The following is a 288,358-nucleotide window of genomic DNA, read 5'->3' on the forward strand; positions in this document are numbered from 1 at the left end:
CACTCAGTCGTGTCTGACTTTCTGACCCCACAGACTGTAACTGTCCAGGCTCCTCTGTCAATGGGATTCTCCAGGCAAGAGTACTGGAGTGGGTTGCCGTTTCCTTCTCCAGGGGATCTTCCTGACCCAGGGATCAAACTTGGGTCTCCCGCATTGCAGGCTGCCTAACCATTTGCTGAATGAATGGGTGAACTCAGGCAGTCTGATAGGGGATGATATTCTTCACGTGACAGTGTTTGGATAAACACAGCACAGGCTGCTCTCCCAGCCTGCGGAAATATGATGTTGTTTCGAAAACAGAGAGTGGATCCCAGGTGGGATCTGTGTCGTGTATGGGAAAACAACTCAAAAGCAACATACCTTCCAGGGAAGAAAAGAACGTTGCTTAGAGGCAGCCCTGGGGGTTCGGGACCCGCATGTGTACTGATGGGCTCAGAGAACCAAGGGCCCTGAGAGTTCAGCCTGAGGGACTTGGACTTGACTTTCAGACTGTGGAGGCTCCTGAGCATCTTTGTGTCATAGAGAGGCACGACCACATCCCCGTGTCGGAGAAGCCCTCTGGCCTAAGTACAGGACGCTAGCCTCAGCTTTTCTTTTTTCTTTTTTACTTAATACATTTACACTACCTTTTCCTCAAAGCTTTTGGTTCTTATCCTTGAGATTGTTTTAAAAAATTTTTCCACGGCCCCTATTCTAATACTTTATATTCCTGTTATGGATTAGAGTCCGAATTGAACTCAAGAAATTCATTTAGAAAAATTTGATATCCTAAAATTTGAGTTTATAAGATATGTAAATACAGGCAAGGTTATGAGCACTTCAAAATGTGGTGAACTTGCAAAAGCAATCATCTCTGAATTCTGGTAAGAAGTCAATCCATTGGCATATGGAACATATTATTGAATTTGCAAAATTTGACTTACAATCACCCAGAGATATCTAAAGTCCATGTATGCATCCTAAGTCACTTCAGTTCTCTCTGAATCTATGCGACTCCATGAACTGTAGCCCACCAGGCTCCTCTGTCCATGGGATTCTCCAGGCAAGAATACTGGAGTGGGTTGCCATGCCCTCCTCCAGGGGATCTTCCTGACCCAGGGAACAAACCTGTGTCTCCTGCTTTGGCAGGCAGTTTCTTTACCACTAGCACCACCTGGCAAGCCTCATATCTAAAGTGAGGTTCATGTAAAATGGGATGTACTTGCATAAACATTCTACACAACTATTGATGTTAAATTAATGCTTATTAACACACAGCCACATCACCCTTATTCCAGCATCTCTTATTATACAAAGACTGAAAACTGCCATTTTAGCTTGGTGCAGTATCCTTACGGTTAAAGGAGAGGAGAGAGGAATACAGTGTTTTGCACTCAAGCTGGCTTTTTCCAGGCCAGAGTGTATTGTCTGCATGAAAATCCCCTCATGTTGGCAAAGAATTTGCAAAGGGCACTGCCAGACTGCTGGCGCCGTCTGAGGAGTTATTCCCTGGAGGGAGCCGAAGCACATGGATTCCTTTGGGACCCCTCTCTGGTTGGGCTCCTGGAAACGAGCAGAAGGGGCTCTGGCTTGGATGACAGTCCTCACCTGGACCGGCATCTTGAACAGCAGACCTGCCCCTGGCTCAGATCTGCTGGCAAAGAGCCGCCTACCCTGTCTGATCATCTGTGAACTGATGGCTCCTGCAGGGAGACCTAGTCTGGGTGACGACTGGCCTGGGAGGTGGGGTATAAACCCATGAGTCTTCTTCAGACCTCCTCCCTGGAGGTGCAGTGTACAGACCAACTCACACGCCCTTGAGACGCTTGCTCCAGTGACCTGCCAGGTAGGGATCAGCTTGCCTGCTCTGAACCCCAGATTTGGAGAGAAGGACTTAGCTTCTCTGCTCAGCTGGCCCTATCTGACACCAGAGGTGATAATGTTGTCCCTCTTATGGGTTTCCCAGGTGGGTCAGCAATATTCTTGCCTGGAGAACCCCACGGACAGAGGAGCCTGGTGGGCTACAGTCCATGGGGTTGCAAATAGTCAGACATGACTTAATGACTAAACAACAGCAACCCTCTTCTGAGGCTGATCCTAAAGTCCACAGTGATACAAGTGGCACAGCGGCAGAAACTTCTGGGGAGGCCAGCTCTGAGCAGGGCTGTGTTAGGGCTCTTGTGAACCCCTGGAACTTTTGCCTTTGCAGCCTCTTCCTCCGTTAAAAAAATGGTGATGATAATTTTATGACTGTTAGTATAAAGGTGAATCTATAAATATGTTAAAACATATATTTGTGAATCTATGCTGCTGCTGCTAAGTCACTTCAGTCGTGTCCAAGTCTGTGTGACCCCATAGATGGCAGCCCACCAGGCTCCCCTGTCCCTGGGATTCTCCAGGCAAGAAGACTGGAGTGGGTTGCCATGCTCTCCTCCAGGGAGATCTTCCCAACCCAGAGATTGAACCCACATCTCTTGTGTCTCCTGCATTGGCAGGCAGGTTCTTTACTACTAGCGCCACCTGGGAAACCCCAATATGGTTCATAAGATCTTTTAAAATGTAAATAGCTATGGAATGTTTATGGGACTATCAGTCATTCACACCTTAGAGAGAATTAGCTTAGTGAGCCTGATTTTTCCTCAACACTTCTTAACTGGGATAGGCATTGCTGCTAGACAGGAGTTCAGATGGGGTGAGGAGAGAGAGTGTATGTATTTTGCACCCTGAGGTACTTCATGGAAGGAAGAGTAGAAGTTTTCTGGGTTAGGGACGCCCCAGTGACTATACCAATTGGAAGCACCAATTGGTATAGGGACCCTGGAAGGGAGGCTGGCGTGGTGGAAGGGAACATGGGGACAGATGGGAACGGTTCTGACCTGGAATTGAAATCAGGCTCTTTAAGTGTTTTATGAAAGAATAAATTGTCATCCCCTTGGATCCCATGTCCACATTAGCTGCTGCTCTAAAAATTCTTTTAAAAAAACTTATTTATTTGGCTGTGCCAGATGTTAGTTGTGGCTTCTCTGGGTCTTAGTTGTGGGACCTAGTTCCCTGACCAGGGATGGAACCTAGGCCCCCTGCATTGGGAGCATGGAGTCTTAGCCACTGGACCACCAGGGAAGTCCCTTGAAAATTCTTTTCATGTGGCTTGGAAAATGTCAGGAATCAACAACCTTTTCTCATCTCTCTATTGAATTATATTTTCATGTTAGTTGGAAATAGTATACTTCTTAATTTCTTGGTAGAATTGTAACAGTGTCTGCATGAAATAGCTATCATTTCCCTTGAATCCCCCTAAAGGAAAACCTCTTTGGAGTTTAGCTATTTCATTACAGTGCATTCATGCATTCATTTGGGATGGTTATTTATTTTGATACAAAAATGTTCCTGCACAATTCTCCTATCCAGCTTTAAAGGGAAACTCTACACTGGCCGTGGAAGTGAGAATGTGAGAAACTCTCTGCACAATTAGTGATTCTAGCCAGAATCCATGTTCTTTCCAAGAATCATCAAAGTACTTACTCTCTTGGAACTTGCCTGGCTGGTTAAGACTCCGTGGTTCCTATGCAGGGGACACGGGTTCAATTCCTGGTCCGGGAATGAAGATCCCACATGCCTCAACTAAAGACATGTGTTGCAATGAAGATCCCTCGTGTTGCAACTAAGACCCAGTCAGCTAAATAAATAAATAATTTTTTTTAACCTTGAGAGGGATTATAAGCTTTACAAAAAGTCCTGGAAAACCTCTTACCAAGTATAAAGGAAACATAAATTTGAGAAGCTCCAAGTTTGCTCAGAAGTCCTCTACGTACAGCCTTATTTGAGTTAAAAACCCTAAGGGGGAAAAATCATATTCTTTCCTTATCCTAGATTTAAAAAGAATCCTGGGTCCATGCTTCTCTAACTTGAAATGCATGAGAATCATTTCTTATTTGGGCAGGAGGACTGGGGTGGGGGCTGAGGTTCTCCTTCTGTAACACACTTCTAGAAGATCTGGTGCCGTTGATTCGTGGCTACACTTTGAAGAGTGAGGGAGACCTCGGCCCAGTTGGTGCTGGATCCAGTAACAATGTCCTCTTCTCATTCAACACACAAGACAGCTGTAAGGTATGTAACACTGCGCCTGGCGTAGAGTCCGCCTGTCACCGTTGCTGCTGGATTGGCTGTGTAGGGTACACTGGATGCACTGTTATTGCCTGGGATCCAAACTGGGGCCAAGGTTTTTGGTCATATTTATTTATTGGCTTGGCTGCACCGAGTCTTAGTTGCAACACACGGGTGTCTCTGATTTAACTGCTGCACATGGGATCTAGTTTGCTGACCAGGGATCGAACCTGGGTCCCCTGCATTGGGAGTGTGGAGTCTCAGCCCCTGGACCATCAGGGAAGCCCATAATTGGGTCAAAACTGATTATCCCCTTCAAAGGCTTGGTAAGTAATGACTCCCTGCGACCCACTGTGGGGAGACCTGTCCCTTGAGAGTCAGCCTGTGGTACTCGGTTGTCATCTCGTCTCCCGCAGGATGGACAGTGAGGGGTGATCAGGTGAGGGAGGGCCAGGGCGTGGGATGCAACAGAGCTGGGGCCTCGCCTGTTGGGTCCATGGTGCAGCCTGGCTCATAGAGCAGATCAGAAGAGCCACGGCCCCAGTGGGGGTACTGGGGCCTCGGCCCAAGCCCCGTGCCCCAGTGGTCTGCAGCAGTGCTCTGTGGAAATGGAGGAGGGCACGAGGGGCCTTTATCCTGCCTTCTGGTGCCGGTGCCTTCTGCTTTCTGGCCAGGCAGACACGGTGTCAGGCAGCACAGGTGCCCGTAGCAGGTAGAATCAAGGAGATGTGCCTGCAGGGTTGCCGAATGCCCTGTGTGCAGATCCCCTGGCTGGTGTTTTTGTTTCTTTGAGAGACTATAATTGCCCCACATTTGAGTGAGAAATGTGTGGGGTGGAAGAGATGGGAAAGTGCATTGGAAAGAATATCGGACTCTGGGGTCACTGAGGGTGGCTTCCGACCTCGGCTCTGTGACAGTGAATCCCCGGTCTAAGTTTTCTGATCTGTGACATGAGGGGTCGTCGTGAGGAGTGAAGGGTCTGATGCCCTGTCAGATAGCACCTTTAAAATTTTTTTATTGAAGTTTTAGTTGATTTACAATGTTATGTTAGTTTCTGCTGTACAGCAGAGTCAGCCATGCATATATATATTCTTTTTCATAGTCTTTTTCCATTACGGTTTATCATGGGATATTGAATATGGTTCCTATGCTGTGCAGTTGGACCCTGTTGCTTATCCAGTCTATACTAATAGTTGGCATCTCCTCATCTCAAACTCCCACTCCATCCATCCCCACTCCTCTCCTCCTTGGCAACCAGAAAGCTGTTCTCTATGACTATGAGTCTGTTTCTGCTTTGTAGATAAATTCATCAGTGTCATATCTTAGATCCCACATATAAATGGTATCATATGGTATTTGTCTTCGTCTGACTTACTTATATGATTATGTCTAGGTCCATCCATGTTGCTGCAAATGGCATTATTTCATTCTTTTTGATAGCCGAGTAATATTCCGTTATGTGTGTGTGTGTGTGTGTGCGCACATCACATCTTCTTTATCTGTTCACCTGTCGACAGACATTAGGTCGTTTCCACGTCTTGGCTACTGTGCACAGTGTTGCAGTGAATACAGGGCTGCCTGTGTCTTTTCTAATTATAGTTTTGTCTGGGTATATGCCCAGAAATGGGATTGCTGGATCATATGGCAACTCTTAGTTTTTTTAGGAGCTTCCATACTGCTTTTCATCATGGTTGCACCCATTTACATTCCCACCAGGCATGTTGGAGGGTTCCCTTTTCTGCACACCCTCTCCAGCATCTGTTATTTGTAGACATTTTTATGGTGGTTATTCAGATGGTGCCTTTTTTACTGGGTTCTGCAGGTTTCTGGCAGAGAAGGCAATGGCACCCCACTCCAGTACTCTTGCCTGGAAAATCCCATGGGCGGAGGAGTCTGGTAGGCTGCAGTCCATGGGGTCGCTAAGGGTCGGACAGGACTGAGCGACTTCACTTTCACTTTTCACTTTCATGCATTGGAGAAGGAAATGGCAGCCCACTCCAGTGTTCTTGCCTGGAGAATCCCAGGGACGGGGGAGCCTGGTGGGCTGCCATCTATGGGGTCGCACAGAGTCGGACACGACTGAAGTGACTTAGCAGCAGCAGCAGCAGGTTTCTGGAGAGCAGCATCCACTCAGCGACTCAGGCAGGCTCACTTGGCTTATCCACGCCCATCATCATTTCTGCAGTCACCCTCCAGACATGGTCTCGACCCTCAAACCTGACCATCCTGCTTTACAGCCCATGGTCAGGAGGCCTGGCCTGGGATAGCTCTGTTGTCTGCCCAGGCCACTCCCTGGCACCCTCCTTTGCTCCTGTCCAGGTGTAAGCCTCGTGGGATTGGCAGGACATCCTGAGCCAAGCAAGCCACGCTCATTTGACGGCCCTTCCTGCAGCCCCCGCTGGTCACTGCCTCTCAGACTGGGCTCCACCCACCCCCTCCTGCTGACCTGCTGAAGGGAAACCAAAGGTTAGCATCAGTTAGCCAGGGAGCTCGGGACCAACCTATAAAGTGACCCACCTGCTGAGTTACTAAGGTGTGTGTACTCAGTCGTGTCCAGCTCTTTTTGAATGCATGGACTATAGCCCACAGGGCTCCTTTGTCCATGGGATTCTCTAGGCAAGAATACTGGAGTGGGCTGCCATTCCCTTCTCCAGGCGATCTTCCTGACCCAAGGATCGAACCCACGTCTCTTGTGTCTCCTGAATTGGCAGGCGGGTTCTTTATCAGCTGAGCCGCCAGGGAAGCCCGTTGAATTACTAAAGCAGCCTTGAAAGAAAACACAGTGCAGGAGAAGATTTTAAAGAGAACTGTTAACTACTACAACACTTGGCACAGACCCTGTGAAGTGAAGGTCAGGATTGATTTGCAGACTGGAAAGCGCCATGGTGGCCAGTGCTGTGCACCTGATTTAAAAAGTGCTTTCTAGGCAGCTGGTGGTCTCAGGAAGGCGCTGGAGGACACCCACCCCTTCACCCACAGAAACCCCTGCCCACAAGAGTCTTCAGGCTTTGCTTTCACGTCAAAAAGCCACTCATCACAGATTATTCATTAGACACAATCCCAAAGCTCTCTCCCACCTACAAACCCAACAGCAGCAGAAAGAAGAGTGTTGACCATAACCTACCAGAGAATTATCAGTAATAATCACTGCCTCCCCTTCTTGAATTCCACCTCCTCTTGAGTGGATGCACTCCTGGGGATATACATAAGTCCTCTGTAGGAATGTGTTTAAATGAAAACCGGGGGAGGCCTTGACCCTGAGTGAATCATTCTAAGGCCTGCAAACACTCCAGCCAGAAATCAGTGAGGACCCCCAGCCCCGGCAAGAAATCGAGGCTACTGTCTTCATATGTTGTCCTAGGTGGGTAATGCATGCAGGGGCCTTTCCTGGTGGCTCAGTGGTGAAGAACGCAGCTGACAGTGCCAGCCACACAGGTTTGATCCCTGGATTGGGAAGATCCCCTGGAGGAGGAAATGGCAACCCACTCCAGTATTCTTGCCTGGAGAATCCCATGGACAGAGGAGCCTGGTGGGCTACCTACAGTCCATGGGGTCGCCAAGAGTTGGACATGACCGAGCGACTAAGCACACACAGTGGATGCAGAGCCACCAGGGAAGCCCGAAAGAGAGGGACACGGCCCTTCAAATGCTTCATGCAAGAGGGAGACACGGGAGATGTGGTCAGGGACCCGCACGCCCAGCCAGAGGTCTCCGCGGAGCCAGGGCCCTGTGAGAAATCATAGAGCCTCCACCCAGGCACCTACAGCTGAGGGAGTCATCCCAACAGAGAGCCTTCTCAAGGGCCCGACCCCCGGCATCCTAGAACTTGGCTCTAGGATTCCTCCCACGCGCACCCCTACCTCTTCCTGCGCTGGGTGCCCCTGCGCCTTCGGAGGCTGGGCGAGGAGGATGGCGGGATACAAGCCGGTGAAATAGACCTTTTTTTTTTTTTTTTGGGAAAACCTCCAGATTGTTTCAGAATCAGCAGGACACATGGGCCTGCCACAATAGGTTCACTTTCATGTGGAGGCTGAAGCAGGCAAGACTTCCAAGTAAAAACTCTGAATGTGAATTTAGCTAGTTTTGGATAAAGACGCCTTTCAGCGTCAATAAACACCATGAATGCAGCGGCGGCGGAGTTACAACTTAATGAGATGAGGGGAAGTGCAGAGGGTCAGGCCTCATCTCCCAGCCTCTGTCATGCTAATCAGCTGGGCAGCCGGCAGCTGAAAAACTGCTGGAATTTTTATTTGCATTTCATTTACTTGGAAGGAAATTGACCCAGATGGTCCACAAAGGCCCTGGAAGCCTGGCCAGCAGTGTAGGGCTGCACACTTCTCAGAGGGCCTGCACTTGTCTGCCCATCCTTCTTTGAGCCCAGGGCATAAAAGATTAAAACAGCGTAAGGGAATTGATTTCATGATTTTTTAGATAATTTCCCCAAGATTTCAGAAAGGACCTCAACAAACTAATTTAATCAGCCAGGAGCTCAATAGTAATTAAGGGGAAGAAAAGCTGAGATAATGAAAGAGGTGGTGAGGATTTCTTTTGCTGTTGCTGGTGGGAACCTTTCTTAATTAGGAAAAGTCTAAAAAACTGGATGATGTTACGGAGATAAGTGCAGGCGAGGAGAGCCAGTGGCCAGCGGCTCCGGCAGCCCGTGATGGATTGCCCATGCAGTCCATCTTCTCCAAAGAGAGCCCAGATGATTGGCCACGGAGGTGACCACTGGACATTTCCATGGGCATTTGCCTGAATCTTGAAGGTTGGAGTATCTGCGGGAGGCCGGGGCTTGTTTCCACCGGGCTCCTTCCACCGCTCACGCCTTATCACACTTTGGGTTGGACAATAGGCACAGGGATGGAACAAGGTCAGTTTCCTGGAGCCAGGTCCTCAGACTCCACCAACAAGCTTGGGCATCTCCTTGATCCAGCTAGATCTGAGCTCCCTCTGCATGATAATGTAGAATTTGGGAATGCAGGCTGTAGGGTCAGGTTGTCTGCTTCCAAATTCAGGCCCTGTCAGCTGTTAGCTATGTGACCTTGGGCGAGTTAACCTTCCACTCACTGTCCTTGGATGTAGCATGGAGGTAATAATAGCACCCTCCCTATAGGTCTTTGTGTATTTGGAGTGAGGTGAGGCACAGAGGTGTTTAGCACTCAGTCATATCCGACTCTTTGTGACCCCACGGACTCGTAGCCCACCAGGCTCCTCTGTTCATGGGATTCTCCAGGCAGGAATACTGGAGTGGATTGCTATGCCCTCCTCCAGGGCATCTTCTTGACCCAGGGATCAAACAGGCGTCCCTTACGTCTCCTGTATTGGCAGGTGAGTTCTTTACCACTAGCACCACCTGGGAAGCCCAAATACATGTCATCTGTTATTATTCTCTTTCAGTCTTTAAGTAAAAAAGTCCTCTGGGGTCCATGAAAAATGGGTTGGTATAAAAATAATTGGTGCCCGCCTCCCATCTATTCTAGTGCTGACAGATAGATATCTCCAACATAGAGGACTTCCAATAAATGTTGGTCAGATAAATGCATGAAACACCAAGTGTCAAAGAATAAGCACGTGCTTTGGGTTGGACAGCAGACACAGCGAGTGAACCAAGGGTTTGTGTCCAGGAGCCAAGTGCTCAGTATCCACCGACGAGCTCAGGTGACTCCCTGATCCAGCCAGATCTGAGCTCCACCTGGAGGACAGGCGCTCCCTTCTGCTGATTGCTGTTTCCAGACATTGGAATGAATGAATCAAGTCCATGGCCTGATTTTCTGACCTGAAAACAGGCAGGAAGAGAATACTTATGTGAATGGTCATATCTTTGAGGACAGTGACTGCAGGAGCTGGAGGAGAGTTTCTGATGGCTGGGCCAGCCCTGCTTCTCTGACTCTGTGCTTTGGACTCCTTGCCTGAGCTGGGCGCTGACCCCGGGCACTGAGAGCCAAGCACTCCCCCGCCTTGGGGTTCACCACCTTCCCTGTGATTTTGCCTTTTCTGACTCACCTGCTCACATTCTGCCTCACATCCCCCCAACCCCTGGGGCCTGGGGTGAGGCTTCCCCCAGAAGAGGAGCCTGGTTCCCTTGCTTCCTCATCCTAGACTTTGACATCCAGTTGCTCCTTCTCTGCTCCCTCCTGAAAGGGCAAGAGAGAACCCTAGGCCTCTGCTTTCACAAGCTGCATCCTGACTTCACCTAAATCTTCATCTTAGAGTCTTTTCAGAGTGGCGATGGGAAACGTGAATGCCACGAGAGGGCCAATCAGTGTCTCTCTTCCCTAGAATGGTTGTGCTTTGGTTCTCAGTAACCGACAGTCTCTCATTGTCTTTCAGATGAAAACCAACTTTAACTGTCCAATGCAAAATGTGATGTGAGTCTGTTGTGAAAATCCAGGAGTGGGTCAGAAGTCCCAGAGACAAGGATCCATCCTAGTCTTGAAAAATGTACTGGGAGCTGGGGCTTGAACTTGAGGCCAGTCTTTGCCACTCTCTGCTCCTCTGGGTCTTCCTCCTCTTGCTCTCAGCACACTGGCTTCCTCTGCTGTTTTGGTCACGCAGCAGGAAACATGGCCCCTGATGACCATGTTGTGGCATGCAGAGAGACCTTGAATCTCCTGATTTTAATTCCACATCCAAGGGGAGGGGCTCTTGAGGGACTCATCCTCTGGGGGAAAGGTGGGTCACAGGGCCGCCAGAGTGAGTGGGTTCATATTTGTGAAGCGCCTTTACTTTGCACATATGGCGCATTCTGGTGGTGGTTTAGTCGCTAAGTCGTGTCCAACTCTTGCGACCCCATGGACTATAGCCTGTCAGGCTCCTCTGTCCATAGGGATTTTCCAGGCACGAATACTGAAGTGAGTTGCCATTTCCTTCTCCAGTACGGCGCATTCTAACTACTTGAAAATAAAGGTTCAACTGGTTTTTAAGGAAGAGAGAAAAGAAATGATGTTTTTCCTCATTCTCACTTTCACACTCGAGGATGGGGCAGATCTTAGAGACCTGCAAACCAGCTTCCCTTTAGACGGCTGGGGGCACTGGTGCCAGGAATTGCTCTCCACTGAGGGTCAGCAGTGAAGAGAAAAAGCAGGAAAAGACCCCAGATTTCTCTTCACAGCCTCCTGGGGGTATGTGTTCCCCCAGGAACCCCGCATCTTAGTCCAGCAGGGCAGTGAGCTCAGGGGCTCTGTGTCTGTCTGGGGAGGGATGGGGGGACTTCACTCCTGGGAGATGGGGGTGTGGAGTTCCGATGCACATGCTCTTGAAAGGGAGCCTAATGGATGATTAAGCTGAGTCCCCCGGGGCCGTTGGAGCTCCCTAAGAGGGGGTCGTACATCACGGAGCATGTGGGAATGGTGACAGGAAGCCTGGGCAGTGCCATCGTGGAGACAGGCTTTGTCTCAGAGATCTTAACTTCTCAAGACCTGTAGTGCAAAAGCGGAGAGAGAGAGAGCGAGCCAGCAGCATGAGTACCCAAGGGCAGGAGGGTCTCAACCAGGAGCGCGTTTTGCCAGCCTCCCAGCCCCCAACTTCCCCAGGAACATTTGGGGGATATTTTTGTTTGTCAGCTGGGCTGGGGGATGCTTTATGATCCAATGGGGATGGGGAGAGGCCAGGGTGCTGTCCTGTGTCCTCCAACGCCCAGGACAGCCTCCCCCGCCCTGCCCCCACCCAGTGAGGGGCTCTCTTTAGTTGTGGCGAGCCAAGGGGACTACTCTCTAGTTGCGGGCAGGGGCTGCTCATCGAGGGGGCTGCTCTTGTTGGGGAGTGCAGGCTCTAGGGTGAAAGGGCTTCAGTAGTTGTGGCGCTCCGGCTTAGGTGCTCTGGGGCACGTGGGATCTTCCCGGATCAGGGATTGAACCCATGTCCCCTGCGTTGGCAGGTGGATTCTTAACCACTGGATCATCAGGGAAGTCTGCAGTTACTTTTAAAACCACGAGCAGAACCTGGTTTTTCAGTCCTGGCTGCTTCAGACACAAAGTCCAGCGCATACAGACAAGCTCTAAGGAAAGTGGCTGATTCATGTTAACATGGCAGGAACCAACACAATATTGCAAAGCGATTATCCTCCATTAAAAATAATGCTTTTGGATAAGTTCTAATGATGTGGATGAAACTGGAACCTATTATACAGAGTGAAGTAAGTCAGAAAGAAAAATATCAATATGGTATACTAACGTATATGTATGGAATTTAGAAAGATGGTAATGATAACCCTATAAGTGAGACATCAAAAGAGACACAGATGTAAAGAACAGTCTTTTTGACTCTGTGGGAGAAGGCGAGGGTGGAATGATTTGAGAGAATAGCATTGAAACACAGATATCATCATATGTGAAACAGATTGCCAGTCCAGGTTCGATGCATGAGACAGGGTGCTCAGGGCTGGTGCACTGGGATGACCCTGAGGGATGTGATGGGGAGGGAGGTGGGGGAGGGTTCAGGATGGGGGACACATGTACACCCACGGCTGACTCATGTCAATGTATGGCAAAAACCATACATATTTACCATATTGTAAAGTAATTAGCCTAGAAATTAAAATAAATAAATAAATTTTAAAAATAAAATAAAAGGTAAATTTTTAGGTTGGGGAAAAAAAAATAAAAGGCTCTGAGAAATACTCCAGGAAAAAAAATTAATTTTTAAAAACTGAAAAAAAATATATTGAAGTGAAATGTAATTGTTTATGAAGTAGGATTGGCTTCAAAGAAAAAGAAAGAGGAGAGGGTCTCTTCATGCTGATTGCATTTGCTAGCAGCCCCAGCCCAGCTCCTGCCGCTCTGGAAGTGGCCTTTGGAAGGAGGTGGCCAAGGGCCAAGTACTTGGTGGAAGCCCACGATGGAAGCCACAAGGGATCTAAATGAGAGGGGCAAGGCCAGCCCCTAGAGGGGGGTATCAAAGTGTAGCTGATTCAAATGTATTCTTTTTAATGGCTGAGTAATACTCCATTGTGTATATGTACCACAGCTTTCTTATCCATTCATCTGCTGATGGGCATCTAGGTTGCTTCCATGTCCTGGCTATTATAAACAGTGCTTCGATGAACATTGGGGTACACGTGTCTCTTTCCCTTCTGGTTTCCTCAGTGTGTATGCCCAGCAGTGGGATTGCTGGATCATAAGGCAGTTCTATTTCCAGTTTTTTAAGGAATCTCCGCACTGTTCTCCATAGTGGCTGTACTAGTTTGCATTCCCACCAACAGTGTAAGAGAGTTCCCTTTTCTCCACACCCTCTCCAGCATTTATTGCTTGTAGACTTTTGGATCGCAGCCATTCTGACTGGCGTGAAATGGTACCTCATAGTGATTTTGATTTGCATTTCTCTGATAATGAGTGATGTTGAGCATCTTTTCATGTGTTTGTTAGCCATCAGTTCTAACGAGATGCATAAAACTGGAACCTATTATACAGAGTGAAGTAAGCCAGAAAGAAAAACACCAATACAGTATACTAACACATATATATGGAATTTAGAAAGATGGTAACAATAACCCTGTGTACGAGACAGCAAAAGAGACACCGATGTATAGATCAGTCTTATGGACTCTGTGGGAGAGGGAGAGGGTGGGGAGATTTGGGAGAATAGCATTGAAACATGTATAATATCATGTATGAAACGAGTCGCCAGTCCAGGTTCGATGCATGGTACTGGATGCTTGGGGCTGGTATACTGGGACGACCCAGAGGGAGGGTAGGGGAGGGAGGAGGGAGGAGGGTTCAGGATGGGGAACGCGGGTATACCTGTGGCGGATTCATTTCGATGTTTGGCAAAACTAATACAGTATTGTAAAATTTAAAAATAAAATAAAATTAAAAAAAAAAAAAAAACAAAGTGTGGCTGAAACACACCTCTGCTTCCATGGATGTCCCAGAGTCCCCAGTCCTCTGGATTCCAGAGTCCCCACGGCAGTGCTTCTCAGCATGTAAGATCTTTCCACACCAGGGGTCAAAGCCACGTACTCTGCCACTGACAGGCAGATTCTTAACCACTAGACCACCAGGGAAGCCCACTTATTTCTTTTTTATGGCTGAATCGCATTCCATTGTTTGTATATACCAGAATTTGTTTATTCATTATCTGCCGATGGACATTTGAACCGTTTATCCCTTTCGGCTACAGTGAAGAGTGCTGCTATGAACATGTGTATATAGGTGCTTGCTTGAGTATCTGTTTTCAATTATTTGGGGGTATAAACCTAGGAATAAAAGTGCTGGATCACATGGTAATTATATATTTAACTTTAAAAGATTTAACCCCCAAATTTTTCCATAGCAGCAGAAACATTTTACATTCTCACTAGCCATGTACAGTGGTTCCAATTTCTTCACATCCCTGTCAACACTTATTCTTTTTTTTTAAATTGTAGCCATCCTAGTGGGTGTAAGGGCTTCCCTTGTGGCTCAGTTGGTAAAGAATCCACCTGCAATGCGGGAGATCTGGGTTTGATCCCTGGGTTGGGAAGATCCCCTGGAGAGGGGAAAGGCTACCCACTCCAGTATTCTGGCCTGAAGAATTCCATGGACTGTATAGTCCATGGGGTCACAAAGAGTCAGACACGACTGAGTAACTTTCACTTCACTTAGTGGGTGTGAAGTGGTACCTCACTGTGGTTTTTATTTGCATTTTCCTAATAACTAACAACTTTGAACATCTTCTGACATGCTTTTTGGCCATTTGTATATCCTTTTTGGAGAACTGTCTATTTAGATCCTTTGCCCAGATTTTAATCAGGTCATTTGTCTTTTTATCTTTGAGTTGTAAGAGCTCTCTGCAGATCACAGCAGAGTACTTTCATCTGATGGAATGGTTGTCCTCAGCTGATCCAGACAGCAGGGCATGGAGAGGCACAGAAGGGAGAATAATGACCTCGCAAGTTTTTGTCTCTAGTCTGGACTTCTTCCTTATACTCCAATACTTCCTTATACTCCAACTTGTATGCCTCTGCCTAATGATATTTCTGCCTGAATGTAAAATAGACAAGTCAGTTTCTATAGATCCCAAACCATGTTCAAGTCTCCATTCTTTCTTCTCTTGGCATCATCTGTAAGTCACCATTAATTCCCCTCTTTCATATTCTGCATTGAATTTATTAGCAAATCCTATGAGTCCCACCCCAAGATTATAGCAGAATCTGATCTCCTCTCAGCCAAAAATGCCTGCTCAAAATTCAACATTCAAATAAGTAAGATTGTGGTATTCAGTCCCATCATTTCATGGCAAATAGATGGGGAAACAATGGAAACAGTGAGAGACTTTATTTTGGGGGGCTCCAAAATCACTGCAGATGGTGACTGCAGCCATGAAATTAAAAGACGCTTGCTCCTTGGAAGAAAAGTTATGAACAACTTAGACAGTATATTAAAAAAAACAGAGACATTACTTTACCAAAAAACGTCCGTATAGATAAAGCTATGGTTTTCCAGTAGTCATGTATGAATGTGAGATTTGGACCATTAAGACAGCTGAGTGTTGAAGAATTGATGCTTTTGAAGTGTGGTGTTGGAGAAGACTCTTGAGAGTCCCTTGGACTGCAAGGAGATCCAACCAGTCCATCCTAAAGGAGATTAGTCCTGGGTGTTCACTGGAGGGACTGATGTTGAAACTCCAATCCTTTGCCACCTGACGCAAAGAACTGAGTCATTTGAAAATACCCTGATGCTAGGAAACATTGGGGGCAGGAGGAGAAGAGGACGACACAGGGTGAGATGGCTGGACGGCATCACCGACTCAACGGACATGAGTTTGAGTAAACTCCGGGAGTTGGTGATGGACAGGGAGGCCTGGCGTGCTGTGGTCCACGGGGTCGCAGAGTCGGACACAACTGAGCAACTGAATAAACTGACCTCCTCTCACTGTTTCCTACCTCATCCTGCCCAAACTGCCAGGAAATCCTCCTGGGTTACTTCAAAGATTTTACCCTCACGAGGGTAAGGGTTTTATCAGTTTTGTCTACTGTTTTATCCTCAGATAAACTTGTAGAATTCCTCTCTTCTTGGTGTCTGTTTCATTCCAAACGACTTTCCTGTTTTGGGGTGTTGTTGGGTGTTGGTTAGTCCTTGACATGTGCTAGTGATCTAGAGTTGAGTCTGTAACCCTGTTTGGAAGCTCCAGCTGTGAATGGACCCATTGACTTTGAGGTTCACCCTACAGTGGTCTCTCATTGGATCTACTGCCGAGGAACCGCCCATGTCCGTATCTTTATTTTAAACTCTTGGACTAAAAGATTTCCCAGTCTCCTGTCTGGCGGGTTAGAGTCTGGCCGTGCATGTTCTGGGAGCCAGGTGGGAGAATGTAACTGGTAAGGGTGTGGGGGAAGCAGAGCAGGGTGGAGAGGGAATGCTGGAACTTTAGCATTTGGCATTCCTTAAGCACAAGAGGACCTAATCCTCCTATTCTTAGAATCACACTGTCTCCAGTCCTCTTGTCCAGAGTTATTCTTTTTTATATATATTTATTTGTATTTGTTTTTAATTAATTTCTTTACTTTTAACTGGAGGATAATTGCCTTACAACGTTGTACATCAGCACGAATCAAACCTAGGCATGCATGTGTCCCCTCCCCTTCGATTTGTTTATTTATCTGGCTGTACCGGCTCCTAGCTGTGGCATGCAGGGTCTTCTAGCGGCGTCACGTGGGATCTAGTTCCCTGACCTGGGATGGAACCCGGGCCCCCTGCATGGGGACCGCAGAGTCTTAGTCACTGGACCATTAGGAGGTCCCCAGAGTTCCTCTTCACACAGCAAACATCTCACCTTCTATGACAGGAGAGGACTGATGCCAAGTGGATCAGGGTGGGTGTGGGGGTCCTGGGGTAGAGCTGCTTCCTAAATGCTTTCTCCTCTTTGTTTCAATTTCTCTCCTTCACCCCCAGTTCCAGAGTGACCTGGTGCTTCTAGTCCCTGTGCCTTTTGAGAGATCTGTGATACAAATGGAGTAGATGGAGGGATTCAGCTTGCTTAGTTTCCCAACATTTGGTGCTGTTTGTCTCTCCAGTTTAGGACATCTAAATTTCACTTTTGTTTGTCTCCTGTTCTCTAGAATTCTACAGGGTTGCTGCTACGTGTTCAGTCACTTCAGTCATGTCCAACTTTTGGAGACCCCAGGGACGGTAGCCCATCAGGCTCCCCTGTCCCTGGAGATTCTCCAGGTGAGAATACTGGAGTGGGTTGCTGTGCTCTCCTCTAGAGAATCTTCTGGATCCAGAGATCAAACCAACATCTCTTTCATCTCCTGCATTGGCAAGCAGGCTGTTTACCACAAGGACCACCTGGGAGTTCCTTCTACAGGGTTATGTCTCAAAAAAAAATCACTTTATATGGTTTTAGTGGTGTTTCCAGAGGGTTTAAGTTGAATGCATGTGTTTAATCTGTTATATTAGCCTAGAACTCCTTGCTTCATCTTTTTTCATATAACTGTCATAACTTGGCACCATATTATATATTTAACTACTCATTTACAACATTTTATGCATTGGAATGGTAACTCTTGGAGGACAAAGACTTGTTACGTTTATGACCATATTGCTAGTACCTAATATATAGAGAATGCTCAACAAATATATTTGAATAAATGAATGTCCAAAGGGGAATTATTATATATATATATATATCATATATATATATACACATATATATATATAATGGTACATACACAGGGTGGAAAATTGTGCAGTCATTAAATGTCTCTGGTGAATGTTTAACATGTGGGAAAACACCATAATATAATGCTGAGTGAAAATCACACTGTACAAATGCAAGGTATGGGATGACTCCAGTTTTATTAGGCAGATAGACAGATAGATGTCAGCCTTTAAATAGAGTGAATTTTAACAGTGATTCTCTCAGTCTTATGGGATTATAGCTAATTTGCATTTTCTCTGCAATGTTTTCCTGTATTAAAATATGTTCTGCCAAAGGTTCAATCCCTGGTCAGGGAACTAGATCCCATAGGCCACAACTAAGAGTTTGCAGGCTATCACTAAGACCTGAAGCAGCCAAATACATTAAAACAAACAAAACAAACAACAACAAAAACCCTAGAAATGGGTCAGAATGTTTTTAAAAAGGTAATGTTGGTCTGTGACATTGGAATCAAGTATAGTTGTTTGCTAAGGCCGCCATAAGAAAGTCCCACAGAGTGGATGCCTTAAACAACAGAAATTTATTTTCTCATGGTTCCGGAGGCTGGAAGGGTGAGATTAGGTGATGGCAGGTTGGCTGTCCTCTGAGGCATCTCTCCTTGACTTATAGACGGTCACCTTCTCCCTGGGCCTTCACGTAGTTTTCCCTCTGTGCACGTCTGGGTCCAGATTTCCCCCGTCTCATCAGGACACCCACATGGTTGGATTAGAGCTCATCCTAGTGACCTCACATTAACTAAATTGTCTTTTAAAAGACCTTGTCTCCAAAATGCTTTCGAACTGTGGTGTTGAAGACTCTTGAGAGTCCTTTGGACTGCAAGGAGATCAAACCAGTCCATCCTAAGGGAGATTAACCCTGAATATGCATTGGGAGGAACTGATGCTGAAGCTGAAGCTCCAGTACTTTGGCCACCTGATGGGCAGGGCCGATTCATTGGAAAAGATTCCAAAGCTGGGAAAGATTGAAGGCAGGCGGAGAAGAGGGTGGCAGAGGATAAGATGGTTAGACGGCATCACTGACTCGATGGACATGAATTTGAGCAAGCTCCAGGAGATAGTGAAGGAGAGGGAGCATGGCATGCTGCAGTCCATGGGGTCACAAAGAGTCAGACACAACTTAACAACTGAACAGCAACAAGAACAAAATCTCCAAAATATAGGTACATTCTGAGATACTGGAGGTTATGACTCAAACATATGAATTGAGAGGGGACACAATTCAGCCTGTAACTCTCTGCCCTCTGGTTCCCCACAATTCATGTCCTCTTTGCATGCAAATACATCCCCCATCCCCACAGCCCCCAGATCAGCCCATGTCAGCATCAACTCTAAGTCCAAAATCTCATCTAAAGATGGTCTGAATCAGGTATGGGTAAGACTCAGGTATGATTCCTCTGGAGGTGAAGTTTCCCTCCAGCTGTGAAACCGGACAGGGGTTACTGCTACTGCTAAGTCACTTCAGTTGTGTCCGACTCTGTGCGACCCCATAGACGGCAGCCCACTAGGCTCCCCCGTCCCTGGGATTCTCCAGGCAAGAACACTGGAGTGGGTTGCCATTTCCTTCTCCAATGCATGAAAGTGAAAAGTGAAAGTGAAGTCGCTCAGTCGTGTCCACATCTTCCCGACCCCATGGACTGTAGCCTATCAGGCTCCTCCGTCCATGGGATTTTCCAGGCAAGAGTACTGGAGTGGGGTCCCATTGCCTTCTCCACGGACAGGGGTTGTGTGCTTCCAAAATGCTATAGTGGAACAGGCACTGAACAGATATTCCTGTTCCCAAAGGTAAAAATCAGGATGAAGAAACGGGTCATGGGTCACAAGTGAGTCCAAAACCAAGCAGGGCAAAATCCATCAGATTTTAAGACTCAAGAATTATCCTCTTTGGTGCCACACTCTCTCCTCTAGGCCCCCAGGGGTGATCTTGCTTTGGGGCCCACAAGGGCAGAAGCCTGACCCTTCTGGAATTCAGGAGGAGACGGGCCTGGCTCTGGGTTTCTTAAACTAGTAATGAACAGAAGCAGTGGCAACATATCCAAATATGCAGTTGCAGGAAAAGGAAAAAATTGCCTTTTTAACACAGGCCATATACCTGCCCTAGAGGCAACAAACCATAAGACCCAAGTGTCCTCGTCTCCAAAAGATGAATGTTGAACTCAGAACTGTGTTCCAGGAGAAAATATGATCTGTAGAAAAATATGAAGCAAGGCAGGAACTTTCCAGAGATGTTAAATCAACCCAGACTTTGTCCTAGAGGAGGTGGGGAGACCACAGGTCCCAGGTAAGCAGAGCAACATAGCCTGAGGAGGGACAGGGGACAGTGGCCGTGCCCATGCCCCTCGGGGCTCATCTGACCACTCTCTGTCCCCATCATAAGGACCATACTCTGGGGATTCATACATGGGTGTAATTTTGCTATTTCTTTGAAGGTAAGCAGAGCAAGGGCTTCCTTCCCAGGTGGCAGATGGGAAAGAATGGCAAAGAATCTGCCTGACAATGCAGGAGACATAAGAGACGTGGGCTTGATCCCTGGGTCAGGAAGATCCCCTGGAGAAGGAAATGGCAATCCACTGCAGTATTCTTGCCTGGAGAATCCTGTGGACAGAGGAGCCTGTCCATGGGTAGCCCACAAAGAATCAGACATGACTGAAGCGACTTAGCACACACACAGGTAAACAGAGCAAACACTTAACTTTCTGGGCTTACCTTCCTGACTTCTATTTACAGCTGTCATAAGACACCGTAAAGAATCCGCCTACAATGCGGGAGGCCTGAGTTCGATCCCTGGGTCAGGAAGATCCCTTGGAGGAGGGCATGGCAACCCACTGCAGTATTCTTGCCTGGAGAATCTCCATGGACAGAGGAGCCTGGAGGGCTACAGTCCACAGGTTTGCAAAGAGTCAGACATGACTGAGTGACTAAGCACAGCACAGCACAGCACAAGAAATGTATTTTTATTCTATTTTAAAAAGTAACCTCAGGAAAATATCTCTTATCTCACAGCAGTGACCCCCAGTCGGTACTTACCAGTATTTAATCTAATGTAGTCTTTCCTAGCCCGCTCCAGTGTTCCTGCCTGGAGAATCCCAGGGACGGGGGAGCCTGGTGGGCTGCCGTCTATGGGGTCGCACAGAGTCGGACACGACTGAAGCGACTTAGCAGCAGCAGCAGTCTTTCCTAGCTCTCAGCCAAACTCACAGGTTCATAGGAACTGGCAATTGGAAGATTTTACAGTTTCCCTATGAGTGTGGGCTCTGTGGTCACACACATCTGAGTTCTATTCCTCGGTAGGTGATCTTGAAAAGTTACTTGACCTTCAGATCTCAGTTTCCCGCTTTATCGAGTGAGGATGAGAATATCTCGTTCAACAGCGGCGCTGGGTCATTGTACCGGGTCATCGTTGCCCATGGCAACAGTTAGAAGAGGGCTTTATGGGCACAGAGATAATGTCTCTGTGACTTTCAAGAACTCTGTCCTAGAAGGTTTGTGATGTTCACAAGTGATTCATCTACCCCCTGGGCCTCTTGGCTCCTTCTTGGTTTGACATGGAGCCCATTGTCCACTTTGTTCTGCAGTCTCAGGCACACTGCTTCCTTGAGGTTCAGACTCCTTGAGTCTTCAACCTTCCTTGAGGTTCACATGTCAATGGTGCATCTGCCATCTTCTCTCCTGGCCCTATTGTGTTTATTGAATTAGTTGGGAAAAAATATCTCCAGAATTATGGTAGTTAGTAGGTGGTACCAACAGTTGGATTTGTGTTGTGTTTCTACAAAGAAATGTGTGGATGGTTTTTCTGCTCCTCTTTAAAGATTTTATTATTTATTTATTTTTGGCTGTGCTGGGTCTTCACTGATGCTCGGGCTTTCTCTAATTGCGGCGAGTGGGAGCTACTCTCTAGCTGAGGTGCTTGGGCTTCTCATTGTGGGGGCTTCTGTTGCGGGGCGTGGCTTCTAGGATGTGTGAGCTTCCGTAATTGCAGCTCATGGACTCAGCAATTGAGGCTCGTGGTCCCTAAGAGCTCGGGCTCAGTAGTTGTGGCGCAGTGGCCTAGCTGCCCCGTGGCATGTAGGATCTTCCCGGAGTAGGGATCAAACCTATGTCCCCTGCATTGGCAGGCAGATTCTTAGCCACTGGACCACCAGAGAAGTCCAGTTTTTCTATTCTTTTAAATTGGAAAGTAAAGGAGAATGATGAAGGCTAAAAATGAGAGAGAGAGGAGAAATAGCAGGCTGATGTAGACTTATAGATGAAGGGCCCTTTTCTGTTTTTTTTATTGAAAATTCCTCTTCCCTTGTTTCCCACTCCCTCCACCAGGACCCCACCCCCTGTTTTCAACGAGCACTGTTTGTGGCCATTTTAGCCATAAAAATACACACAAGAAAAAGATAGGGCTTTGAATGCTGACGTGCCTCAAAACGTCCAAAAGAAAATTTAACCTCATTTTAAGTCCAAAAAGTGCATATTGATGAAAAGAATGACAATTCATTCAGAGAGTTCTGAGCAGGAACAGAGACCTCTGTGCAGAGCAACACAGAACAGACCCTCGCAAGGATGCTGTATAAGGCAGACAAACTATCAGTACCTCTTTGGGAAGAAAATCAAGTTCAAGACAATAGCTTCCTTCAACCTTAGCGTTTGTTTTGTTCTTACATAAAATGCAACACAAACTCCAACTTTTCGCCAAAAAACTTGTGTAGCTGCGAGCTAGACTCCAAAGAGCCTCGCCAATGTCCTTTGCCTCCACACCAGAGAGTTCAAGGAAGCCGACAAGTGCCCAGGAGAAGATTTTTGTATGGGAACTTTAACTTCCCATTCCATTTGACTTTTGGTCTTTAAAATACAGGTCAAATCAATGAATTTAATGAAGGCCGTTTGACACAATGGCTTTGCCTTGCATTTTGACCCACATAAAGAGGAGGCAGTCCAGGTCACAAAGCTTTAGCAGAACTTTAAGTGGTTAGTACACAAATGTGACAGAACGTTTAGAATCTCAGAGACTTGCAAGACCTATTGACAAGCAGTTAAAGTATTTGAAATAGCTGCATGACTGAACTTTGATAAGGTAGCGCTATTGTCTGCCATTGTCTCTCTCTCTTCATACGAAGACTCCCCCAAAAGAACAAGAGTCAATGAATGTGAAATGTTGTGTCAGTTTTACTGGACTCCGGACGCCTTTCAGCACTGTGGACTTTTTGTGGGGAGTTCATGCTATTTAAGAGTATTCTTCCCTTGGAGTCTCAACCCTTGCAAATGGCAACTTTTCAGTCCGCTACCCACCCAAGTCTTTTCCAACTGCTTTCACGCCCTGAATAGCTCTTTAAGTTAAAAGAAGTGAAGATTAATTTCAGTATTTTTGCTTCTTCTAGGAACTTGGATTTTTTGAGACAGAATGGTTCATCCCTGACCCTGTGCTGATGGGGTGGGGTTGGAGCGGGGGAGGGGGAAACACGGGGGATGAGCTGTGTTCTTCTGAAGCCTAAAGATGGAACCTCTCACGCCAAAGGTATGGGCAGGAAGGTCCATTCTGGAAAACTGCTCATCACTGTGAGACCAGGGAGAGATGAGGAGACTCAAGTAAAACCTAAGTGTCACATTTTGAAGTGTGTAGAGGGGTAGAGGTTGGTGGGGTGGGGGTCTTTTCCACCTAAAACAACTCAGGAATTAGTATAAGCTGATCCCTCCATTCCAAGAAAGGCTTGCTTCCAAAGATCGTCTATACCTACTTTTTTGTAGTGTTTATCAGCAAACATCCCTTTTTCCAAGCTGTGTCTAAACCACCAGTTCCCCCGGAGGCTCTGTCGTTGTCTGAAAACACCCTTGTCTGGCAATGGGTTGCATGGAAACAGTGGTGGGATGCCGAACGTCTACAAAGACCCCGTCTGAAGAGCCATGTGTTGGTTTCACAGGGTTTCATAGTTCTAAGATTTGCTGAATATGCTTTGGGGGGTTTTCTCAGTAAATCCCTATAGATAGATTTTATTGTATTTTACCCTTTTGTCTGTTTTTTTGTGTGTGTGTTTGAAATTTCTCCCTTATTCATTGACCAGTAACTTTCTGTCACCCATCTTTGACTTTTCTCCTTACATCTGCATTTAAGCTGTCATTTACTTCTGCTGTTCCCTCCTCTCAGTATCTGACAGCCAAAGCCTTCATGTGCTTTTATCCCTTTGTGTTTGCATTATGACATAACCTGTGCAAAGTGGCCTGGCTCCCCAATTCTTGTGTGTAAAATTTGCAACATTTTTTGAGACGGGTCAGTGCTCATTTTTGGGATCCTTTCTTTATCTGAGTACCGTGTTAAAACTTTTTGCAGATGTGGCCTATTCAGGAGCAGGCTGTGGCTGCACGCAGAGATGGGGAAAAGAAGAAAAGGCCTCCCCATTTTGCAATTGCCATAGTAACTCAGACATCGCCAGTGTGTCTGCTGGTCCGGCGGCCGCAGCCTGCGAGGTTGATGTCCTGTGCAATCAAGCCCTCTACCGGAGACCCCGGCTCGTGTGACACAGGGCTACACAGAGGACACTGTGCTTGTTAGGCCTGAAATTAAGCATTTCACTTTAAAATAATACCCATTTGTATCCATTTTGTTCAACATAACAACAGCTGCTGTCCCTGGAATGACAGACTTGCCTTTTTAACCAAAGCTTCATATGACATTTATGAATGAGGCTGGTTCCATTCACTTGCAGTTTGAATTCACAGTAGTTATTTTTGCTGTTTTTTTTTTCCTTCCCCAGCATATGGGTGAAATTCAACGTGATTCAAGTAATTATATACACAGTTCATGGGGAGGAAAAAGCCTGCTTTGTTTGTATCATCTCTTTTAAACTAGTTAGTGGGCTTTAGCTTTTTCTTTTCTTTAAGAAGGCAAAATATAGAAGGTGAATTGATGGTAACTTTAAAATGATGATTGCTTAAAAATAGTAAACGATAAAGAAAGAAGAGGCAGTGTGGTCACTACGTTTTGTTTATTCATTTTTGGATAAACAACTAAACACATCAATCCAAGTTCCTCAGTGAAAAGGGGCAGAGAAATCCTGGACAGAACCCGCCCTCCGGAGTCATTACAAAACCACAGCTCCCAACTCCCGTCTTGCCTGCCAAGTGCCCAGGGCCCAGAAAACGGACAAGACAAAACGACAGAGTGTTACCCAGGTGAACATTCCTGACTTATCACAAAAGACCAAGTAGAAATTCTTCCAGAATCTTCTGTAGTTTCACAATATTTCTAATATTAAGAAAAATAATCAGTGTTGCCATCAGGTTCAGCAATAAATGCAGCATAATGGAGATGAACAACAGCTGGATAGGTAGCTCTTCTGCTCTTCGTCCTTCTCTTCTTTCCCTTTCTCCTTCTTCCTCCCCTTCTTTACCACCAGCGTCTTCACCATGATCATTGCTATCTTCACCATCATCCTCACCATTCTCACCGTCATCACCATCACCCTCACCATCAGATTAACACAGCCCTGGCAGAAGGCACCACTTTTCATATCGTATCATCAAAAGGCTTCACTCCCAACTCGAGGATTGAAGAAGCAAAAAGAAATCAATTTGGGCCTAATCCTCACTCTTTAAACCATTCGGCTCACAATAAAAAACAGCCCTGTGAACTCCACATCACTTAACGATGCTCCCCAACCTGAAAAGAAGAAGAATCCAAGAGGATGGTTTTCATAATAAGGAAGTTTTCATTTCTCTCAACATGGAAAAACATTTAGAAAATGAAAATGATTGCCTCTGGCCACAAAGTTTTGGATGAGCTATCCTGCTTCCTGCTCTGTAGCCCTAATTTATAGAAAATAGGATTGAAAAGAAGCTTTTATAGGAGCAATTTCAACAGAAAGTATCTTTCTTCAAGACTTACAGTTTTTTGTTTCCCAGATCTTTTTAAAAAATAATTTTATTTATTTATTTTTGGCTGTGCTAGCTCTTTGTTGCTAAGAGGACTTTTCTCTAGTTTCAGCAAGTAGGGGCTACTCTCTAATTGCGATGTGCAGGCTTCTCATTGCGGGGGCTTCTCCTGTTGTGGAGCAGGGGCTCCAGCGTACACTGGCTTTAACAGTTGCAGCACATGGGCTCCAGGACGCAGGCTCAGTAGTTGTGGCACATGGGCTTAGTTGCTCTCTGGCATGTGGGATCTTCCCAAGTCAGGGATTGAACCCATGTCTCCTGCATTGGCAGGCAGATTCTTTACCACTGAACCATCAGGGAAGCCCTCTTATATCTTTTGATGTTGTTTCATAGAAAAATCATATCTTTGTACAAGCTCTAAATTGAGCAAAAAAACCTCTCTTCTCCAACTCACATGATGGTTTTGATTTTTGTACGAAATTGATTAGATGTATTAATATATTTAAGCAACAATAAATAATCATGGTATCTCTCATCAGAAGGTGTGGGATATCCAGACTAAAGTAAGTCAAACATAAAGTCTGGAGTAGGAAGTCTTCTGTATGAAAAGCACTTAAAGATGAGTTTGGCATGTGGCAGGCACTGTAATGTGCTGGTTATTTTTATTATCCCAGTAATTTGATGCATTCGTTTATTTAAAATCCATGGAAAATAGATGGGGAAACAGTGGAAACAGTGTCAGACTTTATTTTTTGGGGCTCCAAAATCACTGCAGATGGTGATTGCAGCCATGAAATTAAAAGATGCTTACTCCTTGGAAGGAAAGTTATGACCAACCTAGATAGCATATTCAAAAGCAGAGACATTACTTTGCCAACAAAGGTCCTTCTAGTCAAGGCTATGGTTTTTCCACTGGTTATGTATAGATGTGAGAGTTGGATGGTGAAGAAAGCTGAGCACCGAAGAATTGATGCTTTTGAACTGTGGTGTTGGAGAAGACTCTTGAGAGTCCCATGGACTGCAAGGAGATCCAACCAGTCCATTCTAAAGGAGATCAGTCCTGGGTGTTCTTTCGAAGGACTGATGCTAAAGCTGAAACTCCAATCCTTTGGCCACCTCATGTGAAGAATTGACTCACTGGAGAAGACTCTGATGCTGGGAGGGATTGTGGGCAGGAGGAGAAGGGGATGACAGAGGATGAGATGGCTAGATGACATCACCGACTCTATGGATGTGAGTTTGAGTGAACTCCGGGAGTTGGTGATGGACAGGGAGGCCTGGTGTGCTGCAATTCATGGGGTCGCAAAGAGTTGGACATGACTGAGGGACTGAACTGAACTGAACTAGAACCAAAATAGGAAAGGCAACAGTTGCAAAAAGTAAACTGCCCAATAACTTCTATACTTAGGGACCCAGGGTTCTTAAGTTAATTTTTAACTATGTACACCTTAACTAATAGATATTTCTGTGTTCACTCATTCATTTATGCATAAAATTTATAAATTAATGTACCACAGTGCCAGGCACTGAGGCCAATAAATAAAAGCGTCCTGGAGGCTCACTGAGCATGTACTTCAGTGGGAGACAGAGAAACAGAAAGATGCTTCACAACAGTGTGCTCCGGGGGATGGAGTGAGTCCAAGGGCAGAGGGAGGGTCTGATGGTAGGGAGAGCCTCACTTGGCTGAAACTGGAGGCTGATTGCAGTTTGGAATTTGGATCCTGGAGGAGGGAGAGAGGCCAGGACATGATAGAGAATTCCAAATAGATGCAACCAAGTGTGCAAAGGTGTGGAGGGCCAAGAGAACAGAAGGCTTTCTGGAAATAAGGAATTCAGGGTAGTTGGAGTATTCTAGTCCAGCCCCCCACCCCAAATTTCTGAGTGAGTAGATCATTTATTTAATTTATGCAGCAAAGGTTTTTTAAATTTTATTAATGGATAGTTGATTTACAATGTTGTGTTAATTTCTACTGTACAGCAAAATGACTCAGTTATACGTATTGAGGAGTAAGTGATATGAGTGAAAGGCACTTAGTCATGTGCAACTGTTTGTGACCCCCATGGACGGAAGCCCACCAGGCTCCTCTGTCCATGGGATTCTCCAGGTAAGAATACCAGAGTGGGTAGCCTTCTCTTCTCCAGGGGATCTTCCCAACCCAGGGATTGGACCCAGGTCTCCCACATTGCAGGCAGATTCTTTACCAGCTGAGCCACAGGGGAAGCCCAAGAATACTGGAGTGGGTAGCCTATCCCTTCTCCAGGGGAGCTTCCCAACCCTGGAATTGAACTGGGGTCTCCTGCATTGCAGGCCGATTCTTTACCATCTGAGCTATCAGGGAAGCCCATACATAGAGAGCAGACTTGTAGCTGCCAAGGGGAGGAGACTGGGGGGTGGGCAATGGTTGCAGAATTTAGAGTTAGTGGATGTTATTATATGCACAGTGGATAAACAATAATCAGAAATAATATCATGACTAATCGTAGGATATTGAATATAGTTCTCTGTCCTGCACAGTAGGACCTTGTTCTCAATGCATCGCCCCCACACCCCCTCCCCCTGGCAGCCGCGAGTCTGCTCCCTATGTCTGTGAGTCTGTTTCTGTTTGAAGACATGTTCATTTGTGTGGTATTTTAGACTTCACATATAAGTGATATGTGGAATATGCTATTTGTCTTTCTCTTTCTGACTTACTTCACTTAGTGTGATGATCTCTAGGTCCATCCATGTTGCTGCAAATGGCATTATTTTGCTCATTTTAATGGCCGAATAGTATTCCATTATGTTCTTTATGCATATTCTCTATCCGTCTGTCTGCTGACAGACATTTAAGCTGTTTCCATATCTTGGCTATCATGAATAGTGTTGCTATGAACATAGAGGTGCATGGATCTTTTTCAGTTATGGTTTTTTCCCAGATATATTCTGGGGAGTGGGATTGCTGGATCATATGGCAATTCTGCTTTCCTTTTGTGAGGACCCTCCATATTGTTTTCCATAGTGGCTGCACCAGTTTACATTTCAACAGTGTACGAGGGTTCCCTTTCCTCCACACCCTCACCAGCATATATTATTTGTAGACTTTTTAATGATGGCCATTCTGATTGGTATGAGATGGTACCTCATTGTAGTTTTGACTTCCCCTTAATCCAAGCCTATGCCCCAACCAGTAATGCTGAAGAAGCTGAAGTTGAATGGTTCTATGAAGACTTACAAGACCTTTTAGAACTAACACCCACAAAAGACGTCCTTTTCATTATAGGGGACTGGAATGCAAAAGTAGGAAGGTAACAGGCAAATTTGACCTTGGAATAAGGAATGAAGCAGGACAAAGGCTAATAGAGTTTTGCCAAGAGAACACACTGGTCATAGCAAACACCCTCTTCCAACAACACAAGAGAAGACTCTACACATGGACATCACCAGATGGTCAACACTGAAATCAGATTGATTATATTCTTTGCAGCCAAAGATGGAGAAGCTCTATACAGTCAGCAAAAACAAGACCGGAAGCTGACTGTGGCTCAGATCATGAACTCCTTATTGCCAAATTCAGACTTAAATTGAAGAAAGTAGGGGAAACCACTAGACCATTCAGGTATGACCTAAATCAAATTCCTTATGATTATACAGTGGAAGTGAGAAATAGATTTAAGGGCCTAGATCTGATAGATAGAGTGCCTGATGAACGATGGACGGAGGTTCGTGACATTGTACAGGAGACAGGGATCAAGACCATCCCCATGAAAAAGAAATGCAAAAAAGCAAAATGGCTGTCTGAGAAGGCCTTACAAATAGCTGTGAAAAGAAGAGAAGCGAAAAGCAAAGGAGAAAAGGAAAGATGTAAGCATCTGAATGCAGAGTTCCAAAGAATAGCAAGGAGAGATAAGAAAGCCTTCCTCAGCGATCAATGCAAAGAAATAGAGGAAAACAACCAAATGGGAAAGACTAGAGATCTCTTCAAGAAAATCAGAGATACCAAGGGAACATTTCATGCAAAGATGGGCTCGATAAAGGACAGAAATGGTATGGACCTAACAGAAGCAGAAGATATTAAGAAGAGATGGCAAGAATACACAGAAGAACTGTAAGAAAAAGATCTTCATGACCAAGATAATCACGGTGGTGTGATCACTGACCTAGAGCCAGACATCCTGGAATGTGAAGTCAAGTGGGCCTTAGAAAGCATCACTATGAACAAAGCTAGTGGAGGTGATGGAATTCCAGTTGAGCTATTTCAAATCCTGGAAGATGATGCGGTGAAAGTGCTGCACTCAATATGCCAGCACATTTGGAAAACTCAGCAGTGGCCACAGGACTGGAAAAGGTCAGTTTTCATTCCAATCCCAAAGAAAGGCAATGCCAAAGAATGCTCAAACTACCACACAATTGCACTCATCTCACATGCTAGTCAAGTAATGCTCAAAATTCTCCAAGCCAGGCTTCAGCAATACATGAACCGTGAACTTCCAGATGTTCAAGCCGGTTTTAGAAAAGGCAGAGGAACCAGAGATCAAATTGCCAACATCCGCTGGATCACGGAAAAAGGAAGAGAGTTCCAGAAAAACATCTATTTCTGCTTTATTGACTATGCCAAAGCCTTTGACTGTGTGGATCACAATAAACTGTGGAAAATTCTGAAAGAGATGGAAATATCAGGCCACCTGACCTGCCTCTTGAGAAATCTATATGCATGTCAGGAAGCAACAGTTAGAACTGGACATGGAACAACAGACTGGTTCCAAATAGGAAAAGGAGTACATCAAGGCTGTATATTGTCACCCTGCTTATTTAACTTATATGCAGAGTACATCATGAGAAACACTGGGCTGGAAGAAGCACAAGCTGGAATCAAGATTGCCAGGAGAAATATCAATAACCTCAGATATGCAGATGACACCACCCTTATGGCAGAAAGTGAAGAGGAACTAAAAGGCCTCTTGATGAAAGTGAAAGAGGAGAGTGGAAAAGTTGGTGTAAAGCTCAACATTCAGAAAACTAAGATCATGGCATCCGGTCCTATCACTTCATGGGAAATAGATGGAGAAATGGGGGAAACAGTGTCAGACTTTATTTTTTTGGGCTCCAAAATCACTGCAGATGGTGACTGCAGGCATGAAATTAAAAGACGCTTACTCCTTGGAAGGAAAGTTATGACCAACCTAGATAGCATATTGAAAAGCAGAGATAGTACTTTGCCAACAAAGGTCCGTCTAGTCAAGGCTATGGTTTTTCCAGTGGTCATGTATGGATGTGAAAGTTGGACTGTGAAGAAAGCTGAGCACTGAAGAATTGATGCTTTTGAACTGTGGTGTTGGAGAAGACTCTTAAGAGTCCCTTGGACTGCAAGGAGATCCAACCAGTCGATTCTAAAGGAGATCAGTCCTGGGTGTTCTTCGGAAGGACTGATGCTAAAGCTGAAACTCTAATACTTTGGCCACCTCATGCGAAGAGTTGACTCATTGGAAAAGACTCTGATGCTGGGAGGGATTGGGGGCAGGAGGAGAAGGGAATGACAGAGGATGAGATGGCTGGATGGCATCACCGACTTGATGGACATGAATTTAACTCCGGGAGTTGGTGATGGACAATGAGGCCTGGCGTGCTGCGATTCATGGGGTTGCAGAGTCGGACATGACTGAGCGACTGAACTGAACTGAATAATTATTGTGCAGCAAAGATTAATGCACCATTCCTATTACAAGCAAGTTCCTTTCTTACCAGAATAAAAACATTAAGCATAGTCTCTGCCCTCAAAAGACTCCCAATCTGCCGTTACAGGTATGATAAAGAAAAAATTGCATTCCAGAACTTACTAGAAAATACCTCTGGATTTTCTGTAGCCTGACTTTCCACTCCTTATGTAAATGATTGAAGGTTAACTATGGTCACTGCTAACCTCTTTTACTATCTATGTGCACCTTGAAAATGTGTCGTGTGCTTGTAAGCCCTTTGTATTGTGTGTGTCCTCTGTGAATACAGGAGTGTCTTTCAGATGGGGCTCTGGGGAAGAGCTTTGGGTAGGACCACGTTACTGTAGCTGATGGGGCAGCATCACACAGTGGTGGGAGGTGGGACGGAGCAGTGCCAAAGCCAAGGCCCCAGGAGGGGAAAGAGCAACAGAGTGGGGGCAGGGACTTCAGCCTTTCCTCCAGTGAGTGCTTTCCTCTCTGTCTGCCTGTCTCATCCATCCTGTCCTCCCAGACCCTCCCCAACACACACACACACACACATGCGCACGCATGTATGCAGACACATGCACACTCACATACATGCACACACACATGCATGCATGCACACACATGCACACACATACACATGTACACACATATACAACCTCATCATTTCTCCTGCAGAGCCTCTTTGGTGCACATGGATTTAGCATCAGTGATATTGTTCCCAACTTGTGTTGCTCAGTGATGGTTCTTGTTAGTTCACATTCACTTGGCTTAACCCAGCTAGTCCGTCCGACTCTGCAGGGCTCTGCCCGCATGCTGTCCACACCCCTCTGCCAACTCTGCGCCCAACTGTCCTAAACTGTGACAGTGCAGTCGCTGTAACACCCAGGATGAAAGCACTGTGTCCACTTAGACAATTCTCACACAACCGTTTTATCTCCAGACCGGTGGTTCTCCGCCTGATTCCAAGGTTCTGCACTGGCTGGCCAAATCAGAATGTCTGGGGCTGGACCCAGGACTCGGGATTTCCTCATGTCCTGGAGATGGTCCCAGCGCATGGTAGAGGTTGAGAACCCTTTCTCTGGAGGGTCATCACAACCTCCGAGTTCAGAGGTCCAAGAGTTCTGTGATCAGGAGCTTTCAGTGAGCTGGGTGGGAGGGGTCATTTGGCGCATGTCGTCCCCTCTCCACAGCCTCCCCAGAGAGCTACGAACTGGCCGTGTCCTCCCCAGTCTGGTTGGGCTTCGGGAAGTAGGACTGTATCTTACAAAGCTCCGAGCCACCTCTCCGGGTAGTGGCTGGACGTTTACAAGGGCACAATAGGAGAAGAAGCCAATGAGGAAGGTGGGTCCAGAGTGAATCTGGGGGATGGGGATACAGCCAGAGAGGCAATGAGGCAGCCCTAAGAGAAAGGCTGCCCAGGAGACCAGGACACAGAGGTCAGGCCTAGCTGATCTCCAAGGGACAGAGGCAGCGGTAATCATCATCCACCCAACCTGAACTTCTAGACTGTGTGTGCTACGAGCACACTATAAGGGGACAGGCTCTAAGGGGCCCTTGTCCCTACCTGCCCACAGGGGTGTGACGCAAGGGAGAGTCTCACCTGGGCTCACAGCAAGTCTCCTCTCCCTGGGGCACCCACTCCGCCGGGTACCCCGGCCTCTCGCCCACCATGCTGCGTGTTCCCTGTGGCACCCTTCCCAGTATGCTGCCCCTTTCCACGTCGGAGCCGCAGGATGGTCATGGTAGGGGCGGGGTGGGGACCTTGGCAGAGGACAGTGGTTTCCAGCTCTGCAGAGGGGCCTCAGGACCCACTGCGGTGTGGGGGCCCTCCAGGTCATCAGGTCGCCCGCCACCTCACATCACCATGCTGCCCTTCAGTGCAGCAAGATGGCAACGGTGGCTCTGGTCTGACTATGCGGAGGGGAGGCTCCCCTAGATTTCACTTGTAGGAACAGAGTTAAAAACATTAACCTAAAAGTATCACAACTGGACGAGGAGATGAGAGTGATTCTGTCCCAACTCATCCCCTTCCCTTTTGTTTTCTTAGCTTCTGCAAAAAAGCCACAAAAGGGTTAAATACTTTGCCATGAGCGGGGGATAAACTTCTCAACTCTGTGCTGTGCCTGACTGCAGCGTGTGAGGGATGCCCCCTCCTTTGTTGATCATAATGGCACATCTTCATCATTGTTCTAATACTCTTTTTAGAAAAAAAAAAAACACCCTAATCTTTCTCTGGTGCCAGTGACGGCCACCATGTGGGATGTTTTGTCCCTCTCCCCTCGGTCCTTGCCGTCACCCCCTATTGTTGCCATAGTCACGATTTGCCGATAGGGTGGGTGCAGGGCTGTTTCTGTACTGTACCGCCCCTGAGCTGATTGTTTAAATCTGTATTATTCCACTGTCCTGAAGATTTACATTTTTAATGGCTCATTTATGTAATCCCATAAATAAAAGTAGCGAAAAAAGCATCCCACACAGACGAGCGAATCAGAGTTTGAAAGAGGCTCCTGAGTCAGGTCAGGCAGGGTCTCAGCTGCGGGGCCTTGATTGGTGTGGCCGGTGTAACCAGGGTGGCAGTGGGCTTAAGACCACCCAGTCAGTGCCAAAATGGGGGCATTACCACGGAATAGCGGGGTGGTGCTGGAGTTCAAGCTCCGCTATTTATCGGAGAGCGCTGTTCTGCTGCAAAATCCACTTTGGTCTGAGACTCATTACCTTAGCGCTCTGACAGCTGCACCTCTCCCCGGCAGGCAAGTTCCTGCGATTAGCTTTTTCCCTCCTAGCAGCTCATGCTGTGGGTTCCCCCACCCCACCCCCGGCCCCTCCTTTCTTCTTACCCAGTATATTCCTGGGGCTGCTAAATTCTCTCTAAAGAGCCTGTGAATTCGAGCACCTGCCTCAAGAATGTATTGGACACACTGAACAGAGATATAGTTTGAACAATTCACTGTCAGGCTCCCCTTCAGCAGTTTCTCTCTCCCCTGCAAATGAAAAGCCTTAGTGAACCTTAGCTCCTTTGGGGAAGTTTCTACTAATTAGGCACCGATGAAGGAAATGGCTAAAATAGAACCGAATCAGCATACGGCCAACAGTCTTCCCTGTCCGCCTTAGATGCGAAACCACGAGTCACTGCATCCCCACTTGGTAGATATTCTGGCTCTGGAGACTTTGTGTAACACTCACTGTCTAATGCTCTCCCTTGAAGCAGTTTTGCTTTTGGGTACTGTAGCAGAGCGTGACCACAGATCCGAGTCCTCTATTTCTATCTGTCTCGGTTTCCCAGCAGGTCTGCCAAGACCTGGACCTCTGTGTGTGCAACTGTCTCTCAGAAATGCACAGCTGATGTTTTGTAAGTGTCTGGGACCAAGGCCATAGAAAAACAGAGGGACTGCTAAGTACTCTAAATTCACTTAAATCTCATATTGAAGCCAAGTGTAATCAGAATTAAATGGACTAAAACGGTTGTCCCAAAGCAAGAAAGCATTCAGGTCCCAAAATTCCTATTTTCCTGACGTCAAAACACAACTTCCAAACTTTGCAAAATGAAGGTTTTAAGCTTTCATGCTCATCTCAGGCATTTGTGGGAAAGAGAAATGCATTAAAAAAATGTTATTCCAGAGTATTTGATTTACAGTGTTGTGTTGATTTCTGCAGTATGGCAAAGGGATCTGCATTTTTTTTCATGTTTTTTACTATTATTTTTTATCACAGACTATTGACTGTAGTTTGCTCTGCTCTACCGCAGGACCTTGTTGTATCTCCACCCTATATGTAATAGTTTGCATCTGCTAATCCCGAACTCCCACCCCTCCCCTTGCTCCTTCTCCTTGGCCACTACAAGTCTGTTTTTTGTGTCTGTCAGTCTGTTTCTCTCTCATAGTTAAGTTCATTTGCGTCATATTTTAGATTCCACGTATAAACAATATCATACAGTATCTGTCTTTCTCTTTTTGATCTACTTCACTTAGTATGATAATCTCTAGGTGCATCTGTATTGCTGCAAATGGCCTTATTTCCTTTTTTATCTTTTTGAGTAGTATTCCACTGTATACACCACATCTTCGTGATCCATTCACCTATTGGTGGACATTCAGGTTGCTTCCATGTCTCGGTTGTCGTGAATAGCGGTGCTGTTTCAGGCGAACGCTGATCCTTACACAGTGTGGTAACCGCACTCTATGCCAGGATCAACTGTCACAGCATTCATGGGGCTGGTGGAGGGGGTGACAGGGACAACTCCTCTGGCGTCCCCACCTGTGTGCATCTTTTCTACTTCCCCACTCAGCCTATGTGTTGCCCAATACAGTATTCAGTAGCCCGTGACTTTTGTTCTATTAATATTCATAGGTTCTCACTATACAAAATTGCCTCCAACAAAAATCAGTTTTTGAGTTTTGACCCGTGTGCCTCTGTTTGGATCCCATAGATGGGTCACATTATAAACTGATGTTGTAGGCCAGCCTCTGAATCTCTGAACTTTGTGTCCCCACTGTCAGACTCAGATGGTCGTTTCCACAGTGAATTGCATTTAGTCACCGTGTCTATTTGGTCATCTTTAATCAGGAGCCCTCCAGCCAGTCTTTGTCTTTCATGACTCTTCTGACGAATACAAGCCAGCTGTTTTATAGAACATCCTCCGATCTGGATGTTTCTGATGTTTCTCCGTGATCAGATTCAGTTCCACACTTGTGGTAGGGCTGCCAGAAAACTTCCGTGTGTCCTCGGAAGCACATGTGTTGCTTTGTTCCCTGATTCATGAAGTTAACCTGGACCTCTGGTTCAAGTGGTGACGTTATGGAACTCAGGTTCGGCTGCTCACCGCTCAAAATCCAGTAACTGGAGAGGCAGGTGTCAACAGAAAGGAAAGGTGCTTTAATCAGAAAAGTTATCAAGCTAGTGAGAAGGTGAACTCACGTCCTGAGACTATCTCCAAGGTTTCTGCTCAGCCATGCAGTTTTTGTTTTGATACTTATTTATTTTGCCACATGGGTCCCAGTTGCAATGTGCAGACTGTCTTAGTTGTATCTGGCGGGCTTCTGTGGCATATGGGATCTTACTGCCCTGACCAGGGATGGAACCTACCTCCCCTGCATCGCGAGGAAGATTCTTAACCACTGGACCACGAGGGACGTCCCAGCCACGACAGGTTTTAACGGGCAAAGAATCTTAGTGGTCATCAAGGCAGGAGGTGGGGTCCTGCACCCCCTTGCCCACTGTGAGCACACTGGCTGACTCTGTCTTCCTAAGTGATCTCACCCACAGGATCTGCCTGCAGGATTGCTAAGGGTGCTCTTGAGGGGAAAGAGCTAGTCATTCTTTAACTACTTAATTCTTTATTCTTCCTTTTATGTAGGAAAGTATCAACAGGTTAATTAGGCTCTTTCAAGGTTACAGGGGAATGGAAATGGGCAAGCAGGAAAGAGGCAAAAGAACTGTCTTCAGTGAGGCCAGGCTTCTCCACTGGAATTTAATTCTTTTCCTCATTTGTAATTAATAAGTAGCCTATGGGGAAGATATATAGTCTAAGCTATGGTTTTTCCAGTAGTCATCTACAGCTGTGAGAGTTGGACCATAAAGAAGGCTGTGTGCTAAAGAATTGATGTTTTTGATTTGTGGTGCTGGAGAAGATTCTTGAGAGTCCCTTGGACAGCAAGGAGATCAAACCAGTCAATCTTGAAGGACATCAGCCCTGAATATTCATTGGAAGGACTGTTGCTGAAGCGCCAATACTTTGGCCACCTGATGCAATGGGCCTACTCATTGGAAAAGACCATTTTGCTGGGAAAGGCTGAGGGCAGGAGGAGAAGGGGTCGACAAAGGATGAGATGGTTGATGGTTGGATGGCATCACCGACTCAGTGGACGTGAATTTGTGCAAACTCTGGGAGATAGTGAAGGACAGGGGAGCCTGGTATGCTGCAGTTCTTGGGGTCTCAAAGAGTCAGACACGACTTAGCAACTGAACAATAACAACACAGGCAAAGATATGTTGAAACTGTGCAGATATCTTTTTTCTCATGTTGTTTTCATCCACGAATTTTAGCAGTTGATGATTCTTAACTGAAACGATTACTGCCAAATAGTGATTTTCTAGTTCTGGCATTCTTCCTACGTCTGGACATTTTCCAAACAAAACATTTATCCCCCTCCCAATTTTTTTAACTTTATGTTTTAATTGAAGTAGCTTTATAGTGCGGAGAAGGCAATGGCACCCCACTCCAGTACTCTTGCCTGGAAAATCCCATGGATGGAAGAGCCTGGTAGGCTGCAGTCCATGGGGTCGTGAAGAGTCAGACACGACTGAGTGACTTCACTTTCACTTTTCACTTTCATGCATTGGAGAAGGAAATGGCAACCCACTCCAGTGTTCTTGCCTGGAGAATCCCAAGGACGGGGGAGCCTGGTGGGCTGCCGTCTATGGGGTCGCACAGAGTCGGACACGACTGAAGCGACTTAGCAGCAGCAGCAGCAGCAGCTTTATAGTGTTGTGTTAGCTTCTGCTGTACAACAATATGAATCAGCTGTACATACACACATAAAAAATATGAAACGTTTCACAAATTTGTTATCTTAGACCCCCCAAATTTTTAATACGATTTTTAAATGACAAAGTTAATCAATTATTTAAATTCCTTCTGACTATATCTGAGTATTTCTAGCTTTACCAGCCTCTTGGACATCATAGGACTTGTGAGTCACTTCAGCAATTAAAGGGCTCCCTGAGCCCATCTTCGCTGAAGCCTAGTCAGGAGGCATGTTCTCACCCAGCATCTATCTGTCTTTGGCCACCTGATGCAAAGAGCTGACTCATTGGAGAAGACCCTGATGCTGGGAAAGGTTGAAGGCAGGGGGAGAAGGGGATGACAGAGGATGAGATGGTTGGATGGCATCACCGACTTGATGAACATGAGTGTGAGCAAGCTCCAGGAGTTGGTGATGGCCAGGGAAGCCTGGCGTGCTGCAGTCCGTGGGGTCACAAGGAGTCAGACATAACTGAGGAACTGAACTGAACTGGTTGTTGCCATGCTTCCCAGGTGGCGCTAGTGGTAAAGAGCCCGCCTGCCAATGCAGGAGATGAAAGAGATGCGGATTCCATCTCTGGGTCAGGAAGATCGCCTGGAGAAGGCATGGGCAACCCACAGCATTCTTGCCTGGAGAATGCCCTAGACAGAGGAGCCTGGCGGGCCATGGTCTGTAGGGTCGCAAAGAGTCGGACATGGGTGAAGCAACTTAGCACAGCACAGCATGCTGTCATAGTTTGGGGAGGGAAGGGCTGTTGAACAGAAATTACCAAGTTTAAGGAAAAGTCTAACAAATTTAGAGTGAGCCAAGCTTTATTCTTTCTGTAGTTTAAATATTAGTCTCAATGAATGACATCGTCATAAAGAGACAACAGAGTCAAAGAATTTATGAAATCGATATAACACAGGATGTAGAGATTCTCTCAGCTAAGGAACTAATTTGATATTTATATTGTGAAGTCAATAATTTAATATTAATTAGTAAGTCACTAGGTAGATATCTCTCACAATTCTAAAAGATGTTTTCCTTTCTAATCTTGCCATATTCTTTTCCTTTTTATTTCATGCGGAGACATTTACAAATACAATCTTTAAGGAAGTTACAAGTAAGGAATAAAATCTACTTTTTTTTGCATAAAAGGTTTTTAGAAAAAGTGTAATTGCATTTCTGATGCATTTGCATTCATATTCTAGACATTTCATGTTCATTAAACAAATACTTTTTAAAAGGTTTGTACTGAGAAGTGGCTATTTAGTCCTCACTATTTAAAATAGCCAGCCTCCTAAAGCCATTATTTGGCTGACCATGTAGTGAAGTCATTTGAATGATTACTGTAAAACAGGATTTAAGAGGAAAATAAATGAAAGGGGAAAAGTAATTTTGTGATCATTTCAAAGCTCTAAACGCATAGGGCCGGGTGCCACGACAATTATTCTGCCTTGCCTGTAGGCACAGGAAAAGTGGAGGGATTTCCTTTGAAAAGAGAATTCCTTCTAAATCAACAGCCAGTGGTCAAAGTAAACACTGGGCTGAAGATTACTTTTGAGAAACTGCTTACAACAACTGCAAAGTCATTAACAAAACAAGGAGCTGGGGTGCAACCACAATGGAAGGCCTGAAGGAATGTGTTGAACAACGTCGCGTAAGTCAAGCATCTGTGGCCAGGATCCAGTGTTTGGCGAGAGCATGCTGTACCTATCTATTTTGTGGATCTCCTGAAAAATAATTATTAGGAGCTACTTGGACAGAATAAACGACGTAATGTAATCAGTAACTAGCTTGCAGACAAACACACAAAAACCGATTCTATTTGTTGGGGAGAAACGAAGCCCCCTCTGGCTACATTATTCCATTGATGGAAAAACATTTACATCTCTTTTGTTAACTAGTTTTCTGTAGAAATTTTATAATCACCAGGCAACTCTGTTTCACTGCTCTATGAGAAGAGACTGAGTGGCTAGACCCATGTTTTTATTCCACGGCCAAAAAAAGAAAAAAAAATTTTTTTTTTGGAAACTTTAGTCTATCATACATCAAACCTGTCAAGCTTTTTCATTAAAGTTCATGGTTTTTAAGTTCATTGTAAATAACTCAAATTGATTTTACAAAAGAGGAAAAAAAGTCTTGCCCTGATGTTGGGCATTACAAACTGTAATAATATCCCCTGTCAAATGGAATTTCTCAAGTGGCTTTGTAAAAGGCAGTGTGGGGGGAGGATATAGCTAAATAGAAATAATTTGAGGTTAATGTTATACTTTGATTGGAGGTTGACTTCTTTTATTTTCCTAAAAGTCCAGAATTTTTGCAAAGTATTTAAAGGAAGTCCTGTAGCTATGTTTATCAAGAAATATGTGTCAGATTTAAGTTTGAGGTTCTTAAGAGTTGCTTCCTAGGAGATAATTCTAACAATAAGGGATTGTCCACTTATTTACTGAGAACTCTGTAAATTTTTAAAGTAAGCTCATCACTTGGAATTTTGTTTTCCAAAGCAATGAAAAGGTCCTTCCCTCCCGTCAATCAGACAGGGTCACTGCAGCCTGCCAGGCGATATCACTCAAGGTTCATTTCAAGAAGCAGAGCCATGACGAGTGATGTGGAATAAAAGACTTTTGTGGGCACTGGATGTTTTTATAGTGATGGGAACTGGTGAAATGTCCATGGGAAGCTTGACTCTGTTGTCTGGTGGTGGGCATAACTTTGCTGTAGGCCAGCAGGGCTGGCGGTCAGGGAAAAGCCCAGATGTGAAAAAGGACAGAGGCAAGCCAGACCTGCAAGAACCAACTAGAACCCATGAAGACAACCTGGACCTGTGCCTGTCCCTCACCCAGGAGGCCTGGGAAACCCACGGAAGAAGCTGGCCCTCTCCTTACTGAGCTGCATCTGGCTCTGGCCTGGAGCTCAGAGGAGCTGGGGGAACCATAGGCCCAGCGGCACCCCCCATACCCCACCCTAGTGGAGAAGGAGGCCTGCACATCGGCAGCCACGTGCAGGCCCCTCCATCTTGGGCTTCAAGGGTGCTACTTCGGTTTCCCCATTCAAGTTATGTACAAGTTTCCCTGCAGCCAATCTTAACAAAACCACACAGAAAGGGGATTCTGGGAAACTCAGCTCCAGCTTAGCTAAGTTGATCCCGCACAAAACCACACCTGCCATTTCCTTCCAAGCTTGCCAGTCCCCTGGGAGCCGTCTTCACCTCTTTGCCTGAGATGTTCCTAATACTGGGCTATGGAGAGGCAGCTCCAGGTTAGTGCAGTGGAGGAAATCATCATGACATTCCTTCTGTGATAACATTATCAGGCAGGCCCCAAGCTTTAGGGACTTCTCGTGTGTGTGTGTGTGTGTGTGTGTGTGTGTGTGTGTGCATGCTCTGTCGCTCAGTCGTGTCCAACTCTTTGCGATCTCATGGACTGTAGCCCACCAGGCTCCTCTGTCCATGGGATTTCCCAGGCAAGAAGATTGGAGAGGCCTACTATTTTCTTCTTTAGGGGATCTTCCCAATCCAGGGATCAAACCTACATCTCTTGCATCTCCTGCACTGGATTTTTTACCACTGCACCACTTGGGAAGCTATAGTCAACATTACTCTAGAAAATGCAAATTAATCTATAGTTATAGAAAAGATATCAGTGGACAGAGGGTGTGGAAGAGAGTAGGGTGATGGGTTAGAAGGGGCATGAGAATACTCTGACTGTGATAGATAGGTTGCTTATCTTCTTGATAGATGTTTCATTGGTATAAATATATCCCAAAGCACATCAAATTATACCTTAACATACATGCAGCTTATCATATATCAATGATATCTCAATAAAGCTAAAAATATCAACTATGTAAAGGCTTTGAAGAGTGACCAAAAACAAACAAAAGATCATTCAATCTGAAAAGGAGTCCCTCCCTCCTCCAAAAAAAGAAAAAGAAACTGAAAAAGAAATGTTAATAGAGCTTCAGAGACTATGAACTAATACAAAAAAGTCTGACCTACATAGACTTGGACTCTCCAAAGGAGAAAACGAAAGAGAATGAAGCACAAGAAATATTAGAAGAAACAGTGAGAAAAAACTTTCCAAATCTGTGGAAATATATAAATTCATAATTATGAGAGATTTAGTATATCCCAAACAAGAAATTTATAAAGGAAGCCACATCTAGGCACATTACAGTGAGATCTATGAAAACCAAAGAGAAAGTCTTAAAAACACAGAAAAACACTTTACTCAAAGGCAGGAAAATTACCAGAACCTCTTACCTGCCTCCTGAGAAATCTGTATGCAGATCAAGAAGCAACAGTTAGAAGCGGACATAGAACAACAGACCGGTTCCAAATTGGGAAAGGAGTATATCAAGGCTCTATATTGTCACCCTCCTTATTTAACTTATATGCAGGGTGCATCATGCAAAATGCCGGTCTGGATGAAGCACAGCCTCAAGATTGCCGGGATAAATATCAATAACTTCAGATATGCAGATGACACCACCCTTATGGCAGAAAGTGAAGAGGAACTAAAGAGCCTCTTGATGAAAGTCAAAGAGAGGAGTGGAAAAACCTGGCTTAAATCTCAACATTCAGAAAACAAAGATCCTGGTGCACTGGGATGACCCTGAGGGATGGGATGGGGAGGGTGGTGGGAGGGGGTTCAGAATGGGAACACATGTACACCTATGGCCGATTCATGTCAATGCATGGCAAAAACCACTACAATATTGTAAAGTAATTAGCCTCCAATTAAAATAAATAAAGTAATTTAATTAAAAATTAAAAAAATAAAATACAAATAAAAAAACACACAAAGATTATGGCATCTGGTTCCCCAAATAGATGGGGAAACAGTGGAAAGAGTGACAGACTTTATTTTTCTGGGCTCCAAAATCACTGCAGATGGTGACTGCAGCCATGAAATTAAAAGACACTTGCTCCTTGGAAGAAAAGCTATGACAACCCCAGACAACATATTAAAAAGCAGAAACATTATTTTACCAAAAAAAGATCCATCTAGTCAAAGCTATGGTCTTTCCAGCAGTCATGTATATGTATGTACATGTATTCTTGCACCATAAAGAAAGCTGAGCGTTGAAGAATTGATGCTTTTGAACTGTGGTGTTGGAGAAGACTCTTGAGAGTCCCTTGGACTGCAAGGAGATCCAACCAGTCCATCCTAAAGGAAATCAGTCCTGAATATTCATTGGAAGGACTGATGTTGAAGGTGAAGCTCGAATACTTTGGCCACTGGATGCGAAGAACTGACTCATTGGAAAAGATCCTGATGCTGGGAAAGATTGAATGTGGGAGGAGAAGGGGGTGACAGGATGAGATGGTTGGACGCCATCACCGGCTCAATGGACAAGAGTCTGAGTAAACTCCAGGAGTTGGTGATGGACAGGGAAGCCTGGCATGCTGCAGTCCATGGGGTTGCAAAGAGTTGGACATAACTGAGGGACTGAACTGAACTGAGGAAAATTATTCACATGGGTGCAGACTTAACCAGAACCAATGAGGTCAGAAATAGTGAAAACACATCTTTAAAATGCTGAAGAAAAAAGAATGTCAACCCCCAATTATATATCTAATGAAACTATTCTTTAAGAATATTGTTTTGTATTTCAAATAACCTCTCCTAGTCAGTGATTTGTCTTTTTTTTTTTTTAATTCATTTAAACTTTTCATTTTGGGGTAATTATCAATTCAGATGCAGTTGTAAGATCTCATACAGAGAGGGTCTATTGTACCCTTTACTCAGTTTCTCCCAATGGTAACATCTTGCAAAACCCTAGACAGTATCACCACTAGGACACGGGCATCCATCAGTGAAGGCATGGGGCATTTCCATCACCACGACGAGGATATCTCATCACTCTTTTATTCTCCTCACTCTCGCTCTTTCCTTAAAACTGCTGCCAACCACTAACCTAGTCTCCATTCCTATAATTTTGTCGTTCCAAGAATGTCACATAAGTGGCATAATATGCAACCTTTTAGGATTGGATTTTCCATTCATAATTCCTTGGAGATTCAACCAGGGTATGTATCTGTAGTTTGCTCTTGTTCATTGCTGGGTAGTGTTTCATGGTGTGGATGTATACTGCCTTTTGTTTGACCATTCACTCATTGAAGGACATCTGGTCTTATTGTTGCTTGAAGTGAAAGTCATTCAGTTGTGTCTGACTCTTTGTGACCCTATAGACTTCAGCCTGCCAGGGTCCTCTGTCCATGGGCTTCTTCAAGCAAGAATACTGCCATTCCCTTCTCTAGGGGATCTTTCCAACCCAGGGGTCGAACCTGGGTCTCCCACACTGCAGTCAAATTCTTTACCATCTGAGCCACCAGGAAAGCCCCTATTATGAATAAAGCTGCTGTAAATATTTTTGTACAGGTTTTTGTGAGAACATAAGTTTTCATTTCTCTAGGCTAAATACTTAGAAATGCAATCACTGGGTTATATGGCTGTTGCATGTAATATATATATGTAAATATAAATATATTTTTATATATAAATTCCAAATCATTCTTCATTCCCACCAGCAATATGTTGGTGATTCATTTCTTCACCTCAGAATTTTCTCTCTGTTGTTCTGTTTGGGTAATTTCTATCTCTCAGTTCACTGATTCTTTCATCTGGGCTCTCCACTCAGCTGTAGAGCCCTTCTATTGAGTTTTTAATTTGGTTATTATAATTTCTATTTGGCTCTTGCTTACACCTTCTATTTCTCTGTTGAGCTGCTCTATTTTATTCATTATCAGAGTGCTTATAATCAATGAGGCATTTTTATGATGTTCGCTTCACGTCTGTGAGAATTCTATTACTGATGGTATCTTGATATTGTCCTCTATTGATTGTTTCATTCAGTTTGAGATCTACCTGGTTCTTGATATAATGAGTAATTTGTTACTGCAACCTGGAACTTTGTGGTATTATATTATGAGATTTTGGTACTTATTTAAATTTTCTGTTTTAGGTGGCTTCATCTCACACTACCCCAGAAGTGGAAGGGAGGGTGCTTCCTCTCTGCTGCCAGGTGGGAAGAGCAGGCACGTGTCACTGAACCTTCCGAGTTGGCCCCAAGGAGGGCCACCTGCCTGGTGTTGTTTGAGTCAACAGAACAAGACTGAGTCAGATTCGGAAGCAAAGGAAAGCTTTATTCCCTTATCAGAGAACAGAGAGGTGTGAGGTCCTGGTCCAGAGCACAGGCTCTCCTGTAGGCTGTGGGCAGGGCTGCTTTATAGGGTCCCGGTCAGCAATGAGGGGGTAGGGCTCTTTGCACACAGCTCTGAGCCCAGGTGTAAGTGCAGCCACTACCCATCAGGAACCCTGGTCTGAAGTGCCAGGTTCGAGGTCTCTGCCCGTGGCTGCCTGTGAGCCAGCGACACTAGACTCAGCACTGAGGAAAAGAAGAAAAGGTCAGACTTGATTTTATTACCCAGATTCTGCTTTTATTCTCCTGGAATTGTGCATGGGCTTTGCTGATGATGAATCCCTCCACTCCCATTTGTCTAACCTCTTGGAGACAAAGGAGATGGTTTAAAATACATGCTCAGATATCAACAAGAGAACAGTGGTTACCTGTCACATTCTCCTGAAAAGGCAGGACTCCAGGTCTTTGGGCTGGATGCACCTGAGTGTCCCTGGCCCATTTTGGTGGTATTTCGGAAAAGAAGCTCCAGGTCAGAGCATGGTTCACGCGAGTGGTTAAGGGGCCCATGGCCCCAGCTTGTTTCTCTGGAGGCTGGGGCTTGGGGGCCTCTTAGCTAGAGTATAGTGTCCCCATGGAGTGGCCCCTGCGACTTCAGAGCGGGGAGGGTGGTGAAGGTCACCAGGTGGCGTCTGCTCCACTTAGGGGTGAGCAGGGCTTGCGGGCTGCTGGTTTTCCAGGTTTTCAGATGCGCGTAGGCTCCTGGCTGGAAGGCTGGGGCTGGGTCAGTGAGTGCAAGCACAACTGGGTCCCATATTCCATGAGAGCTTTCCTGGTTTCTCCTAACTGGAGCGCACACTTGAGTTGTTCCATTCCAAGGGGACTGAGGTGTCTTTTCTCTCCAGCTGTGGAAATGGGAGTTCATTTCCCATTAAGTTCAAGGGCACTTAACCTGGAGCTGACCGCATGTGGAGTAGAGCAGTCAGAGTTTCCTGACATAGCTTGGCTAACACCTGTTTCCAGATCTGATTTGATCTATTTTCTCTATTGATTGAGGTCTCTGGGCTGAGAGGAAGGTCCAGCCATCCCCTTTGTCACTTGAGATTCAAGTCCTGGACCATCATTTGTTGTAGGGATCCTGGGAGCCCAAACCTGGGGATTCTCTCTCTTACTACTGCCTTAGCCGCTTCAGCTGCTGTTTCAATTGTAGCGGGGAATTCTTCTATCCACTCAAAAAATGTGTTTACTAGCACCAAGAGATACCTGAAATTGCCAGCTGCCCTCAGCATGAGATCAGTATGTCAGTCTTCTCCAGGGTATGTCCCCCTGATCTGAATGGTCCTTATCTGGGGCTTTGGTGGAGAAGGGAGTCAGGCATGTTTCAACAATCCCACTGACTATACCTTTCATGCCAGGAGTTACCGTGACCCCGCTAACCAATGATATAGGGCTTCCCTCCTGGAGTGAGTTCTTTGATGAGCCTCCCTTATACTTGACAAGCTGCAATTGGGGAAAGAAGTATCTCCTGTGGTCATTAACTGGCCGCTGCTGGCCTCCTGGATCTCTGTTGAAGTAGCTCAGTCTGGGAGGGCCAGGACGGGGGCCTGAAGGAATTGCTGTTTCAATTCTCAAAAGGCCCCTTTGAATTCTGGTTTCCATTTAGAAGGATCATCATCCTTTCCATTCAACATTTCAAGTAGAGGCTTAGCTACTAGACTAGGGCTGGGGATCCAGGTGCTGCCATCCCCAGGAGACCCCCAAGAAGTCTTCTAATTCTAGGAGGGGTGAGGCTACATATGCGTCTCCCGTCTCCTAAGGTGGGCTTCCCTGACCTTCTGTTGAGAATGCTGCCAGGTGAGTGATCCTGGTTTGTGATATCTGAACCCTTTTCTTGGACACTTCATACACTTTATTGGCTAGGTGGTTTGGGGGTGGTTACAGTATTTTTTATCGGAAGCTTCCTTAGTAGGCCTGGCGATCAGACTGATGTCTACGTTTTGGAGGAGGGGATCCCTCCTTCAGATGTAGATCTTTTAGGCCTTTAGCTGTTTCCCCAAAGATGATGAGGGAATTTTTGAATTCTTGGAGCAGTACTGTCTGGAAGTATTGTTTTTGTTGTGTCTTTGGGTCCTGCCACTCAAAAGCAAAAATTCTGTGTGACTTTGGGGCAAATGGAATATAGGAGGTGTGTCTTTTTTTTAAAGTGCTTTTAAAAAAGATTTTTTTGGTGGGGATGTGGATCATCTTTAAAGTCTTTATTGAATTTGTTACAATATTGCATCTGTTTTTTTCAGGTTTTTGCTGTTGTTGTTGTTGTTCTAGAGGCATTTTGGGATCTTAGTTCCCTGGCCAGGGATCAAACTTGCAACCCCTGCATCTGAAGGCAAAGTTTTAACCACTGGACTGCCAGGGAAGCCCCAGAAGGCATCTTATAAATCTTAACACAGAATACCAGGTCCTGGTGGATGGAGAGTGGCCAGTAGGGTGTAGGGATTAGGGACTGTTGGATGTGTTTCTTCAGGGGCTTCATTACTGCCCTGAGGTCCTGTGGGGCTTCCCTGGTGATGCAGTGGTAAAGAATCTGCCTGCCAATGCAGGAGATCCAGGAGGCTCAGGTTCGATCCTTGGGTGAGAAAGATCCCCCAGAGAAGGAAATGGCAACCCATTCCAGTATTCTTGCCTGGGAAATTTCATGGACAGAGGAGCCTGGTGGGCTACAGTCTATGGGGTCACAAAGAGTTGGGCATGACTTAATGACTAAACAGCAACAAAACAATCTGTACCATCCTGCATTCCCCACTGGGTTTCTTTATGCCAAGAGTGGGGGTATTACAGGCCGATTGGATGGTCGAATAAGGCCCTAGCCAATCAGGTCTTGTACAGGGGCAGTCAGTGCCCAACAAGGCCCCCTGATGGCGAGGGTACTGTTTTCCCTTGGGTCATGTGTGTCTGGGTTTTAGATGGACTATTACCGGACTTGCTCTGACAGCTCATCCCATCCGTCCCTGGTCCCAGACCTTGAGCTTCACCTCAGGGAGGTGGACTCACTCTGTCCGGGGAGGTTTGTCCTCAGCCATTAGTGTCATTCATTATCTTGTGCCCTTTGTCTATGGGGACCCCAGACTCTAGCTTGTCTCCCGTTGTGGAGAGTAGCCCCCAGTTTATGTAAGACGTCTCTTCCCAGGATGGGTACAGGGCATTCAGGGACCTGCAGGAATGAATGGGTGAGTGTGTGCTGGTCCACTTTACCTTGGAGTGGCTGCAAATGCCCATTCTCAGGCCTCCCCTGACACCCCATCATTTTACAGCTCTTGGGACCAAGTTTGCCTGGTCTGGTGCTCAGAACTGAGCATGTGGCACTGGTGCTGACTATTTATAGCTTTTGTTATATCAACCTTCCCATTGATCATTTCAGATTTTCTTGATTCATTCTTATGAATTCAAGAACAACTCTTATGTTGTTGTTTTAGGTCAACCTAGCTGTGTGCTCACTCACCTCATCTATGTTGTTATTGGCAAAATTATTACACTTCTATATGTTACAGGATCAAAAATACATATTGTTTCATTCAATTGCTTTTCAAATAATTTAAGAGAGGAGAATAGAGATGTATTTTTACTATATTTTATAATTACATAAAGTCATGTCTCTTTTGTGACCCCATGGACTGTAGCCTGCTGGGCTCCTCTGTCCATGGGATTTCCCAGGCAAGAATACTGAAGTGGATTGCCATTTCCTTCTCCAGGGAATCTTCCCAATCCACAAATCAAACCCATATCTCCTACACTGAAGGCATATGCTTTACCACTGAGCCATCTGAGAAGCCCCCTTATGTAAGTGAATAAAATGTATATATACATATTTTAAGCTAAAATGTTTAAATGGAGGTTGGCAAATGGTTTCTGTAAAGAGCTATATAAATGTTTTAGACTCTAGGCCCACATGGTCTCTCTTGCATACTCTTGGTTGTCTTATTTTTTCAAACCATTTAAAAACATAACAATTCTCAGAATAGGAAAGTATTCACTCTATTACAAAGTATGCATCTAATTCTCAGTTACCTGAAATAACCTCTCCCCCGAGCCCAACAAAAGTTTTAACATTGGATTTATAAAAATAGCACACCGTTTCATGTGTCATGTATTAGTTTCATAACTTTTCCATTTGAGATGCACTACCTCAAAAATCACTGCAGATGGTGACTGCAGCCATGAAATTAAAAGACGCTTACTCCTTGGAAGGAAAGTTATGACCAACCTAGATAGCATATTGAAAAGCAGAGACATTACTTTGCCAACAAAGGTCTGTTTAGTCAAGGCTATGGTTTTTCCTGTGGTCATGTATAGATGTGAGAGTTGGACTGTGAAGAAGGCTGAGCACTGAAGAATTGATGCTTTTGAACTGTGGTGTTGGAGAAGACTCTTGAGAGTCCCTTGGACTGCAAGGAGATCCAACCAGTCCATTCTGAAGGAGATCAGCCCTGAGTGTTCTTTGGAAGGAATGATGCTAAAGCTGAAACTCCAGTACTTTGGCCACCTCATGCGAAGAGTTGACTCATTGGAAAAGACTCTGATGCTGGGAGGGATTGGGGGCAGGAGGAAAAGGGGACAACAGAAGATGAGATGGCTGGATGGCATCACTGACTCGATGGATGTGAGTCTGAGTGAACTCTGGGAGTTGGTGATGGACAGGGAGGCCTGGTGTGCTGTGATTCATGGGGTCGCAAAGAGTCGGACACGACTGAGCGACTGAACTGAACTGAACCTTCATTTTTACCGAGACTTTTTAGTTAAAATAGGTGAAGCACTCTCTACTTGGTTTATGTGACATTTACCAGTGCTCGTTTATTTATGTGAATTCAAATTACCCTCTGGGGTCACTGCTTTTGGTGAAAAAATTATACTGTGTGCACCAAAAACAAACTCAATTTTTTTTTTTGAGTTACTTGAAAATTTTTATTTGGGCCAAGATTTATATCCTCCGACCATCCTAAGTTTTTGTTTATTGGGTAATGTCTTTGTTTTGTCTTCTTTTTTGTTTGTTTGTTTTTTAAAAGATAGCTTTGCTATATCAGATTCTTGATTGACAGGTTTTTTTTTTTTCCTTTGGATTATGTTATCCCATTGCTTTTTGCCCTCTACTGTTGCTGATGAGAAGTCAATTGCTAATCTTTATTGAATTTCTTACAAATGGAAAGTCTTTTTTCTCTTGCCACCTCAAGATCTTCACCTTGTATTTGCCTTTCAGCCTTTTTTGTCAAACTGTCACATGTCTATCTGTGGATTTCTTTGTGGAATTTGTGGAGCTTTCTGAATGTGTAGATTAGTGTTTTCAATAAATTAGGAATGATTTCAACCATTGTATCTTCACATATGTTTTCTTTCTCCTTTTCTGATATTTCTCTTACATGTATCTTGATGTACTTAATGGCACTCCACATTTCTTGAGGCTCTGTTCATTTTTCTTCATTCTTTTTTTCTTTGTTCTTTGGCTTGCAAAGTCTCTGTCAACTTCAGGTTTGTAAATTGTTCTGCAAGAATTTGGGCCTCTCTAGTTAATTTTTCATTTCAATTGTACTTTTTAAGTCCAGAATTTTTATTTGGTTCTTTAAAAGTTTGTATGTCTTTATTGGTACGAGCTATTTGATGTAACATTGTCAGCATACCTTCCTTTATTTTGTAAACCATGGTTTCCACTAGTTATTTGAACATACTGTGTTTTATAACTACTTGAAGTCTCCATTAACTGTTAAATCCAACATCTGGTCACTCTCACAGGCAATTTGTGTTGTCGGCTTCCCCCACCCACCACCTCCCCCCCGCCCCCGATGTGTAAGTCATGTTTTTCTGTTTCTTTGTATGTCTCATACATTTTGTTGGAAACTGGACATTTTAGATAGTTTAGGATAGAAATTCTGGGTTGTGGTCCCCGCTTCCATTTACTTGATTGCTTAAGTGAAAGTGAAGTGAAGTCACTCAGTCGTGTCCGACTCTTTGCGACCCCGTGGCCTGTAGCCCACCAGGCTCCTCCATCCATGGAATTCTCCAGGCAAGAATACTGGAGTGGGTTGCCATTTCCTTCTCCATTGCTTGTTTAGTGACTTTTATTTCAGTGAAGTCTATTTTACACAAACACATGGAGTGTTAAACCTTTGATGTTGCTTCTCAACCAATGGTGTGCAGCCTTGAGTGTGCCCAGCTGCCCTGGATGACAGTGCATTGGCAGGGCTTCTTTTTGGCGGTCTTTTCCCCTGATTGCACCTAGCTGTTAAGCTCCACAACTTGTAGGATAATTGCTCTATTGTTTTCAACAATGCTCTAAGGCATCGGTTGTTCCAGAGACTAAACCAAATAGTTCCTGAGATCAGTGTTTGATATTTGTTATTATCCTAGGAGAGCTACTCCCAGCGCCCCGCTCCCACCCCAAGTTCTCTACAGCAAACTAAGAGTCTTCAGTTTAGCCTCTGTCTTCAACAAATCTACCAATATCCTCTTATTTCTCACCACAATCTCCAGTTTTTGAATGCATCATTACGCGCGAACTTCTCCATGTTCTTTGGCAAACAAAGTCAGTTTCTCTGGGAAGAGGCTAGGAGCTATCTGTTTGTAGCCTGCTTCCTCCTCCAGAAAAATCTCTGAGCCAGGGTTCTGGAACTGGGAAGTGGTATATGGACAGTGATGTGCTTCTATCTGTTATACCCCCACCTTAGGAACTGAGCAGGAGGCAGAGGTGGGTGCAGTGGCTTCAGGTCTTCTTGACGTGGAACCACTGTCTCATGAGCCGGGGCGAGGGTGATCAGGGACTCAGAACTCCCAGTGGCTTTGTGACCTGTGTCCCAGTGGGAACCAGATGGGAGGAGGCAGCCTCATCTCCTGGCCACTCTTGCTCGGAACTTAGTCTCAACAACGGGTGTCTGGGGACACGATGAGAAATGCTGGCATCCCGCTCTCTGGGAGAACAGCCTACATGCTGGGGGCAGAGCGAGATTTGTGTTCCAGGCCACGCAAGTCTGGAGTGGGGTTTCTGTGCCACTGAACTGGGAGAGGGGAGGGAGTGGGTGTGATTAAAAACCAGACTATCACTATTACTATATCTTTGTTGACTTATAAAAAAAAGTGTATGTGCTGCAGTGCCCTTAGTATCATTTCTGGAGATTTTAAATAATTGTTTCTTAGATAGTTTTCACTGGGAGCCCCTCTGCAGAAGTCCTCATCCTGTCATCCTAGAAGTCCACCCCCCACCAACTTACTTTTTTGCTTTTGTCAAAAGTCATTGTAACATACATGTGCAGTCGGTTTCTGGACTCTCCATCTGTTCCAGTGATCTGTTTGTCCATTTTGATGTCAATGCCACATTCTCCAAATTACTGTAAATTTATAATAAGCCTCGAAGTGAGATAGAGCAAGTCCTCCAGCGTTGTTTTTTTTTCAAAATGGTTTTGGTTACTCTAGGTCCTTTGCAGTCCCATCTAAATTTTAGAGAAAACTTGTTAAAACTTGCTAGGTTTTAAAATTGCAGTTGAATTGGATTGTATGCTTATTGTCAACAATCTGGGATGGTATAGGGGGTGACAGGGAGGTTCAAGAGGGGAAACACGTATATATTTACGGCTGATTAATGTTGTTGTATGGCAGAAGCCATCACAGTATTGTAAAGCATTATCCTCCAATTAAAAATAAATTTTAAAAAAATTAAAAAAATCAATCTAGAAAAGAAATGAAAAATTTTATTCAAGCTGAATTCAGGATTATAACCCAGGAACAACCTCTCAGCTCTGAGATCTATTTTGCCCATCAGAGGTCAAAGCATAGGTGTATAGGTTTTTCAGAGAAAAGTGAAAAGTGAAAGTGTTAGTCACTCAGTTGTGTCTGACTCTTTTTCGACCCCATGGACTGTAGCCCTCCAGGCTCCTCTGCCCATGGGATTCTCTAGGCAAGAACACTGGAGTGGGTTGCCATGCCCTTCTCCAGGGGATCTTCCCAAACCAGGGATCAAACCTGCATCTCCTGCATTACAGACAGATTCTTTAGCCACTGAGCCACCTGGGAAGCCCTGATGAAAGTTTTAAAGACTCTAATAAAAATTTCTGAAGTGGGGTGGAGGTTTTTAAGGGGAAAATGGTTTTGAGGAATGCTTGTCCTTTAACACAGCTGTCTGAGAAAGATAAGTGTGATGAGGCTGAAGCACTTCCTTTACTGTCGAGGGGAAGAACATGCTTATCATGATCATCCCCTTTTTCAGAATAATGAGCTTGCCAGTGTGCTCTAAATTCAGGGCACGTAGACAAATGAGAGAGTTCAACTTTTACTTAATTGCTAAGTCGTTTCAGTCGTGTCCGACTCTGTGCGACCCCATAGACGGCAGCCCACCAGGCCCCGCAGTCCCTGGGATTCTGTAGGCAAGAACACTGGAGTGGGTTGCCATTTCCTCCTCCAATGCATGAAAGTGAAAAGTGAAAGTGAAGTCGCTCAGTCGTGTCCAACTCTTAGCGACCCCATGGACTGCAGCCTACCAGGCTCCTCCGTCCATGGGATTTTCCAGGCAAGAGTACTGGAGTGGGGTGCCATTGCCTTCTCCCTTAGAAGTGTTTAAAAACCACAACTCTGTGCTGTCTCTAATAGATGTTTAAATACAAAACATTTCAAATTTAGCACAAATGATACAGGCTAATGTGTAACTGGACTTGGATAAAGTCATATGAACCAAATGGTCCCTTTTCAGTGTTTGAGAGGAAAGGGTGTTTGTACAAAGTCATGGGGGTGAGGCTGGGTTCTTGGGGAACAGGGCTGTGCAGAAGCTTTGGGTCTAAGCCCCAAGCTTTGGACTCAGAGCAGGCTGAACAGGTGTGGCGGGCGGCTCTGCGGCGGGGGCAGAGTGGGTCTGTTGAACACCCTGAAGCTGACTTTGCGGACGGTCTCCTTTCTAGCACTTAGAAAGGGTTTTTTTCTGCTGCTGGGAAGCAGGGAGCAGGGCTGCGTCAAGTGATTATCTGGGAGCAGCCAGGCATAAGCTCGGATGCTTTGGGAGGTGGGGGGTGGTGTGAACAGAGATTCTTCTTCCTTTCGTGGATGGGGGAAGAGCGTGCTTGGTGACATTTTTCTGAGTATAAAAGGAAGAATACAGGTGTGAGTAATGATAATTGTATGTTAAAAACAGAGCCACACTGATATTGAAAAAAACAGAAAAAAAGCATTGTAAACACACTTTTATTTAAAATTCAGATTTCTGAAACAACTGTACAACACCTAAGAGTGGCATCGTACGTCTTTAGCTAAATAAGACATAGCACGAAAATAATAGGAATTTTAACTTTTGAAGGTTCTTTTAAAAGCACCACTTAAAACGTACATATTGTTCTATCTCAGGAATGAGTTTGAAAATGCACAAGGAAAGAGAGAGTTTTTTAACCCCTGGTTATTGATGGTGGGGGGAGGCGCTAAATTCAAAAGGATTTTGAGATTTTCCTACGTTGTTCATTTAAAGGTCAATGGGTGCAGAGCTCTCAAGAATTTCTGGGTAAATAAGGGCTACAGCTTTTCATAAATATGGTCACTGGCCAGGTTTCTAAAATCATCACCCCTAAAAAGTATAGGATCGACAAGTATCTTCCTGTTTTGAGAAATTCTGAGAAAAGACCACAAGTGCAACACATCAAAAAACAAAAACAAAAACTGGAACTAGTTTTAATAATCTCCAAAAACTTGTAAGTTCTAGATTTATTTTGAAACCAACTTCCAAACAAGACAGAAGAAAACCCAGACGAATGTATATTACACCGCCGAAGCCGCTTAAACCTGCAGGGAGGTCGCTGTGCTCCTTCCTTCGTGGAGCCTCGGGTGACTGTCCGCCGTCAGGACGGAGGCCCTGCTGTAAACCCGTCCTGGTGTCTCCGAACCACCCCAGGCCCGGGCGCTGGGAGGGTCTCGCTGGGCCCCGGGCCCCCACCTCACCGCTTGCTGGACCGCGACTGCGATTTCTCGTGGCCACCCCGCTTCCCCCGCTTCCCGGGCGGCGAGCGCCGGGTGTGGACACTGTGCTTGTATGGGTGAGACCGGTGCTTCTGGCGCCCTTCCTCCTTCTGGCTCTGGCTTTTCGCCGGTTCCTTGCTGTCCTCTTTTTGTTCATGGTCTTGCTCTTTGTGGGAGGGCAGGGTGTTCTTAATTGTGTTAATTAGAAATCTTTTATTTGTCCCGGCAAGAGGACACTTCATCCTGGGGGCAAAGAGAGAACAACCACAAATCACATGTGGACTCCAGAGCCAAACCCTCCCATCAGGGCCTGTGCCAAAGAATCTTGCTTCCCCGGAGTCAAGTTTCTGAATTTGTTCAGCTTTCCTTGCATGCCACCTAGTGTAAACTCCGAGTACAAGGGGGAAAACCCAGGACACTGAGATTCCCAGACAGACTGGCTGGACCCTGTCTTTAGACCTTGACCCTGTCTTCCAGGCTGGGACCAATTAAGCCAAGGAATACACACAATGTGTGTACAGGTACTGACCACAACACACATCACCCGAGTCATTTAATTCCTTTTTTAAATTCCTGAGTCATTTATCCCCTTTACCATAACACCTGATTTGACTAGGCGTTAACTCAAAATGCAGGTTTATGTTTATGGTGGCCTGCTTTTAAATATCAAAGAATAAGGGTAAATCCCTCTGTGAGGAACAAAAAAAGTATCTCCTGCTATACCCTGAATACTGGATCTACATGATCTACCCTAGAAATAAAAAATAATAATCTAAAGAGTCTATTAAAATGCAATAACCACCTTTTACCCTCTGAAAAACTCAGTTGCTAATTAAGGACTTTCTGTTTCAGAACCCTGCTTTGCCAGGGAGCTCTGGCCACACATCTCCCCTCCAGGCGAACTTCTGGGCCATGTACATTTCAGGGGCTTCATGATTCAAGTTCACCCAGGAGGATGGATGTCACTGATCATATCATTAATTTACATGTTGACACATATTTACATATGCAGTATTTGTTTTTCAGGTGTAGCCAATCTTTCATTTGGCTACACAAACAAAAACCGCACACAGTGAAAACTTGAACCTCTCTCTTGGCCTTGAGCTCTGGTCTGTAACATAGTAATTAATTTTGCTGAATCTCATCACCAGTTTTTCTTCTGCAACGAACTCATACAACACGGTGCACACATGTGCTCTGGGGTCACACTATCAGACTGGACCTTGGGCATGTCAGATCATCTCCCTGTTGCCCATTCTCTGTTAAATGGGGACCATCATAGTGACCGAGTTAGAGGGCAGGTTGGTGGGGGCTGAATGTGCGCTCGCAACAATGCCTGGTAGGTAACAGGCACTCAGTAGAGGTTTGCTCTGGTGCATACCCTAGCCCTTCGGCTTCACTGGCTCTGGGATCCTGAGAGTTACCAGATACCTCTGTGCTTCAGTTTTCTATTTGTTAACAGAATCACCCACCTACTGCAGGAGTTGAGTGAGATAACCCACGAAGCACTTAGCACAGTGCCTGGCATAGAGCAAATTCCTGATAAATGGTACCTGTGGGTCTGTGATTTCTTATGCATGATTCCAAAATTTGAAAACCAAGTTCCTTTTTTGGACACAACTTATTTGGCAGCCAGACCTGACCTAATCTGACACTGGGCACTTATTTCTAGTATGTGTCCCCTTTGGGGTAACATTCATTTGCTTTGCTGGGGACATGACTGTGTGCTGAACACATACCATGGGGGTACTTGTCGTGCACGCTGTCTGTGCTATGGTACCTTTCTAAGAAACTTATCTGGATCTGAGGGCTTTAAACAAGGGACTGTGGACCCTTCTTATTACTATTCATTATAGTAATAATGTAAAGTAATGTTATTACTGTTCATTCTCCTTTCATGAAAGAGAATATATATAGCACTCAAATTCATATATTCAGGATTTGTCCAGGATGGAAACTCAAGACAACTAAGTCTCAAATCACCTGAGATAGTAAGTTAATTAAGAACATAGCAGAATATCTGATGTCTCTCAATGAAAAAAAAATTATTAAAAAAAAAAAAACCTTGAGCCATCAAGAAAAAAATAAGATATTTTACAGAAATGTTCATAAAAATGGCTACAGTTTTAAAGTTTTGGTGCTTAAAATGGTTAAGCTTCTATATCTGCAAGCTTCACTCTCCAGGACACCTCAATTCTCCACTGATGTCAGAGCCAGTGGGCCAGTGGGCATGACCTCTGAGCTTATTATCTGCATTTCCTAATGACCCTTAAACTCCATCTATAGGTACTCCTCAGATACAATAACACTGGAGGCTGGAGTGATGTGTGATCTCAAAGGGCCCTTCCTGTTTGGAGTGTCTCATGTTCTCTACGTTTGTTGACCCTTTGGAAAATGACCGTTCTCTCCTTCACCACATTAGGAAATTATTTCATTGCTCTCTGACTTCTTGTGTCTCAGCTCTCTTTTAGTGCCACTTTTTTCTATATTTGAGATGACACAATACGCTAGTCTTAGATCCTCAACTGTCCTGAAGCCTCTTCCATGTCAGCTTTGTGGGGAAAGCGTGAGCCCTGGGGCGTGGGCGCAGGCCTGGCTGCTGGGCGCGTCTGCAGCGGCTCTGTCACTGGCTGTGCCGGGGATGAGGGTGGGGGCCACGGGGTGTGCAGCTGCGAAGCTGTGACCCCACAATGTCAACCTTCTCACCCTGGCTGTTTACTCTTATTTTTGGTTCATTTTTGATTTTAGAAAGTTATACTAGCTCACATGGGGAGAGCCAGATTTAAGGTGCTAACAACATAAATGGATATGAAATTCTATAAATAGAATGAGATGCGTTAAAACTGCTTTAGAAAGTACCCATGACAGCAGTGTCAGACTCAAGACCTGGCGTTCTATCCATGTTAAACCAAAAAGTGAAGCAACTTCCTTCTGCTTTCAAAGCTGCTGATGCAGAGCCTGAGAGGAGGGGTCTCGCCTGCCCTGGCAGAGACTGAGATGGACTGAGGCCAGGAGTGTCAGCTCTTCAGCCTGCTCTCCCCATTTCCCAAGTAGGCGTGCTATGGAACGTCCTTCACAAAAATGAGGCACTTTCTCCTGGCAGTAATCAGACTCCACTCATGAAAAACAGTCAACTGTTTTTCATGATTGTTTTGTTTTTCATGACAGCCTTGTTTCAAACAAGTGCAGAGAACAGCAGGGGGAAGATAAATGTTTTTTTTTTTTTTTTCTTTCTGATTTTAATACTTTGGACAGAGGTAGTAATATCCAACACTCTGCAGACGTAGAGCTGCCATGTCAATTTCTAAAAGACTTTCATGAATGTGACCCATCGAATAAGTGGTACGTGACCACTCGCCAGTGAGAACCAGGAGGGTGGAGACCATGCTGACGGGTAATTCCTGTCACCAGCGTCGCCTCCCTCCGTCTTTCCTGCCATCGCCTCTCTGACAGATGCACAGGAGGCTGCACGCTTGTGGGTCCTGAGCTGGGAGGGTATGGAGCCTGGACGGGAACCAGGGCTCTGACTCCAGAGTCCATCCTTCCGGCACGACCCCAGTTAGTAGCCAGCAGGGGGGTCCTCCCTTCAGGACAGATGCATAGAAGCTGATAGTATGTGGCGTCGGGTGGGCTCGAGACGCTGGCCGTGCGGGAGCCCAGGTGAGTCTGACACAGACAAGGAGGGGGCACAGAACACCCTGGACACACGTGACTTGGAGATCTGCAAATGCGTCAGGCCGGGGGAGATGATGGTGGTTCTTCCTCTGTTTAGGGAAGCAGAGCCTTGGGATCAGGGAGGCGGGCTCCATGCATTGTACCCTGATCCAGTCCTTTGTTTTGCTGCCAAAGCCCTTCCCATGCAGGCACACAGCATTTTATCTTCCATTCTGCACTTTTCTTTGTATGCTTGCGAGTAATGCAGAGTAATTAAGGATGAGCAGTGCAGCTATAGGGATTATAACACTCTACAAGAACTTCTCAGGTGACTGAGGCATTCGATTGCCAGATTAGCACCTGTGGCACCGTGGGCGGTTATGGTGACTGTGGCGCCTTAGACGAGCTGAGTTGTTACCAACTGCAGGCTCAAGATCCAGGATCACCTGGCTCCTTGGGCTGTGGGGATTGTAGCTGGGCTTCTTTCTGTGGCTGTTACCTCAGACGTACATCTGAGAGCATGCAAAGGAGGTGCAGAATGGAAAATAAAATGCTGTATGGGAAGGGCTTTGGCAGCAAAACAAAGGACTGGATCAGGGTACAATGCATGGAGCACGCCTCCCTGACCCCAAGGCCCTGCTTCCCTAAACAGAGAAAGAACCACCATTATCTCCCATGGCCTGATGCACTTCATAGATCTCCAAGTCATGTGTGTCCAAGGTGTTCTGTGCCCCTGTCCTTGTCTGTGTCAGACTCACCTGGGCTCCCACAGGGCTGGTGTTCCGAGCCTACCCAACGCCACATACCATCTTCTGTGCATCTGTCCCAAAGGGAGCAGCCCTGGCGACCAGTGTGCTGACAGCTTTTCTGTAATGAGGTAGGTTTTCAATACACTCCGCCTCCAACACTACACCTAAAAGTAATGACTAGCCAACACATATGTGCATCTGTATCTGCAGTATTGATTTCTAAAAATCTGAGGCTTTTTCATGTGTAAGGCATTATGCTAGGTCCTGCAGCAAAAATACATCCCAGGCTGCCTGTGTTTGAGGCGATGGCCAGGAGGGACAGAAGGTGGGACAAGGAGAGGGTCAGAGCAGGGGTGTGAGCAGCGGGGGCTCTGGAACGTACGACAGGGCACGGCCCCTGGGCCCCTGCTCCCTCAGCCATACAGGTCGTCTCCGCTACCATGTGAGCTGACGGTCGCTCCTTCGGGGCTCCCCACCCACTTTCCTAACCGGGCAGGAAGCGGGGTGAACGCGGGAGGCAGGGGCGGGATGCCCAGCGTCCTGTGTGCTAACAGACGACAACCACTGGGCCCAGGACGAGGAGGGGCAGTGCTGGTCCCCTCAGACGTTTAAATGAATAAAGACACCGAGTGACTGGCTCAAGGCCGGGGAAATGATTCGCTACTGACATAAAATATCAGAAAATGTAGGAGTGCTCACCCATGTCACCAGATTGACCCCAAGCCAAACAGAAAAGCACCCAAAATATCATTCCCTTTAAAACAACTGCGTTATGAAAACTGGAGAATCGTTTTCTGTCAAATCCAACCTTTGGGACTTTTTGTAGCAAAGTACAAGCCTCTCCATGTCTAAGGCAGAAGTTACCCGGGCACTGGACTCGATTATTACACTGGGCTAGGATCAGCCAAAGTGAATGGGACCAAATAAATACAGCTTTGTAGAACGTGAAGCTGAGCAAATTTCTGAAATTTGTGCTTATAAATTCCTTTATGTTGACTGAAAGGAAGTCACACGGGCCAATACTTCAGTTTCTCTAAGGCGTCTGTCAAGAACAGCTTCTCAAGAGATTCTTTTTGCTGAAATATGTCCAAGGAAGTACATAGCACCAAATGGTTTCTTTCTTTATGATATAAAAAAAGTTCATCCCACTTGCATTTTCTCTAGTTCAGCAATCTCTTTCTGGCAACAGCTCAACTGCCTCACTTGAGATCTCTCTTACGGAATATCCAAGAGGAAAAAAAGAGTGTCACTTGCTCTAGTTCTATTTTAAATTTTAGAGCAAATGTAAAAACCTTCTAGATGCTTAGAAAAGCAGACCACCACCCACCAGTAGTTGACCAGTTGCTCCTTTTGGGTATCTGCTATAATGATTACATACATATAGATTGATCCACACTTGATCTTTGCAGTTCATTATATCACTGCATCCATAAAAACGTAAGAATGGATTTCTGAAAGATAACAGCTTAAAACAATAATAGCAGTACTATAATCACAGCTAAACAGAAGTCCACATCAATTCCTTGTATCATTACATACCTTTGTTTCAATGAGTCTGGATAAGAATGCAGACAAGGTTACACTTAGAGCTGTCTCAGATCTATTAATTCATGGGGTACTCCTCCTCCCTTTTTGCCATGGAATTCATTTGTTTAAGAAACTGGTTTGTTTGTCCTGTAGAATTCCTCATATTTTTCATTTCTGTAATTTTATCTCTACAGTCATTGAGTATGTTCCTCTGACCTCTATTTCCTGCCAACTAGGAGTTCTCACTAGAGACTGGATCAGATTCAGGTTCTTTACAAGGATGTCTCATAAGTGGTGTACTCTCTTCCTATTGCCCCTTTCTGTGGTATAAGGATCGATGGACGAGTCCAGTGTCATCAGCCTGACCCACTCATCAGAAGGTTCCCCATCAGCTTCTCATCTGATAGATTTAGCAAGTCATAGACAGAGCTTTGCCTAGATTCAGTCTATCATTAGGGATTGTAGAATAATGACATTCTTTTTATTTTTAAATCATTTAAATCATCAAATTTTTAAATCATAAATTTATACGTCTGTCTTCTGTATAAGCAGACATATTTACTGTCTGCTTACACAGAATCACATTTATCCTTTTAAGTAAACAGCGTGATGAGTCTTGACAAATGTGTGTAGTCATGTTATAATCACAACAATCAAGATGCAGAACACTTCCATCACCCAGAAAAGCTGGGCAGTAAATGCAGTCCTTTGGCCCCCACCTCTTGGCAAGCGATGAGTGGGTTCTGTCCCTCTGGGTCTGGCTTTTTCTGGCTTTTCTCTGGGTCATATAAATGGAATCTCACACGGTGTCATGTATTGAGTCTGGTTTCTTTCATGAGCGCAGTGCGTCTGAGACTCATCCACGCAGTGTTATCAGCAGCTCTGCTCCTTTGTGTTACTGACTAGTATGGAATGTATGGGCATCACCAGGGTGTGCCCACACATCAGCTGATGGGCATTTGGGCTGTTTCCAGTTTTGAGCTATCACGAGTAAAACTGCCGTGGACATTACTGGACAGATTTGTGTGTGGGCTTACATTGTCAATCCTCTGGTCAGCGGTTAGAAGAATAATTCTGTGAGTGCATATTGTAAGAAACTGCCAGTTGTTTTCCAAGTGGCTGTATGACTTTACATTTCTGCCAACAATGTGTGAGCATTCTAGTTATTCCAGATCCTCCTCTTTATCTGCTGCTGTCCGTCTTTTTAAATTTTAGTCAGTCTAGTGCATTTGTAGTGATAAACTGTGGTTTTAATTTGCATTTTCCTAGTAACTGATTTGAGGATCTTTTCATATGCCAATGAAAAGATATTGGCCAATTTGATATCATTTTTGGTGAAATGTTTATTCAAATCTTTTGTCTATTCTTAAATTAGATTGTCTTATGATGGAGTTGTTGAGAATACAAATGATGATAATCTTATTCTGCAGTCCCACATTTAACAGTTGCAATTCTATAAAGAAGTTTTCTTTCATCAGTTGTTATATAACTTTGATGTATAATTTGTACAAGCAAAAGGATAAATACTTGGTTCTTTCTCATTGCTTATCAGTTATACAAACAATGATTTGGTTCCTTAGCATCGTCCAACAGGGACCACTGAGTTTCCTGATGTGATTATTGTTATGACCTTATGGATTGTGACATGTTTTAGGTATCTCTGCCACTACAGCTTTATTTTTTTGATGATTCAATTACCAGGAGGCCTTTCAAGTTGGTTCCCAGTCTTTCTGACCTGACTACTGTAGTCTTTGAAAGTTTTACTTTCTGATATGATAAGGTTTTCTGGCTCGGCTTTATGTGTGTCCTGACTGCACAGTAAACAGTGGTCTTGCCCACAGAGTGGTCTGGACTTTGCCCTGGCTTCTGGGAGGTAATATCAATTCTGGGAGGCAACGTCATACCTGATAGAATCGTCTCTGCTTGGGGTGGAGCTGGCCACACCTGACCGTGAGGGCTGCCCATGCCAGAGAGACAGTCTACATGATTCAGGGTGGGGATCTGGGTTACTGGGGCACTGGTGGGCAAGAGACTGAGATCAGTCATGTGAGCAATCTATCAATCATCCTACAGAGAGGAACTCCAGTGAAAACTTTGGACACCTGAGGCTCAGGGTCGCTTCCCTGGTTGGCAGAATGCCAAGTACACTGCCATAGGTTGATGCTGGTCGTAGGGTTGGGGGGTCGTGGTAACTGTCCTGACTCCATGGGGGGTGGGCAATAGCAACTCTGTGTCTGGAACCTCCCCAGACCATGCCCTTTGCATTTCTTACTTTGGCAGATTTTAATCTGTATGCTTTCCTTGTAATAAACTGCAACCGTAAGTATAATAGCTTTCTGTGAATTACATGAGTTTTTCTAGCAGATCACTGAGGCTGAGGGTTGCTCTGGGAACTCCCTGAATGTGCAGTTGGCACAGGGAGTGCGGGTGGTGCTGGAGGCTGTGAGGAGGCTGTGCCAGCTCGTGTGCAGGCTCAGCCTCGGATCTGCAGCCAGTTATTTCTCTAAGGATCTCTGGCTCCTGTCAGTGAGACACGGCCTTGTATACACCACTGTAGTATTATATGCCATCTCCGGGTACTGGGGGGTACTCACTGCTACTGAGTGGAAGGTCATTGTTTCTAGGGCTTTTCTGTGGACAGAGTTAGAAAAGCTTATTCCTCTCTCTCTTTTTCACATTATTTATTTATGGCTGCGTTGGGTGTTGGTTACTACGTGTGGGTTTTCTCCAATTGTGGCAAAAAGGGGCTACCCTTGAGTTGCAGTGCACGGGCTCCTCATTGCCATGGCTTCTCCTGTTGTGGAACTCAGGTTCCAGGGTGATGGGCTTCAGTAGTTGTGGCTCCTGGGCTCTAGGGAGTGGGCTCAGAGCTACAGTGCACCAGCTTAGCTACCCCATGGCATGTGGGATCTTCCTGGACCTGGGATCGAATCCGTGTCCTCTGCATTGGCAGGTGGATTCTTCACCACTGGGCCATCAGGGAAGCCCTTTCTTTCTCTTCTAAAGTGAAAATCTAGTACAACTTCATAATGGTATTACCAATTAAAATTTAGGGTTATGGATTTTTATGTCTTTAATTTTATATTTGTAGCTTTTATACTAAAAACCTTAGTATCTGTAACAAATATTTACTTACTCGCTGTATCCTACTATAGAGTATTTTCAGAATAACAGTATCAACATTATTACTAACAATGTGATGACTAGAGAAACAATTTAAAGTTTCTTTCTAGTTCTTGTCTGTCTTTTGGAAATACAGTCAAGTTTTACAGATCACCTGAAATAGTTCCTCTGTATGTGGCTAAGCTGTCTACTATATGGCACATTTAGGTCCATTTATTTTATGTTGCTTGATTTTTACGAATTGCCTTTTCCCTCCGTTTCTTTGACTTTAACCTTGGTTTGTATCTGATGTAGGCCCTGTTCTTGTAAGAGTCAAATCCAGACACCTAGCTTGTACTCCCATCCCATTTTTACATTTTACACTGTTTAACAGCACTCCATTAGAGTGAATTTTAAATTGTAGATAAAACATCTAAGTCAGCATATTTATTGGATGCAAATGCTATTGCTAAAGTAACACTTAGAAGAGTAGATGTGGTTTTTAAGGTTAAATTCTTCCTTTGTTTATATTAAGTTTTAACAAGCTCTGTTTATATTAAGTTTTAACAAGCTCTGTTTAGTAAAAAAAAAAAAAAAAAAAAAAAAGCAAAGGTTAAACTTTTGTTGTACACAGCTGAATTGTCACAAAACCAAAATACTTAAAATTAGAATTTTTACAAGTAAATTTTAATTTATTGAGGACTATAATTAAGTCAGAAATTCTTAAACAACGAACACGGACGTAATATTACTCGCACTCTGGTGGCCTCAGGCACAGCCAGGTCGACCCATCTCTCGGGGACTTGTGGGCGGGAGGGTGTTGACACCATGACAGGTGTTCTTGGCCCGCACCCCTCTGCCCACTGTTCCTTGGCCACAGCACTCAGCGGTGTTCTTCCTCCACCACCTGTCTCTGGGTGATCGCCTCTACACCCATGGTTCTACATTCCCTCTGCATGCTAATGCAAACTTTTCTCTTTAATGTATATTTACATATCTTTAAATTTTTAGGATGATGACTCAAGTACTTACCAGCCCATTGGTCCCATTGTTTCTGCTCTTGTTTTCCCACGTTTTGCCTCTTTCAGCAGCTCTTCTATCGCTTTCCTGGTGGGAAAAAAAGGAAGAAATTTGAGAGGTCGTCACCCCACTATATTCTGAAAATCTATATATCCCACATATGTGACTCTGGGAAAGGAACAGCTTTAGAGGCATAAAACTTCAAAATTGGGGGACAAATTTTAAAAATGTTCTTAAATGGTTGATAGTTTTGAATACATAAAAATTAAAAAGAAATCCTTTCCATAAAGAAGAAAAACAATGAAGAAAAAATTGAAGGCATCAACCCTTCCCTACCCACCAAGAACTTCAACTTCAACTCCTTTTTATCTGTTTCTCCGTATTTACCTCCAGGTTTCTAACAGTATTCTTTCAAACTGTTTCACCACCCTCTTAGTCCTCAGCAGATATATCTGGCTATTTTTATATTAACATAACTTACATATGTTTTAATACACTCCTATTAATAGTGAGATCTTCAGAAAATGTCACTTCAGCTAACTCAGCAGCTGGATGCTTTCTGGTCCATCCTGGGAGGGCCCACTGATGGGCTGATGAAAAACAGAAACACGGACCAACTTGCCCACTTCTCACCCCTGGACTCAGACCAGGGGTCACAGCCCAGCCCCTCGCTGTCAGAATACTAAATGCAGCTGGTCGCCACACAGCCTTCTTCCATCTCCTTAAAGTAATAATATATCCTACTGATGTGATCTGAGGGCTTTGCCTCATAGGGCATTTCAGGAAAATTTTATCCTGTCTGGCTCCAAAACAGAGATCCCTACTTCACCCTTATAGATGTAAACAAAAAATAGTAATCAAAGGGTAAAAATATTCCAAATGCACCCCTACCTTCCCATCAATTAGAGCGGTAGTTTTCAAAAAACCAACAAACAAAAACAACTAGGAAGTCAGTCATCCTTGTATCCACACGTGTCTTCCCTCCTGACAGCAGAAACACTGAAAATCATTAGGGAGAGAACTTGCTTGTGCAGGGCCCCAGTCATGAACAAACGAGCCAGGATGCATTCTCCCATAAAAACTGGTAAAACGTCTGCCTGGCTTTCTATATGCGCCTATGAAAGCCACTTTGTGTGGTGATACAGTGGAAATGCCATCCATCTGCAGGAGACAATGCTCAGTCAGGACCCTTGTCCAAATCCTGAAGACCCATCCAGGCACTTTCAAGAGGATGTGGTTGGATGTGATTCTTCTGTGGTTGTCATTCCTCTTAAAACTGTCTCCAGCGCTGCTGTTAACCTGATCTGCCACAATTAAGGATACCTTCTGCTTTATGATAATAGTCCAAGAGAAAAGAAGGTATGAGTATGAGAAGGACCACCTGGCATGTACCAGCTCACGAGTGATGGGAGGTGGTGACAGGTGGGCCGCGACGCAGGCCCAGCAGGCTGCCTGTGACTGGGGCGGACCTGGTAATTGCAACATGGAGCAACTCATGTTGCTACGAGCTCTACAGTTTACAAAGTACTGCCCTATCTGAACGTGACTATGTAGTTGTCAATACCAGTTTTCAGATGAGGAACGAGGTAGTGGGGACACAGAGAGCAGGAGGAAGAGGAACAGAACAAAAGGTCCAGCGTGTTTAAGGCTGCCTGCCTCTATCTGCTTGTACTTCCTGTCTCCTCCACAAGCATGGCAAGACCTGGAGAAGCTGTTTTCTCTTTATCATTAAAAGGCACAAAATAAATGGAAAAGAAGAAAAGGGATCTGACAGAGCTGCCACTGCTTCACACTCATTCAGAGAGCTGGAGAAGGGGAGGAGGGACCCTGGGGGCTCAGACTTGGTCCTGGGAATGCGGACCTTCTGGCGCCTCACACCCCTGACTCCTCACAATCTCCTGCTGCAGGGCTTTCCTTCCGAACAGGAAAACGACAGCTCCCAGCTGTCCTGTGTTTTGTCCTTGAAATAACAACATCACCTTCAAAATCAAGGAGGAAAAAAAAAGTCAAGTATTTTTCCTCACTCCTGTAGCCTCTGCTGTTTTCCCTAGAACTCTTGACTAACGAATTCCTGGGTAAGGAAATAACAAAGTCAGTTCCTACTGCACAGTATCATAGAGGCCAGATACTGAAATGATCAAAGATGACGAAGCATCGGCATCATGAAACAAGATAGTTTTTAATGAGATCGTGAAGCAGGAGTTATAAACTGCAGTTAAAGTATAGGAAAAGCAAACAGGAGAATATACAAGAACTAAGTACAAGGAGAACTTGAACAATGAAATTTCAGACACGAAATTAAGTGCCATAATTTTTATACTTAGATCATTTACACATCCTAAAGGCTTCTTTGTAAAACAAATTCATTGTATGAGAACAGACAGTGCAATGGAGACAAGAAGTCCAAGGAAGCCAGATCATTAAACAGACAGCTTTCTGGGCATAGGAACAAACTGCAGTCAATTTTCGATGATCCATGTGTGTATCATCCATGGCCAGTTTCCATCCGAGTGCGGCTTCCTCAGGCCTGTCTGTTCATTCCATTAGCCAGCTGGTACACGCTTACAGAATGTAAACTGATCATAATAGCGGCTTAAATAAAATCCAAGTGGGGACGCAAATCTGGTGCAAAATTGTCTTAAAGTCCAAAGTCAAACAAATTAGTTTTGAGTTTTATCTGGATCTGTGTTCCTTTTTATTCACATAACTTGACTGAATGTTAACTGTGTCAGTATAGACAAAGGGTATATGCCCTTTGGGCATGCCCTGGGCATGTTTGTATGCCCAGACAAAAGGCGAGATATTCAAGGCAACTACAAGGAAACAATAGAAGTTAAATAATGAACACAAGAAAATGAGATTTTAAAAGAAGTAATACCAGAGAAGCTAAATATCAAGTAATTGCTCAAAAAAGACATCTGTACATACTTTCTTGAGAAATGGTGAAAGAAAGTGTTACGGACTCAGACAAATGCTTGAGTAATCTGATTTAACATTACAAATACTAGTCAGTCTCCAAGTATAACTATTCCTCATACTGAACAAAGTCAAGTCATGAGAACCTCCAGAACACTGACCTGAAATCCTGAGACAAGCAAGCAAATGGAAACTTGGCTCGACTGGGAAACGATATTTCCTTATGGCAAAACCTACTGCATTCATGCTGATAAGAAGATCTTGACATGCTCATGTGTCTTTTCTCTTTTGATCACTTGTGGCTCAAATCCTTCCTGGACTCTGAGGCAGTATCCGCTCTGAGGTCAACAGGGCATAGCCCCACATCGCCACAGACCCCACTGTTTCTTCACTTGAGGACACATGTCGGAACACAAGGAGGGTGTTTCCTGGGCTGGGAGCTGCCCCGGCAGCGGACTCGCATGTGTCTGTGATACTTGGGGCTGTGCAGGTTCAAGGAGACTCTCCTTTGAATATCAACATACTAGATAAGCTCTTAACATGCACCCCAGGAATATGATGAAAACTGACAGTGGACCATGTATCTTACACTTCACCCTCACGACTGCTCTAAGAGACTACTATTTCAGTGATAAGGGGAGGATAAGAAAAACTGGAGAAACTGGTGCTGGGACGTGAACCCAGGCAGTGACTCTTAGCTGACTCCAAGGCTAGCTGAGGTGTGGGAAGGCGAGACCCCTGCCTCACGCAGCTCAGCTGAGCAAGAGGAAGCAAGGAGAGGGGTGGCCGCACGTGTTCTGTGCTCACGACAAGCACTGCTGCCGTGAGGGCGAGCTCCCGGCCCTTCACCTGGACGTGGACCTTCTCAAACGTCCACACCTCCCCATCCGGGGTGGCCTCTGAGGGTGGGGTGTTATTACTGTGAGATGACTTCTTCAGGTGACATGGGGACCAATTCCTAATAGTTTTATTTTTTTAGAGGGAAACCTGATTTCTCAGTTCACAAAACATCTCACCACAGGAATCACCTCATCGTCAAAGTAGCATTTCTACAAATATCTATTCTTAAGTCCTGATTAAGAAAATACAGTGAAAATACACACACAGAAAATACAGCGACTCATTTTCAGTTCCAATTATAAGACTTAGTTAAACGTGCCATGGTAAGCTGTGTATGGGGTTTCCCCAGTGGCTCAGCAGTAAAGAATCTGCCTGCCAATGCAGGAGACTGGGGTTCCATCCCTGGATCGGAAGATCCCCTGGGGAAGGGAATGGTAACCCACTCTAGTTTTCTTGCCTGGGAAATCACATGGACAGAGGAGCTTGGTGGGCTATAGGCCATGGGGTCGAAAAAGAGTGGGACATGACTGAGTGACTAAACAACAAATCGTGTGTGTTATGAAGAAAAGCAGCTCTTACTGGAAAAACTCTGTGGAGATGGGATGGGGATGGCAGAGAACTACCTTAGAAATTAGTCAGTTCTGACTAGAAAAGCCCATCAATCACACCATGCCAGGAACAACATGCCTGTTCAACAGGTCAGTTAAGCTTAAAAGTATATACACCTTCCACAGAAAGACTAGTTGGGAGAAATAAACTTGGTCAAAGGACATAAAGTCAAAATAATTATTGAGGTCTCTTACCAAATGACAAACATTTTTGTCATCTCTCACCAAATAGCTGTTTCAAATGCAAAAAGGAAAAAAAATCACAACAGTTGATACAAAAGAAAATATTCCAGTATAAAGCCTCAAAGGTTTGCCTCTACATTGGAATGCTGTCCTTTGATAAACACACCACATACCAGAAACACCACCTCACTGAAAGTGTGGTCTATAAATCACTCTTAGTCCTAAAAGCGTTTCATTTCACACCAGAGACCAAGGCTCTTGTAGACCGTCCTGGACGGCGCTTCAGAGTCCTTGGCTCTTTGCCCTGAATGTGGCCTGTGCGGTGGAAAGCCTGGTCAGCCCGCGGAAGCTGTTTCCTTGAGTGGTGTCAAGGCTGCAGCAGTCTGCCGAAGACAAGCTGTCCACCCCTTGTGGATGTCTGATTCATCAAGTGATTATAAACTATCCTTGGAGCTAAGAGCCAAGGACTGGAGAAGACAAAGAGAGAACGTTCCAGAATGTGTAGGATTTTCTACTCAATGCCTGCTCTTTAAAAACTGTTTTCATTACAGTGGAATTAAGCAATGTGGAACCCAGGAAGAAAACATACTGATGCTTCTAATTCTTAGAAGTCCCGCAGTGCATGATGGGATGGGAGGGAGAGAAAGCCTGTGTTTTTCAGGTAACAGCTCAGGTTCAACAGCTGCCTGGGGCCTTTCAGGACAAGGCAAGAGATGAAGACAGAGGGTACGGCCCACTCCAGGGCAGTGAGTGTTCCCCCACCCTGCCGTGTGGACCTCCACACCCTGCCACCTCCTGAGTGCCAGGAGTGCCCTGTCTTTCACACTCCAGGGATCAAGGAGAACGTTGAGATGGTGCTTCACCCTACAAAACTGGCAGGGAGAGTTTCTGAAAACGAACAGTACACACGCGCACAGACATCTTCCACATCAGTAACTAAATGCGAGGATCTACAGTACAAAATAATTTATTGAAAACAGCCAGTATGTTCTTGTAAACCCTCTAGTGTCAAGTTTTCAAGTTGATTTTCAGGGGCTAATGTATCTAACAATGTATTTAAGTAGGACAAGGCAATTTTAAAACCCATTAAAAAAAAAAAAAAAAAACTTATTTAATATACATACAAGTGCTTTGGGGGAAAACTCTAGAGTCCTATAATACAGTTCATGGAATTGAGCGGTTAGACACACAGACCTAACGTGGGGAGTAGTGTCTTGTTGAGGAAAATATTTTTTGAAGTTCAGTGTACTACTTAACTTAGATGGCTCTCTGGATAAAGCCAAGGAGATTATGGTTTAGAGGTTAAGAACTTGCCTAAACTAGTTACCTGATATTTTTTTGGCGGGGGGGGGGGGGGGGGGGGAGTTTAATTCACAATTATTTGATTCACAATTATTGTCTTCTCCCTAGAAGCTAGATGGCATGTTTGTCATCCTGGGGAGAAATTAGGACAAGACAGACCGTAAGTCCAAGGTCATTACCTTTGGAGTGTAACACTGCGAGGACCAGCACTGGCTGCTATTCAGGTGTAGTTCTGACTGAAACTCACCCAGCCTGGAAAATGTTACTTGAATAATTTGCTATGATTGCTTAGTCATATAAAAATGGAAACCTATGTAAAAGGACCTAAATTAATAACTTCAAAGCATGACAAATCAAAAGCTTTTACTGTGGAAACTGTGTTTTACCTTGGAGGACAGTGTGGTACGGTGGGAGCTAGCCCCACCAGCCGCTGGGTGCTCTGGGCCAGTTGAGGACCTTCTCTGAGCACCTTTCCTCTCCGTGAAAGCAGACTAAGCCCTGTTCACAGAGGCGTTAGGAGAACTCAAGAGATGAGACGTGTAAAGGACTTTCTTTGTATTGATGTTCCTTCGGAGGGACAGGGCTCACTTAGGTATCTGAATTTGCCACAGCATTTTTATTTTAATCTCAATTATCTCCTTCCATTTATTCTCTGTAAAGAAAAACTTCCAGAATGTTAATTTTTATCTGCTGCACAATTCCGGCTTTTTGTTTTGTTTTTAAATATTTATTTATTTGGCTGCACTGGGTCTTAGTTGCTCCTGGGCCTGTGGAATTTTAGCTCCCCAACCAGAGTTCAAACCTGTGTCCCCTGCATTCCCAGGTGGATTCTTGACCACTGGATTTCCAGGGGACATAATTCTGTTTTGATGAGAAGCTGAGGGATTGTTTATCAATGCAAAGAATATGAAGGAAATTCTATCTTCCTGTGGTTAATGAAGTGGGAGGAGATTTTCTGTGTACAGTGTACCTGATATCAAAATCACCAGCCTGCTTGACAGAGCTCCCCAAATCCTCTCATGACACTGAGTGAGATTTTAAGGGGCCGATAGGGAGATGGGCAGACCCAGCGGGCACACAAAGCCCTCACACGGCCATGACCGATGAACTCCCTGACCAGAAGCATGTAATATGAAAGTGTCCTATCCCATGTGTACAAAAAGAAAGCTGGTGCTCCTGGTTCTTCAGCCTTTCCAACAGTTCAGCGTGTTCACTGGAGAACTACGTCTGCTCTGTGCAAAGCCGGGAGCTGGACAACTCCCCGGAGGACGTGACCAACACGGGGACATGCTCTGGACAGTACACCCTTCAGAGCAGAACCTCTCACCTGGCAAGTTCAGACTGAGCAGAGTTACCTTGATATGTTCTCTACCACATCTCTCGACACTCTTAGAAGAGGGAGTCAGCAGTTCCCTCTTCTTAGGTCTGAATCAAGGACATGTTCGGGTCACCTTAAAAAAATGAGGACACAGCCACAATGCGTGGAGAGAGGGTGATTCCACTGCTGCCCTCACTGACTCTGTGACCTTGTCATCTTGGTTACGTCATCTGTAAAATGAAGATATTTCTACTACCCTTCCAGAGTTTATATGAGGATCAAATACAGTTATATAATTACTCTGTAACTATAAAGAACTGAACAAATGTAAGGTTTTAAGAATAATTTTAAGTGTGGGTCTACAGTATCAATTGTTACATTAAACTGTTAACTAAAACACAAAAATACTATATAATAGCATCTATCAGGTGCATAGTAATTAATAGCAGAACATATTATCTCACTGACCCTCAGAAGAACTTTTAAAAGCTATTGTTCCCTTTATCCGTTAGACCAGGAAGGCTCAGGGAGGCTCCCTCGTCCGGGGTCAGCGGGTCAGGGAACACCTGGTCTGACCTGGACAGCTCTGACTCCACATCCAGACAGCCTTCAGCTCACACACACCCTGATTTTATCCCATCCATGAAGATGTTTTCTACATTTGAGGATGATCAAGTGCTGCTTTGTCGGACACGACCGAGCGACTCAACTGAAGTGCTGCTTTGGTGTAACATTGATTACAAGTTAATGTATTTAAAGATGATGCCCATGAAGTTTGATAGTAAGGAAAATGATGTTTTCATGAACCAAGTTTTGTGCGTTCAGTCTGTCAGTCATGTCCGACTCTGCGAGCCCATGGACCGTAGCCCACCATGCTCCTCTGACCATGGGATTTCCCATGCAAGAATTCTGGAGGGAGTTGCCATTTCCTCCTCCAGGGGATCTTCCCGACCCAGGGACTGAACTCCCATCTCTTCCGTCTCCTACATTGGCAGGTGGGGTTCTTCACCATTGTGCCATCTGGGAAGCTAGGTTCTTGACCAGATAGTCTCTAACTCAAGTGACTCTTTTCACGGTTAAGGTTAACAGAAAACAGCCCCATTTCCAACATGTTTCAGCTTGAACTTAGAAGTCAACAAGGGTTACTTGTCAACAGTGCCATCTCTCAAACTGACCTCTTGGAACATAAACTCCAGCAGAGCTTTGCTGTCTTCCTGTGAACCTGTGGGAGGTCTGCAGGAAACACCATGGACACAGACAGCTGGACCTCAGGGCTTGGGCTGCCCTGCGTTCATATCCACTTACTAGCTGTGCAGACTCAGCACGGTTACTTAACTTCTCCAGGCCTCAGTTTCTTTTTCTATAAATGGGAAAAACACCATCTACTTTGAAGGAGATTTAAACTGGTTTTTCCACCTGGCTGGTCTTCTTACTTTACAGTCACTGTTACGTGTCTGCTTTTGGCTAGAAATAAGCCTAGCTGGATTCTTCATGTCCTGGCTTGCTATGAAGCACACTGCCCTCAGATGGGGACCAACTTATTACAACAAGAAAACAGAAAGGGAACCCCTGACTGCTAGAAGTCTGGGCAGCAGGCGGTGACACACCTGTAGGCTGACACTTTTAAAGACTGACATTTTCAGTAGAATAAGTTCTTTTCTCTTCTAGTTTTATTAAGATATAATTGACATGCAGCACCATATAAACTTAAGATGTACAATGTACTGCTCTGACTCATATACATCATCATGAAACGATGACCATAAATTCAGGGAACATCCATCATCTCATACAGAGGCAATGTTAAAAAAAAAAATGGAAAAAATTTTTTTCCTTGTGATGAGAACTCTTAGGATTTACTCTTAGTAACTTTCATATATAACACAGCATTGTTAATTATTGTTGTCATGCTGTACTTACATCCCTAGTTCTTATTTATCTTATAACTAGAATTTTGTACCTTCACCGCCTTCATCCAGTTCTCCTCCCCTCACCTCCTGCCTCTGGAAACCAGAAATCTGATCATTTTTTTCTGAGTTTGTTTTTGAAGTAGAATTGATCTACAACACTATGTTAGTTCCTGGCATAAACACAGTGATTTGATATTTTTAAACATTTCAAAATGATCACCATGATAAGCCTAGTTGTCATCTGTCACCAAAGAGAGTACATAATTACTGACTGTATTTCCATACTGTGCATTTCATAATGTGACTCATTCATCTTGTAACTAAAAGTTTATACCTCTTGATAGCCTTCACCTATTTTCTCTCCTTTCCCCAGATCCCTCCTCTCTGGCAATTACTTGTTTTTACTCTGTATCATAACTCCGATTCTGTTTAGTTATGTTTGTTCATCTGTTCTGTGTTTTAGATTGCATATAAATGAAATCACACAATATTTGTCCTTCTCTGACTTATTTCATATTATCTTCTAGATCCATGCATGTCGTTGCAAACACCAAGACTTCATTCTTTTTTATGGCTGAATAATATTCCATTGTGTGTGTATGTACACACACACACACATCTTCTTTACCCAGTCATCTATCAATGGGCACTTAGGTTGCTTCTGTATCTTGGCTATTGTAAATAATGTTGCAATGAATTCATATCTTTTTGAATCAATGTTTTCATCTTCTTTGGATAAATATCTAGGACTGGAATTGCTGGGCTGATGGTAGTTCTACTTTTAATTTTTCGAAGAAACTTCATACCATTTTCCATGGTGGCTGCACTGATTTATATTCCCACTAGCCATGTAGGAGGGTTCTCTTTTAACACATCCTCCACCAGCACTTGTTATTTCTTGTCTTTTTGATAACAGTCATTCTGATGGGTGGGAGGTAGTATCTCACATGGTTTTAGTTTGCATTTCCTGGGTGTTTAGTGATGTGTCAGCAGCAGAATAGTTTCTAATTAAAAGGCCCTAGAATCCCCATTTTTTTCTCATCCATTTGATGACAAAGTACCATGTTTGCCATGTAGACAAACAAAAAACTAGGAGAACAATCATAGAACCAAGTTCTGAAGGCTTAGATTACAAGGTCTGTGGAGAACATAAGTTGGACTCTTTTACTTTCATGGACACTGAACTAGATGAGAATAGTCGCCTTTCTTTATCTTCAGGGAATGAGATGATAATTGATACTTATTTCCCCAACTGTATATTAATCACTTCTGAATAAAAAACCTGTTAAGTATTCCAAGCACCAGGATTTATGCTTAAGTATGCAAGTATGCAGAACACAGTAAGCAAGCAAACCGGGATCTGAAATGATTTTAGATCAGGCATCTCTATGATACGTGACCCTTATCTTGAAATCTAAGCTCCAATTAAAATTCATTCTGAGATCCCATATAATTTACCAAGTGGTGGTGAGACATTAAGAGTTGTGGACCAAGTCCTTTGAAGATCCAAGAGAAAACTGAAGACTCTGTTGTCTTAGTGTGGAGCCAATGTGATGAACATGGCATAACAGATGTCAAATTACAGAATGCGTAATTTAATTCTGTTTAGGTCTTAGGTATGCTAATTTACTGAAAGAAGTGTAGGTTTGGTTTTCCCCCCATTCTGAGGACAGGAGGAGAAGGGGCCGAGGACAGGAGGAGAAGGGGCCGTGGCAGAGGGTGAGCTGTAGGATAGCATTACCACTCAATGGACCTGAGTTTGAGCAAACTCCAGGAGAGAGTGGAGGACAGAGGCCCTGGGTGTGCTGCAGTCCATGGGGCCGCAAAGAGTAGGACACGACTCTGACTGAACCACCACCTGGGGATGGGGGCTGGTCACCCAGGGCAACCAACTAGTGATTAGAGACTGGGAACTGTCAGTCCCATCCACAGACCCCTGGGAAGGAGAGAGGGGCTAGAGATGAAGTTCAGCCACCAGGGGCCAATGATTTCATCAGTCGTGTCTGTGGAGTGAAGCCTCAGTGAAACCCTGAAATGACAGGGTGTGGAGACCTTCCGGTTCTCCTTCGATTCTCCAACTTCCGGTTGGTGACTGCATGGAGATTTGAGGAGAGGTGGAGTGCCCAGGAAGGGCGTGGAAACTCCCACCCCTTCCCACAGGCCTTGCCCCATGTCCTTCTTCATCTGTATCCTTTATAGTAAACCGATAAAAGGGAGTAAACGTTTCTCTGAAATCTGTGACCCACTCGAATGAATTAACTGAGCCCAGGGAAAGGGTCATGGGAACTTTCAGCCAGTAGGTCAGAAGCACGAGTAATAACCTGGATTTGCAACCAGCGTCTGAAGCGGGGGTGGGCAGGAGAACCTTGAGGGTCTGAGCGCGCTCTGATACCACCTCCAGGCCGACCGTGTCAGAACCTAACTGCCCGACCGACTGTCGGAGGGGGTGAAAACACACCCTGCAGGCCTCCACGTGCTGTCAGGCCACATAGTGACTGGGGTTTCTGACAATTTCGAACCAGAACAAAGTTGATTTTCAATGGCGAAATAAAACTATGCAACTCTACAACAGTTCACCCTATTAGGTTTTATTCTTTGAAGTGTTATCGATCAGCGAACTCCCCAAATCTGGTGACATGCAGTAGGTGTGTAAAGTGTAGAGCAGGCACTCACAAAACCAGCCGCCACTGCCTTGGGGGTCAGTGCTCACGACTGTGCGACGCACTCAGTGGGAGCCATTTCCTTTCCTTTCCAGACCCAGAGAAAACAACAGAGCCCACTGGGCTAGGCTCAGGTGAGCTCTCTGCACTCCTCTGCCCCGTCAGTGTGTGTGAGATCCGCTTGGTTCCTCCTGTGCAGACTGCTCCACCAGGAGCACCTCCGCCTCTGCCTGCTCCCGTCATGACCACCTTCTGCCTAATGAACTCCTCCCGCCCATCCCAGCATGTGCTCACCTCCGTATGGACAGAAGACGCTAAAGACCATCAACTACCAGCTGGTGGTTTGCAATCCCTGAGCTTATAGTTATCTCAGCCTCACAAATTCAGATTCAGTGCAATTAAAAGTGCAGGATGCCCATCTTCTATTCGCTCTTGTAATGAATGTTTTATACCAACAGGAGGAAAGGTACCAAATGCGCCATGGGAGAGGTGGTGAGGGAGGTCAGCACCTAAGGCTCTCGCGGAGAAGACATCAGAGAGCGGGGTCACCAGGCGTGGCCACCTTCACTGAGCTGCTCCGTGATGCTAACGCCTCAGCCCTTCCTCCCTTGGAAGCCACAGGATGGGCCTGCTTCCTTGCTTGTCGAGAATTCCTTTTCTTCTTGGAGCTTGTCACTGTCCTGGCTGAGTTTGCAAGTGTCAGCTTGTGAGTGTACATGGTCATGTCAGTGTGATCACAGCTTTCCCTCCCTGCCGGGGCAGTCGTGCTCACTCACACTCAAGTCACGCACACACAGTCATTTGTTCACTGGCCTAGCATGAATGAAAGCCTGCTGCCTGCCTGGCCTGTTTCAAGTGCTGGGGACACAAAGGCAAACAGGGAAAGAGCCCTTGCCTTCTGGAAGTCGATGTTCAAGTGGAATTAGACAATAAACAGAGAGATACAGAATATGACGTCAGTTAACGTGAGGACCAGGGAGGAATGAAGCCAGGTCAGGGGACAGACAGTGAGGGCGGTCTGGATGGATGCACATGTGTTATCCTGGAGAAGGCAGCTGTGGGTCGGTGGCCTCTGAGATGGTCTTGGGGATCCCCACCTCCTCGTATTCCTGCCCGTGTACAATCTCCTCCCCCCAGTAGGAGCTGGACCCACTTCTCTCAGACAGAACAGGGTGGACGTGGTGGGCTGTCACTGCTGAGATGGGGTATGAAGACTCAGCTTCCATCTTGCATTCTCCCTCTTTCCCAGATCTCTTGCTCTGGGGGAAGCCAGCTGCCCTGGAGCAAGGCTGTCCCACGTGAGCGAGCTTGGAAATTAATCATCCTTGTTCAGGCCTTGAGAAGCTGCAGCCCAGATGATGCCTTGATTGCAGCCTTGCAAGAAGTCCTGAGTCAGATTCTTCTACCTTAGCTCCAATTAGATTCCTCAGTTGCTGAGTTTTAGGACAGTCTGTTACACAGCAATGGGTAACTGACACAGCGGTCAAGGATGGCCTGAGCAAGTACTCTGGAAAGACAGCCGGGTGAAGACTTGGGGAAGGGGGCTGGTGAAGTCAGGGGCAAGCACCAAGGCCCCGAGATGGAACACTCCAGGCAAATCTGAAAGAAACGGGAAGGCCAGCATGGCCTGCGGTCCCAGCTGGCCATGTGGCGAGAAGAAACAGGCAGGGACCCTGCGGATAGAGACATGCCCAGTTCTAGAAGGCTGCTGTTCTAGCCACCACTGACTGTCTTCAACGCGGCCAACACGACAATGGTAACAGTAATGGCTACTGATTGAGTACTTAAGTCTACGAGGAACTGTGCTGAGTGCTTTAGGGCATTTACACTTCACCATAACCCTGTAAAGTAAGTATTACTACTAGCTCCATTTTACAGATGAGAGGACTGAGGCTCCGAAAGGCTAGGCTGCTCTTCCACACGTTTGCAAGTTAGGAAGCAGTGAAGCAGAGATGACAACCAGGCCCTGCCTTCAGAGTCCTTACACTTCACCTCTACCCAGTCCTGTCCAAAGAGGCCCCTAGGAAGAAAGCCTCTTTCACCCTTAAAAAAGAAAAAAACAAAAACCCAAACCTCCAAACCACAAACTGTTGTTAAAAGCCAGCCGGTCTAGCCCGTCTGACTAGATGCTCTGGGCAGCTTCATCTTCTCTAGGAGCCCTTTGGACAGAACTGTTCTGGGCTTTATCTGCACTTGCTCTGACATCTGACCCAAGTTAGCATGTAAACTAAGAAGAGCACGTGGGTGGTAGCTTTTCTTTTTGACATTTATTAAGAGTCTTACATAGCAAACATGGAATCTATGGAGCACTGGCAGATAAAATACTGATATATTACATTTTATGCAATTCGATGCTTGGCTGGCATATAGCTTGAACCCTGATTCCCCGTCAGTATTCACGTACTTGGCACCAAACCAGGAATCCATCTGCTATGGAACTTACTTTTCCTTCCTGCTTAACCTCTGTCTTACAGCTTAAGGAAGACTGTGCGTGTTCCATTAGAATCTTAATTTCTTCATGAAAAGAAGAAACAATCCACTTATCTTCGATTTTTACCTATATTCAATTATATTAGGAATGCTATTTTATTTAAACTATCTTTTTTAAAAAAAGCAATGGCTTTAGCAGACTAATAACCTTCCACACTGCTGCTAAGTTGCTTTAGTTGTGTCCGACTCTGGGCAACCCCACAGATGGCAGCCCACCAGGCTCCCCGGTCCCTGGGATTCTCCAGGCAAGAACACTGGAGTGGGTTGCCATTTCCTTCTCCATGCATGAAAGTGAAAAGTGAAAGTGAAGTTGCTCAGTCGTGTCCAACTCTTCGCGACCCCATGGACTGCAGCCTACCAGGCTCCTCCGTCCATGGGATTTTCCAGGCAAGAGTACTAGAGTGGGTTACCGTTTCCTTCTCCAGGGGATCTTCCCAACCCAGGGATCGAACCCAGGTCTACTACATTGTAGGCAGATGCTTTACCCTCTGAGCCACCAGGGAAGCCCAATAATATCAACAGCTAACACTAATTGAAAGCATGCTATATGGGCCAGATACTATCCTAAGCACTTTGACTCTATTATCTAAATTAATATTTAGAATATCCCTGTATGGTAAGTATTGTTATCCCAATCTTACAGGTGAAGAAACTCAGGCACAGAGAGGTCAAACAGCTTGTCTGGGGTAACACAGCTAAAAAGCCTAGCACCGAGACCAAGACTCAGGCAGCGTGATTCCAACAGTGTGAGCTCTTAACTCAGTTATTTAGCCTGAAAAGGGGTGCAGGATTCCAAGCACATTCACTTCTGCTTCTAAGAAAGATGTGCTTCTCTCAAAAATGCTGAAACTGAAATTAAGGTCAACTCTCTTAATACACATACACCCATCCGTGGATCCCAAACTGTGACCATACCCTACTGCCCCACACATTAACTCAAATTCTTTACTATCATTACTAGTAATTAATATACAGATTAAAGATAAATGATATGAATTTGGGTACTAATAAAAACTACACATACATCCAATGCTGAAAGTTTATTCCTTTGAAAAGGTTCATCATTCTGCTTTTTCTTGGCTGAATAACTTTAGTTTATCGCCCAGGAAATTCCGAGTGTATTCTCATTTTTCCACGGTCTCTCCTTTTCTCTGCTCAGGTCGCCACCTCAGAAAAGCCTTTCTTAGATATTCAGAACTCTGAGTGCCTTCTCCCCCAAGCCCATGACTCCTCCACTTCCCATTTACATCACTACCTTAATTACATGATGCATTTATGGATGCACTAGTTCTTTATTTTCTACTTCTGCCATCAGAAAACAAACCATACATGGGACAGCTTGTTCCCTGCTGTCCATCTGGTATCTAAACCATGTCTGTGTCTAAACTGTGCTCATTTTGCCAAACGAATGAATGAATGAATGAATGGCGATGCTCCCTTTGAGGAGAGCCGCGTGGTATGGGCAGGGGGCAGCAAGGGCTGGTCAGCTCACTGCCCGACTTCCTCTCCCCACCCTCAGTGTCCACATCTGTAGCCCTGGAGTCCAGACCTTGTTAAAGGCAGCTCTTCTGACAGGCAGGGAAGGAGGTTAAGGGTGGACTCGTTAGCAAGGACAGGTGGGGAGAGGAGCTCACGAATCCCGCTGTGCTGGTTTTGGTTGGGAGGCAGTGGTAGCAAAACGCTGGGCTGAAGGACCGGGGCTGTGCACAGCCTCTCACTTGCTTCCCTGGCAGACTCTGGCTCCACGTTATTTTTTTTTCCAGCAGCTTTCTGGTATCCATCTTTTTACCTCCACATCTACAATGGTACCCTCCTTACATTACACCTGGACTGGTACAAATGCCCCGTGACCCACACTGTCTTCCCACGTTTCCTCCCCCTCGTCCATCCGGCATGGGCATTCCCTAGCTTGAGAATCTGTAATGGCTTCTTTACACTGGGAAAAAGGAAACCGTTTATCTTGGAGCACTAATTCTTTCACAGGTTTGCCTGCTTCAGTGCTCCATGAGTTACTGGAAGGCACACTGCCTGTGTGGTTTAATTTCTCCAGGGCCCAGGGCAGTGGCGGGCAGACTGCGTGTGCATGGAATGATCTCTGCTACAGGAGTGTCCCTCACCAGTTCCACTCTGTGTTCAGCAGGTAATGCCCTACACTGCACATTAGGGCACTTCACTGTAAATGCAGCTGGCTACCTTTTTCATGTGTATGGCTCTTGTCTGTCCTCTTCAAAATCAGGGGGCTTTGGAGGGCAGACTCATATTCTTGTCTCCACCATGTCTCAGGACTGATACCACTACTAGGTACGTACTTGCTGCTGTTCTTTACTTGCTCAGTCCTGTCCGACTCTGCAACCCCATGGACTGTAGCTCACCAGGCTCCTCTGCCCATGGGATTCTTCAGGCAAGAATACTGGAGTGGGTTGCCATACCCTCTTTCAGGGAAATTTTCCTGACCCAGGGATTGAACCCGTATCTCTTATGTCTCCTGCATTGGCAGGTGGGTTCTTTACCAGTAGCACCACCTGGGTTATACACTTTCAAATGGCAAAAGAAAAATTAGCATTAAGAATCTGAGCACAGAAGGGCTAGATCTGGGGTCATAAGTACTTGAAAGCAGACCGGTGGATTTGGGCAAATTTCCTGGAAGCCCAGTTTGAGGGCTAGTACAAACGTCTCTGGTTCTAAATTTTGCTTATCGGAAAAGATGACTTTAGTGATCTGGAGACTATCTATAGTCTTAACAACATGTTTAAGGGAAACAAAAAGAAGGGTGAGGAATGGTGGCCACAGAACTTGGTGTGCTTTCATTATTTCTAAAAATGTGAGACACTGGTTCAGAATGACACTGATTGGACTACTTTCTAGGTAGACACCTTTTCATCTCCACAGAGGTTCTACAGGCACTTATGCGTTATAATGACCAATTAGAACACTTAGATGTTGCAACTGTATGCAATTTATAAATAGTTTGTAAAGTGCTTTGAAAGTGGGAAGTGCTTGGCAAGTACTCAAGTTGTTATATATTATAAAAGCCTTTAGCATATAATCATTTTATTTAATAATTGCCCCTTTAAAAGGCATAGATATTTTACAGATGAACAGAATTTGAGCTTGAACCATTGATATTATTGCTGTTAGTAAATCAGAAATACTGAGTAAGTTTTTTCAGTTTATTTAAGTAAATACATGATTCATATCAATCTCCCTCACTTTCTCATAGACCAATTCTGCCTTCCCTTAGGTTCTGACAAACTTTTTGCAAAGATTCTTCTCTGGTCTCCAGGACTCTTGGTTATCCTGCCTGCCCTGCCCTGTTTTTTCCTTTCACACACCTGCCTTGTGAAGGTGTTTTTGTAAGAACCTGTGTTTAGGGCTGGGCTTGCCTGGTGGCTCAGCTGGTAAAGAATCCGCCTGCAAAGCAGGAGACCTGGGTTCAATCTCTGAGTTGGGAAGATCCCCTGGAGAAGGAAAAGGCTACCCACTCCAGTATTCTGGCCTGGAGAATTCCATGGACTGTGTCCATGGGGTCGCAAAGAGTCAAGCACAACTGAGCAACGTTCACTTTCACTTCAGTTTCCCTGGTGGTTCAGTGGTAAAAGAATCTGCCTGCCAATGCAGAAGACGTGGGTTTGATCCCTGGGTTAGGAAGATCCCCTAGAGGAGGAAATCCTTTCCAGTATTCTTGCCTGGGAAATCTCATGGACAGAGGAGCCTGGTGGGCTACAGTCCTTGGGGTCGCAAAGAGTCGGACAAGACTGAACTGACTAAACAACAAACAGATTCAAGACTCCATGCCAAATCATGAGTGATGAGCCCTTTTAGGAGTAAAAAGGCCACAAGATGTGGCGGGTGGCCACCAGTGGGTGCATCCCCCATGGGTACTGTTACTGATTACTTCAGTCTACTGTCACCATTCTGCACTGCTGTGTCCACTAATTAATTAAATTTGGCCTTCATCTCCTGACAGGTCTTGGCTCATAGGTATTAAACTTCATTTAAGTTATCCTGTTTCCGGTCCCCACTGAACTACTCATAGGCAGAACTTTAGAAGAGGCAAACAAGTGTCTGATCATTTCCCACTGATCCCTTTAGGACTTCCCTGTGTCTTCAAGTGCTAAGTTCCTTATGCTGACATTGGCTTTCTGTTAACTGTTTCTTACTGTCTGTCACCCTAGGAGAATGTTCCCTGTCCTTGCCCCGGAACTTTTGATCTTTCCCCACCCACTCCTGCTCCCACTTAAATTTAGCCTCTAATGTCCTACAGTATATTTTCTTTATTGGAAAACCCAAACGAAACCATTCTTCTGTTACCAGAGTTAATATTTAGCCTTTGTAGGCACTAAACTAATGCTGCCAGCTGCCCAGTGACTTCTCTGTTAATTTCAGCCGACATTTTTTCTGTCCTCATGTGACTCATTCATCACTCTTCTCTTTGAAAGCGCTGTCTTCCACAACTTGACTTTCTACAGGCTTCCGCACCACCTCACTGGTTGATCTTCTACCAACCTTTAAATACTGAGCTTGCTCAAGGCTTGGTTTGGACTCTCTTCATCACTCCAGTTTTTATGCATTTACTTCATCTTTGTGGCAAGAACTAACAAAGTTGATCTCTACTTGAATCTCTTTGATGGCCTTCAACTCATATCTACTGATTACCTCATTCAAGATGGAACTTCTGATTCTCCACCTCCCAACCAATCCCATCCCTGCAACCCAAGTTTTCCATCACTCCACCTCCCAACGAATTTTCCCCTCTAGGCTTCCCATTTCAGTAAATTTAGCCTCAAATCTAGGTGGAAATCATCCTTCTCTTTCCTCATCTTCTACACCCACTTCCTGAGGTCTACCAATTCTGTACCATTTGGCTCGCAAACCTATCTCAAATCCACTCGTCTCCATCACTAGCTTTTGGACCTTCCAGCTCTTATAGTTCGTCTGCTTCTACCCTGGCCTCTCCACAGTCCATTCCACCACACTGTCGTCAGATTCCCAGATGCCTTCCCCTTGTACTTTCCAAAGTCTCTGCCCTAGAGCTCTTCCCCTGGAGCCTATCACAAGCCTTTGTCCTCCCTGCTTGCCCTGCTCTAGACACAGATCTCCTTTCAAGGCCTTTGATTCCTCAGACCACTGGTGTTCTGCTTCAGAGTTCTGCAAGTGCTACTCCCCCAGAATGCTTTTCTTTTTTGCACGGCCAGCTCCTTCTCTTCCTGTGATCTCTGGGAGATCCTCTCTAACTTCCATACCTAAAGCAGAGTCCCCTCTCAGATTACTAGGGTGGGGCTGGGGTGGGGTGCTGAGGTTCTAAGGTTGACAGATATGTAGGCTGAATTATCATTCAAATTGGGGTAGGACAGGTATAAGACACAAGGTTGAAGAGGTAAGTAGGGCAGTTCTTAAGTGTGACTCACCAGTATTTTAGGTTTCCCCCAAAATCATTTTCTGCACATTCAATTTTCCTCCTGTCTTTACTTTCTCTCAAATACTGTTTATTTTCATGGAACCTTGGGCTGTACTGAGATACCTACCCAGAACTGAAAATGTTATCTGGTCATCCCAGTTGTCTCCTCTTATATTAGGGTCCTGAAATTACAGCACTAAACTGGAATCTTCCTCTAAATACTACCATAAAGATGAAGCCTGAGACCACCTAACTTCTCTCACATGAAACCAGAATTCTCTCAAATTATTTTCCTCCCTTGCACAATCTGCCAATCATAGCAAAGGATGCAATTCTCATAAATTACTAAAAAATATCTAGGAAGAGGCCAAGTCTTCCCCTCACTCCCACCTTTCTTTTCTAAACCATCCACAGCCTATGTGGGGTCATGCTCTATGGCATAGGGTCTTGAAACTCCCCGCCGCAGGCGGGTACCTCCTGTCAGATCAGCAGCAGCATTAGATTAGAAATAAAGTGCACAATAAATGCAATGCTCTCGAATCATTCTGAGACCATCCTTCCCATCCGTGGTCCATGGAAAAATATGTCTTCCACAAAATCGGTCCCTGGTACCCAAAAGGTTGGGACCACTGCTCTACAGCATCTTTCCCTCTCCTGTGACTAGGGGAGGGAAATCCTTTTAATTTCCTCCATCAAGGTCTTTCTCTAGGTGCCTGGTTATCTGTTTCCTCACTTTAAACCTTGGTTCAATTAAAATGAAAAAAAAAACAAAAACAAAAACCCCACAAAATCCTAAGAGTCCACCTCCAGAACAAAGGAACAGAAACCACTCAAATCAGTTTGAGTACAAGAGGGAATTTATTAGAAGAATACAGTTTCTCGCAGGGACTCCAACCGCTAAGATGAGTTATGAACTAGAAGCAGGCCTTTCTGCAGGTCACATCGTGCTGTCACCACAATCTTTTACTTCTTTTGCCAAGAGCACATACAGAACATCCTAGAGGTCAGTTCTCCCTGTATGGTGCGTGAGGGACTAGAATGTGGCTTCGTTTCTGCTGGCCTTTTGATCTTTATATTCCTTTATGCTGGCCTCGAACTTGTCAAGCACATGCTGGCAGACATTCATGAGGTCAGTCAGGCCTCTCTGAAAGGGCTCGACCGCGGGGAGGGCACCTCGGGTCTGTATGCGCAAGTTAATTTTGCTCTCTGAAGGATGGGTTGTGGTGTAACCACAGAATTCCACTTCTGGGTTCTTCATGATCATGTACCGAAGAGAATTTCCTAGGGTGTGGTCCTCCTCGTGCAACACAAATGTCACACAGTGTCTATCTGTCCCAGCCGCCTGGACCATCTCCAGGGCTGTCTTCCTCTCGCCTTCAGCCATTGAGGTCTTCACTCCAGACATTTTTCTACACACATAGTTTTTATAAAAATGAGATCATACTGAGTACGGTTTTGAAACTAGCTTTTTTTAAAAAATCTATCACAATTGCAACAGGTTACTGCTCTAATGCACTCCAATTACACAGAACTATTAGCATTAGCCCTTATTATTATCTTCTCCTGCCTCCATCTATTCTACCACTAAATAATTTACTGCCTCCAGTTTCTCCCTACTCCATTTGGCCGTCCACATGACGACCAAGGGGAGTGTCCTTCAACAAAAAGTTTACTAAAATATTCTTTTGGTAGAGTCACAAGAAGAGGGGCAGGATTAGAATAGGGTGGGTCCTGCTAAAGGATGAAAAGGGGAGTTGAAAGGCGTGGGGGGAAAAGCAGATGATAAAAACAGAAACTAAAGTTCATCAACATGCAGTTTTCCAACTACGGTTTCCGTTTACAGGAGGTACGGAAACTAGAAAGTCTGAGAAGAGTCTCCAAGCACGGGGGGAAAAAAAGAACTCGGCGCACAGAGACGACCAATTAGCGCTCGGCCCAGAGGAGTGGCCTGGGCCTGGCCCACAGGCCAAGCCTATCACTCGGGGAACGGTGGCCAGGTGCACGTTATCTTTTACTGACTCTGGCTGTTCCTAACGGGGATGGGCCGTTGGGGACTGAACTCCGCTTTAACAACCCGTCTTCCCTCCTTGGTATCTAGTGCACTGAGCGTCTCCACTCAAGCAATCCAGCTAACCCCTCCTCCACCCCTTCCCAATCCGGGGCCCCGTTCCCCACCCTGGCGCGCCCACCGCGCCCCCTCCTCGCCCGTCCTCCCAGTCAGGCCCTCGCTGCCAGGCCGGGCCGCGGAGGCGGAGGCCCTAGCCAGCCGCCGGCTCCCAGGGCCCGGCAATGCCCGCTCCTCCCGCCCTCCCCACCCCCTCGGCCGTTACCTCTCCAGCTCCTGGTCCTCTTCCATGGCGGGGGCGGCTTCCGGGATCCTCAGGTGGCGCGGGCGGGCCGGAGGCTCTGCCCCATGCCTCGAAGCGTGCGGGCGCGGCAGGCAGGCAGGCAGGAAGGAAGGACCGACGGAAGAAGTGCGGACGGAAGGAGGGGGGAGGAGCCGCAGCGGCGCGGCAGGGCCCGGCTGCTGGGCGGGGCGTGAAGGCTCCGCCCCTGGCCGCCGCCCCGGCCCCGCCCCCGGCGCGAGGAGGGCGGTGGCCGAGCCTGAGCGGCTCACCTGCGCTGCTGAGTAAGCCCGCCCCCCGAACTGGTGGTGGCATACAGGTGGAACCGGGCTCCTGCCCCGCCCCGAGGCCTAGACCTGCCTGTGGGCGCCAGAGCTCGGCCCTTGGCACTTGCCCCCTAAGGTGATGGCAGACGGGGCGGGGCCTTACCTGACTCCCCCAGATCCCCTTTTCCCCCTGGGGCCAGGATCAAGCCTCTTTCTGACTTGCTGCTGGCCCCCTGGCAGTGTAGCATTGTCAGTCGCTTCAGTCATGTCCGGCCCTTTGCGCCCCACGAACTGTAGTCCGCCAGGCTCCTCTGTCCATGGGGTTCCCCAGGCAAGAATACTGGAGTGGAGTATTGCCATACCTTTCTCCGGGGAATCTTCCCGACCCAGGGATCGAATCCAGGTCTCCTGCATTGCAGGCGGATTCTTTACCATCTGGGCCACCGAGGAAGATCTTGGCCCCATGGGGGACGGGATTAATCCCAGGCTGGACCCCGCCCGCCCCGGGAGGCCTTTCCGGGGACAACGGACAGCTATAGTTGATCGATACATTTTGATGAATTTCACAACAGTACAAGATGCACGTATAAGACGGTATTTGTCTCATCCGCGATCTTGAATGATTTCACAGCTCAACTGGGTCAAAGGACAAGCGTTTGTTTATTTTTGCCGCGGGGGAGGCGGGAGTGGGGGTGAGGATGAGCGAGTTTGAATGTAAACTGTCCCCATCTCGCATCCCCATCCTTTCCTTTCTGGATCTTTTTTCTCTCCCTGGAGTACGTCCTGCCTCGCTTTGGACACGTCCTTTCCTTTTCACCCTTTTGGCCTCTTCAACCTCACCCGCATAACCTCCCTCTCATCTTCGTTCCCAGGTGCTCGTGCCCCCGCCTCGGCAGCCTTTCACCACCCCGACTCTCTTTCCGCGCCCCGACCCCTCAGGTGTTCTTTACCAAAAACCCCCCTTCTCCCTTCCTGTCCCCCCCTCCCCCCCGCCAGCTCCCGTCCCTTCCCCCCACCCCGACCCCCGCTGTCCTCTCGCCCGACACGCCCACAGTCCAGCTTTCCGGCGCCACCTGTTCTCGTACCCCACCCCGACCCCCTAGATGTTCTCCGCCTCCCCCAGCTGTTCCCCTGTCCTCGCGCGGTCGGTGCTGAGCGCAGAGGCGGCACTGGCCCGGTGCCGGGGGCTTCAAGGCGGACAGCAGAGGGGATGGCTGGGGTGGGGAGGGTGGAGGGAGGGCGCGCGGCAGTTGGGGGCGGAGCGGGCTCACTCTAACCCGGAGTGACTGCCCGGGCCCGGCCCGCCCCCCGCGCTCTCGGATAGGCTGAACCGCCCTGTGGCCCGCCCCCTCCCCGCCCTGTGCCGCTGCCAATTGGCCGGGGTGCGTGTCGGCTTGCGTGGCTCGGCCCTGGCGTTCGCCCGCGGGAAGGCAGCAGGGGCGGTTGAGGAGCGAAGTCTTGACTAGAGTTTGCTCCTTGCCAGGAAATCGGCGGCGGCGGCGGCGGCAGGTCCCGGCGGAGCGGAGGCCAGCTGGCCCCCGCGCTCCCTCAGCGGGGCCGCGGAAGCGGAGCCCACGCTCGGCTGAGGCGCGGGAGCCGGGCTCACCCGGTGAGTAACTTTGCCCTGCCCGCCACGCTCGGCGCCCGCTCGCTGTCCGGCCGCGCCTCAGGTGCGGGCGGCGTGTGGGGTGTGGGGCGTCGCGGCGCCCGGGAGGCGGCGGAGGCGGGCGGCCGCTGCGTCCTTCGAGCTCTCCTGGCCGGGCCGGGCTTCGGGGACACGGGGTCCAGGGAGGAGGGCGCGGGGCTGCCGGGCGCCGGCGGGCGGCCTCGGCTCTGACAATCTGGGGGGTCCCGGCCGCCGGGTGGCCGAGCTTTTTGCGTCGTATGCTCTGGTTTTAGGGAGGGGAGAGGTGGGGTGATATTTTTGTCCCCTGAGTGAGAGAGCCACCGGCTGCCTTACCCGGACTTGTCCCCGTTTGAAAGGAGCGGGGCGAAGTCGTACACTCCGTCCCAGCCTGTTGCCTGCGAATTCTCACCTTTCCCTGGAGGCTGGAAGAGAGACGTGACACCCTCGAGGGGGGTAATTTCAAAACACGGCCCTTGACTTGGAAGCAGCCACACACAAAGCACCGTTCAGAAAGGACCTCGCTCGCTTTTTAGAACCTCATGCCCAGATCTAGACGAAGGACTTGCGGCTTAGATGCAGCGTCTCTTCGGAGGTTTCTGTGTGCATTTATGGTTATGAATCAAGACGTTCAGTATATGCCAGGAGCTATAGTACGCTCATGCCTGGGCTTAACTCTGGTAGATGGTTGCTTTTTAAATTACAGAAACGAAGTTGAGCGAAAAGCAGTGGCGATTCAGAAGGGGGAAACAGTTATGAGCTTTGGTTTATTGCAACTGTCTTCGCTTTTAAAATTTCGCATTCTGGCCGCAGTCATACTAATTTCTAAATTAGTCTCAGGACAGATTTTGATTTTTTTTTCCCTCTCTTCCTTGCACCATACTGTGACGTAGCCCTGTTGAGTTCATCCCAGTAGATCAATATTATTTACTTGGATAGATTTTATTCCCATCTCCTCACCCCTTTAGACAACGGACTTTCATCTTGTATCCTTTTTGGCCTGTCCGAGCTTTCTGGAGCCACGAATAACAAAAGTTGTGGCCTTTTAGCTTGTCCAAGTCCTGCACGTGAGTTTTCCCATAGGAGGAAAAATGTAGGCCTGTTTGTAACCCAGGCAAAATAACTGCTGCTGCTTTTAATGTGGCCCCCCTGTGTGTTACCATTCCTAATTCTGTATCTTGTTCCTCTCCTTTTCTCATCAGGTTATGCTTTTTCTATTATTTTTTCATTCAGCAAATGAGTGTCTTCTGCAAACCGGACATGCTTGGCAAGGGTCAGCTCTTGCTCTGAACTGGCTCACAGTGCTGTTTGGAAGCCGATATATGCCTCTCTTCGACCAGCCACCTGAAAGCGATTTGAGCGGGTATTGAGGGACCTTAAAAGAGGGAGAATTTCTGCCTGGAGTTTGTTAGGGAAGGCCTCACACCTGCACTTACTCTTCAGGTGGCTGGGGGATTTTCATTCTCTGCAAAGGGACTAGCGTGTAGGGGGTTGCTTTATGAGAGCCGCATCTGGTTACTCTGGCTGAAGAACATGGTGTCTGCGGTTGAAGTCGTGGTCAGGGCCTGGGATGTGTTATTCATTTCGGAGCACTTAGCACTTGGCCTTGCTTACAGTGGGCACTCAAATATTTATTGAACTGGGTTGAACAGGAACATAAAGGGTTTTGTGTGCCAAATTAAGAAATTTGGACTTGATCCAGTCAGCGATACGGAGCTGCCAAGTTTAAGCAGGAGAATGTCATGATAACATTTGCCTTCCAGAAGGATGTCTGCGGCAGGCTGAAGGTTGGTGGGGGTCCAGATGGGAGGTAGGGAGCCGGTGCAGGGCCTCTTAAATCCTGGAGGGTTTAAGTGCTCAGCACTTCTCAGTTTACATTGTCTGGGTTTGGATCTGGCTCTGTCACTCATTACGTAACCTCTTTCTTCTTTAGGGTCTTCACTTCATAGGATTTGGGGGATAAAGCTTGAAAAACATGTATGTTACTTAGAATAGTGCTTGGCACACAGGAAGGACTTGGTAGATGCTGTTTTTTGTTCTCTATGAAGGCAGTGGAAGTAGAGATGATGCGGCATCCATGAGGTATAATTGGTCCAACCAGATAGGTGACTACGAATGATTAATGAGAGGGATGGTTCGGAGGGTTTTTGACTTGGGGGCATTGGAGTATACTGGTTAAGCTGGCTGTGGAGTCAGAATGGGGTTGAATTCCATCACTTACTCTGAGCACTACTGTCCTCATTGAACTTTGGTTTCCTAACATTTAGAAAATGAAGTATACCTGTCTAGTGGGGTTTGAGTATCAAATGAAATTATGCATTAATGCCCTTGGCAGAGTACCTAGCACATTACAAGTGCTCAATAAATATTGGTTGTTCCTGAAGTGGTTATGACATTAAAGAGCTAGTGGAATGCTGGAAGTTACGAGAAGAAACAGTTAGGAACAGTCCGTGGTAGGGGTGGGGAAAGGAAGATAGTTTGGGACCAACCCACTGAGGTACACATGGGTAGTTGAATCTGTGATGCCGTTATTAGATAGATGTGTCAGGCAGGAGCTAGGAAAGAATGGAAGATAAAAAGATCAAGAGCTCACATAAAGCTAGGGTTAGGGTTAGGGTTAGGGTGTGGTCAGCTTTAGGGAGATTTGCAGGGGGTAGGAGTGGGGAAGTTTACATTATTGCAGTGCCAGGAGAGTTGCTGCCACATGCTGGGCGTCTCTAGCTCTAAATCTGTTTTGGTCACCATCACAAGGGAACTCAAGGCTCCTGTAACCTGGTGGGCCCTTTGCCCTCATCCCCTGCCTCCTCTTCTCCTTTTTGATTGCTCCCCTCAAAATCCCGGTACTTTTAAATTTTATTATGCAGAGCTATTTAATTTTTCCTGGGGCCAAAGTTCACTTTAGGCCTACCTTCCTATATCAAAATCCAAGGTTTCTAGAGGAATCAGAGGTCTCATCTAATAGGTTTACTTAGGAAGTAATGTTGGTTCTAAAAATAGATGTATATAAGCATATTTTAAATACATATCTGTGTATATCTTGCATGTACAGGTACAGTTGTAGAAGACTTAGTCAGGCCTAAAATGATTCTGTTAAGGGGCCTGGGAGATTGACAAACTCAGTCCCCTTCAGCTTTCCTGTCATACGTCTCTCTTCCTCAGAAAGTACAAAACTGAAAAAATCTGTGGTTACATAAGTTTTTTGGTCAGTAGAGTTAGAAGAAACGGCTGTTTTGTGTATTCACTGATGAGAAGTTGTTAAGAGGAATTTTTTAAGAAGCAAATGTTGGTGATGTACATTATGGTGATGGTGATAGAAGCATCCAGTCAGTGTGCTTTTAAAGAGGCAGATATGTAGGCTCTGTCCTCAGAATGCACACTTCGTAAGAGCAGGGATCCTGATTTGGTCACTGCAGTAGAGTCCCCAAGTCCCAGAACCAAAGATACTAGTGTAGGCATGAATAAATGAATTGGATCCATTGACTTTGATCTGTCTTGGCCCACAGACATACTGAAATCTTTGGAACAGTCATTGGTCAGAGGGAAAACAAGAGGCATTTGAGCCAGCCAAGCTGCTTAAAGTACTCTATGTTCTTATAGAAGATACAGGAACAGAATTTATGGCCATTATGATTCAGTGATTTTAGTGCCAGCTGCTGTAATTTATTTGCATGATTCCCTTTTTCTCCCCTTTTACTGTGATTGTTGTGGGGTGTAGTTGGGAAGAAAGGTTTATGTAGGGGTATTGCCTCGTTCAGAGCTAAACTGATGACACCCCGGAGTTCACCTAGACTCACGTTCATCGAGTCAGTGATGCCATCCAGCCATCTCATCCTCTGTCGTCCCCTTCTCCTCCTGCCCCCAATCCCTCCCAGCATCAGAGTCTTTTCCAATGAGTCCACTCTTCGCATGAGGTGGCCAAAGTACTGGAGTTTCAGCTTTAGCATCATTCCTTCCAAAGAAATCCCAGGGCTGATCTCCTTCAGAATGCACTGGTTGGATCTCCTTGCAGTCCAAGGGACTCTCAAGAGTCTTCTCCACCACCACACTTCAAGCATCAATTCTTCGGTGCTCAGCCTTCTTCACAGTCCAACTCTCACATCCATACATGACCACAGGAAAAACCATAGCCTTGACTAGACGGACCTCTGTTGGCAAAGTAATGTCTCTGCTTTTCAATATGCTATCTAGGTTGGTCATAACTTTCCTTCCAAGGAGTAAGCGTCTTTTAATTTCATGCCTGCAGTCACCATCCGCAGTGATTTTGGAGCCCAGAAAAATAAAGTCTGACACTGTTTCCACTGTTTCCCCATCTATTTCCCATGAAGTGATGGGACCGGATGCCATGATCTTAGTTTTCTGAATGTTGAGCTTTAAGCCAACTTTTTCACTCTCCACTTTCACTTTCATCAAGAGGCTTTTGAGTTCCTCTTCACTTTCTGCCATAAGGGTGGTGTCATCTGCATATCTGAGGTTATTGATATTTCTCCCGGCAATGTTGATTCCAGTTTGTGTTTCTTCCAGTCCGGCGTTTCTCATGATGTACTCTGCATATAAGTTAAATAAGCAGGGTGACAATATATAGCCTTGGCATACTCCTTTTCCTATTTGGAACCAGTCTGTTGTTCCATGTCCAGTTCTAACTGTTGCTTCCTGACCTGCATACACATTTCTCAAGAGGCAGATCAGGTGGTCTGGTATTCCCATCTCTTTCAGAATTTTCCACAGTTTATTGCAGTCCACACAGTCAAAGGCTTTGGCATAGTCAATAAAGCAGAAATAGATGTTTTTCTGGAACTCTCTTGCTTTTTCCATGATCCAGCGGATGTTGGCAATTTGATCTCTGGTTCCTCTGCCTTTTCTAAAACCAGCTTGAACATCAGGAAGTTGATGGTTCACATATTGCTGAAGCCTGGCTTGGAGAATTTTGAGCATTACTTTATAGGCGTGTGAGATGAGTGCAACTGTATGGTAGTTTGAGCACTCTTTGGCATTGCCTTTCTTTGGGATTGGAATGAAAACTGACCTTTTCCAGTCCTGTGGCCACTGCTGAGTTTTCCAAATTTGCTGGCATATTGAGTGCAGCACTTTCACAGCATCATCTTTCAGGATTTGAAAGAGCTCAACTGGAATTCCATCACCTCCACTAGCTTTGTTCGTAGTAATGCTTTCTAAGGCCTACTTGACTTCACATTCTAGGATGTCTGGCTCTAGGTCAGTGATCACACCATCGTGATTATCTGGGTCGTGAAGATCTTTTTTGTACAGTTCTTCTGTGTATTCTTGCCACCTCTTAATATTTTCTGTTTCTGTTAGGTCCATACCATTTCGGTCCTTTATTGAGCCCATTTTGCATGAAATGTTCCCTTGGTGTCTCTAATTTTCTTGAAGAGATCTCTAGTCTTTCCCATTCTGTTGTTTTCCTCTATTTCTTTGCATTGATTGCTGAAGAAGGCTTTCTTATCTCTCCTTGCTATTCTTTGGAACTCTGCATTCAGATGCTTATATCTTTCCTTTTCTCCTTTGCTTTTCACTTCTCTTCTTTTCACAGCTATTTGTAAGGCCTCCCCAGACAGCCATTTTGCTTTTTTGCATTTCTTTTCCATGGGGATGGTCTTGATCCCTGTCTCCTGTACAGTGTCACAAACCTCATTCCATAGTTCATCAGGCACTCTATCTATCAGATCTAGACCCTTAAATCTATTTCTCACTTCCACTGTATAATCATAAGGAATTTGATTTAGGTCATACCTGAATGGTCTAGTGGTTTTCCCTACTTTCTTCAATTTAAGTCTGAATTTGGTAATAAGGAGTTAATGGTCTGAGCTACAGTCAGCTCCTAGTCTTGTTTTTGCTGACTGTATAGAGCTTCTCCATCTTTCGCTGCAAAGAATATGATCAATCTGATTTCAGTGTTGACCATCTGGTGATGTCCATGTATAGAGTCTTCTCTTGTGTTGTTGGAAGAGGGTGTTTGTTATGACCAGTGCATTTTCTTGGCAAAACTCTCTTAGTCTTTGCCCTGCTTCATTCCATATTTCAAGGCCAAATTTGCCTGTTACTCCAGGTGTTTCTTGACTTCCTACTTTTGCATTCCAGTCCCCTATAATGAAAAGGACATCTTTTTTGGGTGTTAGTTCTAAAAGGTCTTGTAGGTCTTCATAGAACCGTTCAACTTCAGCTTCTTCAGCAGTACTGGTTGGGGCATAGACTTGGATTACTGTGATATTGAATGGTTTGCCTTGGAAACGAACAGAGATCATTCTGTCGTTTTTGAGATTGCATCCAAGTAATCTTAGAGTTCTTTTAAATAGCAAATTTCCCTAAAGTATATAATAGGGGGCATTGTAAAAAAATGTTTATAAACAAACTGTGAGGACCTGTATCTTATGTAAAATAGGTGTCTGGTGTTGGTGGTTTAGTAGCTAAGTAGTGTCTGACTTTTGCAACCCCATGGACTGTAGCCTGCCAGGCTCCTCTGTCCATGGGATTCTCCAGGCAAGAATACTGGAGTGGTTTGCCATTTTCTTCTCTGACCCAGGGATTGAACCTGGGTCTCCTGCATTGCAGGCAGTTTCTTTACCAACTATAAACAGGTGTCTACTTGGCTTTAATAAAGCTCCCAAAGGCTCTGTTGGTTATCACTTTGTTTTACTGATAAAAGTAAAGTAAGTCTGGTATATATTTGTACCCCGTGCCCCCTTTACCCCTCAGATTGGGATTTTGGCTACCAAAATTAAAAATTAATCCTTTATCAGAGTTCTTAATCCTGTTCAATTGAACTATCTAATTATTGAGCAAATAAATTGAAGTCCTTATGTCTTATTTCATTGTTTTATTCTATTTCCACTTTTCTTCCACATGATTTTAATGTTTGTAGACTTCCAATTTAATTGTATTTAACAAGCAGCATACATGATGGGATCGACACTGGGCTGTGTGGGACACAAAACGTTCTCTGCCCTTGGAAAGGTTAAAATCTTAAAAGACATTAAGTCAGAGTTAATCATTCTGAGGCAGAAGATAGATGGACCCTGGGTTAGACATTTACAACTAGCCTCCTGTTTATGCTTTGAGACAAAGATAATAACAGGAACAGGATAAGCAGCTGGATTTAGTCTCCTGTGGACGCCAAGACAACAGTGATGGCAGGAGCAGAGAAGGGCTGAGCCCTAGCTAGGTATGGAGGTCGCACATTCCTCATTCTTGTGGTCAAGGCAGTATCCCAGATTACACATGCGCAGAAAGGGTCCTCAAGGGAGGGGACACTAGCCCTTAATATGTCCAGTCAACCTCCCAGAGACCTTCATGCTGGAATCCATCTTGGCTAAAAGATACACAGACACACAGGGGAGGGCCATGAGTCAGACCAAGTGTGGGGTTAAAGCAAGGTAATTGGCCGGAGGGAAACAAAGACCCAGAAAACTGCCTCCATATAGCAACCAGGGCTTCCCACGTGGCTCAGAGGTAAAGGATCTGCCTTCAATGCAGGAGGCACAGGTTCAATCCTTGAGTTGGGAAGATCCCCCGGAGAAGGGAATGGCTACCCACTCTAGTGGGAAATCTTGCCTGGGAAATCCCACCTGGGAAATCCCATGGACAGAGGAGCTTGGTGGGCCACAATCCATAGGATCACAAAAGAGTTGGACATTGCTTGTTCGGTCACTGAGTCATGTCCTACTCTTTGCAACTATGGACTACAGCATGCCAGGCTTCCCTGTCCTTCACCATCTCCCAGAGTTTGCTCAAACTCATGTCCGTTGAGTTGGTGATGCTATCCAACAGTCTCATCCTTTTGTCTTCAGTCTTTCCCAGCATCAGGGTCTTTTCTAATGAGTCAGCTCTTTGCATCAGGTGGCCAAAGTGAAGAGCCAGCTCATTAGAAAGGACTCTGATGTGACTAAACAACAAGCCACCCCAAAAGCACCTGACTCTTTCTCTGAGCTCACCTGCATGTATTTTTCTAATAAACAATTTATCAGTTTCTCTTTTTTCCGTCTTTTTGCTAAAATTCCTTTGCAAAGAAGGCAAGAGCCAGGACCCTGCTTCTGGCCACTAGTCCCTGGTGGTCTAGTGGTGATGATTTGGTGCTTTCACTGCCACAGTCTGGGTTTGATTCCTGTTTAGGGAACTGAGATCCCACTTCAAGCCTCCACCCTCCATGGCCACCTCCACATCATCTCAGAGCATGACAAACACCTCTGACTTCAAGTACCTGGTCTCCTCTTCTCCTCGACCTTCACTTCCACTGTCCTTGGACATTCCCCCAGTTCTCCACATTAGACCTTACGTTTCTGTATCCTGTCCTCTGACCGCAGCCTCTGAGTCTGTCCTTCCAGCTGTCTCACACCCACAGTCCCTCTTCGGTGCCCTTTGGGCAGGGACAGTTTGCCTGCCATCCTGTTTATCCCACCTCCCATCCTGTTGTATTAACATCTGTGGGATCTATATTTAAGCACCTGGAATATGTCTCCCTGGCACCTTAGCTTCGCTTGAACTTGCTTTTGTTCTGTGCCTGCTTCATTAACTCTGCTTCTCCCTGAGTTATTTTGGCAATCCTGTTAGAAGGCCAGGCGCAGGGAATCACCTCTCAAACAGCCCCTTCCCTGCATTCCCCTCAGGCAGTTCCCTTTATTTGGCACCTACTGAGTGCTGCGACACTGAGCCCAGAGTTCAGCAGGCCAGAGTATCTCACAGAGCTTACATTCTAGAGGAGATGGACATTCGACAAATAGCAGCACACATTATAGTCACAAATACAGTAAGTGCTTTGACAAGAGAGAGAGCTGTGCTGTCCAGCACGGTAGTTACCTGCATGTGCAGCTCCTGAAGCGTTCCTGATCTGAATTGAGATGTGCTGTCACTGCACCCTTCCCGATTTTGAAGACTTAGTACCCAAAATGTTAAAATAGCTCAGTAAGTTTTATATTGATTACAGGTTGAAATGATATCCTGGATATATTGGGTGAAATAAAATATTCAAACTAGTTCATTCACTTGGCTGCTGGAACATTTAACATGGCAGGTGTGGTTCACCTTTGGTTGGGTACCTGTGGTGTGGGGTGTTGTGGGGTGTTGTCAGGGGTATAACAAGGGAAACTAACCTAGTCTCTGGGGAGCTGGCTGTCCCTGGAACCACCCCGAGGAAGTTGTCTTTGAACCTATATCTGGTTGTGTAGATGTTACAGGTAAAGCCTCAGAGGAAGCAGCAGAGGGGGGTGGCACTTTGCAGGATGGTGAGGAGGTGGGTAGCAGAGAGTTGGGAAAGTGTGATGGGAGATAGGGCCTGGGGGGTAGGTAGGGCCGGGTCATGTGGGCCCTGTTGACCCTAATCAGGCTCTTGTTCTTCCTTTCTCGTGAATGATTCTAGACTGTCCTCATTCAGAAACCTTTTATCAAACCCTCTCTTTTGCAGCCTGCAGATAATCTGATCAGTTCGTGAGCACCTGGTTTGCTTTAGTAGATTTCTGTCCCTCTCTTTTCCAGCTTGTCTGAATAAGTCTCAGTTGTGTTAAAGGCTCATTTTTCCATGTGCCCATGATTCCATCCTTCAGAGTCTCTTTTAGGAGAGCTTCATCAACCCCCTTCTGTACTGAGTCTCTTTCTCCCTGATGGCTTTTTCACCTACAAATATACTCCAGTTCCAAACTTGTAAAAAAAGTACCATTGACCTCACGTCTCCTCTAGTTATTGTTCCTAAAAAGTAATGAAATATTTTACAATTTAATATTTAAAATGTGTAATGTGTTAACATGTCAATATAATTATATTGATATATATAATTAATAAGATTTGACTTTTTTATATTAAGTATTTGAAATATGGTTATACGGTTTATTGTCCCTTGAACAATGTGGGGATGAAGGGCACTGATCTTCCCAGGCAGTTGAAAGTCCATGTACAACTTAGGGTCAACCCTCCCTATCCACAGTGCTCTGTATCTGACGATTTCAAATGCAGACCGTGCAGTACTGTAGTATTTACTGTTGAAAACAAGCTGTAAGTGGACCCATGTAGTTCAAACTTTTGTTGTTTAAGGCTCAACTATATTTTACACGTATAGCCTATCTCTTCAAGAAAATTAGTGATACGAAGGAAACATTTCTTGCAAAGATGGGCACAATAAAGGACAGAAATGGTATGGACCTAAAAAGCAAAAGGTATTAAGAAGAGGTGGCAAGAATACACAGAAGAACTATACAAAAAAGATCTTCATGACCCAGATAACCACAACAGTGTGATCACTCACCTAGAGCCAGACATCCTGGAACGTGAAGTCAAGTGGGCCTTAGGAGGCATCACTATGAACAAAGCTAGTGGAGGTGATTGAATTCCAGTTGAGCTGTTTCAAATCCTAAAAGATGATGCTGTTACAGTGTTGCACTCAATATGTCAGCAAATTTGGAAAACTCAGCAGTGGCCACAGGACTGGAAAAGGTCAGTTTTCATTCCAATCCCAAAGAAAGACAGTGCCAAAGAATGTTCAAACTACTGCACAATTGCACTCATCTCACACACTAGCAAAGTAATGCTCAAAATTCTCCAAGCCAGGCTTCAACAGTATGTGAACTGTGAACTTCCAGATGTTCAAGCTAGATTTAGAAAAGGCAGAGGAACCAGAGATAAAATTGTCAACATCCATTGGATCATCAAAAAAGCAAGAGAGTTCAGAAAAATATCTACTTCTGTTTTATTGACTATGCCAAAGCCTTTGACTGATGGATCACAACAAGCTATGGAAAATTCTTCAAGAGATGGGAATACCAGACCACCTTACCTGCCTTCTGAGAAATCTGTATACAGGTTTCTCAGCTGTTGTCAAGAAGCAACATTTAGAATTGGACATGGAACAACAGACAGTTCCAAATCGGGAAAGGAGTATGTCAAGGTTGTATATTGTCACCCTGCTAATTTAACTTCTATGCTGAGTATATTATGCGAAACACTGGGCTGGATGAAGCACAAGCTGGAATCAAGATTGCCAGGAGAAATATCAATAACCTCAGATATGCAGATGACACCACCCTTATGGCAGAAAGTGAAGAGGAACTAAAAAGCCTCTTGCTGAAAGTGAAAGAGGAGAGCGAAAAAGTTGGCTTAAAACTCAACATTCAGAAAACTAAGATCATGACATTTGGTCCCATCACTTCATGGCAAGTAGATGGGAAAACAATGGAAACAGTGAGAGACTATTTTTGGGGGCTCCAAAATCACTGCAAATGATGACTGCAGCCATGAAATTAAAAGATGCTTGCTCCTTGGAAGAAAAGCTATAACCAACCTAGATAGCATATTAGAAAGCAGAGATGTTACTTTTCCGACAAAGGTCCATATAGTCAAAGTTATGGTTTTTCCAGTAGTCATTTATGGATGTGAGTGTTGGATTATAAGAAAAGCTGAGCAATGAAGAACTGATGCTTTTGAACTGTGATGTTGGAGAAGACTCTTGAGAGTCCCTTGGCCTGCAAGGAGATCCAGCCAATCCATCCTAAAGGAAATGAGTCCGGAATATTCATTGGAAGGACTAATGCTGAAACTGAAACTCCAATACTTTGGCCACCCGATGCAAAGAACTGACTCACTGGAAAAGACCCTGATGCTGGGAAAGATTGAAGGCAGGAGAAGGAGATGACAGAAGATGAGATGGTTGGATGGCATCACTGACTCAATGGACATGAGTTTGAGCAAGCTTTGGGAGTTGGTGATGAACAGGGAAACCTGGCTTGCTGCAGTCTGGGGGGTCGCAAAGAGTCGGACATGAGTGAGTTGACTGAACTGATCTTAGTGCAGATACTAAATTTTCAGTGTGTAAAGTAAAAGGAATCTTATCAAGATAATAATAATCTAACAAAAGTATTTTATACTGCTTCAGTTTTTATTGTGGTAAAAAAAACCATGTCGCATAAAATTGACCATCTTGACCACTTTAAATGCAGGTCAGGAGTCTGGGGTGTGTTCACATTGTTGTACAGCATGTTTCCAGAACGTTCTCATTTTGCAGAACTGAAACTCTGGACCCTTAACAACAGCTCCCCGTTTCTGCCTACCCCTTTGTCCCTGGTAACCATCCTTCTGTTTTGCATTTATATGAATTTGATTGCTTTAAATACCTCATGTAATTAGAACCATATAGTATTTGTCTTTTTGAAACTGGCTTCCTTCACTTTCTATAGTATAATGACCTCACAATTCATCCATGATGTAGTATGTGATAGGATTTTCTTCCTTCGGAAGGTTGAATATTCTTCTGTATGTCTATACCCTTCCTCTGTTGATGGACATTTGGGTTGCTTCCATCTCTTGGCTGTTGTGATGAGTGCTGCAGTGAACATGAGTGTACAGATCTTTCTTTGAGATCCTGCTTTCAGTTCTTTTGAATCCCAGTTCTTTCAATCCTAGACATGGATTTGCTGAATCATGTGGTAGTTCTACTTTTAATTTTTTTAAAAGTAGTTTTCTATAGCTGCTATACAGTTGTAAAATCTCAACAACAGGACTCAAGAGTTCCACTTTCTCTGCATCCTTACCAACCTTTTATCCCGATTTTTTCAGTAGTAACTGTCTTAACAGGTATGTAGAGGTACCTCATTGTGGTTTTCATTTGCATTTCTCTGATTAGTGATGTTGAGCATCTTCTCATTATGCTTGTTGACCACTTGTAGATCATCTTTGGGGAAATGTCTATTCAAGTCTTTGGCCCATTATTAAATTGTGTTATTTTATTTTTGTTGGTGATTTGTAGGCATTCTTTCTGTGTTTGGATATTAACACTTTATCAGATACAAATTTGTGAATGCCTTTTCACTTCATTGGTGTGTCTTTTGTTTTAAAGTTTAATATAATCCTATTTGTCAATTTTTGCTTTTATTTCCTGTGCATTTGGTGTCCTATTCAAGAAATCTCTATCAAATCTGATGTCATGGAACATTCTCCCTATATTTTGTTTTAGGAGTTTCATAGTTTTTAAAACCCAGATGAATCGTATTTTGGATATGGTGTAAGTAAGGGTCCAAACAAAATATTTTGAACATATTTTTGAGACAGTATGTAAAAGCAAAAGGTCTGAAATACATGGAATTGTTTTAGTGGGAGGAGGAAATGGATGACATTGATGAAGGACACAGTTCTCAAATGGTACTTACTACAGGTGGCCCTTGAACAACAGGGGTTTGAGCTGTGTGGGCCCACTTATTTGTGGATTTTTCTTCTCAATAAATAGTGCTGCAGTACTACCCGGCCTGAGGCTGCTGCTGCTGCTGCTAAGTCGCTTCAGTTGTGTCCGACTGTGTGCGACCCCATAGACGGCAGCCCACCAGGCTCCCCCGTCCCTGGGATTCTCCAGGCAAGAACACTAGGGGACCACAGATGCCAAGGGCCTGCTGCAAAGTTTAATGGCTTTTCAACTGGAATTTCTGTTTCCTTTTTGTATCTTATACTTGTGAGAGACACCAGTATGGAAACAGTCAGCAGCCTAAGGCTAGCTGAAGCTACATAAGGTGATTGGGAAGGAGCCAGGTATCAGACTGCATGTGGTTGCTTTCTGTGTCTCTTCTACTAAATATGTAAGGTCAGTAGTCTGCCTTTTAAGACCATTCTGTCAGGGGTCCTTTAGTAAGATTTCAGAAGTATCCATTGCAATTAGATCTCATATGAAATATTTATTAATCTCATTAATTTCTCTAATTTTAGGCTCTGTGCTTTCATTATAGATGAGATACATTAATTGATACTTCAATAGACTAATTTCAGAGTTTGTTAAAAATAGATATAGTTTTTCTGGATCTCTGACCTGTTCTTTTTCCAGGTATATGGAGTATATTAGTTGGCATCTTTGAATGATTTGTCCACCTTTGAAGGTTTTGTTGTTGTTTAATAATTTGTGTCTGACTCTTTTGTGGCCCTGTGGACTGTAGACCACCAGGCTCATCTGTCCATGGAATTTCCCAGGCAAGAATACTGTAGTGGGTTGTTACTTCCTACTCCAGGGGATCTTCCCAACCCAGGAATCAAACCTGTGTCTCTTGCGTCTCCTGCATTGGCAGGCAGTTTTTTTTTTACCACTGAGCCACCAGGGAAACCCTTTGAAGGTATATAATAACGTTAAGAAAACTTTCAGGACTTATTCTGAAAATCTGGGTGGTAAGTTTTAATATATGGTAGCTAAAAAATTTTTTAATGAAACCATTCTGTAGGATACAGAAGGATGATAAAGTCTCAGCTTATATCTAATGTGTATTAACTTTTTTCTTATAAAATGTTTACATGTTATAAGGTTGCTCAGTGTGATTTTAGTCTGTGACAATGTGACTTAATTTTCCTTCTTTATAGTTTGGATTCAGAGGCGGTAAATCAAACCTGATCCTGAAAGAAAGCAAAATAGACCATTAGGTACTTCTGAAAATGCTTATTCGTAGTACAGAGTTCTTTACGTGTCCATAAAGAATTACTCTTGGTTACTTGAGCTTCTTGAAAACAAAATTGCTCTGTTAATAGAAAACAGATTGCTCTCACAGCATACTAGGATTTAAGGAAAGATAATCTATGTGGGAGATAAAGCTTGATGTTCTTGATAATATTTGTAATTCAATATTAAAGTAGTAACATCACCATCTTAAAGAATGTCTTTCTATTTTCTTAAAAGAGAATTGAAAAAAATCAGAAATTGAGATGAATCAGATAACAGTTTTATTACAGTTACTATATTTTGATGCAAATATGGTATTTAAATGGTAAAACATAAGCATAGAGAGTATTGTGGCAAGGTGAAAGTTGATAATTACAGTTATAAATTGTAGGTAAAGAGTGGGAGCCACTGTGGTGGCTCAGTGGTAAAGAACCCACCTGCTAATGCAGGAGATACAGGTTCAATCCTGGGTCCGGAAGATCCCCTGGAGGAGGGCATGGCAGCCCAGTCCAGTGTCCTTGCCTAGGAAATCCCATGGACAGAGGAGCCTGGCAGGCTACAGTTCATAGGGTTGCAAAGAGTTGGACACAACTGAGCGGCTAAATAGCAACAAAGGTAAAGAGTAGTCTCGAGCAAATTTCAGTATTTTTATGACTGTTGGTCTGGAGACAGCTGAGGTGTCTTTTCTCCTGCTGACTATTTATTGAATGTCTGTTACACGCCAGGCACTGTTCTAGGTGGTAAGACAGTTAAGTGAACAAGACAAAGTGGGATCCCTGTTCTTACGGAGTTTACATGCAGGGGGGCAGGCAGATTAATGAGAAGCATAGTGACAAATACTGGGAAGAAAATCAGACAGTGTGGTCAGATCTCAGCGATCTGTTACACCAGTGGCTAAAAGCTACAGCTGGTCTTCAGGTTCAGCTATTAATATTTTCGCTATTAGTTGTCTTCTTCACCAGGAAAACTTCTTGCTAACACTGCCCAAAGGATACCAGTAGTCCCATCTGTTTCTTGCCCTTTCGTACCCTCTCCTGGAGATTTTTTACCTGGTCAAATGACTTCAAAGCAGAAGTGGGAAGGAAGGAAGAGGAGATGCAGGGCATCTGGAAAACTGTGTCTCAGATAATCTGGCTCTGCATGGAGCTGAGGCTTTGTTGACTTTGTACCTGTCAGTCTCTCAACAGCACTTACTGTTTGTAGGTTCTGAATTAGGAAAAACAGAGCCCTGCCAGTTATTAGGAAAGGGATCAAGGGAAAATGATTTTATCAATCTTTGCAGTTTTATTTTAAAGTTCTCACATCATTTCAAAAATCCATCGTCTGTGTCACTTTATATATCAGCTGGTGAGACTGTCTTTACAGTTGATGTGTAAGACGTTCATGCCCTGCTTTTTTTGGTACAGAAGAGTTTTCAGTGTGACCCATGACTCATCAGTTGACGTTGCAGAGCATTTTTAGAAACAAAGAATGCAATAGCAGATTTCCCCTGAGCAGCATTAATGCAAGTAAATACAAGAAAACACAAAGTCGTCTGTATCTCCTGGTGTTATTACAGCTGTATGTTGATTCTTAGAAAAGTGTTACAACCCTGGACATTTCAAAGAGCTTAAGTAGAATAGGTATAAACTATGTTGTGGATCCTGAAAAAGATTCTTACTATGCAGCAGTCACTGCATTTCTCCCTTTTTTAGGATATAAAGTCACTTTGTAGATAAATACAGTACTTTAATATTAGGCTTGTGTTTTACTTATTTTTGAAACAGATGAAGCAGTGAAGAAAAGGCGTTATCTTGGGGATACTACTTTATTTTTAGTGCTTCATAAAATTGTTTTTATTTTTGATGTGGACATCTTGTTTGTTCACTTAGCTTTTTAATTTCATGTATGTGAGAACCAAGCATGGCTGCTAGAATTTATTATTGTTTAGTCACTCAGTCGTGTCCGACCCCATGGACTGTAGCCTGCCAGGCCCCTCTGTCCATGGGATTTCCTAGGCAAGAATTCTGGAGTGGGTTGCCATTTCCTTTTCCAGGGGATTTTCCTGACACAGGGGTCAAACCCTCGTCTCCTGCATTGCAGGAGGATTCTTTACCACTGAGCCGCCTGGGAAGCCCTACCTCTGACTTTATCTCCTTTTGTACGTGCTCCTGCCATGGCATACCCCAACACACATAAAAGTCAGTCTGTACAAATAGATACTTAATGAAAGTGATACTTGCACTTCTTCTTTCCAACAACCCAGCTCCTCCAAAGTTGACTATCACTAGTTTTTTCTCTCTAGCTATGCTTTACGCCTATAAACCCATGTGTGTATCTATACAAACATTTTTAAACATACTGTTCTGTACCTTGATTTAAATTAGCTAACAGACTGGTTCCAAATAGGAAAAGGAGTTCGTCAAGGCTGTATATTGTCACCCTGTTTATTTAACTTATATGCAGAGTACATCATGAGAAACGCTGGACTGGAAGAAACACAAACTGGAATCAACATTGCTGGGAGAAATATCAATAACCTCAGATATGCAGATGACACCACCCTTATGGCAGAAAGTGAAGAGGAACTCAAAAGCCTCTTGATGAAAGTGAAAGTGGAGAGTGCAAAAGTTGGCTTAAAGCTTAACATTCAGAAAACTAAGATCATGGCATCTGGTCCCACCACTTCATGGGAAATAGATGGGGAAACAGTGGAAACAGTGTCAGACGTTATTTTTCTGGGCTCCAAAATCACTGCAGATGGTGACTGCAGCCATGAAATTAAAAGACACTTACTCCTTGGAAGGAAAGTTATGACCAACCTAGATAGCATATTGAAAAGCAGAGACATTACTTTGCCAACAAAGGTCTGTCTAGTCAAGGCTATGGTTTTTCCTGTGGTCATGTATGGATGTGAGAGTTGGACTGTGAAGAAGGCTGAGCGCCGAAGAATTGATGCTTTTGAAGTGTGGTGGTGGAGAAGACTCTTGAGAGTCCCTTGGACTGCAAGGAGATCCAACCAGTCCATTCTGAAGGAGATCAGCCCTGGGATTTCTTTGGAAGGAATGATGCTAAAGCTGAAACTCCAGTACTTTGGCCACCTCATGCGAAGAGTTGACTCATTGGAAAAGACTCTGATGCTGGGAGGGATTGGGGGCAGGAGGAGAAGGGGACGACAGAGGATGAGATGGCTGGATGGCATCGCTGACTCGATGGATGTGAGTCTGGGTGAACTCCGGGAGTTGGTGATGGACAGGGAGGCCTGGTGTGCTGCGATTCATGGGGTCGCAAAGAGTCGGACACGACTGAGCAACTGATCTGATCTGATCTTGTTGCTAGTCTTTTTGAAATTTAACTTAGTCATTTGTTGGTCTCATCTGAATTATATTACATTAAGAAAAATTGTTTCTCTTGAGAAACATGTGGTGGCTCGGGTTAAAGTGTCTGCAATGCGGGAGACCCGGGTTCAATCCCTGGGTCGGGAAGATCCCCTGGAGAAGGAAATGGCAACCCACTCCAGCATTCTTGCCTGGAGAATCCCATGGACGGAGGAGCCTGGTAGGCTACACTCCACAAGGTAGCAAAGAGTCGGACACGACTGAGTGACTTCACTGCACTTCAAGAAAAATTGTTTCTCTTGAGAAACATGTAAACATTACCATGTAGAGGTTTTCTCTGCTGATTATGATTCTAGAAAAAAAAAGATTATTTGAACTTTTTTTAAACTATACATCATACCCTGTTGCTGATTCCTTTTTAAAGGGTATGCTGAACATAATAAAAATTTAATTATCTTTATGACGACGTAAGAGAAAATGGAGCATTTGCTGATTTCTACAGCCATGGAAAAGTAGCTGTTTGGTACATTTTATATTTTGCTAAAAAACTTAGTTATTAGAGCCTATTTGCTAAAAATTATGGTGAATTAAAAACTACTTGTTTAGCAAATCTCCTTGCTGATTTGAAATGTCTTGGTGCATCTTACAGTGTTCATCAGTTCTATAGGTTGTATATTTACAGCATTAACATTTGTAGTGGGCACTCTTAGGATACTTTGCAGTTTGAGAAGTGTTGAGTGCATTGATTTTATTCTAAAAGCAGAAGGGGAAAAGCAGTCTTTTTCTTGAATTCGATTAGAATACAGTGTTAGATGTGGAGGGGAAAAAAGTAAATTGTTTTAGTGATTTAAGACTATCACCCTAGAAGGCTTTAATATTTTCACTGTATACAGCCTTCCTTTTGGTTGTGAGGTGTTATTGGGCAGAACTGTAGAAGTGCAAATATGAATCATTGCAATAACTACCGTTTGAATGACAACTCTGGCTGTCACCCTACTGGGAGCCTGAAGCACCCCGCACGGAGACGCCCACCCATGTGCACCCCCGGCATGTACAGCCCTTGTTTTGCGGCTTCTTTCCTGCCTGGTGAGTTCACAGGTAGGCTTCTATGACTCTGTGTCGTTATGTAATGGTTACCTACTAGTTAGGTGGTTAGTGCTCTGAGGGACGGCTCTTCTTAATCTGTCAGATACACTTTTTATCCTCGTATAGTATATGGATACACATGACACTATGTATAGTATATAGTGCATGACACTTTAAAGGAAGTGAGAAAATTTGTGGATTGGAGAAGTGAAATCAGTGAGGATTGTAAGATATAAAAGTTAGAAAGTTAAGTCAGAACAAAATTCTGCAGAGTGAAATTGGTAGGACTTTATAATGGGCCAGTTGCAGGAGGTGAGGGTGAGGGACGCATCACAGACAGCCTCTAAGTCTCTGGATTCCTTGATGTCCCAGAGGGTAGAGAATCCGCCTGCAGTGCAGGAGACCCGGCTTCTATCCATGGGTCAGGAAGATCCCCTGAAGAAGGGAATAGCTACCCATTCCAGTATCCTTGCCTGGAGAATCCCATATTCAGAAGAGCCTGGTGGGCTACAGTCCATGGGGTCTCAAAGAGTCAGACACAACTGAGTGACAGACACTCTCCATGACCACATAACCAGTGCTGGGGACCTTATTCACTAGAGGGGACTGAGTTTTGGTGGAAATGATCTTGGGTTTGATTCTGAACATGTTATGCTATCTCTGAGACAACTAGGTATGTATTTTGTTTTATCAAACTATGAAGGAAGACACCTCCCCCCACATAGTTTTGTTTTGTGACTCCTATTTGTTTTCTCAGTCCTGTAAGTGTAGTGTGATTTAGGCATCTCTGGTCCTTGCCTGCGGAGAAGGCAATGGCACCTTACTCCAGTACTCTTGCCTGGAAACTCCCGTGGACGGAGGAGCCTGGTAGCCTGCAGTCCATGGGGTCGCAAAGAGTTGGATGACTGAGCGACTTCACTTTCACTTTTCACTTTCATGCATTGGAGAAGGAAATGGGAACCCACTCCAGTGTTCTTGCCTGGGGAATCCCAGGGATGGGGGAGCCTGGTGGGCTGCTGTCTCTGGGGTCACACAGAGTTGGACACGACTGAAGTGACTTAGCAGCAGCAGCAGCAGGTCCTTGTCTGCCTGATAATCTTCCTGATCCTTTTCTCTACCAAATAATTTAGATGGACACGTTGAATAAGCTCAAGATCAATTATATTCTTTTATGTTGCTCTTGAGGTATACTTAACAGTCCACAGTGGATGTTTGTTACAAAACACAAGTCAGAAGGTGACATTAGTAAGTATTGAGGTTTACTGGTCCTTTCCCTGTTCTCTCACTACCCTCTGTCCTCAATGACCTTATACCTACTTTCCATGGCCTCAGTGCCTCCATATACTAAAAACTCCGTACATCCCTCGTGCAGACCTGTCCTCTCGCCTGCCCATGGGACCTGGGTCCCCATTGGGATGGCTGTCTCTCACAGTCATGTCACACTATGTTATGACCTCTCCTCCACCAGACCCTAGGGAATGGCACTGCCCGCTGTCTGTTTTAAAAGCCCGAGAGTGACCCAGACGTCTTCTCTTGCCCTCAGCCCTGCTCCCCCAATATCTAATTCATCCATCTAACCTTCTAAATCTCTCAGACTGCTCCCTTTACACCTCCACCGTATGAGTTCAAATTGGCTTTTTACTCTGCTGGCTTTTTAACCAGACTCCCCATCCATTAGTATATCCGGAATGCAAATCTTGTCATGTCAGTCTCCATAAATAACCCTTCAGTTGCTGCTTTCTGTTTATAGGATAAACACCCGAATCCTTAACATTGTCCATGGCGCTTTGTGAGTTACTTGTGTCCTGCAGACTCCCCAGCTTTCCTCACACCTTCTAATGAGCTTTCTTTCTGTTTCCTTGACATTCAAGTACTTTGAGCCTCCTTGTCACGCTTTTCTAATAACACATTATGTACTCTTCCTGGCTCTTACACATCTGTGTCCCTGGATGCTTGGTGTCTGCACTGGAGAAGCTCTGTGAGGGCAGGCACTGTGAGTGCTCCACAGTCACCCGGTGTGTGGCAGGCAGCATGATTGACAAATATGGGTTGAATGAATTGTGAATTTTCTGGCAGTCAGTTTCTGTACCTGTTATGTGCCATGTTTAGTAAAGTAAAGGGGTCAACAAGGTGAATTAAAAAAATGCATTATGTTTTACTGTTACGTTCTTTGCCTTCAGTCAGTTTCCATGGAAACAGGAAGCAAAAGATTGGGCTGCTGTAATAGTCTCTGGGTGATGTTTGCTGCCATTGTTAACCAACACCCAGAAACTTAAATATTTAGATCTGTGTTTCTCGAGTTTACCATCCCAAGTGTAAAAATTTGAGGAAAGTTGTCAACTATTCACTTTTTTTCCTGGTGTTCTTTTGAAGCTCTTTATTAAAAATAGTCTGCCAGAGAGCAAAGAGTTGCTAAAACACAAGGATTGTTCTGACTAGATACCTTTGTTGTTTGCTTTTATTTGTATTGTTTGTCACTTGTTTTTGTTCCTTTTTTTTGTTTTCTTTCTTAATGAATGCTTTGTAAATAAGTGTTTTAGTTGACATTTACATTGTTAGAACAGAATTATATTGTCTGTAAAATAAGTGGACTTCTCTTACTGGGAATCTTAAGGTCAGACTGCACTGAGGATGCTAGTAGGGAATAGAGATAGTTGTATCTCAAATTATGAAACCCAGAGCTATTGGCAAAAAAAAAAAAAAAAAAGATGGGAATATAGATTTTGAGACATTAATATACACAGTAGTAGTAGATGGCCTTGGATGGCAGTGTCATTGCCATGAGGAAGCATAAAGGCTCCTTTTGTACTATAAAGGCACAGGAAGAAAGCTCTAAACATAGTTAAAACCCTCACATAGTACTCTCTCGGTACCCATGAGGACTGGTTCCAGGACCCCCAAGGTCACCAAAATCCAGGGGTTCTCAAGTCCCTGATATAAAATGGCATAGTATTTGCATATAATACTGTACGCATCCTCTCATATACCTCACATCATTTCCAGATGGTATAATGGTATATGAATAGTTATAAATATATTGAAAAAGCTGTATAAATAATTGCTGGTTTGCAGTAAATTCAGGTTTTCCTTTTGGGGACTTTCTGAAATTTGTTTACTTGGATATTTTCCATCTGACGTTGATTGGTTTCAGTGAATCTGCAGATGCAGAATCTACCTATACAGAGGGCTGACTGGCCACCCTTTTATTTAAGAAGGCATTCAGAGCCTTGTGCTCCACTGCAGATATAAGTGAATGTTTTCCAGAAAGTGTTTAGAAAGATTGATGAACAGCTCAAAAATGGAGATGCTCTATGGTTATATTTATTCAGATTGATTTTGATATCTGAATGCAGAAACACAAAGGTATTTTAATTTTGTGGTTGTAAAAAGGAATGTCGATTTTGAAAGTTTTATTATGGTAAAAATTAAAATATAAAATTGTGGAAAATTCCTGTGAGATTAAGAAATCAGGTCCATCCAGCATTCTGGCCCTTCTATAAATAGCAGCATGTGTTTTCTTCTGGAAACAAGCCTCTCAGATGCGAACAGCAGAAGATAAATTATTTTCATATAGGTCTATCATCCATTTATTTGTATGACTATATGTGTGTGCATGTGTGCTCAGCTGTGTCCATCTCTTTGTGACCCCATGGGCTATAGCCCACCAGGCTCCTCTGTGCATAGAAGTTTCCAGTGAAGAATGCTGGAGTGGGTTGCTATTTCCTTCTCCAGGGGATCTTCCTGAGCCAGGGATCAAACCTGCATCTCTTGCATTGCAGGCAGATTCTTTTACCACTGAGCCACCAGGGAAACCCATGAACATATGTATGTCTGTGTATACATTTATGTGTGTGTATATACCAGAGAGTGTGTGCCACCTCTACATATTTACTTTGTACTTAATTAAGTACAGTATGTACTTTTAAAATTATAGCTCTGGAGTCAGAGTGCCTGATTTGAATCGTGGTTGCATCAGTTACTAGCTTTGGGCTCTTGGGCAACTTAATGTTTCTTATTTTCGGTTTCCTCATCTGAGAAGTGGGGATGCTGATGATATCAAACTCAGGGTTATCATGAGGATTGAATCTGTTAATTCCCCAGTTTAGTTAATGCCATGCCTGATAGAGGGTAAATAAATATTAGCTCTTACAATTATCTCCTGAAACGCATTCCTTCTAGATGTCAAAATTGCCCCCATTAATCCCTGTTAAGACTGTGTGTTTCTTTTATGACATGAGTCATATCCCTTTTGTCTAACAGCAGAAATCCTAATAATTCTGTCCCATCACATGTTCTAGTTCCTTTCACTCATTCTCATTTTAGTTGCCTGCCTCTCAGTCTTTTTCTGACTACACTGTGTTTTCGTTGAGGTTATTGGGCATTGATTGACATTTCACTCAGGTATATGGTCCCTAGGTGTTGAGCACAGTGTTTGCCTTTGGTTGTAAACAATGCTGTGACTCCTCTCCTGAACAGTCCCCCACTCCGCACCCATCAGTGTGCTTCCCGGAGTGTTTGAGCTGAAAGAAGCTTAATGGATTGTCTAGCCCAGAGCCCTGATTGTTCAAAGCAGAAGGCTGGGGCTCAGACCACACTCCTGCTGAGGATGGACATTTTTTTTCTTTTTTTTTTAAATCTTGAAAGACCTTTTATTTTCAGCAGAGTATAATTCACAGACTAAAACAGTAAATTGGGGAGAGAGTAGGAAATTCTTAGATTTATGACTGAGAAACTCACCTGAATTATAGGGAACATATGTATATTTTGATGGAACATAGGAGAAAAGTTCACTTACGGGTCTGTTTTCTTGGATACGTCTGTGATGGTTTTGGTTTGTGAACCCCTTCTTTTACCCTCTTGCCCCTCTTTTCTTTTATTTCCACATCCTAAAACCCTGCGCAAATCTACTTTTCCTTTGACTGTTCTATATCACTTGATAGAGATTTATTTCCTTAAAGAGGTTTTGTTTCAAAAGGAAATAGGTAAGGGTGGAAAGGTAGTATTGAAATGGAGGAAGGAAAGGACATAGAAAAGGAAAAAAAACGGTTAAGAAAACAAAATGTATGAGACCATTAATTAATCACGTGTATGTCTCATGTACCTTCATAGGATCCTTTCCTTCTCACTGTCTTTTCCTTTAGAGTTTTTTTAGAAATAGTTGATTGAGCTTTGTTAAAAGTAGAGAGTTGTGTAATAATAACAAATCTTTAATTCTGTGTGCTAGAACTTCAATCATGTAGATTGAGGCATCCTCACAATTTATAAGTAAAAATAAATAGTATATAATTGAAAATATATTTTTATTTAATGAATATTTGACCTTTGTTCTAATATTGTTCTGTAAATCAAAGGTTTTCATTTTATAGCCATTTTAACTTGAGTGTCTATCTACTTTCCATATTCCAGTGAAATGAATTAAAATGAAAAGGGTGTACATGGAAAACAATTTATCTGGCAAGAACCACAAATAAATCTGAAGCTTTTCTTTTGTTATTTCCAATTTTGATCAATTCTGTTAGTTTTCTTGAAAACTACTGTAAAACATACACAATATGTTGAAAATAGAGACTTAAAAAACTGTTTGATTAATAGAATCACAGATAGATATTCAATTTTATTTGCCAAGTACCCAGCCTAGCACAGAGTGGGCACTCAGTAAATATTTGTTAGGTGCAGTTTAATTGACTAAAGTATAACATCAGTGGCCTCAAAATGCTCAATCCATTCAGAAACAATATCCTGAGATGATAATTTGAAAGACTAGTACATTTCTCAGAAGCCAGAAGTTTCCTTCTTGTTTCTGTATATGGGTAGAATTATTTAACTTGAAATAAAATAACATCTACCATTTTAACACCTTTACTTTTGAAACCTGGTTTTCTTATGCTTAACAGAAGTTATCATTGATAATGTAATATATACTTTAAATACTTTACATAATATATATTTTTAATAGAAGTAGTTCAGTTGCTAGGTCATGTCTGACTCTCTGCGACCTTGTGGACTGCAGCACACCAGGCTTTTCTGTCCTTCACTATCTCCCAGAGTTGGCTCAAAGTCATGTCTACTGAATTGGTGATGCTATCTAACACCATCTCATCTTCTGCCACCCTCTTCTCCTGCCCTCACTCTTTCCCAACATCAGGGTCTTTTCCAGTGAGCCAGCTCTTCCCGTCAGGTGGCCAAAGCTTCAGCATCAGTCCTTCCAATGAATATGAATAGAAGTAGTTAAGCAGCATTATTGGAAATGTGGAAATTGTGATGAGGGTGTGAATTAATTAATGTTATTGGGCCGTTGGTGATTGGGGTTAGTGCTGAGTGGACTGGAATGGTCCAAGACTAGTAACAGTAGGTTGTTGCAGTTATATCTGAGATGTAAAGAGGATACGATCTTAAGGGTATAGGATAACTGGGCATGACCCTTTTGAGTTGATCAAAGATGTTCTCTTGACTATTATGCTTTTCATTGGCATGGAGAGGGTCAAAATTGGACCCTTAGTTCTCAGTAGAGACATCTTCACAGATAGAATTCCACAAATCTGGTGAATCCTTTTTATGTAAAAAGGTTAGATACAACTACATGACCTCTTGTCACAGCAGTCTTGGGCATTTGGCCTAATTCTGGACCTTCACAGTTACTTCTCCTGGGGAAGTGGGGAGGGGTGGCTTCTGGTCACAGTCACATGCCCGGCTACTTGGGTGGTGTCCTCCGAGTGCGTGGACTTCTAGACAAAGCACTTACGGGGATAGGTAGCTTCCTGGAGTCGGAAAGGGACATTTTCTGTGATTTCCTTCCTCTGAGATGTCTTTGTGGTCTAACCCGTCCTCTTGTAACAAACACCTCATGTGATATGTTACTGAAATCTACCGCTTTGGAGAGAGTTTAAATGCAGACATTTTATGTTTGGCATTTGAAGGAAATAACCCTGCTGAAGATACTGTGAACACCCGTCTGCTGCAGCCGCATGGTGCTCCTGCCGTCAGCTTGCGGGGTGCTGCACACTTACTGGGAAGCCAGGGACGCCTGTCTGCCCCTGTCCCTGTGCAGGTGCTCTTTCTTTCCCTTTTTCATTGACCAGTTTCACACTTTGTTTTTTTTCCATTAATTTGGAGAGTATGCATTGCTTCTTAAATAAACAAACAATTTTTATTGTACAAGTTATACATGGCCATCTTAGAAAACTTTGAAAACACATATAGGTAAACATAAGAAAATCAGTCCCTTGTGATGTACATCTCAGTCAGTACTGCTTTTAATGTTCTACATGCTGAGTTTTAAATTATAGAAAGGATATATTAAAGTCTAAAATAGTTCATTTTTTTTTGACCAGTTGGCCAATGATTTATAGTTAACTGATGTAAATGGGTATAATAGATGGCTTTAAAATCTTTAAGTAAATATTTTTAAGCGATAAATGTAATCATTCCCTATTCTAGCTCTCTGTAAAGAATCTGCTTGCAATGCAGGAGACCTGAGTTTGATTCCTGGGTCAGGAGGATTCCCTGGAGAAGGAAATGCGACTCACTCCAGTATTCTTGCCTGGAGAATCCCATGGACAAAGGAGCCTGGTAGGTTCCCAGTCCATGGGGTCACAAGAGTTGGACGTGACTTGGCGACTAAACCACCACCACCCCCTTAAAAGGGGGGCAGTTGCCTGAGTAGCTAAAAGAAGATGATAGTATTTGAGGGAAAATGTTCTACAAAATCAATAATTCACTACTCAGTAATATCATTGCTATAACTTTTTATTTTCTCCTCTAACTTTGAAATTTGATATTCATAGTCTGAGCACTTGTGAATTATATTGTGTAAAGACTGACTCATCTATTGCCCTTTTCAATTATTAAGCACTCTACAGCTAGTATTTTCTATTTACATTTGTGTAGTTAATAGCATTTCATCTACTTTAAAAATAGTACACAGCCTAACTATGAGCTGTTATATAATTAAATAATATTTTACATATGGTGCACTGTACTCCCACACATCGACCCAACCATATACAACCACCACACGGTGCTTTCTCATGGGTGTTTTTGAACTTCTCCAGCCACTGCAAAATACAGCTGAAAGGACACAGTCAGCATCTAGGAAAGCAATAAGCATATGGTATTGAGCTATTTATACCATGTTCAGTTCAGTTCAGTCGCTCAGTCGTGTCCGACTCTTTGCGACCCCATGAATTGCAGCACGCCAGGCCTCCCTGTCCATCACCAACTCCCAGAGTTCGCTCAAACTCACGTCCATCGAGTCAGTGATGCCATCCAGCCATCTCATCCTCTGTTGTCCCCTTCTCCTGCCCCCAATCCCTCTCAGCATCAGAGTCTTTTCCAATGAGTCAGCTCTTTGCATGAGGTGACCAAAGTACTGGAGTTTCAGCTTTAGCATCATTCCTTCCAAAGAACACCCAGGATTGATCTCCTTTAGGATGGACTGGTTGGATCTCCTTGCAGTCCAAGGGACTCTCAAGAGTCTCCTCCAACACCACATTTCAAAAGCATCAATTCTTTGGCGCTCAGCTTTCTTCACAGTCCAACTTTCACATCCATACATGACCACTGGAAAAACCATAGCCTTGACTAGACAGACCTTTGTTGGCAAAGTAATGTCTCTGCTTTTGAATATGCTATCTAGGTTGGTCATAACTTTCCTTCCAAGGAGTAAGCGTCTTTTAATTTCATGGCTGCATTCACCATCTGCAGTGATTTTGGAGTCCCCAAAAATAAAGTCTGACACTGTTTCCACTGTTTCCCCATCTATTTCCCATGAAGTGATGGGACCAGATGCCATGATCTTCGTTTTCTGAATGTTGAGCTTCAAGCCAACTTTTTCACTCTCCTCTTTCACTTTCATCAAGAGGCCTTTTAGTTCTTCTCCATTTTCTGCCATAAGGGTGGTGTCATCTGCATATCTGAGGTTACTGATATTTCTCCTGGCAATCTTGATTCCAGCTTGTACTTCTTCCAGCCCAGCGTTTCTCATGATGTACTCTGCATATAAGTTAAATAAGCCGGGTGACAATATACAGCCTTGATGTATTCCTTTTCCTATTTGGAACCAGTCTGTTGTTCCATGTCCAGTTCTAACTGTTGCTTCCTGACCTATATATAGGTTTCTCAAGAGGCAGATCAGGTGGTCTGGTATTCCCATCTCTTTCAGAATTTTCCACAGTTTATTGCAGTCCACACAGTCAAAGGCTTTGGCATAGTCAATAAAGCAGAAATAGATGTTTTTCTGGAACTCTCTTGCTTTTTCCATGATCCAGTGGATGTTGGCAATTTGATCTCTGGCTCCTCTGCCTTTTCTAAAACCAGCTTGTACATTGAACATCTGGAAGTTCACGGTTCACGAATTGCTGAAGCCTGGCTTGAAGAATTTTGAGCATTACTTTACTAGCGTGTGAGATGAGTGCAATTGTGCGGTAGTTTGAGCATTCTTTGGCATTTGCCTTTCTTTTGGATTGGAATGAAAACTGACCTTTTCCAGTCCTGTGGCCACTGCTGAGTTTTCCAAATTTGCTAGCATATTGAGTGCAGCACTTTCACAGCATCATCTTCCAGGATTTGAAATATTAGGACATGCTTAATAACAGGAAATGACCTGAATATGAGATAGTTTGTAGTATGAAGTAAGTGTTTAGGCGAATCCATTGGTTGATTTTTTTTTTTTTTAAGGAAAGTACAGTTTTTGAACTTCTGTATTTAAGTAAAGACCTAGGAAATATGGATAAGTTTTGTTTTTTTGCAAACTAGGTTTCCTGCTAGTCAAGACTATAGGCACTCTTAAGAGTGAAGATGCATTTTGAAGTGTTATAATGAATTCTGAGTATTTTAGTACATAGGGGAAATGATATAAGGTTCCAGTAATTAGAGAAAAATGTTCTGCTTAATTCGTGTTTTAGTAGCTTATGTTGAACACCTATCCTAAGTTAGTTTTTTCCCCTAAAAGTGTTAAAGTGTGTGTGTGTGTGTGTCTGTGTAATTGTTTATAAATCAATCCAGATTCAGTCAGATTGTTTCTAGAAACAGAACAGTTTCTCATATTGGACTGCTAAGCAACAGATATTTTAAAGTTAAAAAAAATCCTAACTCACTTCTCTAAATAGAGAAATTTGAAGAAAGAAGCAACAGTATATAAGTTTTGGAGGAGTGGTAAGTGACTATGTCAGATAGCTGTTTTATATGTACAATTTAATTCTAAAATTTCAAGAAGTGTTCTTTCAACAAGACCATTAGATTTTGTTTTATTTAGAGCTAAGATTTAAGAACAGTCAAGAATTATGGAATCTCTTGTTTCTTAGGTTGTCCTTGTTTAAATGTCTCAATGTTAGTGATAAAACCACTGAAATATTTAATGATAATTATTATCATTTCTTAAAAGTTGGAGGCCCTTATCAGGACGACACAGCACAAAACTTAAGGACAAGTTCGGGAACTGTCTTTGAGAAAACTAACAAGAATCTGCACCTTGTATTTTAAAATGGATGTTGAGTAGGAACATTTTCTATAACCCTTTTTTGCAGTATGATTTGAAGCGAGTTTCCTCCTCCTGTAATCTCTCGCCTTATGTTGTATCTGAAATGGTGAATCTCATAGGTAAAATCTGTAAAGTATAAAATACTATAAAAGTAGATTGAGGCAATGAATAGTGACTCTGCAGTGGCAAAGACCATCAAACGGTTATAGATATAATTGAGAGTAAGGGGCTCATCAACAAGTGAGAACGTGATTTGTTCAGTCTCTTGGTTTGGCACTTACATGTCTCACAGTACATTTCAAAGTTGGCATCTTGGTCTGTGAGTGGCTCACTTAGGCCGTGGACAGAGTGAGGGAAGAGACTGAGCAGAGCCATCGATAGAGGTGTGTGTCCAGTTTGCGGCACTGAAGCCACGAACTCTGCTCCTTTCCCAGACCTCACCACTGGCTGCTTTTTAACGCATGGTTCCTGATGGGTTGGGGTATCTGAATGCCCAGCCTAGAACAGATTAGCAGCAACAGATGGAGAGTTTGGGGGGTGTATTTGTGTGAGGACAAGCTTTGAGGGGCGTGGCAGAAAAATGAAAAACTAAAATTGACTTATTTATAGCACCATTTATGGTAATGAATTGTTAGATAAAAAGTTATGTCTGCTCTAAGAAGATAAGGAAGTATGCATATAAGACAACGGAGGCCTTGAGAAATTGGTGAGGGGAGTGTGGTGTGGGGTGTGGAGAGGAGGGGATTGAGGGAGACAGGAAGGAACCATATCAGGAAGAACCCATCCTGTCAGAGAGGAGTTCCCACCTCCCTGGTTGCTGGGAGCATGATGGGGTGAGGCATGTGATCAGGGAATGGTTTGCAGCAGCATCCAGCTAGAGCATTCATGTGGGGTAACAGAGACAGACAGATCCTGTTAAGATGCCTGATTGCTCTCCTGAAAGTGAAAGTCGCTCAGTTGTGTCCGACTCTGCGACCCCATGAACTGTATAGTCCATGGAATTCTCCGGGCCAGAATACTGGAATGGGTAGCTGTTCCCTTCTCCAGGGGATCTTCCCAACCCAGGGATCAAATCCAGGTCTCCCACATTGCAGGCAGATTCTTGACCAGCTGAGCCATCAGGGACACCTAAGAATACTGGAGTGGGTAGCCTGTCCCTTCTCCAGCGGATCTTCCCCATCCAGAAATTGAACCGGGGTCTCCTGCTTTGCACGCGGATTCTTTACCAACTGAGCTATGAGGGAAGCCCTGATCTCTCTCCTAGAATCAGATTTTTTTCTGGAGGGGAATGATAGAATCATAGTTGTGTAGAGATCACCTTAGTGATGGAGAAGTGAAAGGGCAGGCAGGCAGGAAATAGTCAAGAAGTCATAGGAACCTGAATTAGGACAGACACAGCGGGAATAAAAATGCTAGAAAAGGATCGGGATTTGGTGGGGCAGGCGACATTTGAGGAAATTTGTTCGTTCATCCCCTCTGCGTTTCTTGAGATTAACCATATACTTTGTCAGGAGTGCTCCAAATAGAGATAGAGAGATTGAGGGTTATGAAGATGAGGCTTGACTCTTGTTGTTGTTGTTTTTTTAATTTTTATGTTATATTGGAGTGTAGTTGTTTAACAATGTTGTGTTAGTTTGGGGTGTACAGCATAGTGATTCAGTTATATCTATACGTGTATCTACTCTTTTTCTAATACTTTTCCCATTTGAATACTGGGCAGAGCTCCCTGTGCTGTATAGTAGGTCCTTGTTGGTAATGTGTTTTAAATACAGCAGTATATACATGTCTGATTGCTGTCTTTAAAGGGACACTTGGTCTGTAGAGAAGACCCATGCAAGCAAGTGCTTGCTCACGCCAGCAGTGAGGAAGAACACAGTGACTGTAGTAATGACACACTGACGTAAGGGACAGCGTACGTAATTATGTTCTGGTGGATCAGGAAGAGCTTCGTAGCCAAGGGTCTCTTGAGCTGGTCCTTAAATGCATGGGGTTCTGCAGACCAGCAAGGTAGGCAAGGACATTCCAGGCAGAGAACAGCATGCTGAGGGCAGGGGTTATTTGGTTCAGCCCTGCACAGAACGTGTGGAATTGTGTCAGGAGAGGAAACTACAGGAGCCAGATCCCAAGGGTGTAGGCACCAAGTTGAGACTTCGGCTTTCATTTTGTAGAAGCAGTTGGGGCTCCAAAAGAGTACTCAGCAGGGACAGTAATATCACTGGTGCTTGGATGCCAGTGTCGTAAAGGATGATGGGAGAGGAAGAAGCTTGCAAAACCTTGAGTGATGGCTCAGGGACCCAGTGCAGTGGATAACAGAGCAGTGGTGGGGATCGGGGGAGAGGAGGCAGGGGTAACACATTCTGGAGGTGGAATCGATAGGAACCTGGTGACCAGTGAGGGGTGGGGAGAGGGAGGGGATAAGGCAGTGGGTGAGAGACCCTGGATTCCCTGGCCCCGGTTACAGGATGCTAGAAGTCTAGAAGGGTTGTTAGCAACCACAGTAATAGGATTGGTTAGGGAGAAGTAATGATATGGCTTCTGAACATAAGCGTGAGTTAGATATACAAGAATTAGGACAGTTATCTACTGGGAGAGAAAAATGTTTTCATACTGCATTCCAGTTGAATTGAGTGTTATGTTTTAAAATAAACTATGCAAATGAAGAATATAGAGGCAAATCTTCATCTCATCTTGTTATATGTGAGTGTGCTCACTCACTCAGTTGTGTACAACTCTGTGATCCCACGGACTGTAGCCCACCAGGCTCCTCTGTCCATGGGATTTCCCGGGCAAGAATACTGGAGTGGGTAGCCATTTCCTCCTCCAGGGATCTTCCTGACCCTGGGATCAAACCTGTGTCTCCTGCATCTCTTGCACTGGCAGGCAGATTCCTTACCACTGAGCCCCAGGGAAGCCCTCATCTTGTTATAGAGGAGGGGTTAAGAGTAGTGGAGGAGTTTTTAAAGAGGAAAATGAATGCATTCAGTTACATTAAAGTTGACAACTTTTTAATGCCTGTAGACAACTAAAAGCAAATAGGAGGAAAAGTAGTTATAATAATGTGATAAAGGATTGTTATCTTAATATATTGTTCATATCAATTGAGAAAAACACCACTATTCAATAGGAAAAAAATGAGGCCAAGGATATAGAGGCACTCCGTAGAGAAATAAGTATAGTAATCATAAATTTAACTAGACTCAAAGAGATGCTAATTAAAGAAAAAATGAGTTGTTATTTTGTATTTCAACTGTCAGATTTATAAACGTTTAAAAAATAAAATTAATCAGGATTAGAAGACTCTTGAGAGTCCCTTAGGCTGCAAGGAGATCCAACCAGTCCATCCTGAAGGAGATCAGTCCTGGGTGTTCATTGGAAGGACTGATGTTGAAGGTGAACCTCCAGTACTTTGGCCACTTAATGGGAAGAGCTGACTCATTGGAAAAGACCCTGATGCTGGGCAAGATTGAGGGCGGGAGGAGAAGGGGATGACAGAGGATGAGGTGGTTGGATGGCATCACTGACTCAATGGACATGAGTTTGGGTGAACTCCGGGAGTTGGGAGTTGGTGATGGACAGGGAGACCTGATGTGTTGTGGTTCATGGGGTCACAAAGAGTTGGACATTACTAAGCGACTGAACTGAAAACTGAAAAGAGTTTGGGAGAAGTTATCATACTAGCACTGCTGCTGCTGCTAAGTCGCTTTAGTCGTGTCCGACCCTGTGCGACCCCATAGACGGCTAGTAGGAATCAAAATTTTGTTCACCATGTTGGAGAGCAGTTTAATGAAGTGAATCAGAAGACTTTTTCTCTTGGCCCAACAATTTAAATTTTTTAGAGTTTGCCTAAAAAAAAAAAAATCGGACAGCTGTCATAAAAGAGTGATATGTAGTAAGAAAACCAGAGCAGAGTGGCATAATGTAGACAGCGGAGCAAAGAATTTCAAGGAGAGGGAAATCAGTGATGGTGCAGAGAGAGCAAGTACAATTCAGAACTGGGAGGTGACCATTGGAGTTGGCAGCCAGTCACGACGACCACGAGTGGAATCAGCCTCAGCAATTGGAGAGGGTAGAGGCCCTTCGGATCAGGAAATGGAGACTGCAAGCATGGTCGTGTATTTCAGAAATATTGGAGGTGAAATGAAGGTGGGGAAAAGGGTAGTAACTGTAGGGGAGTATTTTGTTTTCATTGTTCAAGTTAGTGAAATGTAAACTTCTTTTATGTGGAAGGGAAAACATTAGAAGAGGTTGAAGAAAGATGAAATAAGTGACAAAGGTTGCCAAAAAGAATGGAATATTGAGCCCAAGTGAAGGAGAAGTCTGACCCAAGAAGGAAGTAACTAGGGACGTGTAGATGCAAATAATGAACTTGTACATCTTTGTTAACTGTTGAGGGGATCCCCGCTAGAGTCTCAGTTCCTCCCAGGATACAGAATTTCCCTTTCTATACTGCACAGTTTCTCAAAACGATTGTCGGTGCTCTCATCCCTCTTTTCCAGGTGGTCTCTTGAACTCTTTCCCAGGAAGCATTTCTGGGAAATGCCTGGTCCACAAAACTCCTGTCGAGGTCACTGGTGAATGCTGTGTTACTAAATCCCACGCTTGATTAATTCTCAGTCCTAGTCTTATTTTACTTGCCTCTCACATCTTACACAGCTAATCTTTCCATCCTCCTTGAAATACTTTGTACATTTGGTCGGCACCACGCTCTCCCGATCTTCTGCACTGACCACTCCTGCTCAGTTTGGTTCCTCCTTCTCTCCCAGGCCTCACCATACCGAACATGCCCCATGGCCCAGTCCTCAGACCCCTTCTCTTCTACTTACACTAATCCACTCCTCTTTGGTGATCTCTCCCAGTTGAATGGCTTTCTGTACCATCTACACACTGATGCTTCCTAAATTTATATCACCTAAATTTATATCACCAGCCCAGTCCTCTCGCTTGAACTGGACTTGTATACTGAACTGCCTACTCTGTGTGTCTAGTTAGAGGTCTAACAGGCATTTCCAATAGAACCTGTGTGAATTTGGCCATACCCATTAAACCTACTCTCTTACAGACTTTCTTATGTCAGATGTATTAATTCTGTCTTTCCAGTTCAGACCAAAAGCCTTGGCATCATCCTTGACTTCTGCCGCCGGCAGCCCACACACACATTTTATTCATCAGCAAATCATAGCAATCTGCCTTCAAAGTAGATCCAGAATTGGGTCACTTCCCACTCTCTACTGTGTGCACCCTGGTTCAGTCCACTGTCATCTCTTGCTTAGAGTATTTTAGTAGGTTCCTGCTTGCTTCTGCCTCTGGTCCTTTCAGATTATTCTCAGCGTAGCAGCCAGAGCGATCCAGATTTTTATGTATGTAAAACTACATAACATGTAAAAGTGACCCTCTGTTAGGGTCTGCTGCGTTTCCTTCTCTCTGCTTGTGTCTCTCATCCACACGGGCCTCCTGACTATTCCCTGGACATACCAGGCACCTTCTCAGCTCGGGGCCTTTATCCTTACTATTAACAAGCCATGTAGTTAATATCTGGTATAGAATGTTTATGTCTATAATAAATGTTCTATACCAGATATTAATTATGTGGCTTAGTGGATTTCTAGTTACATCCTTGTGGTGTTAACTCAGGTGTCACCTTCATAGTGAATTTTTCACTGTTTAAAAAGCCCTCCTTCTCCCAGTATTTTATTTATTTTGTGTGTGTGTTATCTATCTTCTCCCCAGCCCCCACCCAGAATGTAAACTTCACAAGGGAAGGGATTTTTGTTTTTGTTCAGGGCTGAATGCCTGGCCCTAGAACAGTGCCTGGCTCATAGAAGATTCTTAGTAACTCCTGGACAGACAGACAGACGGATGGAGGGATGGAAAGGAGGGAGGATGGGAGATTGAAAGGGAGGTTGGGATTGAAGGTTAGGGAGATGGAGATGAGTAATTAGTTTGCTTTTGAATATTTTGTTTGTTAAAGTTTCCTAGTGGAAATGTCAGAAAGGCAGATAATAACTACAAAACATGTAAAACCTGGGATTTTGTTTGACTCTGTTTCTGAAACTTGGGAAACTAATGTAATTTAGGGTGCATTGTTGATCATCCTAACACAGCACAGCCCCTTAACAGTTGCTGGCTTTATGGTCCAGACATTTCCCGTCATGTGACGTAGGCAGTTGTACTTTGGAGGGTGGTTTTATCTGTGACACAGCTGAGTCTGGACCACGAGTCTCATCACATGAAGATACCCCTTTTGATTTTTCTCAGTATTAGAACTGTGTTTAACTCAAAGAACTCATTTTAATCATTTAGAACGACCTCTGGGAACACACGAGAGTCATTCTGGATACACACCAAGGCCAGCAAGGCTGTGGTCCCTGCGCCTGACACCGTGGCATGTCACCTGGTCTTGAGAAAGTACCAGATCTGGCCACTCAGTGATGGTCCTTTGAGTCTGGTCTTGAGCTGATCATTCTTGTATGTATTGAATTATAACTGGATAACTGGGACAAACTGAGTATCTTAAATAGCATCTATTCTTTTAATTATCAATGTCTTTAAATGAGCTTAGAAAGCTGGAGCATTTAAATTTCTTATATCTTGCTCACAGTTAAGATAATGAAGCCTGGGAATCTTAATTATTAGTAATATTACCACCATAAAACCTATTCTGTCTGTGATTTAGTTCTACTTCATTTATTTTATTGTGTGGGCTTGATCACAGAGGAGTAAGTGTCCTGCTGATTTCTTTGCATTTATTGAAGAAAGTAATGCTGAAGAGTTTGTCCTTTTTCTGTAGCTTCGGATGTTTCTTTAATGGGAAAATACAAGATTAACTGGAGCAAAATCTGCCATCTAAAACCATGTGTTTATACTACTGACAATTACCTACACTTGTCTTTAAAAAAAAAAAAAAGACAAGCTAACTGTATTGGTCCTTCAGATAGATGTACCTGCGTCTCCTAAATGGCATTTTTCTGGGAGCCAGGAAGAAGTTATTTTTGTATTACAGCACTATAGCATCAGACGTTGTAGCACCATAATAAACATAGGGAGATGTCCAGTTCTATATCTAGCCCTCCTCTCTTGTACATAGACTTGTCTGCAAAAAGAGAAACTTTCAGGTCAGGAGATAAGTGTCTGGTACTATAAAAATCAAAGAAAATAAAAAAACAAAAAAGAAACTCAAAAAAACCTCCTGATAAGCTTTGGATTTATATCATCTTTACAGTAATTACAGCGCTGCTGCTGTCGCTTCAGTCATGTCCGACTCTGTGCGACCTCGTAGACAGCAGCCCACTAGGCTCCTCTGTCCCTGGGATTCTCCAGGCAAGAACACTGGAGTGGGTTGCTATTTCCTTCTCCAATGCATGAAAGTGAAAAATGAAAGGGAAGTCGCTCAGTCGTGCCCGACTCTTAGCGACCCCATGGACTGCAGCCTACCAGGCTCCTCTGTCCATTGGATTTTCCAGGCAAGAGTACTGGAGTGGGGTGCCATTGCCTTCTCCGAATTACAGAGCTGGGTAACAGTAAAGAAAAATGTTTGTCCTTTGGGAACAAATGTGTGCTCAAGCACATTTCTAGAATCATGGAATGAGGGACCTGTAGGTAACTTAGAGTCTGTCTGGTGTGGCCCGCTGGTCTGTAGGGAGAGAGAGGGGAAGCCTAGAGAGGAGGAGGGCTGAGCGGGACAGCCTGGTTGCTGGTCTCAGAGCTGAGCATCAGATGCTTTCCTCCTGTGACCAGTCTAGTGGAAGGAGCCCGGGCCACCCAGTAGCCAGCTGTCTGCTCTTATCTGCGTTGTCCCTTACAGGCCTTAATCTACTCCGAAGTTTGTGTTACAATGCCTTGTGGTCTATGGGAGGGTTTTCTGGCAGTGTAACATTTTTAGCCTCACAGTAATCCTGTGCCATAAGCAAGATACTATTTCTAACATGAGGAAGTTGAGGTTTATAAACTTCTAATTGCTGTGCCATGTTATGGTGTCACGTTGCTAGTGACTGGCGGGTGGAGCCAGATTTCAAACCTCCAGCAGTGCTCTTTCTGATGCCCTTGGCTTCCTTGGATCACAGAGTTGATGGAGGAGTTCTGGTCCACACTTAAAGAAATTAGGGACTGAAAAGACCTGGAAAATAAGAATTTTATCAATCATTTGAAAACAAATGTTTTCTAAACTTAGTGCAAGAAGATAAATGTTTGAAAGTTTTCACCCTTAAGAAGAAAATCAATCATTTAATTTATTACAATTAGAACATTTGCCTTTGAATGTCATATTGTTGTTGTTCAGTTGCTCAGTTATGTCTGACTCTTAGCAACCCCATGGACTGCAGCACACCAGGCTTCCTGTCCTTCACTACCTCCTGGACTTTGCTCAGATTCATGTCCATTGAGTCAGTGATGCTGTCTAACCATTTTATCCTCTGTTGCCCCCTTCTCTTCCTGCCCTCAGTCTTTCCCAGCATCAGAGTCTTTTCCAGTGAGTCAGCTTTTCGCATCAGGTGGCCAAAGTATTGAAGCTCAAGCTTCAGCATCAGTCCTTTCAATGAATATTCAGGGTTGATTTTCTTTAGGATTGACTGGTTTGATCTCCTTGCAGTTGAAGGGACTCTAAAGAGTCTTCTCCAACACCACAGTTTTAAAGCATCAATTCTTCAATGCTCAGCCTTCTTTATGGTCTAACTCTAATATCCAGACATGATTACTGGAAAAACCATAGCTTTGACTTTATGGACCTTTATCAGCAAAGTGATGTCTCTATTCTTTAATGTACTGTCTAGGTTTGTCGTATCCTAGGAGCAAGCGTCTTTTAATTTGGTGACTGTAGTCACCATCCACAGTGATTTTGAATGTCATAATAAATAAGTATAAAACTATATCCAGCTGGTAAACATCACATGCAATAAAGCTAAACCTATGCAAACTGCTTCCCCTCATACCCCCACCGTTTCTGTAGTGTGCAACTCTCCTGAATTTGTGACGTCTGTAAGATGTTAGGCAACCATCTCTGTCAGCTGGTGCTGTGCTGAGCTCTGCTGCGAAGCCATCACGTGTTGTGGGAGTGTGTCTTACCTGTTTGGAAATGTTTAGTGTTCCATATGGTGTGTTTCCTTTTTGAAATAGTTTTATATCAATTCTGTTTTAAAATTACTCTAACATCATTTAGTATAATTTTTAGAAGTATAACTCTCTGAGCCTACAGGAATTGTGTAGGTAATCGGTTTGGTTTTTGCATTAGAAAAGTTTTCATAGCTTAATGGTTCAAAATTAGAAGAACTAAAGGCAGAAGGATGTTTGAAATTTGCAAAGTCTTTGGCAGCCACAATTTAACCTCCTTTTTATAAAATACTTAGGAGACTATTAAAGTTATCAAAGAACAATAACAGTTGTCAGGACCAGAAGATAAATACAACATATCAGTAAGTATTTTATTGTGTATAAAAAGATATAAAATCATGAGAATGATGAGCAAGATTTAAACTCCATGTGTGTGTGTATGTGTATGGTCAGTTACTCTTTAAACATAGCTGGTAGTACACAGACAAGAAGCCAAGATACCAGAATCTCTCTGTAATTCCAGCATCTAGTAGACTCTGGATAAACATGTGGTGAATGAAAATGAATTGTGTAGTGACCTAATTACCCAGCTGGCATGGAATTCAGAGCCTAAGTTTCATAGCCTCCAGCATTTTTTTCTTAGCTTATTAATTTTCTAGCTTACTAAATAGGGTACATCTAACTACAAGTAGCATCTTAAGAATTTTAAAATGGTTTTTCAGGCATTTCTACTTCATAAAAAGGAAAAAGGAGGCATATCACTGAGTGTGCTGAATCACACTTTTATGTCGACAATGAGAGAATTATAAATTATAGATGTGGAGTTGTTGGAAACTGGTATTTGGGTTTTTCCTCATGTCTTGCAGTAGGAAATAAATTTTAATTAATTGAAGAATAGACTTTCTGTTAGGGTCTCATAGAATATGCTAAGTACTCCGTATGTACAGAGAAATATCCAGACACACATCTTTAGGGTAGAAGGCTCTGGGGAGAGAGTTCCATTCTAGGACAGGCAGACTTCTCCAGCATGCGCTCACCTCCACATCTTGCCTTTTTCGGTTTTTGTCTTTTTAAAAAGTTGTGTTGGTTGCTGACTGGGACCTCTTCTTATGGAAGAGGGTGTCAGAACCCTTCAGTACTCTGTGCCACATGTCCACGTGTGACCCAGGACACCCTGTGTTCAGCGGGTCTACAAGGCCAAAACTGTTTTCCCAGGAACGCTAAGATGTATCCTTCCCTTTTCACTCTGTCTCTCACGAGGGTCCAGTAGAGTTTCCAGAGGAAACTTGACAGGTGAGCTCACAGCAGATTGAAAGAAACAGACAAGACTCCAGATCTGCAAAACACATGCTTCATAAACAGGGCCTCCCCTCACTGTGTTCTTCAATTTTGAAAAAAAGTTATTTTTCATAAAAATGTTAATGTGTAAAAGTGAGCTTTATTGTTTTATTAACAAATGAATAAACATAAACATTTTAATTAACTTAGTTGCATTGTCATTTCAAGAATGTTATATACATGGAATAATAGAGTATGCAGCCTTCTCATATCAGCTTCCTCACCCCGCATAACTCTCTAAGGTCCATCCAGACTGGTGTGCACGTCAGTAGTTCATTCTTTACTGCTGAGCCGTGTCATGTGGCGTGTCACCTGTTGAAGAACACCTGGGTTGTTTCTGAATTGGGTCTATTACAGATAAGGCTGAACCCGTATTTGTGCGAACGTAAGTTTTCATTTCTTTGAGATAAATGCCCAGGAGTACAGTTGCTGGATTGCATGGTAGTTTTGGAGTTTTTTTGGAAATAGCCAGACTTGTCCAGGGTGGATAAAGGGATCCTTAGGTGTGAAAGGTTGACAACTGCGGCTTTATACAAAGGTAGCTGTGTGAGCTGATATGTAACATAGACAATACAAGAAAATTTTGTGGTATTGATATCATCAAGCCAAAAAAAAAAGAGGCAAATTTTCATCAGACTTTTGAAGATTAAAGGAAGTAATACCTTATTCCTAGTGTGTTTATGGTCATAGTGCAGGGTCCAGTATGTTGACCACTTGCAGGACCACAGGTTAATACAAGATTTTCTCATATATTTACATAGTTATATAATACATCTCAGGACTGTACTTCAGGCTCAGTCTCAGTTTTTTTATTGCATAGTATGTGCTGACATGTGGGAATACAAGAGAGAAAGCAGATACTGTCTTTACCCTCCAAGAGGTGAGAAGACAGCTAAAAGTATGAAAGTGTTAATCGCTCAGTCGTGTCCAACCATTTGCGACCCCATGGACTGTAACAGCCCGCCAGGCTCCTCTGTCCATGGGATTTTTCCAGGCAAGAATACTGGAGTGGGTTGCCATTTCTTCCTCCAGGGGATCTTCCTGACTCTGGTCTCCTGCATTGCAGGCAGATTCTTTACCATCTGAGTCACCAGGGAAGCCCAAAGACAGATAAACAAGCATGCAAAGGTAGTAACTGCTAAAAGGAAGGCATGTGTACAGAGCAGCAGGAACAGGAGGGCAGGCCGTGGTCCTGAGAGCAGGAAGGAGCCTGATGGGATCTGACAGGAGGTAGAGGCAGAGCTGAGACTTAAAGAGAGAGGAGAGGTTTTCTCAGCTATGTCAGAGGAACCGGTGACGTGTTGTGTCCTGTCCCACCCCCCACCCCCACCCACCCCAGCCATACTTTGGTGCTAACTCTTACCTTATCATCTTTTATCCTGGGCTGGATCTTCCAGGTTAGGGCCAATGAGGACCCTTTGAGCCTAAATGAAAAGTAACAGTAAGAGAAATTATCTGAATAACATAGTTTGAGAGTGTGCAGATTAACTGAAAACTACCCTCCATCTGAGTTTCTAAGATGTACCAGGATAGTCTTGTCTCATAAACCAGGAAGAGCAAGCATATTAATAGTGACTGGAGTTAGGTGGTAAACAGTCTTATAACTCCCTCTCCAGTGCTATTTAAATGTGTTGTAATATTCCCAGCCAGTTTAATAGCATCCATCTGTTTACTTCAGAGAATATAATCAGTCTGATTTCAGTGTTGTCCATCTGGTGATGTCCATGTGTAGATTCTTCTCTTGTGTTGTTGGAAGAGGGTGTTTGCTATGACCAGTGCGTTCTCTTGGCAAAACACTATTAGCTTTTGCCCTGCTTCATTCCGTACTCCAAGGCCAAATTTGCCTGTTACTCCAGGTGTTTCTTGACTCCCTACTTTTGCATTCCAGTCCCCTGTAATGAAAAGAACATCTTTTTTGGGTGTTAGTTCTAAAAGGTCTTGTAGGTCTTCATAGAACCGTTCAACTTCAACTTCTTCAGCATTACTGGTTGGGGCATAGACTTGGATTACCGTGATATTGAATAGTTTGCCTTGGAAATGAACAGAGATCATTCTGTCGTTTTTGAGATTGCATCCAAGTACTGCATTCCGGACTCTTTTGTTGACTATGATGGCTACTCCATTTCTTCTAAGGGATTCCTGCCCACAGTAGTAGATATAATGGTCATCTGAGTTAAATTCACCCATACCAGTCCATTAGTTTGCTGATTCCTAGAATGTCGATATTCACTCTTGCCATCTCCTGTTTCACCACTTCCAATTTGCCTTGATTCATTGACCTAACATTCCAGGTTCCTATGCAATATTGCTCTTTACAGCATCAGACCTTGCTTCTATCACCAGTCACATCTGTAGCTGTGTGTTGTTTTTGCTCTGGCTCCATCCTTTCATTCTTTCTGGAGTTATTTCTGCACTGATCCCCAGTAGCATATTGGGCACCTACTGACCTGGGGAGTTCATCTTTCAGTGTCCTATCTTTTTGCCTTTTGATACTGTTCATGGATCAAATTGCCAACATCTGCTGGATCATCAAAAAAGCAAGAGAATTCCAGAAAAACATCTATTTCTGCTTTATTGACTATGCCAAAGCCTTTGACTATGTGGATCACAATAAACTGTGGAAAATTCTGAAAGAGACGGGAATACCAGACCACCTGACCTGCCTCTTGAGAACCTTTATGCAGGTCAGGAAGCAATAGTTAGAACTGGACATGAAACAACAGACTGGTTCCAAATAGGAAAAGGAGTATGTCAAGGCTGTATATTGTCACCCTGCTTATTTAACTTATATGCAGAATACATCATGAGAAACACTGGGCTGGAAGAAGCACAAACTGGAATCAAGATTGCTGGGAGAAATTATCAATAACCTCAGATATGCAGATGACACCACCCTTATGGCAGAAAATGGAGAAGAACTAAAGAGCCTCTTGATGAAAGTGAAAGAGGAGAGTGAAAAAGTTGGCTTAAAGTTCAACATTCAGAAAACGAAGATCATGGCATCTGGTCCCATCACTTCATGGCAAATAGATGTGGAAACAGTGTCAGACTTTATTTTGGGGGGCTCCAAAATCACTGCAGATGGTGATTGCAGCCATGAAATTAAAAGATGCTTACTCCTTGGAAGGAAAGTTATGACCAACCTAGATAGCATATTGAAAAGCAGAGACATTACTTTGCCAACAAAGGTCCGTCTAGTCAAGGCTATGGTTTTTCCAGTGGTCATGTATGGAAGTGAGAGTTGGACTATAAAGAAAGCTGAGCACTGAAGAATTGATGCTTTTGAAGTGTGGTGTTGGAGAAGACTTTTGAGAGTCCTTTGGACTGCAAGGAGATCTAACCAGTCCATCCTAAAGGAGATCAGTCCTGGGTATTCATTGGAAGGACTGATGCTGAAGCTGAGACTCCAATACTTTGGCCACCTCATGCGAAGAGTTGACTCATTGGAAAAGACTCTGATGCTGGGAGGGATTGGGGGCAGGAGGAGAAGGGAATGACAGAGGATGAGATGGCTGGATGGGATCACCGACTCGATAGACATGAGTTTGGGTGAATTCTGGGAGTTGGTGATAGACAGGGAGGCCTGGCGTGCTGTGGTTCATGGGGTCACAAAGAGTTGGACACGACTGAGCAACTGAACTGACTAATCTGTATACTGTGTTCCTGGAATACTAGATACAAATAATGTAGCTTGTGAAGATACACATTTTGCAACATTTTGTCTTTATGTTTTGGAGAGTATTTAAAACTAGTATTTAACTTGTATTTTAATATTTCAGATTCTGCTCATAGAATATCTGAAATCAAAATTAAACATGGGCGTATGCTTCTGTATGTATAAGTGTATTTATGCCACGTAACTAGCAGGAGTGAGCAAACATTTTGTTACTCAGTTGGTCACTCCACATTTACGGAGGTTCACTGCTATGGGAGGCCCAGGTCATGAGGAGCTCACAGTTAGTGAGGGATGACGGTGTGAAATGCTGTAAGAGCCATTATCATGGACTTGCTCCCAAAGTAGAATTAAGTCCTGGGCTGTAAGGAGAGGAGTTGGGCTGGGGGTTGGAAAAGCAGGCTCAGGCTCCCTGGTCTTCACAAAATTCATACACTAAGACTTTCATGAGATACCTTTCTTCTTTCATGTAATTACTTAATGTTGTTCAGTCACTAACTTGTGTCCGTCTCTTCGCAATGCTATGGACTGTAGCCCACCAGGCTCCTCTGTCCATGAGATTCTCCAGGCAAGAAGACTGGAGTGGACAGCCATTTCCTCTTCCAGGGAATCTTCCCACCCAGGGATTGAACCCACTCCTCCTGCATTGCAGGCAGATTCTTTACCACTGAGCCACCGGTGGTAGCCAATTACTATTGGGTTATTTTGAAACAAGAAGGAACTGGATTTATTTTCCTTCTCTCTTACTAAGTAACTGTAAGTTGTGTGGCTTTGAGCCAATCATAAAATCTGTCTGAACGTTTATTCCTTTATCTTTGATAATAGTAGTGAGAGCTCATATCTGAACAGCACGTATTACGTGCCTGTTTGTTCTGTGTATCACCCCTCTGAGATCGGCACCGTCACTCACCTCATTTTACTTGTGAGCAGGAAACAGCCACAGAGAAGTCCAGTCAGGCCACAGGGCTGGTAAGTGACTGAACAAGGGTTTGAACACCTTGCAGACTGGCTCCAGGGTATATGTACTCTTAACTTTCTAGGGTCTATGGTCTTGACACTCTCTAATCCATACTTACATGAGCATGTTAGTGATTTACCCCTGATACATTTTCAATTAACATTCGTGTCATGGTACCGTGGAGACATTTCTGGGCTGGCTGTGACGATGCAATTGTTATTTGGAATTTTAAATGGGAGCGTGTTATTTTTCCTCATGAAAAGGTTTTGTGATAAAATAAAAATAAAGAACTAAAAGTTATTTAGAGATTTAGCAAATAACTAAAATATAAGTGCCTTAAGAGAAATGCTTCCTTAGTCATTATGTGGGAGGTCAGAATTGCAGTATATTTTCTTGAGAAAAAATGAGCGTTAATGCTATCACAAACCAAGAAGAGCAAGGGATATATGGATTTTCTTGCTATTTGAGTAGGAAACAAGAGTCTGTGGACATCCTGTGTTAAAATGCCTACACTGAAGTAGTCTGTTTGCCGGAGATAAATTTTGTTTCTCTCCACAATCTCACATACCTCGTACTGACAAAAGTTATGGTGCTCAGAGTAAGGCCCATGAGTTACAGAATATGAGAAGTGTTTGCTATCTTAATGCTGTCCTGGTTGTTTAAGGTCACAAGCTACTATTATTATTTTATTAAATTGCTTTTGAAAACACAGTTGATCTGAATCAGCTATGCCAACTGAATCTTGTTCCACCACCTCATAGTTCATGGCAGTTCTTGTTAAATCTCTTAAAATGTTAATATTGTTTTTCTGATAAATACTCCACAAAGAAATACAATAGCATAGTCAGGCAGCAAGCCAGGCTTTCTTCTGCAAACTTATCATATGCAAAAGCTTAGGTGATTTGCATCATCTTCTGGGCATATATATATATATATATATATATTAATATATACATATATATGGATGATCAGGGGAGAATTATCACAGAGACAAATGCCAGCAGCATTAACATGCTGTCTGCTCTTTCTCATCTGGTACCGGACCCCAGGTTTCAGGACCGCCCTACCCTGAGTTCCTTTCTTGTCTTCACCATTTCACCTGCTCACGTGCCCAAATTGCTGTGCCAGTTCACGTGTGACTTAGTCGAGCTGCCCTTGTCCATTTTCTCCTCTGGCCACTGATTCCTGCCACCGCCCAGCAGCCACAAAACCAAACTGAGTTAGATACCAGTTCTTCTCCACTTTCTCTGTGTTCGCACAGTGTCCTGTGCACAACTTTCATAGGAGTTTTAGTGCCTTTAGTTTTCACACTGAGCTTTCTTAACCATCCTCTCCCTACATCACCTCTCTCCCTGTTCAGTGTTTGGCTCCTACCAGGGTCTGTAAATATTCAGAGTTAACATAGCTGCTGCCTTTGGAGGTGAACTTTTAACCCCTGGTCCTGCAGTAGCAAGAGGTATGGAACCTTCCCTGCTGGCCCTGCACTGGAGTGGGCTGCAGTCTCAGAGGAGACACATAACATGTACACACACACACCCACACACACACACACACACCCTGCGCTGAGTAAGCCTTGACATTTATAACATGGCTTATCTCTGTAATTGAATTATAGCAGGTTTTTTTCTCCTAATGGCATATATTGGAGTTTGCCAAGATGTCATTCATATATGCCATATCTACCAATACAGACAAAATCTGTATTAGAGGGAGAATATTATAATCATACATAGGTTCTTTGAAATCCATTTTTTCCTAAACAATGTAGAGCAAAGGTCATTTTTTCACAGATACTGACTTATCCTTCCAAAGACACCATCTTTGGGATGGCACCGTAAATGTGTAAAAATCCATCAGAAGCAGGGCGCCATGACTGGGATAGCAAATGCAAACATGTTACATATAATATACCTCAATTTGCACTGTTAGCATACTGTAGAGATTAATTGGCATTAAAACTACCATTAAACAGTGAAGTCTTGAGTGATTTCAGTTAGTAGAACATGTGATTCCTATATTACACCATATATAAATATGACTTCTCTGCTTTTAATCCTGAATTCTTTTCTTACCAATAACTTGGCATGGTAAGTCATTCTTCTTAGCCAACAAGCAAACTAGTTAATTTAATTTTTTTTAATGTTTTAATGGCTAATTTATTACATGACCTAAATTTTAATTTTTTACTAAAAAGTTTTTAGTAAAATTTTTATTAAAATGTTAACTGCTAATATTATGTTGATTCTTTTAACCTATGTTGATTGATATTAATTACTTTTTTGGTTATTTTGCTTTGTCTAGTTTAGAAAACCAGGCCTGGGTTTTAAAGGACAGCATCACTGACTTGTAAAGGAAACCAAACCTTTGGTGGAAGTCCAGCATATGAAGATACAGAAACTGCTGCAGTTGATTCACAATGGGAACCACAAGTGACGAGATGGGGTCTGTGGAACAGACCTCGTCCTCCTCCTTCAACCCTTTGTGTTTCGAATGTGGCCAGCAGCACTGGACGCGGGAAAACCACCTGTACAATTACCAGGATGAAGTGGATGACGACCTGGTCTGCCATATCTGCCTTCAGCCTCTGCTGCAGCCGCTGGACACTCCCTGTGGACATACCTTCTGCTGCAAGTGCCTCAGAAACTTCCTACAGGAGAAGGATTTCTGTCCGCTGGACCGGAAGAAACTCCACTTTAAGTCGTGTAAGAAGTCTAGCATTCTGGTTCATAAACTCCTGGACAAATTGTTGATTTCATGTCCATTTTCTTCAGTGTGCCATGATGTGATGCAGCGCTGTGACCTGGAAGGCCATCTTAAGAACAGGTGAGCAAGAGAAAGGGAGAGCGTGGCTCTAGGCTTTGTGGAAAGGCTGCGCAAGCAGACAGAAATCAGAAACATGAATATAAAACCTAGACAGAAAGTACCATTTTATACCTATCAGTATTTTTTTAAAAATAATATTTACTTATTTATTCTGCTGTGTGGGACCTTAGTTGTGGCCATGTTGTATCCATTGCAAGTCTTAGTTGCGGCATGTGGGATCTAGTTCCCTGACCAAGGATCAAACCCAGGCCCCCACCAGGGAAGTCCCCCTATCAGTGTTTTTGGTGGTATAATATGAAGTTGTTATATTCACATGGGTAGCAGGATATGCAAGGCAGTTTCACAGTTTATTTCAAAACTGGAACTGTCAGTATCATCTTACCTAGCATTTCATCCTAAGGACATAATCCAAAAGGAGGGAACGTTGTATATAAAGATGTTCATTGCAACCTTGTGCAGAGTTCAATAAATTGGGGTCAAGCTAATTACTTAACAGTGGTCCATCAGTGCATCGGGATACTATGCAGCTGTTAAAAATGACAACATTGCTACAACATGGAAATGGGCACAGGCACACCTCAGAGATGTTGCGGGTTGGGTTCCGGACCACCACTATAAAGCGAACATCAGGGAGCATAACACCACAGGTCACAGGAACTTTCTGGTTTCCGAGTGCTTATCAAAGAAGTTATGTTTACACTGTGCTGTGCTCTAGGAAGGGTTCAACAGCATTAGGTAAAAATGTACCCACCTTGATTGAAAATCCTTTACTGCTAGGAAAGAAAGCCATCATCTCATGACACACAGGACTGCCACAATTTGTAAAACATGGAGTATCTTTGAAGCACAGTAAAGGACGTGCAGTAAAATGAGGTCTGCCTGTATCCATGATTTCATTCTTTAAAATCTTATAAAATTCTATGTTCAGGAACTAGACTGAACAAGAACTAGAGGTTGGAAACATTTTAGTAGGGGTTTTTGTTCTACTAACAAAGGCTTTTTAAAGGGTGAAGTAATCTGTTCAGCTGAATGTTTAGTGAGTTTTTATCATTTGACTTTAATAAAAGACTTGTTCTTTAACATTGTTTATACACTTTGGGAAGGGTTAAAACTTACCTTTTCTTAGATATAATCATATAAAATGACCAAAATAAATGTATTGATGTCTACATTTCATAGTTAAACCACTTGTGCAGTGTAAATCTGCAGTAACTGTGAATAACAAGGCTTAATGTAAGATACTGGATTTAGAAATAATATAGTATAAGTCTGGTATAGAACAGCTTGTCACTGTACTCACACTTGAAATCATAGAGTTGAATCTAAGCTCATCCCCTCACTTTACAAATCAGGAAACTGAGTCACAGAGAGTTGGAGATAGGTAAAAGCATGGTTAGACTTAAACTTCATTGTTCCTGCTTACTGTTCTGCCATACCATGCTGGCCTTACGCAGAGTGAATCCCATTCTCTGCTGTGTGGTAGTAAACATTTGATATATATGTGAATATGTGTTCATTCTGATCCTAAATATCAGTGTTATACAATGAGTATACTGATTAGAAATAATTTACATTTATGAGAAAGAATGAGAAGATTTACAAAGGAATTGCTTAAACTTAAGCTCCACTGAACTAAGAGTGGGATAAATGTGTACACTTTTGAAAATGCATGTGGTGTTTTCCTTTGATCACCAGCAGGCATAGAATCTGAACACGGTAACAGAGGCTTCCTGGAAACTGACCCAGACTTTTGAGTCTGCTGTCTGGTTCAGGCCTGGTTGTGGCTGAGGTTGAAGATTTTAGGCTTTTCCGTTTTCTCTCAGTAGAAGTATTCTTTTTAAGAAATGTTTCTTTTCTGGCTCTTATGAACATCAGTTTTGGGATATTAGAGGAACTGAACAGAGTCTCAGTTAATTATTTTGATAGCAGTAAGATAAAAATTACACAATTATTGTAGCAATGTTTACTTAAAATGCATACAAGAATTTAATATGTAGTTGAAGTATCATGAATTTTTTCTGTCAAACTGTTATGTTGATGATGTAAAAACTTGGGAACTGCAAACTGTCCCTTCACTTATAGGTTGATAAAAGCTAAGCAGTTATGTCCAGTTGAAAGTTCCATTTTCCAAGCGTGCTTCTTAATATTTGAGCTACTAATTTAATCATTTCCAAAATGTGTTAGGCTTGTGTTTTGAAAGATAACACTGAAAAAGGTGAATGATTTAAAAAGGTGAGGTGACTTGCTTGATGTAAAGAGCTAAGAGTGACTGCTGATTATCAAAATTAGAACTAACGTTTGTTCAGTTAAGTTGTTAATCTGTGTTCTGGTTATCTATTGTTTGGTTGCTAAGTCATATCTGACTCTTGCAACCCCATGTCCACCAAGCTCCTCTGTCTATGGGATTTCCCAAGCAAGAATACTGGAGTGGGTTGTCATTTCCTTCTCCAGAGATCTTCCCGACCCAGGGATCAAACCAGTATCTCTTGCATTGGCAGGCAGATTGTTTACTGTTGAGCCACCAGGGAAGACCCTGATTTCACTTACCTATTGCCTGACTGACCTCACAAATGTTAAATGTCAGTATTGGTGAGAAACCAACCACTGCAAATATAACCAGATAAAAACAGTGAGCGCATGGAAACATATTCCACTCATCGATTCGGTGAGTCCCAGGGACTCAGGGCGTAGCAGGACTGGCTTGTCTCTGCTCTGTCCACTCTGGGTCACAGCTGAGAACTGAAAGCCCAGGACTGCAGCCATTGGCATTGGAGTGTTTACATCCAGGACAGAAGCTTCATTCACGTGTCTGGCACATTGATGGAGGTCACAGGAGGCATGGGCTCAGGCAGGACTCGTCCACAGGAGAGCCTCCAGGTGCCTCTCCAGCACAGTGGCCTCCAGCTACGTTAAGTTCTCACATGGGTTCCAATAAATTTGGAGAAGCTGCATGGCCTTGTATGGTCTAGCCTTCAAGTCACATAGCATCCCTTATGCTGTCAGTCATAAGACCCCCCAGATTTGAGGCATAAACTTCCCTTTGTGGGGAGAGAACAAAAAATGTGCAGTCATGTAAAACCAGCACAAACTAGCAATGAGGGTGATGTCATGAGACACAGAATTATGATAATTTTATTAGCAGAAATAGTTTGTTAAATCTGGTAGTTTTGAGTGCAAAATTACCTTCCCTATTTGAACAAAATTCTACTCTTAAGAAATCTGCTTCAGTTTGAGAACAGCTGACATTTTGTCCTAGGGCTAAGAGTAAAACATTTGTGAAAGATGACTGTATTTTTAAATAAAATTACTAGTTATTAACTGATTATATATTAGGAAAGCAATGAAAAATTTTAGAAGACATGGAAAAGTGCTCATCTTTGAAGGGAGAACTAAAGCCCTCAAGAAATATTACATATACTGTATGACGCATGTAACATTTTAGTAATTGCCTTATGAAGTTCTGCCAAGCAACATCAACTGTGAGGATTCCTCTTCCCCTCTCAACCCCATCCTGCCTTATCCTCAGCAATTTAACATTTAAAGCTTATGGTAATTGAAGTGATACTTTTTTTTAAATTGATCATTTGTGCCCTAGTTTATGGCAAAATTCAGAACCATTTTTTCTTTTCCTCTTAGAACTTGAGTTTAACAGTATTCTAAAAGAACGTACAATACAGAGAAAAACTTCAAAGAAGTCTTTCTGTGCTGAGAGCTTCTCTAGTTAAGTTAACATGGTTTTGAGCCTTTAAGGGTCAGGGTACGCTGAGAGAAGATTGCTCTTTTAAATTCAGTTTGTAACTTAGAGAGAAGTTTGTGTCTAGCACATGCTCACCAGCATTTTTTTGTCCAACATGATGTAAAAAACAGATATATATTTGTAAATCGTATCCAGTAAGGGTCTAGTATCCAGAATATATAAAGAGTTCTTACAACTGAACAAAAACTCAATACAATTTTAAATGGTCAAAGGATTTAGGTAGATATTTCTCCAGAGAAGATATGTAAATGGCCCATAAGCTCATGAATAAATGCTTAACGTCACTAGTCCATTTTAAAAGTGATTGTCTTTTTGTAAGTTTTAAACAGTCTCTGTGTATTCTGACCCTTATTAAATATGTGGTTTGCAAGTATTTTCTCTTATTCTGTCAGTTGCCTTTTCATTTTCCTGTGCCCTTTGAAGGACAAACAAGTTTAATTTTTATGAAGTCCATTTTATCTTTTCTTTCTTTGCTTGTAGTTCTGGTGTCATAGCTAAAAAAACCACTGCCTAATCTCAGGTAATGAAGCTTTGCGCCTGTTTTCTTCTAGGACTTTTACGCTTTTAGCTCTTACATTTGGGTCTTTGATCCAATTTGAATTGTCATTGGAGAACATGTGTATGATTTAATACTTTAAATTTTATTGAGGCTTTTTGTTTTTAGTGGCCTAGCACACAGTCTGTCTTGGAAAATATTCCATTTGTACACAAGGTGTGCTCTACTGTTGATGGGTGGAGTGTTCTATAGATTTATCTTAGGTCTAGTTGATATATAATATTGTTAAAAGTCTCTCTTCTTTTCCTTATGTCTAATTATTCTATTCATTATTGAAAGTGGAATGGAGACATCCTAGGCTTTTTTTTTTTCTTTTTTTTAAAAACTATTATTTTTTTCCTCTAATTCTGTCATTTTGAACTTCATGTAAATACTTTGAGGGTCTGCTATTGTGTTTGTTTATAATTGTTATAGTTTTGTGAAAAATCAAACCCTTTTCATTATTGTAGAATGTTCTTTGTCACTAGAAAGTATTTTTGTCTTAAAGTCTCCGTTGTCTGAAATTAGTATACCCATTCAACTCTTGATGTTGTTTGCTTGTATATATTTTTCTCTCCTGATTTAAACCTATTTGTATCTTTGAAATGTGTCTCTTGTAGACAGTATATAGTTGGATCCTGTTTCTTTTTAATCCATCCTGCCAATTACTGGTTTTTGATTGGAGTGTTTAATTTATTTATATTTGATGTAATTACCAACAAGATAGAATTTATATATTTTTTATTTTATTTGTTTATATATATCATTTCTTTTCAGTTTCTTTAAAGGTTCATCTACTTCTTCCCCTGTTCTTGTTAAATAATATTTCCAAGAATGCCATTTTAATTCCTTTGTCGTTTCTGTTCATACCTGTTTTTTGAATTGTTTTCTTAGTGGTTGCCTAAGGGATTACAATTAACATATTAACTTCAACAGTCCAGTTCAGATTAGTATGGACTTGATTTCACTGGTACACAAAAATTTAGCTCACATGTACCTTCTGCTGAAACTGTCATTTTTCTTAAATAAATGCATTCCAGATTGCTACTGAACCCTGGCTTATTTCCAGAGTTCAGTAATAGTTGGTACTGAACAATTTTTCCCAGTGTTCGCATGGCTTTATGGAGGAGAGGCTTTTCGGATACCCCAATCTAACAATTTTACTAATGCCATTTAAATTGATTTTTGCATGCTATAATCCGTAACTATTTTTATCATTTTTATTGGTTCTAAGATGCTCATATTCATTGAGCTTCATTAAGTGCCCGGCATTGTGCTGGCACTTAATCATGAGCTATTGTATCTTACGTCTGCTGTTCCTGCCGCTGCCACTCCCCCACCGCCCCCTTCTGCCGGCCCCACCGCCACTAACACTGCTACTAATAATACAGTGTGTTCTGCTACACTCTGCATCTCCTGAAGTGAGTCATCGTATATCAGGGAATGGTGCCACTATGCCATAAATCAAGCTAGTTCATATGCGATTTTCCTCCATAAGGAGAGCCAGAATAGGGGGGTGAAATTACAACCTTCAGTAGGAAAGAAGTCCCTCAGTTTGCTCTGGCTGCTGCAAGAGCCTTTGGGAGTTATTTAGGAAAATTTTAAAGACACACCTGCATGTAGAGGGCCCTCCCTGGGGAGGGACAAGTGCCCGGCCTGTGGCCGGTCACATTGCGTCCAGCGCCCGTGGTGAGGGCCCCCCACTGTCTCAGGGTTCCCCTTCCACCCGCATCGAGTGCACACCTACCCCCATCTTGTTCAGGGCATGTAACTTGGGTCAGTGTGCACTTGTTTCCTGCTGTTTTTAATCACGTGCAATAGCGTCCACACTAGCCTCCTAGTGTACTCAGTTACCTGCCTCCTGGTGCCAGTTGCGGTTTATGTTGTTACTGTTAAATGCACCATTTGAAAAGCAGAGGTTTTGTTGTTGCTTGTGAGTTTTGTGTTACCAAGGCCTTTCTTACTCTAACATTCTATGACTGTGTTTCTAGGTAGAAGTTTGTGAAAGGAATGCAATTTATGTTTTCTTAAGGCACAGAGATGGGACTCCGTAAGAATGAACTGGGTATGATTCACTATAAAGAGCAGGCATGTTTGAAGTCAGATCTGAGTTTGGGTTTTGACTCTGTAATTTGATAGCTCTGTGGTTTTGGCTTAGTTCAGGTTTCCCATTTGTAAAATGGGGATAATAGAGCGCTTGTGAGGATTCAGTGAATCCTGTCCATAACGTCTACACAGCAGCAGGCACAGCTTAGACACTCAACACGTGCTGGTGTCTTCCTTTCTCTTTCAGGTCCAAATGTTTACAGATGGGAGGGACACTGACTCTGGCCACCTGTGTCAGCTTTGCTCTGGTCTATTCGCTCCCTAATTTTTGTTTAAAAATTAGTTTTATTGAGATATATTTCATCTACCATAAACTTCAGCTATTTTTGAAGTGTACAATTCAGTGGTTTTTAATATATTCACAGAACTATGTAACCATCATCACAGTCTAATTTTTAGAACGTGCCAACACCCCAGAAAGAAGCCCTGTACCCACTAGCACCATCCCCATCCCCAGACACCCTGGTTTTGCATGGTCTGCCCCAGCCCTCTTTCCCCTAAGCTCTGTGCAGATTTTGTGGAATGCATGTATTTTGTTAACAGAGCTGCATGTGTTTGGTCTGTGCGTCTGCCCTCCTCACTGAAAGTGTTCTCTCTAAGGTCACCATGACCTTCTCATTTCCAGATCAAACCAGTGCTGTGGCCCTTATCTTATTTGCCCCTACATGGCATTGACACAGTTGGCTGCTTTTTCTTTGTTGCTGCTCTTGTGTGGTTGTTCTATCTCCATCTGCTCAGCTGGTTCATCGTATTTAAACATGGGTGTTCCCAAAGGTTCCCTCTCTAACTTTCTTCTGATGCTAGGCAGGCTTATTCTTTTGTATGTTTGTATGGCATCATGTTTAATGTCTTTAATTCCTGTTACCAATTTGCTCTCCTACTGGGAACTTATATAGACCCGTTTCTTTACCTCTCTAGCAAATTTGTTTTGCTTTTTAAACTTGTTTTTCTGTATTTAATAACTATTTCTTAGCCTTTATGATTATTTACTTTGTAGGATTTTTTTAGTCATTTGTTAGGCTAATTCCCAGGTGTTCATATTGTTTGTATTTCCTCTTCAATTCCTGTTCCTAGTCCTTTTTTCTAGTCTGTGTAGATATTTGTGTATGATATATATTTTGAGAACTAAATCTTTACCTATCTTAGTTATAAGTATTTTAAATTCTAATTACTTCTCGACAGAAGTAATCTTTTCAGTGATATAATTTTCAAAAATATTCGCCAGGCCCTTACAGAAACACTCCGTGGAGCGCTGCCTCGCAGTGCAGTGCAGAACGTCCACTGTGCCCCTTATAAGCAAGGTGAAGGGAAAGCAAGTCAGGAGAGAGTGCCGAATAGAGAGACTGAATAATGACCTTCTCAAGACCTTAAATCCAGGACCTAAAATAAATCTTCGGTTCATGTGGGAAATTGTATTACTCATGCTGCTGCTGCTGCTAAGTCGCTTCTGTCGTGTCCGACTCTGTGCGACCCCATAGACGGCAGCCCACCAGGCTCCCCCGTCCCTGGGATTCTCCAGGCAAGAACACTGGAGTGGGTTCCCATTTCCTTCTCCAACGCACGAAAGTGAAAAGTAAAAGTGAAGTCACTCAGTTGTGTCCGACTCCTAGCGACCCCATGGACTGCAGCCTACCAGGCTCCTCCGTCCATGGGATTTTCCAGGCAGGAGTACTGGAGTGGGGTGCCATTGCCTTCTCCGTGTATTACTCATATCCTTAGAGAATAGCTTCTAATTTTAATTGAATTCTATACTTTAATTGAATTTAATTCTATACTTAATTTGTTTGAAATTGTAGATTTTTTAAGAATGCTGTCATTGAATGAAGGACTGCAATCCTGAACACAAGACTGTCGTCTACCCTGCCCCACCTTTTCTAAACTTCTTCCCCCAGTAGGAGAGTCGATGGGGTCTGTGGAATTATGTCAGGGTCTGGGGGTGTGTGCCTGGCCCTCTCCTTCACAGATGCCTGACTCCTCCTGCTCACTCCTCAGACGGCATTCATTATTCATCCTGTGTCTTGTCGAGGTGTCATGTGGAAAAGAGCTGGCACCTTGCAGCATTTCCAGCGTGTATAAGACTTTCTTTAAATGTTTAAACAAGCATGTATCTTGCCCCCTTTGTTTGCCTAAATAAGTCAAAACAAGCCAAGTAACAGTTCTTATTTCTTGGTACTTATGGAAGTTTCCCCAGAACTTAGAAATACCTTCTTTAAGTTTCATAGCGTACCTGTAATTCCTCTGTTGCAGCTTTGCTTTTACAAACCAGGAGGTATGTTTTCACCTGCTTCCGTGTCTGTCATAGTAGGTAGTCTGAGCCTTGGCTGAGCTTCCCGCAGCTGGTGAAGCTTCATGTGGATCTCTGCTCCTAGCGGGTGAGATGCAGTGTTAGCTGCAAGAGCAGAGAGGCCAGCAGTGCTCAGGGTCTGAGGCAGGGCACCGGTGGCATGTGGAGAAAGGTGCTCGTTCCTACTACTGCGGTTCAGCCATCTACCCTGTGAAAAGGGGGATTAACTGGAGCCTCAGGACAGCCCTCACAGGGCAGAGATTACTGTAGTGCTGTATACTGTGTATGTATTTCTGGTACTAATATATTCTAAACACAGCTTCTTACTGAAGTATTCTTTGAGATATACCAAACCCTTGTTTGTGCAGATGCCTTGTTTTAAATTTGCTGCATGGAGTGGTAAGAACTTAGTTTCTGTGTAAATTAAGATCAGAATTATGTACTGCTTGAGGGTACTTCTAGGTGCTTTTTGCATAGAAGCCTTTGCTGTTGTTTAGTTGGGGTACAAACTATTAGTCATTTTTTTTTTCCCTTTCACACCGGCTGGAAACCACCCGCTGTTGTCTTTCTAGATGTCCTGGAGCTTCTCATCGGAGAGCTGCCCTAGAGAAACGAAAAACTAGTAAGACTCAGATGGAGATCAAGAATGAAAATGGAACCACTGTCACAGACCTTCCAGCTGCTTTATCACCCGAAACAGACTGCTCAGGGCGGACCCTGACATCGGCATCCCTTCCCTCCTGGACGGAGGAGCCCGGCCTGGACAACCCCGCCTTTGAAGAGAGCCCAGCTGGGGACAGTACGTGCCGCCCCCGCCTCTGTTCTCCACCTTGTCTCAAATCAGGCGTTCCTTCCTTCCTTCCCACCTCTCCCCGCTGCCCTCCCACATGTGTTGTTTTCCTCTTTAAACAATTAACTTTGAGATATGGTTCACATACCACAGAAGTCACCCTTTTAGGGGTACAGTTCTAACAGCTTGCAGCTTGGAAGCAGGATGTGGAACTTAGCCCGAGAAAGGGGACCTTTCCACTCCCTCTTATATTCAGTCCAAGATTCACTGGTTGTTAAACTGCGTCTTATTGTGTTTGTGTTCAAACGTTTGCTTGTCACTTCTTAACTAAGAAAACAACAATAACAAGAGCAACAAAAATAATGACCCCAGTTAAGTGCCTCTTGTGTCAGGCTCCGTGCCAGACCCTCTCCATCCACTAACTGACCCAAAACCTGTGTCAGTGCCGTGAGGAGGTTGTATCAGGGAGAATCTGGAGAGACTGCTCGGTCAGCATGTGCGGCCAGAGAAGGACAGGGTGTGTCTCTGACGCCGAGGCCACTCCTCTGACTGCTGCGATGCTCTGGTGGTCCCCTCGACTCCCGCCCGCTAGGAAAGCCTATAGTCGTGGCTCCTGGGCATAGCTTGGTGGTTGGCCCTGGGTATTTACTTTTAAATACTTAAATTACTGTTAAATATACTTTTCTTGAAGAAGTTCATACAAATTCAGATTTTGCCTGCCACAGCCATAATCCCTTTTTAAGATGCTCCCTTTCTCAGGGCCTGTGTGACTTCCCTCTCACCCTGTGGTGACCACATACGAGAACTGTCTTTTCTTTATACTGCTGTGCACTGTTGACATTTGTTCCACCCTCCAGGGGCTTCCTTCATAGCTCAGTTGGTAAAGAATCTGCCTGCAATGCAGGATACCCCAGTTCAGTTCCTGGGTCAGGAAGATCTGCTGGAGAAGGGATAGGCTACCCACTCCAATATTCTTGGGCTTCCCTTGTGGCTTAGCTGGTAAAGAATCCACCTGCAATGCGGAAGACCTGGGTTCAATCCCTGGGTTGGGAAGATTCCCTGGAGAAGGGAAAGGCAACCCACTCCAGTATTCTGGCCTTGAGAATTCCATGGACTATACAGTCCATGGGGTCACAAAGAGTCAGACACAAGTGAGTGACTTTCACACGTACCACCCTCCAGACTGTCTCATCAGTTAGGATGAGGTGATGCTCTCTTAATACAACTTTCAGATCTCTGTGTCACCCCTCATGATCTGGTATGTAGCTGGTTGCAATAATTTACTGATCACCTTTAGGAGAAGAAATGTTCAGATAATCTTAGCACACAGATATTGTTTGTCATTCTGTTTTCTTATCCAGTGGTATTGCATAGCTGTTAATGTAATATGACTTCTTTGCCTGAAGATAATCAAGATATAAAATGTTTCTCTTTCCATCTATTTTTCTCTCACTTTTAACTCGGCAGCCACACCACAACCACTTAGCTTACCAGAAGGTGAAATCACCACCATCGAAATCCACCGGTCTAATCCTTTTATTCGGCTAGGAATTAGTATTGTGGGTGGCAACGAAACGCCACTGATTAACATTGTCATCCAGGAAGTCTACCGCGATGGGGTGATCGCCAAAGACGGACGCCTCCTTGCCGGGGACCAGATTCTTCAGGTACTCGTTTTAATTCCTCTGTCACCTTGGCGCTTTCTCGTTCTTACTCATGAGATTAGAACAACATTGTGGTACTGTGGGACCTGCGTTGTATGTAAGTGAGTTTTGCTATTTTTATATGCAAAGTGTGTCAGAATTTGTTTGCAATTTCTCCCCTTTCCCAAGAGCTGGCTCGGGACAGGTGGTGTTTTCTTAGCCTTAAGGCTAAGGAGAGAGGGAGGTGAGGCTTCTGTGTGGGATAAAGTTCCAGCCTGGTGCTGGCTGTCCACCTTCGTCCTTCCAGTTTTGCTTAGCCCTTCTCCCCTCTCCTTATGTGAGCCACTGACCATCTTCATTGCTCCATTCATCACTTGGCACATCAGGACAGTGCACTGTGTAAGTGGACTTGTCTTTTCTGTGTGACCGCAGCCACCCTGATGGAGTGGATGTGGCTCTAACATCCTGCCAGGCATAACCACCTCCTTTATTGAAGTAAACCTGGAACCTCTAGGAATTTCCTCACCCCTAGGTGTATGCTGCCCCTCAGGTATGTTATCCCCACTGTAACACTTGGACCCCAAACTCTTAGCACGGCTGATACAGACGGAACTTTCCAGCAGGGTTTTGTTTAGAAATACTAAGAAGAAATAGGGTACAGGAAGCGTCACAGTCCTGCTTATGTAAACTCAGCTTCTTGACTGTGCAGTGTTTACCAGTAAGCGCACGCTTCACTGCACAGCTGTGATTGCTCTCACCTTATGACATTAGTCTCTAGCAGTACAAGGCTGGCAAAACCTGTGGGTACCTCACCTGTACTCCCAGCCCCGAGGCTGGGTCCGCGGGCTGCCCCCACATCCTGACATGCGGGCGGTTCAGGAAAAGAAAAGAGCCCAGCTGCCCTTTTCTGCAGCTCATATATTGTCTTTTTTGGTCCCATTTTCTCCAACTGCCAGCCATTCTGTTAGTGTACATGGGTTTTTCTGTTTTCTTTTTTGCCAATAGTGATATACTAGCATTAGGTACTCTTTTTCTAAATTTTAAAGGTAAAAAATAAATACTTTGTTTTCATTTGCATTGTTTGAGTACAACTGAGGTTAAATAGTTTTTTAGGCTTTGTTAGCTAATATAGTTGGGCAGTAGACTTTTTACTCCTCTGTTTTAGAGAATTGTGTTAAGTAATATAACTGAATCCTTATAACTCAACATTACAGTTATCTGAAATTATTGACTATATTTTTTGAAAATTAACTCAAAGCTATATACATTTACACTATAGAAATTCCAAGGCACTGTTATTTATGGAGGCATAATACTAATAATTCTAGTAATAGTCATCTGAAATCCAGTTTAATGATTCAAACTGGTAACAAAATATGAACACATAACCTGATTAATGAATTCAAAAGGATCTCTGCTACTGTGGGCCCAGACTTCTGCTTGGCCTCTTGACTGTTTGTGCTGGAATCAGTAAGTAAAGCCACACCCCTCACCCACATGTGGAGTATTAATGGTCACTCAGAAGTGAAATGGCAACCCACTCCAGTACTCTTGCCTGGAAAATCCCATGGACGGAGGAGCCTGGTAGGCTGTAGTCCATGGGGTCGCAGAGTCGGACACAACTGAAGCGACTTAGCAGCAGCAGCAGCAGAAGTGAATACCGGGAAAGGAGGCTTCTTGGAATTTGTTACTATCTGGTTATCTCTATCTTTGTATGAGCTACATAAATAATACAGGGAGCCCAATTTGAAAATACCCGAGAGTTGTGAAGATGGTATATTTATAGAGCAAAGAGCTCCAAGCCTGTGCTTTTATTTTAGCAAACTATTTGCAGTAACAGGTGTGGCTTTGGTTTTCCCACATTAAACACACACCTTCTTCTGCTAAATAGGCTCTTTGACTAGGAGACCCATATACCTTCAGGGCCTTTTGTGATGCAGCCTTTTGAGCAGTTGGAAGAAAAAAAATACTGCCGGTATAAATTACATCAGTGTCACAATTAAAGATAATACAACTTTTAAGAGCATTATGAAGAATGAGTGTTCTCAGTTGGAGTTATCATCAATGATTGAGGCATGTTCAGTTTTAAAGGAAAATAACCACAGCTGTGTGTTGATTGAAAGTGAAGTGAAAGTGTGAGTCGCTCAGTTATGTCCGACTCTTTGTGATTCCATGGACTATAGCCCGCCTGGCTCCTCTGTCCATGGGGTTCTCCAGAAAGAATACTGGAATGGGTTGCCATTACCTTCTCCAGGGGATCTTCCCGACCCAGGGATCAAACCCGGGTCTCTTGTACTACAGGCAGAGTCTTTACTGTCTGAGCCACCAGGGAAGCCCCATGTGTTGATTACACTGGTACAAAGCACATTTAACCAAAATGGTCGAGTTTACTCTTCTGGCACTGCTTTTACAAAGCCTAGAAACAATAATTTATTTGGTCTCTTCTTTCTCTGCATTTTTCCAGCAACCACACATTCATGAGGGAAAACTTTTTTCTCTTGTGGGATATTCCACACCTACTGCTCATGGCTAGTTAAGAGGCTGTATGCTTTCGCATGGCTACGACTGGGTTTTGGCCAGAGTCATGTGATATCTGAATGCAAGAAAGACAAATATGAGCTGAGAGCTAGGTCGCTCTTAGCTGAATAGACAGAAAGAATGGTTTTTGATTCATGGATCCATGGCCGACTAGTCTTTTTAGACACTGCTTTAATTATGTACTTGATCCCGTGTTATAAAGTGTTCTTATTGAGGGCTTGGGTAGCTACCAAATGCACAAAAGGCTCAGATTTGAGAGAACAGCAAGTTTGTGTATGATACCTATGAATTTGAAGTTTTAAAGACATCAACAGGCCAAAATAAACAACATTTCAAGGTAATAGTGTTCAGAACTATCAACCCTAGATTAACAGGAAGTGGGGAGGCCTCGCTTCATGTAGATTAACATGAAAAAAATGTAAGGAGTTCAGGTGATCACACCTACCTCAGCCAGAGCCTTATCCCCCTCACTGTTGCATTGGGTTGGGAACAGCTCTCACTGTGAAAAATACAAGAGCTAATCTCCTCCCATTGGGTAAACAACTGGAGCTGAGTGTATTTTCTTAGTGATGTTACATGTCCAAGGATCAGTCACTGTACTTATTTCAGAGTTACAAAGTTTAATAAGTGTTCTGTGAGTACTAAATTATGCTTATGTTTGTTAGATACATTACACTTGTGAGCCAAAGAATTAGAGTGAAATTATGATTATCTGCTTTAAAGTAAAAGTCACTCATCTGAAATGAGATACATTTGGAATGCGTCAGTTTCCTTAAGTTTATTTTCTCTAACTTAAGTGGATTTCATTTGATCAAGCAAACTTGTAATCCAGTAGACCTTCCGTTTCTGTTCCACTAGAGCTAGTCTTTCATCACCCCTTGCCATACCTGATGTTGACTAGTTAGGCTCATCCTGACTCGGTGGAGTGGATAGTGGTAAACACATTTTACACATGAGACACTCAAACAAGCTCTGAAATCCACCACAGGTTATCCAGCTATCATTAAAGGCTGTGATCTGAACTACCAATCTCTATATACTGCTCTTCATTTTAAGTTAATTTTAGGAAGTCTGTCTTTTAGAATGTCTTTGTAAAGCGTTCTTTGTAAATAATGACTGTATATGTTTTTCACAAGGTTGGTCTCCTTTGGAAATGTTGCACATTTCCACAACTTGGCAAAATGAGAGTTGTCCTAATGCTTTCTTTCCAGGTCAACAACTACAACATCAGCAGTGTGTCACACAACTATGCCCGGGCCGTGCTGTCGCAGCCCTGCAGCACTCTGCAGCTCACCGTGCTTCGAGAGAGGCGCTTCGGAAGCCGTGCGCACGGCCACCCCGAGGGCGGCTCGCCCCGGGAGGAGGTCTTCCCAGTGGTGCTGCACAAGCGGGACTCTGCTGAGCAGCTAGGCATCAAACTCGTGCGCAGAACCGACGAACCGGGCGTCTTCATCCTTGACCTGTTGGAAGGCGGGCTGGCGGCCCAGGACGGCCGGCTGAGCAGCAACGACCGGGTGCTAGCTATCAATGGCCACGACCTGAAGCACGGGACGCCTGAGCTGGCTGCCCAGATCATCCAGGTGAGCCCTGCCCGTGCCCACTGAGCTTGCCTAGTCTCCCCTTGGAGTTCAGTGCGCGTTCTCACCAGCAGGTAACATCGATCGGTCTGGGGTGGTGCGACGTCGCCTCACCATCCAGCCGGGCCACCTAAATTCTTCCACACTGTCTAATCCACGCTAGTCCTGCCTCTTCCCAGCTGATCTGCACCCCCGTGACCTTCTAGGTGGGCTGTTTCTAAAGGCCCTTTGGTGTCAGGTGGCCGGTGGTGGTGTCCACACTTCACATGTGGACTTGTGGGAGCAGCAAGACCCCAGGGGCTGTAGTCACCGAGGGTGCGACTCACCTGGTGTCTCCACTCCCCTGCACTTCTCAGTCCATAAAAATAGGGGAAGGTAACTTACTCTTCAGAGTATCTCTATAGTGTCTTTTTTTTTTAAATATAATATTTTCTGGAAGTAGGTTGTCATTATTAGAGAAAAGAAATGTGTTTTCATTAACAGCATCAAAACAGATGAGTTAAAAACCAGAGACGATCTTTAGGTTCTAGGATGCCATGGCATCTAAGGGGGAGTGGGGAGATGGGGGGCTTCCCACAGCCTTACAGGAAGGTAAAGCAAAATGGGTTTTTTTAAGCAGGCACAACACATATTGCAGTGGAAACCAAGCGTCCGTTAATTGAATATCTGAAATTAAGGTAGGTTGATAGTCATGAAATATGTGTATGTACATAGAATTAAATAACAGTGAGGTTTTAAGACTAAGAGAAAGTTTCACTTCCTCTTTAACCTACTCCCTTTTTTTTTTTTTTTTTTTTTCACTTTTTGGTTAAATGTAGCCTTCAGGAAACATGGTCACAGCCATACTGCACTGACAGGAGGTTCAGGCATTGGTCTTGTTTCATAGACGTCAAGCTTAAAGAAATCGAATGCCTTGACATTCCCTCACATCAGAGGCAGCACTCAGGGCACCAGGGGCTATACCTGTGGGTCGCATCAGCTGCTGCCCTGCTAAGAACAGTTTATCTTGTGTGTGGGGGGGTAGTTAACCCAGTTTGGAAATTTGTTAAAGGAAATGAGTGAGTTGGATATGCTTTTTGAAGTGAGAAGTCAGTTCAGTAAGATAGCCAGGAAGAGAGCAATATAGATTGACTGTGTCTCAGGCAGTGTTCTAAATTTCTAACCAAAATGTGGAAAATATAGTTACACAGGTAGAAAACACACTTAAAGTTTTTCATCAGTAATACATTTATTTGGATTTTTATAATTTAAATAGTTACATCATAATTTGTGTTGTGATTTTTTTCCCCAAGGCATAGAAAACTCAAGTTGCTCAATTTAAGTTTCTTTTTGAGAAAAATGAATGGGTTAGATCCCTGGGTTGGCAAGATCCCCTGGAGAATTCCATGGGCAGAGGAGCCTGGCAGGCTACAGTTGGTGTGGTCACAAAGAGTCAGCCACAACTGAGCAACTTTCACTTCCAATCATCTTATTGAGGATTGTAAAAATAACATAGATTCTGTGTCTAAAGTGGAAATAAAATACCGAAGATAAAATATTGAAAATATGTTAAAATTGACTTTGCACGAAACACTGCAAGCAATGTCAACATTGTTTGGAGAACATCCTTACAAACTCCTGAGTGTATATGTCCACAGAGTTCTGAATTCGCAGCTTTGTGTCTGCAGTATGTTGTGAACATCCTAACTATGAAAGTAAGTGTAGAACTATGTCCTGATCTTCACCAGCTGATTGACTCAGTCATCTCCTGTTGACAGACTTGCATGTTTTGTTTTCATTTTAAAAGAGAGTTACCCTTCAAGAAGTCCTGGGGAGGAAGAACACCTCCTTGGGGAGGTGGACTGCTCTGCCTGGGTTGTTGGGGAGGGGGTTCTGGGGGGGGTCTGTCCAAGAGCTGTGTGTGTATTTTTGCGGCAGACACCTTGAACCACAAGCTCACAAGACCAGCTCCCTTCCTCCTGCCACCAGGCACTTGCAGCCACCCCAGGCAAGGCGCTGGTGTAGTGATGGGAAGTACCTGTGCTCTGCGAAATGAGAAACATTGGTAATGACTGGTGGCTGTGTCTGTATTTCCTCCAGGCCAGCGGGGAGAGGGTGAGTTTAACAATTGCCAGACCAGGGAAACCCCAGCCTGGAAGCACCGTCCGAGAGGCAGGAACTCAGAGCAGCAGCCAGCACCACACACAGACGCTGCCTTACAATAGACCCAGCTCGCATAAGGTGAGGCGCCTGCTCATGGTTCTGAATTCATCCACCCTCCAAGGATAAGTCATTACAAGCTGGTGAGACTTTAATGAGGGCTGTGCACTCCTGGAGAAGGTGCACAGAAGTGTTTGTGCAGTGTGTGCATCCTGCCACTTTGGAGAGTGCCTGTCTCAGCCCCTCAGTCAGTAGTTTCTTGGTGGGGAAGGCCTCCTGCCAGGTGATTAATGAGAAGTAATTGTCCAGAAAAATCTTTGGTTTGTTTAGTTCTGTTTGAAAGTGGGACTTAACTTGCTCATTTAAATGTAAAGTTTACATAATTGAAAAGGCATAATGAAGACAATGATTGACAGCCTGTACTTAGCAACTATAGGTAGCTTGCCTAAAACAGAATTAGACATGTGTGCAACTATAGGTAGCTTGCCTAAAACAGAATTAGACATGTGAATATTAAACACATAACTCATAAATTTTGACAGCTACATGTATAGCATATAATTTTATCTTCTAGAATAGGAAGACTACCCTAAATCTTTTTAAAATTCCTGTATGTTTTATCCCTGCTTCTTCAGTATTTCACTGGTTTTGTAACATATTCCAAGGTCTTTTACTTGTGCTGAGAATTTTGATACTGTCTCACTTAAGTTGCAGAAATTTAAAGAGGGTTTGTAGTTCCTTCTTGCTAAATGAGCTTCCACAGTCAATCTCTTTAAGTAAAATTAAATTTCTTTATTAAACAAAAACATCTGTTGGTCTGCTTAAAACCACAGGAAGTTCCCTGTGTGTTCAAATGACTTCTTAGTGTAAGGAGAGTATTTGAGAGAATACTTACCTTCGGAATGTCACAGGGACCCTGAGAAAAGCACCCCTTAACAGCAGAAGTATTTTTGGCCTGTCAGGTGTATCCTGGTTTCCTAGCTTAAGTACAGACTTGTCACTGGTTTCTGGTTTAGTTAATACTTGTAAGAAATTGTACCCACAGGCTCGTTCTCATTTCTGAACTGAAATTGAAGTATATGAAGGAAACCTGTAATTTCGCCTCCATGGTGATGACCATGAAAAAGGACTTACTGTTTTTAATAGGAATTTCAAATAGTTGTTTCATACGGCTGGTCCTTGCTTTATGCATATAATGTATATTCCTAAAAAATCATAAGACAAAAATAGATTACTGAATCTGTTTTTGAATTTTATATCATTGAATTTTACGGTAATTTGAGATATGAGTGTATGTACATAATTTTAAGACATGTAAAAAACTGTACCTGGTCGTTCCAACATTCGTATAGAAAACTCTGCTTCTTTTATTTGGGGCAAATATTTTTTTTCCTTAACTCTCTTGCTAAATCTTGTTGTCTTTAATGTTATATGACAACTGACTGACGCATTTGAAAAGACCCTGATGCTGAGAAAAACTGAAGGCGAGAGGAGAAGGGGATGACAGAGGATGAGATGGTTGGATGGCATCACCAACTCAATGGACAAGAGTTTGAGTAAATTCCAGGAGTTGGTGATGGACAGGGAGGCCTGGAGTGCTGTGGTCTGTGGGGTCGCAGAGTCAGACATGACTGAGCAACTGAACTGAACTTACATGACAACATTTTAAATGGAATAAGTTTAGCATTACTGTGTACTCTGCAAATCTGATTGGTTAGAACAACCATATGAAGTATACTTTTAAGTGTTAGCTATTTACTACTAAAATACTGCATTTGTTATATAAAATCCTGATTTGGAAAAAGGGTCTCCTAGGGAAAACAAACACAAATTCACCCAAAGAAAACCCGTTCAGATGATTATAATCATTGTAAAAATCACAGCATACATGAGCCTGCTACTAGGCCTCTAGCTGCTTAGATAAACATTTGTATGATTTAGAACTTTAACTGAAGTATACTGAGTATAATCTTTAAAGTTTGGTTTGGTTCCATTCCCAAGGAGAAATTGTATATCTGAGCCCTCTAGACAACTAAAACAACTAATTGATTAAATACCTGAAAGCCAAAATTGCTAGTAAATATACTCAAGACTACTGAATTTACAGGAGTTGTCTTAACAAAGTGGGTTTTGTCCATTTTTGAAGGATACTAAGATAGATTTCATACCTTTAAACAGGCTTAAGACATTTCCAAGTTTTCTGTTAGGTCATAACATTTTCTAGGAGTGCTAGCCAGTTCTTGCAAGTAGCTCCCTTAAATAAAATTTCAAGAGTTATATGTGTTCTAGGATCAGAGAAAGGGAGATGGGCCTGCAGTTTCAGGGGCTGGATTAACAGATAGGTACATGTCAGTGCTTTCAAATCATGTCAATAAAGGAGTGCTACAGTTCTGTAACCATAAACTCATATTTCTATTGTTGATATTGTTAATAATGTTAATTCTTACCTGCATTTTCTCATAGTTGCTAAATGTTGGAAACCTTCTTATGTTAGCTTTCCCTGTGGGATAGTAGTAGTGTGGTGTGGTGTGGGCACACACAAACATATGTATACGGAGTGCGTCATATTATGTGCACATGTTCAAATATTTGCATCTGCTCAAATCCCTGTGCAGAGACTTAAAGAGCTGTATGATTTGGGACAAGTTACAAGAGCTGAGCTGTTTCCTCATCTATAAAAGTGGGGTGGGGGGGCAATAGTACACTTACTTTGAAGACCACAGTGAAGATTAAATTAAATAATGTATATAGCGCTTCCCTGGTGGCTCAGTGGTAAAGAATCCGCCTGCTAATGCAGGAGAGACGGGTTTGATCCCTGATCTGAGAAGATCCCATGTGCCACTAAGCCCATGCACCACAACTGTTGAGCCTGTGCTCTAGGGCCTGTGCCCTGCAACAAGAGAAACCACCACAATGAGAAGCTCCTGCACCATAATGAAGAGTAGCCTCCACTTGCCACAACTAAAGAAAAGCCTGTGTAGCAATGAAGACCCAGCACAGCCAAAAACAAGTAAACTTAAACAATAATGCATAAAATCCATGAGCTTTGCACACAGTAAGTCTTCAATATTGTTTTAATATTCCTGTTATATATATGTACCTTGATTTTATTGAATTCTATTTTCAAAAGAAAATTGGTTATCAAGAGTATCTCAGTAATAAGTAACAGTAACAGATGTCAATAAAAATAGCTTTTCCTTGAGAATATAGTTCGTTGGGGATTTATTTCCCTGTCATTAACTTCAAAAATTCAATTATTTTATATCCTTTTAGTTTTTCATAAAAGGTTTGAAGGTATATTTGCATCTGCTTCATGACTGAGTGCTCTGATAACCTTTGTTAGTCAGAATCAGAAGATAAGTATGTAGCTTTTTTGGTTTTGGCAGTTAGTAAAATCCACACTTTACTACTACTGTCAACTTTTCTCTCAAAGAATATAAGAGAAAAATGGAAGTAAAATTAATTGGCTTCTCTTCAGGATCTTAAAATTCAAGTGCATTATTTACTTTTGTAGATTGATCCGACCTGGGAGCTCATGGTAACTATATATAAATGATGACCTTGTTTTACTTGGACTTGCCTGTGTCAGCAGCCCTGAGTGTTTCAGTTCCATGTACAGTCATGTGAAGAGACAGTAGTCCAGAGTTTGCCATTGTGATCCACAGGGTTCCTGTGCCTGTGAAGAACAGTGTATTAAATTTCAATGCTATAGTGATTTTTTTTAATGTCTTTATAATTGCCACATAAATTTTTACTTCAGCTGTCTTTACTTTGCCTATATATATTATTTATTATCCAGTAAGTTTTTCCTCTCACATTTAGGATCTTGCCCAGTGTGTAACATGCCAAGAAAAACACATTACTATAAAGAAAGAACCACATGAGTCCCTTGGAATGACAGTAGCTGGAGGCCGAGGAAGTAAGAGTGGGGAACTGCCCATCTTTGTGACCAGTGTGCCACCTCATGGCTGCCTTGCACGTGATGGCAGAATCAAGAGAGGTAAGCTAGGGGCTTGGACAGTTTCACCACATCTCTCAAACTCAGCTTGCATTCTTACAAATAAAGTATATCTAACAAAGGTTTCTGTTAAGCATAGCTTCTTAAAATATCCCTTGCATCAAGAATCTCTGCCCTCCAGGATCTAATGCCTGATGATCTGAGATGGAACTGATGTAATAATAGAAATAAAGTGCATAATAAATGTAATGTGCTTGAATCATCCCAAACCATCCCCCGCCCCCAATCCCAGTGGGAAAACTGTCTTGCGTGAAACTGGTCCCTGGTGCCAGAAAGACTGGGGACCACTGCTTTACGTATGGAAGCATAAGGCCTCTATAAGGTTAGAAAAATTCCTAATGTAAAGGGAAATTGCTGGAGCTTAATAATGGTTCTGTTACTTTCTAACTTTTACTTAGACTGTTGGGTTACTTTATGTTGGAAAAGATCCTCTAAGAGATTTATGTTCCCAGCATTATGGCAGACTAGATACTTGGAAAGATTATCTCTCTTGATTTTACTAACTGCCAGCAGAAATACGCTTGCTGACTATCAAAGTGTCTGAGTGGGAGGAAGCTCACAGAAGAGGTCGAGCAGAAGATAAACTTAATAAAAAGGTAGTGGTTTTAGGGATTAATTCATTCACAATTTCACAACCCCTATCAATACTACTAAAGAAGGAAATGGCAACCCACTCCAATATTCTTGCCTGGAAAATCCCATTGACAGAAGGAGCCTATAGTCCATGAGGGTCACAAGATTTCAACATGACTTAGCAACTAAACAACAGTCAATACTATATAATTTGTATGGGGGGTAGTAGTTGTAGAAATAGCATTCTCAATATATTTGGTTTGTTTCATATGGAAAAGTAAATCTTAAAAGCTATTTTCCAAAAGTGAAGTTGGAGCCCTACCTTACACCATATATAAAAATTAACTGATCCAAGACCTAAATGTAAGAGGTGAAACTTTTAGAAGAAAACCAAATGTAAATCCTGATGGCTTTGATTAGGCAGTAGATTAACAATGGTTATCTTAGATATGATACCAAAAACACAAGCAGTAAAAACAAAAACAGTAGAAAAGGTCAATGAAACTAAAAGCTTGTTCTTTGAAAATATGAACAAAATTGATAAACTTTTTTCCAGGCTCAGCAGGAAAAAATGGAGAGGGCCTAAATCAGTAAAATAAGAAATGAGAAAGAAGTTAACAGCCAACACCACAGATATACAAATACAAAGGACTTTAGAGACTACACTAGCAACTATAAGCCAATACGATGGACAGTCTAGGAGAAATGGACAAATTTTTAAGAGAAGTACAATTTCCTAAGACTGAAACAGGATGATATAGAAAATATGAACAGACTGATTACAGGTACTGAAACAATGTCAGAAAAAAAACTCCCAATAAATAAGTCTGTTACCAAGTGACTTCATAGAATTCTGTCAAACATTTAGACAAGAGTTAGCACCTGTTCTTCAGAAATTATTACAAATAACTGCAGAGGAAGAAACACTCCCAAACTCAGTGTAGCCATTGTCACCCTGATACTAAAACCAGACAAAAATACCACAAAAAAATAAAAATTAAAGACCAGTACCACTAATGAACATAGACTCAGAAGTCCTCAAAAACATATTAGCAAATTGAACCCAACAATACATTTAAAGAATCATATACCATGATCAAGTGAGATTTATCCCAGGGGTACAAGGATTTTTCAATATCTGCAAATCAGGTTGATAAACATTAACAAATTGAAGGATAGAAACTATATGATTATTTCAGTAAATGTAGAATGAGCTTTTGACAAAATGCAACACCCATTTATGATTAAAAAAACTTTCCAGAAAATGAGCATAGAGGGAACCTACCTCAACATAATAAAGACCATGTGTGACAGACCCAGAGCTAACAAATTCAGTGGTGAAAAGCTGGAAGCATTCTGTCTAAAACTAGGAACAAGACATGGTTGTCCACTCTTACCATTTTTATTGAATATAGTTTTGAAAGTCCAGGCTACAACAGTCTGATAGAAGGACTCTAAATTGGAAAAAAAGTAAAACTGTCACTTTTTGCAGATGACATATTAATATTTAGAAAGTCCAAAACATGCTACCAGAAAACTACTGGAGTAGTTTTCAGTGAATTCAGTAAAGTAGCAGGATACAAAATTAGTGCACAGAAATCTGTTGCAATTCTATACACTAACAATGAAAGATAAAAAAAAGAGAAGGGAACAACCCCATTTACCATCACATCAAAAAGAATAAAATACCCAAGAATAAACCTACCTAACAAGTTTCCCTGGTAGCTCAGACAGTAAAGAATCTTCCTGCAATGCAGGAGGCCAGGATTCAATCCCTGTGTTGGGAATATCCCCTAGAAAAGGAAATGTCAACCCACTCCAGTATTCTTGCTTGGGAAATCACATGGACAGAGAAGGTTGGCACACTACAGTCCGTGGGATGATAAAGAGTCAGACACGACTGAGTGAATAACACTTTCACTGTTCAAGGAGTCAAAACACCTTGTTGATGCTGATGACAGAAATAAAAAATGAGACAGATAGAGAGATGGATACCATGTTCTTTGATTGGAAGAATCAGTATTGTCAAAAGGAGTTTGTTTATTTTCAGATTCAGTGCAATTCCTATCAGATTACCAATGGCATTTTTCACAGAACTAGAAAAAAAACTAAAAATTTGGAAACACAAAATATCTGAAATAGCTAAAGCAACCTTGAGAAAAAAGCAGAGCTGGAGGAATCAGGCTGCCTGAACTCAGACTATACTACAAAGGTACAGTAATCAAAACAGTATGACACTGGCACAGAAGAGAAATATATCAATGAAACAGGACAGCCCAGAAATAAATGCTATAGTCAATTAATTACACACCTATAGTCAGTTACAAAGGAGGGAAAAATATACACTGGAGAAAAGACAGTCTCATCAGTAAGTGGTACTTGGAAAACTGGACAGCTACATGTAAAAGAATGAATTGAGAACATTCTCTAACACCATATATAGAAATAAACTCAAAATGAGTTAAAGACTAAATGTAAGACTGGATACTATAAAAACTCCTAGAGGAAAACATAGGCAGAACACTGATGAAAACTGAAGCAATGTCTGGATCCATCTCCTGCAGTAATGGTAATAAAGACAATTGAGATCTAATTAAACTTAAAAGATTTGCACACCAAAGGAAACCATAAACGAAACAGAAAGACTACCTACAGAATGGGAGGAAATATTTGCAAACGATGCAGCCAACAAGGGGTTAATCTCCAAAATATACAAACAGCTCAGATATCAAAAACTAAACAACAAAACGATCAAAAAACAGGCAGATGATAATCTAAACATATTTCTCCAAAGAAGACATTAGATGACCAAAAGGCATGTGAAAAGATGCTCAAGATCTATGTATTTATATATATATATATATAAAACTGAATCACTGCTGTACACCTGAAACTAACATGACATTGTAAATCAACTAAAAATCTAAAACAGTAAACTGAACTTTATCAAAATCACAGATTTTTGTGCTGCAAAGGATACATCATTAAAGGGAAAAAACAACCCACAGAATCGGAGAAAATATCTATAAATTATGTATCTGATGAAGGGCTTGTATCTAGAGTACTTATAGAACCTTTATAACTCAATAATAAGAGATAAACCAATATTAAAATGGGTAAAGGATCTGAATAGTCATTACTCCCAAGAAAATACACAAATGGCCAATAATCATTTGAAAAGATGCTCAGTGACACTAGTTATTAGGGAAATGCAAATTCATCACTAGGATGAATATAGTTTAAAAAGACAATAACAAACATTGGCAAGGATGTAGAGAAACTGACTTATAATTTGCCAGCAAGACTACAGAATGGTACGATTGTTTTGTAAAACAGTTTAGCAGTTCTTTCAAAAGTTAAACAGTTCTCATATGACCCAGCAATTCCATTCCTAGAAAAATGAAAACATATGTTCACAAAAGACTTGTACATGAAGGTTTATAGCAGTACTTTCCATAATAGCCAAAAAGTAAAAACATCCCAAATGTCCATTTACTAGTGAATGGATGAAGAGAATGTGATTCATGCATACAATGGAATATTAATTAGCCATAAAAAAGAATGATGTATTCCCACATTCTACTGTACAGTAGAAATGAATCTTGGAAACATGCTAAGTAAAAGAAGCCAGTCACAAAAGACTACATGATTCCATATATATGAAATATCCAAATTATATTTATATGTCTATATATCTATCTTTAGAGATAGAAAATAGATTAGTAGTTGTTTAAGATTAGTGGTATAGGGTTTTGGAGGTGGTAATAAAAATGTTCTAAAAATGACATGTGATTGTTGTACATCTCTGACTATAAAACCATAAAATCACAGACTTTAATTGAATGGTATATGAATTATATCTTTATAAGGCTGTTTTTGTAAAGTTATTCATTCTGTTGTGGAATTTGAGGTAATTTTATTTATTTATATATATATATATTTAATTTTCTACAAAGAGAATGTTTGCTTTAATGAATTAGGAGAGGATTACTCTGGACTTTCTTAGTACAAATGTTTGTGCTTCTTATTAAAACTAATCCTTTCCTTCCTAACCTTTTATATAAGCTGCATTGCTCTTTTTCATTATATTACTCAGCCTAGCAACAGACACTGTTTTTCTTCCTCAAGCAGGACATGTTCGAATCATGAATTTCATTTGTGTTGGCCCAAGGATACCCTCTCTACATACTCTGATAGGTTTGCACTGTTTGAGCTATGTAGAGCTGTCTAGATGCATAAAACTGTATAAATATAAACTGCTGCCGCTGCTGCTGCTAAGTCACTTCAGTCGTGTCCGACTCTGTGTGACCCCATAGACGGCAGCCCACCAGGCTCCCCCGTCCCTGGGATTCTCCAGGCAAGAACACTGGAGTGGGTTGCCATTTCCTTCTCCAATACATGAAAGTGAAAAGTGAAAGGGAAGTCACTCAGTCGTGTCCGACTCTTCGCGATCCCATGGACTGCAGCCCACCAGGCTCCTCTGTCCATGGGATTTTCCAGGCAAGAGTACTGGAGTGGGGTGCCATCGCCTAGAATGTATTAAAAATCCATTTCTAAGGGCAAAAGATCAAATCATTTTCTTAATTGGAAGGAACTGTAGATAGAGAAATGACAGTGTCCAGGGCCTGTCCGCTGCTACACCAGCACTGACAATGTGAACCCGACTGAATCCCACAGCCACAACTTTTCCTGTATATTACTACATTTAAAAAAAAAAATTGAATTGTTTGGGAGTGTTCTCTGTGAACTGGATTTTTCCTCAGTATTCTAGAATTACAAAGAAGAGAAAAATGGTCTCTTATCTCATCAGAGATTTTGGACCTAACCTTTGTTGATTAGTTTACAGATAACAGGATTCATAGGGAAGTAACCACTTGGTAACTCATTTTCCTTGTTTCTTCATTTGAACAGGTGACATCTTGTTGAACATCAATGGCATTGATTTGACCAATTTAAGCCACAGTGAGGCTGTGGCAATGCTGAAAGCCAGTGCCACATCCCCCACAGTGGCCCTGAAAGCGCTGGAGGTGCAGGTGGTGGAGGAGGCTGCCCAGGGCCTGGACGAGCCACTCAGCGCCGTCAGCGAGAACGAGTACGACGCTAGCTGGTCCCCGTCGTGGGTCATGTGGCTCGGGCTGCCCAGGTGCTGAGGCTTTTCTGTTCTTTTATGGAAAATTGTCATTACAGCCTTTATCAGGGTGTAGCACAGCAAAGTTAATGAGGAAGGAAAGAGGCTTTAGTTAGATAAAAATAACAACCCACTCCAGTGTTCTTGTCTAGAGAATCCTGTGGACAGGGGAGCCTGGAGGGCTGCCATCTATGGGGTCTCACAGAGTCGGACATGACTGAAGTGACTTAGCATGCATGCATTGGAGAAGAAAATGGCAACCCACTCCAGTATTTTTGCCTGGAGAATCCCAGGGACGGAGGAGCCTGGTGGGCTGCCAGCTGTGGGGTCGCATGCATGCGTTGGAGAAGGAAATGGCAACCCACTCCAGTATTCTTGCCTGGAGAATCCCAGGGACAGAGGAGCCTGGTGGGCTGCCGTCTATGGGGTTGCAGAGTCAAACACGACTGAAGCGACTTAGCAGCAGCAGCAGCTACGACTTCAAATCAGGTCAGTTTTTCTTCGTGCTTTGTGACCCCATGGTTTGTAGACCAGGCTCCTCTGTCCATGGGATTTCCCAGGTAAGAATAATGGAGTGGGTTGCTATTTCCTTCTCCAGGGAAACTTCTCGACCCTGGGAACAAACCCATGTCTCCTGCATTGGTAGGCAGATTCTTTACCACTGAGCCACCTGGGAAGCCCCCAGTTTTTCTTAGATTATTAGAGTCAAAAAGGTAAATTTAACAATAAGAACTAAGCTGAAGAGATTTACATATGCTTATAAAAATGACCCCTACTAGAGGTTCCCACGTGGGCCGCCATGAGAGTGGGCATTCGGTCTCCTGCTGAGAAGACTGTCCTTTACCAGCCTTACTCTGACACTGCTGGGAGGTGCTGACACGTGCTACTAGAGGCTCCCACGTGGGCTGCCGTGAGAGTGGGCGTTCATTCTCCTTGCTCAGAAGACTATCCTTTACCTTCACTCTGACATATGCTGAGACTCAGGTGTAGTCTCCACTGGGAAAACCAGGTCAAAGTGTCTTCCTGTCCCAGAGCTGTTCTAAAAGCCCTTTCTTAATCCTTTTAACTCTTCCTTAAAAGGAATATAAAACTGAGTTTTTATTGGACATAGAGAGACTGTAGGCCAAGTCACTGATGTTCACGAGTACGTGCTCTTAACCCCTGTTAGAAAGAGGTCATGGCTTTTGACCGGCTGACCAGCCAGGACATTCTTCAGCTGGTTAGTATCTGGTCATGAGACGTTTGGGACCTCCAGACCATGGCTGTGTGGTTTGGTACTGAGGCAGGGAGGATGCCCATTATATTATCATCTTCTTTTCCAGCTCAGTTCAGATTCTTACTGTAGAGAAGAATACTGAAATTGAACTATGACAGAACATTCTTTTAACCCAGTGTGAAAATGATTGATTCTTTAAGTAGTAAGAATGTACCAGTTTCTGAGCCATCTGGTTTCATTTGGAATAAATTACTAATAGCATTTATATGGTGCTGTACGGTTTATAAAGTATTTTCACATAAAGAATAACAGAAAAAAGTAAGAACATTATTGAACTTAGTTAATTTAATTTGCTGACTTGTCCTCTTGGTTAAAAGGATAAGACGGGGAAAAGAAAGCCCAAAATTGTAATAGAATTACTGTCACGGGGACCTATAGGGCTTTTGTGGAGAAAGATTTTTTTTTTTTTACAACAGAGATGATTAACTGCTTCATAGGTTTATTTCAAGCACCAAAAGTGATCTTTCTGCCCATTAAAAAGTCAACATAGCTATAATGCTTTTCAGTTCCTACAGACATGCCATCTAAGTTGTGAGATGTTGGCCCTGAGAAGGAGCCTAACTGATTATAAACACTCATCCCAAAAGTCTTTGTGTGAAGTTGCGCCCTCACGCTGAGCAGTTCCACACAGGTACCTCTGCCTCTGGTCAGGACAGGACCAGTGAAGTCCTGAAGAAACACCCCTGCTACTTGTAGCTCCCCTTTTTCTGTTATCCCAGGCTAGTTTTGGGGTTAGCACTTCTTCCTGTGTTCAGAGCATTTTCTGATGTGCCAGGAACAGTAACAAAGATTTTAGGTGAGAAATACACAATATAGTACAAGGCAATAAACAGATTCAATGCAATGTCTATAAGTGGCATTTTTCACAGAACTAGAACAAAAAGTTTTAAAATTCGTATGGAAGCACAAAGGCCTCAAATAGCCAGAGCAATCCTGAGAACGAAAAACAGATAAGTGGTCAAGATGGTGGAGTAGAAGGACCTGAAGCTCAGTTTCTCCCACAAACATATCAAAAATGCATCTGCACATGGAATGAGTCTTACAGAGTGCCTGCTGGATGCTGGCAGACGACTTCAGAGAGCTGAAAGGACAAAGAGAATCTTGGGCTTCAGAAATGAGACCCGGGAGAGGACTGGGGTTGGCTGTGCAGAAACAGCCGGGGAGTGGTGGGCATCTGCTGCGACTACAGAGGGTGTACACGGAGGACGGCTGGCCACCCTTGAGACCAGGTGCCAGTGTCTGGGGATGTGCAAGGCAAGGGGCAGGACCCGCCGTTTTCCCCATATGCATACTCACAGAGGGCAGGACACAGCCTGCACAGGATCCAGGAGCCGCCATGAGCCACCACTGCTGCCTGCCCAGACACCAGGAGGGTCACAGTTGCTGCCGTCTCCTTCTCGGACTCCAGGTGTGGTCGCAAGACACCATCATGTGAGCCACCACCCGCCCAGATGCCAGAAACAGCCACAAACCACCATCGCTGCTCCCCTGGGACTCCAAGAGTGGTCTCGAGCTGCCTCCACACCCACCATGTGCTCTGGGGGTATGCCCAAACCACCCCTGCCACCAGAAACTCCAGGAGCAGGCCAGCCACTGCATCTGTACACACCCATCAAGGGGACATGACCGGCACACACTGAGGAGAGGCGGCAGGCATTCATGCTAAAGACAGCCCTCGCACCAAATATATTAAACCTTCACAAGTGACACAGGGATGCCCCTTCATATAAATAGCCCCCCAAGACCACAGTTTCTCCTAAACTCAGAATGAGAGAAATAGAAGTAAAATAAAGCAGAGGAACCATTTCCCGTTAAAAGGCCAAGCGAATTCCCCTGAAAGAACAAACAGTGAAAGACCTCTTCAGTCTTATAGACACCAGTTTTAAAAAGGAGATGATGAAAATATTGAAGGAATTAAGAAAGGCTATGGACAGAAATGCAGAGTAAAAATGAACTAGAAATATAAAGAAAAACCAAGAAAAATAAGAAAGCTCATTTGCAGAGACAAAAGCTGAGCTGAAGGCAATGAATAGCAGAATGAATAATGCAGAAGAATGAATAAATGGCCTGGAAGAATGAATAATGGAAATCACCCAGTCAGGACAGCAGAGAGCCAAGTTGGGGGGAGGGGGGCATGGAGTGAAAGCAATAAAGAGTGCCATGGGGTAATACAAAGTGTGCCAGTCTACTCATAGTAGGGACTCTGGTAGGGGAAGAAAGAAAATGAAATCAAAATGTATTTGAAGAAATTATGGCTGAAAATATCCCAAACCTAAAGAAGGAAATAGATACTCAGGTTCAGGGATCACAGAGGGTTGCAAACAGTCTAAACCCAAACAGACCTACACCAAGACGTAGTATAATACAAATGACAGAAGTTAAAGACTGGATCCTAAAGGCAGCAAGAGAAAAAGTTGATTACAAGGGAACCCCCACAAGGCTATCAACTGACTTCTCTGCAGGAATGGCAGCAGGCAAGGTAGTGGCAAGATAAATTCAAAAGTCCTGAAAAGAGAAAACTATACCACCCAGGATGCTCTCCCCAGGAAGATTATCATTTAGAACAGAGGGAGAGAAAAGGATTTCTCATACAAGCAAAAACTAAAGAATACGGCAATACTAAACATATCCGAAACTCCAATACTTTGGCCACCTGATGCAAAAAACTGACTCACTGGAAAAGACCCTGATGCTGGGAAAGATTGAATTCAGGAGGAGAAGGTGATGACAGAGGATGAGATGGTTGGATGGCATCACTGACTCGATGGACATGAGTTTGAGCAAGCTCCAGGAGTTGGTGATGGACAGGGAAGCCTAGCGTGCTACAGTCCATGGGGTTGCAAAGAGTTGGACACGACTGAGGGACTGAACTGAAAACATATCTGAAAGGAAAGATCGAAAGGTCTTCTCTAAATAGAAAAAAAAGGTAACAATCTACAGGGAAGAGAAAATCATAAGTGGAAAATAAATCACTTATATAAGCCAGTACACAGATTAACATATCATTGACCAGAGACATATGTTTTTAGAGAGTAATACAATTAATGTGCTCAGTTGTGTCCAACTTTCTGTGGCCTCTTGGACTGTAGCCTGCAAGGCTCCTCTGTCCATGGAATTTTCCAGGAAAATTTATTGGAGTGGGTTGCCATTCCTTCTCCAGGAGATCTTCCTGACCCAAGGATCGAACCCACTCCTCATGTCTCCTGAATTGGCAGGCAGATCCTTTCAAAACTGATGCATCACGAAATTTTGTGTTTCTAAAAGAACCCCCCTCAAAGATCCACTTTGTTTACTATCATGGAAGATAAAAGAACATATTCTAGAGGAAATACCACCCATAGGACAAAAAAAAAAAAAAAAAGCCACCAGAAAGTGTAGCGTCTGCTCTTCCAGGGAAAAGCACAGTGAAATACTATTTTTTGTAATAGATGTTGTGATCCCCTGAACAGAGGAATCCGCCACACTGCCTGCCATGCTTTAATGAAATACTAGAATGCTTTACAGTAGGACATGTACAAAGTTTCAAATAAATACATTAAGTGCAAAAAACGTTGCTGATACGATTTGAGTTTACTCAAATGCAGGTGTTTCAATATTCACTTACATAACAAATTGCCAGCACAGGTGTTAAATTTCTGCAAAGAACCCCCCCAGTCGAAAATATGTTAAAAAAAGAAATAAAAAATAATTCCATGAAAGTGATGACCACACTGAACAACAAAAGAATGAACACGAAGATATAAAAGAGGTCATCAAAATTATATAAAATGTGGGGGAGGAGAGTAATTAAATGTAGATTTTTTTCCCCTCTAAAGTGAATTTGAGGCTGTATGACTACCAGTCTAAGGCAAATAGATATAGGAAGTGGGTAACATACTTGAAAAAAGATAACCACAAATCAAAAATATAAAATAGATTGACAGAAACCAGAAAGAAGAGAATGTAAATATAATACAAAAGAAAATCAAACCACAAAAGGAAAAACAAAAAGAAAAAACAAGGGACAAAGAAGAAATATAAAATGAATGGGAAAACAAAGTTTAAGATGACAATAAATACATATATACTACAATAAATATTATGTCTACTACTGTGGACAAGAATCCCTTAGAAGAAATGGAGTAGCTGTCATAGTCAACAAAAGAGTCCAAAATGCAGTACTTGGGTGCAGTCTCAAAAATGACAGAATGATCTCTGCTCGTTTCCAAGGCAAACCATTCAGTATCACAGTAATCCCAGTCTGTGCACCAACCACTAATGTCAAAAAAGTTGAACTTGGACAGTTCTATAATGACCTTTTAGAACACCAAAAAAAAAAAAAATCAAAAACGATGTCCTTTTCATCATAGGAGATTGGAATGCAAAAGTTGGAAGTCAAGGGGTGCCTGGAGTAATAGGCAAGTTTGGCCTTGGAGTAAAAAATGAAGCAGGGCAAAGGCTAACAGAGTTTTGCCAAGAGAACGCACTGGTCATAGCAAACACCCTCTTCCATCTACACAAGAGATGACTGTACACATGGACATCACCAGATAGTCAATACCGAAATCAGATTGATTATATTCTTTGCAGCCAAAGGTGGAGACGCTCTGTAGAGTCAGCAAAAACAAGACCAGGAGCTTACTGTGGTTCAGATCATAAATTCCTTGTCGACAAATTCAGGTTTAATTTAAAGAAAGTAGGGAAAACCAATAGGCCATTCAGGGATGACCTAAATCAAATCCCTTATGATTATACAGTGGAAGTGACAAATAGATTCAAGGGATTAGATCTGATAGAGTGCCAGAAGAACTATGGACAGAGGTTCATAACATTGTACAGGAGGCAGTGATCAAAACCATTCCCAAGAAAAAGAAATGCAAAAAGCTAAAATGGTTGGTTGAGGAGGCCTTACAGATAGCTGAGAAAAGAAGAGAAGCGAAAGACAAAAGAGAAAAGTAAAGATATATCCATCTGAATGCAGAGTTCCAGAGAATAACGAGAGATAAGAAAATCTTCTTAAGTGAACTTTGCAAAGAAACAGAGAAAAACAATAGAAAGGGAAAGACTAGAGATCTCTTCAGGAAAATTGGAACTATCAAGGGAATATTTTGACCAAAGATGGGCACAATAAAGGACAGAAACGGTATGGACCTAACAGAAGCAGAAAATACTAAGAAGAGGTGGCAAGAATACATAGAGAACTGTACAAAAAATATCATAATGACCCAGATAACCATGATGGTGTGATCACTCACCTAGAACCAGACATCCTGGAGTATGAAGTCAAGTGGACCTTAGTAAGCATTACTAAGAACAAAGCTAGTGAAGGTGATGGAATTCTAGCTGAGCTATTTCAAATCCTGAAAGATGATGCTGTTAAAGTGCTGTGTTTAATATGCCAACAAATTTGGAAAACTCAGCAGTGACCACAGGACTGGAAAAGGTCAATTTTCATTCCAGTCCCAAAGAAGGGCAATGCCAAAGAATGTTCAAACTACCGCACAATTGTACTCATTTCACATGCTAGCAAAGTAATGCTCAAAATCCTTCAAGCTAGGCTTCAACAGTATGTGAACCGAGAACTTCATATGTACAAGCTGGATTTAGAAAGGCAGAGGAACTAGAGGTCAAATTGCCATCATTTGTTGGATTATAGAAAAAGCAAGGGGATTCCAGAAAAACATCTACTTCTGCTTCATTGACTGCACTAAAGCCTTTGTGTGGATCACAACAAACTGTAAAATTTCCAATGAGAGCCAACTCATTGGAAAAGGCCCTGATGCTGGGAAAGATTGAAGGCAGGAGGAGAAGCGGGCAACAGAGGATAAGATGGTTAGATAGCATCACTGATTCAATGGACATGAGTTTGAGCAAACTCCGGGAGATAGTGAAGGACAGGAAACCTGGCGCGTTGCAGTCCATGGCGTAGCAAAGAGTCAGACATGAGTGATCAATTTAACAACAAAATACATATCTTAGTAAATTACCTTTAACATCAGTGGACTAAATGCTCTAGTCAAACAGAGTGGCAGCTGGATAAAAAAAAAAACAAGAGGCTATAATATACTGCTTATAAGAGACCCACTTTAGGGCAGAGGACACACAGATTAAAAGTGAGGGGGTGGAAAAACATTTCATGCAACAAATCACAAGCAAGTGGGGGCTGTAGTACTCAGACAAAATAGACTTTAAAGGCTATAAAGAAAGATAGACGGACACTATATAATGATAAAAGCATCAATACAAGAACAGGATTTTATACTCATCAACATACATGCATCTAATACAGGAGCACCCAAATACAGAAAACAAATACCAGCAGACATAAAGGGAGAAAATGATGGGTATACAATAATAGTAGGAGACTTTGATACCCTAGTGATGTCAATGGACAGACCTTCTAGACAGAAAATCAGTAAGGCAACAGAAATCCTAAATGATACAACAAAACAGGCTTAATTTCTATTTTCAGGATATTACATTTAAAAAAAACCCACAATACACTTTCTTTTCATATGCACATGGCACATTCTCTAGGAATTAACCACATACAAGGGCACAAAATAAGCCTCAAGAAATTTAAGAGTATAGAAATTATATCAAGCATCTTTTCTGATCACAATGGTACAAAACTAGAAATTAACCACAGAAAAGAAGAAAAATCAATTACATGGAAACTAAACAACACGCTACTAAAAAATCAATGGGTCAACAAGGAAATCAAAGAGGAAGTTTTTTAAAATACCTTGACAAATGATAGAGAAAGCCAGTCATACAAAATCTGGGAATGCAGCAAAATTATAGGGAAGTTCAAAGCAATACAGACCTTCCTCAAGAAAACAAGAAAAATCTGAAATAACCTAACCTACCACTTGAAACGATTAGAAAAAGAACAAACAAAACCTAAAGTTAGCAGAAAGGAGGAAATAAAAGATCAGAGAGGAAATAAAATAGAGATTTTAAAAAAATCAGGAAAAAATCAACACCAAGAACTGGTTCTTTGAAAGGATAAACAAGATTGACAAATCTCTGGCCAGCCTCACCAGGAAGAAAAGAGAGAACCCAAATAAGCAAAATAAGAAATATAAAAGGAGACATAACAACCAATGCCACAGAAATACAAAAAAACATGAGAGAAATACAAAAAAACTATGAATAATTAAATACCAACAAATTTGACAATCTAGAAGAAACAGATAAGTTTCTATAAACATACAGCCCACCAAAATTGAATCAAGAAGAAATAGGTAATTTTAGATTACTAGAAGTGAAATAGAATCTGTAATTTTACTGTCTTAGACTTTTTACTTTATATTGGTGTATAGCCGATTGCGAATGCTGTGATGGCTTCAGGTGCACAGCGAAGTTACTCAGCCATATATATGCATGTATATGTTCTCCCTCAACTCTCCTCCCATCTACTCCCTACAAACAAAAGTCCAGGACCAGATGGCTTCACACCAAGTATACAAAGAAGAAATTAAACCATACCTTCTCAAACTCTTCCAAAACCCTGAAGAGGAAGGAACACTCCCAAAGACGTTCTGTGAGGTCACCATCACTCTGATACCAAAACCAAACAAATTGCCAAATTCGCTGGATCATAGAGAAAGCAAGGTAATTCCAGGGAAAGCCCTTGATGCTGGTAAAGACTGAGGGCAGAAGGAAAAGAGGGCCTCAGAGGATGAGATGGTTGCATGGCATCACCAATGCAACAGACATGAACTTGGGCAAACTTCAGAAGATGGTGAGGGTCAGGGAGGCCTGGCGTGCTGCGGTCCATGGGTCTCAAAAGTCGGACACAGCTGGGCAGCTGAACACCACCACCACCTGTGGCTGGCAATTTGTTATGTAAGTGAATATTGAAATGTCTCTGGTCAAATATACTTTTGCGTGACAAAAGACATATTAATACGTCTCTGGATTTTTTTTGGCTGTGTGGCACGTGTATTCCTATCCCCGGGTTCCAGCCTAGGTGGTCCAGGCTCTGTTCTAACAGGGCAAAAAAAAAAATACGTCTCTGGTCAATAATGTGTTTAAGTGGCCATACTACCCAAAGCAATCTACAGATTTAATGCTATCCCTATCAAATTACCCATGACATTTTTCATAGGATTAGAACAAATAATCCTAAAATTCATATAGAACCATAAAATACCAGAATTGCTAAAGCAATACTGAAGAAAAATAACAAGGCAGGAGGCATAGTCCTTCAGACATCAGACAATACTACAAAGCTGCAGTGCTCGAAACAGCATGGTAGTGGTACGAAAACAGACATGGGTCATGGAGCAGAACAGAGCCCAGAAATAAACCTGCACACCTACAACCAGGTAACCTCCGACCAAGGGGGTGAGAGTGTACAATGAGGAAGAGTCTCTTCAGCAAGTACTGTTGGGAAGGCTGGACAGCTGCATACAGATCAGTGAAGTTAGAACACATCCACTCACCAGACATAAAACAAACTCAAAATGGCTTGAAGACTTAAAACCGGACACCATAAAACTCAGAAGAGAACATAAGCAAAACACACTTTGACATAATCATACCAATGTTTTCTTAGGTCAGTCTCCCAAGGCAATAGGAATAAAAACAAAAATAAGTGGGGCCTAATCAAATTTACAAGCTTTTGGATAGCAAAGGAAGCCATAAACAAGACAACCTACAGAATGGGAGAAAATATTTGCAAACATGTGACCAACAAAGGTTTAATTTCTAAAATGTATTGATATAAGCAGCTTAAACACTGAAACAGCAGCAACAAAGAACAACCCAATCAAAAAATGGGCAGAAGATCTAAATAGACATTTCTCCAAAGAAGAAATACAGGTGGCCAGTAGGTACATGAAAAGGTGTTCAACATTACTAATTATTAGAGAAATGCAAATAAAGATACAGTGAGGTACCACCTCACAGAATGACCAGCATCAAACAGTCTACTAATAAATGCTGGAGAGTGTGTGGAGAGAAGGAAAGTTCCTACACTGTGGGGGGGGATATAAACTGCTACAACCCCTATGGAGAACAGTATGGAGGTTCCTCAAGAAATTAAAAACAGCTACCATGTGATCCAGCAATCCCACTAGGGGGATATATCCAAACAAAGCTATAATACAGAAAGATACACGCACTCCTGTGTTGACAACAGCACTTCTCACGATAGCCAAGACATGGAAGCAACTTAAATGTCCACTTACAGAGGAACGGATAATGAAATGTGGTACACAGTACAGTGGAATATTACTCACCATACAAAAAGAACAGAATGCCACTTGCTGAAACATGGACGGACCTAGAGATTATCATGAGTGAAGTCAGACTACGAGAAATATCACATAATGTCACTTACATGTGGAATCTAAAAAGAAAATGATACAGATGAGCTTATTTACAAGACAGACCCACAGACATTCAAAAATAAACTTACAGTTACCAAAGGGGAAACATAGCAACAAGGGATATTTAGCTGTATACCTAAAGCAACATTATAAATCAACTGTGGTGGTGTTTGGTCACTAAGTTGTGTCTGTCTCTTTGCGATCCCACCACGCTTGTGGTGTTACTACATCTCTGGTCGTTAATGTGTAAAAAGGCTTCCAGTAGAGAGGAGTCCCATGTGTTGGCCTGATGTTTTAGGACAGTACAGGTTGTTTTCGTTATTCTGAATCTTCTGCAGAAGATCAAACAATGCAAATAAGCAGGTGTGTGTACATGCCAGCACACACAGTGGAAGGGCCCCCGCCCCCACCCACCAGGGACAGCAGAGCTGTTGCCCCAGATGACAGCCCACTGGTGTCAGTGTTCTGTTAAATGCTGCTCATTGAGCTAAGAAACCAGAGCACATGTTCTAGCATGTTGTATGTTGCTCCCCATCCGTAATAGATGCACGGACCATGGTGTGGAGTTACAACAAAGATGAACAGGCTATAAAAAGCCCTCACACTAATTTTTCTTGGTCTCTTGTTGACAGTGCCCTTCATAGCTGCCATGACATAGTCTTACGAAGAAGCTACTTGGGAAGCTGGGGCTTTAGTATCGTCGGCGGATACGAAGAGAACCACACCAATCAGCCTTTTTTCATCAAAACCATCGTCCTGGGGACCCCTGCTTATTACGACGGAAGATTAAAGTGAGTCTTATTGTGCTTAATGATGTGGTTTGCATTTACTGTGATGGACACGGTCTAGACCAAGGTCAGCTCCCAAGTCCAGCCTGTTGTCCATCCTTGTACATAAAGTTTTATTGGAACATACCCACGTTCCCTCGTTTACCTATCTCCCCGGGCTGCTTCTGAGATGTGATGGCAGAGCCAAGTGGCCAGTCCCGAGACCAGTGACTCACAGAGCCCAGGATGGTAACCTACCATCTGGGCCTTTACAGAGACAGATCTGCCAGGCCTGATCTAGACTGAAGCATCTTGGTACCACAGGTCAGTGCCTGTTGTGAGATTAACAGTAACGCAGAGTCACGCGGACACATTGTGACCTGAAGCTTGCCCTGAGCACCTGAGTCCAGTCCTGTCATTAGGTGACTTTCTCTACAGCACTTATGTCAACATAACGCTCAATTCATGCAAGTCCACGTGGGAGGGATTTTGTTGCATTTTGTGTTAGATTCCTGGCAGCCAGCGTGGAGCCTTGCATTCGTAGTAGAGGTTTCATCAGTATTGATGGATGATGTGCGTGCCAGGCGCGGTGCTAGGTGCTGGCTATGGGCCCGCGAGGTAGGTGCTGCTGGTGTTACTATTTTATAAGCAAGACACTGAGGATTCGGGTTAAAAAAGCTGCACATAGTCAAATAGCTGGAAGTCGTTGACAGCAATTAATCTAGGAGTCTAGGCCATTCAGCCCCTGCCATTGTCACCACTGGGCAAAAAGTACCCTCTCAGCCTCCGTGCCGCCTTTCTCAGAGCTCAGGCACCATGAGAAGAAAGAGGCATTCCATCAGGAGATTATACAGACAGAGGAGACAGGTGACTGTAAGTTCTTGGGACCTAATTTTGGATGCAAGAAACAGTTCTTAAAAAGTGGATGCTGACATCCTAGTCAGAGTGCTGCACAAATCGGGGAGTTTACATTTTGCAAACAGAACAACAGCTCGAGAATATCGAGGAAAATGCATCAGGGTCAGTGTGCTCCAGACCCCACTATCACCTGGTAGAGATGGAAAAATCACTTCAGAGAAAAGAGTGGGAGGCGGGGATGAAATAACCGTTCTCTCAGCCAAGGGTTCAACCAGTCTGGGTCTCATGTAAATTTTAGACTAATTAACTTCCACTTCCTAAAAGAAGTTGAACTAGATCACAAGAAAGTAACATATTCATATTCAAAATAAAGACTAAAAATTATAAAAGATAGAAAGGCCTTCAGATTCACCATCCATTTGTGATAATTCAGCCGAAGGACAGTAAGCATCCTTGGCTGAAAGAGGTGTGGGTCTCATTTAATTGAAGCCTCGAATGAATGGGCTGTAAAAAATCAATGAAAATAGCAGCCCCCTCCAAATGTATCATGTGATATTTTTAAAGGAGGCAGCAGATGTATTCTCTTAACTATACATTGCTTAAGCTTCTGTGAAAATTACTCTGCTTTCCTTTGAAATCATCCACCAGTTACAGGAGAGGCTGGCATGGGGGTGTTGACAAGGGAAAGCCAACATAGGCTTAAAAATCACCCAGATATTTCTCAAAGAAAGTCATATAGCCTGATCATCGACAGTTAATGGGTAAGTGTGCCAAACAAATCTCAGGACAACATTTCTGATACCGTGAAAACACTGACTCTTTCTGTCTGTTGTTGTCCAGATGTGGAGACATGATCGTGGCTGTGAACGGCCTGTCAACCGTGGGCATGAGCCACTCGGCACTGGTCCCCATGCTGAAGGAGCAGAGAAACAAAGTCACGCTGACCGTCATCTGTTGGCCTGGCAGCCTGGTGTAGATTTTGAATTTGGTGTTAAGTCGAACAGCTTCCTTTTTTTTAGGTCTTGGAAAGAAACCCCTTTGGTTTTGTCAAGTTTCTGTTAGGGCCTGCTGACGCAGCTGGGACACACAGGGCCAAACCCACTAGGCTTGTCCTTTTGTTATTAATATTTAAATGCCTCCTCCCCTGAGTTTGTCACATTTCTCTCAGCTCAGAACCCGTCTTCCCCTAACCCTCGTGGGGTCACATTTTCAGAATCCAGGTTCTCAGTTGTCAGAATGTGAGCTGTAATAAAGAATGAAGTCTGCCCAAACTGTGAGCCAGCCGGCTGCCTCAGGTGGCTTCCAGTAGCTCTGTTTTCAGTCACTGAGTCATAAAATGAGTTTCATGTGCCCGAGACAGGCCAAGTGGGCTGTCACTTGGGTGGCCAGTGCCGTGAGTGGCCGCCTGCTCAGTGTGGAAAAGCCGCTCCCCATTTTCATCTGTGCCAACATTTCAAACGATACTGTTTAAAAGGTCATTTTTCTGGCTTATTTTGTATCTACTTTCATCTCAGTACTCATAGATGAAGACATAAGTCTGAGACTACTAAAGGCATTTTTTTAAAATAATGTACCATTATTAGAATACTGCAGAATAAAAGATATTATCCAATAAAAAAAGAATTTGGGAGGTAATTATAGTTTAGTGCTAGAGATGGTAAAAGCTGCATTTACTTGACAGTCTAAAAGATTTCATTTCCAAAGGAATGTTTTGTTATGTAGGAAAATTTTGAAGCAGTTTTTGCTAAAAATCATTTTCTAGAGTTTGTATTATACTTCTATCAGCAAACTTGGCTGGGAATGTTTTTGTGATTTATGCAATTAGATGATAAAAATAAAGGCATATTGCTATTAAATGCACACTCATATATCACAGCTAAGTAGAAGATAGGCCTTTTAAATTTTATTCTCTTGAGTGTTTTAGAAGCCCTTAATTTCCCCCATTATTGCTTTACTTATGTTATACACTTACTTGTTTCAGGAAAAAGTCTGAAAGATATTAATGTCTGAAACCACCTACTCCAGATTTTAAAAAAAACTTTTCAATCAGTCCTTGATCACTAGACTGTCTCATGTTTTCTGACATGTTTTTGAAAACTGACCAGCCCATTTTGTTTATCCTTTAATCATCACAGTTGTCCCCTGGAAGAACACATGGAGTGAATAAGAGGAAAGTCTCTACCTTATGGATATTATGCATACTTGAAAAGTTTCATTTATAAACCTAGTTCAGAATCTGAGCTAATTTACAAGTGCCCTCTGTAATAAATGGTGTTAATGATCAGAGAATGTATTTTAGAACACTACAGTATATTGTGAAGCATGACCATGTTACTTTAAAACCTAGCCATTGCATCATTTCTGTAGCGTGTCACAGATTATTCCAGTTAGTTTTTAAATTGTTTTTTTAAACATATCTCTTTACTAAATAAGAAATGGCAACAATGACTGTTATGACACTCTAAGGTCAATAGTTAACCAAGATAGAGTGGAATGCCCCTTGCAGTGTGTTACTATTCTATGGTGACTGGCTTCTGAAGCAGTCTGGTATTGTTACTTGTTACTCTAATTGACATGGAACAAGTTTTTTGTTTTTTTTTTCCCCTGTTCCCCAAACAGAATTTTGTAGCCCATTTTGCGATTTTTTAAAACATTTTAAAAGAATGTGTCATCCTTGGCGAGTGGCAGTCCATCAGCAAACATCCTGACCACCACTTTGTTATAAATAAAAGGCTTACAGCGGACCCAGGGGCGACTTTTTTCCAATATTATTTTACTGTGGAAATCTTGAAGTCAACTTAAGCTAATTTGGTTTTACTATGAAAGACCAGAGCTTTCGGTCAGAATGATGTTTGGTGATGGAAACTTGTTCATAATTTATTGTTACTGAAAAAAAATACTCAAATCCCCTCATCTCAAGTTAAATGTGTTGATTTGTTCTGTGCCTTCAGTTTACATTACTTCAGGATTTTTCAAATGTGTTTAAATAATAATGTGATAATCATTTAGGATGGAAATAAAAATCATCCTTTCCACAAGAGCAGCACTGTCTTTTCTTGCACCGCAGGTGCAGACTCGTGTGGTCCTTACTTTTGTTTGTGGCATTGTGTCACACTACAGCATCCCAAGCTCGATGCCTCGGGACCACACATCCGTCTTCTGATTGTCACTGCTGAAGGTGGAGCCCACTCGCTCCCTTCTGACTGTCGGGCTGTCAGCCTGTGCCAGACCTCTGGATGGCGGCCACTGAGCACCAGAAACGTGGCAGGTGCCACGTGCGGAAGTGCTAATACCCTGGATGTATTGTGTAATATAAAGTTATTAACCTCACCAACTTGTTATTTTTTGAATGTGGTTACTAGGAAAGTAAATCTCCAGGGTGGCTAACCTTGCATTTCTGTTGGATGCGATGCTGGTCTCCTCACCCCTTCCTCTCACAGCACCTCTCAGGCGGTCCTCACTGGGGTTTCCATCCTTGTAGAACTTTGGGTACTGCCTGCATTAAAAAAAAAAAAGGTTATTTTTAGTTGCAAGTTGGTTCCCAGTTTCCTAGTAAGCTCAAACCGAGGCCTCTGGTCCAACCTCAGTCAGGATTTCTACGGCTCTGCAGCCACACTTACTCCCATCACTCCAGTAGGTGCCCCAGGTCCCACCCTCACGCACGCTGGTCATCTTCCCTCCTGTGTCCCTGTAATGCTGTCCCTTCTCTGCCTGCTCACATGGTCCCATATTTGGAGGCATAGCTTGAATGCTGCCCACTTTCATCTCCACTCCCCACTTTCGAGAGAATGAACCTCCATGTGATGACTCTCAGCAGGCCTTTGTGTTGGTATTTATTATGGCTCCGATCACCTACTTCTAGGCATAGTTCTAAGCACCATCTTTGATCACCACCTTGGCATTCTGAACACGCTGATGCCCTGTAATCCTATAGTCTGTAGACCAAGCATCCTACTGCTATGTGAAGTGAAGTCGCTCAGTCGTGTCTGACTCTTTGCCACCCCCCATGGACTGTAGCCCACCAGGCTCCTCTGCCCATGGAATTTTCCAGGCAAGAATACTGGAGTGGGTTGCCATTTCCTTCTCCAGGGGATCTTCCCGACCCAGGGATCGAACCCAGGTCTCCTGCATTGCAGGCAGATGCTTTAACCTCTGAGCCACCAGGGAAGCCCTACTGCTATAGGGCCCCTGAATTCCAAACCTGAAACATGTTTTCCCAAGCACTTGCCTGCTCCCACTCTTTCAATCCAGACTCCCCTCCATCAGCGTAACTTTAAACCCCAACCCCAGTCATCACCGACCACGTCCTCACCCTGTTCACAAGACCAGTGGTTCTGTGTTCTCAGAATGACAGCCCCACGTGACAGGCTCCCCAACACCTGGCCCTGGCCTTCTCTGCCTCTCTGCTAACCCACCACCCACACCCACCCCCTACCTTCCTGTGTCACTGTGGCTGGCCTGGCTCAAGTGACATCAACTTGAGAAATCATTATCAATCTCTCAGGGTGAGCTCCTCTCTTCTAAAAGATTTTACTAGCCGACTCACTGGAAAAGACCCTGATGCTGGGACAGATTGAGGGCAGGAGGAGAAAGGGTTGACCAAGGGTGAGATGGTTGCATGGCCTCACTGACTCAATGGACGTGAGTTTGAGCAAACTCCTGGAGATGGTGAAGGACAGGGAGGCCTGGTGTGCTGCAGTCCATGGCGTCGCAAAGAGTCGGACACAACTGAGCGACAACAAAACTTTTAACAGACATGGATGTGCACTGGAAAACTTGTCAGGCAGATCAAGCAATTTTTAAAACTAGACATTAAATACCAGATTCTGTACCTTCTGAAGAACCCAAGTTATCCCAGAGGGAAAATGTGGGCCTCCTGGGCTTTTCTGCTTCAGGGTCCCATGAACCACCAGTTGTCAAGTGAGGCTCCTCTCGACTTCCCTTGTTGAGGAGGATCTTGAAAGTGTTGAAGAGGATGGTCAGGGACATTGTAGAACATGCTCCATCAGCACTGTCTGCTGTTCCTCGTGATTAGGTGGGTTGTGGTTTGGGGTAGTAAGAACACCATGTCCCCATGCCCCGTCGAAGGTACCTGCTGTCAACAGGGTTTATGACCCCCGCTGCTGCCCTTGACCTCCTGGCCCAAGTGTGTCCGGCTTCTCCCAGTGAAGTGCTCTTCCTCCAAGCCTCCCTCTCCACCCCCAAGCTCTGTCCCTCCTGTACTGTCGACTCCAGTCACCCCTGCAGTCTAACGTGGGGACCACTGTTGTGGTCCCTCCTTGTCTTCTCCAATTCATCGTTATGATTGTTCTGAACAGACAAGATTTGTTTAGATTTAGTTTATAACTACGTGAAATACAGAAAGGCTGACACCAGCACCGTTAGTAGTGCTACCGTTAGTAGTGGTTCTTATCACCATCATGTCCCACAAGGAACACGAGGAGAAAAGTTACTGACACCCCCATCTTCACCACCACACTATTCACAATAGCCAAGACCTGTAAACCACCTACCTGTCCATCAGTGGCTGAAGACAGTGTATGTAAACAGTGAAATACGGTTCAGCCATAATAAATAGATCTTCCCATATGGGGCAGCATGGATGGACCCCCAAGGGCATCTCGCTAAGTGAAATAAGTCAGAAAACAAATACCAAACCATCTCATATGTGGAATGTTAAAACAGACTGCCCGAGTTGGGTGCAGGTGTGGGAGAAACGGGTGAAAGGGATCAAACGGTGTAAACTTGGAGCTGTAAAATAAGTCAGTGGGGGGAGGGGGGAGGCTTCAGAGGGAGGGGATATTTGTATACATATAGCTTATTCAGTGTGTTGATACAGCAGAAACGACACTGTAAAGCAACCTATGTGTGCTAAGTCGTTTCAGTCATGTCCAACTCTCTGTGACCCCATGGACTGTAGCCCACCAGGCTCCTCTGTCCATGGGATTCTCTAGGCAAGAATACTGGAGTGGGTTGCCATGCTTTCCTTCAAGGGATCTTCCTCACCCAGGGATCAAACCCACATCTCTTATGTCTCCTGCATTGGCAGGTGGGTTCTTTACCACTAGCACCACCTGGGAAGCCCCACTATATTCCAAAATAAAAAATTTTTAAATATTTAAAAATAAGTCATGAGGATGGAAAGTGCAGCATGGCGACTATAGTTAATACTGTTTCTCTATTTGAGAGTTGCTGAGCAAGTAGATCTTAAAGGTTCTCATCACAGGGAAAAATGTTCTAACTATGCACAGTGATGACATTAACAAGACTTACTGTGGTCATTCTGCAATGTATACAAATGTCAAATCTTGTACACCTGAAGCTAAAGTTGCAGGACAATTATACCTTAAAAAAAAAAAAAAAAAGAACACCACATGTAGGAAATAGGCCAGAAGGGGAATAAAGGCAACATATTGACCTAGCCCAGAGGTCCCCAACATCCAGCATCTAATGCCTGATGATCTGAATGGAGCCAATGTAATAAGAATAGAAATAAATTGCACAATAAGTGTTTAAATCATCCCGAAACCACCTCCCTACCCCAGTCCGTGGAAAGATTGTCCTCCACGGGACTTCCCTGGTGGCATAGTGGAAAGAAATCTGCCTGCCAATGCAGGGGACACGGGTTTCATCCCTGGTCCGGGAAGATTCCACACGCCCCAGAGAAACAAAGCCCATGGGCCTAGAGCCCATGCTCTACAAGAGAAGCCTCCGAGGTGAGAAAAGTAGCCCCCTCTTGTGGCAACTAGGGAAAACCCACCCACAGCATGAAGACTCAGGACAGCCAAAAGAAAATAAATTGAAAAAAAAAAAAAAATTGTCCTCTACAAAATCGGTCCTTGATGCCAAAAAGGTTGGGGACTGCTGACCTAGACGATCTGGCAGCTGGTGCTACAGCCCAGATGTCAGGAGAGGTTTCAGAGAAGTGTGAGTGCAGTGCCGTGGTCACTTGGTTGCCAGCTTCCAAGCTGTCTGAAGTCACTAAAGCAGTTTTTCATTTGCAGGGGATGCAGGGGAGGGGGCAGTTGCAGAGATCATTGTCAGCAGCTTGTCCAGAGCAAGGACAGCTTGTGTTAAGCCCAGAGACAGGTCCCATAGGAAGAGTCGGGAGGCAGGTCTGGGGGATTGGTTTTCAGGCCACGGAGCCCTACAAGACCACGGCGCCTCCAAATTTTATTGCTGCACCTTCCCGATTTCCATTCTCCTGTGTGTTAAAGTGGACTGCTGCTTTACGATTTCTCAAATGGATGTGTACATGCGTGCTCAGTTGCGTCTGGCTCTTTGCGACCCCATTGACTGTAGCCCTCCCAGTCTCCTCTGTCCATGGGGTTCTCCAGGCAAAAGTACTACAGTGGATTACCATTCCTTTCTCCAGGGGATCGTCCCAACCCAGGGGTTGAACCTGCATCTCCTGCACTGGCAGGTGTATTCTTTACCACTGAACCACCAGGGAAGCCCTCTCAAATGGATAGTTAAAATGAAATCTGAAGTTAACCACCCTGGATAGCTTCTAAGGCCGCATCATCCCATTTATCCTGCCTGAAACTCTAGTGGTGCAGTAAACTCTACCATGTAGAGTGAAACTCCATTCACTCAGATTTAACCAGTTTGCAGTATTAAAGCTTAGAGCTTAAGTAAGATAACTATTCTTAAAGTGCCAAGTGAAGTCAAGGTGTCAGATAAGTGGAGGGCGGGGTGTTGAAGCTGCATGCAGACATACACTGGTTAAATTGCCTTAAATACCCAAGCACCTTCAAGCGATTGAAGGGTTTCTTTTCCACGTGGTTTTTTTAAACAAGAATTTATTTAGCACCTATGTGTGCATGAGACACAGACGGGTCTGGATCACTGCTTTAGAACACCTGACTTCCTCTTTCATAACCCAGACTCTCCTCTGTTTGTCTGCACTTGGTGATACGTGAAGCCCTAGAGACTCCACCGGCTTGGTGGAGTCAAGTCACTAGACTGCCGCCTAGTCACAGGCTAGGAATTCAGAAAGGGAGCTTTTCCTGTCAGTCTCTTTGCCTGAAGGGAAGGTTTCAGCTCCTCAGAGTCCTTATTAGAAAGCTCTTTGCTATTTTGTAGTGTAAATCTGTGCCATTTAACTAAGCCACCAATTAGTTTCTATGGCAACACAGAACCTCTCTGGAAGTAAGGTACAGACGCTCAGGGCCCAGGATCTGTCCGTACAGAGCTAAGTAAGAGATGGAGAAACTTCTTCAGTGCAGGAGTAGACCAGCAGCCCATGGGGGCCCTGCCACCCCTGCCCGTGGGCCGGGGCACACTTCCCACCCTGAGGGCACTGCACACACACACCCCCACCCCGCAGTGAGCACAGAAACTCCCCCAGCTCTGTTCCCTCTCACCTGCGAGTCATGAAGCTGGCCTATTTACCAACTTCGATCAGTTCTCACCTGCTTCCCCAAGAGCTTCGGGTTTAGGGGTGAACCAACAACCACACCTCCTGGCACAGCCCACAGACTGGTCACCAGTCCTAGAAAGGCCGGGCAAGTGCTACTGCTTAGACTCTGATGGAAGAGAAGCAACGACTACCCAACGGGAGGCTCCAAGGGTGGAGGCAGCTGTTAAAAAGCAAAGTTTTTCTCCACTTTGCTTAGATTCTATGAAACAGTACTCTGTCGCCCAGGACTCAGAACCAACCTGAGAGTGTCCGAGGTCACGGGAGGTGTGGACTGGCCCCTGCCTCTCCCCAGGCCGTTTGTGCAGATCCACACCCTCCCCAGCCTCCTGCTCCCGGGACCCAGCCTGTGGACCCAGCCAACAGCAGAGTTGGCCTGCGCATAATTTATAAATGTTCTCAGGGAAAAAGAGTTCCTGTCTCACCTTGTTACAGAAATGAACCAGGTCTGGGTGCCTGCCACATGGGGAGCCACAACACAGGGACGCCGGGGTGTGCAGCAAAGTAGGGGTTATCCACAAGGTATCAAAGCAAGAAGACTGTAGACTAAGCCTCAGACCTGCTCCACCAAAGGCGAGGGGCGAGGTATTCACACGAAGAGGGATGGAAAGGCAGGCGCTGGGGCATGGGGGCTGTGGGCAAGGGGAGAGGTGATTGGAAGGTGAGGTTTACAGTTCTGCACAGGCCTAGAGAGTCCGAAATGCAATCTTCCATGCAATCTCAAAAACAACAGAATGATCTCTGTTCGTTTCCAAGGCAAACCATTCAATATCACAGTAATCCAAGTCTATGCCCCGACCAGTAATGCTGAAGAAGCTAAAGTTGAATGGTTCTATGATGACCTACAAAACCTTCTAGAATTAACACCCAAAAAAGATGTCCTTTTCATTAAGGGACTGGAATGCAAAAGTAGGGAGTTAAGAAACACCTGGAGTAAGAGGCAAATTTGGCCTTGGTGTACAGAATGAAGCAGGGCAAAGACTAATAGAGTTTTGCCAAGAAAACCCTCTTCCGACAACACAAGAGAAGACTCTACATGTGGACATCACCAGATGGTCAATACAGAAATCAGATTAATTATATTCTTTGCAGCCAAAGATGGAGAAGCTCTATACAGTCAGCAAAAACAAGACTGGGAGCTGACTATGGCTCAGATCATGAACCCTGGATCATGATCTTGGAATTATTGCCAAATTCAGACTTAAATGAAAGAAAGTAGGGAAAACCACTAGACCATTCAGGTAGGACCTAAATCAATCCCTTACAATTATACAGTAGATGTGAGAAATAGATTCAAGGGATTAGATCTTATACAGTGCCTGAAGAACTATGGAGGGAGGTTTGTGACATTGTACAGGAGACAGGGATCACGACCATCCCCAAGAAAAAGAAATGCAAAAAAGCAAGATGGTTGTCTGAGGAGGCCTTACAAATAGCTGTGAAAAGAAGAGAAGTGAAAAGCAAAGGAGAAAAGGAAAGATACACCCATTTGAATGCAGAGTTCCAAAGAATAGCAAGGAGAGATAAGAAAGCCTTCCTCAGTGATCAGTGCAAAGCAATAAAGGACAACAACAGAATGAGAAAGACTAGAGATCTCTTCAATAAAATTAGGGATACCAAGGGAACATTTGATGCAAAGATGGGCACAATAAAAGACAGAAATGGTATGGACCTAAAAGAAGCAGAAGATACTAAGAAGATGTGGCAAGAATACACAGAACTATACAAAAAAGATCTTCATGACCCAGATAATCCCGATGGTGTGATCACTCACCTAGAGCCAGACATCCTAGAATGCAAAGTCAAGTGGGCCTTAGGAATCATCACTATGAACAAAGCTAGTGGAGGTGATGGAATTCCAGTTGAGCTATTTCAAATCCTAAAAGATGATGCTGCACTCATTATGCCAGCAAATTTGGAAAACTCAGCAGGGGCCACAGGACTGGAAAGGGTCAGTTTTCATTCCAATCCCAAAGAAAGGCAATGCCAAAGAATGTTCAAACTACCACACAATTGCAATCATCTCACACACTAGCAACGTAATGCTCACAATTCTCCAGGCCAGGCTTCAACAGTACATGAACCATGAATTTCCAGATGTTCAAGCTGGTTTTAGAAAAGGCAGAGGAACCAGAGGTCAAATTGCCAACATCCAACTGGGCTGGATGAATCAAGATTGCCAGAAGAAATATCAGTAACCTCAGATATGCAGATGATACCATCCTTATGACAGAAAGTGAAGAAGAGCTAGAGCCTCTTGATGAAAGTCAAAGAGGAGAGTGAAAAAGTTGGCTTAAAGCTCAACATTCAGAAAACTAAGATCATGGCATCTGGTCCCATCACTTCATGGCAAATAGATGGGGAAACAGTGGAAACAGTGACAGACTTTATTTTGGGGGGCTCCAAAATCACTGCAGATGGTGACTGCATGAAATTAAAAGACGCTTGCTCCTTTGAAGAGCAATCTAGACAGCATATTAAACAGCAGAGACATTCCTTTGCCAACAAATGTCTGTCTTCAAAGCTATGGTTTTTCCAGTAGTCATGTGTGGATGTGAGAGTTGGACTATAAAGAAAGCTGAGTGCCGAAGAATCGATGCTTTTGAACTGTGGTGTTGGATAAGACTCTTGAGAGTCCCTTGGACAGCAAGGAGATCCAACCAGTCCATCCTAAAGGAGATAAGTCCTGAATGTTCATGGGAAGGACTGATGCTGAAGCTGAAACTCCAATATTTTGGCCACCTGATGCGAAGAGCCGACTCATTAGAAAAGACCCTGATGCTGGGAAAGCTTGAAGGCAGGAGGAGAAGGGGACGACAGAAGATGAGATGGTTGAATGGCATCACTGACTCAATGGAGATGAGTTTGAACAAGCTCTGGGAGTTGGTGATGGACAGAGAGACCTGGCGAGCTTAGTCCATGGGGTTGCAAAGAGTTGGACATGACTGAGCGACTGAACTGAACTGACCCATGGTTCACTCTCATCCATAAAGTCATTTCAAAGAATATTACGTCCTTGTGTCTATCAAGTCCCCACACCCCATATACTAAAGTCTGTCCCTGCTGCTGCTGCTGCTGCTAAGTCGCTTCAGTCGTGTCCCACTCTGTGCGACCCCAGAGACGGCAGCCCACCAGGCTCCCCCGTCCCTGGGATTCTCCCCACTATTGACCCCCAAATCACAGAACCTTAAAATTGTTTCTGGTATGGGAATCACGTCTATAAAATGGTTATCTAACACCTGCTTGAATGTTCCCATGATAGGGACCTCACTACTTCATTTCTAAGTGTAAGTGGCTTTTTTATTAGAGTTTATTACAGTTTGTCCCTGTCCCTCTTCCCAGCTAAAGTGTGGAAATTTGGGTGTATTTGGGAAATTTGGGGTGTGAGTCTCTCCATTTAATATCTAAATGAATATCTACTTTTAATATCTAAATGAATATCAGGCAGGTACCATACAAAAAATACTGATTCCTCTTTTCACCCAGAAAATATTTATTGAGCATCTACTGTATGCCAGGTACTATGCTCAGAATCCACCAGTTACCAACACAAAGCTACCTCCTGAGCTTATATTCTACAGAGGGGAATAATAAACAATCAAATGAAGGGATAAAGTAATTTTAGATGATGATAAATGCTATGAAGACAGTTAAGCCAGGTACCTGGAGAACATGAGATGGAAATGCACTGGGTGGAGAGGGGGTCAGGGGAGGTCTCTCTAAGGAGACACACAGGGCTGCTGTTGCAGGTTGGGTGCTGTGCGTCAACTGTGTACTGACCACGGGAAGCTTCTATCCCTTCACAGGTGACCTCACTCCAGGACAACAGTGGTGACATAGAGGGCTCCAGCTTGGGGCATGCTGTGGACCCGCCCTCCCCCCGCCACACACACACTTCTTACTCAGGCTCTGCAGCAGGAGCACCGACGGAGGCCGGTTCACACACGACACTAACCTAGGGCGAGGGTATCTGCTCCTCACAGGGGATGGAGCCAGAGCCCTAGATCTGCTGTGGCCACTGCCTTCCCAAGAAGAGGGGGCAGTTCTCTTAACCTCTGACCTCAGCGTCTCGTGTGTCAAAGGAGAACACCACTCACCTCACTAGATGGCTGCCCACTCTAGAGATGGTGCGTGTAGGACGGTGACGCGTGTTGCAAAGAGGTGATGCCGCCTTGACACCGAGAGAATGAGCAGGAATCGTGCTGCAAGTGAATTCTCTACTGTAGATTCCTTTGAACTCAAGCTTTCGTCTACTCCCCAAATAGTGCGTGTTTCCTGAACATGATGCACTGATCCGCAGGATCACTCACGCACCTGGAATCACAGACCTGAGTCCTGTTCCCTACGTGTTGCCGAGATCTGCCCTGGCCGGGCTGTGCTCGCACTGACCCCTCCACAGACACCCCAGCCCAGCCCCTCAAGCCCTGCGGATACTTCCAGCCCAGCCCCAATGCCAGGCTTGCAGAATGGCCTGTCCAGTTCTGACCCCCGCCTGCAGCCCTGCCCGCCCCTCACTGTTCCTGCTTGTCCCTCGAGTGCCCTTGGTCCTTTGGGCTGTGCCCCCAGGGGCTGTGAGCTCCTGCAGGAGTGGGGGTCGGTCGCCATACCCGACAGTGCCTGGCTCACCCGTTTCCATTCACCAGGGTGGGAAGCAGAGGATGAGACTGTGACGCCATCTCTGGATCACATCCTCGGTGACTTTTATGAGAACACGCTCCACAGTGGGCTGAGGCTGGGAAGACCCAGGGCTGAGGGCAAGGGAGGGGATAGAGTCCCCCAAGGAAGATGCGGGCTGCACTGGCAAGATATTTGGCGGACATGCAGGTATCTGTGGACAAAATGACATGACATCTGGGATCTGCTTTCAAACCATCCAGCAAACAAGGAAGAACGTATGGAAATAAGGGAACAGAAGGGAGTAAGGGATGTTTGACATTTTAACAGCAACAAAGCAACCAACAGAAAAGTTTGGAAGTGAGGGAAAAAAAAAAAAAGCTGTCACTGGCCATTTGAAACTGGAACTGTGAGTCTGCACAGGAAACACTGGGGTGTGGTGTGTCTATTTTCGCTTACCCATTCGGATATCATTTCTAGGCAAATTCGCTGGTTTTTGTCTCTCCACACGTTCAAGTGCAAGATACCAATGAAGCCCACACGTCTGTCTAATAATTTTCCATACACATCACAGCTTCACTTTCATACTTTCTGCATGCATCACACATTTTCCATTTGATTCTCAGAGTCACCTTATGGGGTCTGTTCAGTACAGATTATTTCCATTTCACAGCTGAAGAAAACTGAGGTTCAATGGCTTATTTGCCCCAAACTGGCAAATGGAAAAATACAGACCAAGTCAGAAGAAAAGATGATCCTGTTCTGTTGGAGCTTGGGGAAGCCAGGAGTTAAAGCTCTGCTGAGAAGGAGAGCAGCAAGGTTGCAAACTATGCTAAGTCTATGTTGTAACTGCCTCTTGTCCTTGATTCTGAAAAAGATTGGCTTTCTTGATTTATAGTGTCCAACCTAAAGAGTTCAACCCATCCTGTGTATCGGAGCTCTTCGCTGTCAAAATGTCTCATTTTAATTTCTAAACAGGAGAATGTCCTTGGAGGCCTCTTCTCAACCCCTGCTCTTGGCGCTGACCTTACCATGTCTTGGAAAGCCTCAAGCGTACTTCAGAACTCTGAGATTGCATACATGAAGAGCCTGACACTGAAATTCAGTATAAGACCTGGAGAACTGCAGAAATATAGCCATCTCCACCTGAAAAACATTTTCCACCGAGCACCCATAGGCGTGAGTGTTTGCCTCGTATTTCCCCAGCTGCATGGTGGAGAAACTGCCCCCTCCATGGGTGCCGCCGTGGTGACAGCCAAGGCCCGGCCGGACCTGGTCAATTGCTCCCCAGCTCGAAAGCTGCTGCTGGTTCCTCAGTGTTAGTCACTCAGTCGTGTCTGACTCTTTGAGATCCCATAGGCTGTAACCCACCAGGCTTTTCTGTCCATAGGATTCTCCAGGCAAGAATATTGGAGTGGGTTGCCATGCCCTCCTCCAGGGGATCTTTCCAACCCAGGGATCCAACACAGGTCATCCGCATGGCAGGCCGATTCTTTATGGTCTGAGACACCAGGCTAAGGAATCTGGACTTTATTCAGTGACCTGAGGAGTCAGCAGGGCTTCCCTGGTGGCTCAGATGGTAAAGACCCGCCTGCGAATGCAGGAGACAGTGAGAGATGCGGGTTTGATCCCTGGGTGGGAAAGATCCCCTGGAGGATCTTTAGTGGCGTGGCAACCCACTCCAGTATTCTTGCCTGGAGAATTCCATGGACAGAGGAGCCTGATGGGCTACAGTCCACAGGGTCACAAAGAGTTGGACACAACTGAGTGACTCACTCCTTCACTTTTTTTTTTTTTCACTTTTCCTTAGATTAACTTAGGTTAAGGCTGCGGCCCCATCACCTGCTGGTCTCCAGCTGCCTGTGGGGCTTGAGCCCTGCTCTCCCGGGAGACCTGCCGGGACAAATCCCTGCCGATCCCCGCGTTTTCTCCTGTTGGTCCCTCTGCTTCCCTCCGCCCTGGATCGCAGCTGGTTCAGTGATCCTTAATGACTTTGCACCGCCCAAGGCCTGGGCATTACCCGCCTCGGGAGGCAGGGAAGGAAGGTTGAACTGGTGCGCAAGGCTGGCACGCCCGCGGGGGGAGTCAGGGGCACGCCCCATGTCTGCAGCCCCTTTGCTGGGCCGCTCCTGTAGCGGGGGTGGGGGGCGGTGGAAGGGGTGGGGTGTGTGTGTGTGGTGTGTAAATCGAATTTCAGTTCCGAATGAGTGCAGACCTCTCCTGTATGTGGTTCCTCCTCCCCACAGGAGTGGAGGCGGCGAGGTGGCTGCAGCGGAGCGCCCCCCTGCGCTCTTAGCGTCCTTCCTTCTTTGAGGGCGGGGAGAGGTCTGTGCTCCTGGCATGGCAGCCAACGGAGGGCGACGCCCCCGCCCCCACCCCCACCCCACAGCCTGAGCGCCTGTGACCCCGGCGTCGCGGGGACCGGGAGGCCGCGGAGGGACTGCGTGCGTGCGCCCCAGCGGCGGGGACCTTCCAGACCGGGGCGCTGAGCTGCGCTCCATCCTCCTCCGGAGCGGTACTGAGAGCTCGCATCCTCACAGTGCAAGAGACAGCAAGGTGTGCAAACACTGCCGACCCTCCCCGTGGACGCGTCTCCGTCCTGAGTCTCCAGGACTGCAATTTGCCTTGTTCCCGGCATGCGAGTTCCCGGCATCTATAGTTGGGGCTCTTTGAATGGCAATGTGATTGAGGTTTTCATAATTATGCACCTTCAAAAGACGTTCCATGTAATTCTGATCATCCTCCTCGGAAAATGCCTCAGATTAAAAGCTTCTGCTGGCTCTTTAGGCCGTGGGCCTGCAATTATAGAAAATGAACCGCCTTTTAGCTTTCCATTGAAATTAATAACAGCAGCTCCCCGGTTGACTCCCCGTGAATAGTTTAATGGAACAAACAGGATACTTCAGTACAGTGTGGGTTGGGAAGCCATTTGAGTGAGTTGCTCAATCTCCAATGGGAAAATAATTCATGCTATGCAACCTTTCTTATGTACACTCAGTGTTCCTCCAAAATAAAAACTGAACTATGTAACAGATGAGTAATGACGCCTGGGTCTGCCTGTTACTCTGCCAGACAAGGAAGGTAAGTCACTGAGCACGTGGCATGGAGCCCTGCAAATAGATGGACCTCCTCTGACAATGAAGAAGCTCAAGTTCGGCTTCAAAATCACTGCAGATGGTGACTGCAGCCATGAAATTAAAAGACGCTTGCTCCTTGTTAGACAAGTTATGACCAACCTGCTGCTGCTGCTAAGTCGCTTCAGTCGTGTCTGACTCTGTGCGACCCCATAGATGGCAGCCCACCAAGCTCCTCTGTCCCTGGGATTCTCCAGGCAAGAACACTGGAGTGGGTTGCCATTTTCTTCTCCAATGCATGAAAGTGAAAAGTGAAAGTGAAGTCGCTCAGTCGTGTCTGACTCTTAGCGACCCCATGGACTGCAGCCTACCAGGCTCCTCCATCCATGGGATTTTCCAAGCAAGAGTACTGGAGTGGGGTGCCATTGCCTTCTCCGTATGACCAACCTAGACAGCATATTAAAAAGCAGAGACATCACTTTGCTGACAAAAGTCCATCTAGTCAAAGCTATGGTTTTTCCAGTAGTCATGTATGGATGTGAGAGGTGGACCATAAGGAAAGCTGAGCGCTGAAGAATTGATGCTTTTGAACTGCGGTGTTGGAGAAGACTCTTGAGAGTCCCTTAGCCAAGAGGTACATGAAAATATGCCTAAGACCACTAATCATTGGGAAAAATGCAAATCCTAATTGCAATTAGATCTTACCTCACACCTGTCAGAAGGCTAATATCTCAAAAAACAAGAAATCAGTATTGGTGAAGATATGGAGAAAAGGGAACCCTTGTGAACTGTTGGTGGGAATGTAAATTGGTGCAACCAATTATGCCTCCATTAGTGGATGCATGGGTAAAGAAATTGTGGCATACACATACACACACACACACACACACACACACACACGGGCTTCCCATGTGGCACTAGTAGTCAAGAACCCACCTGCCAGTGCAGGAGGTGTAAGGGACGTGGGTTTGATCCCCAGGTTGGGAATATTCCCTGGAGGAGAAAATGGCTACCTACTCCAGTATTCTTGCCTGCAGAATCCCACGGACAGAGGAGCCTGGTGGACTACAGTCCATGGGGTTGCAAAGAGTCAGACACAACTGACATGATTTAGCATTGTTTATTTATCACTCCCATTAATCCATTGTTAGCTGTGGAGCCCACATCGCTGAAGGTGTCTTTCAGTCCTTCTGAGCAGAAAAAAGTCACAGGGAAGATTGTGGCCCAGTGCTGCTGGAGGTGTTTGGTTACGAATCCCCTCTGGGACACAGATGCTGTGCTGGAAACTTTGGAACCTCCTTCCCCATTGTTTCAGCAGACCCTGGTCCACCACCCTGCTCTGCGGCAGACAGGGTGACAGAGGCGCTGTTCCTGTACCTGGCACTCCAGCCCCCCTGCTTGCTATGCCCAGGGTTCCAGGCTCTCATCTGGCTGCCCACCTCCCAAAGTCCTCCTGACCTCACTCAGACTTCACCGCTTTCCCCAGCAATGTCCTTTTGCCATTTCAAGAGCCAAGCCAGGATGCCACTGTGAATTTCATATAAAGTTCCTTTATGTCGTGTTTTCATGCATGGAGATCTTAATCTTAATGTAGTTGCATTTACAATCTTTTCATATATAATTAGTACTTTGAGGGACTTTTTCAAGGGATTCTTCTGTATGCCTAGGTTACACGGCCTCATGCACTTATTTAAGTTTTGCCTCTCATGTTTAAGTCTTTCTTCATCAGAAGTTACCTCTGGGCATGGTATCACATGGGGAGGCGGGAGGGGGGGGGTGCGATGTCGTTCTTTTCTTATGGTTATAGCTATATAATGAGACTTTATATTTGATCTGAAAGTCCCTCTGTTTTTTCCTTCTTTGAGAATTCTTTGTCTATTCTTGATTCTTTACGCCTACGTCAAGTTTTAGATTCAGCCTGCTAACCTAAGGAAGGGGCAAACATGGTTCCTTTTCTTGCATACCAGCAAAGAGCAAACTGCACAACTGCATGTTCGTTCGTGGACCTGAGCTCTACATTTTTTTGAGGCACAGTGTGTGTTTCATTGCACTAACTCCCATCTGCTAAGGATGTGTTTCCAGAATGAATTCCAGCTTCTATGATATTTTAAAAAATTATTTACTTATTAAAAAAATTTACCCATTTATTTTTGACTGGTAGGTCTTTGTTGCTATGCAGCTTTTTCTCTAGCCGCAGCAAGTGGGGGCTGCTGTCTAGTCTCGGTGACAGGCTTCTCATTGCAGTGGTTTCTCTTATTGCAGAGCATGGGCTCTAGGAAACAGGCTCAGTAGTTTGGTGCCCAAGCTTAGTTGCTCTGCAGCATGTGGGATCTTCCCGGACCAGGGATCGAACCCATATTTCCTGTATTGGCAGGTGGATCCTTTACCACTGAGCCACCAGAGAAGCCCTATGATATTTTTAAAAGAATTACTTAAAAAAAATTTTTTATTGGAGTATAGTTGACTTACAATGTTGAAGAATTATTTTCTAATTTTGATAAAATACACATAACGAAATTCCCTATCTTGACCATTTTTAAGTGTACAGTTCAATGGCCTTAAGTACAGTCATGTTGTTGGGCAACCATCACCACCATCTATCTCCAGAATGCTTTTCATCTTGCAGAAGTGAAACTTTGTTCCCATTAAACACAACTCCATATCCCCACTCCCCCAGCCCCTGGCAGTCACAACTCTATTTTCTGTCTCTATGAATTTGATGACTCTAGGTACCTCGTGTAAGTGGAATTTTACAGTATTCATCTTTTATGACTGGCTTGTTTCACTGAGCACAATGTCCTCAGAGTTCATCTATGATTTTGCATGTGTCAGAATTTCCTTCCTCTTTAAAGCTGAACAATATTCTGCTGTATGGATAGACCACATCTTGTTTACCCATCATCCGGGGACACTTGAGTTCTTCTGCCTCTTAGTTACTGTGGAAAATGCTGCTATGAACATCAGGTACAAACATCTCTTTGAGACGCTACCTTTGATTCTTTTCGGTGTCTACCCAGTAGCTTACATGGTTTTTGAGAAAGAAAGAAGTTCCAGAGTTCCAGCACAAGGCCTCCTAGCTATTGCTGTCCCCATCACTCAGGGAAGATGCTATTTGCCCTAACTGTCTCACAGAGGTCACGAGACGAGATATATGTACAGTCTGACTGGTCTGCTCCAAAGCCCATGTTCTACACACTGTAATTTGCTGTCTCCAACACCAACAGAAAACTACTGGAAGTAATTCAGGTTCCCAGAATTGACACACTGACAGAAATCTACGACAATCAGTGGCTTTCTAATATACAAGAGATAAACAGAAAACATAGTGAATGAGGCAATCCCCTTCACAGAACCTTTAAGAATATGCTTGGAAGGGGATTTCCCTAGTGGTCCAGTGGTTAAGACTCTGTGCTTCCAGTGCAAGGGGCACAGATTCAATCCCTGGTCGGGGAACTAAGTTCCCACATGCTGTGTGGTACAGCTAAAAAAAAAAAGAATATGCTTTGGGAGAATGGCATTGAAACATGTAAAATATCATGTATGAAATGAGATGCCAGTCCAGGTTCAATGCACGATACTGGATACTTGGGGCTAGAGCACTGGGATGACCCAGAGGGATGGTATGGGGAGGGAGGAGGGAGGAGAGTTCAGGATGGGGAACACATGTATACCTGTGGCGGATTCATTTTGATATTTGGCAAAACTAATACAATTATGTAAAGTTTAAAAATAAAATAAAATTTAAAAAAATAAATAAATAAAAAGAAATTAACATACTGTGGCAATTTCAAGATCTGTTGAAAGAAAAATATAAAATTCTTGTGAGAGAAATAAAGGAAGTTTTAAAAAGTTGGGTGTTGGGTTCTATTTCAAGCTACGAAGATACAACACAGTAAAGATTTTTAAAACTACAATTAGTTACAGATAAAGTTCAAACTCCTGGATGTAAGATAGGATGTATTATACACAATGGGAAGTATAGCCAATACTTTGTAATAACTGTAAATGGAGAGTAACCTTCACACTGCATTAAAATTAATTAAAAAGTATACAGTTCAAAAACTAATTAAAAATTTTCACAGGAATTTTACTAAGAATCCAACTGGAAAATTAAGTAGCTAAGAACATTCCATTGGGGAAGGAAAATAAAATTCTCCAGAATCAGGAGAACTCACTTCCCAGATAATTATAAAATATATAACCAAATGATAATCAATAGGACAGTGACATTGGCTTAAGAACAGAAAAAATAACCAACCAAATAAAGCATAAATTCTAGATACATGTCCTTAACTACTAGGATCAGCTGGAAAAAGAAAACAAAGGAGAAGGGAGCAATTTTTAATAAACATCATTGCAGAAACTGAGTGACAATAATAGCTAATATTTAGTAAGTATTAATGTACTTATTGTCAGGGGTTATTCTAAAAGTGCAATAACTTATTTAATCCCATTAACAACTTCAAGAGGCATGTTCTATTGCTTTCCCATTTTATGGATGAAGCAACTGAGTCGCCAAGAGGGTGAATAAACTTTTGCCCAAAGTCACATAGCAGCTCTGGCAGCAGAGGTGGGATTCACCCCCACAGCATCAGTCCACACCCAGGCTCTTGACCCCACACTGCTCCTCCACTCACCTCGCAGTGAGGACAGAACTTCAACCCAGTTGTTCAAATAGTTAATCTTCGAAAGCCCTGCTAAAACCCACAGACATGGAAAACAAACTGATGATTGCTAAAGGGGAAGGGTGGAGGCGGGGATAAATTAAGAGGATGGGATTAACACATACGCACTACTATATATAAAATAGATAAACGAGGTTATTTGGTAATAACCTATAAGGGAAAAGAATCTAAGAAAGCATATATATATATATATATATATATAAGTGTGTGTGTGTGTGGGTGTGTAGCAGCACTGTTCATGGTAATCAAGAGGTAGAAGCCACCCAAGTGTCCATCAACAGATGAACAGATAAGCAAACTGTGGTGTGAACACACAATGGAATATTACTCAGCCTTAAAAAAGGAAGGAAATCTAGACAGAGGCTACACAGTGGATAAACCCTGAGGACATGATGCTCAGTGAAGTAAGCCGGACACAAAAGGACAAATAATGTGTGATTCCACTTATATGAGGTCCCTAGAGTAGTCAAGTTCATAGAGGCAGAAAGAATGGCGGGTGCCAGGGTCTGGGGGGAATGGAACGGGGAGTTGCAGGATTTGGCTTTCAGGACCAAAAGGATCCAGGAGATGGGTTGCACACACTGAGAAGGTCTCCAGCGGCATTTCCTGGGAACAACTGTGCCTGGAAATGTCCCCACCAGGCAGAGCTTGGCACACGGAGACTGTCATATGCACACGGCCAGCATGTCCCCAGTCGTACAGGACTTCCCCTCCATGCAGGCTGAACAAATCCCGAGGCCCAAAGGCCCCTGTGCCAGGCAGACCTGAGTTCCAGTCCCACTTATGTCATTACTTACTGTCAGATGAGAGCAAATTGCTGCACCTTCTTAAGTCTCATTCTCTATAATATAAAACAGAACCAGTGTGACCAAACTCAAACACGTGTGGTGGACGATAAAGTGTGTGTGTTTGACGAATGAGAGCTGCAGGTTCGGTGTTAGTGTCCAGGGGATGGGCAAAGCAAACCACATCTGCTCAGAGTCCATGTTCACCGCACACTCGGGCCCCTGCCCTTCACTGTATCCCAGGAACCTGAGTGCTGACAGGTCAACCCCCCAGACACTGGGGAGACTGGGCTTAAAGCCTAAGGTCGGTGTCTTGGCCCAGGCCCCCTAGCCGAGCAGAGGCCACGCCAGGCCAGGGGAGTTTGCCTTTCCCTCTGCATGTAGTGGCAGCTTTAATAAACACCTTCTCTCCTTCCAGCAGTGGCTTTTGGAATAGAGTTCAACCCCTTTGGACTAAAAAGACATTGGAATGTTTGTGCGGGCATCACAGCACACAGGTGGGCTTGGACTCCTGGGGTCCTCCAGACCAGCGAGACTCCTGCCCGGGCTCCCTGCGTCGGGGACAGTCCTCTCTCCTGGCATGGCGTCCCCTCAATGGACACAATGCTCCTTAGATGGGAGCCTGCGTTTCGTGTTGTATCCCAGCATGTTGTAGCTGCTCCATAAATCCTGAGTGAGGAAATGCATTCTGCATTTCTTAAAAAGAGCCCCGAGATTTTACTCTCTTCTCAGCCTGCATCTGCAGAAAAGCTTCTGATCTTCCCTGACAGCTCAGTTGGTAAAGAATCCGCCTGCAAAGCAGGAGACCCCAGTTCGATTCCTGGGTTGGGAAGATCCACTGGAGAAGGGAAAGGCTACTCACTCCAGTATTCTGTCCTGGAGAATTCCATGGACTCTATAGTCCATGGGGTTGCAAAGAGTCGAACATGACCGAGCGACTTTCACTCACTTCTCTGTCAAGCGTGGGGCCACCTTTGTTTGCAGTTTGTCTTCTCTTGTGTCTCACTGAATTCAGCAAAGGTCAAAATCATCTACTGTTTACTCATCAGATATATATCTTAAAATATTTGTTTTTATTTTTGGTTGGGCTAGATGTTTTTAGCTGCATGTAGGCTTTCTCTAGTTGTGGCGAGCCGGGGTTACCCTCTAGTTGAGGTGTGTGGGCTTCTCATCATGATGGCCTCTATTGTGGTGGAGCATGGGCTCTCTGCTGGCTCAGATGGTAAAGAATTTGCCTGCAATGTGGGAGACCTGGGTTCAATCCCTGGGTTGGGAAGATTCCCTGGAGAAGGGCCAGTCCAGTATTCTTGCCTGGAGCATCCCTACGGACAGAGCCAGCCTCGAAGGCTACAGTCCCTGGGGTCACAGAGAGTCCGATAGGACTGAGCAACTAAGCACAGCATGGGCTCTAGGCACACAGGCTTCGGTAGTTGTGACACACAGCTAAGTTGCCCCATGGCATGTGGGATCTTTCCAGACCAGGGATTGAACCTGTGTCCTTGGCACCAGCAGGTGGATTCTTAACCACTGGACTACCAGGGAGGCCCACTCATTAAATATTTTTGAGCAGCCTTTATGTGCCAGGCACCACGTTCAGTGTTGGAGGTCTCGCCCTTGGAGGGTGACAGAATACGGTTGTATAAGTTGTCTACTGCACAACCCCAGGCTACAGCCTTCACAGCACAGCCCTTCCCTAAGGCATGGCCAAGGGCTCCAAGCCTGAGGACAGAGGAGCAGATCAGACCTCCCCTTCTCTAGGGAAATGCTCAATTCCATCAAATCAGGTGCTTGGGAGACCTACTCAGGTGGAGGAAGGGGGCAAGGCTCAAGGCTCACCAACATCTTGTCTCCTAGATCACCCCTACTTTGGCATTTGGGTGCCAGGATACTCCCTGGGGGAGATTCTTTTTCCTTAGTTCCGCACTGGGCTCCAAATTTCAGCACTGGCCAAATTTTCCCAGATGGATTTCTAACCAGTGAAATGGAGGTTTCTAATGGAAATCCCTGCGGCCCTTTACTTAGAACCGTGCTGGTGGGCGCTCCTCTAATTATTCAATTGCCTAATCCCATTTATCTTTCATGATCCATTATGCACCACTGCTGACAGGATGCCTCGTCCTCAGCAGATACATAACCTGGTCTAATGGACTCTGGGTGAGACCAACCACACTGACTAAGGGATTCAGCTGGTACCTAATTCCCCTAAACTATTATTTGATAAATGAACAAGGCAGACAGACACATTTTCTGCTTTAGGATAAATATTTTATGAATCGCCCCCCCGCCCGATACATCACATTATTAGTACATTATCTGTCATTCCTCTCCAGGGTTTGCAGGGCCTGGGCCTACATACACTCAGGAGTGCATCTGGGTGATTTTATTGAACAAGCCGATTTTAAAATCTGTTTGTATCCGTGGAGAAAAGAAATCATCTTGTCCTATGAAAGGGACTAGGAACTAGGAAAGGTTCTTTAAATGTTGATTTGCTATTTCAGCGAGAAAGTCATCATTTTGGGGACTGTGGGTTTGACAGATGTGTCCTGCATCTCATTTTAAAAACTCAGTGCATCTTCTTTCCTTGGCATCTCCGGTAGAACCGTACTAGCCTGGGGTGAGCTCTGCATAGACACAGCAAGGAGCATCCCCCTCATCTTGAAAAGAAAGCATCCTGAGAAAGTCAATCTTTCTTTTTGGTCAGGTTTCTTTTTTTAAAAAAAGATGCAGCTTTAATATAAAGCCTGTTTCTCACCAAACATGCTGATGTTCTCACTGTACTCACATGGGCGTTTTAACCTGGGGTGGGTCAAGGCACTCAGGCTAGGAATTAGCACATACCTGCCCAGGATGGAAAAAGAAACCCACCTGGAATTGCAGTGGCCTTTCTCTTGTCCAGAGTAAACAGTGCACACTTTTTTTTTCATGCTAAGGTCTGTCTAGTCAAAGCTATGGTTTTTCCAAGAGTCATGTATGGATGTGAGAGTTGCACCATAAAGAAAGCTGAGTGCCAAAGAATTGATGCTTTTGCACTGTGGTGTTAGAGAAGCCTCTTGAGAGTCCCTTGGACTGCAAGGAGATCCAGCCAGTCAATCCTCAAAGAAACGAGTCCTAAATATTTATTGGAAGGACTGATGCTGAAGCTGAAACTCCAATACTTTGGCCACCTGATGTGAAGACCCGACTTATTGGAAAAGACCCTGATGCTGGGAAAGATCGAAGGCAAGAGGAGAAGGGGACGACAGAGGGTAAGATGGTTGGATGGCATCACCGAATCAATGGACATGAGTTTGAGCATGCTCCGGGAGTTGGTGATGGACAAGGAAGCCTGGCGTGCTGTAGTCCACAGGGTCACAAAGAGCGGACATGATTGAACAACTGAACTGAACTGAACCATAATATATCCATTATTAAAATGATAAAAAGCTCTAATTGGGCTATTATTTGAAAGCCTTCACATGATGACACAAAAGAAGAGGATGCATACTTAGAAAATGCTGAGGGACAGAAGCAACTGATTTTATGATCTCTCCCAGTAAATGGGAGAAATACAGACAAAGATCTGGAAAAAGCGAACAAACCAAATCGTAGGAGTTTTCCAGATGATAAAGAGCCTTCAGATTTGTTTCAGATATTATGTCAACATATCTGCTTACAGAAATGAAATGAGTCGTCCTATTTCTTAGGGGTTAATTACAATGGAATTTGTTAGGAAACATTGCCTGCTCACCTTTGATAAATGCCCCGGGGAAGTTGAGACAAGAGTGATGTGGAAGGGAGGTCTAAGTGTGGTTAATGCATTTACACCTTCTTAGAGTCTCCCTTGAGTATATTTTACCTTTGCCATAAAATGAAAACATTTAAATTTCTTTAAAATTACATTTGACTTAATTACACCCAGGCCCTGATACCAGTAAGCACCCCATTTCTGCCTGTTTTTCTGTCATAAAGAGCGACCGGGCTCATCATTTCATAAAGAGTTGTTTTCTATGGGATGCTCGCTATGTGCAGAATGTTAATAGCTGGCTGAATACGAATAGGCTCTGTGGCTCCACTTGAAATACAGAAAAATGGCCCAGACATTAAAAAAGATAAAAGGGAAAAGGGCAGTAATGAATTTAGAGGAAAATGAACATTAATGGTACTAGCATTACTCATGTTCCACATAACAAATTATTGGAAATCTGTCAAGTACACCAAATTATCTACTCGTCGGCGGCTGTGGGGCCCTCTGCAGCCATCCAAAACCAGCAGAAGCAAGACAATTTGAGCTAATTTTACTATTTATAACAATAGAACAGGCCATTAAGATAAATTAATGTCATTATCAAGTTTCTATGAAAATGACAAATACCACTATTTCGAGCAGCTTAGAGGCTGTTGACTATAATGAATTCCCTGCACAGGTACTAAAGAGAAACACTCCAAGTAATTATTTTCTAGTAGCCTGTTTGTTTCCTGACCATTCATTTGCTTTCACCACAATTAGTTCTGTACACAATATGGTGGTAACTAAACAGTCAACACCGCACAGCACTGGGACTAATTGGCCCATTACGATGTGGTTTCTAGCATTTTCCTCCCTAAAGAGAGTCGGGAGTAAACAGACCAGAGACAACAATGAGAGGACCACGCTGGCACGGACAGTCTTCATTTCAAGGAGCTCCAGACAGGACAGCGAACCACCAGGTGAAAAGCTCTGCAGAGAACACCCTCGAGCGAGTGGGGCGACCACCAACTGGACGGCATGGGAGTGCACCCCTGCACCCCGTTCCCAGGCACGCCGGCCTGCTAAGCCTTCTGCGGTCGCTTCCTTGGGCCCAGAGGAATGCCACTCAGAGGAGCTGAGAATACCTTGTTGAACTGACAAAGGATTACTCTCTAAAATGCACAAGCAGCTCATGCAGATCAATATTAAAAAAAAAAACAAGCAATCCAATCCAAAAATGGGTTTAAAACCTAAATAAACATTTTTCCAAAGAAGACATACAGATGGCCAAAAAACACATGAAAAGATGCTCAACGTCGCTCATTATTAGAGAAATGCAAATCAAAACTACAAAAAGTATCACCCCACACTGGTCAGAATGGTCATCATTAAAAAAATCTACAAACAATAAGTGCTGGAGAGGAGGTGGAGAAAAGAAAACCCTCTTGCATTGTTGGTGGGAATGCAAATTGATATAGCCACTATGGAGAACAGTATGGAGGTTCCTAAAAAAAAAAATAAACATAGAACTATCATATGACCCAGTAATCCCACTGCTGGGCATATGCCTTGAAAAAACATAATTCAAAAAAACACATGTACCCCAGTGTTCACTGCAGCACTGTTTACAGTAGCCAGGACATGGAAGCAACCTAAAGGTCCATCAACTGATGAATGGGTAAAGTTGTGATGCATACATACAATGGAATATCACTCAGGCATAAAAAGGAATGAAATTGGGTCACCTGTAGAGACGTGGATGGACATAGAGTCTGTCACTCAGAGTGAAGTAAATCGGAAAAAAGAAAACGAAGATTGTATAGTAACACATATATGGAATCTAGAAAAATGGTATGATGACCCTATCTACAGAGAAGGAATAGAGGCACAGACATAGAGAACAAATTTGTGAACCCGGCGGGGAAAGGAGAGGGTGGGACGAACTGGGAGCGTAGCACAGACACATATACACTATCTGGTAGTAGGAACCTGCTATATATAACACACGGAGCTTATCTCAGTGCTCTGTGATGGCCCAGAGGGATGGGATGGAGGGGGTGGGCTGCTCTGTGGATATCACTCAATAACCGCCCATTGGCCACACCCACCATCTCTCCCCTCTTCCAGCTGAGACAAGGGTTCAGGCATTCGGGATTCTAACACATGGGACACCAACAAATATTCCAGGTCTGTAAAGAACTCGGAGCACGTGAGATGTTCACGCAACAGCAGAACGGCCAAGAAGACACAGAGAAGAGGGCCTCAAACAGAAGAGGGACAGTGTGCCCAGCCAACCACGTTACTTAGGACGTTTGTCTCCACACCCCATTCAAACTCGCACTCCAGTCTCCACTGTCAACGTCCATTCTCTCTTCCCTTCTGCCCCTGAGGAAACTGAGGTTCCCACAAATCAAGAACATGCAACCCCAGATCACCTGGCCAGTGGGTGTGGAGGAGGGATTCCAGCCTGGGCCATCTCGTTTGGGAGGCTTTTCCTCCCTCAGGCTGCCCCACTCCCAGTGCCAGGGACCAGAATCCAAGAGGGTTGAGCCTCAGCTTCCCTGTCTGTAAAATGGGGCTGATCCCGACGCCCTCGGGTAACTGTGACTATGCAGATAAATTCGCTCACATCCCACACCAGGCAGACAGCCTCATTCCCTGCTCCCCCTTTCTGGCACACAGGCCTGCCTTGACCCCATCTGCTTGATTTCAGGCCTGCTGGTGCTGCCCGAGCTGATTACTGGCTGCAATAACCTCATTCTGCAAAAATCACACTGGCTTTCACAGGTCTTTACGGGAAGGAAATAGGCTAATGCACTGTTTTCCCGTGCGAGTCAGCAGCCCAGGCTCTCTCTAATGGGCTCAGATTGCAGTTTTAGAACCTAAACTAGGAACTTAAACTCTCCTCAGGACATGCTCAGGAGGGGCATCCTCACTCCTCACACTTCCAGTGAAAATGAGAGGAAAACATCCTGTCCTGTCTTCCTCTGATAAGGCTCAGACACAGGAGTGAGCCGGACCCCGGTTCAGTTTTTCTGCCTAAAGGTGAACAAGAGACGGAAAAGTCAGGAAAGCGCTCTGATTTCATAATCACAGTAGCTTCCATCACTCCTCTCTCTTGCTGCCCCAGGTACCCCCAGTCTGCAGTCTCAGGAACTGCCGAACAGAGTCTCGGGGCAGCCCTGGGGTCCAGGGCCACCCCTCTCTTTGCTGCAGCCATTGACCGGCCTGCCCTTCCAGCCTGAACTCTGCAATCATATTCCCTGATCACCTACCAGGCCCCCTAGCTGCCAAGATTGTTGTTACTGTTAAGCAAATAAACTGAACTGCCCTCAGTAAACTAAAACTTCAGGCCAAGATCTCTTGGCAAGCCAACAGTTAACACTTCCTGTGTGCCAGACACCCAGTTGGCCCTGGACACCAGCACAGACATGGCCCCATCAGAGGCCAGGCGCTGGGCCCACTTCTACCTGGAGGGAACAGGCTCAGGTGTGCATGGTAGACTTGGTAGAGGTCACGCAGCTGGTGAGGGACAGGGACAAGACTGTAACCTAGGCAGTCTAACTCTGTAAACGACCCTCGATTCCTCTGCCATCTAGGGCCTGCAGTCTGGCTAGATTCCTGATCCTGGCCTCAGGGAGACAGACCTGTCCCCTTAGCACCCAAAAGCCCCTGTAACAAATCACTGGGTGTATTCATCGGACAAGCAAAGGGGGCCTTGTGACTTAATCGTTTTACCTGCTCTCCACCACCGGACCACGTGCTCCATGAGGTCAGGAAAAGCATCCACATTCCCCACTGTCTTATCCCCAGCACTGGTGCCTGGGGGGATAAGAAGGTGGACGGTCACAGATTTGTTGAAAAAAAGAGTTATGGTAAAAGATGAAGCTGTCCGGCTGGGCGCCCAGCACAGGTCCACGCTGTTTCCGTGGTACCTGAATGTGGTCCCGGAGTGGACTGGCAATGGTCTCCCTCTCAATGCTCACTCGGGTCATGGAACTGTTCAGAACAGATCAGCAAGCGTGTGCGACACAGCCCAGGCTTGGAGGCTGAGTGTCCGTGGTCCTTGCTTTCTCATAGCAGAGGGGACGGCACACACCTGGTTCTGGTTGGAGGGTCCGGGGAGTGGGGAGGTGGGGGGCTGATTGTCTCCTGGTCCTGCACACAGTGTCTCTTCAAACTCCCAGCAAGGATTTTCTTAACACCGTTTGTCACGTGTTCGGCTCCCAGTAACCACCGGCACAGGAGGGAGTCAGACTTGCCTCTTTCTTCTCAGCCCACAGTAACTGCTACGTGGATTGCTGCCTCCCAGCCTCCCCAGGACCCAGGCACTGGGTGGGAGGCTATGGCAGACACACGGACTACATCTAGTTAAGCCTCTGAGGGCCTGGCTTGGCCATGGTGGCTTCTTCACTTTGCTAAATCTGCTGCTCTTGTCTAAATTTAGCAACCTGTTGACTCCAAAGAGGAGGCTTAGGCCAGGCCCAGCACAGCGAGGCCAGTGCATCAGTGGAGGCCCCAGAAGGGTGCACACCTCAGGGCTGGCGAGAAAACAGTAAGCGGGGAGCCTCAGCCCCCTCCCGGGTCAAGGAGACCTGTGTGCTCCTCTGGAGGCTGGGAGTTGGTGTGGGCCTCCTTCCACTCTGTCTAGTTGGCTTGAAACAAGTATCCCAGTCCCTTCAGTCTACCTCTTCTCATCTGGGCTATGAGTGCTCCATAATCTCAAATTTCATTTCGGTGCTTAAAAAAAAAAATTCATTGATAACCAACCAGGACCTACTGCGTAGCACATGCAACTCTGCTCTGAGTTCTGTGGCAGCCTGGATGGGAGGGGAGTCTGTGGGAGAATGGAGATATGGATATGTATGGCTGAGTTCCTCTGTTGTTCATCTGAAATGAGCACAACATTATTCATCAGCTATACCCTAATACGAAATAAAAAGTTTTTTAAAATAATGTGTTGATTCCAGGACCATACGGTTTCTGTGACTGTCCTGGATTTTTGTGCTGGATTCAGAATCCTTTCATCAGAACACAAGGTCTGATTGATTTAGCTTACTCCTCATTGTGGGTGGGGGTGGGGGAATCCCACCTCATGTACAAACAGGTGTTCCTGGAATGTGCTGCTTCAGCTTCCCTCCAGGGGGCGTCAGACAGAGACTGGCAGGCGCAAGAGCCTCAGAACATCCTCCATCCTCCACCACCATCACTCCATCATCTCCTGAACACCTCTCAGGTTCACCAAGCACAGGATGGTGACTCAGTGTCTGCAGTGAGTGTGGGAAACGCCCAGTGAAGGAGTTGGTCCAGAGGCAAACAGGGGGTCTTCGTCCTAAGCAACGACAGTGACCATCCAGCAGTTTCCCATTTTGATTCTTAAAACACAGAGTCACAAGCCAAGCCATTTCTATTTAACTGGGTTTTCCAATTAATTTGAATCTTGTGCATAGAGATTTGTTAAACAGATTTATCGTCTAGATAATGGTGGCGATGAATTCTGACTTCTTGTCGTTTTTCAAGTTTATTGATCCAGAGCAGTTGAATTGGAATGTGGCTATGACGTCCGGGTCGTTTTTCAAGTTTATTGATCCAGAGCAGTTGAACTGGAATGTGGCTGTGACGTCCCCGTGGTGTGCCCAAGAGAAGCCTGAGGAGACAGCCCGGTCCAAAGGCAGGCCTGGAAACACACTCTTAAATCTGAGCCCAGGTTCTAAAGTGAAACCAGACGGTAAACCTGACCCAGAGGGTTAGTGAAAAGGAGAGAGGAATTCATTTCTTAGTGCCCTGTCCTGACTGTGTTTTAAATTTTTTAATTAATTAATTTATGTATTTATTTGTTTTTGGCTGCAGTGGGTCTTCATTGCTGCTCGCCGGCTGTCTCTCACTGGGGTGAGCTGGGGCTACTGTTCACTGAGGTGTGTGGGCTTCTCAGTGCGGTCTCTTCTCTTGTTGGGGAGCATGGGCTCAGCTCTTTAGGTTCCAGACTCTCCTGTTCAAGAGAACACAGGTCCAATGGCTGTGGCACACACGGGCTTAGCTGCTCCACGGCATGTGGAATCTTCCCGGACCAGGGGTCAAACCTGTGTCCCCTGCACTGGCAGGCGGATTCTTATCCACTCGCCACCAGGGAGGTCCCCTTACTGGTCTCTTTTAAGTGTCTGTAACCAACTACTAGCAAATGTTTTCTTAAAGAAATGGTGGCTTTGGAGTGTCACATATCCTGGAAGCTACCTTTTCTAAAATGGTGTCTTGATCCCCAACTGGACCACATCCTAGCCACTTATGGTATTCACAGAAAGAGGAGATAAAGACCCCCGGCCGGCTTGGGGCTGAGAAACCAAGAAAGAAAGCCCACAAAGCAGGGAGGTCCAGCTCAGCCCCCCAGGAAGGAGAGACATGTCTCCCCATTCAGGACAAGGGGAGCAATAAAAAGCCTTAGGATGCAACAGAGGTGGGGGAAGAATGGATCCTCAGCCTGGAGAGACGAATAATACAGAGGAGAGCAAACACCAGCACGATTTCACTCCTAATCAGGATCATGAAGCATTTCACAAATGGACCACTTTCCTCCAACACTTACCGTATTGAGTGGCTGTAGGTAGACCATCAGGGCGGACTCTGCCATCTGCATTTAGAAAATTGCCTATACATTTATTACAGTGAGATTCACCCATTAATTAATGCCGTTCTCCCTGAAGACTCTCATTAACACATTGAGCTAATTACTGAAACCACAGGCCCAAGGGCTGGGTTGTGGTGGGGTTGTTTTCATTTTTTCCTATTACAGTAAGATTTGCTCCTGCCTTAGCTTTATCAGATTTAAAAAGAGAAAACAGCAGAGGCAGAAGAACCCTTGGATGCTGGAACCGAATCAATGTTTGGACCACTTTCAGGCTGGCGGTCTTGTCCTTCTCTGTGGGAGGCCCGGACAGCTGTTATCTTAGCAGGAAATACTTCCAGCGAGGAGAGGACCGAGCATCCAGCCAACACTGCTGTCTAATAGCTCAGCCGTGGGCTGGGATGAGTTAGGAAATAAACTTAGGATGCAACAGCCAAGCTTCCGTTCATGGCTTCCTCTGATCTCCTCTTCCTCACCATCCAGGTGGTCCGACAGGCCCTTCTCATCCAGCAGAAAGCAGAGATCATGAAGGGTGAGGAAGGATTAGATGTATTTCCAAAGCTTCCCATTGAAGTGTCGGTGTTCCAGTGGTAAAGAATCTGCCTGCCAATGCAGGCGACACAGGTCCGATCCTTGGTCCAGGGAAGATCCCATATGCTGTGGAGCAAGTAAGCCCATTCACCACAACTACTGAGCCTGCATTCTAGGGCCCACGCACCCTGACTGCTGAGCTCAAGCCTCCTAGAGCCTGTGCTCTGAAACAAGAGAAGCCACCTCAATGAGAAGCGCGGGCACCACAGCCGGAGAGTGGCCCCAGCTCACGGCAGCTAGAAAAAGCGTGCACACAGCGATGAAGACCCAAGATAGCCAAAATACAAATAAGTAAATAAAATAATGAAATAATTTTAAAAGTATATATATGTATAACTGAGTCACTCAGCTGTACAGCAGAAATTCACACACTGTAAATCAACTACACTTCAATAAAAAACTTAAAAAAAAAAAAAAAGGGAAATGTCAGCTGAAAAAAAAGATGCATAACCTAAACGTTGAGAATGGTGTTTTATTCAGTGGACGAAACTGAGGACTTAAGCCCAGGACACAGCGTCTTGGGTACTTCTGAGGGACTGCTCAGGACAGATGAGAGTTTTTGCAACAGAGAGCAGGTATCGAAACATCAAAAGATTCCTGCTAACTAAAGAAAACCAGACGTCTCAAGGTAAGGAATTTACCTCTCTTTTCTATGTTTGGGAAGATACAAGAGTCTGGGATTGTTGAAATGATTCCTTTGATGTGCCACTCTGCTCTCTGGGGCCAGTTTCTCATCTCAGTCCCTCCAGGGGGTTTAAGAGGCTTAAACCTCTTGGTTTAAGCCAGATTGGCTTAACTCTCCTGTTAACTTATTCATTTATTCAAATATTTATTTTTTGAGCGCCCCCTCTGGCAGGGCTCTGTGCGCTGGGCCAGGCACACAGAGGAGCCACCATCTCAGCTTCAAGGTGTCCACAGGCCGCAAGTTGCAAAGGTTCAGGGTGTGCTGAAGGCAGAGTCCGCACCCCATCCTCTGCCCAGTGACCCAGATGTTTGAAGAGAAGGGCCTCAGTGAGAGGAATTCACACTAAAGACCCAGATGGAATGAAAGAAATAGGAGAAAATACTTTTTTTTTTTTTAATTTTGAAAAACTCAACACATAATCAAAAACAAATGACGAAGGCTCCCATCATCCAGCAACATCCTGCCATTCTAGTTTCATCCACATGTTTCCCCCCAAGCCCACCCCAAAGGCTATTGTGAAATGTATGTCTGTTGAAATGCACACAGCTTGTAATTCAGGTATGTGTGCGTCCTCAGTCGTGTCTGACTCTTCGCGACAGTATGGACTGTAGCCCACCAGGCTCCTCTGTCTATGGAACTTTCCAGGCAAGAACACTGGAGTGGGCTGCCCTTTCCTTCTCCAGGGGATCTTCCTGACCCAGGGATTGAACCCACATCTCTCGCACCTCCTGCAGGCAGACTTTTCATCACTAACCACCTGGGAAGCACACCTGTATCACAGAACAGAACACTGCCTCCTCCCAGAAAATGTCCTTGTATCCCTTCCTGGGTAATCCTCACGCTTCTCCGAGGTCACCATTGTTCTGAGTTTTTTCCCCTAAAAGCACTTTCTCTTGTTCTAGATCTACGTGAGAGGGGAGCCATGGAGGATGCACTGTTTAGTGTCTGGCTTCTTTCGCTCATCATAACAAAACCCTCTGTGACATCCATCCGTCATTACATCTATCAATAATTTTGTCTTTTTACTGCTGAGTATGATATCAGAACATATATAGTTTTAATCATTTTATTTATCTCTTTACTTATTAATTTTTGGCTGTGCTGAGTCCTTGTTGCAGCTCGGGCTTTTCGCTAGTTGCAGTGTGTGGGCTTCTCGTTGCGGTGGCTTTTCTGTTTGCAGCGCACAGGCTCTAGGGCACCGTAGTAGTGGCTTCAGTAGTAGTGGCTCCTGGGCTCTGGAACATAGGCTCAGTAGTTGTGGTGCGTGGACTTAGTTGCTCCATGGCATTTGGGATCTTCCTGGAGCAGAAATCGAACTCAAATCTCCTGCATTGGCAGGCGGATTCTTTATCACTGAGCCAGCAGGGAAGCCCCAGGACTTATGATTTTCAAACTATCTATTTAGCTTTCCTTCAGACAAGCCACTCAAAGACGGGACAAGAAAGACACAGAAGGCAGGACCTTTGCCCCCTTGGGATGTTTGGTCTACCTTCAAGGAAAAGGCAAGGAAAAAAGTGACCCACAGCTGACCGGAGATGACCTTCCTCCCAGATAACTAGTCCCCTTTTCTTATGCACAGAACCATGTGGTCTGGTCAATGGTGAGCTCTGTCCACTGGTCTAAGAGCCTTGCTCGTCTACTTTTCTCCTTGACATTATTTAAACTAAGGTGGGGCACCTGGCCCAAGATGGGCAGTGAGGTGCCCAGAGAAACACGGGGGTGGGGGGCTTCTACAAGAAAGAGAGATGAAGCGAGAGAAAGAGAAAGCTTGACTCCATTCCTTCTTTCTTGGATAAGAAGCTGATACTTGTGTCCACAAAGCAAATTGCACCTCAAGGACGGCAGAAGGGGCCAGAACTCCATGACTTTACTGAGGTGCCAACCAATCCCTGTGCTGCCTGCCGCCTTGTTTTTTATATAAACAATACTTATCTTTCTGGTTTCAGGAGCATTCAGCAAATAGTCTTATTTGCAGCCAAAGGGAAATACAAGCTGGGCACACGGAATGTTTAAAGGGGTGTCAGGAAACACACCTCTGTGAGCACACATTCCCCCACACAATGCTGGGTCTCAGGCATAAAAAAGACACCAACGTGGGACTAGAGCAAAGGGCCTGAGGCCTGAACAGCGAAGGGGACCTGGAGGGCACAGAGGGCCCAGGGGCTGGGCCCCAGGAGGCAAGGCTGTTTGTTACGGCTGGGGTTTACTTTTAAAATATCCACACAGATCCAAAACTATGGAGCTTTGTGGTTTTGGCCAGCGCTAGGGTGTCTTGTCATCATGTCACAGCTCCTCACAGAATGCAAAAAGAAGTCCCTATTTCTGGTGAATAAAGTACAATTTGAAGAGTCGACTCCACTTCCTGGTAAGCACCAGAATAACGGTGTCACACCACATTACAGAACATTTTAAGGTTGTCTTATTTGTGAAGATATTTGCCATCAAAACAGAATCGGTATTTGATGAAAATCAGTTTTTTGTTTTTTTTTTTACTGTGATTGGGGGTTCCATAACTTTGCAAAGTTATTAAAACTACAGCCCTTGTTGTGGACAAAAAGGGACCCCCCGACCACATTGCTGGTGGGAATGTAAATTGGTGCAGCCGTTGTGGAAACAGTATGGAGGTTCCTTAAAAAACTAAGAATAGAATTGCACATGATCCAGCCATCTCACTCCTGGGCATATATCCCAGATAAAATTCTAATTCAGAAACATATCTGGGGATTCTCTGGTGGCTCAGTGGTGAAGAATCCACCTGCCAATGCAGGAGACATGGGTTTGATCCCTGATCTGGGAAGATCCCACATTCTGCAGAGCAACTAAGCCCGAGGGCCACAACTATTGAGCCTGCACTCTAGAGCCTGGGAAATGTAACTGCTAACCCGCAAATGTAAGTGTAACCCACCAGCCCCAGAGCCCATGCTCTGCAGCAAGAGAAGCCATGGCAATGAGAAGCCCAAGCACCACAACTAGAGAAAAGCCCACATAGCAACAAAGACCCAACACGGCCAAACAGAACTAAATAAATAAAAATTATTTTTAAAAGATATATCCTCATGTTCACAGCAGCACTATTCACAACAGCCAAGACATGGAAACAACCTAAATATCCATCAACAGATGAGCGGATAAAAAAGATGTGGTGCGTATATACCATGGAATATTACTCAGCCATTAAAAAAGAACAAAAGAATGCCATCTGCAGCAACATGGATGCAACTAGAGATTATCATCCCAAGTGAACTAAGTCATAAAGAGAAAGAACAATTATCATATGATATCACTTATATGTGGAATTAAAATATGACACAAATGATCCTGTCTGTGAAGCTATAACAGAATCACTGACTTAGAGAACAGATTTTGGTTGCCAAGGGAGAGGGGCTTAGGAGAAGGATGGAGAGAAAGGCTGGGGCGAGCAGATCTAAGGGTTTATATCAAGAATGGATAAACAATAAGTCCTACTGTAGAGCACAGAGAACTATATTCAATATCCTATGATAAACCATAATGGAAAAGAATATTTTAAAAAGCAGGAATGCATGTGTATATATACGCATGTATATGTATAACTGAATCACTTTGCTATATAGTAGTAATTAACACAACATTGTAAATCCACTATCCTTCAGTTTTAGAAAACTTCTAAAAAGATTCAAGCACCCTTATGTTCATAGCAGCACTATTTAAAATAGCCAAGACATGGAAGCAGCCTAAATGCCCATGGACAGAGGAATGGATAAAGATGTGGTACATATATATAATACAATATCAGTTCAGTTCAGTCGCTCAGTCGTGTCCAACTCTTTGCGACCGCATGAATCGCAGCACGCCAGGCCTCCCTGTCCATCACCAACTCCCGGAGTTCACTCAGACTCACGATATCACTCAGTCATAAAAAAGAATGAAATAATGCCATTTACAGCAAAATGGATGGACCTAGACTAAGATCCATCATAAGGTCCATTTTCATACTAAGTGAAATAAGTCAGACAGAGAAAGACAAATATATGATACTGCTGACATGTGGAATCTTAAAAACTGATACAAATGAACTTATTTACAAAACAGAAATAGACTCACAGACACAGAAAACAAATTTATGGTTACTGAAAGGGGAAGGGGGAGGGATAAATTAGGAATTTGGGGTTAATAGGTACACACTCGGAGAAGGCGATGGCACCCCACACGACTGAGAGAGTGCTGCTGCTCTGCTAAGTCACTTCAGTCATGTCCGACTCTGTGCGACCCCATAGACGGCAGCCCACCAGGCTCCCCCGTCCCTGGGATTCTCCAGGCAAGAACGCTGGAGGGGGTTGCCATTTCCTTCTCCAATGCATGAAAGTGAAAAGTGAAAGTGAAGTCGCTCAGTAGTGTCCGACTCTTGGTGACCCCATGGACTGCAGCCTACCAGGCTCCTCCGTCCATGGGATTTTCCCGGCAAGAGTACTGGAGTGGGTCACTATTGCCTTCTCCAATAGATACACACTACTATTTATAAAATAGATGCATTAACTTGCCTAGAGTCACATAGGAATTCATGACTAGGCCAGGATTTGAGCTCAGGACTTATGTTTCAGTATTGTAAAATTTATTACTTATTTGGAGAGGGGGAATATGGAGTAAAATATAAACAAAAAGACATGAGAAATGTACACATCTGATATCTAAATAGATAAGAACTTATTTAACAACAACTATAATTAACAGTACTATATGATATGTAAGAAAGTTAAGAGTCGATCTTAACTGTTGTTCCTCACCCCGCACCCCACACACAAGGTAATTATGTAAGCCAATGGAGGTCTTAACTAACATTATTATGGTAAATATTTCACAGTAAATGTGTGTCAAATTATCACACTGTACACTTTAAATGTGTGTATCTTTTACATTAATAATATCTCAATAAAGCAAGGGAAAATTTATATAAGCATAAAGCAAGAAATTTTAAGACAAACTGTTTTTGACAATTAAAATATTTTTACTTTAATTTTTATAAATTAAAAATTATTCATAATAAAGTAAGAAAATTTTAAGGCAAATAACTGAATGCATGTCAAAAAGCACAGTTGAAAGGCAAATGGAAAACTGGGAGAATATTTGAATTAACTAGGATAAGGAATTAGTATCTTTCACATATAAAAAGCTCACAAAAATCAACAAGAAAAATATTAAGTCTCTGTGAGAAAAATTAGTAAAGGATTTATAGAGTAGAACAACATTCAAAAGTAATATAAATAGCCAAAAGTTGTTTTATGGTCTCAAATAAATATATTCATAATAGCCAAAAACAAGCATCTAGAAAAAAATGCTTGACTTCATCATTAATGAACTGCTACCCTCAAATATCCTTCTGTTTTGCAAGTTGGCTAAGTTTTTGAAACTTGAAATAAGCAATATTGGTAAAGAGTCCATGAAATCGTTATTACACCCTGCTGATGAGAATATATACTTGGTACAATATTTCTGAAGGATAACTGGTCAATTTTTTCCAAAAGCCTTAAAATTGTTCCTGCCTTTTGACAGGTCCTCAGTAACTGTCTTTAGCAATGAGCACATCTCCTGCACAAGTTATCTTCAGGCGCTACCTGGTGTCTGGCCCGTCAGAGGGGTGACAAGAGTAGCATCCTGTAGAGCATGCTGCTGGGAGAATTCAGATCTCCCTTGAGATTCTGGGGCTTTTTGACCCAGGAGTAGCTAATCTCAGCTTTATTTTGTCCTCCTCCCCCACTCCCCTCCCCCCATATTCCTCTCCATTATGGATCATTACATCCTAGTGGCTCAGGCGATAAAGAATCCGCCTGCAGTGCAGGACACCCAGGTTCGATCCCTGGGTCGGGAAGGTCCCTGGTAGCAGGGAATAGCTACCCACTCCAGTATTCTTGCCTGGAGAATCTCATGGACAGAGGAGCCTGGTGGGCTACAGTCCATGGGGTCACAAAGAGTCGGACACGACTGAGCGACTAAGCACACACACAGGACATTGAATATAGTTGCCTGTGCTATACCGCAGGACCTGGCTTTTCATGTACTCTACATACAACAGTTTGCACCTACTAACCCCAAGCTCCCACTCCACCCCTCCATCCCTCCTCCACCCTTCTTCCCCTTGGCAACCACAAGTCTGTTCTCTTATCTGTGACTCTGTTTTGTTCTTTACTGGAAAAAAAAAAAGCTTCTTGGGTGTGGACATAGTGTATAATAACATATTGCAGCCAGAGAAGACAGAATAAAAACTCAAACTCCACAAACGCAGTATCTGCCCCACACCGCTGTTGAGTTTTTCTCGCCTGTGAAATGCTTCAGAGGAGAGAGCCTGGGGTGATGGCCTGGGAGAATGTGTTAATGAAAAGCAGGATAAATGTTCAAAATGATTTGCATAGAAGGAAGCTGACCGGCTGATATTCGAAAAGGAAATCCCAGTGGAGATGCCCCACATAACCCGGCTTCCTTTGTCAGCCCTGAATCTGAAAGAAGCGTCTGAAATAGCGAGTTCACAGTTTCTCTCTCACCGACCAACGCTTGCAAGGTCCACACCAGCATTTCCAATCACACTCCTTGTTAGGGTTCGCAAGGGGCTCATAGCATATAGTTTAAAAATGGCTCATTGTGCGGACCTGACAAACAAGGGATGAAGTCACAGTGGCCACATTGCCCTGGTGGGCATCCTGTTTTTTCCTTAAGGCGATATCCTGTTTCTCCCTACTGGTGCCAGTTTCTCAAAACTACGTGACCACCCGACCGTGAGACCCCTTCGACTACGTGACCACAAGATCCCAGCTGCGGGCTAAAGATAAACTAAGGCCCTCTCCCTTCCGGGCACGATTTCCCATTGATAGGGTATAAGAAGGCTTGGCTGTAAAGGGAGGGCACTGATTTCCCTCTAAAGCCAGTCACTTTCTTCCTTTCTTCCTATAACAAATCCTTCTCTACCTGAATGCCCGGCTTGCGTTCACCTGTAACATTCCTCATTCTGCAGTCATCTGTGTGTTTGTATCGATACTAACCTTTGCTCTCCTGATGCCCGGTAACCCCCCAGGGCACTGCTCTCCGTGGAGCCCAGTGCCCCAGGCTTGAGGCTTGCAGATGCTCTGGGCTCTCTCAGTTCACCCTCGGGAGAACAGTGCCAGGGAGAATGGGAAAGGATGCCCCAAACCAGGGGTGCCATTCCGCCATCACCTGGGTCTTCCTCATGGCAGAACAGTTCAATGGTCAAGTTCAATGTCAAATCCTCTGGCGAGGATTTCCACCAGCTGCCCCACCCTCTGCCTCCCCACACTTGTTCCGGTTAGCATTAGCATCTATGGGGGACTGCTGATGGAGGCGAGGGGAAGGGTTCGGGTCACAAAGGCACAAGGTGCCCGGAACCGCAGAGCCTTCTCCCACCCTTCCCTCCCCGGGAAGCAGCACCGCACGTGGGCAGCACTTAGGGGAGCAAGTGTGCTCTGGCCCCTCCCCCACAGTGCCCTCACTCACGCTCAGAAGAATTACAGCAGATGTTCCAAAGCTCTGCACCCAGACCTGGCTTTCCATCCACTTCCATCCCCTCTGGCTGCGAGAGCTTTGGCAAGTACTCATAAAAGGTATTGTTCCTAGTAGAGGCTTGCAGGGAGGGATTCTAGCCACATGTACAGGTTAGGAGGGGCTTCTTATCTTCCAGAAGGTTGGGAGGATGCGCATGCCTGCTAAGCCACTTCAGACGTGTCCAACTCTTTGTGACCTTGTAGCCCACCAGGCTCCTCTGTCCATGGGATTCTCCAGGCAAGAACACTGGAATGGGTTGCCATTCCCATCTCCAGAGGATCTTCCTGACCCAGGGATCAAACCCAGGTCTCCTGCATTGCAGGCAGGTTCTTTACCACCAGCACCACCTGAAACGTCCCTTGAAGGATAGTGATAGCAAACCACAAGGCCCCACAGAGCTCTGAGCTGCAGAGGTAGGGTCACAGGAAACTTCACCTAAAGGAGCAGATGTCTCCAGTTGTAGCTGTTTACACAGACAAGCCTTCTGCAGATAAGATCCAAAGCTCCTTTCATGCAGCAATCTCAGTGTTTTCTTTAAGATAAGATCATTTCAGCTCTTGGGTTCTGTGCCCACAGAGGCAGTCTCCTGGGGTGAGTCTCAAAGTGACCACTTCAAGGAGGATACTGTGGATTCTAGTAAACAGGGCCGTGTTGAAACCCAGGGTCCCCCACACCCAGCTGTCCACAGGGAGGCCCAGTGGTTAGTGCTCCCTTATCATTGGGCTCCCGTGGAGACAGGTGCTGTCTGGAAGGTCAGGAAGCACCGTGAGCTGTGCAGGTCCAGCCCCCAACTCCACAGGCTCGGCTTTGCTCCTGGTGAGGCCCCAGCCGAGCATCTCACACTTCACGTAGATTCTGACCCTGCAGGGCTGGGGCAGAGCCTGAGTCCCTGCACTTCCAACAAGCCCCAGGGACACCGATGCTGCTGGACCCAAGGACCCCACCTGCTGTGCCTTGAGAATCCAATGAGTCCAAGGCGGTCCAGGGGGCCACTGGAGTTCCCTCCACTGCAATGCAGATACTGTGCCCAGCTTCCAGTGCTCCATGGGGCTTCAACCACACCCAGGGTGCTCAGACCTTGGTATCCAAACACTTCTCTCTGTCCTTACAGTCAGGTCGTTAGCCAAATTCAGATCTGCATTATTCCACATAGTAGGGTGGCTGCCATCTAAACCTGACTAGCTCATGTTTTCTGAACTGTTTCTTCTTTTGCTGATTAACTATTTTGATTGAGAACTTCATATGTCATACATATATGTATGAACATAAATAATAAACACAGAATATTCTAACCCATCATTAAAGATTGGTTTGAACTCCACATTGTTGAGGTTTTGTTTTGTTTTTTCAATAGACTATTTTTTTAGAGAGAGCTTCCCTGGTGCCTCAGCAGTAAAAGAACCAGCCTGCCAGTGCAGGAGACACAGGTTCAATCCCTGAGTCGAGAAGATCCCCTGGAGAAGGAAATGGCAACCCTTCCAGTATTCTTGCCTGGAGAGTCCCATGGACAGAGGAGCCTGGTGAGCTACAGTCCATGGGGTCACAAAGAGTCAGACACAACTGAGCACCCCACCCCCAACACACACATACATTTTTAAAGCAGTTTTTAGGTTCACAGCAGAACTGAGCAGAAAGTAGAGAATTCCCATCCCCACACAGCCAGGGCCTTCCCCACTATCAACACCCCCACCAGAGTGGTGCATTTGTTACAATCAATGAACCTACATCAATCAACCTCGTCAACACCCAAAGTCCAGTGTTTAGCTGGATTCACCCTTGGTGGGGTCCATCTTCTGGGTATAAGGACATGGACCCACCATCACGGGGTCACGGAGTATTCTCATTGCCCTCAGCATCCTCTGAGCTCTGCTATGTATCCCTTCCCCTCCCAAGCCCCCCACAGCCACTGCCCTTTCTCTGTCTCCGATATCTGTCTTTTTCTGGATGCTGGAATCAACTGTACCCTACTTTGCTAACTACCTTCCAAACAGGAAGTCAGAACCACAATGAAACGGCAAGCTGCAGCTGGCTCAACCCTGAGACACTTACTCATTCTCTTCAAGCTTCAAACTCCGGGTGGGGCAGCTGAGTTCCGACGTGCCTACACAGGTCCTCTATGCCGTGTGCACAGCTTCTAGAACACTGGCAGGTAGTGGGTGCCCATGATTTGAGCGATGAATGAATTCTGTTTTCATTATTTGACTTAAAGGTAGTGATTTGCCTCAACCTTAAAAAAAAAATGATTTTGAAACAAAAATATCCTCCAGGGCTTCCCTGGTGGCTCAGTAGGCAAAGAATGTGCCTATCAGTGCAAGAGACATGGGTTTGATCCCTGGTCCAGGAAGATTCCACATGATGCAAGAGCCTGTGCTCCAGAGCCCAGGATCCACACTACTGAGCCCACGTGCTGCAACTACTGAAGCCCGAATGCTCTAGAGCCTGAGCTCTGCAACAAGAGAAACCACCGCGATAATAAGGCCCTGGCACCACAAGGAAGAGTGGGCCCCGCTCACAGCAACTAGAGAAAGCCCGTGCACGGCAACAAAGACCCAGTGCAGACAAAAATAAATCAATTAAATTTAAGAAAAAGAATTAGTAGTCTCCCAATAAAATACTCTCCAAAGTCAAACTATGAATTTCATCCTGATCATCCTTATTTTAACACTAGTTAAATAACATCCTTATTTAACACTAGCCTCAAGTCTGGCATAATAACACGCTGCTGTTAAGTTGCTTCAGTGTCCGACTCTGTGTGACCCCATAGACGGCAGCCCACCAGGCTCCTCCGTCCCTGGGATCCTCCAGGCAAGAAAACTGGAGTGGGTCGCCATTTCCTTCTCCAGTGCATGAAAGTGAAAAGTGAAAGTGAAGTCTCTCAGTCATGTCCAACTCCTAGCGACTCCATGGACTCCTCCAGCCATGGGATTTTCCAGGCAAGAGTACTGGAGTGGGGTGCCATTGCCTTCTCCAAATAACACACTAGTGTTAAATAAAGAGGAGAGTAAAAAAAAACTGGCTTAAAACTCAACATTCAAAAAACTAGGATCATGGCATCTGGTCCCATCTCTTCATGGCAAATAGATGGGGAAACAATGGAAACAGTGACGGACTTTATTTTCTTAGGCTCCAAAATCACTGCAGATGGTGACTGAAGCCATGAAATTAAAAGATGCTTGCTTCTTGGAAGAAAAGCTATGACCAACCTAGACAGCATATTAAAAAGCAGAGACATTACTTTGCCAACAAAGGTCCATCTAGTCAAGGCTATGGTTTTTCCAGTAGTCGTGCATGGATGTGAGAGTTGGACCATAAAGAAAGCTGAGTGCCAAAGAATTGATGCTTTTGAACTATGATGTTGGAGAAGACTCTTGAGAGTCCCTTGGACTGCAAGGAGATCCAACCAGTCCATTCCAAAGGAAATCAGTCCTGAATATTCATTGAAAGGACTGATGATAAAGCTGAAACTCCAATACTCTGGCCACCTCATGCAAGAGCCAACTCATTGGAAAAGACCCTGATGCTGGAAAAGATTGAAGGCAGGAGGGGAAGGGGATGACATAGGATGAGACGGTTGGATGGCATCACCGACTTGATGGACATGAGTTTGAGCAAGCTCTGGGAGATGGTGATGAACAGGGAGGCCTGGCGTGCTGCAGTCCATGGGGTCGCAAAGAGTCAGACGTGACTGAGCGACTCAACTGATCCTTATTTTATCACAAAGATAATCTAGACTCTACTAATTTCTCTCTTATAAAAAATTATAAAAAGATACAACACATCACCCTTAATAATTCCTGTGATTAAAGGTCGGAAAAGGATGTAACATTTGTTTAGGGGAGACTGAAGCTTTATATTTTACAGATGCTGAAACCTGGGGCAATCACTCAGCAGGCATGGCTACCTAAAGAAATCTCAGCACACTGATGGTCCACAAAATAAAGATTTGCTAAGGAAACACTCCCCAGGACCTTCCTGACTTTACTTCCTAAGGTTCTAACATACCCGGGGCCCATTCTCCCTGGGGCTTACCCTGAAGTCCCCCATGTCCTCAGTTCTGATGAACCATCCGTGGAAGAGCACTTACCCTGCCGCCCTCTGGAGCATTCTAACTCTGCCAATCCCTGGAACTGGGTCACTGAAAGATGCTGTCTCATTTGTGGTCCACATGATGACATTTTTACTTATTTTTGTCATGATATGCATGCATTTTCACTCCAGTACTCTTGCCTGGGAAATCCCATGGACAGAGGAGTCTGGCAGGCTACAGTCCATTGGACCAGAAAGAGTCAGACGTGACCAAGAGACTAACACACACACACACATGCATTTTAAATTTTCTTCACTTAACACTAAAGACGCTGCCGTGTACTGTTATGTATGGTGCTCATGTACTCTTCACACTCTTTCCTGCCTTCCACTTAAGCGACACCATGGCCTGGCCGTGGTCTGTGCCGAGCCTGCTTGTGGATGGCCACACACAGGCCCGTAGGGAGATCAGTGGCTGGGTCTCCTGCATTGCAGACAGATTCTTTACCATCTGAGACACCAGGGAAGCCCGAAAAGTCATTATATGGACTCCAAAACTCAAGATTTCAAGGGCATGTGAGTCTTTATTTAATTTATCCCAAGAACGCTGCTTTAGCTAGAGAGGAATAGGATTCCAGCTGCCCTCCTCGAGCAGTGGGAGTAGACGCTTATGAGAAAGCTTTTGTTCCATGGATGAAGTTAGTAATTACTACTTTCTTTTTTAAACACTACTTCAGCAAAGCCAGAGTGTCACCATATAGGAGTTGACTCCAAAACAAAGACCAAAATGTATAAATAGCTCCTCTGAAAGCACCACAAAGGCTGGGCTGTGACCTCCCCACAGGAATCAATATTTCAAATGAACCGCAGTGCTTCTGGAAACATAACTCTGTTTTATCACCCCACCCTGGGGCCCTCCTGCCTCCCCCACTGACCCCCGTCTCCTCCACACTCCACACCATCTCCCCACCACCAGCTTCCTCTCACTTCCCAACTCCAAACAAAAGAGCAGCCCCTGCACAGGCAACCAGGATTGCAGGACTGCACACCCAGCCAGGGCTCCCAGCACAAACTTCTAGAATGAACAGGGGACTTAGCAGAGGGTCGGGGCACCAGCCCTATGTTTAGGAAGGCTGCGAAGACTTAGAATGTCTTCCGGAGGGTTCCAAGTGGCCAACTAATCAAAAAAAAACCCTCTGGCTGGGTCGGGGGTGCTGGGCCCTGTGTTTTTCTGTTCCATGGGGAGCTGCCTGAGGGCAGGACCACCACAGTGCCTTATGGGTAGAAGATGCGAAAGAAACAGCTAGAGTTTAATTACATTTGTGGGTCATTTCAAGAGTTGGGCTTTGAAAGGTCCCTTCCACGTGGAAGACAAAATCACCCAGTTTGCACAACAGGTGAATGGAGGTGATGCCTTCCAAAGAAAAAGGCAAACGCCGCTCTCCTCCAACCCTCCTGCCCCACTTCCCTGCTTTGTCCCCCACCACCTCCCGGGTCTTCCCGCCATGAACGTTATCAAGCTCCAAAGATCTAGAAATTTAAAACACAGGCTTCTAGTTTAGGGGAAAACTGGACACAAAACGCCTTACCTTATGACCTGAGAAAGACCTGGTGGAGGCACACAGTGGGTGCAGAGGGACAGACACGTGGCTGACTTACTGGAGGGCTGGGAGGCCTCCTTTGAGCGCCCGGGAGGATGGAGGCGGAGGAGAGGGAAGGCCGCCGGGGCAGAGGCCAGGGCGCTCAGGAGCACAGAGGCCACACCGAACACAGAGCGATTGGGAGGAGCAGTTCGGAGGCCGGACCTCCAGGTGGGAGGACGGGTGGAGGAGAAGGTGGGGCCACAAAGCGGCGGCCCACATGCCCCGCCCACCAGGGACAGTGGGGCCTCCAGGGGGTCCTGGAGCAGCATCTTGAAGGATGAGAAGTGGTTCACAGAGAAGGACCTCTTTGAGGAGACCATCTCTGTCGTACCCTCCAGACCCAGCCACCGGCCCCTTCTAGAGATACTCCATCAATATCTGTTGACGAATGGACTAAACATACTCCACACCAGTGCTGCTCGAACCTTGGCGTGCATCAGAATCACCTGGAGGGCTTGTTGAGCACGACTGCGGACTCCGTGCCCACAATCAATTTCTGAATGGGTAAACCTGAGAACAAACCGCGAAACAACGTTTCCAAGAAGCTTCCAGGGGCTGCTAGCGTTACTGGTCCCCACACCACACCTGGAGTCGCACTGGTTCACCTAGCTTATCCCCTTATCAGTTCATGCCCAGCAAATGCTCAGAGAGAAGTATTTCGAGGGGACTTGGGATCAGGAAATGAAGAATATCTTTACATTTCTATGCTGCTTTATAGTTTCCAAAATAATTTATCCTGTTTTATCCTTGCACTCTTTGACAATATTATCCCATTTTAAGGATGAAGAAGCAAGAGTCCAGAGATTTAAAACTAACTTGATTCATGTCAATGTATGGCAAAACCACTACAATATTGTAAAATAATTAGCCTTCAATTAAAATAAATGAACTTATATTTAAAAAAACTAACTTCTCAAGGAACCTTAGGAGGTAAAAGATGGAGTTGGCAAATAAATCTCACAACGGAGCTCTGTCCTCCACACGGAAGACAAAGAATTTTGAAAATAAAGTATAAACTAACAGAAATATTCCTCTCTAAATGATTTTCAGTATCACCTCCCTACAAGTTTTTAAAGGAAGTTCTGGGATTATAACACACTTTAAGTCAGACATAGGTGTATAATCAATTTGATAATGTCACTATTTTTATTATTACATAGATAAAATACCACATAAAATGAAATGCATAGATAAAATATTATTTTAACTCTCACTGGTAGTACAGTAGGTAAGAGCATAAACTCTGGAGACAAACCTCTGAGGTTCTAATCCCAGCTCTGCTGTTAATTAGCTGTATGACCTTGGGCAAGTTACTTAAACTCTATTGTCTCAGCATCCTTATTTATGAAAGAATATATAAGAACAAGGCAAAGGGGATGACAGAGGATGAGATGGTTGGATGGAATCACCGACTCAATGGACATGAGTTTGAGCAAGCTCCAGGAGTTGGAGACGGACAGGGAGACCTGCCATGCTGCAGTCCATGGGGTCGCAAAGAGTTAGACATGACTGAGCGACTGAACTGAACTGATATAAGAACAAGAGTAGTACTTAATCAGAAAGTTTTTATGAGAACTGAATGAGTCAATAGATGTAACATGTTTAGAAGGGCAGCTGGCACACACAGTAGGCAGTACACATATATGTGTGTGTAGATATATCACATATTGTATCATTATTATTACTAATGCCCTGAAGCCATTCAGCCTTCAGGCCGGGGTCAGGTAGGACCTACAGGGGGCCTTGATTCAGACCAGGACTCCTAGGTGTCAAGGCTCAGTTTTCTGACTCAGAATTCTCAAAAACAAAACAGAATCCCTCCATCAATAAGACCAGTGAGTAGGCGACCTCAGAAAAGAATGTCAGGGAAGGATTCACAGAGCAGCTGGGACCCAGCCCTGGCCACGGAGGCAGGAAAAGCCACAGCCCCAGGTGGTAGCAGTGGGGTGCAGCAGACCCGTGCCAGCCAGGAGGAGCAGGGGGTGGGAAGTGCTGGGGGTTCCTGGGTGGCTGAGCCCCCAGATGGCTGGCATCTCGCCCCTCCTGGATCTGTATACAAGGCTGGTCACCCAGCTGGGGCTAAGTTACAGTGTCCTTTCCAAGAAGCTGAAGCTGCAAATTAGACATCCAGTGACCACACAACATCATGTCCAGTGACTACTCAACACCGCATACAGTAATTACACAACACCATGTCCAGTGACTACACAAAACCGCGTCCAGTGACTACACAACACCGCATCCAGTGACTACACAACACCGTGTCCAGTGACTACACAACACCGCATACAGTGACTACACAACACCATGTCCAGTGAATACACAGCACCACATCCAGTGAATATACAACGCCATGTTCAGGGACTACACAACACCGCGTCTAGGGACTGCACAACACCACATCCAGTGAATACAGTACCAGGTCCAATGAAACACGCTGGGCTATCCCAAGGGCATCCCCAGGCCTGGGGCTGTGTGTGTGGTGGCTGGGGGGTGGGGAGCAGGTGGGGGCGGAGGTAGGTTACTACTTCCAGTGCTGGACTTCAGGAAGTTGCTTCCCAGGGTGGTTTGAGCCCCGTGCACTCCCTTTGTCTGGGCCGTTTTTCTCAGTGTTGGTGCTTAACTGACAAACCCTTGCTGTGGTCAGAGGCCCTCCTGCACAGCTTTCTTGCGTGTGGCTTTGCTAACGGTTGTGTGTGCTGCCCCCCTCAGGAAGCCCATGGGGCGTTCTGTTGTGGAATTAGGGACACAGTTCACCAAACAGTTCCTGGCCTCTGAGGCCTGATTCCCTCTTAGGAAAGGGTCCTCAGGGCAGGTGAGAATGATTCGATAAGAGCACCAGGAGGGAGACCTGCCGACCAGCAAGACAAGATTTTCCCTAAAGAGTCTGATAAACATAGAGATTTTTGTGGGATCTGCAGGACCGATGTCCAGGCCCAGTGTCTACAGAGCGTCCTGGACACTCACACACTGTATATGAAGGGTCAGCTCTAGTGCAGTCTCCTCTCACGAGAATGTTTAGACAACTGGTGGTGAAAATATGAAATCTATGTTCTTGTGGAATAATAAGCATTACTGTTTATACAGGTTAATTTGTAAAGGAAATTCTATTTACACTCAGGCTGAATTTATAAAATCTCTCTCACTGAAACTGACTCAAAATTTATGCAAAATGTAGCTGTATTTTAATTTGCATTTTATGTAATCAAGTATCCTGTCAGCAGCAGTCCAATTATACTTTCAAGTTATGAAAATCCTGCTATAATGCCATAATTGCTAAGGCAAAAGTATAAAATCTGATCACCCTCAATTCCACGGAATACTGACTCACTGGGGAAAATAAATATATTCCTATCCAATACCATATGAATTGAAATAAATACCTGCTGCCTTTTTGCAGAATGATAATTTTAGAAAAATTAAAATGCCATTCATATTTAACATCCCAGTGAGCATTTTACAGGTCACTGAGTGAGATAAAATGGATGTAATACTAAGAATAGAAATTTGGTAAAATGATATTTTTATATAATATTTTCCTAGAAGAGCTTGGATTATTATTAAAATAATAAATCCTTTGGCTTTTTAAAAATAGCCTTGTGTTCAGTCATGTCCGACTCTTTGCAACCCCATGGACTTGCCCACCAGGTTCCCCTGTCCATGGGATTTTCCATACAAAAATACTGGAGTGGGCTGCCATTTCTTACTGCAGGGGATCTTCCTGACCCAGGGATCGCACCTGCATCTCTTGTGTCTCCCGCATTGGCAGCCAGATTCTTTACCACTGTGCCATCTGGAACATCCCCAAAATAGCCTTATTGATACCTAATATGAATACACACCATAAAATTTACATCCTGTAAAGTCCACCCATTTTTACAATGGAGTTTTAGTGAATGTATAGAGTTGTATAACTATGACCATAATCTAATCTTAGAAATGCTTCCATCACCTAAAGAAAAAACTTTTCTATTCACAATCCTTCCCCATTGCCAGCTCCTGGTCTAAGTAAGCATCATCTACTTTTTGTCTCCATATAGTTGTCATTTGGGGATGGCTCTTATAAATGGAAAAACAATACATGTTCCTTTGTGACTGGCTTCTTTCACCGACCATCACGTTTCTGCAGTTCATGAGGCAGCAAACCTGCTCCCCTGCCACCTGCCCCTGGGTCCACCCTCTGGCAGCTCAGCCTCCCTGGCCCAGTGTCGGCTTGGGGCTCTCCCAACCTCCTGCCCACGCTGAATCCCTGCCGTCCCGCATTTTCTTTTCCAACTCTGTCACGTTCACTGTATGAATGTGTCTCTCAGTCTGGGTGTATACTTTCACTAATGCCAGCACCAGTGGAAAGAAAAACACCTTTGGGCTTCCTTGGTGGCTCAGATGGTAAAGAGTCTCCCTGCATATGGGAGACCCGAGTTCCATCCCTGGGTCAGGAAGATCCCCTGGAGAAGGGAATGGCAACCCACTCCAGTATTCTTGCCTGGAGGAACCCATGGAGAGAGGAGCCTGGAGGGCTACAGTCTGTGGGGTCACAGAGAGTTGGACACTTGGGAAAACAGGTGTCCCCCTCTGCGGCAGCCCCGCAAGCGTGCAAAGCTCCCATGGGAGCCCCCTGGCCACACTCGGGGAGTCCAGCAAGAAGCGAGAGCCTGGCCTAATCAGGTCTGGGGAGTGATGCACCCTCTGCTGTAACTTGGCAGCCAACTCTCCCCGACTTGAGAGAGCAAGTGAGCTGGTGGCCAATTAGCAAAGGAGTAACTTCAAATCCATTCTAATCTGCAAACAGTAAAGTCAGTGGCAACGTTTGACTTAAACTATTGCTAGTGTAAAACACTCACCTACACCAGTGGATCCTGACACGATGGCTGAGTGTGAAAGGGGATACTAGAAGTTGTGAAAGGCCATCAGTCACAGCCTATAAAGGACGCAGCAGAAATGTGGGGCGGGGGAGGGGGCTTCCCTGGTGGTACAGCGATAAAGAATCCGCCTGCCAGTGCAGGAGACACGGGTTCCATCCCTGGTCCGGGAAGATCCCACATGCTTCAGGGCAGTTCTTCTCCTCATTAGTTCTCATTATTCTGTTGCATGCCCTCATAGTGATCATTTAAAGATACAATTATAATTACACATGGACCTGTTGTATGATGTCTGATTCTTACAGTAAGATTCATGTGAAAGTGAAAGTGAAGTCGCTCAGTCATGTCCAACTCTTCGCGACCCCATGGACTGCAGCCTACCAGGCTCCTCCGTCCATTGGATTTTCCAGGCAAGAGTACTGGAGTGGGATGCCAGTGCCTCCTCTGGCCTGAGGTTAATCATGTTTTTATCACAAAATACAAATGGCGGCAATGGGGAGAGATTCAATTGCATGCCTAATTCATGGGGGGAAAAAAAGTACCTGCAAAAAATTTTTCTATAGTTAGATAGTTTTTGTTTTTTATGGAGAATAAAAATTCAAATAAATGAAAAGTGTACACAGAGAATTTAAATAACAAACAAGCTTGATCTAAATTGATATATTCATATACACAACTTTATATCCATTAAAAAAGCCTGGCATACTATAGAATAAAATGAAAATATCTTGGTAGATCTTGATTTAAAGAGGAAATGAAATATAAAATTTCAAAGTATTTAGATATGAGTGCATTACATGTTATCAAAACATTTGACCATGATAGTCATAAAAACCCATCAACCACGTACAGAAAGTTAAAGAAGTGTTTAAGACTGGGTGTTCTAGTTCCTTGTGAACTTTCTGTTTTAGAGGCAGCAAGGTCAACCCAAGGTTATACATGTTTGATGGTTTAATAATCCTTGGACAATTCTTATGATGAATATGGGCTTCCCAAGTGGCACTAGTGGTAAAGAACTTGCCTGCCAATTCAGGAGACTCAGGCTCTATGCCTGGGTCAGGAAGATCCCCTGGAGAAGAGAATGGCTACCCACTCCAATATTCTTACCTGGAGAATCTCATAGACAAGGGAGCCTGGTGGGCTATACTCTATGGTGTCAGAAGAGTCAGACACGACTGAGCAACTGAGTATACACACATGCGTGATGATTATACAGAATGTCAGTTGCAGTTATAGAGTCCATAACATGGTAATTAGCACAAAAGTTTGGAGACCCAGCTATTACCCCTTTACAGACACTGAGCTTCCCTGTGACTTTTTTCATAAATAGTTTATAAACTGTTCATGCTTCTAATTCAGCAGGCATGCTACTGAGCATAGCAATTTGTTTCAACAAAAGATGCTAACCTCAGAGAGCTTCCCAAGTGGTTTAGAAAGTTTCCTGCTAAAATTGTGACCCAGCACCTGTGGTCTCTGGTTAAGGACTGTCAGCTCCAAAAGAGCAGAGAGGGGGGAAACATCTAGAAGACATGAAATCCTGCAGCAGAGCTCCTACAGTTTATTCAGAGACCCCCATCTGAAAAGGCTTAGGTGTGTGCTTCACAGCCCACAACAGAGTCTTAATGTGCATTAAAGAAATGCAGGTCCGAGGCTGACCTCTCTGCAGGACGCAGGGACCAAGGGTCCCAGCCTTGAAGGTGCTGACACTGTAGAGGGTGGGATGTGCCAACGTCCAAGTAAATGCACTAGGAGACAGAAAAATAAATGGCACAGAACAAGCATACGAAAAATAACGGGATCTGAAGAACGGAGAAACCCACCCACTTGGGTGAAGGGAGGTTTCCGTGAGGACAGGGTGCTGGGCTGGATTCCAGAAAGAGGGCAGGGTGTGAATGGCAGACACAGAAAACACAAGGAAGATAGGAGCAAATCATGGTCTGGCTGCTTGGCAGAGGAGGGTGAAGAGGGTTAAAGCTGTAAAGATGTTTGGTTTCAATCGACAGACAGATAAGAAAATCCACATCAGGATGTCCCTGGTGGTCCAGTGCTTAACAGTCTGAGCTTCCACTGCAGGGGCATGGGTTCGATCCCCATTCGGGGAACTAAGATCCCACAAGCCTTGTGGTGCACTCTAAAGATAGAGAAATAAATAATATACTTTTAAAAGGGAAGAAAAAAGAAAAAAAAAAAGAAAATCTGCTTAAGAGTTATCCAAAGACAGGAAATGAAACCCTGTGGGCCCCAGGGGATTAGAGTTGTCTTTATTCTGGGCAGCTATGTGCTCAGTTTTATTTTCTTGGGCTCCCAAATCACTGCAGATGATGACTGCAACTATGAAATTAAAAGACGTTTGCTCCTTGGAAGAAAAGCTATGACAAACCAAGACAGCATATTAAAAAGCAGAGACATTACTTTGCCAACAAAGGTCTGTCTAGTTAAAGCTACAGTTTTTCCAGTAGTCAGGTATGGGTGTGAGAGTTGGACTACAAAGAAAGCTGAGCACAGAATTGATGCTTTTGAACTGTGGTGTTGGAGAAGACTCTTGAGAGTCCCTTGGAGTGCAAGGAGATCAAACCAGTTAATCCTACAGGAAATCAACCCTGGAATATGCATTGGAAGGACTGATGCTAAAGTGAAGCTCCAATACTTTGGCCACTTGATGCAAAGAGTCAATTCATTGGAAAATACCTTGATGCTAAGAAAAATTGAGGGCAGGAGGAGAAGGGGATGACAGAGGATGAGATGGTTGGATGGCATCACTGACTCAATGGACAGGAGTTTGAGCAAGCTCTGGGAGAGAGTGAAGGACAGGGAAGCCTGGAGCGCTCCAGTCCATGGGGTCGAAAAGAGTTGGACGTGACTGAGCAACTGAACAACAACAAATGTGCTCAGCTAAAACCTGGGAGAGGAGAATGGATATCCAATTAGTTTCTCTGCCCCAAGTGCCCTCTGACACCCAGCAAATCTCCCACGTTGACCGCAAACTGTCATGGCGGATGGACCATTCTGCTGTAGGTCCTGCCTTGGTCCAGTGAGCTGAGAACTGGAGAGGGTCTGCAGGCTGGACATTTGGACTGTGAGGCTCCCCTCTCAGGGGTCATGTCCAGGAGCCAAGATGGAAAAAGGAGTCTGGGCAGAACAGACAAATTGAGCAGCTTGTCAACTACAAAAGGCTAATGGATCATCGCAGAGGGTGAGAAACCCTGCAGTGGAAACTCACAGTCCATTTCAGCAGGCAGGCCGTGCAAAATCACCGGCAGTGTCTCCAGCAAGGCACTGGTGTGAACAGAGCTTTTTACTAAAACGAGATTATCCTGGCAGCAGTGTGTGGGCTGACTTGGAATAAGGTGGGATGGAGCAGCCCTTGCATGAGGCCAGACGAGATTGAACTTGACCTTGAGCAGAACTTTAGGAACTATTAAAGATGCAAAGGCACTTAGAGCAACAGGGGGTAGCTGGCAATATAATGGCAAGAGAGGAGTAAGAAAATCTATAAAAAGAATCACAAATTCAAAATCATGCCAGTTTGGGCATGTAGCAGCATTGATTATGATGGGAGTGTCATATACACCACCATATGGAGACGTGTATTCATAGCAAGACTGCCATTCTTTTTCATTATTATTTTAAACTTTTTATTTTGTATCAGGGTATAGCTGATTAACAATGTTGTGACAGTTTCAAGTAGACAGTGAAGGGACTCAACCACACACAGACATGTATCCATTCTCCCACAAACTCCCTTCCCATCCAGGCTGCCACACAACATGAAGCAGAGCTCCCTGTGCTATACAGTAGAACCTTGTTAGTCATCCATTTCAGATATAGCACTGTGTACATGTCCATCCCAAACTCCTTAACTATCCTTCCCGCTGGCAGCCATAAGTTCATTCTCTAAGTCTTCGAGTCTCTTTCTATTTTGTACATTCATTTGTATCAGTTCTTTTTAGATCCCACATATAAGAGATGTCATACGATATTTCTCCTCCTCTGACTTCACTCTGTATGACCATCTCTAGGTCCATCCACGTTGCTGCAAATGGCATTATTTCATCCTTTTTTAATGGCTGAGGATACTCCCATTCTTGAGAACAATATTCATTATACCATGTGTCAGAAAGCAGTAAAGTCTGTAATCGATTCTATAAAACACTTTTATTCAAAATGTTAGGAAGTTTTGTGTTCACTTGAGAGGTACGCTTAGGTATCTGGAAGATTAACATCTCTTATACAAAGAATTTCATTTCCAAAATAATAATTAAATGAGTCCTCACCAAACTGGAAATCGTTATGCTGTCAAATATATGCATTTGTTGTTGTTGTTGTTGTTCAGTCGCTTAGTTGTGTCTGACTCTTTGCAGGCTCATGGACTGCAGCATGCCTGCATTCCCTATCCTTCACCATCTCCTGAAGCTTGCTCAAACTCATGTCCATCGAGTCAGTGATGCCATCCAACCATCTCATCTTCTCATCCCTTCTCTTCCTACCTTCTATCTTTCCCAGCATCAGGGTCTTTTCCAATGAGTCAGCTCTTTGCATCAGATGGCCAAAGTATTGGAGCTTCATCTTTAGCATCAGTCCTTCCAATGCATATTCCAGGGTTGATTTCCTTTAGAATTAACTGGTTTGGTCTCCTTGCAGTCCAAGAGACTCTCATGAGTCTTCTCTAGCACCACAGTTTGAAAGCATCAGTTCTTCAGTGCTCTGCCTTCTTTCTGGTCCAACTCTCACATAAGTATACAACTACTGGAAAAACCATAGCTTTGACAATATGGACCTTTGGTAAAGTGATGTCTCTGCTTTTTAATATGCTGTCTAGTTTGGTCATAGCTTTTCTTCCAAGGAGCAAGTGTCTTTTAATTTCATGGCTGCATTTACAGGACAGCAGTTGGATGTACAGGTCACATTTACCCTGCTCAACATACAATAGAAAGCACAGCTCTATAGACCCAAGCTCAGCATTTTAAAACTCCAGCTAAATAAATGTATGAAACCCATTCCAAGAGAGTCCAGCCTCTTACATATGGTAGAAATGCAGCTAAATAATACACAATGCCTTGTGTGATATAGGACATTCAACGTCAGCCCTGGGTAATCATACCTATTGAACAGTGTGGGTTTCCCATTGAGAAGCTAGAGTTTACATGACTCTCCTTTGAAAGACTAATTTCCACAACATTTCCATCCTTGAATAGAAAACATGGACTAACAGAATGACAGGAACATAGAGCGCATGTACAGAAATCTGTGGCCATCTCTTTTGCTCACAAAGAGATACAATGAACAATACCATGCTCTAAATTTAAAGAAATACACATATGAAAAGATAAGGGGAGGTGTCTTTGGTAATTTTGAATAAAAACTTGGAAAACTATCCTAGAATGGCTGAAAGCAAAATACAAAGAAAGTTCTAGAAATCTGAGCCTCTGTATCTGACTGCCAAAGTAGTCCCCCATTTCCAATAGAGATTTTTTTTTTTAAACATCCCTCACAGATTATTTTTGACTCAGCCAAGCAGGGAGTCTATTTTAAAGCTCCCAATTTGAAAGTCATGGAAGCTTTATAAAGTTCTCCACCTGCATCTCTTTTTAGGAACAGGCCATTATCCTCTAAAAGGATGAAAACGTCTAGCATATAAAAACTTTGTTAAGCTGTCACTATCAATAGGATAAAAAAAAAAATAACAGTTGACAAAGAAGAAACAAATTGCATCTTCGAATCAGTTTTCTTAAAGCTGTTGTTAAAAGCTATAACCTCCAACGTTAACTAAATTTAAACCCCCTCTGACCTTCGTTGTAGCCCTTAACCTTTTCTTTCTTCTGCTTCCTGTGGCCGCTGCAGAAAACTGGCACAGGCCTTGGAAAAGCGTTCTCTGCAGCACACAAAGGCCCAGCTTTCCTGCTCCCCCGCCAGGAGGCCCCAGATCAACCGAGGGGTCAGCACCTGTGCAGAGAAGCAGGTGACAGTGGCCTAGAGCAAGCTGTAAGAGTGTCTGCCCTTCAAAGATCGCGCTGCAGCGTCAGGCATTCAAGCCACTAAAGTTCAGGTTTTCTTTGTGAACACAGACTTTAAACAAATTCATCTATTGCTGTTCAACTGACTGTAAAATTGGTAGTTTTACTGTTGCAAAAAAAGAAAGAAAAGAAGAAAAACTGAGAGCTTTCATTTCCACTTTGCTAAGGTCATGGATACATCCCAGGCTGCCAGCAAATCACCCTTTAAAATCTTTGCAACTGAACAACTTGCAGGGGAGAAAGCAGCCAATGACAGAATCGCACAGTGGGACTGTACGTGTTCCTCCCTGCAGTGAACAGATCAAACTCCGCAGCCGAGGACTCTCCAAGATGGAATGATCCATTTTTAATTCCATGTCCCTCAAAGATGGGAAGTGGCAGGAGCACAAGTTTGTTTCACCACTAACATTATATTTGCTGTTAGCCCTGACTTCTTTAAGCAGCCTTGTAACTAGAAGATCTCATGTGAGTGTTTAAACACATTAGTGGATTTTATCACAGAGAATACTCATGACTTGGTCCTGCTTTAGGCTGACTTCACAGTACAAGACAATGCACGTTTCTTAAGGTTTTCTGCACCAGCTCTTCGTGTTTCTACACGACGTCTCATGATGGTAACAGAAATTATTTTCATCAAGTATTTCAAAATGACCAAAGTTAACTGACTCACTCCTGAATGGAACATCTTTGAAATGGAAGCATATGGCCCTGTTGTTTCTCCAAAGGAGAATTTTGAACTGATTTTCTGCTTTATTTGGTTGCATAACAGGCTTTCTCACAGACAATTAAAGGACCTTTCATATATAAACATGTTTTACTTAGCAGACCTGTTGTTGAGTCCGACTCTGTTGTTGAGTCATGTCTGACTCTGCAACCTCATAGACGCCATGCATGCCAGGCTTCCCTGTCCTTCACCATCTTCCAGAGCTTGCTCAAACTCATGTCCATTGAGTCGGTAATGCCATCCAACCATCTCGTCCATGTATTGGCAGACATGAGAACTTTTTAAAAAATATTCATCACGATTTCATTCGACAAATTTGTTTTGGTCATTCCCAACCACTGTCATGTTTCAATTATTGGTGTTATCACTTTTTTCCCTTGACCACATCACACAGCTGTGGAATCTTAGTTCCTGGACCAGGGATCGAGCCAGTGCCCTCTGCAGTGAAAGTGCAGAGTCTTAATCACTGGATCGCCAGGGAAGTCCGGTGCCATCACTTCCAATAAGAGAAACGATTAATCTGGAATATAATGTTATGGGAAACTTTTCACGTGGTAAAGAAATTTATTCTGAATCTAATAATAGTTTAAGAGTATGTGAAAGGTTTTGACGTAGATGTGGTCACCAGATGGTGCAGCTCTTCTGAGGAACCAGCAGAAGTAGCTGCCGGATGGATTTAGGTTCGTAAAGGAGGAGTCCCTGAGCCCCTTAAAACACTGAGATGAGCTCCTGACGGAGGGCTGGGTCTGCTTGCCTGGGTTTTGGTGCTCTGTTTTTTAAGTGTCTAGCTGATTACATGTTCAGAATGGATTCATCGCAGTCCTTCCTGGGGATAATGGTAGAGATGTCATAAGAAGGCTTCCAGCTTTCAGGTGTTAAGAGCTAAGGTTTTGAAGTCACACTTTGTCAGCCAGTCCCGAGCATGCCGTGCTTTCTCTGCCCCTTTCCACAAGTTTGTAAACACATGCTCAAGAGAGCAGAGCACGGCTCTTCTCCGTTACTAAATGGCTCTGAGATGAGACAGTGGCTGCCATTCAAGTCAACACTCTCCCTGGACTCAGTCTGCACTGTACAGGTTCTTGTACGTAATAGACTCCCGTTCTTTTGTTTTAGCAAAACGGTTCTGATGGGAGTTTACAATCTAATGAATGGCGGAAAGAGGGTATATAAACTACCTACAATCCATTAATAGCTACTTGTTGAAGAATAGGCTGAGTATTTGACCCCAGACCAGCTTTGCCACATCCACATAACTTCAAACTAAACACAGGACTATTATCAGACTAGCTTCTTAATTTGTTGCAGTCACTGGGGCATCATGAAGATACAGCTTACAGTTAATAACTTTTGATGAAATCACAGAGTAAAGACTCCTGAACCTCAACGACCGGGGCTAAGCAACTGTCTCCCACGCCTCCCTCTGCATCACGGGGGAAGAGAGCGGACTCCGAAAGCTAACAGGCAAGGAGAGGGACAGAATTGTTTCCTTTAATCCTTCCTCAGGGCAAAAACACCAATATCTGCAGTATGTGAGGAAATGTGCCATTCAGGGACCAACCAGGAAATAACGTGGAAATTACGCTGTGGTGGAAAATGTAGGAATTTTAGTCACCAGGATGTGAGTCATATTATGGAGTTACAATTTTACATTCTGGGTTTTGTAGGGTTTTTTTGGTGAATTATAGGTAGAGACAATAACATTTGGGAAAGCTCTCTATACTGAGAACACTCTTCCATGCACATATCAAATCAGACAGCTTCCAAGGGCTTTGTGGCCTAGTCACATGACATGCCCAAACCAAGGAGGGAGCCTTAGCAGGCAGAGGCCATAAATACAGGGAGGGGTCCTGAAAAAGCCAGCTGCCTGCTCTACTTTCGTTAGTCAAGGGTCTTTAAAGTTGGCCCCCAGTGGGGCTGAGTCCAAAACTCTCAATGGTTCTTTGAAAGCTGTCTGGTCCCATTTCAGCTGAGGTCAAAGCAGAGTTCAGAAGAGATAAAAAGAGCCTGTTTCTCTCTCTGAGGGCATGTCTGTGACACCCACCCTTTCTGCTCATCTCCTTCCAGGAGCACTAACGTCTGTCTCTTGAAGTTGAGACACCTGACGCCGGCAATCTAGAAAACTCCTCAAAGCATCCACTCTGGCTACACGTACTTCAGAGGGGCTGCAAAAGGGCTGCTGATAGGAAGCTCCAGTTACTGATGACGACTTGGTCATAATCTCACCAAACTGTTAAGTCCTGAGTTTGGGTATTAAACTCTTCATTCAGTTCCACACATTTCACTTAGTATCTTCACAGACTTGAACCCCACTGCTTCACTCTTTTCATAAGAGACATTCAGCATTGAGAACACCAACTCTTGCACTGGGCTGCCTGAGTGGATTTTTTTTTTTTTTTTTGAGTCTATTATCTGCCAGATTTTGGGCAAACCATTAATACTTACCTTCTTCAGGCTTCGTTCCACCATTTGTGAAATGGGGTAATCGGCTTTTCCTGAAGATTAGACGACTTGATCCCCATTCCAGTATTCTTGACTGGAAAATCCCATGGACGGAGGAGCCTGGTAGGCTGCAGTCCATGGGGTCGCTAAGAGTAGGACATGACTGAGCGACTTCACTTCCACTTTTCACTTTCGTGCGTTGGAGAAAGAAATGGCAACCCACTCCAGTGTTCTTGCCTGGAGAATCCCAGGGATGGGGGAGCCTGGTGAGCTGCCGTCTATGGGGTCGCACAGAGTCGGACACAACTGAAGCGACTTCACTTTCACTTTTCACTTTCGTGCGTTGGAGAAAGAAATGGCAACCCACTCCAGTGTTCTTGCCTGGAGAATCCCAGGGACGGGGGAGCCTGGTGAGCTGCCGTCTATGGGGCTGCACAGAGTCAGACACGACTTAAGCGACTTAGCAGCAGCAGCAGCAGCAGATGACTTGATAGAAGGAAAGCATGGAGCACAGTAGTCAGCACCCACTATTTCCCAAGTTTTGTGCTGGTCACTCCATTCCCAGACTTACACTAAGTAACCACGTTGTTATTAAAGAATATTCCTGGTAACATGAAACTGAAATTTTAACTCTTCAAAAAGGTCAACATGCAAATACTAACCATTAGCCTTTGAGGCAGACAGTTTTTCCTGGGTTTACCACTTCATTGTTCATATTCACCTTCTGGGCCAGACCCCGTGGATTTGATGAGCAAACAAAAAATTGGCTCATTGCTCTCAAGGAGCTATTCAAGACTGACCTAGTTTCCTCATCTGTGATCAAAGAGGTAATGCTTGAGGAGCTATTTAATGAGAATAAAGCGATGCATCCTGCTGGATTACAAGTACCCTAAAGAAGTCACAGGCTCTGAAATAAACCAGAGGATTCTCTACCTAGGTGGGCTCAGAGAGCTCCAGCCGGGTATTCCCACTGCCACTGAGGACTTTCCTATGGAGAAGAGGCCAAAGGGGCAGGCCTGGCCAGGCGGGCTGCAGGTTTGTGGACCCCAAAGCCAGTGAGGGAAGAGACCAGGTACATGATCCCTGGAGCCAGCACATGCCATGCACCTGCCATGAGCGTGTCCCCTTGGTTACACGCTGACCACTCTGAGCTCTCCTGGGTGGCGGGCCATGTGGGCCTTCCCCACCCGGCCCAGTGCTCTTGCAGGTGGCTAGCGCCCCTAACCTGGGAACCAAGGGGAGCCTCTACTTCCCAAGTCTGCCTGTCCACCTGAACTTTAAGGCAGGGCTCCCATCACAGTAAGTATAAAGTTGTTTATGAAATAGCTTGTTATCATCCTGTCACTGTCACTGACTGCAGCCATGAAATTAAAAGACGCTCGCTCCTTGGAAGAAACGCTATGACCAACCTCAGTTTAGTTCAATTCAGTCACTCAGTCACGTCCGACTCTTTGCGACCCCATGAACTGCAGCACGCCAGGCCTTCCTGTCCATTACCAACTCCCAGAGTCCACCCAAAACCATGTCCATTGAGTTGGTGATGCCATCCAACCATCTCATCCTCTGTCGTCCCCTTCTTCTCCGGCCCTCAATCTTTCCCAGCATCATGGTCTTTTCAAATGAGTCAGCTCTTTCCATCAGGTGGCCAAAGTATTGGAGTTTCAGCTTCAAAATCAGTCCTACCAATGAACACCCAGGACTGGGGAAACAGTGGCTGACTTTATTTTTCTGGGCTCCAAAATCACTGCAGATGGTGATTGCAGCCATGAAATTAAAAGACGCTTACTTCTTGGAAGGAAAGTTATGACCAACCTAGACAGCATATTAAAAAGCAGAGACATTACTTTGCCAACAAAGGTCTGTCTAGTCAAAGCTATGGTTTTCTAGTAGTCATGTATGGATGTGAGAGTTGGTCTCTAAAGAAAGCTGAGCGCCGAAGAATTGATGCTTTTGAACTATGGTGTTGGAGAAGACTCTTGAGAGTCCCGTGGACAGCAAGGAGATCAAACCAGTCCATCCTAAAGGAAAGCAGTCCTGAATGTTCATTGGAAGGACTGAGGCTGAAGCTGAAACTCCAAAACTTTGGCCACCTGATGAGAACTGACTCACTGGAAAAGACCCTGATGTTGGGAAAGATAGAAGGCAGGAGGAGAAGTGGATGACAGAGGATGACCGAGTGGATGGACATGAGTTTGAGTAAACTCCGGGAGTTGGTGATGGACAGTGAGCCCTGGTGTGCTGCAGTCCATGGGGTCGCAAAGAGTCGGACACGACTGAACAACTGGACTGAACTGATTAACCATCCTATCAAAGTAGTATTTTATTAAATAAGAAAGACGTATGCAAGCTGTAAGCCCACTGGGCACGCAGCTACACTGAGGTCGGCGCCAACGTAAGGGATCGAGGGGAAGCGGGCCTGCGATCGCCGCACCACCTGCGGCGGCTGGAGCCAGGGGAGCGGCCAATGCGCGCCCTTTTCTGTCGGAGGACTTGAAGCCGCCAGCCGGAAACGCTCTCCTCCTACCGTCGCCTTCCCTTTAAAGCCGGCGAGGCCCCGCCCACTACGGAAGGCGAAGAGGGTCTCACCGGGGAGCCCGCTTGCGGGCTGCTGCCGCCAAACCTCATCAATCGGCGGCTCGACACAGGTAAACCCAAAGGCCAGGGGCGCTGCGCGAGTGAGGGAACCTGCGGCGGGAACACGGGGTCGTAGGGGCGGGCCTGCGGCCTAGCGCTCGGCCGTGTCGTCGTCCTTTTGAAAGGCCAGTGCCGCCCACCTCCCGGCGGACTGCAGACGCTGCCGTGCGGCCGTAGTGCGGCCGGGGTGTAAAGTTGTCTTAGAGCCCTGGCTAGGCCGGGCCCCCGTCCTTTCGGCCCCTACGTCTTCCGTCCGGCCATCATGGCGCACGTACGGGGACACACGCACGCTGGACGTTGCTTACGCCCGGCTCCTACCCGGGCGCGCCGCGGCGCGTGGGTGGGCGTGGCCATCGCAAGCGCACCTGATTGGTCCGTTCGGCGCGCGTAGCCCCGCCCCTCGGCCCCTGGCTCAGCGCCTGGCAGGTGAGACAGCGAAGACACCTGTATACCCTTGCTTTCCGAGGCCGCCCAAGGAGGAATGCTGGAGGAAAGTCGCCGAACCATCTGGGATTTCTTTTTCTTTTTTTACTCCCTTTTATCATTTACTGGGCTCCCCGGCATAGGGCTCCTTGAAAAAAGTAAAAACATTTTCTTTCTGAATAGCCGCAGTTCCGAGGGCAAGCTGTGAGGTTTTACTGTGCCAGGCGCGGTTCCGGGAAGGGTATGCCACGTGTGTTCCTTGCTTCACAGAACTCACCGTCTAGTGAAGGAATCAGTAATAATCACAAAATTATAATCGTGGAAAGAGAGGTTATACTGTGGGGATACTTGACCGTTGACCTCGAAAAACAAATGCGGGGGGCGGGGCGGGGGCGCTTTCAGGGAAGATCTGGCGTAGGCTTGGAGGTGATCAGAGGAATTCCCTGAGAAAGGCAGCGCTCGGCAGGAAGGGAGTTCCCTAAACCAAGGGGGAAGAGCATTCAAGATAGCAAGGCCAGTGTGGTTTAGGCATAAAGGAAGTTTGGTGTGGAATGAGGCGGGAAGGGCCTTTTGGCCTCCTGAAAGGTCTTTAGTCTGCAGGCAATTTTGAGGTGGGCGGGCACTGCGTGTGGAGCCAGCACGAGCAGTGCAGAGGGGAGGAGTTCAAGGTGCAAGAGCGTAGTTAGGAGACTGATGGTGGGAGGTGTCCTCAGGAGGGTGGTGGCGATGGACATGGAGAGAAGTAGGTGGATTTGATTAGTGTTTGGAAGTAACATTGAGAAGCCTTGGTATTGGATTAGCTGTGGGAGTGCTGGAGAGCAGACCTGGAAAAGATGCTGGTCTCTGAGATGGGGGTTCTGGAAGGTGAGATGACAGATTAGAAGAATTATATACAGGATTAAGTACATATTTTAGTATTGAGTCTTGAACTCAGGATTTTTTTTTTTTTTTTGAACTCAGGATTTAAAAGCTTTTTTAAAAATGTTTTCTGGATGCTTATTTTAATAAAATAACTAAAAAATAAATTTAAAATTTTATGGCTAAAGAAATGTGGTTAAATAATTAGCCAAGATATTATGTTGGCTTTTTCCAGTGTTTTTAGTCACTATTCTAGCTCTTAAACAGCCCATCTCGGTATGGAGAATACTTTGTGCAAAACCAGAGCCAGCAGACAGCAACCTGCAGGCCTGGGGTCTGCAATGCTCAGCCCCTACCAGAGCCGGCACATGGGGCAGGGAGCAGGCTGCAGGCAGAAGGACTTAGTGAAACTCCTTTGGAAGGCGTGACAGAGGCTTCTTGAAAGTCATCAGAATTGGAAAAATTAATTGCATAAATGTTTTAGTCCACTAGAATCCATGTAACTTTTGTTCCAATCTCCTAGGAAATAATAGATATCAATATACAATATCAGCTATGTAGGAAAGAAAAGCAGTGAGTGAACAAGTAAATAGAAGTTATCTTCATCTCGTCAGTTGATAGGAGTTTGGTTACAGAGGTGTTGTCAAATTATATGCTTAAGACTTGTACATGTCATTGTTTGTAAATTTTGTCTCAAAATGATAAGAGTTGTAAACGAATACTGAACTCTAGGTAATGATATGCATGCTGAAGTATTTGAGGGTGAAGTGTAGCAGTGTCTGCAGCTTACTTTGAAATGTATCAAAACATAATAAAATGGATGGAAAGAGGAGTAAATATACATATACCAAGGAGAGCAATAGTGGAATCTAGGTGAATGAGTATTGGGGTGTTGACTGTATAATATTTTAACTTTTCTGAGTATTTAAGCATTTTCTTAATGAAAGTTGGGGAAAGTTGCCTTATAATAGGGAAGCGCCAATGTATTCCAGTTAATCATTAAAGAGATGTTGCCTGCAAGCTTAAATTACACCGTGGTCCATCTTTAGAAACCCTGCCTCCCAGGTGAAGCTCTAATACCTTTGTTCAGGTCGCAGAAAACACCTTGTCCAGTCCCACCTCTGAATGGCTGCAAGGAGGAAGAAATTAACATATCCCCTCTGGAGTCTGGCTGGAACCTGACTTTACCCCTTTCCCTTTTCATGTAAAAGACGTCAGAATTCTAACTCAGGGAAGTTGGTTCTTTGGGACACAAGTCCATCATCTTCTCAGTCTGCTGGCTTTCTAAACAAAGTCACCATTCCTCATCCCAACAACTCATCTGTCGATTTGTTGGTCTGTCGTGTGGTGAGCAGTACAAGCTTAAACTTGGTAATAGTCCTCAAAGAATGTGATTCCTTTGAGACAACTGAAGACTGATGTGACAGTGTGAAGGATGGAAGTGCCACACATTTCAGGACTGCCCACTTTATGGCTAAATGTTTACATTCCAGTTCTTATGGAATATATGGATCAAAGACAATTCCCCTGTTGTGTACATCTGGAATAATGTAACTTGACATTTTTTCTTATATCATCTAGGACAGTCAGGGATGATGCAGAAGAACACCGGGAAGTGGAGTGAGGACAGAAAGTAGCAGGAGCTGCAGAAGAGGAGCCACGACCAGAGGAGACGGGCTCTGGGGATACCTGTCAGTCTGTTCCAGTGCTCAGAGGATGTGGAGTTTTTCAGTGATCCCGTCTCAAGTAAGTTAAGAACAACAGCGAAAAGCCCTCTGTTTCTCTCTAGAATGTGGAGTTAGCTACTCAATTAAAACTACCAGTAGATGCAGCTGATACAGCACAGCATGGTTTCAGTAAGGTCTGAATAAATACAAAATCAGAAATGGATATCTCATACTATCAAATTGTGCATTTTAAGTAACTGGCTTTAAGGTAACTGGCTCTTAAAATATTTTTGGATGTCTCAGAAACGATAGTTGTGGGAGTGACCAAGTATACCAGTATTGTCATAAGAACATAAGCATTTTCATTTTGATAGATCTGATTCATTCAGGCTGTTATATGTTTGACAAAGACATCTCATCAGAGAAACGGGCTTCCTATTTTGCATCAGTCTTGAAAGGTTAAGGGTAGCCCAAGACATCTCAGCGTAAGTTACTTGAATCCACTTACACTGTAATGCTTTATTACTCACTTTCTTACGCCATCTTTTTCTGGGGGTCCTAACCCTGGAGCTGTTAACTATGAGAGGGGTGAGGACACATCATGTGTTCTGAAAAAGCATCCCCAGATGATGCAGGTGGGCCCCCAGCTTCTGAGAGCCCTTCTCCAAAATATTAGCTTTTAGCTACTTCTTACATTAGCTTTTAGCTACTTCAGTTAGCAGAAAATTGTACACATTCTACTTTAAACTGAAATCATCACCATTTACCAGGTAAGGCACTTTTGGACTTGATCTGATGAAAACCAGATGGAGAAAGAAAGGCAATTTGCAATTAAAAAAAAAAAAGTCAGACCATTAAGTTTGTAAAGTTCCTTAGACATAGGCTTATGTTTAAGCAGAGGCTTAAACATAGACTTACAGCTAATGAAAGAAGTATTTGTTAAGGATACATAAAGTCAGAGTGCCAGTTTATTAAATTACAGTAAATATACAATTACACAGACTGGAATAGTCATATTGGCATGACTAGTGAATTTTTTCCTCCCTGTAGGTTGTTCTTTCTAAAATGAACTTTTTAATTATGAAAAAAAAATTTAAACATAGAAAAGTTGAAAGACTAACAACTAAGCACTCATACAAGCATAATCGAGCTTCTGCAAATGTTGCCATAATCACATTTGCTGCTGAACCATTTCAGAGTAAGTAAACAGATGTTGTGACTAACTCCCTAAGATTTCCTAAGAATGCCATTTTCATGGCTGAGAAAATAGTACTTTTCTGATAGAGTCTAATCCATCATGAATCTAGGCCATATGTAGTTCTTCCTCCCTTATCCCCATGTGTCTTTTTAATTGCTTCTTTTTCAATCATTGAATTTTATTATTATGTCTCCTTAGTCTTTTAATTCAAGTTTCCAGTGACACTGATTTTTTTGTAAGGCGTGAAGCCAGAGGTCTTGTCCCATAGTCTGGATTTGTCAGTGGTTTCCTTGTTGTGTCATCTGATTTGTTCCTCTCAGAGTCTGGCCCTTACATCCTTGAAAACCAGGAGGCTTGATGCTGTTCCGGTTCAGCCTTTTTGGGCAGGCCTGTTTCACAGAAGGATCACCCATCCCACGAAAAGACAAGTGTTAGGGTGTCAGAGTGCTGAGTCTGACCTGTTATGGGGTGACAGCTGGAGCATGTGTTTCCTGCTTCCATTTGGAAGTGTACCTTGGGTCACCCTTTGGCACCCCATGAACTCCTTATTTCCTTATCAGCTTTTTACCTAATGATGTTTGCAACCATCTAGGCCTGAACAGAGTCAGACACGACTTAGAAACTGAACAACAAGCCTGAATCAGTGGTCTGATTGGAGTTGGGAAAATGGTGGTTTTCAATTAACTTTTACTTTTCTTCTCCAGATATTAGCTGGCATTCTCCTCTAAAGAACACTTTTCTTCATCGACTGGGGATGATTACAGTTCTTCCTAAAAAGGTAGGATAAATACTTAGTTCTTTTTCTTTAATGACCAATTTCCAAAGTAAGGAGTCAGGGTATTAGTCACGTAGAATTGTGGCAAACTGTCTTTCTTTTTCATGGATTTTTGCATGGTTGGTGTGTTGAAATGAATTTCAGTCACTGATGTGTAAATGATCACACATTTGGCCAGTGAGAGTCTCTTCATGCAATCAAGTTGTAAATGAAACATAAACAGAATGATAACCACCAGGGACATCTGAAGCCTGGATATTTGATGATGTAGAGGAATGATTATTAGTTGGGATGTGTACTGTTGTTATTCAGAAGATAAGCAAGTCCTCAGCTCTTAGAGGTGATGTACTCAATTGGCTATTGATGAGACGGGATTTACTGTGAAGTCGTTACTGGATGTTGGGGTCCAGGGAGCAGTTGTTGGTGGAGAGGAAGCACGTTGGCTGGCGTGCTGAGAGTCAGGGAGCTGAGCGATGGATGCTTCGGCCTTCCTTTTGCTCTTTCTTCTGTACGTGTTTGAGAATTTTCCTGATTAAAAGTTTCTTAATGACTTGAATTTGTTATTTGTCTCTCACATTTAATATCACAGGTTTTTTTCCCCCCTAACTCTGTATTTATATGTTTATCTATGTAAAGTTTATTTTGAAGAAATGTGTATATCTTCAACTTCGCTGATCTAAAGTCAAAATTCAGCTAGTATTGAAGCATAACTGCTGTGTAAGTCAAGAAGGTTTAAACCCTTTAAAAATTTGAATAACGGTAAAGACACTTTCGGAGAAGGCAATGGCACCCCACTCCAGTACTCTTGCCTGGAAAATCCCATGGATGGAGGAACCTGGTAGGCTGCAGTCCATGGGGTCGCTAGGAGTCGGACATGACTGAGTGACTTCACTTTCACTTTTCACTTTCCTGCATTGGAGAAGGAAATGGCAACCCACTCCAGTGTTCTTGCCTGGAGAATCCCAGGGATGGCGGAGCCTGGTGAGCTGCTGTCTATGGGGTCGCACAGAGTTGGACACGACTGAAGCGACTTAGCAGCAGCAGCAGCAAAGATGCTTTAAAAAAAATAAAGGTAAATATACTATTTACCTTTTCCTCTTTTTGGAAAGTCTTTTTAAAGCTTTTTAAAAAACCTATGTTATGTTTCAGAAACAGTTTTTATTTTGTAAATACATAGAATTTATTAGTATAAGAAATATCCCCTCCTTATAAAAATTAGAGAATGATAATTAGGAAGAATAGAGAAGAGAAAATCACTGTCTTCAGTCTTAGGAAAACTCCAGGGTTCTTCTGAAATCCATCTTTTTCCTGTGCCTAGTTTATTTGCTCCCTTGTCCTGCGTAATGATCACACAGGGCATGTGTGCTTTTTCATGATAAATAGAAGTTTTCTCCAGCATCTTCAGACTTTTCTGCTTTTTTTGCTTTGGGGGCTTCCTCCATGAATAAGTGTCTGATTGTTTGCTGTTGAGCAGTAAGTAGCTCAGCTATTTACTTAATTTTTCATAGTGGTATATATTTAATGGTGTTTTATGATTAGTTATTATAATTATAAAAAATTAATCTATTTTAATTGGAGGCTACTTACTTTATAGTATTGTAGTGGTTTTTGCCATACATCAACACGAATCAGCCATGGGTGTACATGTGCCCCCATCCTGAACCCCCACCCCCCTACCTCACTCCCCATCCCATCCCTCAGGGTTGTCCCAGTGCACCGGCTTTGAGTGGCTGCTTCATGCATCGAACTTGGACTGGTGATCTAGTTCATATACGGTAATATACGTTTCAGTACTATTGTCTCAAATCATCTCACCCTTGCCTTCTCCCACAGAGCTCAAAAGTCTGTTCTTTATATCTGTGTTTCTTTTGCTGTCTCGCATATAGGGTCATTGTTACCATCTTTCTAAATTCCATATATATGCATTAATACACACTATTGGTGTTTTTCTTTCTGACTTACTTCACTCTGTATAATAGGCTCATTTCATCCACCTCATTAGAACTGATTCAAATGCATTGTTTTTAATGGCTGAGTAATACTCCATTGTGTATATGTACCACGGCTTTCTTATCCATTCATCTGCTGATGAACATCTAGGTTGCTTCCATGTCCTAGCTATTGTAAACATGAGCATTGGGGTACACATGTCTCTTTCAATTCTGGTTTCCTTGGTGTATATGTCCAGCGATGGGATTGCTGGGTCATATGGCAGTTCTATTTCCAGTTTTTTAAAGAATCTCCACACTGTTCTCCATAGTGACTATACCCGTTTGCATTCCCACCAACAGTGTAAGAGGGTTCCCTTTTCTCCACTCCCTCTCCAGCATTTATTGTTTGTAGACTTTTTGATGTGGCTCAGCTGTTTAAACCCAGTTTCAGTCCAATCCTGGGGCCTCTGCAGCGTCTGCAGGTGGGGTCCTTCTGCATGACTCCAGGCGCCTCATTCACCGTGGATGAAACATCACAGGTTTCATGAAGGGTGGTGGACATTTGAAATGCCAGCTAGGAACTGTTTTCTTCTTTGGTAAAGCATGGGTCATTTTATTCAAGGTTTATTCATAAGTCTGACTATTTTCTGATGGTACTATAGAAGATCGTCAGAAGAAGCTGATGCAGTGATATGATCGAATACTCCTGGGAAAAAAGACCCTAGGTTTTGAATAAAGGAAGAAGATATAAGGAGGAAAGTTGAGCATTTCTAAAATAGACAGATACCACACTTAGCAGCCTTCTGTGTGGCGGGTGGGGTGATGCACCTGAAGGCCCGGGATAATGCCTGCGGACACTGCCTCCCTCCTGACCGTCTCCTTTGACTCACACATTCATTCAGCACGTATGGCCAGTCCTCCGTGTCCACCAGTTCTGCATCCATGGATGCAACCAACCATGACTGAAAATACTCAGGGAAAAAAAAACTCTGGAAAGTTCCAAAAAGCAAGACTGATTTGCTATGCCAGGCAGCTATTGACACATCATTTCCCCTGTTGGGTTTTGTAAGTAACCTAGAGACGATGTGGTATGTGGAAGGATGTACACAGGTTACATGCAAACACACAGCGTTTTACATGCAGGACTCGAGTATCCGTGGATTTGGGTGTCTCCGGGGGCCCTGGAATCGGCCCCATGAGGATACTGAGGATGCTGCATGTTCTGGGACAGACTCTAGGCGCTGGGTTAGAACCAGTGGGTCCCTTGCCGTGCTCCTAACCCAGCGGACAAACATGTTTTCTCATGAAGCTTACATTCTACTGAGGGAAGATCACGAACGTTGTGTGGAGATAAATGTCAGCAGTGGATGCTTTTAAAGGGCAAAGTGATGGGTTTGCAAGGATGGGGTGTGTCATTTACAGAGTGGACAAGAACTGAACGAAGCTACATTATCTGAGGGAAAGGATCACATAGGGGTGGGGGTGTGTGTGTACAGTGTTTACAAGAACAGCAAGGAGCTGCAAGCTTGGAAGAGTGAGTGGAGGAGGTGGGCTGGGTGCTGTGGCGGAGTGGGGTGGGGTGGGGGAGGGCTCTGGAGTGAGGCGGGGGCCCTGGAGGGCTGTGAGCACAGTGGGGCCGTTGTCTGACGTCCATGCTTTAAGCATGGATGATGGTCATCAGGGCCAAGGGCAGCTGCAGGAGGCGGTCAGGAGGCTGGGACCTGACGCAGGTGAGAGGTGATCACCGCACTCGGGAGTGGGTGACGGCAAGGGAGGGGGTGGGGAGTGGTTGGGTCCTGGTGGCTTTTAGAGGTGGAACGACGGGATCTGCTGATGAACGGCTAAGAGAAAAAGAAGGGCCAAGGATCACTTAGCTGTCTGGGGATCGCTTAGCTCTGTATTACACATGAAGTGCGTGTGTGATATAGAAACAGGAGGCCTGAGCTGGGGCGGGAGGGCAGGTGGAACTCAGTCCTGCACGTGCTGACCCGAGGGTGCTGCCTGGGTGGAGGGCTTGGGCTTGGGCGGGCAGTTACCTCTGCAGGGATGGCGTTGCAGGGATCGACCTGGGTACCTGAGGGGCAGGGCAGTCAGAGTGCGCACCTCCCGTCACTTCCTGTGCTATTTACTGGTCAACAGTGGGTGTGTGTGGTGGTGACGGCAAGAGGGCTGGGATACACAGCCCAGGAGGATCAAAGTCGGACCAGAGGGAGTCCCAGCCTTACACACCCCGGCAATGCTCGAGCAGGAGACCCGGGAGCGTCCCCGAGAAGCGCTGTCTGAGGCACCGCGTCCTCTCCCTCACCTGACCAGCCACCTCCGTGCGCCACAGCACCAACCCGAAGGAATCAACGGCTGGGTTTTAATGATCTTTTCTCCCTGCTTTATAGGATGGCTGCTCTTTTCCTCAAGAAGTTAACATTACAAACGGTAAAGACTGAGAATTACTGCATTAGAAGATGTTTGGGCAAATACATCTTACAGGGGCCAGCGCCCACACAGCAGCCCCCAAGACCGTCCTGCCTCATTCACGCGAAAGCTTTTAGCACTGAAGACACCCAGGACGAGATGACAAAGAAAAAAAAGAACGAGACGGCTTTCAGTAGTGTTGGGAGAAAAATCAACGAGCGCATCATTCACGTGCTGGATGAGCAGGGCAACGACCTGGGCCACATGCACCGGGCAAACGTGATCAGGCTCATGGCTGAGCGGGACCTGCGGCTGGTGAAGAGGGACGCCAGCGCCGAGCCCCCGCAGTACCAGCTCCTGACGGGCGCACAGATCCACCAGGAGCGGCTGCGGCTCAGAGAGGCAGAGAGGGCCGCACCCAAGCCGGGTAGGTACCCTGCTCTCTGCTCTCATGTCCCTCGGGCCGGCAGATCTGCAGTTTAAATCGGGCATCTGCCAAGTGCCTGTAAACACAGGCGGTGAGTAACGGGAATCCGGTTTTACTGCTGTGTCCAGTGTGTTTTCCATCCACTTACTTCTTTTCCTTTTCTCCTTGCTACTCTGTATCCGTCATCTCTTCCTTTACCCCTGTGCAAAATGAGAGACAGACAAGGCGACCACCGCCAAAACGATGGGCGCTGTTTTCCCCGTGGCGGGGCCTCCCAGGGCCGGGACCGCAGAGCGCCGCATGGGGTGAGGTGTGGGAGAGGTGGGGACTGGCCTCTCGCCTGCCCTGGGTCCCCTCCTCCTTCTCTCCTCTCATCTCTGAGGGGAGGCAGGCAGTTGATTACAGAGAAGCTCTTCCTAACTCTGAAGTCATCCCCAGAGCATCCCCCATGCCCACTGTGATAGTCAGGGTAGGAACACTCAACGTGTTTTACCATCTTGTCACTTAAACCTTACAGAAGCCGTGAGCTGAATCAAGTGAAGAGGTTTGTTTTTCATGATGGCTAGTAACTGCTGATCACTAGAGGTCAGAATGTGTCGATTCTCTGGACAACACATCTAGCAACAGGGATATTGACTAGAAAACAAAAAATATCCAGAAGAGGCCCGCTGCAGTGCTAAGGGCATCAAACTGCGTCACATTTAAAAAAAGGTGAACAGCCTGAGAAGCTTGGTTCAGAGGTGGCGGAAGGGCTAACAGAGGACTCTAACCAGCCGGTAGGAGCTCTGAGAAGCAAGGAGGTGTATCTTTTTAGAAAAATTATTTTTATTTAAGTTAAAAAAGGATGAAGAAAAAGTACAGTGAACACCACCCAAAATGAAAAAAAAAAAGTACCTGGTTCTCTTTAAAGGACCATTCCTTTGTTCTTTCATCAAACAATGGTAATGATAAACAGAAGCATTCCCTGTTTAGGTACTCTTACTTGGCAAAAGTGGTATTTCACCTTGTGTCTGTCTCCTCTATTTAACTGGAGGGTGAAACTGTTAAAACCAGGAGGGCCTGTAGCAGCGTAGACCTTAGGACACGCGTGCGATAAACACAGGCCTCACACACTAGCCCCAGATCTCGCTCTTTCAACCTAGGACCCACCCTGACCAAGGAGCTGACTTTTTCTTCAAATATTGGACAACATGATCTGGACACAAAGAGTAAACAGATTCAGCAGTGGATTGAAAAAAAGTACAAAGTCCAGATTACAGTAAAGAAAGGGAAGAGTGCAGACGAGCCCGAGGACAAAATGGTAAGTGAAGACAGGCCTGAGCCACTGCTTGTTTTCTGAACTTACAAATACAGCTGTGGAAAACCTGGAAAACGTAAAGGCAGAGAAAAGTAATAATTCCGCCCAGTCTTGGTGGTAGCTTTCTAATTGGGTTTTCAAAATGCAAAATGTATACACTTTTTTCCCACTGTAGCGTTAAGTACTTCGCCATGTGAGAACACTACTTTCTCACTTACTATTCTACTTCACAGATTGTAGAGGGTCTAACATTTAAATAAGAAAACTAGAGACTGTATGGGTTCATCTTTTTAAGTCCGATTCCTGTGTATAAATGCCTCTGAGAAGCATTCAAGTCAAACTCTTCTAGAACGTGTTAGTTTACAGTCCCAGGATAAGTCTGTGGAGGATCTGTGGATTTCACTTTTGGAGTTACACAGCAGCAGATAAAGGCAGCATTTACTCCAGTGGTTTTCAGCCCTAGCTCCAGACTAGAATGACCCAGGCCCTGGGCCCAGTCCAGCCCACCCAGAATCTCTAGAACCATGTGTCTTTTTCTGACCACCTCAGTGACTCTGTGAAGGACAGCTGGGACCAGCACCGAGCTGACAACCTAGGGGGATAAGGGGGCCCTGCCAGTGCCCAAACCCACCGCTTTGCACTTTTTGTAAGAGGGTGGTTTGGGTCAAACAGCCTCTCAGTGTCATGACAGGGGATTCAAAGCTATCAAACCTTTAGTGCGTTGGACTAGTTACATGGAGTTTGTATAACCACCTGGTTATTGTACAGTTTTCAATCAGCTTAACCAGGTCTATACGATTTGACTTAGCAGATCCCTTATACAGCAATTCAAGAATGTTGGCTTTTATGGGTATCAGATAAGCATGAACACTGGAAAGAATCAGAGGTGCTGGTTTTATACTAGCCTTTTGTTTCCTCTTCTAGGAGGAGATGTGTAATCGAATCGTCCAGACCATGTCTGGAATTGCAACCTTCTCATCCCGGCCACAGCCCATCAGAGGAGGCAAGGCTGTGATGTGTGTTCTTCGTCCCTTGAGCAAAAAGGAGGAGGCTGCGTGGAGAGCAGCTCCGGACACCCCAAGAAGAGACGCTCTGAACGGGGGAGACGGGAAGGACGGAGCATCTGGTGTCCTGCCCCAGTGACTTTAATAGACACATGCTTCCAGGGGAGAGAGCTGCACTGGCTGGTCTGTGGTCCTCCACACAGCGCAGGCGGGTGTGCAGCTGCGGTCAGCATGGCGACGTGGAGAGTACATGGCCTTCCATGCAGCTCAGCGGCTCCCCATTCCTGGGCAAAGGCACAGCCTGGCCCTGTGTCCTCTTAGGAGGGACGTACCCACTGAGCCGGGAGGCCAGGCTCCGCTTCCCACGAGACGGCCTCACCTTAGGGAATAAGGAAGACAGAGCCAGTCAGGCCTCATGTCTGCAGGTTCTGCAGCTGGGTCAACCAACAGCCCATCCAAAGTTTTTAAAAAAGGAAAAATTCAGAAAGTTCCAAAAGGCAAAGTTTGAATTTGCCGTGTGCTGACAACAATTTACACAGCATTTCCATTGTATTAGGTATCATAAGTAACGTAGAGATAATTCATGGTACACAGGAGGATGTGCGGAGGTTACATGCAAATACAGATGGCCCTGGAACTCAGGGGTAGGAGGGGAGGGGGTTAGGCACATGGACACGAGCACAGTCGGAAATCTACATATACTCAAGCACCTGCAGACTCTGGTATCCTGGGGGGTCCCAGAGCCAACTCCCCATGGATACCAAGGGATGACTAACTTTAATTCCAAATCAAAACTATCAGAATCGTATGTCTGTTGGGTATGCAACTGCTGCAGCATACAATAAAACTGTCGTAAATAAGGACGTGAACTCCACGTAATTGCCTTCGATAGGCGTACAGACTCACAAACTAATAAGTAGTTGAAAATATGCCAAATAGCATATTTAGCATCTGGTTTAAGCAATTAATGTTTTAAAATTAACAGCATGCTAAGTCTCAACTTACTTTGGTTTTCTTCATGTTGGGGTCATGCACAACGGCATGCCTGCTGAGGCTCTGCTGCAGTGAAGGAGAGAGAGACAGTGACTATATTCGTGAGACATCCCTGGAGTCTGTTAAAGTCCCATGAGTTACTCAGATAAACCAACATCCTTCTTTCTGTTTTGTTCTGTGGAGGGACCTGACCTCTAGCACTGGAGCACACTGCTCCCTCCTCCACTGAAATCCCTGCCTTCCCGCAGGACCCAGGTTAGGAGTGTGTGTGGTCCCCACCTGCAGAGGGGGCAGGGGTGGAAGGGGGCCAGGTCTGAATGGACTCTTCTGAGCTGAAGGAGGGAGACTCTTCTAACTGCCCCGGTGTCTACAGCACCCGCAACACCCCTGGAAAATTTGGCCCAGGTCTGGTCTCCGCCCTGTCGCTGACCACGACCCTCACCCTCCACTGTCTACTGTAGTTCAGTCACCGCCTGTGACAGCACCAACTGGGCACAGGTCCACAGGGTCGGGGTCCTGCTCTCAAAATCTGGACTAACATCCCGAAGCTGTCAGACCCCACCCAGTTCCCAATCCCCAGACCATTCCAGTTCAAAAGGACACCCAGGACATCAGGAGACTCTTTAACAGTATGCATATGGTGCCACCGGCCACTGGGTCTCAAATTCAGTCACCTAAGAATCACCTGGGAAGTTGGTTAAAAAACAAATGAGTGGACCCATCCCCCAGACTTCTGAGTCAGTGGGTCTGCAGCGGGGCCTGGACGTGCATTTCCGGCAGGTTCCAGCCATGCTGAGGGCTGGACTTCAAGGGGCAGGGGCCCATCTGGTGTTTGCTTAGCTTAGTGGAGAACCACTCCCGCTGGAGCCAGAATGATGGGCCAGACCCCTGCCCTCCGGCCCCTGCATCTCCCAGGAGCCTGGCAGAAAAGATGCAGACCCAAGGGCGGTCCCCGTCCCTGAAGCGGGCAGTTGGGCGGGGCTCACCTTCATGGCAAAGGTCTTGCCGCAGCCGGCATGCTCGCACACGAAGGGGCGCTGCTGCTCGTGGAAGGAGAGGATGTGGCTCTGGAGGTTGAACGCGGTGGTGTAGGTGCGGCCGCAGCCTGCCCGTGGACACCGACACACGTCCCGCTCGGGGGCATGCATCCTCATGTGCTGCCGCAGGAAGTCCTTGCGCTTAAACGTTTTCTGGCACACGCCACACCTTATGTCCTCTGGGGGAGCAGAAGCAAGGGGAGCCCGCGTCCCCAGCGTTAACCATAGAGAAAAAGCAAACACTGAATATATCAAGTAATGGGTTTGACGCCAGAAGCCTGATGACAACACACCCATCGGAATGTCGGGTGGAGGAAGCGAACTCCAGTGCTTGCTTCTTGAAGGTCTGCCTTAGCTCTCCTACATTCCTATGTGATACACGGTTCCCCAGCCCTGTTAAACACAGGGCTTCTCTGCATGGGGCTGCGGGCAGGGGAGCAAGTTACACAGACCCGTCTGCTCCCCTGTCCTCAGGCACAGAGGGCACGCTTCCCCAGCTGCCCCCACAGACTCCAGCCAGGGCCTCCCCACGTGCCTCCCCCGCTGGAGCCTTAAGATGCCAGGTGAGCACAGGCCTGGAGACCCGGCCCAGCTCCTCCTGAACCTGCAGCTACGGGTCTCTCTGATCATGTGTCCAACACCCGAGGGACCCAGCGCTTAACAAGACATACTACAGAGACATACTACAGAGAGTAATAGATGATAATCTATTACTTTCCCGAGCATGTGTAATAGTTCTACAGGGGCAGATATTACATTTCTATCATGTCCCCCCATCCTGGCCTTACCTTTATGGGTTTCTCTCATGTGTTTTAGAAGCTCTGTCCATGTTTTTGCCACAAAAGAACATTGTTTTTGACATATATAGCCTATTAAAAAACAAACAGATTGGTATGTTGTCTTTTGTGAATATTCAGTATAAACAACAATCAAATTAGACTGAAAGGAAAATTATTATTATCAAAAACAAGCTAGATCAGAGTATTACACACACTACGGCTGTTGTGCCTGTCAGGGTGGGCACGGGGACCTACCCTCATGGACCTTCCCATGCCGCTTCAGACTGCTGGGGGAGGCAAAGTGTTTTCCACATCCCTCGTGGGCACACCTGGGTTAACAACACATGAGTGTCAGCCGATCGACCCACTCGCAGAGAGAACTAACTACTAAAATAAACAGTATGCTGTCCCACCCTGCCAGTCTCCTCTTCCCAAAACTAAAGTAAAAGCATTGGTCACTCAGTTGTGTTTGCCTCTTTGTGACCCCAGGGACTGTAGCCCACCAGGCTCCTTTGTCCATGGGATTCTCCAGGCAAGAATACTGGAGTGGGTCACCACTGCTTTCTCCAGGTGGATCTTTCTGACCCAGGGATGGAACCCAGGTCTCCTGCACTGCAGGCAGATTCTTTGCTGTCTGAGCCCCTCTCAGGAAAGCCCCTCTCCTACAACCAGAGCAGTCACAAAATTGGGACTTCAAATTCAGACTTAGTTGCAGTAGTTGCAGATGAGATGCAAGTCACTTGACCAGCCTTGGGCAGAGTAAACCCAGAAAAAAAAGTTTGTTTTTGTTATTAATGCTTATGTGATCAAATTAAACACTGTTTCCATCTTTGTACTTTGGACAATACACCTCATCTCCATGGCCAGAGAAAGATGGCTGGGGTAAGTACCCAAGCCATCCTGAATCGTTTGTGTCTGGTTTCCTTAATGCTGCTGCCAGGGGATGGTGTGAAAACAGGGCTGTAGATGCATTGGCTCTGGGGAGCCAGAACAAGCGCACCGCTTCTGCACTCCGGCCACCAGCAGCACGAGAAGAGGCAGCAGGGCTGCGAGCGGGGACCGGCACTGCTGCTGGTGCAAGTCCCAGGCCCAGGGCCTGTGAGAGGAGAACATAGGCAAAACACTCTCCGACATACATCACAGCAGGATCCTCTATGACCCACCTCCCAGAATACTGGAAATAAAAGCAAAAATAAACAAATGGGACCTAATTAAACTTAAAAGCTTCTGCACAACAAAGGAAACTATTAGCAAGGTGAAAAGGCAGCCTTCAGAATGGGAGAAAATAATAGCAAATGAAGCAGCTGACAAACAACTAATCTCAAAAATATACAAGCAACTCCTACAGCTCAATTCTAGAAAAATAAATGACCCAATCAAAAAATGGGCCAAAGAACTAAATAGACATTTCTCCAAAGAAGACATACAGATGGCTAACAAACACATGAAAAGATGCTCAACATCACTCATTATCAGAGAAATGCAAATCAAAACCACTATGAGGTACCATTTCACGCCAGTCAGAATGGCTGCGATACAAAAGTCTACAAGCAATAAATGCTGGAGAGGGTGTGGAGAAAAGGGAACTCTCTTACACTGTTGGTGGGAATGCAAACTAGTACAGCCACTATGGAGAACAGTGTGGAGATTCCTTAAAAAACTGGAAATAGAACTGCCTTATGATCCAGCAATCCCACTGCTGGGCATACACACTGAGGAAACCAAAAGGGAAAGAGACACGTGTACCCCAATGTTCATCGCAGCACTGTTCATAATAGCCAGGACATGGAAGCAACCTAGATGCCCATCAGCAGATGAATGGATAAGAAAGCTGTGGTACATATACACAATGGAGTATTACTCAGCCATTAAAAAGAATACATTTGAATCAGTTCTAATGAGATGGATAAAACTGGAACCTATTATACAGAGTGAAGTAAGCCAGAAAGAAAAACACCAATACAATATACTAACACATATATATGGAATTTAGAAAGATGGTAACAATAACCCTTTGTACGAGATAGCAAAAGAGACACTGATGTATAGATCAGTCTTATGGACTCTGTGGGAGAGGGAGAGGGTGGGGAGATTTGGGAGAATGGCATTGAAACATGTATAATATCATGTATGAAACGAGTCGCCAGTCCAGGTTCGATGCACGATACTGGATGCTTGGGGCTGGTGCACTGGGACAACCCAGAGGGATGGTATGGGGAGGGAGGTGGGAGGAGGGTTCAGGATGGGGAACACATGTATACCTGTGGCGGATTCATTTCAATATTTGGCAAAACTAATACAATACTGTAAAGTTTAAAAATAAAATAAAATTTAAAAAATAAAAAAAAAAGAAACTGTTTCTGAGCATGTGCACGCCACCTGTGCATTTTAATCTTATCTCTGCCTGAGCTTGAAGAGGTTTTCACCCATGCGAAGTACCTACTTGAACAGTGGCTCGTTGGTGTGCTGGCACTGGTGGGTTTTCAGCTGCTGATGTTTCTTAAAGGTCTTCTCACAACCTTCAAAACTGCACTGTTTAGTAAAGGTTTGTTAGTCTTGGAAAAAAAGAACAGTTCATAACAGAATCCTTTCAAGATAAAAATACTGCAGAGGTTATTTTCTTCCTTCTTTCACCCATTTACTATAAAATTCAAGAAGCTTCAAAAAGTAGCATGTTTGAAACAGCAAAACATGTTTCATTTGGTAAAGGTCCATCTAGTCAAGGCTATGGTTTTTCCAGTGGTCATGTATGGATGTGAGAGTTGGACTGTGAAGAAAGCTGAGTGCTGAAGAATTGATGCTTTTGAACTGTGGTGTTGGGGAAGACTCTTGAGAGTCCCTTGGACTGCAAGGAGGTCCAACCAGTCTATTCTGAAGGAGATCAGTCCTGGGTATTCATTGGAAGGACTGACACTGAAGCTGAAACTCCAATACTTTGGCCACCTCATGTGAAGCTTTGACTCACTGGAAAAGACCCTGATGCTGGGAGGGATTGGGGGCAGGAAGAGAAGGGGATGACAGAGGATGAGATGGCTGGATGGCATCACCAACTGGATGGACATGAGTTTGAGTGAATTCTGGGAGTTGGTGATGGACAGTGAGGCCTGGTGTGCTGCGATTCATGGGGTCGCAAAGAGTCGGACATGACTGAGCGACTGAACTGAACTGAACCAACAATACAATTAGCAAAAAATGTCTGCTTTCAAAACAATACCAATACCAATATTATGATATTATTATAGCTAGTGTCAAACTAAATTCAGATATTTGACAGACAAAATTTAGCTCATGAACATTCTAGATACACAGGCAGTAAACATAAAATTTAGGGAATTTGAGCATATAAAATCATTCATACTTACTGTATATTGTTTTTGCTGGTTTTCATGTTTGCGTTCAAAATGTTTCTTCAAGTTTGATTTTGTGTTGAATTTCTGTTCACAGCCACTAGCTGTACAACTGTTATGAAATTGTATAAACCAAAATATTAACAAACCGAGGGAAGAGAAATTTTAAGATGTTTACCTCCTCCCACTTTATAAAAGCTATCTACTCTGAAATATAGTATAAAATATTCTTTAACAAATTTTGAAGTGTTAAGCCATACCATGGAGGCATCTCAGTCTGATTTCATGTAATGAAATGCATTTTCAGGTAAGGCTTCTGAAATTAAGCACAGTGCAGCAGACGTACAGTGGGCCGAGGAGAGGTGGAAACACTAGTTCCGAAAGCCCACACCCTGCTTAGACTTAAATCACATTGAAGCTGTTCTCAGTTTAGAATTTGATCACTTTAATTTTGCTTGAAATGTCTCTACAAACTGCACTTCCAAAAAGACCTCAAAAACAACTGGTTTCAGCTTATAATTAGAGGCAAAAAGCAGACAGAGCGGAACCATAACTGCTGTGGCCTCTAGCATCTCACCAAGCTGGGACAGGTTCCCTTAACAAGTGTTTCTATATCTTGACCCTGAATTATCTAAATTCTCTGTGAACTTTTTAAAAAATATGTGCTCTTATTGTGATGACTTTTCATAAATCTGATGGGTGAAGCACGGCTTCCTTTACAAGCCCTAATCTTAGCCATCATTTACTAATAAGTAAAAACCAAAAAGCATGAAAAGGGACACAAATGCACGAATCCTTTCACCCCTGCCTCCTACCCACCCAGGCCTCCCACTGCTCCCAAAACAGGCAAGAATATTTCAAGTTTTGTTCTATAACTTTTAGGATTTCTTTATATAAACAGAAGCAAATACAAATAGAGGTCTTCCTGTTTACCCTCCGGGTTCTTTTTAACACACAAAAAGGTAGCCTGATAAACACCCTCTTCTGAACCTTGGTTTTTCAATTAATGAGCCCTGGAGATCTTCTTACAAGTTTCACAGGGAATGCCTGCCTTCCTTTTTATAGCTGTATAGTATCCCACCATATAGATATACATATACTTTAACTGGTCCTTCCTGATGAGCAGGCAGGCTTCTTCTATCTTTTTAACAAGCCTTCCAGGTGATTCTGAGGCACCCCAAATTCTAGATCCACTGCTTTAAAGTAGTCGATTTAAAAGAAAAATAGTATATCCACCCTTTCAGAGATAAGGAGTAACTCTGAGTAGAATGAAATTAATACTGGCATGGCAAGGAGCAGGGGCTTCTTTGAAAGAAACAGAAGATAAACTGTTACAGTTCTACTTTCTCATGCTTATGTCTGTTATCCCAGCAGCTGATTGGTTCGTAAAGGCCCTGAGGATGCAGAGCCCTCAATCTGCCAGGGAAGCATTTGAGAGGATCAGATTCAAGAGACCTTCAGATGAACCCACCCCTGAAGTTGTCACACACGATGACACACAAAACCCCGACTCTCCTCCACATATTCCAAACCAAATCTCCTCTGAGGAGATGCAGAAGCCCCACGTTCTTGATCTCATGAGTCATCGATCAATTTTCTGTGCCAAATACGACCCACTTCAAAGGCCCAAAGACAGTTCCCCACTTACACAAAGGGCTTTTCTCCGGTGTGAATCAGGGCGTGGCGGCTGAGATGGTAGTCCCTGACGAAGGCCTTGCCACAGCCTTCATGGTCACAAACAAATGGTCTCTAGCAGGAAGGAAAGAAAAAGAATGTCAGTCCCGTCCCAGTCAGTAACACTGGTGTTATTTAAAGCCTTAATCTGTGTGATGGGCAAAGCCGTGGACTCTGTCTGCAGAGGTGGTTTCCACCCAGTAAGTGCTGAGCACCTGCCGCCTGGGGTTACATGACCAAACTGCCATGGCTGCTCACAAGGTTGCTGCAGCAGATTCTGACCTAGGAATAGCAACGTATGAGAAAGGGGGGCAGCCTCCACAGTAACACTACAGCTTCGTGAAGCTGCTCCTGACCTACACTGAGCTTCGGCAGTGGCCCCCTCAAAGGTTTCCTGGCTGCTATCAGCACAGCCCATGTCCACAGGTCCTGCCTCCTCTCCCCAGCATCCTCTCGTCTGCTCAGAGTCCAGGGCAGGCTCTGTGTCATCTTGGACAAGCCCATCATCTGCTCAGGGAATGCCTGGCACAGCTACGGAGGACTGTGTCACACCCAGAAAAGCTCACGGCCCAGCGTGTAACCACCACTAGGGACCCAGGAGCTGGGAGGAAGGGTCCCCCACATCACCAGTTTTGTGTACTGAACTATAGAAAACGTGCCCCACGACCATGCAGGAAGGAGGCACCGAGGCCTCAGATGACAGTACTGGTGGCAAAGCAGGTGGACAGGAAGACAAGAACTGCGCTGCCAGGCAGGTACACAGGACTCTGCACAGCCTGGCATGGAGGAGGCTCGAAAAACGCTTGTCAAACTGACGTGTGGGATGTGGGATGACGTGGCTCCGAGTCTTCCAGCCGGCGTGAAGGAAGCTGGGAGTGCCAATATCCTAAACACAGTCCAGGAGTCTAAAAGGAAAGGTAAAAACCCAGGAAACCGGACTGATTCCTAGGCCTCCATGAGATGTCCTTTCCTCATCTGTGACCTCCCAAAGGCTTCCTACAGCCCTCAAAACAAAACCCAGGCTCTAAAGCCATCTGCACCCTGGTCTGCAAACGACCTTCCTGGCCTGCCCCTCAGGTTCCCCTTGGATGGTGCCCCCACGCAACCACATTGCCCGGAGTCTGCCCCCAGGACCACACACTCCTTTGGCAGTTCTGCCTGCCCTATTTTTCCCTCAAGTGTCTGCAGGGCGGAAACCTTTCCTTCTCACTCAGGTTAAGAGAGGGCTTTCCCCACCGCCCTCCAGAAGCCCTCTCTTCACTGTGCTGCATTCCTACTTATTCCTCGGTCTGTTCGGATTAAACCGTAAGGTCCGTGACACCAGAAGCCAGGCCTGTCGGGTCTGCAGCTCTCCGGGCTAGAATGGTGCAGAACTACGAATGAATGAACACAGGCTGCTTGCAGACCCTTAGGACTCAGAAGTTCTCCCGCCATTCCAGTCCCAGGAGGCGGGGCCTTTGAAGGCCAATTGGGGTGGAATTGGGGAGGTGAAAAGTGAAAAAAGTTAAGTGTCAGTCGACTCAGTCGTGACCTACTCTTTGCGACCCCATGGACTATAGCCCACCAAGACTCCTCTGTCCAAGGGATTCTCCAGGGAAGAAAACTGGAGTGGGTTGCCATGCCCTCCTTCAGGGGATCTTCCCGATCTAGGGATTGAACCCGGGTCTCCTGCATTGTAGGCGAATTCTTGATCATCTGAGCCACCAGAGGGGTGAGGGTGGGAGAGGGTATTCCAACCTTGCAAGTATTCTCAAGTTCTAGGGAGGCGGTGGCTGGCCATCACTCAAGATCAAAGATTAAAGCGTTGCTTAGTGAGCCCTGGACCCACGACAAGGGTATCTCTCGGTCCTAGAACGACCTGTCTGCGTCCTCGATCCTCCCCTGACCTAAGGAGTGGGCGGCGGCCTTGGCTGCCCCAGGTCTGAGGCCCGCACGCCACGCCCCCGGCGGCCGCAGGCCGGTTACCTCCCCTGTGTGCCGGCACAGGTGCGCGTCCAGCTTCCAGGCCTTGTTGTAAGCGGCGCTGCAGCTGGGGAAGGAACAGATGAAGCTCCGAGGGGGCGCCTGGGGCGGCGGGGCGGCGCCCTCGCCGGCTGCAACGAATGCATCGGCGATAGTCAGGGACGACACCGCCTCGGCCACCGAGGCCGGCGGCTCCAGGTTGCCCTGGGCCAAGCGCTCCGTCACGTGCCGACCCACGTGCCGCAGAACCGCTGACCACCTACCGCTCCCCCGGACCCAACGCGTGGGCCCACGGCACTTCCGGGAGCGTGACCCCGGAGGGGCGGGGTTGGAGCGCCTGCGTGGCGCTCGCGCATGCTCCGAGAGACCCCGCCCGCGCCGGCGCATGCGTTTGCTCCAGGGAGCCCTCTCGGCTGCCCGCGCCTCTACCTTTCCCGGGGAAGAGCGGAGGCGAGGAATGAAGGGCTCAGGGCTTTGTCCTACCCCAGCAAAAGGCGCCCGCGAGTCATGGGTCCTCCGTGGACCCCTAAGCACTGCTTATATGTATTTTCCATCTGCCACCACCCTTTGCAGAGTACTAACCTTGCATCATCCAAACTATCCAGTTCTTACTATTAAATTTTGGGTTTGCCTTCTTTATGGATTAATTTCCTGCAAGCTCTTACAACTTTCCTCCGCAATTTCCGGGATAGTGCCTCCTTCCTAAACTTAGTTAAAATCAAGTGGAGATATTTTAAAACTTCCTAGTCCAGCACATATCCCGGACCAATTAAATCACAGTTTTGGCAGTGGAAAACGAGAATCCACAGTCTGGAAATTCCCCAAGTGATTCCAACGTGCAGACAAATTTGGGACCACTGCTCTATGGCTTGGTCGCACAAGAGTGTGGTCTTTGGAGTAGCAGCATCATTAGAAATGGGAACCTTGGACCTTCTGGAATCCGAGAGATCTATGGGTGATTTGATACAAATTGGAATTTGAGCAGCTCTGTTCAGAGGCTTGAATGGTATGGGTATCTTGGTTCCTGGGGGACCACATATTTAAAGAACATCCTTGGAGGAGAATAACAATGACAGGATTGTGTGATGTTCTGCCAGGTGTGTATTTTTCACAAACTTCACTCAGAATCATTCAGCAAGCCCTGTCTGAAGGTGATGAACCCTGCAAAGAAGTGCAGTTTTGAAAGCCAGCCAGGGCTTCCATGAGGATAATAGCCTGTCTTGTCAGGTATCTGGAGGACTGGGAGAGGGTGTCTGGGACATGTGTTCACATGCCGCTTTTCTCTTTTGCTGACCCAGCCCCTCTCCAGGGACAAGTCCACACACATCCTTCCTATGACCGTGAACATCGTACATGGTATCCCCCGGTGGTGGTTCTGGCTGTCTCATCTATGTTCCACTGCGCCCTGGAAGTGGTGAGGTGTATGGTAAACCTCTTCCACATCCTCCCTCCTCTCGTTCTCCTGACACATGCCAAGTCCCACGCTCTGCTTCTGCCTTCCCGATGCCTCCCATCCCCTTACCTATCTGTTCTTCCCAGGTGCTTCTCCATACCCAAGTTTTCATGCTCAGTCCCCTGACGGGAGGTATTATAGTGAGAGAGCACTGGCTTTTCCCAGTTGGTTGTGATGCCACCAGAAAAGTGTCCAGGGATCGATCCTCCCCAGACTTCTCTAGATCTCAGTTCTCCCCATTATCCAGCATGCCTTATACCTTCTAACACTGGTACTGAAGGAAAAGAGTGTCTATAGTAGGATTAGAAGAGAAAGTCCTGGAGTCAGGAAGACTGAGAGGCTACTGTTATCAGCAGAATAGGAGGTCCAGGCTCTAGGGGGTGACCACAGGACCATCAAGAAGGAGGCAGGTAGGAGACGTTCAAGTGCACAGGTAACAAGGCAACTCAGTGAAGGTGGTGGTTAAAAGAATGGGCTTGGTAGTTTAGCAGACCTAACTCTGCTTGCTGTCTGTAGCATTTACTATTTGACCACACGATAGTTATTTAATTCCTCTGAACTTTGTGATATCTGTGCAGTGAGGATAGCGATATGTATGCCAGAGCATTGTTGTGAGGTTTATACAAGACAGTCAGTTCATGTGAAGTGCTTGGCTCAGAGCTCAACTTAAAAAGTAATTTAAAAAATCAAGCTTCCCTGATCCAGTGGTTAAGAATCTGTCTTGCCATGCAAGGGACACTTGTTTGATCCCTGGTCTGGGAAGAGCCCACATGTCACGGAGTAGCTAAGCCCATGCACCACAACCACTGAGTCCATATGCTGCAGCTCCTGAAGCCCGCAAGCCTAGAGCCTGTGTACTCTGCAACAAGAGAAGCCACTGCAGTGAGAAGCCCATGCATCACAACAAAGAGTAGCCCCTGCTTGCCTCAACTAGACAAAGCCCACATCCAGCAATGAAGACCCACAACAGCCAAATAAATAAATAAATCTTTATAGAAAAAAAATTCAAAAATATTTTCCCCCACCTTGTGCTGGCTTATGCCTTCTATCCTTACACGTGGCCTGTGGTTGACAGGCTTCTTTGATGGCCCCCCATGATCACTGCTTCCTAGTATCCCCTCCTTGTGTAATCACCCCCTCCTTGGGGTAGACTGGACCCCGTGAATTGTTTCCAACTAATAGAATAAGGCAAAGGTAATGAGATGTGGTTAGGTTTACAAAATAATGGGATTTCATCTTCCTCCCAGACCTTCATTCCCTTCTGGGCTTGTGCACTCTGACAAAACAGCTACCATGCTGGAGACACCCACAAGGCAAAGAACTGAGGATGGCCTTCCAGCCAATAGGGAACTGAGGCTGTCGGCCCAGCAGCCATGGAGGAGCTGAATCCTGCTGACAACCGTGTAGACTTAGAAGCAGGTTCTGCCCCAGCCAGACCCTGGGATGCGACCCTAACCTGGCTGCCTCCTTCTTTGCAGCCTGGGAGAGACCGTGAAGCAGAGAACCTAGGTAAGCCACACCCAGACTCCTGACCTGCAGAAATGGTAAGATAATAGGTGTGTGTTGGTTTATGCCACTAAATTTTGGGGTGGTTTGTTACCCAGCATTCACTAACACACAGTCAGTCTTTCATCACACGAAATAACTCCAATAGTCCTGAATTCACCCTAAGGAGACAACAGCTGAACAAAGAGGGTTCTGACAAGAGGGGGACTCTGACCCAGCATCCAACCACCACACAACTGTCTTCCTATCCAAAAGTCAAATACATAGCATGAAAGAATGCACATAGGTATGGTGATAAGTGGACAAAACAGCTCAAATATGGACTTCCCTGCAGTATACAGTCCCTTAATCCCAACTGTATTCTTTTCTTCTAATGTTTACTTCTCCCGTGTCAGTCCAGCACAGCCAAAACAGTCAGCCAGGGCCACTGTCCTTGCAGATCAAGCAAGGCACCAGGGCATCATCCCTGAAGCCCATATTTAACTTAAAGCTCTGAACGTTTTTTTATTGGTTGATTTTTTTGACTATGCCATGTGGCTTGCGGGATCTTAGTTCCCTGACCAAAGATTGGACCTGGGCCCTTGGCAGTGAGAGCGAAGAGTCCTAACCACTGGACCACCAGGGAATTCTCTGTTCCCTCTTTTATAGGCGTGGGGAAGAAAGACCTTTGGATTCAACCCCAGTTGCGACTAACTACTTGTGTATGACTTTGGGCAACTCTTCCCAGCTTGCTTTCCTTCTCTCCTCACACAGTTGTTATGGGCATCACCTGGGAACTTGGTCAATTGACTGACCTCTCTGAACCTTGGTTTCTTCATCAGCCCGTTGAGGATAGTAATACCTACATCGGAGATAGTGAAGATTAACAAGAAAATACATGTAAAGCACCTTTGCCAACCATGAAGTGCTGCTGTTGTTCAGTCACTCAGTCGTGTCCGACCCTTTGCAACCCCATGGACTGCAGCATGCCAGGCTTCCTTGTCCATCTCCAACTCCTGGAGCTTGCTCAAAAACTCATGTCCATCAAGTCAGTGATGCCATCCAACCATCTCATCCTCTGTCGTCCCCTTCTCCTGTCTTCAGTCTTTCCCAGCATCAGGGCCTTTTCCAATGAGTTGGCTCTTTGCATCAGGTGGCCAAAGTATTGGAGCGTCAGCATCAGTCCTTCCAAGGAATATTAGATTGATTTCCTTTAGGATTGACTGGTTTGATCTCCTTGCAATCCAAGGGACTCTCAAGAGTCTTCTCCAACACCACAGTTCAAAAGCATCAATTCTTCAGCGCTCAGCCTTCTTTATGATCCAACTCTCATATCCATACTTGACTGGAAAAGCCATAGCTTTAACAATATGAATCTTTGTTGGCAAAGTAGTGTCTCTGCTTTTTATGTAAACTATTATGACACTACGTTCTCAAACACTGGCTCAAACAAAAAGTGAGTGAAGGGTTGAACCAAGGTCAGCCCAAGGATGACCAAGGTAGGATTGAGCAAGAGAGATTCTGCCCATCGGCCACATTCCCTGATACTGCCATCTCCCTCGTCTGTCAGGGAGCCTCCGGGGTCACTGATCATCTAAGCAGTCAAGAGAGGTCCCCAGGCATCATCTGCTCTTTTGCCCTTGCTCCCAGCTGTCCTCTGTCAGCAGAGTCCTCGCCCTCTGGAAGCATCTGTTCTTGGACCGTCCCCTCCCCCCACGACTTCCCCTGGAACCATCAGTGACCAGCGGGAGATCCAAGATCACCCCACTTGGTTGCCTGCTCACCACGAAGTTCCAGCCTGGCTGCTCCAATTAGCCCTCCTCTTGCTTTAGCCTGATTGCGGTGTTCTCCTGCGGCTGTAATTGCCGGGCCGGGGTAGGGCCCGCGCTTAGTCACCCCTCACCCGCTTCAGATCCATCTAAGCCGGAAGCAGCCAGATTCCATCTAGTGAGCAGGGCCTGATTGCTGTCTGATTACTCACAGGGTCAGGTGCTTGAGTGTTCACAGTTTCTATCTGCAGCCCATGCAAGATGTTCGTGTTTGATAATTTCCTCCATCAGCTTTTCTGATCGAGCCCACAGAGATGCCGCCCTGCCTCCTGGCAGAGATGAGCAGAAGCATTCGTCCCATTTTTGGATGGCTCCTTGGTTTTCCTTAGGGATGAAAGCCATCCATCTTTCTTTACCCCCACTGTCTGCATCTCCTTCCACTGTTGTCTCAACTGATCTCCAGATGCATCCTGCAGCCAGCTCCTGCTCTATAGTCCTTTCTCCACACCACTGCTAAGGGATCCTTCCCCAGTGCCAGGGATTTCAGTGGCATCCCAGAGCCTTTAGGATAAAGACTCGACTCCTTGCTGTACCCCACACTCAGCCTCACTGTGCATCCCACCACTCTGGTCCAAGTCTACTGGGCTTCCTTCCTTACTCACACCCAGCCATCATCTACTCCCCCGACATGCTGTTTTCTCAGTTTGTATCACTCTTTCTTCTTGACTGAGTCCAAAGTTTTCCCAACAGTGCCACGAAGAAATAGGAACCATCTCTCTCCAGACAGAGGGAAGAGACAGGAAGAGCAGGGGCCTCCTGGATCTTTGGGAACGTCTGGAAAGTGGAAGTATTAGTCACTCAGTCATATCCAACTCTTTGTGACCACATGGACCCACCAGGCTCCATGTGGAGAATCCATGGGATTCTCCAGGCAAGAATACAGGAGTGGTAGCCATTCCTTTCTCCAGGGGATCTTCCCGAGCCAGGGACTGAACCCAGGTCTCCTGCATTGCAGACAGACTCTTTACCATCTCTTAAGCCATCTGGGAAGCCCTGGGACATCTGGGGCCATGTTCAGAACTTGCAGAATGTGTCCTGGAGAACCACTGCTCTAATGTCTATGATAATATCAATACAAAGTTTCCCAAGAATCTTAAAAGAACCTCTACTAATAGTCAGTTACCTGTGGAGAAGAGAAAATAGCTGATCTCAAGTATTAATCTTCTAGAAATAGGAATTTGAGCACATGTTGAAACAGCTGCTGCCTCTCCTGGGTAGGTTGCTGCCCCTTTATAAAAAGAGGAAATGCCATCGTCTATTTGCAACTGGAGAACATTGAAATGGTTCTGTTCTGGCTTTCTCTTTTCCAGGCCTTTTCTCATTCCTTTAGCCAGTGGAAATAGGGTCAAAGAAACTGGTTTATGTGAGTATTTCCTCTACCAAATGTAGCAAAAATTTATACTCCTCTGCACAGCACAAGCTCTCTGTCAGCCTTAGAGCCCATCATTATAACTGATGTTGTGGGGAGGTCATCCCCAGGGTGACCTCATTAAAAAACCCACATGCCTGTCCACAAACAAGGAGTGCATACAGTTTCATGGGATGTGGACTCAGGTTAAGAATTCCTACTTCAAACCTAAATGCCTACCGACAAAGGAATGGATAAAGACAATGGTTCATATAGACAATGGACTATTACTCAGCCATAAAAAAGAATGAAATGATAGTATTTGTGGCAGCACAGATGGACCTAGAGAGTGTCACAGTGGGTGAAGTCAGACAGGGGAGAAATGTCATGAGACATCCTTTACAGGTGGAATCTAAAAAGAACTGATACAAATGAACTTATTTACAAAACAGAAAGAGACTCACAGGCTTAGAAAATGGACTTATGGTTGCCACGGGGAAGGGATAGTTAGGGACTCTGGGAAGGTCATGTACACACTGCTATTTAAAATGGATAACCAACAAAGACCTATAGCACATGGAACTCTTCTCAGTGTTACATGCCAACCTGGGAGGGGGGTTTGGGGGAGAATGGATACATGTATACGTATGGCTGAGTCCCTTTGCTCACCTGCAGCTACCACACCATTGTTAATCGGCCATGTGTGTGTGTGTGTGTGTGTGTGCGCGCGCATGTATGCTTAGTCACTCAGTTGTGTCCAACTCTTTGTAACTCCATGGACTGTAGCCCACCAGGCTCTTCTGTCCATGGGGGTTCTCCAGGCAAGAATACTGGAGTGGCTTCCCATTTCCTCCTCCAGGGGATCTTCCCAACCCAGGGATCAAACCCAGGTCTCCCACATTCTTTACTGTCCGAGCCACCAGTTAATAAGCTATACCCCAATACAAAATGTTTTGGTGTTTAAAAAAATAAAAATTTTTTAAAAAGAAAAAAGAATGCCTACTCCAGACAGTGAGTAGAAAACGCTTTTTCAAAAGTAACACTTGGGGCAGCTGAGACTAATGGATCCAGCAGCCTGGTTGGAATTTTAGCTCTTTGGTTGCTTTTTGTGGTATGATTTTAAGTCCTGAAGTTCATGGCTCTTCCCAGTAGGGCTTGTCTCCAGCTCAGGGGGCTCCTCCAGAATCCCACAGGGCAGGAGGCCACAGAGGGGCAGTACTGTCCTCTAGAAGGAAGTGTGTTCTCCCTGGGATGGTGTGTGACAGCCGATCTCAGCCACAAACAAGTAACTGACGTCCTCGCCTCCCACAGAGACGTGACATTTATGACGCTCTCGGTGATGAACGACGAAGGGAGGAGGATCTGTACAGAACGGGTCAAGGTTGGGACTTCCAGGTATTTATTGGGAATCTCTATATGAGGTGCTGGGCCAGACCCACATGGTGCTCAGGGGGTGCACCCCAGAGTCTCCGAGGTGACACCTCACGGACACCCGGACCACTGCTGCGCTAGATGGTGGTTCAAAATGTTAGAGTGAAATTGCCCATTTATTGACAGCAAGGTTGGTGAAGAAAGACTATGTGTTTATGAAGAAAGACTTTATGTTATTCATGGCATCACATATAAGGTCTATAAAGCTACTGAGCAATACAAGAAAGTATGTGAATCTGGGAGAAAACCAAAAGGACTGGTTTGTCTTGCAAAATTACTTCAAGCAATAATGAATCATTTGTTGCTGGTTGTATTTGCAAAAGAGTGCTGTTTGAATATCATAATTGGATTAAAATTTGTATATTTGTAAAATGTATTAAACAGTCATTTTTATTTAATTGCATGGGGGAGGGGGACAGTAAGTAATGAGCATGCATTTCCTGAGTGGCAGCCACCCAGCTTCAAGCCCCCCGTGGAAAGGGGGTCTGTCTGCGCCCCCGTGATTCCAGGGGTTCAGGAAGAACTTGGCCCTGAAATGGTCCTTTGCTTCCTACTTTAAAGTACACACTGAGCTATTTGGGTACTTGAAAAGAAACTGGCAAATCTTCCTAGGAAGGCGGCTGTGAAACCTCCAGGAGCCCCCCGGGGGAATGGGGTGAGTTGGGTTTATTGCTGTACACGTCTGGGAGCCTCTGGCTCTGAGATGCAAATTGAGGAGTTTTGAACTAGATTTTTAGGACCTGTAGCGATTTAAAGGCCACCTCCCAGATAATTTTACATTTCTGAGTCCTATCACCAGCCTTCTGGGCGCCAGCATCCAGCACTCTCCCAAGGGCCCTCCCCGGGGCTGCAGGGCCCCCCACCTGTGGGCCGTTGGGTGGTGGCCTTAGCCAGGGGGACAGGAGAGGCAGCGACTCTGCCTGCAGGGGCAGGAGGCTGGACCTTGCCCCCTCCCCCACGTCCCCTGTCCCACTGGTTCCCCTCCAGCACTTCCTTCATGCCCACAAATCCTGTCCCAGTGTCTGCTCCGGCAAACCAAGATTCAAATCATTTTATGAGATTTATTCCAAAAAACAACAGGCCTCTGCCACCTCCACCCAGACTCTCTCCAACCTCTTGTTCTCCAGAAGCAACAATTTTACACTCATCTCAGCCTTTTTCTTATATTTTTTTTTGAGGGGGGTACATTATGTTTCTTTATATTTATATTTCGAATAACATTTTCATAGTGCTACTTCTTGATTTTTAAGTTTTAGGCATTTTCTGTTGATTTTCTCTTATGGAATATGAAGATTAACACACACACACACACTTTCTCCATTCTCCTAAACAGTTATAAATAACAGTGCTAACTATGCTATATATGTTTTTAAAAAAAAATTATATTTCTGTATCTCAAGTTCATCTTAAAAAAAAACCAAAACCTGAATGTGTTACATAATAGCGTTTTATTTCTTTCTTTTTGGCTGCTGTGGGTCTTTGTTGCTCTGCATGGCGTTTCTTTGGTTGCTGTGCCGGCTTCTCTTTGCAGTGGCTTCTCTTGTGGTGGAGCACGGGCTCTAGAGCGTGTGAAAGTGTGTGCTCAGTTGCTCAGTCATATACAACTCTTTCCCAACCCTATGGACTGTAGCCTGCCAGGATCCTCTGTCCATGGAATTTTCCAGGCAAGAAATACTGGAGTGGGGTGCCATTTCTTCCTCCAGTGGAACTTTCTGACCCAGGGATCAACCCTGCGTCTCCTGCATTGGCAGGCAGATTCTTCACCCTGAGCCACTTGGTCCAGCAACGAAGACCCCAGGGTGTGTGGGCTCCAGTAATTGGGGTGCAGTGGGCGCAGTCGTATGGCTTGCAGGCTTGGTTTCCCCGCAGCACATGGGACCTTCCTGGGCAGGAATAGAACCCGTGTCCCCTGCATTGGCAGGCGGATTCTTAACCACTGGACCACCAGGGAAATCCTAGGTTTACTCGTGTATAGAATTTGCCACAGGCTAGGCATTGTTCTAAGCCTTTCCTGTGTATTGATTCATTCACTGTTCCCCCAAGCCCTGTGAAATAGGTTCGGTTATGATCCCCAATTTACGGATAAGGACATTGAGTCAGAGTGACGGGCCGGCCCACTGACACAGCTCATAATCGGATTATTATGACCTGGCGCAGGTTTCAGCCTGGGCGGTCTGGCCTTAGGGTCTGTGCTCTTAGTCACCACATAGACGGCTGGGATTATGACACAGCTTTTGTTAGACCACCTTCAATGTGTTTACTAATACGATTATATCAGTGCTAGCCACAGCTGATTCAGGCAGTAAACTGTGACGTCTCTTTCCTTTCTGCAAAACTTTTAAATTTACCAAGTTTAAAACCTGTCTGGGTTTTGTTGCTGTTTTTACCTGGTCTTTTGTGCTTTTTGTACTTATCTCTAATTCAACCTATCTCCTGCCAGTCGTGATCCCTCACTATGCTCCAACACATCAGGTGTTCTATGAGCTTTACCTTCTTGGAGAAATTCCTGCCGGAGCACGTCTGACCTCTCCTCACCTGGACTGGCGGCTCCAGGACCTGCTATGAAACTGGAAATTCTGAGGATCCTCTCCGTCTCTCGGTGTTCTGACATTTCACAAAGATGTACAGAGCCTGTTTTCACCACTGGGGCAGGCACAGAGTGGGCTCTCATAGTCTGGAAAGCCATGTCCGGCATCTTTGGAGGTTTCCTTGGCTTACTTCTTCAGTGATGCTCCTCCTCTAATGTTTTCACCTGTACGTTCTTATTTTTCATGTTGATCTATTTCCTGGAAGATTGCCCCAGCTTTATCTTCGAAGCTTTCTACTGAGTTTTTAAAATATTGTATACTGGACTTCCCAGTGGTTAAGCACCCGCCTGTCGATGCAAGGGACACAAGTTTGATTCCTGGTCCTGGAAGATCCCACAGGCCACAGAGTGACTAACCTGGTGCGCCACACTACTGAGCCCAGGTGCCCTGGAGCCCGTGTTTTGCAAAAGAGAAGTCACTTCAGTGAGAAACCCACACACCACATCTAGAGAGTGGCCCCCACTCTACAACTAGAGAAAGCCTGCTGCAGCAATGAAGACCCTGTGCGGCCAAAAACGTTTTTTTTAAAGGGGAAGATAGGGACCAATTCTGTAGGCTGTTAGAACTGTCCACATCGGGTATGAAGAAAGGATATCTAATACCGGGAGTTTTAAAAATAAATAAAATATTATATACTATTTTTATGTTGTTATATTTTCTGCCATCATGTTTAAATTTTTCAAGTTGCTCTTGGATTTTTTTAACGTATATGCTTTTTAATTATCAATTTTTATCTGTCTTTCATTGTATCCTATGCTCTGGCTTTTGCCCTTAACACTCTTATGAAACATTTGCCTGAGTTTGTTTCTTTCTTTATTATTGAGTTATAGTTGATTTACAACATAACACAAGGTTCATTGACTGACAATTTTTAAAGATTATACTCCATGTACAGTTATTATAAAATCTTGGCTGTATTCCTTGTGCTTTACGATATGTATCCCTCAGTTCAGTTCAGTCGCTCAGTCGTGTCGGACTCCTTTCGACCCCATGAATCGCAGCACGCCAGGCCTCCCTGTCCATCACCAACTCCAGGAGTTCACCCAGACTCACATCCATCGAGTCAGTGATGCCATCTCATCCTCTGTCGTCCCCTTCTCCTCCTGCCCCCAATCCCTCCCAGCATCAGAGTCTTTTCCAATGAGTCAACTCTTCGCATGAGGTGGCCAAAGTACTAGAGTTTCAGCTTTAGCATCATTCCTTCCAAAGAAATTCCAGGGCTGATCTTCTTCAGAATGGACTGGTTGGATCTCCTTGCAGACCAAGGGACTCTCAAAAGTCTTCTCCAACACCACAGTTCAAAAGCATCAATTCTTCGGCGCTCAGCCTTCTTCACAGTCCAACTCTCACATCCATACACGACCACAGGAAAAACCATAGCCTTGACTAGACGAACCTTTGTTGGCAAAGTAATGTCTCTGCTTTTGAATATGCTATCTAGGTTGGTCATAACTTTCCTTCCAAGAAGTAAGCGTCTTTTAATTTCATGGCTGTAGTCACCATCTGCAGTGATTTTGGAGCCCAAAAAAATAAAGTCTGACACTGTTTCCACTGTTTCCCAATCTATTTCCCATGAAGTGATGGGACCAGATGCCATGATCCCTAGAGTTTATTTTATACATAGTAGCTTAATCACCTACCCCTACCTCCCTCTCCCTACTGGTAACCACCAGTTTTTCTTTATCTGTGAATCTGTTTCCTTTTTTTCATATTCACTAGTTGGCTTATTTTTTAGATTCCACATAGAAGTGATATCATACAGTATTGGTCTTTCTCTCATTTCACTAAGCATAATATCCTCTAGGTCCATCCACATGGCTGCAAATGGAAGTATTTCATTCTTTTTTGTGGCAGAGCACTAATGCATTGGGAAAGATGCTGGGAAAGACTGAAGGCAGGAGGAGAAGGAGGCAACAGAGGATGAGATGGTTAGATGGTAACACTTACTCAATGGATGTGAGTTTGAGCAAACTCTGGGAGATAGTGAAGGACAGGGAGTCTGGTGTGCTGCAGTTCACGGGGTCGTCACGACTCAGTGACTGAACAGCAGTAATGCATTGTTTGTATATACTACATCTTCTTTATCCATTCATCTGCTGATGGATACTTGGTTGCTTCCACATTCTGGCTATTGTAAATAACGCTGCTAGGAACACTGGGGTTCATGTATCTTTTCAAAATGGTATTTTTGGATTTTTCTGGGTATATACCCAGGAGTGGAATTGTTGGATCACTAATTATTAGAGAAATGCAAATTAAAACCACAATGAGCTATCATTATTTAGAGTGGCCATCACCAAAAAGTCTGCTGCTGCTGCTAAGTCACTTCAGTCGTGTCCGACTCTGTGTGATCCCACACACGGCAGCCCACCAGGCTCCCCCGTCCCTGGGATTCTCCAGGCAAGAACACTGGAGTGGGTTGCCATTTCCTTCTCCAATGCATGAAAGTGAAAAGTGAAAGTGAAGCTCAGTTGTGTCCAACCCTCAGCGACCCCATGGACTGCAGCCTACCAGGCTCCTCCGTCCATGTATTTTCCAGGCAAGAATACTGGAGTGGGGTGCCATTGCCTTCTCCAGACCAAAAAGTCTACAAACAACAAATGTTGGCAAGGATGTGGAGAAAGGGAAACCCTCGTACACTGTTGATGGGGATGTGAATTGGTCCAGCCACCATGGAGAATAGGACGAAGATTCCTTTAAAAACTGACCATCCAGTTTGGACAATACCATTGCCCAGGGCTTGCTGCTGCTTCACAAACACAGATTTGCCACACAAGCCCATATTTCTTCTGAGAAGAAACCATACAGAGCCATCTTGTGGTGGAAAAACAACACGCAGGTTTCAGCCTAAAGCGTGCATCAGATTTTACAGTTCACCGGCAGGTGTCCACGCATCTGCAAACTCTTGTACCCTTGATTCCTCCCACACAGCCGGGCAGTGTTTTAAAGTGGTCGGCAAATGTTGACAACAAACTGCGCTTGTCTCACTAACACGTTTACCACAGGTAATTAACTTAACTACCTGATAAAAATGTTATTGGCATGCTATAATGCTTGCTGTTGTCAGAAGAGACTTTGATGGACAGTTACTCAGTCTGGGTCCTGGGTTACCTTTATAGGCACATAATCAAATCAGTATTCAGTTTTTGATCCACTCAGTTTGTGAGTGGATCAAAGTAAATAACCACATCGGATAATAAGGATCCATTCCCAAAGATTTGTTATTTGCCCCAACTATATGGTTTAGATTTTTATGTGGTGAAAAGCGGGCTTGCCAGGTGGCTCAGTGGTGAAGAACCCTCCTGCCAATGCAGGAGACGCAGGAGACATAGATTCAATCCCTGGGTTGGGAAGATCCCCCGGAGAGGGAAATGGCAACCCACCTTAGTGTTTTTGCCTGGAAAATCCCATGGACAGAGGAGCCTGGAGGGTTGCAGTCCATGGGGTCACAAAGAGTCGGACATGACTTAGTGACTGAGTGCTAGCACCATGGTGAAAAATAGTAATACATTGGATTGCTCTCCAAGGCTGTCAAAGCTGTGCAGTCACACTGTGTCTGATTCACCGGAGATGATGTGAGATGCAGAATGTCCATCTGTAGGCGTCAACGACTCATGCTGTGGCTCCTGGGAGCATCAATCATCTCGTGGCCAACTTTTATCTGTGTAAACACAAGTGTGCCGCATTCTCCATGCCTGCAGAGAGAACCCGCAAGGCATTGGGGGCGACTTTCAGAGTGTGGCTGACACCTGGGTTCAGGCTGTCTGCGCCTCCAAGCGCCCACATGACCTGCGTTCGCAGGGCTCTTGTACACAGCTTTGCTGGCGTGTATCAGCTGTGACTGGTGACACTGTGTGCTTTCCTGCATGCAAGCTTCAGCCTCAGGTAAGTGAGCCTAAGCTCCCTGCTGAGTACTCATCACAAGAGACGTTTCTAAGAATGTGATGGCTGATGCGGGTTTCTCTCACTGCCTAGAGATGCGGTTCCTTTAGACGTCTTCCCAGGTGTGGCTCCTTCTCCAAGAGGAGGCCTTCTGGGCTGTGTTAGGAAAGCCAAGCCTCAGGACCACAGACCTTGGGACTGTGAGAGCCTGGGATGGGGGTAGATGTTCCCAGGCACCAAGGGACATCAGCTCGAATGAGGGGATGGTCTGTCATGGATGGCTTTGGCCACGCTCTCAAAGGCAGCTAAGAATTCAGTTTGATTTTTACAACAAGCTGTTTTCCTGGTGTCCACAGGGCAGGCTGGACTGTGCTTCCTTCTCCTCCAGCTGATGCACTCCCACGTGGGCCAGCTTGATCTTTGCCTGGAAGACGAAAAGGCACCTGCTGGGCCTCAGCCCTGGGCCCACAAGGGTCTCTGAGCCTACTGACTTCCTGCCGAGGCCCACAGGGGTCAGTTCCCAGCTCCACTGGCCTGGTTCGGTTGTTTCTCACGGGCCAGGTAACAGCCACATCCCCCCAGGAGCGATGGGAAGTGGCATGAAGGCAATGGGCAGCCAGTGAGGAAGAGGTGAAAAGTGTCAGTTACTCAGTCGTGTCTGACGCTTTGCGACCCCATAGACTGAAGCCCGCTAGGCTTCTCTGTCCACAGGATTCTCCAGACAAGAATACTGGAGTGGGTTGCCATGCCCTCCTCCAGGGGATCTTCCCAACTCAGGGATTGAACCTGGGTCTCCTGCATTAGAAGGCAGATTCTTTCCCATCTGAGCCACCAGGGAAGCCCCAAGGAAGAGGTAATAGGATTCATTTTGGGGTTTAACAGATACTCACTATGTGTCAGACACTGCTCCAAGCATGGAAACATGTCCATGAACAAAGAAATGCATCACACTGTAGATGTCAAATTTGGAGCATGGCCCAGGGTCACCCAGGAGCCTGGGGGCTGGAGACAGGTATAAACTCAGTGTCTCTGGTGATGAAAATGCCCTAATTTCTTGGGCACCACGGGATGCATATTTGCAAGTGAGGTATAAACTCTAGGCTGTGGTCCTGGAGAAGACTCCTGACAGTCCCTTGGACAGTAAGAAAATCAACCCTGTATATTCATTGGAAGGACTGACGCTGAAACTCCAATACTTTGGCCACTTGTTGTGAAGAACTGACTCACTGGAAAAGACCCTGATGCTGGGAAAGACTGAGAGCAGGAGGAGAAGGAGACAACAAAGGATGAGATGGTTGGATGGCATCACCAACACAATGGACATGAGTTTGAGCAAACTGTGGGAGATAGTGAAGGACAGGGAAGCCTGGCGTGCTGCAGTCTATGGGATCACGAAGAGTGGGGCAAGGCTTGGCCACTGAACAACAACAACACTAAGCTCTAGAAACCCATGAGGCTCCTAGCATCTGAGACACTCCAGTCTCTGGTCCAGCGGGTCTCGCAGAACACGCAGCATCTGTCCAGTGTGGGAGCTGATGAAGAGCAGGTCGGGGACAGGACCAGGCTGTTTCCGGCTGCCTGATAACGCCTGGCGGTGCTCACCTGACACGGCGGCCCAGAGGCGGCAGGAGATGAGGGAGGTTGTTTGTGCGGTGGATTTCAATTACCCTCAGCAAATACTGTCCACGTTGTAGAACAAACAGGATCGCCCAGTCAGCTCATGGGGCAAGAGGGAAAGAACTTTACCCATCATTAATGTTTGACTGCCTTTCTCAAAAACTGTAACCTTTAACCCCCAAGTCAACTCTCAGTTGAGGCTGCTGGGTCAGTTCTGGTGCTGGTTTGTCCATGGGCCAAAGCGGTTTTGATCAGGAGAAACAATCAGAAAGATAAGCTCTCTAAAGCACCCACAAAGCAGACACAGGATTTCCCTAGCAGAGGTAACTAGCCACTTAGCCCTTGTTTGGGCTTCCCTAGTGGCTTAGCTCGTAAAGAATCCACCTGCAATGTGGGAGACCTGGGTTCGATCCCTGGATTGGGAAGATAAACAAACAAACAGAAAGATAAGCTCTCTAAAGCACCCACGAAGCAGACACAGGATTTCCCTAGCAGAGATAACTGGCCGCTTAGCCCTTGTTTGGGCTTCCCTGGTGGCTCAGCTGGTAAAGAATCCACCTGCAATGTGGGAGACCTGGGTTTGATCCCTGGATTGGGAAGATCCCCTGGAGAAGGGCACGGCTACCTACTCAAGTATTCTGGCCTGGAGAATTTCATAGACTGTATAGTCCTTGGGGTCGCAAAGCGTTGGACATGACTGAGCGACTTTTACTTAGCCCTCGTTTGGAGGATAGAGTCCTGTCTGCCCAAGCACCCCCGCACCTGGGGTGGAGCTGGGCCTTTGCAGTGACGGGTGATCAGAGAAGGCCTTCTACCTGGGGCAGGGCAGCCAGGTGCTGCCTGAGACGTGCTGTGATTGACTTGGACCTGGAGGTGCCGTGAAGACAGGAAGGATTTGATCTTCCACGAAGATGCCACCCTCACTGTTCACGAGCCACCACCAGATCTTAATGAAATAAGGACTCCGTGTCTGAGTCTGACGTGGGGGACAGAGTATTTACATGTGAGATGGTCAGGGTCCACAGAGCCCCAGGACCTATGAAGCAGGGGCTTCTGTGACCACAGACCACCTGGGAAAGGAGGCAAATTTCCCTCCTCTTGCATTATGAATGACAGGCCATTCCAGACACTTTCAGCTTTACAGATGACTCACGCCTTAATTATTTGTGACCTGACAGTGAGCCATTAGGAGTTAGTGTATTATTCACAAACTAAACAGCGCAAGACTGGATACACCCAGAGCCCCTCTCAACCACCCCTGCCCAGAGATCCAGCTATCATGAGGCTTGGCTCCGGGTCCCTGCAGCATAGCTGGGATTCCTGCAGTTTGGGGGGAGGAAAACTGTCACCTGTCTGTCTTGAGCTGGTCATGTGTCACGATTGCCGCTTCTCTGGCTTTTAAATTATAACCTACTGTGGGTTTAGCTTTGCTACCGCCCACTTAGATCAGGGTGAGTTGTCTGGTTAGCTCTGCAGTGTGTAGGGGTATGTTAGCATCTGTTTAAACTTCTGGTCGTAACACAGCAATGCTCCAAAGCAAACCACCACCCACACCCCTACTGCAAAGTTTAAAATGAGCATAATTCTGCTGAATGTATCTGAGGGGCTCTTTCTCTGTGTCATATGGAAACGGATGGAGGGAGGTAGATCAGAAGGGTTTCAGCTTGTCACAGTGGCCTGTGGTCTGAGTTCTGCAAGTCTGGCGTTACATTGCACCAGTATGTACAGTCATAGGCAATAGGTATTAAGAAACCAGTTCTCAGGGGGTAAAAATGTGTGTGTGTGTGTATAATGTACTTAATATATAGGTTTATTATACACTATTATTGCATAATTATTATACATTGTATAATAATATATAGGTTTATTATACATTATAGGTGTGTATATAATAGATGTATAGACATGTGATATAATTTACAAATTTTTAAAAAGTATGTAATTTTTTTAAACTTTAAGCTTTTTATTTTGTATTGGGGTGCTGTTGTTCAATCACTAAGTCATATCTGACTCTGAGACCCCAGGGACTGCAGCACGCCAGGCCTCCCGGTCCCTCACTGTTGGGGTACATAGCTGATTAACAAGGTTGTGGTAGTTCCAGGTGAACAGCAAATGGACTCAGCCCTACATATACATGTATCCATTCTCCCCGACACCCTGCTCCCATCCAGCCTGGCACATAACATTGAGCAGAGTTCCACGTGTTATACAATAGGTCTTTGTTGGATATCCATTTTAAATATAGCAGTGTGTGCATGACCCCCCAAAGTCCCTAACTATTCCTTCCCCCCCAAAAATATGTAATACTATTGATTGTAAATTCCATTTATCTAGTTGAGTCTCACAGAATGCTGTCCGTTAATTTTTGTTGCACACTTGAATCCACAGCCAACCTAGAGGTGCCACTGATGAACAAACATAGTTCCAACATAACTGTTAGTTGCTATTTTTGCTCAAGTGTAAAAGTAAAACAACAAAAACTATCAAAACTTCAGTTATTTATCAGTGATGTGTGTGTACTCTTTACCATGTCAGATAATATTTTCATATACTGGAAGGATACATTTTGAATTTTCCAGATACTCACAATTTAACAGTTATACACATAACATACTTTCTCAGTTTAATCTGCAGTGTTAACATTTCCTCCATCACTTTCTGAAGTCTAGACAATCAGCAAAACAATAAATCAAGCCCTGATACGTAATCAAGCTCTGACTGATTTAACAATGAATCAAGTGTTTTGCCAGTTTCTATGGTGCACACACTCTCACCAAGGCTGGTTTCCACCTACTGATGTGACATCACTGAATGTGGGGTTGATAAGAGATGCCCAGTAAAGCATCCTTATAGGGTTTCCACAATAATCCAATGACCTCAAGAATACAGATAAATAGTAAAGTGCAGTAAAAGACAAGTAGTAAGTGATCAACTTCGAATATACCACCTTCTTTTCTTACACGATTTATTGTTCAGAATGACTCTTTAGGGGATGTCCCTGGTGGTTCAGTGGTTAAAAATCTGCCTTGCAATGCAGGGGACACGAGGTCAATCCCTGATCTGGGAGCTAGGATCCCACATGCCGCAGAGAAACTAAGCCCACACACTGCAACTTAGAGAGCCTGCCGCAGCAAAAAGTCCTACCCGTGGCAATGAAGAGAACCCACACACCACAACTAAGCCCCAAAACAGCCTAATAAATAAATGTCTTTAGAAAAGAATGGCTGTGTTTAATAACTGATTTGGAAGGTACCGGGAGGTTCTCAGGGGCCGGTACCGGCTGGCCCGGCACACCTTTGTGTCTGCGGCAGTGAAGGTACCTGTGATTTCAGAGAGGCTCTTTATTCTTTCAGACACAGTGACTGTGTCCCGTTCTGACTTCTCTCAGCTTATAGTTTGGCCGCCTCCAAGCCTGGCCCACTCTCTTTAGTATTAGCCCTCACCCCTCGTCACTGTCGCAGGTCCAGTGCTCACCCCACGACCAGGACCGACGAGCTGTGGCCACAGAGCCTGTCTACACAGGCTGAACGGGCAGGTCTGCACTTGCAGCCCCTGCGGGACGCACAGACCCTGCCATAAAGAGGGCTAGCAGCAACATGAAAATGAGGATGCGAGTGCCAGCCAGTGACTAAAACCCTAGTGCGACCATAAAAACCTGCCCCGGGTTACGTCTTGAGAAACAAGGTGTTGGCTTTTAAAGTGTTTAATTTTCTCTCCCTTAAAAACTTAACCCAGAACTTTAATTACAGGCAGATCATAAAACTCAGATTCCAATATCAAAGGACACGTCCAAGGATATGTGTGGATGATTCATACATCTTGCAGTGTTTTATCAGAGGACTAAATGTCGTTTTTCGCCCCGTGTGACTGCACTGGCCCTTTTATTGGTCACGTGTGGAGTTTATTTTTTTAAGTTTTATTTTTTATAATAGCTAATTCTTTTCTAAAAAACCAACATTCAATTACTTTTTTGGCTGTGCTGGGTCTTTGCTGCTGCACAGGCTCGTCTCTAGTTGTGGGGTGCGGGCTTCTCCTTGCGGTGGCCTCTCTTGTTGCAGAGCACAGGCTCTAGAGCGCTCCGGCTTCAGTAGTTGCGGCACGTGGGCTCCATAGTTGCGGCTCCCAGACTCTGGAGCGCAGGCCCAGTAGTTGTGGTGCTCGGGCTTAGTTCCTCCGAGGCATGTGAGATCTTCCCAGATCAGGGATTGAACCCATGTCTCCTGCAATGGTAGCCAGATTCTTTACCACTGAGCCACCAGGGAAGCCCATATCTAATTCTTCATGAGGTCTTAACATTTTTTTCAAAAAGGGCCCATCCATGTGAAAATATAACCAGACAGAAATATTTTCTCCATCTCCCTCTTCCAATTTCTTATTGGATTGAGCCAGGATCCTGCAGAGGAGGGCCTGACATCTTCCTGCCCACCCCAACCCCGTCCATCCAGATTCTTCCAGACTTGCTCCTGGGCTCTGTTTCCACCACGTGGTGTTCCAGGAAGGAAGTACCATAGACTTTGAAACTATTCTCTTCTCAGAAGAACCTTCACCTCTGATCTTCTTGGGAGAAAATGTTTTAAAGAAAACCGATAAGCAAATCGTTAATTTGGAGGCCATAACTTTGCTGACAAAGGTCCATCTAGTAAAAACTATGGTCTTTCTAGTAGTCACGTATGGATGTTAGAGTTGGACCAGAAATAAGGCTGACTGCTGAAGAAATGATGCTTTCAAACCGTGGTGTTGAAGAAGACTCTTTAGAGTCCCTTGGACAGCAAGATCAAACCAGCCAATCCTAAAGGAAATCAGCCCTGAATATTCATTAGAAGAGTTGACACTGAAGCTGAAGCTCCAATACTTTGGCCACCTGATGCAAAGAGCAGACTTACTGGAAAACACCCTGATACTGGGAAAGATTGAAGGCAGGAGGAGAAGGGAATGACATAGGATGAGATGGTTGGATGGCATCACCAACACAATGGACATGAGTCTGAGCAAACTCCAGGAGATAGTGAAGGACAGGGAGGAGTCGCCAAGAGTCGGACACAACTAATCGACTGAACAACAGCAACAATACTACAGGAAAGATACGTTTAAATAAGTGCCTTCTATTCATGTTATATATGAAGTAATCAGTTGAATAAGAAAAATTAAATCAATTCTTCTTGACCTAAGAAGCCTGGAGCCTCACAGCTTTCTGTCTTATAGGCAGGGGAAACTGCAGCCTTGAGATGCAGCAATCTGGCTTCCAGGAGGAACTGGAGAGGTACGGGTGCAGGTAGCACTGGCTAAAACACAACCGTCACCCACAGTCTGAGCAACCTGAATGCCGACAGCATTTACGTGCATTCAAATGGACCCTTTTATTTGTGCCCAGATGGCGTATTGACAAAACTGCCTTCATGAAAAGGTCTTTTGACGACAAATGCATTTTAGTTTTGGGAAGAGGGGGCGTTTCTTGTTGGGCATGATTGATAAGGTTTAAATGTCCCCTTTCTTCTGGTAAAACCAGCTCTCAACTCATCTCACACGGGGAATCTCAGGGTGTGGGGAGTGATGGACTGAGAGCCTGGTTTTGAAGGTTGTCCTCATCTCCGAGGGGCTCCCGAATCACGCCTCTGGGGTCTCCTCCCTCTGGGTCCCCCACCTGCTCGTCCGTGTGATGGGTATCCTAACATAGCAATGGCTTCCATCTGGTTCCTAGAGAGGCGGTCAGTCCAGCAAGACAAGCTGAGTGTGTGCGTGCCTTAGCTGGAACTTGCTGCTGCCTCAGCCCAGTGAGGGTGGGGTTTCCACAACTGGCCAAGAATGTAAAACTGGTTGTTTGAACCGGGGATGCTTTTATGAGCTTATGCAGGTGTCCAGTGTTGGACCACAGTCTGTATATTTATCTATAAATACCAGAAGCCCAAGTTCCCTTCTGAGGCTGGGGGATGAGGAGGAAGAGGGGTGAAGCTGGACTTCCTCCCAAGGATGAGGAGCTGAGCGAATCAGTCTATTAGCAGCACCTTGTGGGGACCAGCCGTGAATCCCAGGATGTTATTCACTCACAAGAGATTGTTGACTGAGTCATATTCACCTAAAGTAGAAAATGATTCTCTGATATATGCCCCAAATAATTATAGATGAATGGCTAAAGCAGTTGGAATGAAATTCTTTTTAAAATGCTTCCATCTATATTTTGGTCAGATTTCACTTCTGAGAATAAACGTATGTATTGTGGAAATGACAGCCTAAATTAATAAAAACACAGGAAAAAACCTGTAATAGAAACTGGAAATTTCTGTAACTTCTGCCCAATCCAGAAATTTGGGAGATGTTAGATGAGACATCACCTATAGGACCAGGAATTGGGAGCATTTCCTAGGTATTAGTAATAGGTTTGGCTAAATAGGATTGAGACCTCTGGTCACCATTTTCAAAGAAAGAATCACTCTGACTGCAGGGACTAACACACAACCTAAATGGACATTTAATGAACATTTAACAAATAAACATGTTTGATGCTTATGGTAACGATAAGTGCTTTACATATTTGGATCAGTGTGGTAAAATAACTGTAGGTCTGTATCAGCCATGAGATCACTGGTCTAAGGTCCAAAGAAAAATAATACTTTATATCAGTGTGTTTACATGTTAAATATAATCAGGGCTCTCACTCTCTCCACATATATCAGCATATGTCATATTTTGTGCTTTTATTTTGTTGGATTTTTTCCCTTTTTTTTTGGCTGCACCACATAGCAGTTTGGGATTAGCAGATGCAAACTGTTGAATATTACATGTGAAGTGAAAGTCGCTTGGTTGTGTCCAACTCTTTGCGACCCCAAGGACTATAGAGTCCATGGAATTCTCCAGGCCAGAATACTGGAATGGGTAGTCGTTCCCTTCTCCAGGGGATCTTCCCAACCCAGGGATCGAACCCAGGTCTGCAGCATCGAAGGAGGATTCTTTACCAGCTGAGCCACAAGGGAAGCCTGAATATTAGAGAATAGGTAAACAACAAGGTCCTACTGTGTAGCACAGGGAACTATATTCAATAGCCTGTGATATGCCACGATGGAAAAGAATATGAAAAAGAACGACAGTGAAAGTTTTAGTCATGTCTGACTTTTTGCAACCCCACGGACCGCAGTCCTCCAGGCTTCTCTGTCCATCGGGTTCTCTAGGCAAGAATAGTGGAGTGGGTTACCACGCCTTTCTCCAAGAGATCTTCCCAACCCAGGGATCGAATCCCCATCTCTTACGTCCCCTGCATTGGCAGGCAGGTTCTTTACTACTAGTGCCACCTGGAAAGCCCCTTAAAAAGTATATATATGTGTGTGTGTGTGTGTGTGTGCACACTCATGGGCACGTGCTAAGTTGCTTCAGTTGTGTCGACTCTTTGACCCCACGGACTGCCGCCTGCCAGGCTCTTCCGTCCATGGAATTCTTCAGGCAAGAATACTGGAGTGGGTTGCCACTTCCTCCTCCAGGAGATCTTCTTGACCCAGGGATTGAACCAAGGGCTTCTGAATTGCAGGCAAATTCTTTACCATTGAGCCACCAGGGAAGTCCAGTGACGTCTTGGTGGGACTAAAGTCAGCCAGGCAGGACTGTTTACATCACAAGCACTACAAACCAGGGTTCATCTTCTCCACAAAGAGCTGGTTGTTAAACGTTTACCAGCAGACTGTTGGACACGCCTAACTGAGATGAGGACTGAAAAAGAGCATTTTCAGATGGAGGGTGCCAAGGACTTCACCGATGAGAAGATACTTGAACTGGGCCTAGCATGCAGAGGAATAATGTCTGGGTTTGGAAGCATCTCTTCAAGGACTTTGCTGTCTTTTGCCATTTTTAAAATCAGTCGGGTATTCATTTTTCTGCTTCGGGTTTTGGAAGAAATATGACAGTGGGAACAAACCTGTGAGGCACTCAGTATCCTCCTGAGTGTCCCTCTGAAGTCATAGCGGAAGCACAGAGTGGCGACCCTACGCACAGGGATCAAACCAAGGGAGCTAACTCTTAGCAGAGGATTTTTAAGGTGAGAGGAGTACAGCAAGAAGCTGATCAGGGACTTCCATGGTGGTCCGGTGGCTAAGACTCTGCGCTCCCAACGCAGGGGTTCTGGGTTCAATCCCCAGTCAGGGAAATAGATCCCACATGCCTCAGCTAAGCCCTGGTGCAGCCAAATGAATAAATAAATAGACATTTTAAAATAAATAAAGAAGAAGCTGATCAGCACCGCAGATAGAATTTTCCAATCCTGGATATTTTCCTGTTCAGCTCAACCTAAACTACCCAAATGACCAGAACAAATCTTATCCATCAGAAATTATGAAATGTATTAATTTGCATTAAAAGAAAATAAGTTTCAGGGGTAACATAGGGGTAGGGGAGTAAGAAGTATAGACTATTAGGTAAAAAATGAGCTACAAGGATGTATTGTGCAGCACAGGGAATAGAGGGAACATTCATAGTGACTATAAATAAGAGTATAGCCTATAAAAATTGCGAATCACTATACTGTATACCTGAAACCTATATAATATTGTACAGCAACTATACTTCAATTTTTAGAAAATAATAAAATTTTTTAACTAATAAATTTTTTTATTAAAGGATAATTGCTTTACAGAATTTTGTTGTTTTCTGTCAAACCTCAACATGAATCAGCCATAGGTATACATATATCCCCTCTCTTTTGAACTTCCCTCCCATCTCCCTCCCCATCCCACCCCTCTAGGTTGATACAGAGCCCCTGTTCAAGTTTCCTGAGCCATACAGCACATTCTCATTGGCTATCTATTAGAAAATAAACAAATTTTTTAAAAAGAAACATTCCTTCAAGATCATGTGGCTATAAAAATCAAATGAGCTAATTCCACATTGAAAAGTTTTTTCAACTTTAAAGTTCTATATTCAGAAATATAGAAACATTAAAATATTTGTTAAAAACTTCATAGGAGGGTCTACATTCTCCATTCATTTTATTTTCTTTATGTTCTAATTACATAAATTGCCGTTAAAACAATTATTGAACCATTGAATGTTTATAAAGGACTCTTGTCCAAATAAGATGCTATGGACTCTTGTATGTACATGAACAGTCATATATAAATACTAAGAGATCATTGTTACAGCCATGAAACAGGAAAGGGAGGCAGGCTTTTTTGTACACCCTCTGACAGAGGGTTTCTAGGCAGCTGGAGCATCCGGGGAGATTACTAAAACTACCTATATTTGACTTTGGCACCTTTTTAAAAGTCAGAAGAGGCCTTTGCAGAGAGCCATAAAAAGTCATTACATATGCAGAACAATTGAGGCCTGTCAGCATCTGGGAAGGACACACATCTGTCTCTGTTCCTTTTCCAACTGTCTCCTTGAATGGACTTTTATGGAGGTGGGGGAGGTAGGCGGTATCGTAAATATCCTGTCCTATTGGAATCCCAGCACTCACAATGGCCCTGTGATTATAAACACTGAGATGCTGTTTAGGAAAGAGGTGCACTCAGCTAAGCAGAGATCTTTGTGTCAGTGGCCTCCGTGTGGGCCACAGGCCAGCTAATCACATTACCGCAAAAGCCAAGAGGTGGCCCGCAAGACGGTGGAATAAAGAGGAGGGAAAAGCAAGACTAATCTTGTTACAAGGAAAGCTGAGAGAGACACTGCGGTTCCAGAGCTGCTGGAAACGCCCCGTTTTCCCAGGGCTGGGTCACCTGTGCGTTGGGGCACTAGGGCTGGGTCACGGACTTTGTTCAGCCCCCAACGCTGGCCCTTGTGGGCTCACTGAGACCTTGTCTTCAGGGTACGATTTTTAAGAAAAGACAGACCCTACCCCTCTCCATCAACAGCCTCTGGAGATGCTGTTTTTCTTCATCATCCTTTTTTCAGTTTGCATGCATGTGTGCTACGTTGCTTCAGTCGTGTCCAGCTCTTTGCGACCCCATGGACTGTAGCCCGCCAGTCTCCTCTGTCTGTGGGATTCTCCAGGCAAGAATACTGGAGGGGGTTGCCATTTCCTCCTCCAGGGAATCTTCCCAACCCAAGGATCGGACCCGCATCTCTTACGTCTCCTGAAGTGGCAGGTGGATTCTTTACCACTAGTGCCTCCTGGAAAGCACTATTCCCCAAGCTGTCTAAAAGGACTAAGTCCTCCAAAAACTTGAACACAATGTCAAACTTTTTGTGTCTTCTGCAACCTTGAAGAAAGAAGACAAATGAAATCTGAGGAAATCCACTAGATCAGTGTGGATTTACAGATCTCAGACTCAATGTGGTCCACAGATCTCTGGGGGGCCCAAGACATTTCCAAAGGGTCACCCAGACCTCTCTTTTTTAACTGCATACCTGTGGGAGGCTGGCCTTTCTTATATGCTTCACCTCAACCAAACACTGCAACAAATTGAAGCAAATATGAGAACCCAGCTGTTAAAGGGATCTGCAAACTACAAAGCAAGACATGAAAGAGGTCTGCAAAAATGGAAAACAATGATACCCTTCTCACTGTTTCGTTGTTTAAGAAAATATAATTCTTTTAAGTAAAATATCTATGTCAACACACAGAGGATTTATTTACTGTTACTTTTAAGTGAATTAATAAAACTTTTTATATGTCTGGGTGTTTGTTTCAAATATAGTATATATGAAGTAGATTTAACCCGTATAAACAAAAGCTCTTTGGGATCCTCAAGAACTTTCAGGAATTTAAAGAGGTCCTGAGATTCAAAAGTTTCAGAATTGCTGCACTAGGAAGACATGAAAATACTAAATTGTAAACATTGCTCATGACTCTACACCTTAATTTTGAAGATGGCAGGCTAACTTAAACACTTGGACAACAATAGGGATTTTCCTCAAACTGTTCTTAAAACCTTCTAATGCCAAAGCCTCAGGTCAGCCTTTGATTGAAAACAATTGACGTACCAAGAATGAAGAGGTGTAAGACCCCCCTCAAGATAAGTCATTCACCCACGAAGACGAATCTGGAGACCCGTCGGAGTTGTGCTGTGTACCTGGCCCCATCAGTTTCACTCTTCACTGACTGAAGGACATCGAAATTGGTGGCAGTTTGGGACTGTTACAAACATTTGTTTATAGGGTTTTGTGTGAATGTCAGGTCTTTATTGCTGTGGAATAAATGCCCAGCAGTGTAATTGTTGGGTTGTGTGTTTCATTTATGTTTAGTTTCTTAGGCAGCTGCCAAAGTGGTTCCAGAGTGGTGCCATCTTATGTTTCCATCAGTGAGTTTCTCTGCAACTTCACCAGCACCTGGTGCTGGTTTTACTTTTTATTTTTGCCATTCTGGTCAGTGCGGAGTGTGATCTGATTGTGGTTCTAACTTCCATTTCCCTAATGGCTAACGATGTGGAGCACATTTTCATGTATGCTTATTTCCCATCTGTGTACCTTCTTCAGTGAAATGATTTTTGCCTATATTTTAATTAGATTGCTCAATTTTTTTTTACAGTTGAATTTTAGGAGTTCTTTATATTCCAGATAGCAGGTTTTTGCTGCCTATATGGTTTATAAATATTTTCTCCCACTCTGGAGTTTGTCTTTTCATCCTCTTTACGGGGTCTGTTGCTGAGCAAAAGTTTGAAATTTTGAAGTCAGATTTATCAATTTGTCCTTTTATGGACCATGCTTGTGGTGTCAAGCCTAAGAATTTTGCTTTATCCTAGATCCTCTCCCATGTTTTTCCTAAAAGTTTCAGAGTTTTACATTTATAACTATCACACATTTGAAGTTTGTTTTTCTGTCACATGTGAGAATCAGGTCAAGGTCCCTGTTTTGGTTTTTGCTTATGCACTTGTAATTGCTCCAGCACCATGTTTTGAAAAGGTTATTCTTCCTCCATTAAATTACTTTTACTGCTTTTTCAAAAATTAATTGTTTGTGTGTGGGTCTACCTCTGGGTTCACTGTTTCATTTCTATTGATCCACATATCTGTCCTTCCACCAATATCACACTCTCGTGATTATAATAGCTATGTAATAAGTCTTGAAGTCAGGAAGACTTGGCAATGGGTCACGTTTTGAATATTTATTTATTTAAGCTCAGTGCTTAGTCTTCACATATAGTAAGTATATTGTAGAAAGCATCTGAGCTTTCTTTTTTTTTTTAGTTTGCTGCATTGGGTCTTACTTGAGTCATGTGAGATCTTTCATTGTGGTGCACAAACTCTCTAGTTGTGGCTCTCAGGCTTCCAAGAGCACAGGCTTGGCAGCTGCGGCCCTTGGGCTTGGTTGTACAGTGGCACATGGGATCTTAGTTCTCCAACCAGAGACGGAACCTGCATCTCCTGTGCTGCAAGGCGGACTTCTAACCACTGGGCCACCAGGGAAGTCCTTGCATTTTCTTAATATCTTGTCTATGACAGCAATTTAAGTTTTTCTTGAAATTCACACTTTTCCCAGATGCTGCCATTTACTCTGTACAGGTGAGTTTATTGCTCTGAATCCCAGTGTCCTTGTCTGTGAAATAGGGGAGAACGGTCCATCATCCTTGGGGGTTTGTTCCTGCTTCACAGGAAGCCCTGCTGGTAAGATTGCTTGAGATTACCTGTGAAATAGACTGGCACAGTCCCAGGTGTGCAGTAAAGATCAGGCGCTCCTTGTTTCTCTTTGCTCAGAGTAATTCTGTAACTTCTGCTGATAACACGTCAAATTGTTCGTTGTATTTCTGTAACTGGCTCTTGTTTCTCAAACCCAGTGCCATGTGAA

The 288,358-nt window shown here is 44.6% G+C and overlaps 5 protein-coding genes and 1 non-coding gene across 9 annotated transcripts; 3 read left to right on the plus strand and 3 right to left on the minus strand.

The window, feature by feature from the left end:
* Positions 1–54,087: 54,087 nt before the first annotated feature.
* On the minus strand, positions 54,088–87,031 carry LOC113902359 (protein POLR1D-like). The gene is made up of 3 exons (XM_027557526.1): positions 86,873–87,031; positions 64,930–65,004; positions 54,088–55,108 (listed from the first exon to the last, which is right to left on the minus strand). The coding sequence occupies exons 1-3, from the start codon at positions 86,896–86,898 to the stop codon at positions 54,844–54,846; spliced, it is 366 nt and encodes a 121-aa protein (XP_027413327.1). The 5' UTR covers positions 86,899–87,031; the 3' UTR covers positions 54,088–54,843.
* Positions 85,378–87,032, minus strand: LOC113902358 (DNA-directed RNA polymerases I and III subunit RPAC2). Its single transcript, XM_027557525.1, has 2 exons — positions 86,873–87,032; positions 85,378–85,951 (listed from the first exon to the last, which is right to left on the minus strand). Exons 1-2 carry the CDS (start codon positions 86,896–86,898, stop codon positions 85,576–85,578), a joined length of 402 nt encoding a protein of 133 aa, XP_027413326.1. The 5' UTR covers positions 86,899–87,032; the 3' UTR covers positions 85,378–85,575.
* Positions 87,033–88,577: 1,545 nt separating this feature from the next.
* Positions 88,578–178,238, plus strand: LNX2 (ligand of numb-protein X 2). The gene is made up of 10 exons (XM_027557527.1): positions 88,578–88,762; positions 135,371–135,892; positions 145,147–145,373; positions 146,832–147,031; positions 150,757–151,125; positions 153,202–153,342; positions 157,084–157,261; positions 162,764–162,995; positions 174,206–174,364; positions 176,039–178,238. The coding sequence occupies exons 2-10, from the start codon at positions 135,486–135,488 to the stop codon at positions 176,172–176,174; spliced, it is 2,049 nt and encodes a 682-aa protein (XP_027413328.1). The 5' UTR covers positions 88,578–88,762; positions 135,371–135,485; the 3' UTR covers positions 176,175–178,238.
* Positions 178,239–237,957: 59,719 nt separating this feature from the next.
* On the plus strand, positions 237,958–251,100 carry MTIF3 (mitochondrial translational initiation factor 3). 4 transcript variants are annotated; one of them, XM_027557528.1, is made up of 6 exons: positions 237,958–238,253; positions 241,105–241,269; positions 243,093–243,166; positions 247,485–247,930; positions 249,073–249,230; positions 250,152–251,100. In XM_027557528.1, the coding sequence occupies exons 4-6, from the start codon at positions 247,486–247,488 to the stop codon at positions 250,368–250,370; spliced, it is 822 nt and encodes a 273-aa protein (XP_027413329.1). In that variant the 5' UTR covers positions 237,958–238,253; positions 241,105–241,269; positions 243,093–243,166; position 247,485; the 3' UTR covers positions 250,371–251,100. The 4 variants fall into 4 exon arrangements, with proteins under 4 accessions (XP_027413329.1, XP_027413331.1, XP_027413330.1 ...); XM_027557530.1 differs by lacking the exon at positions 237,958–238,253 and adding an exon at positions 238,580–238,668 and having other exon boundaries at positions 250,152–251,094; XM_027557529.1 differs by lacking the exon at positions 237,958–238,253 and adding an exon at positions 238,680–238,906 and having other exon boundaries at positions 250,152–251,094.
* GTF3A (general transcription factor IIIA) lies at positions 249,073–260,410 on the minus strand. The gene is made up of 9 exons (XM_027557069.1): positions 260,027–260,410; positions 258,036–258,136; positions 256,403–256,499; positions 255,484–255,572; positions 253,296–253,369; positions 253,050–253,130; positions 252,211–252,440; positions 251,237–251,290; positions 249,073–250,610 (listed from the first exon to the last, which is right to left on the minus strand). Exons 1-9 carry the CDS (start codon positions 260,408–260,410, stop codon positions 250,458–250,460), a joined length of 1,263 nt encoding a protein of 420 aa, XP_027412870.1. The 3' UTR covers positions 249,073–250,457.
* A 23,301-nt stretch (positions 260,411–283,711) lies between these two features.
* Positions 283,712–283,784, plus strand: TRNAG-CCC. Its single transcript has one exon. It is a non-coding gene; the product is annotated as a tRNA-Gly (tRNA).
* The last annotated feature ends 4,574 nt before the right edge of the window (positions 283,785–288,358 follow it).

The sequence above is a fragment of the Bos indicus x Bos taurus genome, chromosome 12 (genome assembly GCF_003369695.1).
Source record: "Bos indicus x Bos taurus breed Angus x Brahman F1 hybrid chromosome 12, Bos_hybrid_MaternalHap_v2.0, whole genome shotgun sequence".
NCBI lineage: Eukaryota > Metazoa > Chordata > Mammalia > Artiodactyla > Bovidae > Bos > Bos indicus x Bos taurus.

Bases quoted from the DNA above. Each gene is read 5' to 3' on its own strand.
- LOC113902358 (XM_027557525.1), bottom strand. From the start codon at position 86,898: ATGGAAGAGGACCAGGAGCTGGAGAG. The intron at 85,952-86,872 runs GTAACGGCCGAG...CTATGTGTGTAG, and splicing joins GAGGACCAGGAGCTGGAGAG to AAAAATGTCTGGAGTGAAGA.
- LOC113902359 (XM_027557526.1), bottom strand. From the start codon at position 86,898: ATGGAAGAGGACCAGGAGCTGGAGAG. The intron at 65,005-86,872 runs GTAACGGCCGAG...TTTTCCCACCAG, and splicing joins GAGGACCAGGAGCTGGAGAG to GAAAGCGATAGAAGAGCTGC. The intron at 55,109-64,929 runs GTAAGTACTTGA...CTTTGCCCCCAG, and splicing joins ACAATGGGACCAATGGGCTG to GATGAAGTGTCCTCTTGCCG.
- LNX2 (XM_027557527.1), top strand. From the start codon at position 135,486: ATGGGAACCACAAGTGACGAGATGGGGTCTGTGGAACAGACCTCGTCC. The intron at 147,032-150,756 runs GTACTCGTTTTA...CTTTCTTTCCAG, and splicing joins CCGGGGACCAGATTCTTCAG to GTCAACAACTACAACATCAG. The intron at 157,262-162,763 runs GTAAGCTAGGGG...TCATTTGAACAG, and splicing joins TGATGGCAGAATCAAGAGAG to GTGACATCTTGTTGAACATC.
- MTIF3 (XM_027557528.1), top strand. From the start codon at position 247,486: ATGGCTGCTCTTTTCCTCAAGAAGTTAACATTACAAACGGTAAAGACT. The intron at 247,931-249,072 runs GTAGGTACCCTG...CTTTCAACCTAG, and splicing joins GAGGGCCGCACCCAAGCCGG to GACCCACCCTGACCAAGGAG. The intron at 249,231-250,151 runs GTAAGTGAAGAC...TTCCTCTTCTAG, and splicing joins ACGAGCCCGAGGACAAAATG to GAGGAGATGTGTAATCGAAT.
- GTF3A (XM_027557069.1), bottom strand. From the start codon at position 260,410: ATGCGCCGGCGCGGGCGGGGTCTCTCGGAGCATGCGCGAGCGCCACGC. The intron at 253,370-255,483 runs GTAGGTACTTCG...TTGTTAACCCAG, and splicing joins ACCAACGAGCCACTGTTCAA to GTGTGCCCACGAGGGATGTG. The intron at 251,291-252,210 runs GTGAGCCCCGCC...CCTTCACTGCAG, and splicing joins GCAAGACCTTTGCCATGAAG to CAGAGCCTCAGCAGGCATGC.